This window comes from Papio anubis, chromosome 6, assembly GCF_008728515.1.
Source record: "Papio anubis isolate 15944 chromosome 6, Panubis1.0, whole genome shotgun sequence".
NCBI classification, from domain to species: Eukaryota; Metazoa; Chordata; class Mammalia; order Primates; family Cercopithecidae; genus Papio; species Papio anubis.
Window position 1 is genome coordinate 130,781,176 of NC_044981.1, and position 286,261 is coordinate 131,067,436.

Below are 286,261 nucleotides of genomic sequence, written 5' to 3' on the forward strand. Positions count from 1 at the left end.
ATTTAAGGTACTTAACAAACCTTTATCTCATTGATCACTTTAGAGACCAGCAATTGTGGCTGGGCTCAGCTGAGGAGTTCTGCTCAGAGCTAGACTCACTATGCATCTGCAATCAGCTTCTGGTGGTCAAGTGCTGGCTGGTCAAGTACTGCATGGTGGGAAGAGAAGTGACCACTCTTCTCCTCTACAGACACACACACACACGGTCCACATTCTAATTCCTGGAATCTGTGGATATACTACCTTACATGGCAAAGGGGAGTTAAAATTGCAGATGAGATTAAGGTTGCTAATCAGTTGATCTGAAAATAACATTACTCTGGATTATTTGGGTGGACTCAGTGCAATAACAAGCATCCTTAGAAGTGCCAGAGAGAGTCAGAAGACGACAGAGTGATATGATGTGAGAAAGACTCCACCTGTTTCTGCTGGCTTTGAAGAGAAAGGAAGGGATTATAAAATCAAGGAATGTGAGCAGCCCATAGAAGCTAGAAAAGGTTAAAAAATAAAAAAAGGATTCTCCCCTAGAACCTCCCTCTGAAAAAGAACACAACCCAGGTGATACATGATTTTAGCCCAGTGAGACTTGTGTTGGACTCCTGCCTTACAGAACTGTAAGATGATAAACTGTAAGATGATAAATTGGTGGTGATTTTAGTCACTAAATTTGTAGTAGTTTGTTGTAGCAGCCATAGAAAACTAACACTGATGATCTCATCTGGGACAGTTCATCTCTGCTCCACATGGTCTCTTAACTTCCAGGGCAGCAGGGCGCCTGTTCACATGAAAAGTGAGCAGGTTCCAAAAGAATGAGTAGACAGAATGGAAGATTTGTTATCTAAGTCCAAAACTGGTACACCATCATTTATGCTGTGTTCTATTGGCAGAAATTCACAAGGCCAATCGAGATTTAAGGAGAGGGGAAATAAATCCCACCCCTTACTGTAAAGGAACTACTAAGTAGCTCAAATAAAAGAGGGAAGGATTGAGTAGAGTTTTGCAAGCAATGTACCAGAAAGACTAAAACGTTCACATGCAGTTCACATCTCACTTTTATTAGTTTTTAGGAATTGGGTTTAAAATTTGAATAACAGGATTATCTTGAAGATAAGAACAGTATACTCTATACTTTGAAAACAATGTATCAGTTTTGAATTGCAGTAACCTTTCTTTAAAAGTTAAATTGTATTTTCTTTTTTCATTTAAATTTACACCATTCAGATTGTTTAGTTTATCTAGTCATCTAAAGCAGTGTTGTCCAATAGCAATAGAATGGGAGTCACATATGTAAAAATTCTGGTAGCCACATTTTAGGAAGTAAAAAGAAACATTATTCTACTCTGACTCCATGAGTTTATTTTTTTAGCTCCTGCATCTGAGTAAGAACATGCAATATTTGTCTTTCTGTGCCTGGCTTATTTCACTTAATGTCCTCCAGGTTCATCCATGTTTTTGCAAATGACAAGATTTCATTCTTTTTTATGGCTGAGTAATATTTCATTGTGTTTATGTACCACACATTTTCTTCATCCCTTCATTCATCAATAGACATTTAGGTTGATTCTGTATCTTGGCTATTGTGAATAGTGCTGCAATAAACATGGGAGTTCAGATATCTCTTTGATATACTAAGTTCCTTTCATTTGCATATATACCCAGCAATGAGATTGCTAGATCATATGGTAGTTCCATTTTTAGTATTTTGAGGAACCTCCATACTGTTTTCCATAGTGGCCAGTACTAATTTACACTCCTACCAACAGTATAGAAGCATTCTCATTTCTCAACATACTCACTGGCATCGGTTATTTTTTGACTTTTGGATAAAAGCTGTTTTCACTAGGGTGAGATGATATTTCACCGTGATTTTCATTTACATTTCCCTGATGATTAGTGTTGTTGAGCATTTTTTCATATGTCTCTTGGCCATTTGCATGTCTTCTTTTGAGAAGTATGTGTTTGGATCTTTTGCCTATTTTTTAATCAGATTATTTGGCTTTGCTATTGAGTTGCTTGAGTTCCTTGGGGTTGGTTAATGGCTCCAAAAACACAATTAGATAGAAGGAATAAGATCTAGTGTTCAGTGCACAATAAGGCAGCTATAGTTAAAAATAATTTGTTGTATATTTCAAAATAAATATAGGAGGAGTGGAATTTGAGTTTCCTAACACAAACAAAAGATATATATTTGAGGTGATAGATATCCCAATTATCCTGATTGGATCACTACACTTTATTTGCTTGTATCAAAATATCACATGTACTCTATTAACATGTACAACTATTATGTATCCGTGAAAATTTTTTAAAAATAAGAAGAAAGGAAAAATTTATTTTGAAAAAGTAAAAAGAAACAGGTGAAATCAATTTTAATAACATATTTTTATGTAACCCAAAATATCTAAATAAATATTATCATTTAACATGTAATCAGCATGAAAATATGATGAGATGTTTGACATTGTTTTTTCCATGTTCAGTCTTCAAAATCCAGTGTGCATTATATGCTTCTAGCACATCTCAACTTGCATCAGACTCATTTCAAGTGCTCAATAGTCCCATGTAGCTAGTGGCTAGACAGAGTGTAAAAGATTCAAGGAAAGCTGCAGGCAAAATTATAAGTTTGTCCTTAATGCTCTTCTCTCTTTTCTCGATTTAGACACCTTCCTGCTTCCCATTTCAGGCCCCCCAGTGTTTTGCTGTCCATACTCTGGTTCCAGGAAAGCAGAAGAGCTCATGGTGTGGAAGTGCATTCTGATTCAGACAGCCCTGGATGTGAAATCCAAAATACCATTTACTAGACTTTGTAACATAAAGTAATCTGAGCTTCAGATTGCTCATCAATACCTATCTCACTACTTATTACAGAGTTTTTTTAAAGTCCAAGTGCACTGATAGACAGAAAGGCATTTAGCACAGTGCTTGGCACAATAAAGGCACTGTAAAGAAGCTACTACTAGTTTTGCATTTTAAATCATGTCTGCCAGATGAAAACAATGCCCAGTATTAAAAATTGGATTGCTGGCCAGGCGCGGTGGCTCACGCCTATAATCCCAGCACTTTGGGAGGCTGAGGTGGGTGGATCACGAGGTCAGGAGATCGAGATCATCCTGGCTAACACGATGAAACCCTGTCTCTACTAAAAAAAAAAATACAAAAAGATTAGCCGGGCGTGGTGGCTGGCGCCTGTAGTCCCAGCTACTCGGGAGGCTGAGGCAGGAGAATGGCCTGAACCTGGGAGGCGGAGCTTGCAGTGAGCTGAGATCACACCACTGCACTCCAGGCTGGGTAATGGAGTGAGGCTCTGTCTCAAAACAAAACAAAACAAAACAACAACAACAAACTGGATTGCTTTTGGAGTTTCAGGAACCAGTCACAAGCTCTAGAGGGTATTCATTCGGGGGAGGAGAATGAATCAGGGATTTAAACAGATGATGAAGGAAAGGTGTGCTAGAGAGCAAGATTTCCTGTGAGATTCCTGACACTCCTCTATTCTTCTCTCCTGATAGTATAAAAGGAAAACTAAGAAATCGTATTTCGCTGGGCATGGTGGCTTGCGCCTGTAATCCCAGCAATTTGGGAGGTCAAAGCAGGCAGATTGCTTGAGTCCAGGAGTTTGAGACCAGCCTGGGCAACACGGCAAAACCCTGTTTCTACAAAAAATAAAGAAACTAATCAGGCATGATGGTGTTTGCTTGTGGTTCCACCTACTTGGCAGGCTGAGGTGGGAGAATCATCTGAACCTGGGAAAGTCGAGACTGCTGTGAGATGTGATCCTGCCACTGCACTCCAGCCTGCCGACAGAATAAGACACCCTGTCTCAAAAAAAAAAAAAAAAATCATTTTTCAAGACTTCATTCAAGATAAAATCATTTCCAGTTATTCTATTATGATAACATTTTAAAAATCAGAATATGAATATGGAGTAAACCATAAATTTGGTTTTCATTTTTCTTTCAAGCCAAGAAGCAACTGATTTTCCAAAACTGGACAAACTGTAATATGCTTAAATATGGAAATGAAAATTGGGACAAAGGACAAATTCATTGATGATTTACAGTTGTTTGGAGCCCTTACAGTTTTTCCCACAAGCTAGACAAATCTAAATACAGTTACATGATACCAGCATAGTTCATACTGTCTTAGTGAATCACTGCCCCTCCAAAATGAAGACAAATATACAATTATTAGCTTCCCAGAAACTTAACAAAATGTTGGCAAATTCAATGAAATATTCACTTTGTGAGTCAGTCAGGGTGTTCTCTGATATTTCCAAGGCGTACAGAAGCAGCAGCAAGCATATTGTCTTTGGCCTTCAGCCCATGTGACTGGGCACCATGCAGGTATCTGACAAATGAGAGAGGACACAGATGAGGAGTAGGCAAGATGTGTTCATGAGCTAACTGGGTGGTTGGTTGGGCACTGGAACACCCGTTAAGTCACCAGGTGTATTAGTCTCCTTAGGCTGCTATAAGAAAGTACCACAAACTTGGTGGCTTTAAAACAACAGGAATTTATTGTCTTACAGCTTTGGATGCTAGAAGGTACAAAACCAGGGTATCAGTTTAGGTATAGGCACCCTCTGAAACCTATAGGATAATCCTTCCTCACTTCTTCCTAGCTTCTGGTGGCTTGCGGCTGCATAACTCCAATCTCTGCCTTTGTCATCACACAACATTCTCCCTGTGTATATTTTCACACGGCCGTCTTCTTATAAGGACTCCAGTCATATTGAAATAGGAACCAATCCTACTCAAGTATGGCCTTTTCTAAACTACAGGCATACCTCAAGGATACTGAGGGTTTGATTCCAGACCACTACAATAAAGTGAATATTGCAATAAAACAAGTCACACAATTTTTGGGGTTTCCTGGTGCATATAAAAGTTATGTTTGCACTATGCTGCAGTCTATTAAGTATGCAATAGCACTATGTCTAAGAAAACCAATGTACATACTTTAATTTAAAAATACTTAATTGCTAAAAAGTGCTTATGATCATCTGAGACTTCAGCGAGTGGTCTTTTTGCTGGTAGAGGGTCTTGCCTCTGTGTTGATGGATGCTGACTGATTATGGCAGTGGTTGCTGAAGATTGGAGTGACTGTGGTAATTTCTCAAAATAAGACAGCAATGAAGTTTGCTTCATCAATAACCTGCACACTAAGTTTGTCACTGTTCATGAAAGACTTCTCCGCAGCATGGGATGCTGTTTGATAGCATTTAGCCACAGTAGAACTTTCAAAATTGGAGTCAGTCCTCTAAAACCCTACCACTGCTTTATCAACTAAGTTTATGTAATATTCTAAATCCCTTGTTGTCATTTCAACAATGTTCACACCATCTTTACTAGGAGTAAATTTCATCTCAAGAAACTACTTTCTTTGCTCATCCATAAGAAGCAACTCTTCATCCATTAAGGTTTTATCATGAGATTGCAGCAATTCAGTCACATTTTCAGGCTCCACTTCCAATTCCAGTTATTTTGCTATTTCCATTACATCTGCAGTTAGTTATTTCATCTACTGTAGTCTTTAATCTTTCAAAGTCATCTATGAGGGTTGGAACCAACTTCTTCCAAACTCCTGTTACTGTTGATATTTTGACCTTTTTTCATGAATCATGAATGTTCTAAATGGTGTCTAAAATGAATTCATTCCAGAGGTTTGCAATTTACTTTTTCCAGATCCATCAGAGGAATCACTATGGCAGCTATTGCCTTACAAAATGAAAATCTTAAATATTAAGACTCAAAAGTCAATATTACTCCTTGATCCATCAGCTGCAAAATGGACGTTGTTAGCAGGCATGAAAACAACATTAATCTAGTACATCTCCGTCAGAGCTCTTGGGTGATCATGTGCATTCTCAATAAGCAGTAATATTTTGAAAGAAATCTTTTTTTTCCTGGGCAGTAGTTAAAATATTCAGTAAACTATGTTGTGTGAACATTGCACTATGATCTAAGTTTTATCATTTCAAGTTATAGAACACAAGTAGAGTACACTTAGCATAATTCGTAAGGGCCCCGGGGTTTTCAGAATGGTAAATGAGTACTGGCTTCAACTTCAAGTCACCAGATTCATAATTCCCTAATGAGAGAGTCAGATTGCCCCTTGATGTTTTGAAGCCAGGTACTGACTTCTCTTCTCTAGCTATGAAAGTGCAAAATGGTATCTTCTTCCAATGGAAAGCTGTTTCCTTTACATTGAAAATCTGTTGTCTAGTGTAGCCACCTTCATCAATGATCTTAGCTAGATCTTCTGGATAACCTGCTGCAGCTTCTACATTAGCACTTGCTGCTGCACCTTGCACTTTTATGTTACAGAGACAGCTTCTTTCTTTAAATCTTATGAACCAACGTCTGCTAGTTTCCAAATTTTCTTCTGCAGCTTCTTCACCTTTCTCAGCCTTCACAGAATTGAAGAGAGTTAGGACCTTGCTCTGAATTAGGCTTTGGCTTAAAAGAAAGTTGTGGCTTGTTTGATCATCTATCCAGACCACTAAAACTTTCTCCATATCATCAATAAGGCTTTTTCACTGTCTTATCTTTCATGGGTTCACGGGAGTAGAACCTTCAATTTCCTTCAATAATTTTTCTTTTGCATTCACAACTTGGTTCACTGTTTGGCAGAAGAGGCCTAGCTCTTGGCATCTCTTGGTTTTGTACATGCCTTCCTCACCACTTAGCTTAATCATTTCTAGCTTTTGATTGAAAGTGACAGACACGAGACTCTTCCTTTCACTTGAACACTTAGAAGCCACTGTAGTATTATTAATTGGCCTAGTTTTGATATTGTTGTGTCTCAGGGAATCAGGAGGCCCAAGGAGAGGGAGAGAGATGGGGAGCTGGTCATTGGAGCAATCAGAATACACAAGATTTATTGATTAAGTTTGCCGTGTTATATGGGCACGGTTTGTGGCACTCCAAAATAATTACAGTGGTAACATCAAAGGTCACTGATGACAGATCACCATAACAAATATAATAACAATGAAAAAATTTTAAAATATTGCAAGAATTACCAAAATGTGACACAGAGATATGAAATGAGCAGATGTAGTTGGAAAAAAATGGTCGATATACTTGCTTTGTCGCAGGGTTGCCACAAACTTTCAATTTGTAAAAAATACCCTATCTGTGAAGTTCAATAAAGCACAGGTCAATAAAACAAAGTATGTCTGCAATTATATCTGCAATGTCCCTATCTCCAAATAAGGCCACACTTTGAAGTACTGGGGATTAGAACATATATGTGTGTGTGTGTGTGTATATATATATATATATATATATATATATATATATATATATGAGAGGGGACATGATCCCACCTACAGTCCCACAATCCCACTGGGATTTGAAAAAATGGTTGAGAGACAATATTGTATAGTGGTTAAAACATGGACTCTCGCATGCTTATCAGCTTGGATGAACACAGGTGAACGAAATACTGCCTAAAGCAGCAATGCTCAACAGGCTTTCTGCAATGATGACAATGTTTTATATCCATGATGCCTAAAACAGTAATCACTAGACATGTGGTAAACAAATATGTGGCTGAAGCACTAAAGAACTTTGTTTTAAACTTTATTTTGTCGAGGCGTGGTGCCTCATGCCTGTAATCCCAGCACTTTGGGAGGCCGAGGTGGGTGGATCACAAGGTCAGGAGATCAAGACCATCCCGGCCAACATGGTAAAATCCGTCTCTACTAAAAATACAAAAATTAGCTAGGTATGGTGGCACGTGCCTGTAATCCCAACTACTCGGGAGGCTGAGGCAGAAGAATCATTTGAACCTTGGAGGCAGAGGTTGCAGTGATCCAAGATTATGCCATTGCACTACAGCCTGGGTGACAGAGTGAGACTCCATCTCAAAAAACAAAAACAACAACAAAAAAGCCCCCCCACCAAAAAAAAAAAAAAAAAACCCATAGTCAGACGTGTCTCATGACTATACCATAATAAACAGTGAGGATCTGTGGTGTCTTTTGTTTGTTGATTCCTCTGCCCCTTTTCTCTTCACCTTCCTTTAAAGCCTCACCTTTCTCTGTGGCTCCCTCCAGACTCCACCCTGCCAGTGATGGTCACTATTCTCTATTTTTTTTACTAAGCATCACAGATAACCAACCTAATAAATGAATCTATTTCAAAGCATAATGATACTTAATGTACTACTAAATTTATAATTACTTGGAATTTAAACAAAATTTGACCTACTGCCAAAATAGTCTCAAGAAAATTTCATGCATGCAACTGAATATGGGGACAGTAAATTAACTTATTTTTGATGATCCAAAATAAGACCTTATTTTTATTTTATTTTATTTTATTTTATTTTTTTGAGACAGAGTCACTCTGTTGCCCAGGCTGGGGTGCAATTGCGCGATCTCAGTTCACTACAATCTCTGCCTCCTGGGTTCAAGCAATTCTCCTGCCTCAGCCTCCTGAGTAGCTGGGATTACATACATGTGTCACCACACCTAGCTAATTTTTGTATTTTTAGTAGAGACAAGGTTTCACCATGTTGGTCAGGCCATTCTAGAATTCCTGACCTCATGATCTGCCCGCCTCGGCCTCCCAAAGTGCTGGGATTGCAGATGGGAGCCACTGTGCCCAGCCCTTACATTTTTAAACATCCAGTATTTCCCTAAGGACAAGTCATTCCACATATTTAGTGAGGACACTGAAGTGCTGAAATGTGAAGAAAGAATGCAGCAACTGTAGCTTTGCTGAATTTGTTTATTAGCTCTAGTGGCCTTGTTGTGGATTCTGTAGGAGTTCTACATATAGGATCAAGTCATCTATGAACACAGGTAGTTTTACTTCTTCCTTTCCCGTTTGAATCCTTTCATTTCTTTTTCTCATCTGATTGCTCTGGCTAGAACTTCCAGAACTACACTGGATAGCAGAGATAACACTAGGGTCCTGTTCTGTTCCTGATTTTATGGGGAAAGTTTTAAGATTTTTGCTATTGAGTATGATATTAGCTGTGGGGTTTTAAAAAATAAATACCCTTTACCATGTTGAGGAAGTTCTTTTATATTCCTAGTTTTCTGAGAGTTTTTTTATTTTTATTTTTTTAAATAATAAAAGGGTGTTGCACTTTGACAATGTGAATTATTTCCAGGTCATTAACATTCTGCAAACAGCACCTAGCATTGAGCTTTGCGCAGTCAATAATTTAATAAGTGTTTGCTGAGTTAGACTGATTGAAAACAGCAAACACCAAAAACCTGGAATCACATGTTAAGAGACATTCTTTGAATAAATTATCTTTAGACATGTATTTGGAAAGGTTGGCTTTCTTTTCAATCCAACACAAGCCATAGAATTCCCATAAGAGTAAAAAAAAAAAGAGATGACCTCTTACACTAAAAATATTTTAAACTATGAGAATGGTTAACTCTAACACCTAGTACCGTTAGCAAATATAATTAAGAACACTCTGAATTTAAACAGGCCCAGTCATATGAGGGGAAGCCTATCTCAGGCCTTCTACAGAGAGGAGCATTTGCAGTCTCCGTAGACTATGCCAAATATAGAAGGTTCCTTGACAGTTTGATGTCAAATGTGAATATCTAAGGGTTTCCTCTAATTAGATCACGTGACGTATATTTTTAAAGTCTATCAACAGCCGAGTTGCATTTTGCAATGGGACTCCGTGGCTTCCACTAGAAGTCTATATTTTTCCTCCTGGGTGCATCTGTGGTCTCTCTTGCTAGGTATGATGGCCTCAGGTATGCTATTTTTCTTTCAGGCATCCTAACTGGACCTTGCTGATGAAAAAAAAAAAATTCACAGGGAACATGCAGTACAAAATAATATTTGTCACTGATGTGGTAGAAATAGAAAATTACACAAACAATTTGGGAATTATAGGTTCATCACCGCTGGGGTAAAAAGTTATAGACCATTTCTCACCCTCAATTATCCATTGGTTCCCTGTTGTGCCTAAGCCAAATACTTGGTTTCTTTGCATGCTTCTCTAACTTCTACTCGCCAAGATCTAACACTCAAGAAGGCCAGCCAGGAATGACACTGGCCAGGTTCTTGGTGAATACCTTTGAGGGCAATAATATATGTTTACATGTAACTCATAATTAATCACTAAACTTCCTTTTGGGAAAAAAAAAACAAAAAACATGTTTGGGGGTATATTTTACTGTCTGAGGGGCAAGAAATAATAGGATGGGAAGAGAGAAGCAGCAAAGTAAGGGGGGATGATTGAAAACATTTGACTTGGCTCAAAATAAAAGTACATATTTCACACATATTTTTAAACCAACCCCAAAAGACAGCCTGACTTCGAACATGCTGAACAGGAAGCCATTTACTGTTGGAATGCTTGCTGAGGCCATCCAAAACACACACGTTTTTAATACCTCTGGGCTATCTAAAAAGGGTTAGGGTGAAAATATTTAATTTATACGTGCAATCCAGCTTCCTGTTTTATTTTTTTCCTCCTTGCCAACTCTGTTTTTCAAACTTTGTGAAAAATGATAGGAAACCCATTTCATTTTTCTCCCCGCCCTTTATTGACCCAGCTGTAAAGCCTGCCTCAATTTATAGGTCAGACCTGGCTGGAAGACCAAAGAAAGAGAGAAAGGTAAAGGCGGATGTTAAACTCTTGTGGTTACTGTGGCTAAAAAGGAATCTGGGTGGGGGAAAGCTTGCCATGGTGTTGATATCAAGGGCAAGGGCTGTGGAAAAGGAGCTCGTCTTAGCTTTCAGAATGTGTGCATTTAGTAGTATGTGTTCAAAAAGGGTAAAAGGAAGGCTATAAAGAAGAGGGAGAAAAGAAACAATTTTCTGAGTATCAGATGAGTGACTGGAAACACCTGAATCCTATTCAATTTCAAAGTCTTGGTTATCAAAAGGAATTTTAAAATATTTGGGAGGAGAAAAAAGATTCAAATAATTAAGAATTATAATTCAAGCAAAAGATTTCCCAAAACTTCATTTAACTATATTGGAGTGCTTTACACTTGGTTTAACATTCAAAGTATGTTCTTTTAGAATAAAATGAATTCCAGATGCATGTACTTTACATAGAATACCTGTTACATAGTATACCCTTACTATTATATTTTGATTCCTTGAGAATGCTGAGTCAATGTTCAAAAAAACATTTGAAAGAAAATCTGAAACCAAATGGAAATCCAGCAAGTCTGAAGTTCAGATTTCAAAATTCTTGAACCCAGTCTAATATTCCCAGAAAGCTGACCACACTCTATGGAAATCCATCATAGGAAAGGTTTTCTAATTGAGCGGTTTCTTTCCAATACTTCAAGAGATGGGGGGAAACCTGTAAACACTTGAACTCAAGTAAGTATTTCCACATTGCCTCTTGATGCTGTGGGGTTTTTTTCTTTTTTAAAAAACTTTTTTACATTTAGGAGGCACGCATGCAGTTTTGTTACATAGATATATTGCATACTGGTGATGTCTGGGCTCCCAGTGTAGCTGTCACTGAATAGTGAACACTGTACCCAATAGATAATTTTTCAACCCTCATCCTGCTCCCACCTTCCCACCTTTTAGAGTCTCCAATGTCTATTATTCTACTGTATATGTCCATGTTTAGCTCCCACTTACAAGTGAGAATATGTGGTGTTTGAATTTCTGTTTCTGCATTATTTCACTTGGGATAAAGGCCTCCAGTTTCACCCATGTTACTGTGAAAGACTATTTCATTCTTTATTGTGGCTGAGTAGTATTCCATGGTGTGTGTGTGTGTGTGTATCACTTTTGCATATTCACATACACATATATGTATATATACACACACATATATACGTATATATAAAAATCACTTTTATATGTATACACACATATGTATATATGTGCATATATACACATATATGTATATATAAAAGTCACTTTTATATTGTCATGGAAATATTCAACTGTATAGTAACACAATACCTTATGTCTTTATTACAGCAGCTTTCAAGGCTTATAATCAATAAAAGTGATAGAATCAATTTGTACTTTTGAATTCGGAAAAAGGTCTGACTTTCTATTAGCCTACAAATACTGTATGGCCACAGATGCACACTGTAGTTGATGGCTGTGCAGTTCCACTTGAGACCACATTACTGATTCTTACCCTTGTAATATATTTTCACCATGGCTTCTTTTAAGGAAGGTGACACAAATGTAAATATAAATTTCTGATATATTTTCAAGGTAAACTAACATGGATTATCAGTCTTGCTGCACAGTCTCAGCTCTGTGCCAGCCATCTATTATAATAATAAGACTGCTGCTATGAAACACCCTGGAACAATTTTTACAATAAAGTTATATGTTTTGGAATTATGGCCCATTGCAGTATTGTATCCAATCACCTGTGAATTATGCCAGCCAGTGGTACGCTGCTAAACCAGGTCTCTGGGTGAGACTGATTGTAGTCTTTGCTGATTTCTACGGTATAAATGCTCCCATTATGGTCAATTTCAAGGTACCAATTTGATGATGCCACTGAACACAGGTACACACTGGACCTAGCACACCATTCAAACCAATCCATCCAAGACCCAACAGCATGTATCAGAAGGGGATACCCTCCCTTTCAGGTATACTCGCATTCTAGACAACTCATGTTCTTTCTAGGTCTGGTGATCGATTAGGGAGTTTGCTCAACCTTTCTTACCTGTTCTACTCCTATTTCTCCCACCCTGGATCTCCTCTGTCCTTGGCTCTGTCATCCAGTGATGCTCTGGTGGACCCCAGAGATGGGAGACTAGGGTCCTGCTTTCTTTCTTCACTTCCATTATACTCTTGCCCTCTGGTGTTAAAATCTAACTCAATTCCCCTTATTCTTAAACCACCTTCTCCAGTTAATGACTTGAACTGCAGTTGACTTAGGCTTTGGCTATTGCAAAAGGTCCCCAAACCCTTTCCCCTGCCATTCCCCTCAGACAAGCTTCTCCAAACCCAGAGATTGGTGCTTGCTTGTGTTAGACTGGCATTTTTGCTAAGCTTCCTGAATTTGGTTTTTTGTAGGTTTCAATCTCATAGTTGAGGCAGAAGGATCTACAGCTTGTCCTGTCTCCATTCCTTCCTTCTGCTAAGCCCAGTCCCTTCAGGCTCCCCTCTATTGCTCATGGCAGTGTAACCTTTTGGAAGCCAGTCCTGATCAGCACTGAGTAGGATTGATTTTTTTTTTCTGTGTAACGTATTCACTCCTGATATTTTCAAATATAAAGGTTACTTTAAGGTCAAGAAATTACTCAAACTCTTCCACATGTAACTATTATTTTAATATGATTTTTATTGTGTAACAAAAATTATCATGATTAGAAGAATTTTATAACTAATTTATATTTTTGGTTCATGACAGCCCCCTCGTACATTTGAAAAGTAGTCCATTTATGACTAAATTAAATAATGCATCTGTTGCCTAGCATGGTACCAGTGCGTAACAGTACAGAATATGTCAGTTCTTGTTATTATTGCTGATGTTGTTCTTACTCCAAACATAGGACCTCATATCCAGACCGCTAAATGATCATGTCTCCACTCTTGTCACTCCATAACCCGCACAGCAGCAGGAGTGATCACTCTAAAACCTGAATCAGATCAAATCATAAAACACAAGTTTATGCCTTTGTTTAAGCCGTCCAATGTTTTCCTTTAAATATGAATAAAATGCCAACACTTTGCCTAAGTTTACAAAGGCCTGCATAATCTGGCCCTTACCTTTCTAGCTTTCTTTCTGATCCTCACATCAAGCATCCAGCTTCCATAGGACCAATGCCCTTAGTCTCTTCCACTTGGCATCCTCTCCCCCCCAGATCTGCTCTTGGAAGTCTCCTCTTTAGTCATCAAATATCAGTTGAAATGACATCACTTCAGAGAGGCCTTTCCTGACCACACAATTTAAACAGCCATCCACTTGCTTTCTATTACTTTATTTTAATCCTCTGCACAGCAATTTTAACCTTATCTGCTATTTGCTTTGCTTATTTATTCATTTATTGTATACCTTCCCAACCAAAACATAAGCAGAGATCCTATCTTACTCACCACTGTATTCTTGTAGCACGGGATTTGTAAAACATCTACTTTATTCAGCCTATAAAAAATATAAATGATATGGATTTATTGTGGCAGATACTTTGCAATAAATTCTTGAACTGCATCATCTTTGACCCACTATATTAAATGACACATCTTCTGAAATCTAACAAATCACAGTCCTCACTCAACTATTTGAAACTGAAGGCAATGATATAGTATCTATGTTCCACACTTTGCCAGTTAGTTCCTATGGCAAGGCTGATGAATTGCTATTTCCCACAGTGAACAGCCATTTGATCTACCTTTACCTAGACCCCAATCTTGAAATAAGCAGGAATCACTGGATAAGTGCCTTGTTTTATAAATGAAAAGCTATATACTATTAAACCTTATTCTCTGAAACCTGGAATTTTAGCATTTTAAGTACTTGTATCACAGCAAATAGCTGGATTAATTTCCAGTTACTGCAGTAAAAGAAACAGGTTACAATGGAGACTGAAAGCTGCTTTATATAAACAAAGCCTTCTGAGTAGTGGTGGAGAGTCTTCTAGGGGACACTCAACCTAGTAGCATTGAGGCTGAAGTCATGGAAGTTCCTAGGCAGACCATATGAAAAGCCTAGTCGTTTTATACAAGTATTTTTGCTGAAACTACTTTCACAAAGGAAGCAAGTTCCTCTCCAGCATTATGTTCGTATACAGTTGACCCTTGAACAACACAGATTGGAACTGCATGGGCCCAATTATACATGGATTTTCTTCAATAAATACATTAGAAAAATTTTGGAAGATTTGTGGCAATTTGTGAAAGCTTGCAGATGTGGATGAACTACATAGCCTACAAATATCAGAAAAATTAAGAAAAACTTAAATATGCCATGAACGCATAAAAAATATGTAGCTACCGTTTTATCATTTGCTACCATAAAATACACAAAAATCTATTATAAAACGTTAAAGCTTATCAAAACGTATGCACAAAAACAGACCATATAAGGTGTCATTTGCAATTGAGGGAAATGTAAACAAATGCAATATTAAATCATTATTGCATAAAATTAACTGTGATCCATACTGTACTACTGTAATAATTTCATAGCCAGCTTCCATTGCTACTGCAATGAGCTCAAATGTCACATTATACTCTTAAAGCACCGTGTGACGTTAATCATCTCCGCACGAGCCATTTGTTTCTCTAGTAAATTGTGAATTGCGGTACAGGCAGATCGCTCACAGTTTTCGCCTATTTGTCATCATGCTTAGTTCAACACCATAAACCTTGACTAACGCCATGGGACCCACACGAAGAGATGCTGGAAGTGCTGCCCAGAAGCAGAGAAAAGTCATGACATCAAAAGAAAAGGTGAAATTGCTTGATATGAATTTAGATTGAGGTCTGCAGCTGCGGTTACTGCCATTTCAGACAGAGGATTCATCCTGTAAACAGATAGTGTAATCTCAAGGAATCAATAAATACGGTACAGTGCAATTATTGCACTGCTATAAAGAAACATCTAAGATTGTGTAATTTATAAAGAAAAGAGGTTTAATTGGCTCACAGTTCTGCAGGCTGTTCAGGAATCGTGGCATAGCATCTGCTCGGCTTCTTGGGAGAACTCAGGGAGTTTTTACTCATAGCGCAAGGCAAAGGGGGAGCAAACATCTCACATGGTGAGAACAGGAGTAAGAGAGAGCACAGGGGCTGCAGGGGAACATTTTCCAATGACCAGATTTCATGTGAACTCAGAGCAAGAGCTCTCTTATCACCAAGGGGATGGCCCAAGCCATTCAAGAGGGATCCGTTCCCTGATTTAAACACCTCCCACCAGGCCGCACCTCCAGCGTTGGGGATTACAATTCAACATGAGGTTTGGGCAGGGACAAATATCCAAACTATAGCAGCTGTATACGTATTTCCTCCTCATGATTTTCTTAATAACATTTTCTACTCTCTACCCTACTTTATTGTTAGGATACAGTATGAAATGCATATAATATACAAAACGTGCATTAATCAACTGTTTACCAATAAGACTTCTGGTCAACAGTAGGCTATTAGTACTTATGGTTTTGAGGCTCAAAAGTTATACGTGGATTTTTGACTGTGAGGGGGTGAATGCCCCTAACCCCCACATTTTTCAAGAGTCAACTGCCATTAGCAGAGACAATAATTTTTTTTTTGTTTTAAGATGGAGTCTCGTTCTGTCACCAGGCTGGATCACAGTGGTGTCATCTCCGCTCACTGCAACCTCTGACTCCCTGGTTCAAGCGATTCTCCTGCCTCAGCCTCCTGAGTAGCTGGGCTTACAGGCACATGCCACCATGCCCAGCTAATTTTTGTATTTTTAATAGAGACGGAGTTTCACCATGTTGTCCATGATGGTCTCAATCTCCTGACCTCAAGATCCGCCCGCTTCGGCCTCCCAAGGTGCTGGGATTACAGGCATGAGCCACCACACCCGGTCTGAGAAAGGAAATTTTAACAACTAATAGTATCAGTTCATAAATAAATACTAATTATTCAACTGAAGTTTGACTGTTGCAGACATACAGACCAAGAATTTAACCACAGTGACTGCCAAACAGTGACAATCATGACTGACACTTTGGCAATAATGACTAATCCAGTACGGACTGGCAAGGAGTAGAGAAACATGATGGAAGCCAGAGTGAAAGAGAGAAGAGGTCCAGACAAAATGAGAGTATAGATGCTTGAGCAGTGTCTGAGTAGTGTCACCAAAATGTGAAACCAACTGTAGCTTTATTCATATGTTTATAATTGCTATATATGTGAAATAACTAATATGGTGTGATAAATATTTATAGAACTCAATATAAGCCATTCCATACATGTGTTTGAATCTTAACTAGTTATTTCATTCTTAAAGGCTAATTATTGAGAGAATAAATTGTCAATTGGAAACATTCTACCTTTCTAGTCATTTATTCGGTGAGACAAAATAGTTTACAATCCTTACAGCAGACTTCCTTATAAGGTGTTCCTCAAATAAAGAAAAGGAAAGAGTGGTTTCATATGCTCATACGGGTTTTGGAAACACCATATGAAATAATGTTAACATGTTGGTAATAAGATGCTTCCATATCTAATGTGCAAACTGTACCTCCCAGGGTAATGGATGCCACTTCCAGATGGCCATGGACTCATTTCTTCACGAAATACCTAGTAACACCTGAGAAACATTATATGGGAAATATATGCCTAAAATGGTACCTAAAAGCCTCATACTTGTCCCTCCATTAAGAATAAAAGAATGACAATAAGATTCTTAGTCTTCCACCTATGGGAGACTACAATCCATGACAAAACAAGCTAGGATATAACAGAAAGCTTTTCCAGAAATTCCTCAGACTTCTTTCAACTATAACCTATTACCATGTTAAAAGAGCCAACTTGGCCTCTCAGCTTGTTCTATGGAATTCAGATTCAGCTTGGGCCTCTAAACCAATTGAAAATCTTGTTGTGTACAATTTGCTTTTCTTTGAGGTCTAAAACTGTTAGAGACAGACGAAATACACACACACACATATATATATATAAACCACCTCTTCCTATACAAAAATTGATCACACTTCTACATGTTATCTAACTTTATCTTCACAATAGCCCTTTGAGGTACTAAAGATGCAAATCCTTAGGCAATTGGGAGGCTTTCAAAATAAAGTTAAATTATGATTTATATATATATATGTATATGTATATATAAACCCCCAAAGTATTAAAGCTATTCACATACCACGGAGTTTCAGAGACTAAAAGCTGACCACGAGGAATAAAAAGCAATGCACAAGTAAATGAATGCAGGAATTATGGTCAAGGCAGATGGCTATTTGGGGTCTGGGCTAAAAGATCTGCAATAAAGCTTTGCTATTACGATCTTCTCATCCTACCGGGGGGTATCTTTTTATACATCCTGAATGCAAATTATTTATTTTTTCCAGAAGGTCTTTTTGTCCTTGTCCTTGTCAAACCCCACTTCACTTAAAAATTACCCTCCAGCCCCTGGATCACTGGACAAGAGTTTTTAAATCTGTCAACCATCTAATCACAGGAGTTGGTCTGTGGGGATCCAGACATGATGGTACCACCAAGGGAGGCTACAAGTGTCAATAACAAAGTTAGCCAGTGATGGCCTGCAGTCTGCCCAGAAGCAAAACAGAAATCACAGTGCTAATTTTAACTTCATCTGATTGGGAATACAGAAAGTGGCTTCAAGTTTCTCTCCTTCCCACCTGAAAAGAAAGAACTGGCTGGGCACATCAATGAGGAAGCAATGGCACGGGTAGATGATTCCGGTCTTACTGTACACTCAGATCTAATTCAGCCACTTTCTCCCCATAAATTTCAATGGTTTTTCTATTCCATGAGCAATAAAGTCCAACCCACCTGCTGTGTCCTGAAAGACCCTCCACAATTGCCTTTCACTTATTTCCAAATTGATCTCCCTACCCTAGGTGCACTCCCTCCACTTTTATTGGAAGAACATAATAACAGTAATTCTGAACATGAATTGAGCTCCTACTGTATGCTAGGCAGCGTACTAAATACTTAACATCTATTACCTCATCCGAATCTCACAACAATCCTGTATTGTTCCTCTTATTATCATTCTTATTACAAATAAAAAATACACAGAAGGAGAAAATTTTACATTTCTTCATCCTCCAGTCTACGAGAACTTTGGCTGTTTTGTGTTCTGTTTCATTTTAGATTACACTCATTGAATTGTTATTTTCTTCTTTTGCTTGTTGTTTGTAGTTGTTTTGGGCTATCATCACAACCTGTTTGGTATGATAGTTACTTGCTCAGTAGACCCTTGAGTGTAGAGAGGGGTATCTCTTAAACTGACATCGAGGCATCTTTGGGGTCCCTAAGTCTCTTTCAGGGGCGCTGTGAGGTCAAAACTATTTTCATAATTCCGCTAAGGGTTTATTTGCCTCTATGATGTGCAATACCACACAAAAACTTATTGCAGAAGCATATAGAATATTACCGTCTCTCAAACTAGGCATTAAAATATTTTCAGAATATAAAACTATCCCACTTTCTCACTTATTTTTTGGTTTTGGAAATATAGTTATTTTTATAAAAGGTTATATATTATATTTGCATTGTAATGAGTTTGTTTTTTTGTTTATTTATTTATTTATTTATTTTTTGAGATGGAGTTTCACTCTTGTTGCCTAGGCTGGAGTGCAGTGTCGCAATCTCAGCTCACCGCAACCTCCACCTCCTGGGTTCAAGCGATTCAACTTCCTCGGCCTTCCAAGTAGCGGGGATTACAGGCATGTGCCACCACGCCCAGCTAATTTTGTATTTTTAGTAGAGATGGAGTTTCTCCATGTTGGCCAGGCTGGTTTCGAACTCCCAACCTCAGGTGATCCACCCATTTCGGCATCCCAAAGTGTTGGGATTACAGGCCTGAGCCACCGTGCATGGCCGAGTTTATTCTTAAATTGATTAACATAAACATTAAAATTTTGTTCAGATTCAGTCTTTAATATGGTAAATGTAGATATGTATAACTCACATAAACGAAAGCTCACAGATCCCAAGTTTCACAAATATTTTCCTCCAAAATATCATTTTCATTGACAGTCACAGACTGTCTTTCCCTAAAGTAACCTAAAGGAGTATTTTTCACCCAAAGTTTTCAATAAGATGTATAGTGTATACAACTCTTCAACAAAGTGGCTCCCCCACACATCAACCTGCCATTGAAATAGGTGCTTCAGTAAAATTACAGATTAGTACACATCATGATCCTCCAATCAAAGGAATGTGTATGTTCTTGATTCTCCTATTAATACAGAAAACAGAACCATCATTATTCTTTTTGTGTCCCCATATGGTATTCAGTTCTGAACCTAATATGGTACTGAACCATATGGTACCTAGTTCTGAACTTAATAGGTGATGAATGAATGTTTATTAAAAGTGTTTTGTCTAAGAGGGCAAATTATCTTGAATTATTATAAACCATTTTTTAAATGTTTATTTTCTCATAAATAATTGACATGTTAATTACAAAATTTCCATTTCACATTATTCAAGTAGTTCTGCTATTTGTTACAGTTATCATATGAGTTTAACTCAATGCCATCTGATTTAAAATGTATTATAATTCAGACTTCATGATAATGGCCTAATGATCTTGTCACAAACAATAATAATATTTCAATATAACTACACAGTTATATAAACTATAGTTAAATAATAACTAAAAATTACTATAGAGATGTTATTATATTATGCCCTGCAATGTCCTTAAAAGGGCAAAATTATTGTTTTGAATTAGATGAGTAAAGACTAGGCAAGCTATACTTGAAAAGCAGTGGAGACAAAAATTCAAATGAAGATGTTTATCTGGGCCTTCTGAGTTGTCTAAATTGGTCTGGAAGGGTCCAAAAGTATTTTCTTCTGGGCTGGCCAGAATCCCCATGGGAGGAGCCCACTAATATGAGTTGGTGCTTCTCAGTCTGCCCCTAAACAGTGATGAAATGGAATTCTAGGAAGTAGGGATGGGAAATCCTAATAGTACAAGTGTACCGAACTTGACCCATTTCAAATGTGGCTATTTTCACCAGTAAACTTGAACATCTTCGCTTATTATCTAGAAACATCAAAAAATGTATTTTCCTACAGGAAATGTTGCATAAACCAATTAAAGGAGTACACTGAGGACTCGCAGCCAAACCAAGATCTTACCGAGCAACCCCATTTATTTGACTGCTGTTATTTACTATATGTCAAAAGGTGCGATTTTTATTTTTAAGAATCTAAATTTAGATGCAATTGCCTGGTTCTCCTTGTGATGTGAATTTGCCTTTGCAGCCTTTCCTCGGCTCATTTTCTCTCATTAATTCTACAGGCATATATTGGAAAACCAGCTGCATGCCAGGAATTATGGATTCAGAAGTGAACAGGACAGACAGGGTCCCTCACCTCCCAGAGTTTACATATTATAGGGGAGAGTCTGAGCCCACACAAATATACAAATTCAAACTGTAATAGGTGTCAGCAAAGAAAATATCAGCTGTTTTAGTAGAGTATAACAGACTTTAATTATAATGGAATAGAAATAATATGTGTATTAATATTAATCCACTACTGTTTTTATTCCATTAATCACTAGATAAATGTCACAAAATATACAGCATATATAACTTTAATACGTATACCACTATTAGATGTGGTCATCCATTTTCATGATCTGTCTTATAAAACTGCATACATACACACACACACACACACACACACACACATATATACATATATATAATTTCTTTTTTGTAGCAAGTATTTACATTACTGCATAAAGATATGGACATAATGTGTAGGTTTTGATGTTGGTGATGCTACGTTAATAATAATTATTATCAGTCTATCCTTCTCCCTCCTGCTTGACTTTTTACCTCAAGCACAGATTTCATTACGTTTCACTATTCAAAAAACTTGAGTCGTGAATTTTCTTTTTTTTTTTATTGTAATGAAGGAGAATAGTATGGCATCATTCCTGAAACATACTTTCAAACCATATCCATTATCAAATCAAATGTTCACCTATTCCACAGGACTTTTCTTAGTATTAAGACCCTTGACTTTCAGAGTTTAGAGAGCTTTATTATGGCCTTTCAATGCCAAAAAGTAAGGTTTTATGAAAACTGGTATTAATGATGATTCCACAATACTTAGAATAAAGCCCATGAATACATTGAACTTTTTTCAAATTAGATGCATGATTCACTTTCTGACCAAAAGGACTAGACTTGACACATTTGTTGTTACTCTGAAGTTGGCTTTGGGAAACAAGCCTTATTATTATATAAAAAATTAATTATCTATTTTGATAATTGACTCATGATCTCATATGAAAAAATGATAGCAGTCAACAACAAATGATACAACTCAAAAATGAGCAAAGGACTCAAATAGACATTTCTCTGAAGATACACATATAGCCATTAAGCATATGAAAGGATGCTTAACACCAAAAAATATTAGGAAAATGCAAATCAAAACCAGAATGAGATACCACTTTATTCCCATTAGGATAGCTATTATATAAAAGAAACAGAAAACAAGAGTTGGGGTGGATGTGGAGAAATTAAAGCCCGGGTACATTGCAGGTGGGAATGTAAAATGGTGCAGCCTCTGTGGAAAACAATATGGTGGGTCTGAAAAAAATCAACATAGAATTACCATTTGAGGTCAGACACAGTGGCTTGCACCTGTAATCCCAGCACTTTGGGAGACTGAGGCAGGTGGATCACGAGGTCAAGAGATTGAGACTATCCTGGCCAACATGGTGAAGCCCCGCCTCTACTAAAAATACAAAAAATTAGCTGGGTGTGGTGGCGTGCACCTGTAGTCCCAGCTACCCGGGAGGCTGAGGCAGGAGGACCGCTTGAACCCCAGAGGCGGAGGTTGAAGTGAGCTGAGATTTCGCCACTGAACTCCAGCCTGGCGATAGAGCAAGAAAGACTCCTTTTCAAAAAAAAAAAAGAATTACCATTTGATACAGCAATTCAATATCTGGGTATATATACAAAAGAACAGCAAGCAGGAACTCAAGCAGATATTTGTGCACCAATGTTCATAGCAGCATTATTCACAGTAGCTAAAAGGTGGAAACAACCCAAATGCCCATCAGTGGATAAGTGAATAAACAAAATGTGATCTATACATACAATGAAATACTATTCAGCCTTCGAGGAGAATGACATTCTAATACATGTTACAATATGAATGAACCTTAAAGACATGTGACCTGAAATATATGAAAGTGAAATGTTTTATATAATCCTACTTCACGTATGGGCTTCTGTAAAACTAGAGAGAGTATTCCTTTATGATGGTATTTTTTTTTATTATTTTTAAATGAGACTTGTGTCTTATTCAAATAAGTGAAATAAGCCAGGCACAAAAGGATAAATATTGTTATGCTTTCAGTTATTTGAGGTACCCAGAATAGTCAAATACACAGAGGCAGAAAGTAGAACAGTGGTTATTAGGAACAGAGGGGAGGGGGAATTGGGGAGTCATTGTTCAGTGGGTACCGAATTTCAGTTTGAGATGATGAAAAAGTTCTAGACATAGACAGTGGTGACGGTTACACATCAATGTGAATGTACCTAATGCTAATGAAATTTTGGAAATGCAAATCAAAACCACAATTAAATATGATTTTACATCCATTAGGATGGCTATTATCAAAAAAACAAAAACAGAAAACAAGTGTTAGTATGGATGTGGAGAGATTGGGGGCTTGTATGTCAATGTGAGTGTACTTAATGCCACTGAACTGTACACTTAGAATAGTTAAAATGGTAAATTCTAAGACATTATGTATATTTTGCTACAATTAAAAAATTTAAATGATAGCAAAATTGATGAAGAACAAGGGGATAAAAGCAAATATGTTAGCTATTTAGAAGCAACCTCTCTGTTTTCAATCCATTGTTCATCATCAGGCATTAGATACAGCCTCTCTGTATATGTTATTGATTAGCACAACAGACTCCCTAATAGGTTTTTGTAAGGGCTTTTCTATAATAAATTACTTTAATTGTCAAGAAATTGGAGAGTTTTTAAATGTTTAACCAAAGATTACATAGGTCCTTAGACATTAGAACCTACTTTACAGAACAGAAAAAGGACTTCAGAAATCTAGTTACTCAAATCTTTTTTGCATTTGGAAGTCTCACTCCTTTTGGACAGCCAGATTTTACTGTAGTCTTTTTCATAACTCATCTTGTGTGCAACAAACCATACCTGCTTATCTTAAGTTCTTCCTCCTGGGATGAAATACCAGCAAAACTGTAGACTTTTGAAATAGGCTCAACATTAAATACAATGTGGTTTTTTTCTACATGTTAAAGTTCTGGCTTCACAGTAGATATGACCTTACCGAGGAGAAAATATTTTCCATTTGGATAAGCTCTCAAATCGGATGAAAGGGAAATAGTTTGGGATTTCCCAAAAACTAAAGAAAGAGGTCAATTTCTTAAGGAATTTGCAAAACAATTTTGCTAATCAACACAAATTAACCTGTTTTTATTATGAAAGTGTCTACTTACATCTATTTAAAGTAATAATTCAAAATAACGGCAATAAATGCCACCTTAATACTAGTAATTGATTGTTATTAATAATACAGTGGGCATGAGTCTCATTTAAAAACCTAAAAAATAATAATAGAAAAGGAATACTGTCTCTACTTTTAGAGAAGACCATAAGAGGAATAGGACTATATAAAGCATTTCACTTTTTTTTTTTTTTTTTTGAGACAGTCTCACTCTGTCACCCAGGCTGGAGTGCAGTGTTGAGTTCTCAGCTCACTGCAACCTCCATCTCCCGAATTCAAGCGATTCTCTTGCCTCAGTCTCCTGGGTAGCTGGAATTACAAGCGTGAGCCCTACTAATTATCGTATTTTTAGTAGAGATGGGGTTTTCACTATGCTGGCCAGGCTGGTCTTCAACTCCTGACCTCAAGTGATCTGCTCACCCCAGCCTCCCAAAGTGCTGGGATTATAGGCCTGAGCCACCGCACCTGGCCGCATTTCACTTTTATATTTTTCAGGTCACACAGACCTCTCAAGGAGGTCTTAAACCTGTAGGAATAAATAATAAAGAACCTCTCGGTCAAAATTTGATAGTTCTTGCACCTTAATTTTAAGTGTAAGAGAAAAGCATTGAAGCCAAAAGCATTATACACCAACGCCTTCAGAATGAAAATGCAGAAAAAAAGGAATGTCTGACTATGTGAGTGTCAAAGTGGAGAGAGAAGTCCATAGAATTATTGTCAAGGGAAAATATACACATCTTCGTTTGGCAGTCCACACTGAGAATGGGACACCTGAGAATCCAATGGGAATATCTATTCTTTGCATGTGAAATCTCAAACACAATCCATTTCTTACAAATACCTATTGCTTAATGTCAGTGTACTTATTCTGGTGCCTGATCCTCAGTAATGCAGAGATCAAAGGAAAAATATTAAAATTTATTTTATCACATTCCACCCAATATGATATGACTTCATTAATGATAGCTTCTCTAAAGCCAAAGAAAAATTTTTTCTATATATAGAATGGGACCTAGGACTTCTTTTCCCAGATTTTTACATTCTTTTTTATTTGGGCCAATGAATATAATATAAACTAATTGAGCAAAATTACAGAAAGGTACTAGCAGTTTTTATTATCGATAGTATTGAAACAGGACTACATTGTTACTCTATACCCAGCTTACCAGCCATCTCATATTGGAAAGGACCCATTCTCAGTAATTAAGATAAAAATGAGTTTTGATTTCAAGCATTCCCCATGTGTTTATGCAGTCTTAGATTTTGATACAACTTTGGGGAAAAATCTATGAGATTTGTTCTAAATCAACTCACATTCAAAAGATAAGTTTTTTTTAAAGACTGTATTTTATCCTGATACTCATGATTAGCACATAGCACAGTTATAGACAGAAATGGGGAGGACATAGTTTGATTTTAATGCCTCATAACTATGTCCCTGTAGTCCCCTTTACCTTAAGCCTTAGTTGAAATTAATTTCTTTTTAAAAATAATTCCTACTTTTATTTTAGATTCATGGGTACATGTACAGGTTTGTTACATAGATGTATTGTATGAAGCTGAGGTGTGCAGTGCAAATGATTCCATCTTCTAGGTCGTGGGCATAATGCCCAACAACCCAATACTTAGCCAACCCTTGCCTCCCTCTTTCCCCCTGCTAGTAATCTCCAGTGTCTATTGTTGCCATCTTTATGTCCACGAGTGCCCAATGTTTAGCTCCCAGTTATAAGTGAGAACAGGTGGTATTTGGTCTTCTGTTCCTGCATTAATTCACTTAGGATAACAACCTCCAGCTGCATCCATGTTGCCGCAAAGGACAGGATTTCATCCTTTTTATGGATGCACAGTATTCCATGGTGTATATATCCCACATTTTCTTTATCCAGTCCACCATTGATGGGCACTTACATTGGTTCCCTGTCTTCGCTACTGCTGAAATGAAGATACAAGTGCATGTGTCTTTTTGGTAGAACTATTTATTTTCTTTTGGATATATACCCAGTAATGGGATTGCTAGGTTGACTGGTAGTTCTGTTATAAGTTCTTTAAGAAATCTCCAAACTGCTTTCCACAGTGACTGAACTAATTTACATTCTCATCAACAGTGTATCAGCGTTCCCTTTTCTCCACAGCCTCACCAGCATCGGTTGTTTTTTGACTTAGTCAAAATGAATTCTAAAACTGAACTTCCAGGCAATTATATTCTGAATGAAAGGGAATCTTCCAGTACCCTTCAGTCAACTAAGGAACATATTGCTATCTATTCAGATTTCTGGATTGCAGATATTAGGGATATTTTTCATGATATGTATTTGGACCAGAGAGAAAAATCAGAGATACTAATTTATTTATTTAGACCATAGAGCAACCCCTGTACAGACCTTCATTTTCCTCTTGAATGTATGAATCTTGACTTAAGTCCCAGTTCTAAACACAACACTAAAATAAAAGGGCTGCCTAAGTCCAATGACCTCTTAGCATCAACATATTAGAACTAACTAACTTGTTTTATCTGTTAAGTTTTTCACTACATGCATGAGGGTGGTTGAAGCAGAATTCACACTAATTGTCTCTGGAATCAATATAGCATGATCATTTGCATGTAGTCAATCAGAGCAAGATGTGAACCAAAAACCCCTAAGGGAAGCAATCGCAAAAAAGGGGTTTTCCTAGCAGGGATGTCCAAGGGAGAGAATGCGGTCATGGGTTCTTAGTTTCTGTCTCTGGTTGGGCCACTAAAGCCCCTTCCTCATCTCTCTTTTCCACTTATCACTAAAGACAGAAACTAAAATCCATGGCTTCGGGCTGCTAAAAGTCTAAAATAAAACAAAACAGAACAGCAACAACAACAAAATAAGGTGGTTTGGACAAGCTTGCTACAGGGCGTGAAAACTCTGAGCTTTCATGGTTACTGACTCTGCTACTCGCGCTACAGGGAACATAATGTGCAGCCATGCTCCCGCAGTTCGAAGATCAAGTTCCTGGCACGAGGTTCTGCATCTCACCTTGAAGGAAGCCTTTTTACAGGATTCAGCCCCCATGATGGCGTAGGCAGGAGAGAGATCAAGAGCATCCACATCTACACAGCAAGGCAACTAATGGACTCTTGCATGTTCTTATCTGCATTTCCTTGCCTTTAACCACTACCTAAACGGGAGCTTTTGTTCAGATAAAGTAAATAAGTTTATGTTGGATAATTCTTTTTATATTGAATAATCCCATAAAGACTATAAGTAATCTGAAAAGGCACTCTCTGTTCAGTTTTTACTTATTAAGTGAAAACCAGTGGAATAAATGTAGTATGGCTCATGATAAATTTTGAGGCTCCTGTAGCTTTGGAAATACCCAGGGCACTTCAATCTGACTTTCCTAATATCACAGGCATAGCAGAACACATGCTAAAATCCAGGCTGTTTACTTTCCAGCTCAGCTCTTTTTCTATTCCATAACATGCATCCCATAAAAATATTTCCTCATGACTAAACCAAATTACATAAATTACAAACTCATAATTTTTATTGGTATTCAGTGGGTGAAAATATTTCCTAGAAGACAAACATTGAGACTTTTCCATGATTCTTTTACATTGGCATCTTAATTTTATTTAAAATATCATGGGAGAAATATAAAAATTAAGTAATATTTTAAATTATTTTCTTGACAGATCCAACCAAAACTTCAGTGGTGACAAGTACTGAGCTGAAATGGTGAAGAGTATTACATGGGCTTTTACATAAAATCACACATCCTTAATACTAAGTTATATTTTAATGTCTTGAAATCAGAGTGTGTCTTAAAACCAATGTGTTTACTGTCACACACAAAAATATATTTAAATCAATGATAGATCTTACAACCAATGTAAATACAATAATCTGCTAAGCCATTAAATTTTGAACCTAACTATAAAATAAATGAAGCCTCATATCTGAGATCCTAGGAAAGTCTATGTAATCTAGATTCTTTTCTTATCCTACAATTGTTGGCAAAGTGTTTAAATCTCTCATTTTTCTTTTTATTAATCAATATTCTTTGACAATGTTCTTTCCAGTCATTGAAGGAAGCTGAGGTGGTCAGTGCAGAATATACGTCTCCCATGTTTTCCACCACAAGTTTCTTTTCTTTTTTCAGTCATAATTCTAAGGTTGATTTGCAGAGTTACAGAAAATGTCCCTCAGAGTCCCAGTGGAGACAGGCTACTGATTTCTCTCCTCAGCACACTCTGGCTTCATACCCTTTGGCGTTCAAAGCTAGCCTGGTCCCTAGACATACTCAGAAACTATGAAATACTAGGTTGGTGCAAAAGTAATTGTGATGTTTTATTCCTGGCGATGTTCCAGGTCGAAGCCAGGAAGGAATTCCACAAATTCCCCAAGGCTGAGAAAGGAGAAAACACTCATTTTCCTCAGGCAGAAGAGAATTCTCAAGCAATCACCATCACAGTTATGCAAAGTGTCTTTTCTCTGGAATAGAATGATGCCATAAGTCTTACCTGTTAAGGTAGTTCCCTGAATGTAAACAGGACTCTGAAGCCATCCAGCCATCTTTCTCTGGCTATACTTTCTTTAACCTTTCTACACAGGCCCCGTTGTCAAGCTGTTGTTAATAATATCCTGGATTAATCTTATGTTCTCTATCTCCTTGGTGGGGCACTCTATGTAAAATAGTATTTGTGAAACATTAAAGTCTGTGGGTTCTATCAAAGCTGTTTCTTGGTCAATGGGGTTTGGATTCTCATTTCCAAATGCCACCTCCCTGAAAGCTGAAGTAAAACCACCCATTCAGCCGGATACAGTCAGTTCCCTTCCCCCACTAAAACAGTCCTCAATGCTTTTCTCTGCATCCCAACCCCTTCCTTCCACACCTTCCACAATTCTCTCCAGGCCTACAAGGAGTGCCCTGCCGCTGTAGCTTCTGTCATACCCTCATCTCTCTCTCTCTCTGGGTGGAGTCCATGTGAAATGTCTAATGGCAGCATAAAATGAAGAAATGCAGAGAGGGAAGAAGTGTGAGCTCAATGAATTATTTCTCGACCCTTCCCTGCTCCCCATGCTGCCTCTTCTCCAGCGTTGCCCCTGGGCCTTCCCTGCTGTGCCCAGGCCAGTCTTTTCCTCCCTGCCTGCCCTGCTCCTGAAAAGGAATGCCTACACATCAGTCTACTTCTCCATCCCAATTCTGCATGCACCCACAACCTCAGCAAGATGCAACCCTGTCTCCCCTTCAGGACCTACATGACAAAAGCAAACACAACCAAAACAGAGATGAGGGGGACTAGCCAAGAAACTTTTTTATGTCTGTCTTGTCTCACACAGTTCTAAAGTGAAAACAAAGACAAAAACAAAATGAACAAAAAAACTCGGAATAAGACCAAGGAGATCTTATGAGAACATCTTCACACACACACAGATTGTCCTAAACATCATTATACGTTTTGTAATTCTATTAGCAGAATATTCCATTTCAGGAGAATGATATACTTGAGAGGCCCTTCTGCAGGAGATTGAGGAGCTTATTTTAAAACTTCATTTTTCACTTGGCGGAACACCTGGATACACTCTGAAGCCAGGTTCAGCTTAATTCTTGACTCTCCTATTTGCTATCAGTGTGACCTTGGAAAATTTATTTAATCTTCTTACGACTCAGTGTTAAATAATCTGAGAATGATGATACCTACCTAATATGGTTATTAAAGAGGAACAAGTAAATTAATACACTTTAAGCACTTAGAACAATACTTGGCACAGTAAGCATGCAGCAAATGTTATTACTATTATTCTTATATAACACATTCATTCCTATTTTTAATTTTAATGTTAATGTTAAATTCTGGGGCAGATGTGCAGGATGTGCAGGTTTATTACATTGGTAAACATGAGCCATGGTGGTTTGCTGTCCCTATCGACCCATCACCTGGGTATTAAGTCCAGCATGCATTAGCTATTTTTCCCAATGCTCTCCCTTCTTTCACCCGACTCCATGACAGGCCCCAGTGTGTGTTTTTACCCTCCCTGTATCCATATGCTCTTATTGTTCAGTTCCCACTTATAAGTGAGAACATGCGGTGTTTGGTTTTCTGTTCCTCTGTTAGTTTGCTAAGTAATGGCTTCCAGCTCCATCCATGTCCCTGCAAAGGACATGATCTCTTTCTTTTTTATGGCTGCATAGTATTCCATGGTGTATATGTACCTCATTTTCTTTATCCAGTCTATCATTGATGAGCATTTAGGTTGATTCTATGTCTTTGCTATTGTAAATAGTGCTGCAGTGAACATATGCTTGCATGTATCTTTGTAATAGAATGATTTATATTCCTTTGGTATATATCCAGTAAAAGGATTGCTGGGTCAAATGGTGTTTCTGGTTCTGGATCTTTGAGGAATCTCCACACTATCTTCCACAATCATTGAACTAATTTACATTCTCACCAACGGTACCATATTATTTCTAAGTAGGTTGCAAATTTCCAAACATCCTTATGAACTACAATCTGTATAGAAGTTAGGGACTCTTGTAAATTCCTTTGAGAGGAAATTTTAGGATGATGTTCAGATTTGTATTGAGTACTGTTCTCTTTATGCACAGCTAATAAACAGTTCAGTCTGATTGAAAAAGCAGAATGTAAATTTGACACAAGACATCTTTAGAGGCTGAAACACGGAATTGGCACGTGGGAGATTACATGTAGTATTTTCTTCTGGAAATATTAAGAAAGGAACAGCTAATTCTTTGTTCTGGGTGCCTTTAAATTCACCAGTTTAAAGGTAGACTACTAAGTGAATCTTATGAGGTTCCCTTGAGTCCTCTTACTCCATTTTGATACAGGTATTCGTGATCAGGCTCTCAGAAGCTATCTCTATGGCCCTTTTTGTTTGAGGCCTCATGAAGCTTCAATTCGGCTCACCCCTCCCTCTATCTAATATGAGTTTTCAGGGAATTAATCGCATTTCAAAACAAGAAATGACTGATAGTTTCCAGGGCCTCTTGTGGTTACTATAATGTCATTATAGTATGCCAGGCCTACTGCAGCTAGATGGCAGCAAGGAGACCACTGTAGTATGTTAATTGGGATACAGCAAATAATCCCTTACATAGCGTAGTTTCTGTGTGTGCTAAGGAGCCTTTGTCCCAGCCTGTTAGTTACAAATGGTAGGAGACTGCATTAACTCTATACAGTTTCATGGCCCTTGTGACTTAATAAGTTCCTGTGGTGGCCAGATTGACTACCCCCCACCGCTGGCCCTCTGCTGTGCCATATCAGGGAGCATCAAAGAGCCAGTCTGTTCACCTGTGTCCTTGTCTGTTAAATATACAATAAAGTGCTGAACTAAAGAGAATAAACTTGAACAAGGGGAAGTTCTTCTAACCCAAACTGACTCTTTGTTAGTCTACCCTACTTTGCTTACCATTTGGTGTTAAGAATGGGTTTCACATTATGCCAATCCAACCACATAGCTTCATGAAAGTCTATTTAGGTTTGGAAAATGACATGTATGCCAGGCCCCTTTCCATTTCAATAATACCCAAACAACATTAACATGATAAAAGCTAGCAAGAGCAAGCTATGATGCTTTCATCATCCAGAATCCTAGTGTGATGTGTAGAAACCCTTCTTTTTCTCCAATAATACCAAGATTAAGCAAATGCAAACTCAGTTATCAGAAACCATTCTCCTTTTCTAATTTGAGGACCTCTCTAATTTTTAAAGCTATTTTCTGCATCCACACAAAAAGCTTTCTCCCTACCCTTAAGGTACTGGGTATGAAGCAGTAACAATGTGCCAAATTCTATGAAAGACATAGTATCTTCCAGTATTGCTTACTGAGTTTATAATCTACACTACAGCTGGATGCTAGAAGCTGTCACCTGAGATTTTTCTGCATTTGGAGGTGGTCCAATGAGAAAATCCTTCCCATCAAGATTGTTAGGGTCAGCAATACCTCCTTAAGAACACTTGTTCAGGTGACATTTTACCATTCCAGCGATAGCGTTAAGGGGATATAATACAGAAAAAGCAATCTCAAGAATGCCACAGATTCCAAGAGAATCAGAGTACCTGCCTATTTACCACCTGACAATCACAGCCTGGGAGCCCACAGCCTGTCCCTTTGGTCATGCCTTGGACCTAATTTAATCTCCTATGTCCTTGAAATTAACCCATGAAAAGGGCATTATGCTTACAATACACGGAGCAGATCCGAATAAAATTTCTTTGAGACCTAAAGTGGAAAACTCGAACCCCTTCTCCTTTCCCCACTCCCACTCTTTCCCCTTTTTAAATTGCCAGAACAATGACAAAAACTGCTTTTCTCGGTATTATTTCATGTTGTCCCCCTGCCCTCCCCACATCCCCCCAATCTAAAATACTAGGTCTCTGGCCTCAAGGGTGCTAGTCACCTTAGAAACTGTTTCCTTATGAGGCCATGGAGTGGCAGAGGGCATGCCTTCGCTGCATACTTTGGCAACCATGAATTGCTGAGCGCTGCTCTCATGAATGGGAGTCTTTCACTGCCATCTGGACATGCCCACAGGTATAAACATTTTTTTTTTTCATGAAGAGGTCCAGGGAATACACATTGCATCAGTAAGCCTCCTGAATGACAAACAAAGCCATCTCATATGTTGGGACAGCTATAATCACATCAGAGTTGATATAACATAGGTGTGTCTCTAATGGCATTGCTTCCAGACAAGGCCAAACGAAATGTTCAGTTTAGACATTCTTCAGCTTTGTCAGGCAAGCAATGTGAATTAGAAAGAGGTATGGATAGGGAGGTAGAAAGAGGCTGTCACTGTGATATGGAAGACCACTGAGTTTTGCCCAAGTATAAATATACTACCTTAAAGAGTCAAGAAGAGACCGTTCATGCCTCACTAGCAATTCTCTAGGTGGAAAACCAAAAGAAGGGATTCTTTCCCTTGGCTTGGCAAAATAAGACTAAGACTTACTTCATTCAAAGGCATTTTTATGGTCTTCATAGACAAACATTACAGATGAAATTCTTAACATATTTATAAGAACATAGACTTTGGACTTGTTTGGGGATGGCAGAGGGGAGAATGTGACAAGGGCTCTATTATGTTTTCCTGTAAACAAAGTTGCCATGAACTTGGAATTCGATCATATCCAGCTTTAAACTTTATTCTTCAATGTGTCTACTGTTTTGCTTGGATGTTACTGCCCTTTGACATAAAACTTCTAAATAATTTACTAAAATTTTTTTAGTAGTTTTTCTACTCTTACAGATATAAGTAATTGACATCTCTATCATCCATTTTCTCAGGTATGAGGTCTTTTACATGTCTCTAGTTCATTCATACACACACAGGGACAGAAGCAATATATAGAATTCCTGCCATACTCAGCTTATATAACAAAAACAGAATTCTACCCATGAACGAAGACTTTTCATAGAAAGAGATGAAGGAGAGAAATCTTAGGGGGAAAAATAAAACAGATAATAAGCTAGGAATGGTGGCTCATGCCTGTAAATCCAGCACTTTGGAAGGCCAAGGCGGGCAGATCACAAGGTCAAGATATCAAGACCATGCTGGCCAACATGGTGAAACCCCATCTCTACTAAAAACACAAAAATTAACTGGGTGTGGTGGTGCACACCTGTAGTCCCAGCTACTTGGGAGGCTGAGGCAGGAGAATCACTTGAACCTGGGAGGCAGAGGTTGCAGTGAGTGCATCACTGCACTCTAGCCTGGCGACAAAGTGAGACTCCGTGTCAAAAACAACAACAACAAACAGATAATAATATTCCTAATTTGACAAAAAGGGCAACATGAAAGAGCCAAGAGCTGTGGGCAGGGAACAAGTAGGTGTCAGTTTTCAGAATTTTGCCACTTGTGAAAAAGACAAGTCTTCTAAAAATCTTTACGGACTGCTGAAAGGACCAGGGAGATGGCCAGGTAAATTTTTACAAAAATTATATCACACCTAATACTTCTGCCACAACCACTGATGAATCTGGTCTGGTCTCAAACATGACTTGGAATGGAACTGGGAAGTTTGTAACAATATACCCCCTTGTCATAACAAGAAGAGGTATTTTTTTCCTTGCTTGATGATAAAGCTTTCCAGTTCAGTAAAAATCTCTGTTGACCAGATATAAAAATGTTCCTTTCCAGCTGTTAAATTGACCCTGGGCTTTTTCCTCTCCCTCCCCCGCTCTGCCTTTTGCCTTTAAAAGTTCAGGATGTCTCAAACAGTAACTGTTACATTCTGTCTAGCAAGCCTGGATTGTGGACAGTGATCTAACCTCCTGGAAAAAACATGGAGTTCACCCAAAAACTGAGAGAGACATTTCTCGCCCCAGCCGCCAGCTCATAGGTTTCAAAGCTCTGGGACAGACCTCATGAACAGCTTGGGGCTATAACGTGTAAGCTGGCAGCGCCAACTCAAACACAGAAAGCACTTCAGCAGGTATAAACAGCAGCCACACACCAGGCCAGTCTCAGAGGAAGGCGGGTTGGGGGAACCAGTCAGTGGCCCTTGCCTGCATCACTCTCCCTCAGCCTTCTGTGTCTGGCGACACATGGAGAAAAATTGGACACACTCCCATTGGATGACTAATTAAGAGAATCAGAAGTCTCAGATTAAATGATTTAATGAATATAAAAATACCTTTCCTCTTGAAAAGCAAGAGATCTTGCTAGTGTGTATACATAGACACACACACACACACAGAATCATCTTTGCAGCGGTAAGTTATCTATAATCATTTTGAATTGCTTGAAAGCAGCCAAATTAGCCTTTGATAGGAAATATAGAAAATAAAGACACTTCTTTCTCCTTTGGGGACTTTGCTCCTTTTCTTGTCTTATTCTCAGTGTTTACCCTTTCCTCCGGGCCTACCACACTCTTTTAAGCATGCTTGGCTTTCCATATATTGATATGTGTTGCCGGCCTCAGCTTTCAATGCTGATGCAGACACCAAATCTCAGGGCTTCTAGATCAATGTGTCTCACTGTACATTTGGAGAACAAAAGAGAATGTCCCCACCCCTGAGGGAGCAGGCCATCAAGCTCATAGGACATAAATTGACTGGACTTACCTGGGAGCATTCCCTCTGCCCTCTGAGATTTTAAAACAAGGCAATTAACCATTACAGGTGCTATTCATTTTAATACAAACCATTTTCTAACAAGAAGGAAGTACATTCCCTTCCCCAAGACAGTTTGTTGACTAATACAGCTTCTTATGAAGAGAATACTTATGTTTAAGCTTATATTTCTTTATACTTTTACCCTATTTTGCATTTAGTTGAAGTTCACTTAATAAACCTTATATTAATAACTTCAAATTGTTTTTCATTCACTTACTCAACTAGCATTTATTGAGTGTCCACTAAATGTACAATGTTGTTCTTACAGATAGAAGTAATTTACATCCCTATCATCAATAAACATAGCCCCTAATTGGAAAAACAGTCTTTGGAATTATACATTATAAAGTTTGCCATACAAAACCCCTAAATCACTCGAATATTATATTCACTAATCACCACTAAAATATTTATGGAAGCACATACTGCATCCTGAACTCTTCCCTTAATTTTATGGAGGTACAAGTCACAGAAAGCATGCTCCCTGCTACAAAAGGACTCACAATCTACCTGATTAAAGCACATTTCACTTGTTTCATGCTTGATATGTTAAAACTAAGACATATATGAAATGAACATCTCTCTGAAAGCCACAGACTCAACAATATCATAGGCTGTTATACCTAATAATAATTGACAGGGTATGTATATAGATATTTGCCAGCCAAATTCTTAATGATAGAGTGAGATCTCTCCAAATTTGCAAAACTATGTAAGACAATTGAAAATAATTTTAGTCATAAGCTCTGACTGGAGTTAAGTAGAAGAAATGTGTCCAAGTGGTGGTGATTGACTTCTGCTTTTCTAAGTTATCAAAATCCAGAGACGTATAAAGCACTTCACAGTGGCTTCGTCTGTTTCCATTTTAATTCTTTTTATTAATTTAGTGGAAACTTGACTCTTACATCACTAAGAAGCCGTACTTCAAAATAAAGTGACCTTTATATTGGTTTTGAACACTTCTGAATAACTTCTCAAATCTAGATGAAGCTATTTGGCCCTTAAAATAAAAACACTTAGTGTAATGAGATTGTTTCCCTATCCATGGATATATGGAGCTAATTAACTTTATAAAACTATGGAAGAAAGATTTTTTTTTCTTTTTGATTTATCTGTAAGTTACGAAAATTCCAAGCTTAATGGAATCACTCATTTGCTGTATCATCGATTTAGTTATATTGTGGATACAGCTTTAAAAATTCCCTAAGTGTCATTTTAGTGAAATTAAATGCACCATATGAACTACATTTTGCTAACAGATCCTGTGCTCTCAACTAAGAACAAGAAGAGAGGAAGAGTACAACGGTTTCTTGCTGTTTCACATGACTTTCTGTTGCTCAAGTCCTCTGGGATCTCAGAGGGGAATCTAGATTTATTGAGTCTCTACTACAGCAGACATTTTAGAGTCTATGACACATATCATCTCTTGCATGTGTTATTATCTTCCTATTTCAGATGCAGAAAGAGATTCAAAGAGGTTATGTATCATTCTCAATGTCAAACTACTAGTTAGGTGATACAGGCAGGATTCCAACCTGGTTATTCCAAGATCTGATGTCTTTCCAATACGTTGTGTTCAGTTCTTTATTCCAGACTTTGATATATCTACATATCATGTTTGTACTAAAACATACATAATTTGTACCTCTGTGTAGTATAATACGAATTCTTAATCAGCCACCAACAGAAAAATGCCACATTAAAAATGAAATATTAAAGTCAATCTCATTAACAGGAAAAAGACAGGGACGTATATTATCAATACTGCTATTCAACAATACCACTGTATCAACTGCTATTCAGGAGATTGTGGATAACACAAAAAGTAATAAAAGAAGAACACATATACATACACACTGGAAAGAAAAGTTGTACATTCATATGTAGACATGATTATACATCAAGGAAATTCACAATAATCAAACAAAAAATGGATTTCAGAAGGTTATTAATGTTTAAAATAAATATGTGTAACTCTATCACCATTTTTATATCAACAATAATTGGTTATTTGAGCCACTATCTGGAAATTTTCCATTCACATCATTAAAAACAATTTAAATGGTCTAGAAATAAGTGTAGCATGAATGGGGTAAAACTAATATGAAAAAACAAGAACTATAAGACATTAACGACTTATACACAAACAGACATGAATAAATGGAGATATCATGTTCTCCATGTGTATATCATAGTAAAAGTCTTCACTATTATAATGATATAAATTGCCTCTAAATTAATGTATAAATTGAATGCATTCCCAACAAAATTATAGATGATACTTGACAGACTGATTCTCAACTTCATGTAAAAATGAAATATGTAAGAAAAGTAGAGATTAAAAAGTTTCTTTTTAATCCATGGTAATGAAAGCAGTATGATATTAACACAGAAGTAGTCAAATAGATTCAGAACAGGATATATACAAATATAGCCTGACTAAATGATAGTTGGATATATGATAAAGAGGATATTTTAGTTCGATAAGAAAGGGGATGGAAATAGCTATTCCAACAACATTTGGGAGAAAATATAGCCTTTATTTTCAAAAGGAAAAATGAGTGAAAAATAATTCATGCATGCTGTAAGACAAATGTTGAAAAATAAAGTCAAATAGTAGCCTTAACATGTGCACACAAAAAAATTTTAAATGTCAAAGAAATTTATGTAAAATTAAAGAATATAAAATTACTAAAAGAGAATGAAATAAATATATTTATAACTATAATGTAGGGAAAGCAATAAAAATAAGATAAATATTTAAAAAGAAAAGAGAGGTCAATTTGACTGTATCAACCCTAAAACTTCAAAATATATCCATACAAACAAGGGCACATACCAAGTTAAAAGCCAATTGACAGCATGCAGAAAAATATTTTAATTATATGTATTACAGATGAAATATTAATATTTAAACTGCATTGTGAACAGATCATCTGGATCAAATCAGTAAGAAAAAACTAAAACAATGACAAAAATAGAAAAATGAGTAAAGCTTATAAACTGGTTTTTCACAGACATGGAAATACAAATGGCCAAATGAATAAGTAAAGCTGTTCAACCATCCTGGAACTATTAAAATACAAATAAAACAATCAGGAGATTTTTTTTTTTTTTTTTTTGCTCCAAATGGGCATAAATTTTAATGATAAACTTTTTGAGTTTGTAGGGAGATAGGAAAAATGTCTGTGATTGCCTCTTAGGAATATAAATTGATACTGACTTACTGGAGGATAATTTGACAATAGCTTTAAATTTTAAATGTGTATATCTTTAAACCAAGCAATTTGCTTTTGGTAGGTTTCAGAGACATGTGAACCAAAACAAGTATATATCAAGAGTTTCATGACAATGTTGTAATGCTGAAATGTAGTAATTCTCTAAGGACCCATCAAAAGGGAAATCATTAGATAAATAAAATATATCTATGCAATGAAATCCCTTGTAACAAACAAAAAGAATGAAGAGGGTCTACTTCTATGAACATGGATAGATTCCAAAATAGGGACTTTAAAGGAAAATACATGTCATTCATCATTCAAGTTTTTACAAAAGGAAATTAAAAATAAGAATATATCAGATCAGTAGTAAAGTATAAAGAAAGATGTGTATGTATAAATATACACACATATACATAGATATATATAGATATATATCTATATATGTATTTATTTATACATATTTATACATATGTATATGTATACGTACAATCTTAGGTAGTCCAACATTTCTTAAGCAAGTCACAAAAGGTAATAATTACAAAGGAAAAGTTTGTAAAAAACAGATTTCTTTAACATTGAGAACTTGTTTATTGACAGACATGATTAAGAGAATAAATATTTCTAACTATAAATATGAGACATTACATATATCAAGGAACACATACCCAGAAAAAGAAAGAACACCTACAAATAAATAAGAAAAAGACAACCCAATTTTTAAATAGGCAAAAGACTTGAAAAGTGTTTCGCAAAAGACTTGAAAATTGTTTCACAAAAGAGAGCATCCAAATTATGGATAATCATACGAAAAGGTGCTAAACTTCCCTAATAATCAGGAAAATACATTGAAAACTATGATGATATACCTTTACAGAACCATCAGAATGACCAAATTTTTTAAAATAAATAATACAAAGAATTGGCAAGAATATACAACTGGTACTACCCCACATTGCTGACACAGTGATAAACTGGCACAGTTCCTTTGGAAAACTGGCAGTATCTTTTACAGTTGAATGGACACCTATTCTATGAACTAGCAGTTCTACTCTGAGTTACATGTCCAACAGAAATGTGTACATGTATATGCCGAAAGACATGTGGAAGAATCATAGTAGTGTTATTTGTAATAAACATATAAAACAAATATACAGAATGCTCGTTCACAATGGATAATTTACAATATATTCCTGCAGTAGAATACAGGAAGATGAATGAACTATTGATACCTGCAACAACAGGGATAGTTATAGTCATCCAATACATGCAAAATATTGAGTGAAAGAAGCCAGACTATAAATGAATACAAGACTAAACTATGGTGCCATAAGTAGGATAGCACTTAACTTTGGAATGAAAGAAGCAAATTAGGACAAGGTGGTAACCCAAGGGAGGCCCCCAGAGTGATGGATATGATACGTACTCTGCCTTGATCTGAGTGTTGGTTACACAACTGGTTTCACTTTGTTGAGCCAGTACCTATAATGTGCATGTGCTTTTCCATATGTCTGTGATGCTTCTATTGAAAAGTTTAATTTAAATGGTGTGAGAAAACAAGTATTCTTTATTCCTTGATGATGGGAGTATAACTTGAGAGGACCTCTTTGGAGGGCAATTTGATATTTAACAACTGAGTAATTTGATTTCTAGAAGTTTGTCATATGGACATATTCACTAGCAATGAAGAAAATAAAGAGAATAATGCATTTATAACATTTTGAAGCACTTGTCATACATTTTTTTCGATATTTTATATGTATTAGTGTATTTATTAATTCCAATAAACCTATGAGACAGGTGATGATGTGTTCAGAGATGTAAATAGCAGCATTACTTGCAATAATAAAAACTGGAAATCTTAATAATCCCCAATAATGAAATAAATTAATTATTATCTCATTTATATTGTAAAATGAATAAAGTAAACATATATTAAAATAGGTTGATAATTTATTAATAAAATTTAAAACACAGGGCTAAAATGATCATTTTAGAGCTCATTTTGTTTTATAAACTAAAGATGAACATCATACACACAGAAATAAACCTGCAAAGCTACAAACTAAACTGCTAAGTCTGGTTATCTCTGGGAGGTGGGATTGTGAGGAAGACATATTCTTTGCAGTTTATACATTTCTCTATTGATGGAATGTTTTACTGTAAGCAATGCATTATATTCATAATTAGGAATAAAAATGTAAAGCTATTTCCCATTTTATTAAAAAAGTAATGATAATAATGATATATCTTAATTTGTCCATTCTTCAGCTAAAACGCCAAACGATATGGAATAAATTCAAGAAACTAGCTTATTTTAAAATATATCCAGAAACATAGTTTTCATATTAAAATGAGATTAAACGGAATATATCTCAAAATGCCTGCATCTAAATCCCTTTGCATTTTTTTGGTCAACTCTTAAGAGTGATCTTTAAATCCATTTTATCTTAACACCAGCCAACATCAAAAAAAGGTATGGTAATGAGTACCTTTACCTTTATATTCTCTTTATAGAAAATTATGTCTATATTTCCTGCCTCTTTGTTTTGGTGATACTGATTGGAAACTTTAATTCACGAGATTTGAAAGTAAACTTTGTAAAATGACACAAGTGTAAAAACCATTAGTGGCAACAACATTTGCTAAATACTGACATCTGACTGTGTGATAGATCAAGTTTAGCTGCTTGGGCTATCTAATTAGAAAAATGAAGGTATATGGAAAAAAATAAAAAGTCATTGGCACCCAGGTCAATAGAATAACTTGTAATAGAACTGTTTTTCAGTCTTACCTAACTAAAAAAGAATGTTTTCAAGAGTTGGAGTTTAAAATATGTCAGCCAAATTGCAAGGCATAAACAGTGTATTTATATGCGCACTAGGAAAATTCATAGCCAGGAGAAATGCATGTTAAACCAAAGTGTTTAAAATCTCTTTTTCTCTTTCTCTTTCACTATGGACTTCTGATTAAACAATTCTTCAAGAAGATAAATTGCAAGCCTTCTAGTATTCATGCGTAAAAGTTCAGAAGACACTGGCAAGAAGGAGGAAAAGAAAGAAAGAAAGAAACAAAAATAAACAAGGGACCTGAAGGAACTGTGAGCATTCAAAGCTTGGCATTAGATTTGGCAACAGGTGAATTTTCTTTGGAGGGTATTAATTTTGTAAGTCAAAGCTATTAAAATCCAACTTCCCTTTCAGGTCTGGAAGGCATAATGCACAGGTCTCTTGCTCCAGCTCTCCCTAGGGATTGCATTTTATCCAACCAGTCCCACCCCCTTCACTGGCTCATATTTTAAGTACAAAGTCTGCTGGCCAAGACCATTCATTTAGTCTTGCCACATACTGTGAGGAAGTCTATGTCAATGTTAATCTGGCCTTCCCGGATAAGGATACATGCCCTTACCAAATGCACAAACCTACAGTTTCCAAAAATGTCTCATGATACTTTTAAATCTCGGGAAAAAGTAAAATCTTTAAAAAGGGTTTAATACCCTTTTTCTTCACAACTCTGTTGGAAACCGATTGTCATTCATTTATAAGTTATTCACTACCCTTTATTTTCAGCTTACTCTTTCAAGATGTCTGACACCAAGAATTCTTTGACCACGCCGGATTCAATCCATCACATTTCCTTCATATATAGATTCTCCTATTTTTTTCTCCTAAAGGATTGTTCCATACATTCTCCATTTTTCCTCTTAAACTTCTATTCATCCTATAATCTCTGCTGTCAGTCCCATTAAAATGGGTGACTCTATGAGCCTGACTGATGTCAGCTCTTTTACTTTTGCCCCAGCTTCCATCCTCTCTTACTCAAGTCTGTCTTCTCTCTCCTATATTGTCCATTTTTTTCCCATTCTACCTGCTGTTATTTAAAAGCAAACATCCCATTCTCTCCATCTCACTTCAAAGAGACTTCACCTCACCTCTCCACGGAAGCTGCTCTGGTTAAGAGCCCTAAGAACCTCCACATTGCCAAATCCAATGGTCATTCCTCAATCTTCATTTAGTTGGTCAGTTGTCAATGTTTGACACAATCCCTGCCTCCTCCTGGAAACATTTTTTCTCACTTTCAGTAGCCGTAAGACAGGGCTACTTTTCTGGTTTTCTTCCTACCTGATTTTCCGCTTCTCAGTGTCCTTTTCAGGTTCTATCACCTCTCCTAACTAGTAGTTCCCCACAACGCAGTCCTTGGTCTTCTTCTCTGAGTTTACTTACTCTCTGGTTAATCTCACCCAGACTCATGGCTTCAAATATCATGTATTTGCTGAGCTCTCCCAGATTTATATTTTCAACCTGACCTCTTCTTTGACCTCTGGACTTAAATATCCAGCCATGCATTCAATACCTCCAGTGGGATGTCTAATAGGCATCACAAATTTAACTGGTATAAACTAAGCTCCTTCTCGCCTTGCCAAGAACTGCTCTCCCCATCGTCTTTTTCACTATAATACATGACAACTCCATCTGTCCACTGGGTCAGGCCAATAAATCCCAGAGTCTCCCTTTGCTCCTCCTTCGATCACCTTCCCTCCACCCTACTTTGAATTCATCAGAAAGTCTTACTGACTGTAGTTTCAAAATGTATGCAGAATCTGACTAGTGTTTACCACCTCCACTGCTACTACCATGGTCCACACCACTATCACCGTCATTTGGATTGCAACAAACGCTTAACTGGTCTTCCTATTTCCACTCTTGTTTCCTCACTCGTTTTATTCTCAACACAGCTGACAGACTGATCCTTTGAAAACATATCATGTCATGTCACTCCTCTGCTCAAATTGGCTACTTGTGTCACTCAAAATGAATGACAAAGTCCTCACAATGATCTCAAGAGCTTCTTCTTTGTTCTGCCCCTTTCAACATGCAAGTTTCTTCTCTTACCTCCTCTTCTACTATTTCACCCTTCTCTGATTCTGCTCCAGTCACATTGGGCTACTTGCTGTTTCTGGAATAAGCCAGGCTTACTCCCACTTCAGGCTATTACCTCTGCCAGGAGTATTCTTTATCTAAGATAGAAACATGGCTCATGGCCGGGCACAGTGGCTCATGCCTGTAATCCCAGCACTTTGTGAGGCTGAGACAGGCAGATTGCCTGAGCTCAGGAGTTTGAGACCAGGCTGGCTAACATGGTGAAACCCTGTCTCTACTAAAAATACAAAACTTAGCTAGGCATGGTGACACATGCCTATAGTCCCAGCTACTCAGTCCCAGGAGGCTGAGGCAGGAGACTCGCTTGAACCTGGGAGATGGAGGTTGCAGTGAGTCAAGATTGCAGCTCTGCACTCCAGCCTGGGTGACAGAGCAAGACTCTGTCTCTACACACACACATACACACACACACACACACACACAAATCAAATCTTCACTCAGTGAGACCATCCTTACTGAAGTAACTACAGCCCTCCAAACTCTCCTACCTCCCTTTCTCAGCTTTTCTTTACAACAGTTATCATCACATATGTTTTACAGTTTATGTACAATGTTAAGTTCCATGAAGACAGGAATATTTGTTTATTTTGTTCACTGCTGCATTCCCAGCACTTGAAATAGTGCCTGGGACACAGTAAATGCAGTCAGCTTGCGGCCAGGAAATGTGCTAGTTGCTAGATACAGTACTGGTTTATTCCTGTAACCACATTGTCTTAGTCCTTTTTCTGCTGCTATAATAGAATACCACAGACTGGGAAATTTACAAAAAAAGAAGTTTATTTCTCACTGTTCTGGAGGCAGGAAAGTCCAGGAGCATCGCAGTAGCATCTGGCAAAGGTCATCCCATAGAGCACAGGTGAAAGGCAGGAGTACAGGAGAGAGAGGAAATGGGGCAGAACTTCACCCTTTTATCGGAAATCCACTGTTGTGATAACTAACTCTCTCCTGAGACAATGGCATTAATCCAACCATGAGGGCAGATCCTGCATGAGAATCGCCCCTTTTAAAGGCCCCACCACCCAGTACTGTTACATTGGCAATTCCATTTAAATATGACTTTTGGGCCGGGCGCGGTGGCTCAAGCCTGTAATCCCAGCATGGGGAGGCCTGTATTTAAGCATCACGAGGTCAGGAGATCGACCATCCTGGCTGTCACGGTGAAACCTCTGCCTCTACTAAAAATACAAAAAATCATTAGCCGGGCGCAGGTGGTGGGCGCCTGTAGTCCCAGCTACTTGGGAGGCTGGAGGCAGGAGAATGGCGCGGAACCCGGAGGCGGAGCTTGCAGTGAGTCAGATCAGCGCTACTGCACTCCAGCCTGGGCGACAGAGCTAGACCTGGGCTCAAAATAAATAAATAAATAAATAAATAAATAAATAAATAAATATGACTTTTGAAGAGGACATTCAAACCATCGCAAACATGATCATTTCTCTGAGGTCAAACATTCCCATTCAGATATCTCTGAAAAAAAATTTTATTTCAGAAAACATACCAAGTAAAATATTTATTATTACTGCACTTATGTCCCAGAAAAATGCCAGGTTAACTCCTTTTGCTGATATCCTCATAAATCTGCCTGACAGTATAAATCAGAGTATCTTTTCTTAAAAGTGTGTTTCCTAATAAAAGTCAATAGAAGAAAACAAGTTGTCTACCTACTTTAAAATTAAGTCAAAGAGGAACTCTATAAACAAACTCAATAATAATACCACTTTATTAATTTTTCACTGTGTATAACGTGGATTTTTTCTGATTTTTGGCACCAGGATTCCTGTATTCTGTGAAGTCCTTGGCAAAAATTACACGTCATGATTTTAGAGAGAATTCATTACATGCACTAGACTTGTTTGATTAACTTTTAAAATTTGAAGAAAATAATCATTTATAATGAAAGCAGAAGAAATTTAAGAGAACCAACAGCAAAGAATTATTTAATAAGCTACTTTTTATTTTTTCTCATTCTAGTCTCATCTCTTTGAATAAAGCACTGTTAAAGCTATCTGTTATTGAAACAACAGGATTCGGCTGGTGGCTTCCAGACCACCTTGTGACTGAAACAGCAATGTGTTAATCAGAGCTACTTTTCTTCTATTTCTTCTATGTCTATGTCAACAATAGATGACATTGGCATTCCCTTTGCACTTGGGTGTGGCCATATGACTGGATCATCATGTGTGATTTTGTCCTATGATTCAGGCTGAAGCATTAAGAAACCTCTTATGTGATTCTGTTCACTCATTTTTTAGCCGAATGTGAAGGAAGCTTGAGTCCTTGAAGGACCACAAGATAGACTGCCTACTGATCAGGAACATCTACTTTGGATCTGGTATATCAGCAATAAATATACTTTTATTGTGTTAAGCCATTAGGAGTTGGCAGTTTATTGTGGCAGACATTGTTACTTATTTTAAGTAAAATACTAGTAGAAATTGGGCCCCCAGAGGTAACTGGTTCATAGTCCTATCATAGGTATATTCTCCAGATGTCTGGCAGGAGCACTTGTAAAATAAACATACCACATAGCATCAAGAAAAGCTGCCTTTCATCTGTTTTATGCAATGACTACCACAGCATGGCAGAAGTAAATTAAGGCTTCCCAGAACCAAGAAATGTTCTTTTTTTTTTTTTTTTTTTTTTTGAGACGGAGTCTCGCTCTGTCGCTCAGCCTGGAGTGCAGTGGCCGGATCTCGGCTCACTGCAAGCTCCGCCTCCCGGGTTCCCGCCATTCTCCTGCCTCAGCCTCCCGAGTAGCTGGGACTACAGACGCTCGCCACCTCGCCCGGCTATTTTTTTGTATTTTTTTTACTAGAGACGGGGTTTCACCGGGTTAGCCAGGATGGTCTCGATCTCCTGACCTCGTGATCCGCCCGTCTCGGCCTCCCAAAGTGCTGGGATTACAGAAATGTTCTTAAATATAAGTTGAAATGATTTGGAATGCAGTTCTGTGAATAAGAGCCTTTCTTTACTTTTTAAATCAACGTTAAGCTTAATTTCTGCTCCCTGCCCTTTGTTCTCATTAGTAATGAATTTAATAAGAATTTTGGAACCTATTTTCCCCAGTCAGAAAAATCTTTCAAAGAGTTCTCTAAACATCCCTAATATACCATGACCTATTTCCCCTTAAAACTATAAAATAAATCTATTCATATATATTTTTTGAATGTCTACTAGACCCCAAGCACTGAGATAATCATGTGGAGAAAGAAAAGTACAATATATGGTGCCTACTCCTATTCCTAAGTTTAACTTTCCTAATTCAATCCCTCTATAATTCAAACAGTGCTTTATAAAATATGAACATATGTGTCTATGATGATCAAGAAAGATGAGTTGGGATTATACTTGGAAGTAGGAGACTATAGATGAGACAGAAATCAACAATGGAGAAGTGAGAACAGGAGTGGACTAATAAGGACAGGGAGGTAGGACCAGCTATTAACAAGATTTTGTTTTCTGGTTTTGAGGGGTAGAGGTTTTCCCACAATTATACAGGTGTTGCCTAGTGCCATGGCTCCTGAACACACCAGTGTTGCGCTTCAAGACAGATATTACCTATGTCTGTGATTGTTGAACTGTACTCCAACCTAGGCGCTTCTTAGACTAAGGCTGCGTTTACAAGGATGAGGATTCTAGGAACAGGTCTAAGGGACAAGAGCAGCCCTGAACCAGGGCCTGGAGGTGGCCTGGGTTAGAAAATTGCCTGTAAAGTAATTCAGGCCCAAGTGTTCTTAGAAGACAGACATGGAGCCCAGTTTCTGAATCTTTTGTGATTGCCAATGGCACTAAACAGATAGAGGTTTGCATTCTTGTTCTGCGGCTTGTGAGCTGGTGATGTTATCTGTATATCACTTTGCTTCTCTGAACCTCCAGTTTCCTCACCTGTAAGATGAGACTGCTCACAGGACATATTTCATAGTGTTATTATAGGAATTGAGATGACATATGTAAAGGACTCAGCACAGTGTTTAACACATAGTAACCACTCCACAAATGGTTATTATTTAAATGCCTCATATGCATAATATCCAAGGTTCTAACAAAAGATCTTTTAATTTCAGCCATCCTTTCAACCAACCAGAAAATTTTAAAAACCACCACCACCACAACAAAAACACTTGATTATCTGAATGACCTGATTATGGACACATATGAAGAATGCTCTGAAAAATATATATATGAATTTTTGAGACAGAGTGTCACTCTGTCGTCCAGGCTGGAGTGCAGTGGCACAGTCTTGGCTCACTGCAACCTCCGCTTCCTGGGTTCAAGTGATTCTCTCACTTTTGCCTCCTGAGTAGCTGGGACTACATGCGAGCACCACCACACCCAGCTAATTTTAGTATTTTTAGTAGTGACAGGGTTTCACCTTGTTGGCCAGTCTGGCCTTGAACTCCTAACCTCAAGTGATCCACCCGCCTCGGCCTCCCAAAGTGCTGGGATTATAGGCATGAGCCAAGCGTCCAGCCTGAAAATATTTTTGAATGCAATAATACAGGCTTTAAATATTTAACAAAAGATCTTCATGAAGATTTCCCCAAACTGTATGGCAGACTGAAGAAAATATTGTTTTCCTACTACTTTATGGTCATTACCAAATAACCTGACTGATACAGTTTGAACGTTTGTCCCTTCCAAATCTTATGTTGAAATACGATCCCCTGGGTTGGAGGTGAAGCCCAGTAAGAGATGCTGGATTACGGGGACGGATCCCTCATGAATGGCTTAGCGCCATCTTGGTGAAGAGTGAGTTCTTTGTCTGGTAATTCACATGAGAGCTGTTTGTTTGTTTGAGACGGAGTCTCGCTCTGCCGCCCAGGCTGGAGTGCAGTGGCGCGATCTCGGCTCACTGCAAGCTCCGCCTCCTGGGTTCACGCCGTTCTCCTGCCTCAGCCTCCCGAGTACCTGGGACCACAGGCCCCTGCTACAGCGCTCGGCTAATTTTTTGTATTTTTAGTAGAGACGGGGTTTCACTGTGTTGACCAGGATGGTCTCGATCACCTGACCTCATGATCCTCCTGCCTCGGCCTCCCAAAGTGTTGAGATTACAGGCGTGAGCCACCGCGCCGGCCGTTTGTTTGTTTTTAAGTGTGGCACCTCCCCCATCTCTTTCCTGCTCCTGTTCTCACCATGTGACATGCCTGCTCCTCCACCTTCTTGAAGCCCTGGCCAGAAGGAGATACCAGCACCACGCTTCCTCTACAGCCTGCAGAACCGTGAGCCAAAATAAATCACTTTTCTTTATAAATTATCCAGTCTCAGGTATTCCTTTATAGCAACGCAAAAACAAACTAACACACTGACACTGACTCTGAATATCAGCCCTGCTTATCTCGCCACACATCCAACAACGAATGGCTCATACCAAAAGGAAGTGAACTTAGAACTCTTAGTATTTACTTCTCATTTGCAACCCAATGCTGACCTTCCCTTTTGCTCTTACTAGAGAATACTTACATTATAAAGCCTATGAGGCACATTCTCATTGCTATAAATGTACATGACTTTAAAAAAAAAATAAATAAACAGAAGCTTAAAGTACAGTTAGCTCCCAATTATTCATGTACAAAATAGGGTCTTTGTGAGTTAAACACATCAGATTAGCCTGAAATAAAAAACTTTCTACATTCAGTAGGCACCCAGTTTTTCCTACACCACAAAGGCAGACTGAGATCACTCAAAATACAATTGCATTTTACTGGATTCTAAATAAAACCAAAAGGATAGTCTTCTGTCAAACAAATCCCCTAAAACACATTAGCTAGTTGACCTTGGATGAGATATTTGCATTCTCTGGTCTTATTTTCCTCCTCTGAACAGTAAGGGAGTGCGACTAAGCAGTTTCTGAAGTTCTTTCCAGATGCAATATTCTGACATTCTCTCTTGAAGCTGATATCCCCCATTAGCAGTGACTCATAGGGACTTCTAAGATAGTCTAGCCAAACCATATCCAATGCTGGAAGCCCCACTACAACATCTGATTGACCACCTCCATTGACAGGAACTTTACCACCTCCTAAGATAGTCCAATCAAACTTCCAGCAGCTATTTTCAATACTAGATTCTTCCTTAGACTAAGCAAAAATCTACCTGTATTAGACGGGGTTCTCCCGAGAAAGAAAATCAGCAACATATATACTATGAAAAACTAGCTCATGTGATTATGGAGGCTCAGAAATCTTAGTCTGCAGTCTGCAAACTGAAAACTCAGGAAAGCCAATGGTGTAACTCTAGTCTGAGAATTAGACAGGAAAGGGGTCCCCATCCAGACCTCAAGAGAGGGTTCTTGGATCTTGCACAAGAAAGAATTCAGTAAAGCAAGAGTAAAGTGAAAGCAAGTTTATTAGGAAAGTAAAGGGATAAAAGAATGGCTACTCCACAGACAGAGCAGCCCTGAGAGCTGCTGGTTGTCCATTTTTATGGTTATTTCTTGATGATATACTAAGCAAGGAATGGATTATTCATGCTTCCCCTTTTTAGACCAGATAAGGTAACTTCCTTTTGTTGTCATGGCATTTGTAAACTGTCATGGCACGGGTGGGAGTGTAGCAGTAAGGACAACCAGAGGTCACTCTCCTGGCCATCTTGGTTTTAGTGGGTTTTGGCTGGCTTCTTTACTGCAACCTGTTTTGTCAACAAGGTCTTTATGACCTGTATCTTGTGCCAGTGTTGGAAGTAAAAGCTTGGTGCCGCAAAGTGAAAATTAGCACTCAGGAAAAGTTTTTTCAGCAAGGCAATTTTCTTCTATAGAAGGGTATGGCTCACTGGTGGATCAATGGCAAGAGCACACTGAACAAGGGAAGGGAAGGGGTTTTATTCCTAATGCACTAGTCCCTACTGCTGTGTCTTTCCCCTATTGGCTAGGGCTGGACCACACTATCTAAACTGACCCGATTGGCTAATGTTTAAAATTGAACACAGCTAACTAGGCAGGAAGGGGAAGGTTATCTGTTATGGCACAAGGCATGTCTAGGCTTGTCAGGGAAAGTCAGGGTGCAGCAAGGGCGGGAAGGGTTGTTTACAGCACGGGTAACTATAGAAACTAGAGAAACAAAGAACCGGAAGACCAGGGAATTAAAATCTTTTGAAGAGGAATTTATCATCTCTATCACCAACCTCCTATCTCGTCCTGTGACTTAGAATGGCTTGTCTAGGAATGCAGTCCAGTAGGTCTCATTTTACCCAGACTCATTTTACCCAACTCCTGTTTAAGATGGAGTTGCTCTGGTTTACACGCCTCTGAGATGAGTCCAAAGAACTATAAAACCAGTGTAGCCAATGGTGTAAATTCCAGTCTGAGGGCAGGAAAATATAAGATACGATGTCCCAGCTGGAGCAAATGGGCAAGAAGAAAAAGAGACAAATTTCCCCCTCTTCTACCTTTTTATTCCTTTTTATTATACTCGGGCCTTCAACAAATTGCACAATCCCTTCCCCAAACTACTTCACTGAGTCTACCCATTCAGATGCTAATTTTACATAGAAACAGCATCATAGACACACCCAGAAACAATGTCTAATCTGGGCACCATGTGGCATAGTCAAGCTGATACCAAAAATTAACTATCTCTGAAATTTTTGCTTATAGATCATGAAAACTGAATATTCTATGTGTAAACCAAAAATAAAACTAAAAGCCCCTCAGCTATCTGAATGGACCCCTCCTCTCAGCAAGGACATTCTAAAGTTAACCTGAAAAAACTAGTTTAGGCCATGATGGAAAGAGAGAGCCAGACATGCCTCATTATACACTCTTCCCTTTTGGAATTACTGGTAAAACAGACTCTTTAAGTCTGATAAGAAGCATTTACAGTCTAGTCTTTCTGAAACCTGCTACCTGGAGGCCTCATCTGCATGATAAACTCTTTGTCTTTAAAACCCTATATTGTAACCCAGACATTCCTTGTTTTAGATAACTCTTTCAACCAATTGCCAATCAGCAAATCTTTAAATCACCTATGGCCTGGAAGCCCCTGCTTCAAGTTGCCCCACCTTTCTGGACTGAACCAATGTACCTCTTACATGCATTGATTGATGTCTCCCGTCTTCCTAAAATGCATAAAACCAAGCTGTGACCCGACCACCTTGGACACATGTGGTCAGGACCTCCTGAAGCTGTGTCAGAGGTGTGTCCTTAACCTTGATCGAATAAACGTTCTAAATTGATTGAGACCTGTCTCACATACTTTTGGTTTACAAATGTAATTATACCTCTCTACATTAGGACTACAATAATGAATATAACAATCTCCTTATGAAGGATTAAAATAAAGTGTATAATGTATTTAACTTTTGTATATTGGTATAGCTGAAGGGCAAGAACTTAATTTCTTGAAATGTTCCTGTCTGAACTACATCCGATACACATCTACATTCTACTTTCTACACTGAGCTTCATTCCAACAAGCATGAGAACAATTGTCCAGATGTTCTGAAACATACTTATGTTTATTACCTCCATGTAAATGTCTGCATTTTCATGTGGTTTGTGTAGATGTGCTTTAAGAATAATTAAATAAAAGTTATCTGATATATGCATGCACATATATATATATTTTTTTGGGGGGGGGTGGGTACTGAGTTTCGCTCTTGTTGCCCAGGCTGGAGTGCAATGGCACGATCTCGGCTCACAGCAACCTCCGCCTCCGGGGTTCAAGCCATTCTCCTGCGTCAGCCTCCGGAGTAGCTGGGATTACAGGCATGCGCCGCCACATCCAGCTAGTTTTGTGTTTTTAGTGGAGACGGGGTTTCTCCATGTTGGTCAGGCTGGTCTCGAACTCTGAACCTCAGGTGATCCGCCTGCCTCGGGCATATATTTATAAAGGGTGATATTCTAATTCTTAGATCATCAGATTGATTCAAACACAGCATTGTTAGCAGATGGGGGTCTCGATCCAGACCCCAAAAGAGGGTTATTGGATCTCGTGCAAGAAAAAATTCAGAGTGAGTCCACAGTGCAAAACAAAAGTAAGTTTATCAAGAAAATAAAGTGGTGAAAGAACAGCTACTCTATCAACAGAGTAGGGTGTTCCCAAAAGTAAGAGAAACGCTTCCACCCTAGGTACAATGCTCGTTTATTTATAAGATTAAAAAAAGATCATGGGGAGATGTGTTCTGCTACAACGGTTTGTGATAAAGGATTAATTTTCTTAATTGCTATATTTTGCAAGAATTGATATTATTATCTTTAAAGCAAAATTAGGAATGCTTCTGTTCTCAAGATATTGGGATATCAGGACACTCCTGAGTCTGGATCTGTTTAGTAAATGTTATCAATCTGTTCCCTTAATTGTAGGCATATAGAGACTAGGAATACCTAACTTTCTGGGAATGCAGCCCAGCATGTCCCAGTCTCAATTTTCCCTGCCCTCACTGAAGATGGAGTCGCTCTGGTTCAAACGCCTCTGACAGCATTACTAGTAGGGCTTAATAATATCTTTGAAGTTTTATCACATTAAAAATGTGTGGGAGAGCTCTCAAAGGTTTTAAGCTAACAAGTTAGATTTAGTTAAACTCTCTGAATAATAATATATTCATTTTTGTTTGCTTTTATTTACCATAGCTATAGGCATCCAAGATACTCTACAAATGTTGGAATCCAAATACTTTCTTCATTGTAATCATAAACTAATCACTTTTCTAAGCATGGAGATTTACCTGATTGCTTCTATACTTTCAAATCAACATTAACTCACAGTCTCTTATAAAATCTGAAACAGCAGAACAACTTATTGAATATCTTCGTTCTAGGAATGTGCACAGACTGAGCATAGCCATATGCAGAATTAAGCATCACATTTTTGTAGACTATTCATAAAGTGAGGAGTGTCATTTGTACTCATAAATGATACTGGAAATAGACCTTAACACTCCTGTGTTTTTAAATAAGCTTGATCTAAAAACCATATCAAGAAGTTTAGAAGTATGCAAGAGTGCCTGACAGGTAAAAGGTGCTGCCCTAGGCAAAGCGACAAAATAAACTTAGCTGTAAATATTGGGCTTCAGTTTTCTCATTTGCAAAATGGAAGTAACACCACCAAACTGTGTAGCCTCCAGAGAAGAAAAAGTGTGAAAGAATATTGAAAACCCTAGAGAGTACCACATAGGCATAAAGATGTTAGAATAGTTGCAATTACTGTTGCATTCCTATAAGTTTCCATTCTCATTTTAATATTAACCCAATTGTCTAAATCTCTTATTTAAAAGAAAAATCCAAGCTAGAGTTTTCTTCAGGACAAACTTTCTCAAGACATTTTAGAGTTTCCTGCTTATTTTACTGCTAGCCAAAAGTACTGCAAAAACACCCACTCTTGTAATTCCTTCACACCTCTGTTTCCAATCCTGGCCAGATCCTCAAACACACAAAAAAAGAGGTGTTAAGATAGTCAGGGGAAAAGTTCAGTGGATGCTACTGAACAACAAACTTTGGAACAAAAGTGATGGAAGTTATTTTTTGGTACTCAGCTTGCCGTTCTTCCATCAACAACTAATATGACAAACCTGCTCTAATTTCTAGAGTTTTGATGATTAAGTATTTCAATTGCTTATCATGTTTTCCATGTATCATATTTGTAATCCTAATGTCCAGAACTAAAATCCTTTATCTGCCTAAGGCAACAGAACATGTAGGAATATTCAAACCCTGTCACACTTGAAAACAAGTTCAAGGCTACATATATAATATTCAGTAACTTGATAATAACTTGTTTTATTCATATCCTTTAACACTTACTCGAGTAAGAATACTCAGGGAAGTGTGGAAAGAAAATAAAGGTCATCATGTTTTGATGGGATAATCTCAATGTCAAATGATTTCCCTCTAGTTTCCCTCAAGCTCTTGGGAGTGGTTACGGAGTTTAGGTCAGCTGTTTTCAACTAAAGAAAGATACAGAGCTTTATAAAATAAGACAAAGAGTAGAACAGGGAATAACACTAGGAAAAAATAATATTTTTATGGTGAAAAATTGCCACAAACAAAATGGAAACTAACAGGCATATTAATTTTAGGGTGTTTTGATGACGTCATTGTTTTAAAGGCCACTAGAAGTCAGTGAGTTATTTAAAGGATAAGGTTAGAAGGGCTTAGGGGAACTAAAACCCCACAATTTCCAGGAAATACAAAGCATGTGTCTACCCTAATATATCTTTAAGTGTATAATTAAAAGAAGAAAGCTTTAATGCTTTTCTAGTCATGGTAGACTCCTGTGCGTTTTTTTTTTAACCCAAAAGAAGAAAAACAACAACAGTGAAACTAAAACCACCAAGTTCAATTCCATGGGCCAAATCCTAAAAATAGGTCAGACTCAGCTTTCTTATGGAAAGAAACACAAAGTAAGAGAGAAAAAAACCCAGAAGATCTGAACTGTTTTTCAAAGTCGTCTGAATTTAATGCCAAGTCCACGTGGTGCCGTGGTTTTTAGGGGCCTCTCGTGAGCTGCGTTGGGCTCTGTACAGTCACCAGAGGTTAAGCACATGACATTGGGATGTGACAGAAGGAAAAGTTATTAAAAAGCATACATGCTTCATTCTTTATGCTATTGTTTAAACATACAATTTCAATTATTAGAGAAAAATGTCATAGCTGCATTTTAGAGTTTTCTATGTTAGTTCTCCATAAGTTCACACAGAAAATGGTGGAATAAAAATGTAACAGTTCATACTCTGCATTTTGAATACTGTTTTCAGTATGTTTTTCTTCATGTCTATAACGACCATGGTTTAAAAAAATTAAAAGTTTGTATTTGTGTACATCTGTGTCCACACAGAATGATAAAATAAAAAGCACTTCAAGATTGTAATTCAGGACATTTCCTCATGATCACTTCCTCTTTCATAAATACCCTCTTTAGTTTGGAACATACTCCAAGACAAGAGACTTACTTTGGAGTAGCTTTCCCAATGAATTACTTTAGTCACAATTTTCTTAAAGATGATACGTCTATCGAGATCAACAGATGGGAGTCAAATGCTTGTTCTACATGTGTTTACCTTCTAGATTCATCTTTAGCAATTAGATGATTAGGTGTAGATGCTTACTGAGTACATGGCACAGAGGTAGATGCTCATTCCGTCACTTCAGGTAGATCATCATAATCAGTAGATCAATAGATCATTGAGCTCAATAAGCATCTACGTCTGTGCCATGTGCCACGTTGGACACTAAGATAAATAAGAACCTCAGCATGTATTAGTGAAAAGAGCTTAAAATCGTTCACATGTCATGCTTGGCTCATTGCCTGACAAAGAATAAGCCCTGTTAGCAGCGGCAATGACGTCAATGCCAGTGAAGACGGCTCTAAATGCAAAGCATCCCCAAAATTCTGTGCTTTCTGTTTTCAAAAGCACATTGTGCTGTTAGTTCTGTTTTTAATAACAGGCTTTCTACCTACTGTTTATAGTGCAGGGCCAGGAAAAGAGGATTAGACAAATATACAAAAGCCTACAACACAATATGTAATGTGATTAGGGAGATATAAACAAAGTATTATGGGTTGCTCAAAATAGAGTGTTGAAATGAGGAAAGACTGTCTTTTTGGGAGTTGATACCAGAACTGGGATTTGAAAGATGGGAAACAGCTCAACAAAGAATTCAGCTATGTATTAACAGAATATATCAAGGGAGTTAGTTGTCAGGCCAGATAGTGGCCAGTTTTGAATGCTGAGCTAATAACTTATTTTAGATTTTATTCACCAAGGACTAAGGAACCACTAAACATATTTGAAGAAGGGAATAAAATATACATATACCTACATATTTCCAGGCATATATGAGTGTATGTATGTTGGTAGGTATGTATATATTTATGTATCTCAAAGTACAAGACTACTCCAAAATTCTGTTTTCCTAGGTGGTTAATAATTTACTCTTGACATTGGATATAAAAACTCAAGTCTTTCTGGTCATTAAGCAGTCATGGGAAGCATTCTGGGGAGATAATGGTCTGGCTGCAGAAGGCAAGCTAGAAAACCTAGGGGTGTACACGAGGCTCCACTGGTGTTGGGTGCTGCGTCCCAGTCTGTGGTAAGTGGGAGCACAGGCCTGCGGCAGGGCAACTGGACAATGACCTGGACCCTGAAGCACCTCAGGAAGACTCTGGCTCATGACAGCTGTTCATACCCTCCAGGCAGGTTGGAAGCTGCTTGCTTATGTCCCACAAGTGAGGACTAATTTATTCTCAAGTACTTGCATAGGAAGGCTGATACTACAAGACTGAAATGCTACCCATTCTAGAGGCTGGGAGACAGTTCCTGGTTAGACCTGGAGGTGGTGTGAGAGCAGAAAGGCATCTTGTCTGCACCTCAACAGTTGCATGCTTCCTTTTCTACTTGTTGGTTTATTAGCTCCCTAGGACTGCTGTAATAAACTGGGTGGGTTCAAACAACAGAAATTCATTCTCTCACAGTCCTAAAGGTCAGGGAATCAACATGCTGGTGGGGCCATGCTCTGTCTGAAGGCTCTAGCAGTAAGGATCCTTCCTGCCTCTTCCAGCTTCTGGTGATTGTTGACAATTCTTGGCATTCCTTGGCTGGTAGCTACACCACTCCAATCTCTGCCTCCCTCTTCACGTTGCTTTCTCCGCATGTGTGTCTGTGCCCACATTTCCCCCTCTTATGAAGGTATCCATCATTAGATTAATCCAGTATGACCTCATCTTAACTTAATTACATCTGCAAAGACCTTATTTGCAAGTAAGGTCACAGTCACAGGTTCTGGGGCTTAAAACTTTAACATATCTTTTTAGAGGACATAATTCCACCCTGATAATTGACTCGTTGATCACCAAAGACAAAATGCTGTGTCTCTCAGCATTCAAAGGCTGTCTCTGGTTCAGTATCTCTGGACCTGCTCCCTCGTGGCTCTGTGTATCCTTAGCTAATAGTGCCTGGGAGATACTAAGGATACACAGAGCCCCAAGAGAGCAGGATTCCAGGATATAGATGTACAAGGTTCCACATGTGCCAGAAAAAACGGACCTCCAGTCTCCCAATGGTCCTGAGTTTCCCCCACTACAAACTGTCCAAGAGTTCAGTTCTAAGAAGGAAGGAAGCCATAGTCAGAAGTAATGATCTATTTGAAATGGCGGGATCTTTAGGACAATTCCGTCCTGCTTTAAAGCTCTGTTTACCTCCGTCCCTCAGGAAGTTCTCTCCCAGGCATTTTTCCGACTCAGCTGAACAGTTCTCAGAAGCTTACGCAGGTGTGCATAGGTGAGGGCTCTGAGAACAGGAGGATGCTCTCCTGCAAGGGACGATGTGGTTATGTTATTTGTCTTGAGGCAGCCAAAAGAAATGCAGCAGAAAGGAGTGTTATAGGACCATTACTGACCTGTGCAGAAATAGAAATGCTGACAAATTTCTACTTTTTTCTTCTGTTTAACACAAAATCTATAGAGGAGCAAATGAAATTATAAAATTTTCTCTAAACTAAAGAGGAAAAATAAAGTCAGGTTTTCTAGAGTTTTTGAGTTGCCAGCTCAGAATCACTTAGAATCTCAACATGTTAGACCTGTAAGAGTATTACAGGTACCGAGTTTATTCTCAGGACATGTTTATGTTCGCATTGACCCAGGATAAGAAGTAGTGACAGCTGATGGAATTTGTCAAAATTGTGGTTTTTTTGTTTGTTTGTTTATTACCCTAGGTAAATAAATTATAATGAATTATTTCTTTCGTAACTTATAAATATTATTTACTTCAAGTCTGCTTATCTTACTAATTTCTAAACTCCAGGAAGATTGGGCCTCTATTTGATTTGCTTCTATGTCCCTAGAACAATGCCCATTATATAATAGAGGTTCAATAAATGTTTTGGAAATGATCATAGGCCAAAAACACCACAGAAGAAAAGCCTTACAAGGTTTAAGGACCACACTTACAGGGAAATGGAAAGAAAGATCCAGTAAGGCATTCCGCAGTCATGGATCATGTCATGAAATGAATATGAATCACAATCAGCCTCCAGGATTATTGAGCTGGGAAATTGTTAGCTTTGAAGCTTGGCAGGCATGGAGTTGACTTGATCCATACCCCACACAAAATTAAGTCCCCAAATCCAATGTCCGGCACTAATTTAGAACATAAGCCTCTAAAAAAATTGCTCATATCTTGAATTCAAATCCAAAGTTGTTTTTTTTAAAAAAAGTAGTAAAATCTGTACCCATATGGGCTTACAGAAAATCCTTGTTAAAAAAAACCTAATATATGAACAGACATTTCTCAAAAGAAGACATTCATACAGCCAACAGACATATGAAAAAATGCTCATCATCACTGGCCATCAGAGAAATGCAAATCAAAACCACAATGAGATACCATCTCACACCAGTTAGAATGGCAATCATTAAAAAGTCAGGAAACAACAGGTGCTGGAGAGGATGTGGAGAAATAGGAACACTTTTACACTGTTGGTGGGATTGTAAACTAGTTCAACCATTATGGAAAACAGTATGGCGATTCCTCAAGGATCTAGAACTGGATGTACCATATGACCCAGCCATCCCATTACTGGGTATATACCCAAAGGATTATAAATTATGCTGCTATAAAGACACATGCACACGTATGTTTATTGCGGCACTATTCACAATAGCAAAGACTTGGAATCAACCCAAATGTCCATCAGTGACAGACTGGATTAAGAAAATGTGGCACATATACACCATGGAATACTATGCAGCCATAAAAAAGGATGAGTTTGTGTCCTTTGTAGGGACATGGATGCAGCTGGAAACCATCATTCTTAGCAAACTATCACAAGAACAGAAAACCAAACACCGCATGTTCTCACTCATAGGTGGGAACTGAACAATGAGATCACTTGGACTCAGGAAGGGGAACATCACACACCGGGGCCTATCATGAGGAGGGGGGAGGGGGGAGGGATTGCATTGGGAGTTATACCTGATGTAAATGACGAGTTGATGGGTGCAGCACACCAACATGGCACAAGTATACATATGTAACAAACCTGCACGTTATGCACATGTACCCTACAACTTAAAGTATAATAATAATAAATAAATTTAAAAAGAAAAAAAAAAAAAACCTAATCAAACAAATTACAAATGAATTCACTGTACTACAGTCCAGCAGCATTTGTATACAGTTGCAAAGCATTTGTATGATTTCATTTTTCAGTTTTGTAGTTTTCCAGTACTCCCTGGGCCTCTCCTGGGAAAAGATTACTGCATCTTCTAATTCAGGGGTCTACGGAAAATATGGACATACTAATTTTTCTTAGTTTTATTCATTAAAATTAGTAGGTATGTGGGTGTTCACTGTACATTTTTTGTATATGTTTAAAAATTTTCATAATAACATTTTGAGAAAAACTATTTAAATTAGAAATTTAAAAACTATTTAAATTAGAAACAGTAGGACATGGGTTATTAATTACCATTATCTGAATAGATAGCAAGTACTTAACATGTTTGGACATTAATAAAATTACTATATTGAGATATACATATGTATGTACTTTTACAACTTTGCAACAAATAATTTCTCTGTAACAAAAGGATCTGTCATGCACCAGAAGGCACTGGGTGGAAACAGATGATTTCTCTATATCATTTCCTGTAGTACAAATAGACACATCTGGAGTACAAAACTCTAACTGCCTTAAATCACTCACCCATGTATACATATATGTGTGTGTACCTGTGTGTGTGTGTGCATGTTGAACCGTGGGAATTTGCTACTTTTGTAGGTCACAAACTATAGAAAATCAGCAGTTTCCTATGGTCCAACCTAATATGTACAGAGTCCCAATCTTCAAGGAGTTTAGAAATTAGTAAGGTAAACAGACTTGAAGTTAATAATTTTTACAACTTACTAAACAAAGAATTCGTTATAATTGATTTACCTAAGGTGATACACAAAAAACACATCACAATTTTGATAAATTCCATCAGCTGTCACTAGTTCTTATCCTGGGTCAATGTGAACATAAACCTGTCCTGAGAATAGAGTTCAGCTTGGTATCTGTAACACTCTCACTCGTACGTCTAACATGTTGAGATTCTGTAATACAACTCAGACTATCTTTATTTGACACTGACTTGGCATCCACTTTTTGCCAGGTACCATCTCCATTTTTAGAGATATAAAAAGGAACAGGCCCTGCACTAGACAGCATATAATGTAATCTCTCTCTCCAAGGTGTACAGTCTAACAGCAATGTTTATAATGTGCCAAGAAAACAGAGAAGATGGACCATTCATTCTGACTGAGTGACTCAGGAGAGCTTTACTGCAAATGTGATAGGAATCTACCAGGAGACAAAGGAAAGTCTACTGGGGCCCTAAGGCATCCCTGTGCATGGCATGGAGGTATGAAAGGACTCAGCCCCACACAGTGGCTCACGCCTGTAATCCTAGCACTTTGGAAGGTCGAGGTAGGCAGATCACTTGAGGTCAGGAATTCAAAACTACCCTGGCCAACATGGTGAAACCCCATCTCTACTAAAAATACAAAAAACATAGCCAGGCGTGGTGTTGCACACCTATAATCCCAGCTACTTGGGAGACTGAGGCAGGAGAATCTCTTAAACCCGGGAGGCAGAGGTTGCAGTAAGCTGAGAGTGTGCCACTGCACTTCAGCCTGGGAGTCAGAGTGAGGCTCTGGCTCAAAAAAAGAAAAGAAAGAAAGGACTCCTGTAGAGAACATGTTCTATTTCACTGAAGAATATTGATGTTTTGTTTGTTTGTTTTCGCACAAAGAAAACTTGGAAAATGCAAACTCCAAACTCTGTTTCTCTTTGATGGCCAGCAGCTGAAATCTCTGCTCAATTCCCTTAACCTTAGGTGGCTACTGCCTACCACACATGCATATTTCAGAGGTCAACCAGTTATCTGAACAGAGTTAACATGCAGAATTTTTGGCTCTTCCTCTGTGTTCTTCTCCTTTCTGAGATATTTGCCTTCATTATCCAGTCACTATGGTAGCCCTGAGTACAGTGCTGGCTGGATCCTGCCCTCAGGTAAGAAGCACTAAATAGATGAAACTCACCTAGTACTGTTTTCTTCTTCCAAATATCAATGCTTGTTCAGTTCTTGCTTGCTTTTGTTTTCCTTCAGTAGCTTCAGAGAGTTGTTTTACATACATATATAAAATTACATGCATACACTGAGATACATACACACCATGTGTATAACAATGTGTATATTGTTTGTGTGTGTGTGTGTAATTGTTATCACTGGGATGTTTGGGCTGATAGGGGTTATTCTTTTACTACTAGAGGGAGAACCCATATTGATTATATATACTTGCTGTTTAGAAAGTAATTAGAAAACAACCTATAAATAATAAGGTCCTGAAATGAAAACAAAATATATTAAGAAAACAAATCCAATAGAAAATTAAACAAAAGAATGAACTAGTATTTCATGGGGGGAAGAGAAATGGCCAATAAATATATAAAAAGATGATCAACTTGGCAATAGCCAAGTAACTTTAATTATTATAACAATAAGTCATACCCATTTTGACAAAATTAAGACAACTAACAAAATCAACATTTAAATCAATTGGAATTCTTATGCACTGCTTGTGGTAATATAAAACTGTACATAGAAAAATAACAATGTTATCTTATGAAATTGATCATCTGCATATGCTATGACCCAGCAATTATATCAGAAAATATATACAACCTAGAAAACCTCCTTATTTGTGCCTCAGGAGAAATGTCCTAGAATTTTCAGGGAAGCAGATTTTAAGATAACAAAAAACTTTGGAAAACAAAATATCCATTTAAAAGAATGGAAAAAAATTTGACATTTTCACAAAAGTTAATATTATACAGCAATGAAGATGAATGACTTACAACTACAGACATTAATATGTATTATCTCAAAAACAATATCAGGATGAAAAAACTAAATACTGTATTATTTACATTCATATGGCTACGTGAGAAAACTATTTTCTAAAGGTAATGATCAATGAAAATTCAGCATAGAGGTTACATCTAGAGGAAACAAGGGATAGGTAAGTAAGAATAAAAAGATATTAGTATTTTTCTAATTCTTTTTTTTTTTTTTTGAGATGGAATTTTGCTCTTGTCACCCAGGCTGGAGTGCAATGGTGCGATCTAGCTCACTGCAACCTCCACTCTTCGGGTTCAAGCTATTCTCCTGCCTCAGCCTCTCCCGAGTAGCTGGCATTACAGGCACCCACCACCACAACCAGCTAATTTTTGTATTTTTGGTAGAGACAGGGATTCACCATGTTGGCAAGGCTGGTCTCGAACTCCTGACCTCAGGTGATCTGCCCATCTCAGCCTCCCAAACTACTGGGATTACAGGCGTGAGCCACCATGCCAGGCCATATTTTTCTAATTCTTAAGGAGGCGATGGATTCGCAAATGCTCTGGAGTTTTGAGACCAGCCTCGTCAACATGGTGAAACCCTGTCTCTACTAAAAATACAAAAAATGAAAAAAAAATATTAGCCAGGCGTGGTTGTGGATGGACACCTGTAATCCCAGTTATTGGGGAAGTTGAGGCAGGAGAATCATTTGAACCTGGGAGGTGGAGGTTGCAGTGAGCCGAGATCGTGCTACTGCACTCTAGCCTGGGCAACAAGAGGGAAACTCCATCTCAAAAATATATATATATTTATTTATTTATGTCATAAATTATTAATGTTTACTTACGTCTTTTATATGTGTAAAATAATACATTAAAATGTAAAAGAGGCAGAAAATGTGGGGAGCTTAGAAAATGATAGATAATAGTCTAGTAGCAGAAATGATATCTTGCTGCCATGTTTTCTGTGGAAATTTAAGGCAGCTAAACTTATTTTTTGTAAATCCTAACTAGTATAACATTTAAGTAATTAAGCAATCAAATATCTTTTAGAATTAGTATATTTTGGAGCAATAAGGCATTCAAAAGTCATACTTGTGTTAAAAACGATGTTCTTAGTATTCATAAGCTAATAATTTGTATAAAACATATTTTTGATGAAATAATTCTGACCTCAATTTTATGTACAGATATCCTTGCACTCAAAACTTAGTTCTCCAGCTATTATTTAAATAGACCTTCCTTTTGCTTTACAAGCTAGTTTGATGGTACCATACACCAAGTAACTGTTGTCATTGAAACAAAATATTAAAATACTCTCACATAAGTTTTAAATCTCCTTCCCTAATATTTTGTCTAAACTGAAAAGTGCTTTTTCTTTTCAAAGTATGAGTTCTTTCAATATAAACAAATATTTCAGAAGGAAGTAATATATAGTTAATGCTAGATATAAAAGATATTCTAAAATTCTATGGACTTCTGAACATCAGATGTTGAACAAAAGCTATTTGGGATCATATTGTAGATTTCCCAAAAAAACCCACTGAGTCTTTTGCTAGTGATATTATAGAGTTCATCTTGAGAGCACCTGGGAATATTTAGGAAAATAGTCACAATTTGGAATGTAATTAAATTCTTAGTCATTAGGGTAAAGAACATATCAGAAAACAATGTGTCAGGCTTTCCTAGACCAAGGACAAAGAGTACATTGTAAATCCATAAAGATTTCCAGGGGACAAAAAAAATTCCTTATTTGTTTCTTCTACTTATCCAGTATATTTAAGTTCTAACAGGTCAGTTTCTCCAATCTGATGATACTGGAACATTAAAAAATAAAAGTATAAAGTGAGTAAGAGGCCGGGCGCGGTGGCTCACGCCTGTAATCCCACCACTTTGGGAGGCCGAGGTGGGTGGATCACGTGAGGTCAGGAGTTAGAGACCGGCTTGGCTAACATGGTGAAACCCCATCTCTACTAAAATACAAAAAAATTAGCTGGGCGTGGTGGCATGCACCTGTAATCCCAGCTACTCAGGAAGCTGAGGCAGGAGAACTGGCTTGAACCCAAGAGGTGGAGGTTGCAGTGAGCCAAGATCTCGCCATTGCACTCCAGCTTGGGCAACAAGAGTGAAATTCCATCTCAAAAAAAAAAAATAGTTAATTAAAAAAATAATAAAGTGATTAAGAGCCGGTACAATGCTTATGTGGAGTAGAGCTGAGATGCCTCCTATTTAAGTGTGGTCTACATATGAGCAGGCAGCTTGGTAAAAATGCCTGGGCCCACTCAGATTTGTGGAGCCAGAATCTTTGTTCCAAAAAACCCTCAGGTGACTCATGTGCACATTAAATTGAGGAATCAACGATATAGGTTAAATTTATTTCAAGTAAGTTTACATAAAAATCATTTGCTTTTCTTCAGGTCAGAAAATTCCACAGAAATTCACATGAATAATGAGGCAAGCCTAGACTAGAGAAGTGTTGCTATTTTCTTCAAATCTCTATTCTAATAACAACAAAAAATTCTATTATTATATCTCCTTTTCTGGATATTGTTTTTGTAAACTGGGAAAGCCAGAAAGGCAGGTGTTTCCCTTAGGTTGAAGGACATATACAAGATCTTCAAAGACAAATACCAAGCTGGAATTATTGTTCTGTAAAAATCCTTTCCTGTTTTTTTCTTTTAATAAAAAGAGAAAAAACAAAAAAAGTTATCCCAGTAGATATTAATCTTTTAATTTATGAAGGTTGACCTAAAAAGAACTGGAAACACGCAGTTGAGATGTTGCCATTAACAAAAGCCAAAACAGACAAATGGGATCTAATTAAACTAAAAAGCTTCTGCATGGCAAAAGAATACTATCAGAGTAAACAGGCAACCTACAGAGTGGGAGAAAAAATTTGCAATCTACCCATCTGAGAAAGGACTAATAACCAGAATTTACAAAGAACTTAAACAAATTTACAAGAAAAAAACAACCCCATCAAAAAGTGGGCAAAGGATATGAACAGACATTTCTCAAAAGAAGACATTTATGCAGCCAACAGACACATGAAAAAATGCTCATCATCACTGGCCATCAGAGAAATGCAAATCAAAACCACAATGAGATACCATCTCACACCAGTTAGAATGGTGATCATTAAAAAGTCAGGAAACTTGGCTCAAGCCTGTAATCCCAGCACTTTGGGAGGCCGAGACAGGCAGATCACGAGGTCAGGAGATCGAGACCATCCTGGCTAACACGGTGAAACCCCGTCTCTACTAAAAAATACAAGAAAAACAAAAAAACTCACCGGGCGAGGTGGCGGGCGCCTGTAGTCCCAGCTGCTCAGGAGGCTGAGGCAGGAGAATGGCATGAACCCGGGAGGCGGAGCTTGCAGTGAGCTGAGATCCGGCCACTGCACTCCAGCCTGGGTGACAGAGCGAGACTCCATCTCAAAAAAAAAAAAGTCAGGAAACAACAGATGCTGGAGAGGATGTGGAGAAACAGGAATGCTTTTACACTGTTGGTGGGAGTGTAAATTAGTTCAACCATTGTGGAAGACAGTGTGGCGATTCCTCAAGGATCTAGAACTAGAAATACCATTTGACCCAGCGATCCCATTACTGGATATATACCCAAAGGATTATGAATCATGCTACTATAAAGACACTTGCACATGTATGTTTATTGTGGCACTATTCACAATAGCAAAGACTTGGAACCAACCCAAATGTCCATCAATGATAGACTGGATTAGGAAAATGTGGCACATATACACTGTGGAATACTATGCAGCCATGAAAAAGGATGAGTTCATGTCCTTTGCAGGGACATGGATGAAGCTGGAAATCATCATTCTCAGCAAACTGTCGCAAGAACAGAAAAACAAACACCACATGTTCTCACTCATAGGTGGGAACTGAACAATGAGAACACTTAGACACAGGGTGGGGAACATCACACTGGGGCCTGTCGTGGGGTGGGGGACTGGGGGAGGAGCAGCATTAGGAGAAATACCTAATGTAGATGATGAGTTGATGGGTGCAGCAAACCAGCATGGCACATGTATACCTATGTAACCTGCACGTTGTTCACATATACCCTAGAACTTAAAGTATAAATTTTAAAAAAATGAAAATAAAAGTAAAAAGATGTTACCATTAAAGTTTACAAATAACACGAAATTAAAAGTTTTGAAAAATGCTTAGAAACTAGCTTTTTCCTTATTCTCCAGACGTAATCCATAAGCAAGCCTTGTCAGTTCTTTTAATACCTCCGTAGTATACTTCTAATTGATTTCCATTTCCCCTGAAATCCCTCTTGCCCAAATCAGCTTCATCTCTCTTCTGTACCACAGCTTCAGCCTTCTCACTAGTCTCCCTGCATTCCCTCATGGTGGAAAAATATTCAATCAGGAATACAAGGTAAATTCCTTAATCTGATAAAACATATTTTTTAAAAATATGCAGTGAGCTGAGTACAGTGGCTTGCACCTGTAATCCCAGCTACTTAGGAGGCTGAAGCATGAGAGTCGCTTGAGCCAAGGAGCTCAAGGTTGCCGTGAGCTATGTCCATGCCACTGCATTCCAGTTTGGGAGACAGAGCAAGACCATGTCTCTAAAAATAAACCAAAAGACAAAAAACAAACAAACCAAAAAAAAAAAAAAACCTACAGTAAACATCATAATTCATATTTGGTGAAATAGAAAGAATCCACTCTGCCTTGAATATAAAAGACACACACAAATATTTTTTGTTAAATTGACAAGCCAAATAAGTTGAGAAGTCACAACAGAGATGTTGTAACATAAATAGTTGATATATACAGGGTGATGACTAATTTAATAGGTGTTTCAAAAACGATTATTGCATTATTTCATCAAAAACACCCCAGAATTATAATCATTCTCCCTAAGAATCAGAATAGTTCAAATTTTGTTCATTTAAATTTTGCCAAGTAAATTTTGCAAAATTTAACGCAGGGCAATAATAACTATGGAGACTCGCAATTTGCATATTTGTATTCTTTTCCCCTGTCTCTTGAATTTCTACTCTTAGACACATCTTACTAAGAATTTAATTCTATACTCCTAGTTGTACTGTACCACCTTTTTTTTTTTTTTTTTTTGCCTGTTTCCTTTTAAATTACAAGTCGATAGTGGGATTAGCCTCTGAATAAATAAGTAAAATATCAAATAAAAAATAGGTAAGATAGGACCTAGCTAATAAGGTCATTCTTTTTAAAGCCTCAATTTGTCTTATTTTAAGAAAAAAATACCTAAATAATACCAAATCCTAAAAGACATTGTTCTTTGCCGTATAAAAATGTTATTTTCTTTTTGAGAAGAAAATAAAAACCTCTCTCAAAATGCAGATATTTAAATAACAGACAAAAATTCCTTTTAGGCTTTACTTTGGTAGACATAGTGGAAGGAGCAGAGATTATCTGTGAACAAAGGTTACTTCCTAAAGTAATGTAACAGTTGGTTATTCCTGTATTAAGGTCCTGGGTTATTTAAATCATAATGAACCTTTCTCTGCAACTTAAATTTTATAATCTACATGACAAGTAGAAATGATGGTATTTCACATCCTTAAATCATATTCTAAAATAGAGCAAAAATTTGTGCACATTCTGCTACCCTTTAAAATGACTTCTTTTTTTTTCTATCAGGATAATTCTCAAAGCACAAAAACAAGCAACTAAGCTATGAGCTTCTTGGGGAAAGAAGCTGTGTTAGTCAACTGGCACATAATAGTCACGTAATAGATTTGTCCAGTGAATAGATCAGCTGTAATTTTATTTTAAAATAGAAACACTAAAACATGATTGTTGCAAGATAAAATTATCTTAGATAATTGCTACTAGAATATATTTCCAAATTGCCTGATAAAAATAAATAAAACATCCAGGCTAAGGCAAGAGGATCCCTTAAACCCAGGAGTTCAAGTCCATCCTGGGGAACAGAGCTAGATACCCCCTATCTGTAAAATAATAAAAAATAAATAAATAAATAAATAAATAAATAAATAAAACAGATGGTGGCACTAATTGTTGAAATTTTACCCTGGTTTAGTACTCTACATTTGTTACTTTATTTACTCCTTACAAAAAGCCCACCAAGTCAGATACTCTTAGTACCCAAATGTTACAGTTGAGAGAGAATAGAGGCTGAGTTACATGACTTGCCTAAGTCACCCAGCTATTAAATGACAGAGTAAGAATTTGAACTCAATCTATCTTCAAGGTTTATTCTTTTTTTTTTCTTTTTGAGATGGAGTCTCGCTCTGTTGCCCAGGCTGGAGTACAGTGGCACACAATCTCCGCTCACTGCAAGCTCAGCCTCCCAGGTTCACACCATTCTCCTGCCTCAGCCTCCCGAGTAGCTGGGGCTACAGGTGCCCACCACCATGCCTGGCTAATTTTTGTATTTTTTTTTTTTAAGTAGAGACGGGGTTTCACCTTGTTAGCCATGATGGTCTCGATCTCCTGACCTCGTGATCTGCCCGACTCGGCCTCCCAAAGTGCTGGGATTACAGGTGTGAGCCACCACACCCCACCCAAAGTTTATTCTTTTAACCAATATGCTTTCCTGTCTTCAGTGTTTTATTTGTTTTGCTTTGTTTTGTTTTTGTTTTGTTTTGTTTTGTTTTGTTTTGTTTTGTTTTTGAGAGAGTATTGTTCTGTCGCCCAGCCTGGAGTGCAGTGGCATGAGCTCAGTTCACTGCAAGCTCGGTCTCCCAGATTCAAGCGATTCTCTTGCCTCAGCCTCCTGAGTAGCTAGGATTACAGGCACGCACCACTACATCTGACTAATTCTTGTGTTTTTAGTAGAGACAGGGTTTCACCATGTTGGTCAGGCTGGTCTCAAACTCCAGACCTTGTGATCTGCCCAACTCAGCCTCCCAAAGAGCTGGGATTACAGACGTGAGCCACCATGCCTGGCCCCTATCTTCAGTTTTTTAAAACTACTTTTCATTTACTGTGTGTAGTCTTTGAAAACCAGTAAGAGAAAAAAGGCAGTAGACAGACTCCTGCTTCCTAAAAGGAGATACTAGACATAATGAAAGTGCTTGTAATGGCACAGATTTGAAGCCAAGATGGTGGTTTTCAATAAAACTGAGAAAGGATGGATTGCTTTCCCACAGAAATTGTGGAAACATACATGCTATCCAACCTTAGAAATGTAAAATTGTTCATGTTTTTGATCTTAGGACCAAAGGAAAAACTACAAATTCCACTGTTTGGAACATTTAATGGAAGAGTTTTAAAGGAAATCATTATTATAATCGTGGTACCCACCAGCACTGTGAGAATCCAAGCTCTGTCAACATTTTCTTTATAAATTCACTGTTAGGACTTCCTAACTCATCAAGTATTATTCAGCTCGAGCTAAAAAATCTGAAATGTAAGATCTTAAATTGTGAGTGATATTATTCCAAGAATTAAGGAGGAAAATGGATATCATGTGATTCAGACACAATAGAAAAAATGTTTGGCTTGTGCAGCATTTTAACAGGTATTAGCTGTCTGTTACTTTGTTTTCCTTGCTTTAGAGAAAGTTTTTGGGGTGGGCGGGTTGACTTGGAATGGAAAGTTACACTGTCAACTAACTATAAGCAACATTTTAAAAGTTAACATGTTATATACAGTTTGATAAACTCTTAAAAAAGAAATCTAGATGTTGTCTTCACTTTCTGAGTCTGCACAAGGGCTTGGAATCTCATAAAGAGAGATTACTTTTAAGATTTCTGGCACTTTGCTTTTAGTCTAAACCATAAAAAACTGAAAGAACAGCCATTTCTAATCCTGCCCAGTACATTCCAGCTAAATGGAAGCAAGAAGACATGGAATAAAAAGAACTATTCAGTCATTTCAGAATTTCAACAAATATTGAGTTAAATATCTTTTCCAATAAGGGTTAAAGCTTAAAGGCTCTGATTCCTCTTAATATACTTCCTTTATCTCTATATTTTATGCTCCTTGATATTACTTTTTTTATCTTCCTTCTTTCAGATAACTTCCTTTAATACAAAAATCAAAGAGAAAAAATAAATGTAACAAGTCATAGCTTATGAAGGCAAGTAAACTCAATTTATTTAACAACTCTATCTGGAATTATAGTTATTTCACCACTTATCATGTTTGAAAACCATAAATGGTATGTAGGATCACATTAGATAGCTATCACAAGAGAATAAATGAAATAGTGTAACCCATTCAGTTCACTATGGCCAATCTATATCATCACAAAATACGGGAGAGAACAAAAAGATTAAGTTCCTCACTGATGTTGGAAAATAACACAACAAATAGTCCAAGGCTACTCTACTTGCCTGGAATACAGTTAATGTTACCTTATCTGGCTTCTCTGGCTAATGCAGTCAATTAGATTTTTACCTTGACGAATCTAAGAAATAAATATAGTCTACACGAAGTTCTAAGTTTAGATTCCCTCTGTCTCCCAGGATTACTAAAAGTCAGCTGAATAATTTTTAGGATGCAATGTAATTTAAATTTATTTTTTGGTAGGTCCTGATATTCCCTACCAAAAGAGTCATCAAGCTTTTTTACCTAACCCAGAATTTCTGCTTCTGGATTTATTTTAGACAGTAAATCTCTTCATCAAACGTTCATTTAATGAGTAAAGCCTTATGATAATAGACTTGCTATGGTTTGAATGTTTGTCCCTTCTGAAACTCATGTTGAAACCTAATTCCCAATGTGGTAGTATTAAAGGTGGGCCCTTTAATAAGAGATTGGCAGAGCTCTCATGAAGGGAGTCATAGACTAATGGGTTAATGGGTTAGTAGACTAATGAGTTACCATGGGAGTGGGACCGTGCCTTTATTAGAAGAAGAGATATCTGAGCTAGCACACTCAGGCCCTTTGCCATGGTGCCCTGCGCCATCTCAGGATTCTGCAGCAAAAAGAACCTAACCAGATGTAGTCCCTTGACCTTAGATTTCTTAGCCTTCACAACGGTAAGAAATAAATTCCTTTTCTTTTTAAATTACCCTGTTTCAGATACTCTGTAATAACCAACAGAAAATGGACTAAGACAAGACCCTTTTTAAATAAACTATGCAATAAATAAGTAAAGTCCTGAAACTATGAAAATCATGGCCCTTTCCACTATTAGGCATTCTTTCTTATGATGCACACAATTTCATGCATCTTTTTTTGGCTACAAGTTCATCCTAATATTAAGTAAAAATGGTTCAAAGGTAAACTGACTGATGTGTCAGCATAATCTAAATATGGCTGACATCGCCTTATAAGTAAGAATTGTGCTAAAATTCTGAAGTTAGAAGGTTTACTGTAAGTAAGAAGCCAAAAGTTCAGACATTCAACCAAAGTTGATCCAAACCTCTTGGGTTGGAAATATTACAAAATCGGGCTTTCCCACAAAATGCCCTGTATTTCCTGTTTTGGCTAAGCTGGAAATGCAACAGAAACAATACTTCTTATGGCATGTCATTGCTTCTACTTTTGGTCTGAAAACACCAAGCAGAGACTATGAGTGTGATGAATCAAAAGAATAAAAGTTGAGTGGAGAGATGTCCTGGGCTAAGAAAGAGAGTTAATGGGAATGAAATTTCCTAACTTGACCACCAGTTAACCATAGCTTGGACGCCCAGTGTGCTATGAGTCACTAGCAACTGGCTCCAAAATAACACAAGAGTATCTTAGGCTAGCTCATTACTGGAGTATATTGTTTAAAATATTTCCAGAAAAGAAATAAGCAGAAACAGTTATTTAATGGATAAAATTGTATTCATGTAAATTCCTTTTTACAGAATAATCTAGAAATTAGATGCACAAACAACTTGCTAGGGAGTCTGACAATGCTGTTCATCACTTTTATTTAGAGATTTTAGGCAAAAATCACAGCTACCATCAACAGGGTTGATAATAATAACGCTTCTTGGGAAGAGTGTGGAACTGTTAAAAACAAAACACACTGAATTCTCAAAAGTTAAGTCTCTAAAGTTTTATAGATTGTGAATATAGGGGTATATTTTGCATCTTCCAAAAGGCCACTTAATGCTTCCTCTAACTTAATTTCTTAGAGTCTTTAAACTTCTTACTTTATTAACTTAAACCACTAATGCACAACCATTAGGTTAATATATTCATAGGGGCCAGGCACGGTGGCTCACACCTGTAATCCCAGCACTTTGGGAGGCCAAGGCGGGTGGATCACAAGGTCAGGAGATCGAGACCACGGTGAAACCCCATCTCTACTAAAAATACAAAAAATTAGCCGGGCTCAGTGGCGGGCGCCTGTAGTCCTAGCTACTCAAGGAGGCTGAGGCAGGAGAATGGCATGAACCCGGGAAGCAGAGCATGCAGTGAGCCGAGATCGTGCCACTGCACTCCAGCCTGGGGGACAGAGCAAGATTCCGTCTCAAAATAAAATATATATATATATGTGTGTGTGTGTGTGTATATATATATATGTGTATATATATGTGTGTGTATATATATTCATAGGATCTGTACAAGATTGATTGTGCATACGCAAATAAGAAACCAAATTTGGGAGTTATTGTTCTTTTTTACTTGATTACTCCATAATAAATGAGGATGGACAAGTCCCTTAATGTTGCAATATGGAAATGCCCTCTTCTATAACCTGGAAATATTACTTGTCCCCTAATAAATAAGTCCCAAAGATAAAATACGCCTCCCAAAATAAATAAATAAACAAACAAACACATGAGAAAAAGAAAAAAGTGTTTAGGATTTGAGGCCAGGACAAGAGGCTTAACTGTATGATATATTGATACTAACCTATAAAGGAAATTTGCAAGTCCCTGCAAAGAAGAGTGAAAACTTAGAAAACAGTGAAATGAGACAGCAGGACAGAGACACAGATCTAGGTGTCACTGGCCTTCTCATCCACTCCTTCCTAGAGGTCTGTCCGTCCCAGCAAAAGGAGCAGGCCAAGCAGCCTGGTGATCAGAGCAGGGTCTTAGGGATCTGAGGCATGGTTGTGCGGAGGTCCAGACAAGGCAAAGCAGAGGAGTGGAGGATTTGTAGCTCAGAACTAGCCCAAGGCAAGTTCTCTACCAAGATCACAGCATGAAGCCAAGCAGACCAAATGTCAGTAAATTCTAGAATAAGCAAAGAATGCCAGAATCAGAAAGATAACGAAAGGGCCTAGACCAAAGGTGGGAGTAATAAGGACAGTTCTAGAATGTGCTTTAGGCGGGTGCAGAGAATGGAGAGCTGCCCTATGGGCTGGGGCAAAAATCTGGCTGTGGTGTGCATTGTTTGGTTTCTCTGTTTTTCTGTTGCTGTTTTGGCAATCTCCATTTTGCCATACTTCCTGCCTCCCCCTTGGTTTACACCCTTTATACTTCATCCGTGTGTTACTTAAGGATCCCCACGAGTTTGTATCCCAGGTCTATATAATACTTGACATGAAAAACAGATTAATCAAATGCACATACACTATGCTTATAATTTGTTTATATGGCTGGGTTAATAATTTAGTAATTTCAGCTAATGGTTCAGAAAAAAGATAAAGTCATAATGCATTTCTTGTTCGGCAGCAGTCAGGCTTCCTTCCTGGAGCCACACTGTTGGCAGACTGAAACAGGCTTGAGCTATGCTGTGGGGCCACATTCAGTTGATGGTAAAGCCTAGAATAGCGTTATTGGACTTTAATCTCACAAACGATGCGTGTTTGTGAAACTTCGACTCCATGACAAAGGCTGTATTTGATTTAGGACTTGCTTCAGTGAGGCAATCCTGAGAAAAGAAAACTCAAACTACACAGAAGCAAAATAAATACACAAAGAGTGGCTCTCTTAATTTATAAATTAAATGACAAGGAAACCTTTGTATAGTGAGCTATTTACTGGGGGCAAAGGCCATGTCTTATTCATATTTTATTTCCCAGCATCTAAGCATAGTGTCTGGCACATGGTAGGTGCTCTATAAATGTTCACTGAACTGAACAGAATTGCATTGCTTCATATCCCTACTGCTCGTCCCCTTTCATCAGGTTAACAGCTGCACTTAACCTTGGCTCAGTCTTCACTACTTCCGAAAGACGTTCCCTAACCTCCTGTATTTGATCAATTCCCACTAATATTCATAAATATAATATTATGCATTCTCCTTCAAAGCACCCATCACAGCTATCATTTTACACTTACAACCATGTGTCATATGAGTATGTTTTGATCAATGATAAAGCATATATGTGACAGTGATCTCATATTATAATGAAGATTTTGTACTGTATTTTTACTGTACTTTTTTTATATTTAGATACACAGATATTTATCATTGTGTTAAAATTGCCTGCAGTATTCAATACAGTAACATGCTGTACAGGTTTCAATATAGTAACATGCTGTACATGCTTGGAGCAAAAGGCTATACCATGTAGCTTAGGTGTGTAGTTGGCTATAGCATCTGGGTAAAAACATTATGATGTTCTCACAAAGACAAGATTGCCTAATGATTCATTTCTCGGAATGTATCTCCCTTGTTAAAGTGATGCATGGCAGTACTTACAAAGCTATTTGATATAAACAATACAAACCATAACAAATACATTCCAAGGAGGCAAGGACTGTGTCTTTTGGTTTTTGTTCATGAGGTAGATATTGTTTTTGTTGGCACTCAGTAAATTTTTGTTAAAGCAATGAAACAAGAACCCATGGTTTCCTCTCATTCTAATAATATTCACAAGGCCTCAAAGAATATGAGATAAATTATCCAGCACATATGCACATTATAGTTGGAGCTAGGAAAGCAAGGTTTCGTGACGCAGACCATCCAGATGGGAAGAAATTGATAAGGAAATGGAAAAACACAAATATCATTCATTATGGTCAGACATTATTCTCCATCCTGGAGTGTATCATGGAAATGTTTGTAGATAAATATTTATTCTGCTGGGCACAGTGGCCTGTGCTTGTAATCCCAGCACTTTGGGAGGCTGAGGTCGGAGTTTTGCTTGAGACCAGGAATATGAGACCAGCCTGGGCAACACAGCAAGACTCCATCTCTACAAAAAATAAAAATAAAAAATAGGCCAGGCATAGTGGTGCATGCCTGTAGTCCTAGCCACTCAAGAGGCTGAGGCAAGAGTATCACTGGTGCTCAGGAGGTCAAGGCTGCAGTGATCTATGATTGCACCACTGCACTCTAGCTGGGCAACAGAGCAAGACTCTGTCTCTAAAAAAGAGAGAAATGTGTGTTCTTTTGTAGACATTGTAGATGTTTTATTAAAACACACACACGGCCAGGTGTGGTGGTTCACACCTGTAATCCTAGCACTTTGGGAGGCCGAGACAGGTGGATCACAAGGTCAGGAGTTCAAGACCAGCCTGGCCAATATGGTGAAACCCCATCTCTACTAAAAATACAAAAATTAGCCGGGCATGGGAGTGGGCACCTGTAGTCCAAGCTACTCGGGAGGTTGAGGCAGGACAACCACTTGAACTGCGAGGCAGAGGTTGCAGTGAGCAGAGATCGTGCCACTGCACTACAGCCTGGACGACATAGCAAGACTCCATCTCAAAAAAAAAAGAAACCACACACACACACACACAACAATCCATTAAATTTAACCTAAAGAATGTTTTGACTAAAGGTTAAAAACTTTCAAATATCAATTTCATATGGCTCAACGTGATATTTACTCACATGTAAGTAGTCTGTCTATCGCATTGCTCTCTGTACCTTGGGAGTGTAATAGAGAAATACAGTTCTGAGTCCAAAACACAATACTAAAAATGATGAGATCTGGGGAATAATGAGGTTATTTTTGGTTAAAGAAAAATAAAGAGCAGAAACTGAAACTTAATCATGTTTAATCTAATATAGGAAACTTTATAATAAGCCAATATATCCAATTATTCCAGTCAATAGCTTAATAAGTAAAATTCCAGAATGGTTAAGGAAAAACAAGAACATCCAAGAGAGCTGTTGCTTTCATTTTATTTGACCCTTTTTATGAAGCAACCACCGTGTGTCAGGTAGCATACTGAGCACAAAGGCAGCAGCAGAGAAAGGTACAGACACAGACGTAACTTACATCAGTGAAAGGCTCCTCAGCCTGTACCTTGCATCCTTCCTGGCTCTTCTGTCTTTTCCCAATCCCTGGGGTAAACATCTGGCCTCAGGCAGGGCCATGAGGAATGCTCTCCTTCCCCTAAAAGGAAGGAATTTTTAGAGACAGTCCTATTCACTATCAGGTTTTGATAAATATTTGTAGAATAAATGAAAGAATTAATTCATTAATCATGCAATTGCTCTGAGATGGAGATTTGTGAATGAGGAGTTGAACCAAAATATCGATGGCTTGCTTTCAACAAAAGTTAGGTTTGTCCAGGTGAGCTCTGATTCTAAGCTTTCAAGTGTATTATTGATGACCCATCTGTAATCTGAAATAAAGAAGACATTTTTATGGTTGCTTTAATTCAAATTTACCCAAAATAAAAACTTCCCTGTTCTTTCTTAATCATCTAATATGTTCAGCAGATTCCCCTGGCTCTTAGAAGGTGGTGGGAACTCAGTTCTGTCACTGAGTGACTTTGAGAAAATTACATAACTTCTCTGTGTCCCTTTATTTATCCAATAATGTTGATAATCACACAGTAATTTTGCAAGAATTATATGAGGCAGTACATTCAAAGCACTTGGCACAGTACCTGGTATACAGTAGGCACCCAGCCAATGCTGGTATTATGATTAATATCATCATATTACTTGCAGCACTATTATTCCTGTTCCCATGGATTTTTATTGGACATTCAAGATTCTAGTTAGATTGAAGAGCTCTGGTGAAAGGCCCCCCGAAATACCTGATACCTTCGTACAATCTTTCTAAGAATACTTTTTGAGCTTCTGCAAGGTATCAAGGTTGACCAGCTCCCCAATTCAAATGGGCGACTTACTGGGAGCTCAGAAAGAAGAAAGCAGAAGAATAAGTGAAGTACATATGTATAGAACAAAACTAAACTACAAAACTTGAGAAGAGTAAACCTAAATAAAAAGTCTGATGGGGTCAGGTACAGAAATAACATCAGAATCACTGGGCTATGTAAAGTCTTAGAAAATCACCTTAACCTTTAACAAGAAGACAGCCTAAGCTTGGAGAACTTTCTCACCCATAATTAGGCCTTAGTTAATCTACAATGCAAAAGAAAAATTCCCACTCTTCAATGAGCATAAATCTCATCAGAGATGATTTGTTGTGCTACTGGTTCATTATAATAAAAAATTAAGAGACAACATGGTTACATTGACAAGAATCATCATCCAAACATGACTGGAAGTCTATGCAGCAATGGAAGTTTAGCACTGGGTTAGGAATAAAAATTCAGCCTAAGGAGGAACAGTGAGAATAATTTCCAAATGTGCTGAGTAACAAAATGGAAAAGTAAAAGCAGCTCCTCATACTAAACACTTATATCCCAGGTTGCTCATGGCTGATCTTAAAGGAACTGAAGTCAGCAGTGGAGGATCCGTAATGAATTATCTGAAGGCTCCCAAATTGTCTGCAGTATCATTACTTGCAGACTGTTTTTCACCAACTACCTATCTAGTTTCCAGAGACAAGGGCTCATTGTAAAATGTCAGAATTATCCTGCTAGAAATGCAAAAGACTCAGAACTAACTTCATATGCATGGACTCTAAATGTTTTATGGGTTTTATTTTTGTTTTTGTTTACATTAAACTACACATAGGGTGGAGAGATGCCCTGTGATCTGTCAGGAACTGCCTGCAAAAACTACTTGCCAGCTAATAATTAGCATGCTTTCTTGGGTGCTGGAAAAAGAAGTGACATCCCTGGGAGAAAGACCATTGACTTTATTACTCTTAGCAACAGCAGTAGCTAGCATTTTCAGCAGTTTCTTGCACCAGTTTGACTATCTGCACAGATAGTAAGCATTATAGGAGAGAGACTCCAAGCTTACAGAACCTGAATCTTTTATGGTGAACAGCAAGCATGCCTGCCCTTTGCTCTGAAAGGGGCAGTATCTCCATCTTCCAAGGCTGTTCACTGTACAAACATTTTTGAAATAATAGAATGAAATAACGTCAGTTAGTTCCTCTGCTCATAAGACATGTAGAAATGTGAGAAGCCCGTGGAGAATTGTCTACCAGCATGACCTTGATACTGAGCACTCAGAGCAAACATGCTTCGATTGTGCTTGGCATCATGCTGCTAGATGGTTTAAATGACTCTGGATCTCCAAGGTCCTTTTCTGGACAAACCACTATTGCACGGTCCAGAAATATTTTTCTGAATTTCTCAAGCCATCTATAGGTATTCATTTCCTCTTTTCTAAGGTCAGCACAAATTTCTGAAACTCTTGTCTTTTACCATTTTCCAGAATAATTTGGGGATTCCCATTATAAAATACTTCTGCGATGTAGAACATCTCTATTTCACTAGCATTAAAATAGTATTCCAAAATACAGTCCATAACTATTATGGGTTTGAGGTAGACATAGGCTTAGTGTAGACTATGAACATATTTCAATAATGATGCTTCCTGCATCTCCCTACCAGGTCACCCAAGTAAACATGTTAACACCCACATGTTACCATGGTATGAATCCTAGCTTTAATGCTTACTAGTTGTTACTTGGATGATTAACTTCTTCCTCTACCTTAGTCTCCTCATTGTGAAATGGGGATAATAATAGTCACTCTTCCTATCTCACACAATTTTTGAGAAAGTCAAATGACATAACATTTATGAAAGCATTTTATAATCAAGAAAAGATCTTTAAGGTGCTTTAATGCTCTAATAAGTATCTCCTGCAGCTTGCTTGTGCCTCAGGGATGCCAAACCTAATCTTTTCATGCCCTCAGAAACTGGGTTATTATAGTGTATCAGGCAAAGTTGTAGAGTAATCAGTTATTTGCAATTAGATTCATGTGTTATTGATGTCCAGGGGATATATCTTTACTATTAAGGATTTAGGGGGAAGTTATAAGGTAAAAAGAGTAGAGGGACAGAGGGAATATAATGTTATTTCTAGGTCAGAAGCCATTTCTGGATATGTAAAACAGCCAGTGTTTTATGATACCAAACATTGGCTTTTGGTTAAGTTTTAGTTGAAATTCAGTGAATAGGAAAGAGATAAAACATCCTTTTGTTACAGTCATCATAAATATGCATTATGCCATATTTTCATTGATTTCCTAAGGAACTAATAAGGCTACTATCAGAATATATTATTTTTCACCAGCAGTGTCAAGATGGGTCTACAACACACAAAAGTCTCAAGAGAAATAGTTTAAGGCCTATAAAAGATGCACTGAGGCTGGTGAAACGGTTCTCATGCTGCAAATTACAAAGACTGGGATCAAAAATTCTCATTTCTGCCTAACTTTCCATCAATGGAAAACCCTACAGACTTTTAATATAGTAAAATGGCAAGAAGCACAAACATCAACAGATGGAAAGCAAAAAAGACAGGAGAAGGGGAAGGGGGCCGGGATCTGTCACTGCTCCAAATAGTTTTAAAATGAAAATGAAAACCAGATTAAGAATTTAAAAAGAACTAAAACATGAGAATATTAATATATTATTTTGACACTGTACTGTTTCCTTTAGGAAGAAAGTTTGATCCAGATTATGTCTACTCCTCAGAATCTTGTACTCAATTCTCTTTTTAGAAGTTGTCCAATTTTGGCAAAGATAGTATTTAGAGGAAACATATTTTTCCATTAAAATTAAGTTTAAAAACAATATCTCTCAATTCTTTATGTTCCCTTGAAAACTTAAAGGCTTTGAATCAGCACAGGAATTAGATTTATCTAAGTATGTTTCTAATAGCACCAAATGGTCTAGAAAGACAGTGATTCTTAGAGCTAAATATGAAGTCTGTTTCCAAAGAAGAGTGAGTCCAAAAGTCAGTTTGTATACCACATGTCTTTTATGCTCTATTCCGTTTTTACATCCAACATTCTTAACATGGAATAATATATATTTCTTTTCTTTTTTCTTTTTTTTTTTTTTTTTGAGATGGAGTCTCACTCTGTTGCCCAGGCTGCAGTGCAATGGCACAATCTTGGCTCACTGCAACCTCTGCCTCCCGGGTTCAAGTGATTCTCCTGCCTCAACCTCCCTAGTAGCTGGGATTACAGGTGTGTGTCACCAAGCCCGGCTAATTTTTGTATTATTAGTAGAGATGGGGTTTCACCATGTTGGCCAGGCTGGTCTCAGGTGATTCACCTGCCTTGGCCTCCCAAAGTGCCAGTATTATAAGCATGAGGCACTGCGCCTGGTCTAAATAATGTATTTTTCAATTCTAGAGTATTCATTTGATTATTTTATATAGATTCCAATTCTGTGTAGAAGTTCTCCATCTTTTCATCCATTTTGTCTATCATTTTCTCTATTTTCTTGATTATGTTAATCATAGTTTTGTGTTTTTTTATCATAGTTATTTTTAAATCCCTATTTAATAATTGCAATAGCTAAATCTTCTGTGGGTTTAGTGTCTTTTTTTCTCTTGGGTTTCAGTCATTTCTTCCTGTTTTATAGCATGCCTTGCAATTTTTTATCGAATAATGAATATTATGGATGGAAAAATTGAGGCTCTGAATATCTTCCTTCAAAGAGGATTAAATTTTCTTCTGGAAGTCAGAAAACAATTACTGGTGGATCACCTTGATCCTGTCTAAGCCTGATTTAAAGCTCTGTTAGGGCTTGTCTATTTCAGTTTTCCTACTAGAGTATGGTTCCTACTCCTAGGGCTTGGCAGACAGGGTCTCCACAGAAAGCCTGAGGTTGTTTACCAATGCCCCCACTACCTTGGAAGCACTTGAATTTCTATGTCTCCCCCAGCACCATGAGGCTGCAAAATATCTCAGATAAGCTATTTGGCTGTCCAAATGTTCTTTTATTCTGGGTTTTTGGGGATCTTGCTCATTTATATGCAGATATTTGGGCTACTTTTCTGTGGTTTCCACATCTCTAGAATTTTGCTCTTCTAGTCCTAGCCACATTTGTTGTCCAAAATTCTGACTTCTTCCTCCTTAGTCCATTGTAACTTAAAGGGAAACTTTCACAATGTCTGGAGCCCTTGATATCCTGCAAATGAAGGAGGAGGATGTCCTCAAGTTTCTTGCAGCAGGGACCCAATTAGGTGGCACCAACCTTGACTTCCAATAACAGAATACCATCTTTTTCCTACACTTCATTCACCTGTGCTGTGATTTAGAAAATGCCCTCACAGAAACAGCCAGAGAAAACACAGACTCAGCTTTTGTGCTTCTCTTCTCTCAAAGATCATAATTATGCCCTAATTACGTTGGTTGTTCTCCAGTGCCTTCAATTTATTGTCGTACATGTTCTACACTGCTTTTATAATTGTTTGCTGCAGAGGAGTTTGTCCAAGTGACCCCATCGTGGAAACTGAAGTCTTCGATATAAACTTCATTACATAGAATGCTTAGAGACTGAGTTGAGCTTTCATGTAGAAGCAAGCATAAATATATGTATCATGATACAGGTATCAAAAGAGAATCAGGTACCCTTGATACAAATTATCAAGTGAAATACCTCTTCCTAGTAGAAATGGGGAAGAGCAAAAAAAAATCTGGATTGTTAAGGGCTCTATATGATAGATTCTTTACTAGGAAGGGTATAGGATGCAATCAGTAGGGCAGATGTAGCACAGTATATTTATTCAATAACTTGCCCTTCCGCTGTCTGTCTGTGGGTCTTTGAGAAAGGTACCATTGCCTATGGAGTCAGCTTCCTCACCTGTACAAGGAAAGATGTGTTCCTTTCAGTCTGTAGAGACTTGAGTCCTGCAGAAGTGGTGAGCCCAGCTCTAGTCCCCTCCCTTGCAACAACTAGAGCTCATGTGGGTTTCTGTACAGGATTGTATCTGTGCAACAGGTCATGTGTAGAAACTTGGAAAGCATAATACTACATGATCCCAAAGATTTTTTTCCAACTCTACAAGTCTCTACTTCTATGTATGTGTTTAATTAGATAAGAAAAAAAGAAACTGTCAACTTTGATAACCAGAACCAAAAATGAACCATTTTAATGGTGCTTAGCTTTTGCAGATTTCCTACACAAATTCCCAAGACCCTCATAACTTCTAACTCATATACTTGGTGAATATTTAATCCATGGTTTAAATTCATTTACCGAGAATTTATCCCAATAATTATTTTCTAAGAACTAATGCCACATTTTAAAAGACTTCTTAGTCTATTTAATAAATAAGTTTTAACATAAAGCCTATGTTTCAAAGCAAGGTCATTTAACTTAGTAACTAAGCTGCTAACGAACCTGGCTTATGAGGTTTCTACTAAGTGAAAACATTATTCTTCTGTTTCTCATTAAATGGCCCTTACCATGAGCTAATAACATTTACAAGATAGATCATTAGAGCACTGAGATGTTCTTCTCCATTGATTCCCAAATTTTTTAGTATTTTAATTTGGTATAGGAAACATCAAATCTCCCTTGATAATATTAACTATTAAAAATAATAATATCTAACATCTGGTGGGCACTTCTATACTCATCAACAATATTTTAACACTTAAAACTATACTTCACTGAATTCTCAAGACAACCCCCAAAAGTAGGTTCTCCTACATTCCCCATATTCCAGAGACACAAGTGAGACACAAGCTGTCACTATGGTGAGGGGCAGAACCACCCTTACCAGGAGCGCTGACTCCAGAGCCCAGACTTGGAACTGCTGTGCTCAGAGTTACACATCTACAACTACTATAGGCAAAAACCACAGCTGTAAGTTGGAATTCAATTTATTCTTTTCCATTTATTTTTATGGTATTCAGAGAATATTTCTCCACTATAAAAAAAGACAGGATGATGTAATGAGAAAAGAAAAGAAAAAGAAATGCAACAGAGACAGAGCTGAAGTCAAGGGTCATGGTACTTAGCACTAGTTCTGCCACTAACTAGCTATGGGGCTTTGGACAAGTCTTTACATATATATTCCAAGCCTTAAAGAGGGGGAAAAAAAACCCTCTCTACTTTTATCATATAAAATTCCCAAGGGTTTTAGGGAATTATGTCAATTGTATTATTAATCATCAAATACTGTTGTGATGTATTATCACTGGAGAAATAACTGTAAATAACACTTATGCTTTAATTTCTATTATACTGTCCTAAACTGAGCTTTTTAAAAAAGAAAGAAAAAACTCTTCTAAGACAGTTTAGAAATGTTTTCCGTTGTTTCAAGGGACTTTTCCCATAGAGAAGAGTAAAATTGTGGTTCCCATATAATCATTCTTCTTTGTTACACTGCAGCTTCCTAAAGATGAACCACACCAAATAAACTCTAGAGACCATATTTAGAAGATAGGGTAATTAGCAAACACCATTTTAAGTTTGTTCATCTTATAGGACAGCATATGCCTTATTTCTTGTTCTCAGAAAAAAGGAAACTGACATTAAAAGTACTTGTTTTTGCTATATTTATGTCCAATAAAAATCTAGTTCACAAGGGAAATACTAAAATGGTCAGACTTGGTTAGCATGTGATCATATGTTTGAATTTCCACAAGTATTGTTTATGTCTTTCACACCTTACTTTTTTCAGATCAGGAAGACAGTTTCTGTCTATCACTTCTTTATCCTATTACCTGAAACCAAAGTACATGGTGTTACTTTCACAAGCTACAAAGAAAACTCTTACTACTAAATTGGTTAGTTTTAGGTTCAAAGTGGAAATGATCTTAATTGTTTATTCAGGACTTGCCCAAATAACATTATCCACTGACATCTATAAATGAAGAAATTTTATAATCATTTAGGTCCACTTCGTTTTAATAAGTCATCCCAATAAAAAAAATGTGTGTTAAATACTTCAAACTTCCTTCATTTTGGGTTGGGGAAAAAACAGACATTTGACCTTATTTTTCATTTCTTCAGTTTTTGATAAAGTATAAGCATTAAGAATTAGTCCATAAGTCAAATAAGTATAAAATTAAAAGAAAAAGAGCCACTAATTTTAGTGAATTTTCACTTTGGTTTACTTTCAGTTTAATGTCCTAGTTTTTTTTTTTTTAAATACACTCACAAGACATTGACTCTATATTTCGTTTTCCCCACTTATCTTCCAATTCAGTTGTTAGTTCTGCTGCTTATCTGATATAGTAACCCTTCACCTTCATAACATTTGGAGAGTTGCAGTATTCTCTACTTTGTAATGCTCTCAATGAAAGTGGTTCCACCACCTCTTTCCATATGTAAACACACCACATAAAAGTCATTTATCTAAATGATTCTGCAGAATTTAAGAGCAGTGAAGCTCAAAGTTTACATTTATGCATAATTTCCAATATTCTAATTAGGAATAAAGGGAAGATAAATCTGAAAAGGATGCCTTATTGAGTCTGCAAAGTCCTGCTTTAATACCCCGTCATTTGCCACCCTTTGTGACCGAATTTCCAAGAGTTACATGGAGTAGGACATAATTCTACAGTTAGATAAAAGAGTGCTGTATCTCCATGCTTTTGAGGTACCAGTTGACTCAAGAGCAGCCTGATCCAACCAAGTTAAATTCAAGTCAGCTCATAGTTGTAAATATGCAAAACACTCTACTAGGCATACGGAGAAAATAAAGACAAGCACAAGCTGGGCCTGAGGAGTTTCTAGGGAAAATAATGCACTTTGTAAAATCTTCTTGTGACACATAAGTCCATTTGTGCTAAAAGTAATTAGTCTCCCCTCTCATTTTGTATTTGATAACTTCTCTTCCAAATAGGATTCTGAGAATGGAATGATATTATTGCTATTAATCAATCCAAGACAAATGAATTATCCCTAGCCTCCAACTGTATAAAGGATTTGTCCCACAGTAACTACTTTTGCCTTATATGTAAATTCTACATATTAGTAAAACATTCTGGTGGGAATTGAAAACTCAAAATCAAATAAATAAGGATATGATAATAGGTCTCGTTGTATTTGTTACAAACAACATTGGTAAGTTTTTGAAAAATACTTCAAAACTAATCAGTCTCTATTTCTAACCTCAAGATCACAATCATCGATTATTTAGTTCTAGGAGTGCTAAAAAGAAGTTTTTTGAGTGTTAAGATAGGCATTTAAATGGACAGTTATTAACTTAAACTTTGAATGAACATCATGCCTTCATTAACATAATTTTTAAATTCTACTTTAAGTTCTGGGATACATGTGCAGAACGTGCAGGTTTGTTACATAGGTATACAGGTGCCATGGAACATAATTATTTTTAATTTGGCTTTTTAAATTTAGAACCAAGGGTGTAATATGAAAGTAATGAGACAGTAAGCCTTTATGCTGGTTTAAAGGAAAGTGTCATGTACATTTCGCAACTTTCATAATTCCTTCCAAGTAGGCAAGAAAAAATTGTAAGTCTTATTATGCAACCAAACAAAAAAAAAAGTATACTGTATTGATACAATGCTTACTAAAAAAATTAACCAAAAAATCCTGAATTTAGCCTTTCCACTTCATATTTTCATGAAATTCTAACTTATTGTAATGATCTTAAATCTATGTTGTAATGAAGTATTTTTTTTTTTCTTTTTAAGAATCACATACTCATTCACGAATTCATTTATCTAACGATAGGTAGGTCTTTAAGCACTTTAGAAAGCATGGTGCTTTGTTCCTTTTGATATATCGTATTACCTGACAAATATGGATAGGTCACCATATCCTCTTCGCTTTACAAAAGGCTGTGCGGTATCTGGAAAACCTATGGAATTTGGGGAGTTAGAGCTACCTGGCTTCACCACATTGGCTCTGTGATATGGATGTGATACCTAAATAATCTTTGCAACCCTCATCCCCATCTATAAAAAGGAAGTGACCCTAAAAGGTTGTGGGAAGATGTGACTTAACCTACATAATAAGTCCAGCATAGGTCATCAATCAATGGTGCCACTATTGTTATTATTCACATATGTGAGGCCTGCTCCTGTAAATTGAAGGAATGGGGTGGACCTGTATTGTAGCAACTTCGTTCTTCCTCCAGAGCACATGGACGGCCAAAGGGAAACAGTGTGTATAAAAACAGAAGCCATCCACCAACCCCCAACAGCTGCTTCCTAGACTGTACATGAGGGGTCGCTGGGAAAGTAGCATGGTATGGTGGAAAGTCTGCAGTCAGTGGGGCTCCTTCTGCCCACTATGGCACACACAAGACTGTGTCACTGAAATCTGCCTCCCTTTGTGAACTCCAACAATGAGTGGTTGTATTTCTTCAATTGACCAGTATTTGGACGGAACGATCTCTAGAGTCCCTGCTGCCCTGCTGCTCTCACAGTCAGTGCAAACCAAAAAGGCTACCTATAAAGTTTCATCGAAAATATGAGACACACAGTAAAAGTCTGCCACAATAAAAAAAATACCTACACAATAGGAATAGTTCATTAATGATAATGTACATGCTATCTTATATTTTACATTGCATTTTTCTGACTTTCAGTTTTTATTTCTTTTTAACTCATCTTTTGTCTCTAAACTGACATAATTCCAGTGTTTATTTTTTCAGTTCATTTTCTGACCACAGTACTTAAAAGCCAAATTGCCAGTTTAAAGCCAGATATCTGACAACACCATCATAAAGATTATAATTGTTCTACAAACACTCAACAAATTCTCAAGGGATGAGGCATTAAGGTTGGCACTAAAGACATAGAGATGAATGATTCAATTCTACTCTTGTGAAGTTCCCATCTGGTAAGGTATACAGACAAATCCCCACACAGTCAGAGAAAAGCTGCGGAAGGATAAGCAGCTAGCTGAGTCTGGAGAGCCACAAAAACAAAGTGGCATGGACTCTGAGAGTTGACGAATGGGTAAAAGTTGGCCAGACTCTACAAACATATAAAGACATGAAACTCTTGCTAAAAATCACCATTAGTGGGTGGCTGTTGGTAGATAAAGACGTTGGTTAATGAGGGCAAACATACAGTTACGTAGAAGAAATACATTCTAGTGTATGAGAGCAGAGCAGAGTGACTATAGTTAACAACAATGTAGTATGCATTTCAAAATAGCTACAAGAGAAGACTTGAAATGTTTCCAACATATAAAATGATAAATACTCGAGATGACAGACACCCCAAGTGTTGGACATCACCTCGAGTATTGATCATTTTACATGTTAAATATTTTGTTAAATATATGTCATCTTTTGTTACATGCATAGACTGTGTAATGATCAAGTCAGGATCATTACACAGTCTAGGCATGTAACAAAATATCACATGTACACCATAAATATTTGTATCAATTAAAAATCACCACTATTAGTCTTCACATTAGCACAGTGTCCAGTGAATGCACCCATTACTAAGTGAATGAATTAATGAATGAACAAATGAATAAATTTGTGAGATAGCCTCTCAAGTAACAACTTTAGCTGTGTTTTTTTCTCGTCAATATAAATATTTCCACTACTTCATAGTGATTGGATGTCCACTGTGTACAAAACATCATTGTAGAAATTATGGAGAATCATAAAAGAGGGTCCCTGAATTCAATACATATTTATTGTGCTTTGTATTTTTTCCATATGTCTAGCATTTTGCAGGTTGTGGAAAGAAAAAAATATATACATACTGTTTATTAAAGCAAGAGGACAAACAGAAGCATAACAAAAATTAAAGCATTACTAATTCTTAGTTTTGAGGCTCTCTTCATTTTACCTTGTAAATCAGTAAATGTCTTCTTAACATTCTCCAATTCCTGAATTAGTATAAGAGCAATACAGCAATATATATATTAGAGAGGTGTGTGTGTGTATATATGTGTGTGTGTGTGTATGTATATACGTGTGTGTGTGTGTGTGTATATATATTTCAAAAAAACTAAGGGGACTGGAAATGAAAGCAATGTATTCAACATTAGAATAAAAGAAAGAAGAAAAAATTAGGATTCTGGCTCTTACAACATAGTCCCTTCCTTAATCTTTCAATCCCCATGTTGACCCAGGTCAAAACGGTCCACCTACTCTCTTCCATGTGCCACAGCATCCCTAAAGTCAGGACTGTTGTCCCTACTACTAATGTCTGAAATGCCCATGCTGCTCCTCTCTTCTTTATCCTTTGGCCCAGCTGTATTCATAAAAAACTTCAGGCTGGTCTTTTTCAGGTTGGTCATTTCTTCCTTTGCGGAACATTTAGTGCTAAATCCTTCTATTTCCACTTAATGACCTCCACTGACTCACTGACACTTGAGCAAGAACTCTCAAGCCTCATGGCGTGTGACTCTATCATCATCCGTGCCTCAGAAATTCTAATTTCAGGGTCATGACATATTGCACTGCACCAATTCTTCAGAGTTTTCTGTGTGTCCTGTGGTTCTCAAGTCACACAATTGCAAGGACCACTGGTTGAACTTTTAGTCCACATATGTCTTGCTTCTGCAAATAAATCATAACCTCCTTGTAAGCAAGAACCAGGTATTTTTTTACATCTCGCTGTGTTTAACACAATGTTAGAAATATACCAAATGCTCAAAATATTTGTGAATTATTTATTTCATTGAGAGGTAAACAACAATAAATGACTTACTGACTTTTAATTTGGTACAGTGGAACACATTTATTGGTCTGGAAGCATTTCACACTAAGATCTTCTTATGCCTAAGGTTAGGCAACTTTGACAGCATTGACTTTTAAAATTCTATCAGCCAGTCAATCAGCAACTTTTCCTAAACACTTACTGGTGCTACTAGCCAATTTTCTAGAGAATTATTTACTTTAGTAAATTATGGTTTGAATAAAATAAACATGGTATTTCCTGGTATTCTGAAGAACATAAACTATCCTGTCGAACTTTCTGCAAAGATAGAAAGGTTCTCCATGCCATCCAAACAGTAAGCATTAGCTGTACATGGCTACTGAGTACTTGAAATGCAACTAGTACAACTGAAAAACTGAATTTTAATATTGATTAATTTAAATGTAAATAGCCCTACGTGGCTAGTGGCTGCTGTAGAATTGAACACTGCAGCTCAAACTAAAGAAGCAAATAGGAAACTATAAAAATATTTACCTATGAATTGATATAAATATGCTATTTTATGAATTATCATAGTTCCTAAGACCTTAGCAATTATGCAATTTTAGCCAAATTTTGTAATATTTTAAAGTTCAAGCTAGTCCCCAAATTTTACATAAAAAATTCATTCAATGGCAGATCTGTCTGTACTAGATGCTATGTAAGAGTTATTCACAAATACTCAGAAGTCAACTTCCAAGAAAAACGCTGAATTACCTAAAAACTTAAGAAAAAAAAAATGGTAGCAATTTGCCAGTAAGCTCTCCTGTGATCTTTGATATCTTTAAATCAAAAGAGTTTCTATATCCCTTCCTTTTCAGAATTTTAGAGGTTTTAGAAAGTCTTTGCCCCAAAATGTCATAAAAATGTTATCATTTTCTAAGTATTCCATTATGTTAAAAAAAAAAGGTTGAAAAGCATTGTTCTACCCTAAAACTATAATAGAATTAGAAAATGATATAAATAGTTACATCAGAAAATATCAATATGAAAATAAAATTATGTCTGTCCCACACTGGTGAAGTCTGTATCAGCTAGGACATTTTATGGTACAATATTGAGAACTTTTTAAAATAGGGGTAGGGGAATATATTGGCTCATGAAATTGATAAATTGAGAGATGGAACTAACTTTAGGCAAGGCTTGATTCATACCAAAAATAAGGTTTTCTTCTGTGCCTGTGCTCTATATTTCACTGCAGTACTTTAATTCTTAAATTCCACACATTCGTCTCCCAGCAGCTACAGGTGTTCCCAGAACGTCCAGAGCATTCCCAGACCTCACATCCTCACACTAACTCCCTCAACTGCTTATTCAGACAGTTTATGCTGATTGTTCGGTGTTCCAAGGATACACACACACACACACACACGCACATGTATATAAAATAAATATATATAAATTTACATATATAATTTATATATATAAAGATATATATCTCTTATTTCCAAATGTCAATCAGACAGTAGAATAAACTTGGAGATGAAAACTAGAATTTTCTTTAAAATGGAATGGAACAGATTTTAAAATACCAAGGGCATCACAACCAGTAACAATAAAATTACAAAATTTTTGTTTCCCTGTGCATGTGTATGGGTGAGTATGTATTTACTGGACCAAATAGAAATAAAGCTTCCTGCTAAAGTCAAAAGTTAATTAGGGTTGGGCATGATGGCTCACGCCTGTAATCCCAACTCTTTGTGAGTCTGAGGCAGGAGGATCACTTGAGGCCAGGAATTTGAGACTAGCCTGGGCAACATAGTGAGACACCGTCTCTACAAAAAGAAATTAAAAATTTGCCAAGTGTGATGGTGCATGCCTGTAGTCCTAGCTACTTGGGAGGCTGAGATGGAAGAATTACTTGAGCCTAGGAGGTCGAGGCTGGATGAGTCATAACCACTGTACTCCAGCCTAGGTGACAGAGTGAGACCCTGTTTCCAAAAAAAAAAAAAAAAAATAGTTTATCTGATATGAGCATACTTAGCCACTGCTCCAAGTGCTGGAGAGCAATCGTGAGCAACTTATAAAACCATGAAACAGCATGATAAAATTTGTAAGTTATTCAAATGCACTGGTAAAACCAAAGAATAGGACAGGAGTGGTGGATACTACTAGATAAGAATGGAGAAGATAGAAGCCAGACAAAGGCTCTTATCTTAGAGGTAATGGGAGCCACATACAGGTTTGGTTTTAGGCAGGTGAATAAGCACTGTAGATTGATATATTTCTCAGGCAGTGGAGAGAATGAATTGGAGGGCAATAATGTGAGTCAAAAGGCCAGTTAATAGCAAAAGGACTAATGCAGTGGTCCAAGCAAAAGATGTCCAGGGCATGATGTGTTAGGAAGTTATCATGAGAGGTAGAGTCCACACAGCTTTATGAATCATCAAATATAGGGACTGAAAGAAAAAAAAGAATACAAGACAACATACAAGCCTCAGTATGGAGCGACTGGGAAGACAGTGTTCCAATCACTAAGATGGGAACACATCTAAAGGCAAAAGATTTTGAAGTAGAGATGAGTAACACATTTAGTTTTTACTATGCTTACTTTAACATCTGAATAGGACATTCAGATTAATGTGTTTTTAACAGCACAAATGAACTCAGAACCGAGTTTCTGGTTGGGATCCAGACAGCAGGAAACCATCAACAATGTGGCAGGAGAAGAACATGTAAGAAGAGGACCAGGGACAAAAGACTACAGGTCACTCACATCATAGGGGTAGGCAGAGGGAAATGAGTCTGCAAAGAAGAGCAAAGGAAATGGTCAAAGAGATGGAGAGAACAGGATTCAACTAAATACCTACAGAGAGATTGAATTGTATGAGAGCTGAAAAGAATCCACTGGATTTGGCAACAAAGAGGTTATTTGGTGATAATTTGCAGTGCCATGGTCAGGAGCTTTATTACAATCAGTTGAATGGTAACATGAAGGTGTGTATTTGGAGACAATAAATACAGGGGATTTGTGTGTCACTATGTGAGTATGTATGTGTTTTAGGAGCTTCAGTGTGAAAAAAAAAGCAGTGAAAAAGGGGTGTTAAGACAATGGGAGGGTTGTTTTATTTCATTTGTTTTGGGGTTTTTCTTTTTTATATGAGAGAAATGTAGCCATGTTTATAGGTTGGGAAGAAGCAGCTGCTAGAGAAAAACAAATTGAAAGACAAGAGAAAATGAAAAGAGAGCACATGGTTCCATAGGTGACTTGGTCCCACAGGTTCCAAGGAGCACATGGTTCCATAGATGACTTGGTTCCATAGGTTCCAAAAAGCACATGGTTCCATAGGTGACATGGTTCCACAGGTTCCAAGTAGCACATGGTTCCATAGGAGACATGGTTCCACAGGTTCCAAGTAGCACATGGTTCCATAGGTGACATGATCTCACAGGTTCCAAAGAGCACATGGTTCCATAGGTGACAGGATCCCACAGGTTCCAAAGAGCACATGGTTCCATAGCAGACTTGTGCTTTTGGACCTAAAGCCCAAGTGGAGGTCTGTCTGAACCAGCACTATCCTGTCAAACTTTCTGCAAAGACAGAAAGGTTCTCCATGCCATCCAAACAATAACCATTAGCTGTACATGGCTACTGAGTACTTGAAATGCAACTGGTACAACTGAAAAACTGAATTTTAATATTGATTAAATGTAAATAGCCCTATGTGGCCAGTGGCTGTAGAACGGAACACTGCAGCCCAAACTAAAGAAGCAAACAGGAAGCTGAGAGCCCATCAATCCTGGGGACAAAGGCTGGAGTTTTTCATGCCTGGTAGTCTCACGTAGAAAGGAAGGCTGATCAGCAGGGAGGCAGAGGAGGGGTGACAGGGTAGGACCCTCGAGGGAAGCAGTTAGGCTTGGAAGGGACACAAAGGAAAGGATGGCAAAGAACTGACCAGGGCAACTAAAAGCACAACATAGTAGAACTGAGGACACATCTGAGACTAGAGACCACAAATGTATGGCAGACACTATAGGAACAACTAAGGCAGGCACTGGCTTGAAGAAAGGTCATGAGGCCAAAGGCCAGAAGTGTAACAAGTGTAACAAGAGGCTGTTGACATAAAACAGTATGCCACGGAGAAAGAGGAAGCAAAACCGTGTGTCCAGGAGAAAAGGAAGGGGCAAAAGACCAAAGTCACAATCAGGTCAAAACATTGATGTAAAGAATAAATGAGCAAGAGAGGCATGGCACGGTGGCTCACGCCTGTAATCCCAGCACTTTGGGAGGCCGGGGCGGGCAGATCATGAGGTCAGGAGATGGAGACTGTTCTGGCTAACACGGTGAAACCCACCGCCCCCGGTCTCTAGTAAAAATACAAAAAGATTAGCCGGGCGTGGTAGCGGGCGCCTGTAGTCCCAGCTACCCCGGAGGCTGAGGCAGGAGAATGGCGTGAACCGGGGAGGCGGAGCTTGCAGTGAGCCAGCGCCACTGCACTCCAGCCTGGGTGACAGAGCCAGACTCCGTCTCAAAAAAAAAGAATAAATGAACAAGAGACAGCAGGAGAGGACAGAAATATAGGACTGTATTAGTCTGTACTCACACTGCTATAAAGAACTATGTGAGACCGAGTAATCTATAAAGAAGAGAGGTTTAATTGGCTCATGGTTCTGCAGGCTGTACAGGAAGCATGACTGGGGAGCCCTCGGGAAACTTAAAATCACAGCGGAAGGCGAAGAGGAAAGAGGGACGTCCTACATGACTGCAGCAGGAGGAAAAGAATAAAGGGGGACACTTTTAAACAACCAGATTTCATGAGAACTCTGTCACTAGACAGCACCAGGGGATGGTGCCAAACCATCAGAAACCACCCCTATGATCCAATCACCTCCCACCAGGCCAACCTCCAACATTGGGGATTACAGTCTTACATGAGATTTGGTGGGGACATAGAGCCAAACCTTATCAAGGACCGAAGGGGATTGCAGAAGTTCTATGAAATGGCAGGGTATATGGCAAATCCTGACTAGCTTAGAAGAGACAGGCAAGAGGAACTTAGAAGTGAGTTTGGATAGTGGTTTTGACAGATATTGGGGTAACTTATGATGGTGGCAGGACTTTGAGTGTGAAAACCCGAAAAAAACAATATATATATGATACTATACACACACATATACACACACACACATATATATACAGTATATATTATAGGAAAACTGACCAATTGTCCACAAAAATGATCCACTCCCAAAGGGAAGGGTCAGGTTGGTACCATAATCAAATTCCCCAGCTTTTAAGAGCGTCCATTTGGTTTCTCTAGGAACTTTTGTTGTATTTCTTTTTTTTCAAAGAGGCAGAGAAAATCACCATGTTTTCGACTGTCAGTGTTAAAAAATTAGGTTGCAGCTTTTGTAGCTATTAAATGCAATTGTATTATTCAAAGGGACATTTCATTTTCCACTTACACAGTTCTCTCTATTTTGGAATTGTCTCCTCTAGTTACTGAACTTAATAAGCTTAAATGCCCCCATATGTACAAAAAGGGTTCAGTATTATCCATATTGTGAGGCTGTATGACATCATTGTATCCAAGCCCTTTCATGCTCATTTTACACAGACTAGCACTTTCTCACTTTCTTTCTCTCTCTCCTTCTCTCTTTCACTTCATGACGTTAATGGCAAAAACTAGAAACTTACATTTTCTCCCTTCTCCTACAGCATCAATATTGCCCACATGCATGTGCACGCCCACACATTCACCCATAGGGATGTTTTCCAGATACAGCTTTTGCAACTATCACAAAGTTAATAAATCCAATATTAAACAGTGCCTAATTTTTTTACTATAAATATTTCTACTTTCACACAGGTATTAATCTAATCTGTTTAGGTGCTTTAGACATGGACATTTTTAATAATAATGGTAACTGGTACCAAATTACTTAAACTGTATTTTTTGCTGCTTTCAGGAACTTATACTCCCCCCTGTGGCAATTTGATGACAAAAACAAAAACAAATAAAACAGAAAAAAACAGGATCCTGAAGACAGAATCATAGATCATAAATCATTCACAAGTTCAAAATAATAGTATGTTTCTTGCTAGAAAAAGGCTGTCAATACAAACTGTCATGATATTCTTTTTTTATTTTAAATGTAATCTGCATAGTACATGACCATGAAAACTACTGAGCTAAGTGCTAATACACAGCAAATGTGCTAAGGTAGAAATTTAGTATATAAAAATATTTAGAGATGAACTAAAAGGACAGTTTTATTTTACTTTAATGAACATTTATTGAGTGCTTAGTCTCTGACAAGCATTGTTCTAGATGCTTTAGGATTTCTTGTTATTTAATCCTTGCAAATTGTCCCAACAATTCTATGAAATCTTATGAAGTGTGTGCCACTATTATCTCCAGGTTAACAGAAGCAGAGGCTTAGAGACATTAAGTAGTTTGCTTAATGTCATGCATTAAGCCATATTAACATTTAATCGTATTATTAAATAGAGAAATAGAGAAAAAATATCTCCTGAAATGGTGAAAAAGAGAAATACAAAGTACAACAAATTCTATATTCAGATCAATTTTATGATATATCTATTTCTAAAACATTCTGAATCAAGATAAAAATTAGGCCTCACTCAATCCAAAATGGCTAATTTTATGAAATGCTTTAAATTATAAAATTAGCTTATTTTAAGTGACAAAATTTCACACTAGAATGTCAAGTTACAATTGTTAAAAATCTTGTTTAATCAATTAAATATGAGCCAAGTTTATGTGGGCAGGTTTTATTCTTAAGATCTTGAAAACGGCCGAGCGCGGTGGCTCACGCCTGTAATCCCAGCACTTTCGGAGGCCGAGGCGGGCGGATCACGAGGTCAGGAGATCGAGATCATCCCGGCTGACACGGTGAAACCCCGTCTCTACTAAAAATACAAAAAATTAGCCGGGCGTGGTGGTGCATGCCTGTAGTCCCTCGGAGGCTGAGGCAGGAGAATGGCGTGAACCCGGGAGGCGGAGCTTGCAGTGAGCCGAGATCACGCTACTGCACTCCAGCCTGGGCGACAGAGCAAGACTCCGTCTCAAAAAAAAAAAAAAAAAAAAAAAAAACTTGAAAACAAAGTATAAACTCCAGTTTTTTTGTTTGTTTTTGTTTTCAATGATGTACTAGCATCTTCCCCACCTCACTGCACCTTTGCTTTTCTAGACCCAGCTTGGTGGAATATTCGGCTGCCAGAAACAGTACAACAGGAGTATTTCCCTGCCACCAGCAATGCCAGGAAAAATAAGGAAGCCCAAGCAAAATGACCCCCTGCAACACTTCACTAAAGGATGCCAGGCGATGTAGTTATGACATAAATACATTTGGTGAGTTGCTTCTGCCTTGTGGTCTCCTGCCCTCAGATGCAGAGTGTGAGAATTCCCCTCCTCCTTGGCGCTTACAGTAGACAAAATGGCTTCCAGATGGTGGTTTCTGCTCAACATAAGGTCATTTTCCCTTCTTGAAAGTTGAATAGGATGCATGAGAAAGACAGGAGTTTGGACTTCTTGAGTTCACTTTAGATGAAGGCCAGACTTCAGCGTGTAAAATGAGAACACATGAGAGAAAAGTAGTCCCACCACACTGTGGGTGCCCCCTCTGGGGGCTGCTTCAGAAGCTGACCAGGAAAAACCAGCTTGACCCATGAGGGATAGTCCTGCCTCAAAAGCAATCAAAGCCCATGAGGGCTAGGATACATTTGACGGTGGCAGTGCTCAGCCCTACTGCAAAGCGACATTGGTTCAAAGTCCATCTGAAGCTGGACTGGAAGTTTGCTTGCTTACCTTCTGAGCTGAAAGCAAATAGTTGGAGCCTCACGAATCAGTCAAATATGGAAACAGCAGGGAAAACCACAATTAAGAAGAACCAACATAGAGACATTAGAAGTGATAAAAATGCCACAAAAGATTCAGTTGGACAAAATAAGTTTTTATCATCTGTATGTGACAAATAGCTTAACAGTGATGTTATTTCCAGACATTAGCAAGTCAATGGTTATATGAAATGTAATCCTGTAGCTGTTAACTTTCACACACATGTGCAGGTCAATAAGAAAATTCTCTCATTATAACCCCACCATTCCTAGACAACCTTCAATCTCTCTGCCATGTGTAGTTATGACAAATCGCATTCCATTAACAACATGAAACTAGTTATGATTCCAATCAAATCCTTCCATGGCCAAAGGAGAGAGGGAGAAAGCTGTAACCCTGAAACGCAAAGCATATCCAGTTTGAGAAAAGTGCATTTTCAGTGAAGGCAGGTTCATAAAATAAATATCAGTAACATGGCAGGACATGTTTATTAGGGGAAACTCGTGAAAAACCTATGTTGATAGTAGACATTGCTTCAGGGCTGATGGTTTGTCCCAGACTCTGTCATGATATTTATTCCCACGGGTAACTTATCAGTGAATGATGCAATTATTCAAGAAGCCCTTCATGATGTCTGTGGTTGGTCCCAGAATCAGCCTAAACAAGACTGCACAGCGTTAGACTGAACACTTTCAGTGTGGGCTGAGGCTGACATCAGAGCAGAGCACACCCTGATATGAAGCCTCCCAAAGCATACCCATCATCTTACTCATTTTTTCTTTTTTTAGCTGCATCAGTTAGTGAGTGGATAAGAACATATCTTTCTACATAGCAAAGTCACAAAAATCTTAATTGTTTAAAAAAAAAAAAAAGAGCAAATCTAAGCCCAAGTTTCTCTACTAATACAGATCAGTAAGCATTCTCTTTCTACTTCATGTTTATCTCAGACCACAGCACAATACAATACTGCCAGTTAGCCCACAGGCATTTTATATGTCTTCTAGGGTGTGTTCTGTAAGAGTTTAAGATCTGAGATAACTATCTTAAGGACACACAGTGTTCAGAGATCACTGTATATAGAATGTAAAGAAAAGAAGCTGTGAAGTTTGGAAGAAAAGGCAAGGGGTGTTCTCTTCAGAAGAACTGAAATCAAATTCACTTGTCCCTTCTCCACCTCTAACCAGGCTTGTGTATGTTAGCATTACTGGATCTCAATTTCCTCACTTGCAATATGGGTAGAATAATACCTAATGGGATTGTTATGATAATGAAATAAGATGGTATCCGTGAAAGGGCTTTGTAAATTAAAAATTTCTACATAAACAAAAAAGAATGCAGTCAGAATTTTGAGTACCTATTTTAGGCACCCAGATAGAGCTTATAAGAAGCATTCCTGCTAAATTGATCAGATAAAAGTGCCATTGTGCATTCTAATGTCAAATTAAACAATGCATTAGTTGACTTTTACTTCAAATCTGATGATGTCAGGATTTTAAATAGAATGTGGTTTTTCTTCATATGTGGTGAAAGTTGACTTAGAAGATAAGATACCTTCCCAAAAAGCCTTATCCAGGTGCTCAGATTTTAATATATGATTCCCATAGGCATGGTTATTTAAAGATTTACACACAGGAAAATGTTTAGAAACTCTTTGGATGATTTGAACAACTTGGTTTTTAGCATTCTAGACCATACTGGCTACCAAGTTTGCTTTTAATTTGAAAACTTACTTGTCATCATCATGGCAACACAGTTCACATTACAAAATGAAATGAAAGAAAACTGTCAACCCAAATATATGTAAAGAGTTAAAGTCTATAGCATCACATAAAGTAAAATACCACCTTGGTTTCCAAGAAATACAAATCCAAAGAAAACATGACAGATACAGGCAATCATAATTTTTAGTTGTTTCTTTATTATTTGCATACCATATTCTTATTAGTGATAAGTTACACATTTTTCACTGAAGAAAGGAAGACTATTGGGAACTCCCTAACTCTCCCCACCCTCCAAAAATAAATGAAATCTATGAACATATAATGGAGACAAAAGGAATAGATGCTATCAGGTGACAAAAATAAGCTGAGCACAGAATTTTATTGTAGGTAACCTGAAAACTATGATTAAAATGCATGCCCACATTACCATCGAAATGACAATATAAGGGATATAAGAAGCATAAGACAAATTTAAAAGTTTCATTTGTGGCCCGGCTGGGGGGCTCATGCCTGTAATCCCAGCACTTTGGGAGGCTGAGATGGGCTGATCTCTTGAGCTCAGGAATTCGAGACCAGCCTAGGCAACATGGCAGAAACCCATTCTCCACAAAAAAAATTTTTTTTTAATCAGCTGGACATGGTGGTGTACACCTGTAGTCCCAGCTATCCCAGCTACTCAGGAGGCTGAGGTGGGAAGATCACTTGAGCCCAGGAGGCAGCGGTTGCAATGAGCCAAGTTCATGGCACAGTACTCCACCCTGGGAGACAGAGCCAGACCCTATTTCAAAAAACAAAAAAGGAAAAAAAGGTTTTTATTTGTTAAATGTCTCTATCAATCCTGAACATCTAATCTAAAAAAATAAATAAGAGGTAGGATTTGATTTTCTCTGAGCTCTCACCTAGCTTTCACACTTTACAACACATGCAGAGTTGGACACTGTTATAAAATCAAACTGTGATGGGCTTTTACAGTCAATCTGAGTTGGGCTTAGTTTTAAGAGCAAGGAAGAGCCATTGAAGAATGGAAGAGAAGGGCAATTTTAAAACTCTAATACATTTATGAAAGTGCTTTCATAAATATTGTCTCCTTGAGCTATACATTAACTGTGAACATGTGGGAAATTTCAGGCTGAGAAACAGTGGGTGTCTTCCCTGAGGTCACTGGCAAGCAAATGGCAGGTATGGAGCTCACACCTTCACCTCCTAGCCAGTCCTGTAGGCTCTACCTAATAGTATTCCAGGGAGTTTGATTGTAAGAAGGGACTTCAGGCCTCTTGGCCAGAGGTGGGAGCACATTTCCAAGGATGAATGATGGGGCCTGGTTTAATCTGCACTCCTTTCCCACCCTACAGCAGAATCCCTAGGAATACATTCATGTATATTTCACACTCGTCCTTTCAAAATATTTATCCTTTCACTTACTTCTATTATTTGGGATAAGATAGCTAGTCCCAGTTCTCTCTTCCTCCTAAACCTATTGATTGGGTGTCCCCAAATCACACATCTTAAGGAATGCTTATTTCCTCTGTTTTTCCTTCCCACTCACTTAAATATCACCTTAAGTATCACCAAGGGGATGCTTCACATTCAGCCCTGATGAAGCAAGGGGCTGTAAGTACTCCTGGTTGCTAAACCGTGATGAATTTGAGATTCCTACCCAGGCTCATTCCAACCTAGCGGCATCCTCATCCTCTGTCACTATCTTAGATGAACAAAAGCTGACTAGAGGCAATGCAGGATTCTAAGTAAACTATTTTTTTTAAGAGTCTAATTAACAAAATAAGTGAAACAAACAGTAAGTTGAAGGGATATCATCTTAAAAAAACAAAACTTCTTTTCCTTTCTCACCCCTCTGGCCTCCAACTCCATGCACAAGCGAGGAACAGGCAAACATAAAACACAAACCACATGCAACGGCCTTGATAGCCTTCTGACAAATACCTTTGTGTTAGAAAATGTCCTAAGAAAGTCAGAGAACTAATTATAAGGAGGAAAAGGCATGAAGGTAATGAATGTAATTTAGATAGTAAACATCCGCATTTGTCTTCCCCCCCATGAACTCCCAGCGAGTACGCCCTCTCCTTAACCCTCATCTTAAGCAAACAGGAGGTCATGTAAGCCAAACCAGGGTCCCTGAAGATTTCAGAATAATATTTATTACTATTTTACAAAAAGCTTCTGGGATACCATTTTTTTTTTTTTTTTTTGGTAGGATTAATTTACATTATTGAATTCGAGGCATGCTAGAAACATCGGAAACCTCTCCCGACCCACCATAAGGACAAATTGCTCACTGTCCAGATGCCCATATACGGCCAGACTTCCTATAAGTCTGACAGCTCCGTGTATGCATTGCGTATGGGTCTTGGCTCTGAGTCACATTCCTCCGGTATGTTTCCCTGGGAGCTTTGATTTCCGCTTTGAGGGCTGGCACTAACTCCTACTTGCTCTTATAAGAAAATGTCTACAACTAAAAGTTGAAAATGTGCAAGATTCCTTCTTTAAGTACACAAACACTCCAACCCTGGCCACTTTTCTGTAGTCCTGCCAGGTTTTCTCTGTGACTGATACCTGATCAAGAAACTTTTTTTTTTTAGGGAGGAAAAAACAACAAAAAACATAAGGGAAGGAATGTAGTACATCCACAGCTGAACATCTTACAAGACTTAACCAAACGACCGGTACAAATGATGCCCTAGCAGACACATACACATACCTTATATAGCTTGGTAAACAGGACTCAGTGGCCAGCTTAGTTAATTCCTCATTTTACCACGAGGAAAAAATGCTCTCTAAAAAGCATTTGCTAGATAAATACTTGCTTACAAGTCAAAATTAGTGCATCTTAACCATTTTGCACACAAATTCAAAGACCTTTTTCTCCCAACTCTGACCTGCTGTCAATCAAAAGGACTGAGGTAAGTCAAAGTTGGACGAAGTTATAAGAAGCCACTATTTCCCACTTTACCGCCCAGGCACACGCAAACATTTGCTGAGTCATTTATAATAGTGCAAGAATTCAGACCCCATGGCATGAATTAAGGATGGAGTGTCAGCCTTTCCCTTTGAGTTTCCTGGCATTTGATGGTCCATATCACAATAAAAATATACTTCTGAGTCTGTGAATGTCTTGGGTGTCTTCTCACATTCTCTCTCTCTCTGGGTGTGTGTGCCTGTGTGTGTCTGTCTGTCTCTGTGTCACTTTCTTAATAATAATCTTTTATTTTAACTCCTTCAAAAAGAGATTTGATCATAAAGCCTCAACCTAACCTGATAATGCACAGAACCTTTTTCTATCCCGAGATTTCATAAGTTCTATATATTTCAATATGCTTATTTTCTCTTAAGCAACATTAAAATCATCTATTTGGAACTGACTATAGATTTTTTTGAGACTTCGAAGGACTATGAGAATTTTATAGTAAAACCAAATTCTTTCTCTTGACATTTTTAACAACAGAGCAGAATGGTAATATACTTACTATACACAGACAATGAAAAAAAATCAAGAAAGACAAAACAATAAAGCACCAATTCCCTGAGAATTTTCATCTACTCAGCTCTCACTGAACTCTATTAAATTAAAAAAATTATGATTACCTCCATTTTTTAAATGGAAATGGAAATATGGCTCCTATGTGTGACTTCCCTGAGATCTGTGAAAGGCAGTTCCAAGAATACAGCCTAGGTCATCCAACTATAACCCAGTACAACAATTTATCCCCTCCATGAATGAGTCTTCCTGCTACATAAGTGAAGATGTTGGTGGTAGCTTTCAGACTTTCCTGAGGATTCAGAAATTCCCCAACCCTTCTCCCATCTACCTCATTCTGCAAGTTAGGCAAGCTCACCACCAAGCCCACATCCCACCTTAGGTGAGACTTGTACTGCACATCCCTACCCTTCCCCAGCCACCACACCTTTCCAACCATTAGTGGTAGATGTAATTGGGGATTTAGGTCTTGAAAGGTTTCACTGTGGCTTCCCACATATTTTGGACTTTTAAAATCATCCACAAGGGAAGAAAAAGTTGAGGGCCAAGTTGCCTTTAATACACATGTGGCTATTAAGTTAACTTGGAATGTTCCTTCTTTAAATAGGAACTCTTAGGTCTCTTCTTTTTGAGGAATGCTTGGAAAGGACATTAAATAACAATGATGAAAATTCTTCCTGAGCTTCAGAGGGCACCCCCGCCCCTTTGCTAGCCATTCACACTACTGACATGCAACTACACTGTACAACATGTGGCTGGCTTAATGAGGTAACTGTGCACAGACGATATGCTCTGTGCTGAAGTTGGAGTGGTTATATTTCTTCTTGGCTATTTTTCAACAGAATGTACTAAAACTTTAAAAATTTGATCAGCTTAAACAGGCTGTTTTCAAATGATAAATCTATAATACATTGTTTCTAAAGCTGATCTTTGCACCAGAAACAGATATGCTTATCTTGAACCCATGCTCTGAAGCATCAACAACTTAAAGGAATCTACTTATTGGTAACACCAATGTCAAATGATGCGGTATTACAGAATACGAAAATGGTATGGCCCTAGAATCACTCTCTTTATATAAAATGGGAACTGGAGTTATTAATAAAAAGCCACTAAACAACATAGATTCCAAATGAAAGCACAGTGAACTAATTGGGTCCTTAGTGAAGCTAAGTAGCACTATATTAAGAAATGGAGATATGCTTAGGTTTATTGGCCATATTCGACATCTGCACGCACCAAGGGAGAATAAAACCTATTCTTTCCTTGTCCTGACTTCACTCCCTCAGGCTGCACGCTCCTTGGGTAATGAGAAGTCAAGTAATGAGAAGTCATAATCACTATTCATAGATGTGTGGGGAGTCACTAAAAATATATTATTCACTGTCAGTCTTAGTTTATATCCACATACAACGGGGTGCACTGCTCTTGTTATGGAATGAGGCTCTTATTTTAACAAGACAAACCAAATCCAATCCACATTTGAAGATTATAGGTTTTAATATAAGAAAATGCACTCATTTCTCAAAGACCCTAGTGAAGCTGTGTTTAAATGCCCCTAGGTGAACCCCCTTTGAATCCCAGTGTTCCCACCCTGACACCCAGAGCCCCTACCTACCCAACAAAGAATCATTTGCTCTGGTAGAACAATGGATCCATTTTTCTGGAAACATTCATGGCCACTCGTCCCTTGTCCTTCCCTATATAAAACTCCTACATATAGTAAGAGAAAACTAAGCAAGAGTTCTGGAAATCTGCTCCAGGAGACTGCATCCTGAGTCAGACCCCCGGCTTTGTTCTCTTTTTTGTCCCAAACTCGTTACCTCAAGTGACAAAGGATCAAATCTCAAATATAGAATTCAGGGTTTTACAGGTAGGCATCTTGAGGATTTCAAATGGTCAAAAGCAACTCACTCCTTTTCTGCTCTTTGGAGAGTTTCAAGAGCCTATAGCGTCTAAAACGGAATCATTGCTAAGGAGGGGGGAGAAATCTTTTCGAATTTTTTAGGAATTCCTGCTGTTTGCCTCTTCAGCTACCTACTTCCTAAAAAGGATGTATGTCAGTGAATAGAATAGGGCACATTTATTCGAAAAAGAAATGATATAAGAAATAATTGCCAGTGTGTTTTTAAATGATATGAATCAAGAGTGGTGCGAAGAGGATAGGGTAAAAAAATCTATTTGGTGCTGGAAATACTGCGCTTTTTTTTTTCTTTCTTTCTTTCTTTTTTTTTTTTTTTTTTGTGAGTTGGAGTGTGCCAGCTTTTTCAGACGGAGGAATGCTGAGTGTCAAGGGGTCAGGATCAATCCGGTGTGAGTTGATGAGGCAGGAAGGTGGGGAGGAATGCGAGGAATGTCCCTGTTTGTGTAGGACTCCATTCAGCTCATTGGCGAGCCGCGGCCGCCCGGAGCGTATAAAAGCCTCGGGCCGCCCGCCCCAGTCTCACACAACAACTCTTCCCTGCTGAGAGGAGGCAGCCAGTGCGACTCCACCCTCCAGCTCGACGGCAGCCGCCCCGGCCGACAGCCCCGAGAGGACAGCCCGGCGCGTCCCGGTCCCCACCTCCGACCACCGCCAGCGCTCCCGGCCTCGCCACTACCCGTTCGCCGCCACCGCGCCCTCAGTTCCGCCCGCAGCGCCAACCATGACCGCCGCCGGCGTGGGCCCCGTCCGCGTCGCCTTCGTGCTCTTCCTCGCCTTCTGCAGCCGGGTAAGCGCCGGGAGCTCCTGCTGCGGCCGGCGGCTGCCAGGGAGGGACTCGGGGCCGGCCGGGGAGGGCGTGCGAGCCGACCGAGCGCCGCTGACCGCCTGGTCCTCCCCACAGCCGGCCGTCGGCCAGAACTGCAGCGGGCAGTGCCGATGCCCGGCCGAGCAGGCGCCGCGCTGCCCGGCGGGCGTGAGCCTCGTGCTGGACGGTTGCGGCTGCTGCCGCGTCTGCGCCAAGCAGCTGGGCGAGCTGTGCACCGAGCGCGACCCCTGCGACCCGCACAAGGGCCTCTTCTGCGACTTCGGCTCCCCGGCCAACCGCAAGATCGGCGTGTGCACCGGTAAGACACGCAGCCCCCGCCGCTAGGTGTCCGGCCGCCTCCTCCCTCACGCCTACCCGCCCGCTGGAAAAAGAAACTGCTCGTACTGAGTTTCTTTCACCAGCTGCTGCCAGCCCGCCCCCTGCAGCCCAGATCCCAACTCGCATCTCTGACACTCTGGATGTGAGCGCCCCAATGCCTGACCTCTGCATCCCCCACCCCTCTTCCCTTCCTCTTCTCCAGCCAAAGATGGTGCTCCCTGCATCTTCGGTGGCACGGTGTACCGCAGCGGAGAGTCCTTCCAGAGCAGCTGCAAGTACCAGTGCACGTGCCTGGACGGGGCGGTGGGCTGCATGCCCCTGTGCAGCATGGACGTTCGCCTGCCCAGCCCTGACTGCCCCTTCCCGAGGAGGGTCAAGCTGCCCGGGAAATGCTGTGAGGAGTGGGTGTGTGACGAGCCCAAGGACCAAACCGTGGTTGGGCCTGCCCTCGCGGGTGAGTCGAGTCTTCCTCTAAGTCAGGGTCGTGATTCTCTCCCAGGGAGGGAGTCCTAATTGTGCCAAGTGAAGGGGGTAAATATCTTATCCAGGCGTTTCACATGGTGTTTTTGTGCTCTGCTCTCGCAGCTTACCGACTGGAAGACACGTTTGGCCCAGACCCAACTATGATTAGAGCCAACTGCCTGGTCCAGACCACAGAGTGGAGCGCCTGTTCCAAGACCTGTGGGATGGGCATCTCCACCCGGGTTACCAATGACAACGCCTCTTGCAGGCTAGAGAAGCAGAGCCGCCTGTGCATGGTCAGGCCTTGCGAAGCTGACCTGGAAGAGAACATTAAGGTACATGTTCTGCTCCTATTAACTATTTTTCACAGGAAAAACAGTGGATAGGACCCAACTTAGGGCTCTTGCCACCCTTGTTAGTATAACTCCGTTATCTCCAAAACTATCTAGCCATTGAGCTGTTTTGCTGGAATGAGAGCTTGTGTAATAGCAACCACGAGTTTTCCACTACGAAATCTTCCGCAGGGTTAGTTAATTCAAGACATTCCAAGAGAGGCCCTGGCTATTTTTGGACATAGCAAATGAGACTCAAACTTCCTCCCCTCAAAATATAAACAGAAGTCAGACAACAGAAGACTAAAACACAGAGGGTTGAAGAAAGCCACTCCCCTTGTAGAGTTGTTGATTTTTTTTTCCTCTTTCTTTTCCCTTGTCTATCTTAGAAGGGCAAAAAGTGCATCCGTACCCCCAAAATCTCCAAGCCTATCAAGTTTGAGCTTTCTGGCTGCACCAGCGTGAAGACATACCGAGCTAAATTCTGCGGAGTATGTACCGACGGCCGATGCTGCACCCCCCACAGAACCACCACCCTGCCAGTGGAGTTCAAGTGCCCTGACGGCGAGGTCATGAAGAAGAACATGATGTTCATCAAGACCTGTGCCTGCCATTACAACTGTCCCGGAGACAATGACATCTTTGAGTCGCTGTACTACAGGAAGATGTACGGAGACATGGCGTGAAGCCAGAGAGTGAGACATTAACTCATTAGACTGGAACTTGAAATGATTCACATCTCATTTTTATGTAAAAATGATTTCAGTAGCACAAGTTATTTAAATCTGTTTTTCTAACTGGGGGAAAAGATTCCGACCCAATTCAAAACATTGTGCCATGTCAAACAAATAGTCTATCAACCCCAGACACTGGTTTGAAGAATGTTAAGACTTGACAGTGGAACTGCATTAGTACACAGCACCAGAATGTATATTAAGGTGTGACTTTAGGAGCAGTGGGAGGGTACCAACAGAAAGGTTGGTATCATCAGATAGCGTCTTATACGAGTAATGTGCCTGCTATTTGAAGTGTAATTGAGAAGGAAAATTTTAGCGTGCTCACTGACATGCCTGTAGCCCCAGTGACAGCGAGGATGTGCATTCTCTAGCCATCAAGAGACTGAGTCTAGTTGTTCCTTAAGTCAGAACAGCAGATTCAGCTCTGACATTCTGATTCGAATGACACTGTTCAGGAATCGGAATCCTGTCGATTAGACTGGACAGCTTGTGGCAAGTGAATTTGCCTGTAACAAGCCACATTTTTAAAAATTTATATTGTAAATATTGTGTGCGTGTGTGTGTGTGTATATATATATATATGTACAGTTATCTAAGTTAATTTAAAGTTGTTTGTGCCTTTTTATTTTTGTTTTTAATGCTTTGATATTTCAATGTTAGCCTCAATTTCTGAACACCATAGGTAGAATGTAAAGCTTGTCTGATCATTCAAAGCGTGAAATGGATACTTATATGGAAATTCTGCTCAGATAGAATGACAGTCCGTCAAAACAGATTGTTTGCAAAGGCGAGGCATTAGTGACCTTGGAAGGCTGATTTCTAGGTAGGAAATGTGGTAGCCTCACTTTTAATGAACAAATGGCCTTTATTAAAAACCGAGCAGCTCTATATAGCTGATCAGTTTTCTCACCTGGAAGCATTTGTTTCTACTTTGATATGACTGTTTTCCGGACAGTTTATTTGTTGAGAGTGTGACCAAAAGTTACATGTTTGCACCTTTCTAGTTGAAAATAAAGTATATATTTTTTCTATAAATGGCTTGATTATTCAATTATCCTTCTAAACATTTCTGAATTTTCTTGAGCATAAATAGGAAACTCTTGTTAATCATAAGGTAATTCACCAATAGTTTTCTAAATATTTTTTATTGTTCTATATATTAATAAATTGATTATTCCATAGAATTTTTATGTAAACATACTTCACACTGAATCAAGTATCACAGACTTGCAGGTACAAACACCACATTGACTACACAGTCATTTTTTTAACAAAAAAATGTGTTATCTTCACAGAACTTTATAGACATTTTAAATTCAGTTCTATCTAGATTACTTCAGTCTCCATTAACCCTGCTGAATTATACTTGGTCCTTTTGGCATTTAGTATCTCTCTGGCCATTATAGGTTAATTTCCAACCCTTCACATCACAAACTAGTCTATGTGCCTTGTATGTGGAAAATGTTTCAATTTAAAAAAAAATTTATGCTCTAGGTCTATTTCTGAACCTCATTACCTGGCTGTTAAATCTGAAAATTATGAAATGAAGTCCTCATTTAAATGGAGCTATGTCATAAGTCTTGTTTTGTATAATTCTGTTTTCAGTTGCCATGATAACCAATGACAAATAGATGGCATAAATAGAAAAGGGAGGATGAGCAAATCTGCCATTCATTAACATTAATAGAAATTTGTTTTGAAAGTAATTCCTCCATTTGCCCAAGTCTTTGACTTTATCAGACCTCCAGATTAATGGATCCTAACTTACCAAGTGGTTTATACATGAGAAAATGGAATTGTTCAAGAACACTGGTATGGAAACAATATTGTACCAGGTAGGTTTTCACTAAAGAGTGAACCAAAGTGAATGGTAAACAAAAGAAACACACCAAAGGCAACTAGACTCTTCTCCACACGAGGGTAGCTGGGGATTCTAGGGGAAAAAAAGATTGCAGACAGACTAACCTTTCCCAAGGTAATTAGCAATGTTGTAGTGCCAGTGTCATTTGGACAGACAAAAATACACCTGAAAATAAAGACTAGCTCTACAAACAGATGTCCACACCACAAACCAAAGGGGAAACTTCCCGTGTTCAGAATGTGAAGAGAATTTATGGTCAAAGCACGGGGCTTTAAGGATACACCCACATCTGTATACAGCAGTGCTGCCAGGAGCAGCACCCCACCTCCCCAAATAAATGCACATGTACACATACACCTAGGCATGCACACAGAGTACACTGTTAGTTCACACTTCCTCTCTGTCAATTCCTAACTGCAAAGATGAAGGGCCATGCATGATGAACGAGCCTGACTGTGCTGAATGAGAGCATTCTGGAAATGTAGAAGTAGCAGGAAAAGCATAGATTTCACAGTTTCCAAATACCCACATTAAAAAAAAAAAGAGTCACTAGATTGCAAAACAAAAGTCCCACAGGCAATATTTGTAAGAAAATTAGATGGTAATGCACACTTTCACCCCCCAAATATCAGAGGTAGGGAGTGCCAAATCATCAACCACCATAAGATCTGCACTGTGTCAGCACGTGTGTGAGAAAAGCAGAGAAACAAGAAGGTATCTGATGCTTCTGAGAACCCGAGAGCTCTCAAACAGCCAGCAGGTAGTCACTAGATATATAGAAGGCCAGGCTGAGAGCAGCTGTTGAACCTAGTAGGGGTTTGGCCTAGCACTTCAACAAAACTTACAAGCCAGGGCTCCCTCCCAGGAGAAGACCCCCACACTCTTGGAAGTGGAATCTAAATTGAGCAGGTCACCAGACAGATATTTCTCAAAAGAAGACACACAAATGGCCAACAAGTATATGAAAAGATGTTCAACATTACTAACCATCAGGGAAATGCAAATCAAAACCACAATGAGCTATTACTTCGCACTTGTTAAAATGACTACTATCAAAAAAAACAAAAGATAACAAAATTGTCAGCAAGGATGTGGAGGAAAAAAAACTCTTGTGCATTGTTGGCAAGAATGCAAATTAGTACAGCCATTATGAAAAACAGAAAGAAAGTTCCATAAAAAATTAAGAATACAATTACTACATGATCTAGTAATCCCACTACTGGGTATATACGCAATGAAAAAGAAGTCAGTATGTTGAAAAGATATCTGCACCTCCATGTTCACTGCAGCGCTATCCACAATAGCTAAGTTATGGAATCAACCTAAGTGTCCATCAACAGATGGATGAATAAAGAAGATGAGGTATATATACACAATGCAGTGCTATTCATTAAAAAAGAAGAGAACCCTGTCATTTGTGACAACATGGAGGAGCCTAGAGTACATTGTGTTAAGTGAAATAAGCCAGGTTACAGAAAGAGAAATATAGCACTATCTCACTTACATGTGGAATCTAAAAGGTTGACCTCATAGAAGTAGAGAGCAGAATGATGGTTACGAGGGGATTGGGGTTGGGGAGGAAAATTGGGAGATGTTGGTCAGAAAACATAAAATTTCACTTAAGCAATAAGAATAAGTTCAAGAGATCTATTTTACAATGTGATGACTCTAGTTACTAATACATTTTATTCTTTAAAAATGCTAAGAGAATGGTTGTAAAGTGTTCTTAGCACAAAACTCTATGAGGTAATGCATATGTTAATTAACTAGATTTAGTGATGCCACAATGTATATATACTTCAAAACATCATGTTTTATATGGTAAATTACGACTTTATCTGTCAATATAAAATAAAATAAAAATTGAGTGGGTCAGTCAGGGACAACAGAGACATTAAAGGATTTGGATTAAAATGAGGACGGAAACAGAGGTTCAAAATCTCAGAAAGTAAACTGCAATATTTTTAATGCTGCATGAAAACAATAAAAGAGGGAGGTCTGTGAATTTAGAAAATTAAACCAAACCTCCTTCCTGAGCCAATTTTAGTAAAACTAATTTTATATAAATTAGGAAAACAAAATTACTGAAGCCAAATCCCTACAAAGTCACTATATTTAAAAAAAGAAAATAAAGAATAGAATAACTTCTCTGCAGATAATAAAAAATGTGAGAAATACATACCTATAAAACATAGCAAAATTATAAACTGCTATTTCAAAAGAACATTAAGAAAATGATGTTGGACATAAATGATATTAATAGTAAGGAAATGACTAATGACATAAAATAGCAACATAAATCAGAATTACCGTAACTTAAAAATATAGTGTCAGAAATCAATAGAGATTTAGAAATAAAGGAACTATATCAAACTAGAAGGAACATAAGAGTGAATAAACTCTAACAGATAAGAAGAAAAAATGTTTATATATAAAAGAAGAAATGAAAATGTTTAATAAAAAGCAATAAATATTGTGGATAGGCAAAGAAAATCCAGTATGTGGAGGGTAGAAATTCTTAAAGAAGGAAAAAAAAAATCCTAAAAGCTATAAGTAAAAAAAAACTTTACTAGAATAAAAAAAATTTGAAAGCACGTGTTGAAAGGGCGTGCCATATGCCTAAACAAATCAACCAACACCAAAACACATTCTAGTAAAACTGCTGGAGTTTAAAGAAAAGGGAAACGCTATTTGAACATGAAGACAAAAAGAACATGAGCCTTATAAATAAAAAAAAAATTAGCTCATCGTTAGATTTTTTTAATAGCAATACTTTATGCCAGAAAAAAAAAAATGGAATAACTTATTTAAGATACTTAAGGAAAGAAAATGAGAGTCAAGAAACTTTTATCCTCTAAAACTGACTTTCAAGAATCAAGGATACAGACAAACTGCATGTGAAGGACACATACAAAATCTTGTATGTTAAAAACATACAAGAATTCAGGGCATATTGTTCCTGTGAGCCCTTCCTGAGGAACCTACTAGCAAACAAGCTCAAACAACACAAATGTCTGAGAGATATTAACCTAAGGACTGTAGTGAGAATTGAATATAGCTTAAACCCGGGAGATGGAGGTTGCAGTGAGCCAAGATCACGCCACTGCACTCCAGCCTGGGTGACAGAGCAAGACTCCGTCTCAGAAATAATAATAACAATAAATTAAAAATAAAAAGTAAAAAAAAGAAGAACTAATTGCTCACCTTCTGGGAGTGATAAGGAACTGATTCAGTATACACAAAATATAATTTTTTCTGATGACTTCAGTATCATTGTGTGTGTGTGTGTGTGTATTACACATCTCTCAGTGCCTCAGAAAAGACAGGCTGAATCTTTGCCAACCCCCAACATCACCTAAAGATGGCTTTTTTAAAAAAATAAATAATCTTTTAGTCAATAGTGCTCATCTCATGATGGTTAGTTTAAAGTAATTTTCTATTTCTTTTAATAATTTTTAAACTTTTTCAAATTTTCTGAAATGAATACACATTATAAGAGAGAGATTTTTTAAAAAACAAATATTCCATCTCAAAAAATCAGCAAGGAAAAGTGTTCAAGTATTTTATGATTTTCATTTAGATGAAACAATCCACAATACATAAATAAGTAAATAACTTAGCTATTCAAACCACTACATCTTAATTAGCCACGTGCCTAAGAGTACATGCAACACACATAGAATCGCTAGGGAATGCACATATTCATTGTATATTCAGTGTTTTCTTTAACTCCATTTCTCTATGCCATAAATAAAATGGTGAACGATTTTCCTCTGTATAGCTATCCCTTACCTCATGAATCATACTAATTATATATAGACTGTTCCTAAGACTAAGAATAAAATAAACAAAATAAGATATATTCTTAAAATACTGTCAGATTCTAAACCTAAATATAGGATTCAAAGCAATAGATATGTAGACCCATCTTCTATATTAGATGTTTAAAAGATAGTCAAAGAAGAGTTAGTAAGAAATGAGGAGCATCATTGATTAATTCGAATTTCTATCTCAATAATATAAAACATTTATATTAGGTCAACAAATTCTAACACAATTTTTGTCAGCACAGTTAACATGTATAATTTAGATAACTACAATAACTTTTAGTCTTTGTTATATATTCAAGAGAAATGAGCAAAAGACATACAAAATTCTCAAAGCAGTTTCGTCCATTCAAAAACTGAAAGTAAAAATCTGAATTCTGTAAACAGAAAAATTGATAGAGTGTAGAATATTTATATAATGGAACAATATACATCAATTAAAAAGTGCATTTCCCCAAAACATGTTTCTTTGCCATATTTTGAAATGGCCCTGCAAAGTTGTTCTTTATGGGGGAAAATTTGCACCTCTAAAGAATCTCTATTAATATAGCTAGATCTTTTTCTTCCAGACTCTCCCAATCCTAAAGAGATGAACTATGATTTGAATAGGAAACACTTGTCACTTCTTGTCTCTAAGGGCAGCCACTGTAAGACTTCAAAAGAACTTGGGTTTCCACAATGTTTATCTTAACCTGAACATTCCCTTATTCCCTACCTATCCCAGGTTTTTGTTTTTTGGTTTTTTTTTTGATACAAAGTCTCTCTCTGTCGCCCAGGATGGAGTGCAGCGGAACGATCTCAACTCACTGCAACCTCCGCCTCGCGGGCTCAAGCGATTCTCCTGCCTCAGCCTTCCGAGTAGCTGGGATTACAGGCATGCACTACCACATGTATTTTTAATAAAGACGGGGGTTCACCGTGTTGCCCAGACTGGTCTTGAACTTCTGAGCTCAGGTGATCCGCCCGCCTCGGCCCCCCAAATTGCTGGGATTATAGGCATGAGCCACCGCACCCGGCCTCTATCCCAAGTCTTTAGACAAACTCAACCAATTGTCAATCAGAAAATGTTTAAATTCACCTCCAACCTGGAAGCCTCCCCTTCCCCCTACTACCCGCCCCACATCTGGACCAAACTAATGTATTTCTTAAAATGAATTTGATTGATGTCTCATGCTTCTCTAAAATGTATAAAACCAAGCTGTGCCCGGACCACCTTGGCCACATGTTCTCAGGACCTCCTGAGGGCTGTGTCGTGGGCCATGGTCACTCATATTTGGCTCAGAATAAATCTCTTACAAAAAAACAAAAAGAAAAAAAGCACTATTATGGTGAATGAAAGAAGTCAGGCACAAAAGCATACACACTGCATAATGTCATCTGTATGAGATTGAAGAGGAAGCAAAACTAAGTAGTGATAAAGTCAGGGTAGTGGTTACTTTGGAGGTGGGGGCATGAGAGAACTTGGCTCACATTATTAAATCTATATTATATTTCAATTAAAAAGTTTAAAAATTAAATAAATATATTCAATAACTTTTTCGTTTTTTTACTTTAAGTTCTGGGATACATGTGCAGAACGTGCAGGTTTGTTACTTATGTATACATTATGCAGTGTGTATGCTATTGTGCCTGACTTCTTTCATTCACCATAATAGTGCTTTTTTTCTTTTGTTACTTATGTATACATGTGCCACGGTGGTTTGCTGCACCTATGGAGCCATCATCTAGATTTGAAGCCCTGCATACATGAGGTATTTGTCCTAATGTTTTCCCTTCCTTCGCTCCCACCCCCTAACAGGCTCTTGTGTGTGATGTTCCCCTCCCTGTGTCCATGTGTTCTCATTGTTCAACTCCCACTTATGAGTGCGAACATACACTGTTTGGTTTTCTGTTCCTGGGTTAATTTGCTGAGAATGATGGCTTCTAGCTTCATTCATGTCCCTCCAAAGGACATGAACTCATTCTTTTTTTACGGCTGCATAGTGTTCCCATGATGTATATGTGCCACATTTTCTTTAGCACTTTTTAAGAAGAATTTTGCCAAAATATTAAAAGTGATTATTTAGGGGTTACTTTTTTCATCTATATTATATTCCACACTTTCCAAATCATTTACAAAGAGTAGTTATTCCTTGTAATTAGAAAAAAAAAAGTCTTATTTTTAAATATTTAAGCTGAATTCCTGAAAAATAATGCTCGTAACAAGTTTCACTGCATAATTAAATTTCTACAGCACCATATAAATGCGAGATTGGAAGGACTATTTAATGAGGATAGAAACTCAAAGATAGAAGTACCTATAAGAAGAAATTCCCTCAAAAGGTATAAATGTCTTAGGGAGTCACTGAATTTCCCTTTTAACATCCCATGTGTAGGCATATCAATTTTTATTTAAGTCTGAGAGGATGGGTTGCTCTCTTTCAACATTCATATTTTTATTAACTTATCAGTAGGCTTATTGATTGAGTCATAATTCCAAAATAAAACTAATGAATAGAAACTGCTGAAACTATATGTTTATGTATATATAATGGGATGGAATCAACATCATTTAAGTATAGAGCATGACAAGATTTTAAGGTTTCTGGAGTCCCATGAGGAAAATAACATCTCACTATGTGTGTTCCACTTCAGCAATAAGGGTTATCAACACATTACATCACGTGTGTGTGCACTACAGTAGGATACTGACAGGCAAATAAATAGAAAATACCACTTTTATGAAAAACAAAAATTGCTCTTATTTACTCTGCCTTTATCTATTTTTTAAAAAATACAAAAACTAACAAAACCAAAAATTAGAGACACTAGTTCATGAAATATCTTGGAACTGGCAGGAGAAGCCAAAAGAAGGGAAGAGATAACACTGTCAGTCATTTTTACTCACATGTGAATAAATATTTTAAAGCAAATTCAGCTTTTGTTTTTAAGTTACTCTACATAGACTCACTTTCATACAAGAAACCAGGTTTGATGAAGGGCATCTAGGTCCCTTCCCTGCAAAAGCTGGGCTATAAATAAATACTGTAGTAATTACATTTTTAGTCCAAAATACAATAAAGACAAAGAGAATGATAATAAGGCCATGAATCTAATTGACTGAAGACCATTTTGTATTCATTATCTTGTATTTTCAAATAACCTTCAGTCTACCATCATCTTTATAAAAACAATGCACAAAAACACGTAAAGTGTTCCAGTTTAACTGCTCCTGTGCTCCACGAAAAAGTTGGAGTTTAGAAAATACAGACATGTAACACAAACCATATGTAATCCAAGAGTCAAAAAAGCAATTTGAATTGGGAAATTTTGATCAACATTTTGAACTTAAAAATCTTCATTCACCGACAATGTTGACTGTTCTCCATTTTTCAATCCCATATATGTACTTGGGATTGAAGTCCTTTAAAATGGAAACACTTAGCATTAAAAAGGAAAAGATAAACTTCCATTCTTTCAGTCTTTTTAAAAATGTTCTTTTATGTCATTCCAGAGGGATTTATTTTTAAATGAGAATAGGCCCAACTCCTTATTTTTCTCCCCAATCTGAATTCCTCCCCAGCTAAATTCTTTCTGATCTGTGTCATCCTTGTTCAGTATTTGTTATACCCTCTCTAGGGAGGTATGATCAAACTCTAAAAATGACATTAAATCCAAGAGCTTAGGAAATATTTTCTACAACGTAAGACTGGTTTGTGTGTGGGTTTTCTTGCATTTTATTTATTTGTTTGTTTTTAACCTTTAACCGTAATTTGAACTGATGACTCCCAGTGTGAAGATTATTTTATGTCATTCATAATTTTAAACTCAGGGTTATTAGGCAAGCTTGCATATTTATGTTAAGGAGCCCTGGGAGGTCTGGGCTATTTTCCAGGACTCTGTTTACATAGATGCCTCAATATCATATCCGGATGTGGTTAGAGAAAGGAGGCATGTAGAGCATCAGCCAATGCCATGCTTCTCTTGCTTTTGCTATTTGGGGGAAGAAGTTATATGCTTTCTAGTGTGAACTTTAGGAGACAATTTCTAGGGAGGACAGGAGCTCTGCCTGAGCACTGGGAATGTATGTTCCTGTGTTTGGCCTCGGTGAACAGCAAAAGAAAGTGGGAAAGGCAACTAGGAATGGGACCCTGGATTGTATGAAACACACTTGTAGTTCACTCATAACATTTCTTGTTGGCATTCATCCTTTTTAATTTGAGTCTGTCAATTTTCTGTCTGTGGTTTTAGTCTTTCCCTAACATGGCAGTTTAGTGACCACGCATATGCAGAAGATGCTCAGCTAACCGGAGTACATAGAGGATCCGTTTGATGAGAAAACATTCACCAATATTTCAAGCCTGAAGCCCAGAATGTCTGTCTATGGGACTCTTCTATCAGAGGTATGTATAGTAGCCAATGGAGATAATAAAGGACTTTGAAAAAACAGTGTGGCATTCTAACTGCCCCCTAGGGCTTCGTAAGGAGCCTATTGAGACCTGGCTTGGGGGTGCTGCTAGAAATCAAATGCTCCCTCTAGCTATTGAAGAAATCCGACGTTTTGTAGAGATGTTTGGGATTGAGGTCCTTTAAAATTGAACATTTTAGGATTCACTGAATGAGATTCTAGGGGAATGGAAGTCATTAATCACTTGGAGCAGCATTCACCAGCAGGAAGATCTGCAGGGAGGTGCTGCTGGTGGTAAGGACCCAGGCCAAAAGGAGTGGCTGCTAGAAGCTGCTGCTATGGAAACCCATGCTAATTACTGTTGAAAGGAGCAACCAATGGAAGCTGCCATGGCCAGGAGCAACAGCCAAGAGGCTCTACTGGGAGATGTTTGAGAGCACCATTGGGTGTATCTAAAAGAGCTCAGTCAGGGGATCATCTGCTTGAAGAATCTTTAGGGTGGAGGGTGTTGTTTTGGTTCTGTTGAAACATGCTTAGGTGAATCATCTTTGATTTTGGAGAAAAAGAAAAAGACTATTGGTCTTATTACCCTCCACACTAAGACAGCATCATAATTTCCCTCAAAACCAGCTTTTCTGTGTGATTCTGTATTTCTATTACCAGAAGTACGAATCTACTTGTTAGAAATCAAATGCAATTACCCGGACAGAAACACCCCATTGTCAATGAATCCTCCATTTCCCCCTTTTCAGTTTTAATAATGGTTAGATTTTATTTCATTACACATCTATCTTGAGGAAAATATAAATTATAAAAGATCAGAGACATTCTTTCAATAAAAGCAATTAACTGATTAATTCAAACACCTGCGGTATTGGGTTGCCATTAGTAGTACCAGTGGTCAAATTTTTTAAAAGCCAGATTAAAACAGAAATTGTATTCAAAAAGGCTACAGTTGGCCCTTGAAGAACATGGGTTTGAACTGCACAAATCCACTTATACATGAATTTTTTTCAATAATAGCTATGCCGAGGGACAGCAAAACCAACTCGTACTCTTTTCCCTTCTCCTCAGCCTGCGCGTCATGAAGACAGTGAGGATGAAGACCTCTATGATGATCTACTCCCATTTAATAAGTATTAAATATATTTTATCTTCCATATAATTTTCGTAATAGTATTTTTTTCGTTTTATTTTCTCTTACTTTATTATAAGAATTCAGTGTCAAATATATACAACACACAAAATATGTGTTAATCTATTGTTTGTGTTACTGGTAAAGCTTCCAGTCAACAGTCGGCCAGTAGTAGTTAAGTTTACGGTGAGTCAAAAATTTTATGTGAATTTTTAACTGCGCAAGGGGTCAGCACCCCTAACCACTGTGTTTTTCAAGGATCAACTGCACTGCAATATGGGGAAGGGGACTTTGCAATAGGGAGAACACTCTAATTGCAGGAGTGGCAAAGTCTAAAGTTTGAACAGAAAAAGGCCTTTCTTTTATAAGGAGAAGTAAATAGGGCTAGCAGGAAGTTTGTGGTTTGTGACAGAGTGGGGCAAGCGAATGGGGGTAGACAGATGGCATGAGAGTGGCATTTGACAGTAAATTTTTATTCTCTTTGGTCACCGGATACTTGGAGCGAGCCACTGAGAAGATATTCTGTATCTTAGCATTTGCTTAAAAGCTTGGGTATAAGATAAAGTTCTGGGGCCTGTAGGGAGAAGCCTGACTAACATTTGGTCAAGCCAAGTCAATGGGTAAGTAATGAACAATTGTGAGGCTTGGGCATAGCACAACTCACAGTTTCAACGTATGTATATGTATACACAGACATAAATATAGAATGGGTTTATATATGCACATAGGTGTATGTGTATTTTCTGTCAACTGAACTGTGATCAATCCTAAGAGCTGTGACACCTCAGAACAATTAACATATGTAGAATCCAAATTTTAATAATGTCCAATAAAAGGAACTAGGGTTTTTTGGAAAAATGGCTGATTTCATGGCTCAGGCAGAGAAAATACAAGATAAACCTGCAAAAATTTGTGGCACCAGCAAGTAAGAAATTGCTGAAAAAATGTTAGTTTTATACTGAAAAGACACCTTGAAGGAGCTCCCAATAATTAAACCTGAGGCAATTTAAGCAAAAAAAAAAAAAAAAAAAAAAAAGTAATGAGTCACAAGTACCAGAATAACTCCATTTCTTTTTCACCAACACTCAAATATTTGAACTTCAATTTAGAGATTCATTTATATAAAAAGTGGTTCCAGATACAGTCATGGGCTCCCTGTCCCTCCACCCACACATGTTTTGGGGAGTTTTATCTCCCAAAATATTGGAGAAAAATTTCCTTGCACTTCCAGCAGTGGGAGGAGGAAAGTAACCATTTTGAAGTACATCAGAGTACCCTTCTGAGCAGGGACTACCTTCGGGAGAAAGTATTTTACTAGAATTTAACCTGTGGGTGTTTTGTCAGAGTCTAACCAATTTAACACGAGTTTCTTACAGACAATAATTAGTTGGGTCTTGATTTTTTGTTTGTTTGTTTTTCTTTGAGACGAGGTCTCCGTATGTTGCACAGGCTGGTCGTGAACTCCTACGCTCAATATCCTCCGTGCAAAGTCTCCCAGGTAGCTGGGGTTACACAAGTGCACCACCATGGCTGGTGTGTTTTTAATCTACTCTAACAAGCTCTGTCTTTTAATTGGCATATTTAGACCACTGACCTCTAAAGTGATTATTGATATAGTTGGCTTAATATCTACCATATTTGTTACTGTTTTCTATGTGTTCCTTGTTCTTTGTTTCTTCTTGTGTTCCACAGGGCTTTTGTCTTTTGTGGCATTAACTGAGCGTTTTACATGATTCCATTTTCTCTCCTTTCTTAGCAAATCAATTCTACTTTTTTAAAAAGTTTTTTTTTTAACGGTTGCCCTAGAATTTGCAATACACATTTACAACGAACCCAGGTTCACTTTCTTTTTTTGTTTTTTTTGTTTGTTTGTTTGTTTTGAGATGGAATCTCACTCTGTCACCTAGGCTGGAGTGCAGTGGTGCAATGTCAGCTCACTGCAACCTCTGCCTCCAGAGTTCAAGCAATTCTCCTGCCTCAGACTCCTGAGTAGCAGGGACTACAGGCACCTGCCACCAAGCCCTGCTAATTTTTGTATTTTTAGTAGAGATGGGGTTTCACCATATTGGCCAGGCTGGTCTCGAACTCCTGACCTTGTGATCCACCCACCTCAGCCTCCCAAAGTGCTGGGATTACAGGCTTGAGCCACTGCTCCCGGCCCAGCCAGGTTCACTTTCATATAACACTATACAGCTTCATGGATAATACAAGTACTTTACAATAACAAGTAACCCGAATTCCTCCCTCCTGTCCCTTGTATCACTGTTGTCATTCATTTCACTTATACATAAACATGCATATATATACATGTATACACACAGAGATATACATAATGTACATAACTTCTCTAAAATATACAGTTTGTTAATTAAAAAGTAGTCTCAGGCTGTAGTACTAGCAAGGCAACTGGTGGAAGGAAATGCAAAAAAATGCAAACAGTCTCTGGAGGAACACACCCTCATCTCACATCCCACCTCATTCCTCTTGTACATCTAGTTCCTAAGGGTTGAAGGGAGCTCCTGGAGGGATACAGAAGCAGGTTTCTCTTACATATCCGGTCACATGTAACTGGGAAGGAAGGCATCCCTGGTTTCACTTGGGATGATGCAGCTGCTGCTAACAGCTCCTACAGATGAGACTGTGAAAATGTTGGGCCTGTTTTCCTTGGGTTGGTGATCAGCTTTCTTCCTGCCTCTTCAGTCATTGGGAAACCATTCCCAGAGAGACAATCACGCCTCTCTTTAGCCCCACAATCTATCCAGACTGCCAAGCCTAAGTGCGGCTTCCTAAGGGGGCTGATCACTGGTTAGTCCTATCACTCCTGCACTTCTTCTAACCCCTCATATGCTTCAGTGATCGGTGGATACCAAAGTCTTCTTTCCTTTTTTTCTCAGAAAGCTTCCTAAAAGTGAGGCTGAGTTGGGCTTTCCCCATCTTATTCCCAGGCACGAAGTCCCTTCTTGCCCTGATGATGGAAGTCAACACTGCAGGCCATCCTATCTTCAGAAATTTCTAGACAAGAAGCAATTGCCAATCTCTATTCACATATTCACATAACTCCAAACTCAGAAAATCTCTTCTAAATAATCTCCAACTTTCCATTCCCATAGTTCTCATTACAGGCCTCACTATTTTTGATGGCAATGTGTGTATGAGTCGGCTAATTAGTTTTGCTGTTCCACCCTCATTCTCCTTCTTAATTACTGATGCCAGGTTAATATCTCTGATCACATAAGTTTGTTGCTCAAAAAAAAAAAAGAAAAAAAATTAAGTAGCTTCTTAACTATTATCAAGATAAATACTAACTTTTCTGTATGGTATCAAAGATTTTCTGCAAAATAGCCTCGAAGGAACGACAAGAATCTCAAATTACTCTTGGACATACCTTTTATGCAAAAACCAAACTGGACTTACTCGTATTTCCTAAATAGTTTCCACATGTAACTTCACTTAATCTAGTGTCTCTGCCTGAAAAATTCTCTCCTTGATCTTTTCATGATGTATGTGTGTGTATGTATATATAAGCACATATACATCTATATTTAAGTCAACTTCACTCATCATTTAAAGCCCTTCCCAGAAGTCACTTCCATGATCTTTGAATACTACCCTGAATCCCATAACCTCCTGGCAGTTCTCTTTCCTTTAAGATGCCCTAACAAATACTGTTCATAACTTTATCATTTATATCAGTTTTACCCATATTCTAGTTTTTTTCTGTCCATAGTAGCCAATAGACAAATGTGGCTATTACATTTAAATGAATTAAAATTAAATACAGTGTAAAAGTCAGCCTCTGTGTCACAGTAGCAATATTTCAAACACTCAGTAGTGATATGTGGCTAATGGCTTCCACACTAGACAGCACAGATATAGAACATTTCCATCATCACCAAAAGCGACATTGGAAAGCACTGTTCTGGTTGTTTATTGAAGTTACTTTATTCCTCCTCCTTTCAGCTCCAATTAAAAAGGAGAGAGTGTTCGGAGATGAGGCTGGGAGGGTTGAGGAAGTCTAGGTCATAGAGACCTTGTAAACTATGCTGAGGTTTAGTTTTAAACACAAGGAGGCTGTGCATGGTGGCTCACCACCTGTAATCTTTGCACTTTGGGAGGCCGAGGAGGGCAGATCACCTGAGGTCAGGAGTTCGAGACCAGCCTGGCTGACATGGTAAAACCCCCTCTCTATTAAAAATAAAAAAATTAGCCAGGTGTGGTGATGCATACCTGTAGTCCCAGCTACTTGGGAGGGTGAGGCAGGAGAACTGCTTGAACCTGGGAGGCAGAGGTTGCAATGAGCCGAAATCATGCCACTGTACTCCAGTCTGGGTGAAAGAGGGAGACTCCATCTCAATAAATAAATGAATAACATAACATATAACATAACATAACATAACATAATTAGAGGTCATGGGAGGATTTAGATGTTAGAAAGATCATTCTGGCTGCTGAATTGAGAAAGGACAGGAGCAAGAGGTAGGAGGGAGAGTGGGGAGGCTACTGGAGAAGTCCAGGAGAGGCATGTAGTGACACGGGTGGGAGCTGTGTTGGTGGAGGTAAACGCGGTGGTCAGATTTAGTGCATATTCTGCACTTGGGACTTGCTGATAGGTTGGGTGGGGGATATTAACAGGAAAAAAATATATCACCCCAGCCTTTTGCCTAAATGAATGGAAAAACTGTGGTGCTATTACCTGGCATTGGAAAGACTAGGGAAGAAGTAGATTAATTTTCCTGAGGAGAGAGGTTTTATATTTTAGCATGTGAAAGTGTTATATCTAGAAGCAAATCATTTGATTCTGGAGCTGCTACTGTCCATAGGCTTGCTACCATGAAGGCTGCTACCTTTCTGCCTGGATCCCAAGCATTTGCAAAAGCCACCACCTGGACACTCAGTAGATCATTTTAATTTGAGGTCAGGTGAACTTCGGAAGAAAAAGAGCTTCCTAAAGTCATCTGTTAGGGCTCTTATTACAAAGAGAGAGAAAAGCTAAAGACCCAGAGAAGCAGGATATCTATATTATTCTATGCATGTGGTGGACATTTGTTGCTTGCTTTTATAGCCTGACTTCCAGGCTGATAAGTAGTGTACTTAATCTCTCTCTAGTGCAGGAGTTTGCAAACTATGGCCTGTCATCTGAATCTGACCTGCTCTCTGATTTTGTAAATAAAGTTTTATTGGTACACAGTCATGCCCTTTAAAAAAAAAAAAATGTAGTATCCATGGCTGCTTTTGAGCTACAGTGGCAGAATTGAGTGACAGATTGTACGGCCCACAAAGGCTAAAAATATTTACTGTGAGGCCCTTTTCAGAAAACAAAAATTGCTGATCTTTGCTCTGGTGGAACCATTATTACCGAAGTTTCAGCCCATGTGCTTTGGGTAAAGCTGACCCCACTCATGGTCTCTAAGGCTTGCCTGGGCTAAATCAGCCTGCACATTCACTGCCACTGTCATGACTGATGGCTTCAGAGGTAAGTGTTAGCCTCTGCCTGCCTAAACCATGAAAGCTCAAGAATTTTGTTGGGACTTCTGTGACAAAGATTGTAGCTTTTTGTGCTGGTTCTGAGCCCAGAAAAATCTAGCTCTGGAAGTGCCAATAGCCACCTTGGAACAGCTTATCTGAGGCTGAAGGTACTGTAAAGGAGAAAGAAGAGTTAATGCAGAGATATAGAAAGTACTAAATCCTGGTGATATGTTTTCAGCTTCTTTATCCCTCTCTGTCACAGTAGCAATATTTCAAGCACTCAGTAGTGACATGTGGCTAGTGGCTTCCATTCTAGACAGCACAAATATAGAACATTTCCATCACCAAAAGTGAGATTTGAAAGCACTGTTCTGGTTGTTTATTTTATTATTACTTTTTTTTTTTTTTTTTTTTTTTGAGAGACAAGAGTCTAGCCCTGTTGCCCAGGCTGGAGTACAGTGGCATGATCTCGGCTCACTGCAACTTCTGCCTCCCAGGTTCAAGCGATTCTCCTGCCTCAGCCTCCCCAGTAGCTGGGATTACAGGCGCCCACCACCATGCCCAACTAACTTTTGTATTTTTAGTAGAGACGGAATTTCACCATGTTGGCCAGACTGATCTCGAGCTCCTGACGTTAAATGATCAGCTCACCTTGGCCTCCCAAAGTGCTGGGATCACAGGCGTGAGCACTGCGCCTGGCCTATTCTGGTTGTTTATTGAAATTACTTTATGCCTCCTCCACATGGGATAATACGGAAATGTTCAGAATAGTGCAATAATCCCAAGCTTCCAAAGAAAGACAATCTCTCTGTTTAAAGTTTCATTGCCTGGTCAGATGGTTGCACAAGAACACTTAAAAGTAGCATTCAATCAGTCAATCAATCAATCAATCAAAATAAACCAGAAACAACAACAGCAACACCAAAATCTTAGCAGTTTCTACTTTTCTATAATTAATAAAAGGTTATGTTCTTCTGAGTCAAGGTACCTCATTTAAGCTCAGAGAAGAAAGAACAGATTCACACCATATGGAAATAAGCAGTGTGTTAAATGAAGCCGTTGGGAGCTGAATTGATTTATTTAATGTTGATTTTCCATGAAGTGCAGAAACTACCTTGCAAAGAATTCTTAACACTAGCAAAATTGGCAACAAGAATATTTCACACTTGTAGTTGAAAAAAGCAAATTGCCTACTTCAGTAAATCCTAGGAGGTGTCATTAGAGACAAATAAGTAACGTTATTGGACGCTCAAATACGTCTATGACTTCACTCCCAGCATCCTGACGTGGAACCTAGTGACACCATGACAAGGATTCACTTCATGTTAACTCTCTAATTCTGTTAAAGTGCTAGTTACTGTAAGGTATGTACAACACTATTCTAGGAGAGTGGAACATACTGTTCTGTTGTTGTTGTTGTTGTTGTTGTTTTACCGATTAATACAAAAAGCCCCATTTTTCAAATTGAATCATAGAAGAACTACTAGGGAGCTTTCCTCCTGAACAACTCTGTCAGCGTTCCTGTAGAAACAAACGGCCCCCAAATCACAGTGACTTGTAACAACAAATGTTTATTCTTTTGCACAATTACATTTTGGCAGCTGTACCTCTGTTGCTGTGGCTTTGCTCTTTGCACCTTCTCATTCCAGGAACCAAGCTAAAAGAGTAGCCCCTACTGGGGACATACCATCTTTCCTGAGGCAGAGGGAAGAAAGTAAGAGGCAGAGCCAAATCACACAATTCCCCCTTCAAGCTGCTGCTTGGCTGTAGCATTGTACACTTCCAATGGCTGAAGCAAGTTACACGGCGAACCTGACCTGGTGCAGGAAGCGTATGCTGCCAAAGAGGGGCTCTGCAAGGAACATGGTAAGAGGTGAAAATGCATAATTATCTCACAGGGCCGAGAATGAATCCTTGGAACAGCAATGCAAGCTACCACAAGACCAAATGTGTACAACCACCTTAACTGTATCCTTCCTGCAATAGACAATACCAAATTTCATCTTTTTAAAGTTTAAATTCACACAGGGTTTTGCTGTATTGCTCAGGCTGCTCTCAAGCTCCTGGGCTCAAGTCATCTTCCTGCCTTGGCCTCCCAGATTGCTGGATTACAAAGGTGAGCCACCGCTCCTGGACACACCAAATTTTATAAGGATAAGTATTTGATCCTATGTTCAGTTCTACTCTTACGGAGAATTGAACAGCCTATTCTTCACTGTGTACAAAGACTTAACCCCTGTCCTCTTTTTCCCAGACTATACAACCAACCCACTGGGTAGCATCATCTGTAATCCTCCCAGAAATAAGAAATATCTGCATATTCAAATAAACGAAAGAACAGAAAGGCTAATGAAGCTGCCAAAATTCTTCTTTTTTTTTTTTTTTAATGGAATTTTGCTCTTGTCCCCAGGCTGGAGTGCAGTGGCACCATCTCGGCTCAGTGCAACCTCTGCCCCTTGGGCTCAAGCGATTCTCCTGCCTCAGCATACCGAGTAGCTGGGATTACAGGCATGCACCACGCCCAGCTAGTTTTTGTATTTTTAGTAGAAACAGGGTTTCACCATGTTGGCCAGGCTGGTCTTGAACTCCAGACCTCAAGTAATTTGTCTGCCTCAGCCTCCCAAAGTGCTAGGATTACAGGACTGAGCCACCGCATCCAGCCACTGCCAAAATTCTTACTGCTAGAAATTTATATGTTCCACTGACTCTTTTTGACACACCACGCTACCTACTATGTGCAATTGTCCTGTCAGGGAAATGGAAAGGCCAGGTATGGTCTGGGTGGAAAGGGGTTTTCAGTGTCATTTTAAGGCCTTAATAAACTCTGAGAATTCTTACTGTGGAGGTTCCTCTCTATAGCATATTAAAAAATCAAAAGAAACCCTCATCCCACATTAAATATAATTCAGGACTGTACATTTTTGAAGGGATGTTTATAATTTTGCTTTTGAAATCATTTGCCTCCAAGTGGCATTTGATTTATGATTGGCTATGATTTGTTGACTATCATCACCCTGTATACTTAGGAATTCTTTCAAAGTAAGAAATCCCAACTTCCAAAATTATTTTTGAATGTAATGAAATTCGTATGCATCCTAAATTTTACAATTAATACAGTTGACATAGTGTTATAGTCATAAGACTTTAACATTTGTTACTTTCAATTTTCCCATTTCTAATATTATTTTGAGCCTATGCATATTTTTTCAGGACTCAGTCATTTCATGACCCTCTGAAAAGTCTCTGTGCCTATGCTGCCCAAGGAATAAAATAGCTCCAAAGATGTATTATCCCGAGACTATTCTGGATGAGAAAAAATGCATCCCAAAAGTGGATCTCAGAAATAGAACCTTAAGAAGAAACTAAACTAAAAAGTCATTTTGCAAAGGTCAAAGAATAGGAGCTATGTGTGAGACAGCAGCACAAAAGCTAGAAACTTGAAATTAAAACTGAGGAACGGGAGTGAAGGGGAGGAAGTGGAAGGAAGGATGCTTAAGTAGTAAGCTGTAGACATTGCACCCCAGTGGCCTCATGGAAGTGGGGCCTGTTGAAGAGCTTGCTTTTAAGTATATTACATTTTTATGATGATCTGGAGCCAAAAATATGCCTTCATTTTCTCGCTCCAAATAACTACTCCCCCTGACTCCAGAACTCCTGCCCTGACACCATTCTTTCTCTAGTTTTCTGAGAGGCCTCTTAGCTCCCATTCCAGGCTCCTTGCATGATGCCTTCCCTCAGTGGGCCCTAGAGGTTCCTCCTTAGACACTGGGCTATCCTGAACTGATCTTTCAATTAAGAGTCTCTGACTCTTATCCCAGAAAAGCCTATATTTTTTTGGATGTTTTTCTCCTCTTGATTTGATTTGTCTAAAGCAAATTGTCACCCCAGTTGTTAAGGCAGATTCCTTCCTTAAGGCAAGTGGCACTTCTGTTCCCAAGATTCAAAAGGAAGTCTTGCTATCACTCTTTTATACTTATACTTCTAACCCCATTACTCTTAGAGTCAGGTGATCTCAGTGATTAGAGGATTTCTCTGACTGTGATGGAGCATCTCAGTCCTCTAACTTCCCATTTCCCACTGAATTCATGTTTCCAGTCTGAAGACCACTAAGTTTCAGGTTTTGAAGCAGAGACAATTGTTATACCATAAGTAAAATTATTTCCATAGATTCTAATGATAAAATCAGATGTCTCTTCACTCAATCTCAGAAAGAGAACTTCTGGAATCTAATTACTACCTTTTTTTTTCAGTTTCATTGTTGCTCTTGTTGTTGTTTTACTTTTAGTAATAATGCCCTGATTGATGGGAAGCAAAAGTGTAAGTCTGACCCTCAAGCCTAACCTCATCCCATCTTCTTCATGGAATGAGCAAGCAAGACATAAGCAGTCTCTGATCATGGAGCCATTGAGAAGTTGCTCGTTCATGGTAAAGAATTCTTGGGGAAGGATGTATCACCAGTGGAGCTGTGGCTGCCCGCCTCAATCTTGGGTGGGTTAGGAGAGAAGTTGAGGTGATTGAACAGAGCACATCACGAAGGAAGCTGATGGAGAAAGAGGCCTGGAGTTGAGTGTGCTGGATGCCCCGGACACCCACCCACATTTGACCTGATGGTATCAGCTGGAGGCCACTAGCAGTGCACGACAGTGTGAGTGCCATCCCTAGAATTATAGCATGTGCCATATGTGTCATTGCCCACAAGGGGCCTGACACAGGGAGCTGAGCCTGGTAACAGAAATGATGTTGAAAGCAGGACAAGCTGGCAGGAACCGGAAAAGCCATCCTCTAGGTCTATATGTGAAAATGCAGGTGAGATGCTATGGAAATCCTTTACCACTGCACTGTCCAGAGCTGTCGCCACTAGCCACACATTGTTACTGAGCATTTGAAATGTGTCTAGTGCAACTAAGGAACTAATTTTTAAACTTTATTTAATTTGAACGTATTTAACTTTAAAAAGCAATACTCTGTTCAGTTATTGAAAAAGTTTAATATATGACTAGAATAATTTAAGTATATGACTCTATGTTTCAGTCATTAATTTTATAAAATCTGTACACAAATCAGATATTTTCAATGGAAATTTAGTGTCTGAGTTGAGATGTGCTTTCAAAGACTAAGTATTAAAAAGTGTAAAATATATCAATTTTATAATGAATATGCATTGAAATAACAACATTGTGTTGGGCTTAAATAAAATATATCACTTTTACTATGTGGCATTAACATAATATTAATAGACTAATTTAATATATATTTAAATATAAATATACTAAACATTTGTATATTTTATGTAAAATATATAACTATATAAATGTATAAAGTAATATATTTAAGAATATATTAATGTATCATTGAAACTAATTTTACCTGTTTCTTTTTATTTTTTAATGGGACTCCTGAAAATTTTTCAATTACATATATGACTCATGTATTTCTTCTTCTTTTTTTTTTTTTTTTGAGACAGAGTTTTGCTCTTGTTGCCCAGGCTGGAGTACAATGGCATGATCTCGGCTCACCACAACCTCTGCCTCCTGGGTTCAAACAATTCTCCTGCCTCAGCCTCCTGAGTAGCTGGGATTACAGGCATCCGCCATCACATCCAGCTAATTTATTTTGAGTTTTTAGTAGAGACGGGGTTTCACCATGTTGGCCAGGCTGGTCTTGAACTCTTGACCTCAGGTGATCTGCCCGCCTCAGCCTCCCAAAGTGCTGGGATTACAGGCGTGAGCCACAATACGGCCTGACTCATGTATTTCTATTGAACAGCACTATTCTATTACATGTTGGTGTGTATATCCATCTAAATTGTTCAATAAATATAATTTTAATGGTTAAATACTGTACAAACTATTTGATAACCATTTTTTCCACTTCTCAATATGTCAAGAACATGTTGCCATAGCAATATTCATCTACAACCTTGCAAAGACTAAAATGAATGAGATATCCTTATCTGCCGGCATGAACTTACTGCTAAGCAAATTATTTGTATTGGACCTCCATTCCTCAATTAGACCTCCTCCTAAAACACTGAGGGCAGAGCAGAGAGGTAGCAGGTAGGGGAGCCCTGGACCATGCAATAAGATGTATTTCCAAGAATCTAAGTAGGGACTTGGATGAAAGGAATATTTATTAGCTAAACTTTTCATAATACATCTGCCCTTGTTGTAGTAACAATAACAGACAATCATCTGTCAATAGTTTCTATGGGCTATTCTCTCATTCAGGATTATGATCAAGCAATAAATACCATTTTTAGGAGGTGACTGTATACTTGACAAACCATACAGTACTCACAGACTGCCTCTAAGCAACCAATACAAAACAGATTGATGAGACTTGCTATACTTAAAGTCTTGTAAGAGAACAGGGAGTAATAAAGTCTCAAAATAGATTCTCTAATAAGAAAAATTTTCCTTAAATGTCAGCTTTTGAATTTCAGCTCAACGATAGCAAATCTGGACTTCTCATACTTCAAGAATAATTATTCTTAGATGGAAATATACTGTATTTTATATATTGAATATACTGGCACAAAAAGACTAAATTATTTCACAAATTTTCAGATCCCAAAGGAATTGTTAATGGCACCAATACTCCTGGCACAGTAAAAATTGTCTAGAGACAATAATCATCATCAATGCTACTTCTCAGAGATGCAGCATGGTATTGGGAAAAAATTACGGGTTTCTAGTGTTTCAACAACCTGCATTTAAATCCTGGATCCCCATTTACCAGTTGTGTGGCCTTAGAATGTAATTTAATCTTCCTAAACCTTTCTCCATCTTAAAAGGAAGCAGTAATAAATGCCCTGTATGTCAATGTAAATACCAAAATTTAGTATTTCATTCAATGGATCATTTGAAGCATTTATTTTGTGCTAGGTACATAGTAGCTCATATATAAGTGCTAAGTAAACATTCTTTCCCCCTCCCCCCCTTTATGTTACTTAACCATCTAACCCAGCTACTGGAGAACACACAGGTAAAAGAGCAGAGATAGGAAGAAAATAAAAATAAAACATGACACCCTGCCATAAAAGACTAATAGGATTATATACAGTTTGGGTTTTTTTCTCCCTCATTTCACTTGCGTCTGATGATTTTGTTTCAAAAGACGTTGCAATGGAAGTCCACTGCAATAGAGTCATTTGCTCTTTCTTTTGTATTACACTGACATCGTGTGGCCATCTGAAGACATCTCTAGAAATTGACAACTGTCATTCCCAGTTTTTAACCTTCAGCTGCAGAGATGCCTCATGAGTAGTTGAATCTCTACATTTAAGAACCAAATGACAAAACAAGTCCCTTTTGGTGGCTTTAAACATACTATATACATAGATAATTCTAAGAATTCAGATTAGTTGAATAATTTGACATATTATTCTTTCGTGCTTTAGATAGTTAATAAAATATTTATAGTTTGTTTGTAAGTTTTAGGGAGACAAGATTTCACTCTGCCACCCAGACTGGAGTGCAATAGCAGGATCATAGGTTACCACAACCCCAAATTCCTGGGCTTAAGTTATCCTCCTGCCTTAGTCTCTGAACTAGCTAGGACTACAGGCACATACCATCGTGCCTGGCTATTTTTTTTTTTTTTTTTGGTTGAGACAGGGTCTTGCTATGTTGCCCCGGACTGGTCTCCAACTCCTGGCCTCAAGCAATCCTCGAGCCTCAGCCTCCCAAAGCACTGGGATTATAGATGTGAGCCACTGCTGTCGCCCCATTAGTCCTGATTTACACTTTAGTATTTTTCTTTTGTGATTTGGAGACAAAACTTTACAAACATTTTTGTAGGCCTTTAAAACTTTATGTCCATAAGCACTCCGTCTGGAGTTCCTAATAGATGAAATATTGTTTTATGACAAGGCTTCCCAAACTTTAATCCAAACATCAAAATCCTTGGCATAGGATTTGTTAAAACAAAGATTGGTGGTCTCCATCCCCAGAGTTTTTGACTCTGTAGGTCTGAGGTGGGATCTGAAAATTTGCATTTCTAACAAATTTCCTGGTGATGCTGATACTCCTGGTCCCAGCACTACATTTGAGAAAACCACTGGTGTTGTGTTTGCAACTGCTAGAATTCAGAGCAGACCATGAGTGAGGCGAATTCCACTTAGAGGAGCAAGGGTATGTGCAGCTGTATAGGAGATATTTGGTTTTTACCTCAAACTGCTTACCATGCAGCAAGAGATACTGTCCAAAAGACTTGGTGGTGGTGCAGTGGGCAGTGAATTTCCAGCTCTTCTATTAATTTGTAGATTCCCCTGGGAAGGTCATTGCCCCTCTTTGGGGTTCAGTACTGCCTGCATAGAGTGAGTTTTGAGGATCAAAAAATTATGAGATAGCAGGGCACTGTATCCATGAGAGTTATTACTTTATCTGTATTAAGTGAGAAGTGAAAAGAATGTGGAAGCATAATATTCTTGAAATAAATATATGCAGTCTAAACACTAACACAATGCAAGAGAACAGGAAAACCTAAGTGAGAACTGGTTTGGCACAGCATTAGCTAAGGCTAAAAGACCCTCAGGACCAACTACTCTGCCATAGCATCAGAATACAATTGCTAAAAATCTGGAGTGAACTAAAGACTGTAACCTTATGGTACAAATGAGAGTACCAGCACAGATGAAATTGCAGTGGCAGACAAGTGGCCTCTGAACCCAGCAAGACCCATGTCCAACAGCGACACCTTGTGGCAATGCCTGAGATAGCTGCACTGAGGGACAACAGACTCCATTGCTCTCTGTCTGGGACTTGGAAGAGGACCAACTGCCTTGTATTGAATAATCCTTAGGAGTTCTTCAATAATCTAGGGGAGACAGTAAGACCTCAAAAGAGAGACACTGGATTATTGCACAAAGAATAAAATCCAGGCATCTGGATTTTTTTTAATTACACAGAAAAATTGTGACCACATTTGTGTATTAAAAATCAGTAATATGGGTCATGCCTGTAATATATTTGTTTCTGCCATGGGAGAGTGAAGAAGAGCTCAGTCTTCTATATCTAGATCTGCAAAGGACTCAGATAATCAGAGAAGGAGCAGTTGTCACTGGTCCTACTTTGTTGCTAAATGTATCTATGGATGCTGAGGACTGCTTGAATGAATGACCTCAGGTGTTCAGAATTCGCTGGATGGATTTATGTTTCTGAGCTGTAGATAAACTGAACATTCTCCCACTACTAACCTAGAAATGCTGGGTAAAATATAGTCAACATTATTTTAAATGCATTGTTGAGCTCACAAGGAAAAAGAGGAATTCTACAGGGTCTTCAAATAATAATAAACTTAAAACTATGGCTATGAGTGCCAAATAACACGGAGGCCACCCTGGGAGGGAGGAAGGTTTCCAGTCCCAGTCACCAAAAGTCTGCAGTCTTAGCATCCACATGAGCACAGAATGTAAACTCTGAACCCAGCAGATGAAGCTGAAACTACAGTCACCTCCCCGTGACCATCCCCCCATAAAGCCAGAACACTTATTGAACCAAAACCTTATTGAAGGGGTGGCTTAGAAAAAATCCACCCACTAGCATAAGGAGAAACGGTTCGATCTGTCTGGATAGGAAAACAATTTTCCCCACCATTTATATCTGTGAGTCTTCCCATAAAACTGCTTGAGGTTTGAAGTAGCACTACCTATGTAGTCTGAGAACCCCCAAGACAGGAGATTAATATAAAGTTAGTCCCAAGATACTAATATCTCCAGGGTGTCTGACTAAAGCACACTGGAAACCTCTTCAGAGGGGGATATTTCCAAGTCACGTTGTAGAGGATTTCCACAGATGAAGCCTAAGATGAGTTCTCTATTCAAAATTACAAAACATAATTTAACGTAGTCATTTGTAAGAGAAGGTTGGGATACAAAAGCAGGAATGATAGACCAAACGCCACGAGTTAACAGAAAGGAGGAGCAGAACATCAGTTACGGATGGGGACGGGATAAAGAACAGGCCTCCACTCCATGCAGGTGGAAAATGGCTGCCAGTGGCTCTCGCGAGCTCTGTGTTGAGAATATTCTGAGGCCATGTCTGGGCTCCATGGGAAAGCTTCATTGCCATATTTAGTGTTCTCTTCCTATTGGAAAAGTGTGTTTATTTTCTCTCTTTCTTTATTTGTCAATCTTCTCAGACAAATGAAAACAATTCACTTTACCCAAAGCACTAAAAAAAAAATAGACACATATATTTATCTATGTCTTCCCTCCCTGCCCTCACCAGAACCTGTGACTGTCTTAACACATAGAAGGCACTCACCTGATTTTTATTTTTAATTTTTGTGGGCACATAGTAGGTGTACATACTGATGAGGTACATGAGCTGTTTTGATACAGGCATTCAATGGTAACTAAACACATAATGGAGAATGGGTTATCCATCCCCTCAAGCATTTATCTGTTGAGTAACAAATCATCCAGTTACACTCTTTAAGCTATTTTTAAATGCACAATTAAGTTATTATTGACTATAGTCACCCTATTATGCTATCATATAGTAGGTCTTATTCATTTTCTTTCTTTCTATTTTTGTTGTACTCATTAACTATCCCCACCTCCCTGACAGCCCCCTACTACCGTTCCCAGCCTCCGGTAACCATTCTTCTACTCTCTATGTTCATGAGTTCAATTGTTTTGATTTTTAGATCCCACAAATGAATAAGAACATGTGATGTTTATCTTTCTGTGCCTGACTTATTTCACATAATATAATGATCTCCAGTTTCATTCATGTTGTTTCAAACAACTGGATCTCATTCTTTTTTTTTATGGCTAAATAGTATTCCCTTGTGTATCTGTACCACATTTTCTTTATCCATTCATCTGTTGATGGACACTTAGGTTGCTCTCAAATCTTAGCTATTGTAAACAGTGCTAAACAAACATAGAAGTGCAAATATCTCTTCAGCATACTGATTTCCTTTCTTTTGCATGTATATCCAGCAAAAGTGGGATTGCTGTATCATATGGTAACTCAATTTCTAGTTTTTTTGTGGAAACTGTAAACTGTTCTCCATACTGTATGCACTAATTTACATTCCCATCAACAGTACACAAGGGTTCCCTTTTCTCTACGTCCTCACCAGCATTTTGTATTGCCTGTCTTTTAGATATCAGCCATTTTAACTGGGGTGAGATGATACCTGATTGTAGTTTTGACTTGTATTTATCTGATGATCAATGTTGAGCACCTTTTCATATGCCTGTTTGCCATTTATGTGTCTTTTTATAACTTTTATTTTAAGTCCAGGAGTATATGTGTAGGTTTGTTACACAGGTAAACTTGTGTCATGGGGATTTATTGTACAGATCGTTTAGTCACTCAAGTATTGAACGTAGTACTCATTAGCTATTATTCCTGATTCTCTCCCTCCTCCCACCCCCTTCCCTTTGACAGGCCCCAATAAATATTGTTCCTTCACATGTGTCCATGTGTTCTCATCACTTATAAGTAAGAACATGCAGTATTTGGTTTTCTGTTCCTGCCTTTGTTTGCTAAGGGTAATGGCCTCCAGCTCCATCCACGTTCCTGAAAAGGACATGATCTCATTCTTTTTTATGGCTGTGGAATACCATGTATTCTATGGTGTATATGCACCACATTTTCTTTATCCAGTCTATCATTGATGGGTATTTAAATTGATTTTATGTCTTTGTTATTGTAAATAGTGCTGCAATGAACATGCAAGTGCAGGTGTCTTTATAATAGAATGATTTATATATATCTGGTATATACCCAGTAATGGCATTGCTGGGTAGAATTATATTTCTGTTTTCAGGTCTTTGAGGAATCACCACACTGTTAACCACAACGATTGAACTAATTTACACTCCCACCAACAGTGTATAAGCATTCTCTTTTCTCCACAACCTTGCCAGCATGTTATTTTTTGACTTTTTAATAACAGCCATCAGCTGTTCTGACTAGTTTGAGATGGTATTTCATTGTGGTTTTGATTTGCATTTCTCTAATGATTTGTGGTGTTGAACCTTTTTCATGTTTGTTGACTGCATGTATGTCTTCTTTTGAAAAGTGTCTGTTCATACTCTTTGCCCACTTTTTAATGGGGTTGTTTTTGGAAATTTGTTTACGTTTCTTAGAGATGCTGAATATTAGACCTTTGTTGGATGTATAGTTTGCAAATACTGTCATTCTGTAGGTTGCCTGTTCACTCTGTTGATATTTTCTTTGCTGGGCAGAAGCTCCTTAGTTTTATTTAGATCCTATTTGTCAATTTTTGCTTTTGTTTCAATTGCTTTTGGTGTCTTTGTCACGAAATTTTTGCCTGTTCCTATATCCAAGATGGTATTGCCTAGGTTGTCTTCTATTGTTCTTATAGTTTGGGGTTTTACATTTAAGTCTTTAATCCATCTTGAGTTGATTTTTGTGTATGGTATGAGGAAGGGGTCCAGTTTTAATCTTCTGCATATGGCTAGCCAGTTATTCCAGCACCATTTAGTGAATACAGAATCATTTCCCCATTGTTTATTTTTGTCAGGTTTATCGAAGATCAGATAGTTGTAGGTGTATGTCATCATTTCTGGGTTCTCTATTCTGTTCCATTGGTCTATGTGTCTGTTTTTGTACCAATACCATGCTGTTTTGGTTACTGTACTCCTGTAGTATAATTGGAAGTTGGATAGCATGATGCTTCCAGCTTTGTTCTTTTTGCTTAGAATTTCCTTGGCTATTCAGGCTCTTTTTTTGGTTCCATATGCACTTTAAAATAATTTTCTCTAGTTTGGTGAAGAATATAAATGGTAGTTTAATAGGAATAGCATTGAATCTATAAATTGCTTTTTATGATATTGATTTTTATATTGATTCTCCCTATCCATGAGCATTGCATGTTTTTCCATTTGTTTGTGTCATCTTTGATTGTTTTGAGCAGTGTTTCGTAGTTCTCCTCGTAGAGCTCTTTCACTTCTATGCTGAAGACTGGGTGCAGGGTACTGCCAGATGTGGTGTTGGCTTGGGGGCAGGGCACTGGTGTGAGCAGGTCTGGACACCTTCTCTGTGCCCCGCAAGCAGGAGTGATCACTCAGGGTGGGAGGAGGATCCACAGTTCTCTGCACAGTGTTAGCACAAGGGCCAGGTGCTGGGGCGGGGGTTGGGGGGAGTTGGTGGCTCTGTGCCCACCAAGGCTCTGTCTTCAATGGTGGCCAGAAGGGGCAGGGGGCAGACTACACTCCCATGCACTGGCAGGGCAAGGAAGGCAAAACCTACCTGTGCAGACTTGTGCCAGCAAAGAGATATGAGGAGTTTCCTGGGCCTAGGGAAGCTGCAGTATGGGGAAGGGGTGGATGGGCTGGCGTGTTGCCTAGGGGCAGCCTTGCTGGAGTCTCCACCAGTCGGATACCGTCTGCCAGCACAGAAGCTACATTGTGGCCTCCAGGGCACCCAAGACTGCCCTGCAAGCAGGTCTGGCCAGGCTGGGACCCCAGAAAGGCCAGCAGACCAAGGGGTGCTCAGGTCGAATAAGCCCTGTCTGATGGACAAGACCACCCTGCAGAGTTCAGGAGGGACAGTTCCCCTAGGGCTAAAGTCTCCTATGGGAGCAAGTCAGGCCTGGGGAGATGGCCGTCCCTGGCTGTGCTCCACTTCAGGCGCTCCCACATCAAACCCTCCTGGCTGACAGCTTGCTTGCCCTCCCACGACTTCTCTAAGGAGCATTTCCTGCCAACTTGAGTGTCCACAGTGATCAAGGGATCTTCTCCTACCGGGGTTCCAGAGGCCTGTGGAGAGATAAGGTTGCTCCTTGCCAGTTCAATTCACCCATTCTCCTGGAGCTGCTGTGGTCCAAAAATCAGTACCAGTGAGCAGTATCCCCAGGCAGTGTTCCCGGGTCTCTTCCCCTCCAACCCAGCTTCTGTGTCTTCCCTCCATCCACTCTCAGTGCCTTCCCTCTGAGGATCTGTTATAAGCATGCCAGTCATCTGGGTCCCTTTGTGGGAGATGTTCCACCTGGCTGTGTCTATCTGGCTATGTCTAGCCAGCTATTTTGCATTCCCCCCATTGCCCCCATATCTGTATGTCTTCTTTTAAGAAATGTCTATTTAGATCTTTTGCCCTTTATTTTAATCATATTATTATATATTTTTTTCCTATAGAGTCGTTTGAGCTCCTTATGTATTCTGGTTATTAATCTCTTGCCAGATGGTGCTTGGTAGATCAGCTTTCATGAAACAAACCTTCTCTTCCTCTTTGCTAAGTTACCTGTCTTCCTGAAATTCTTGGCCTGAGTAGTGACACCAGCTGGTTAGAGGCATCAAAGGCAGCAATCAGCCCTCAGAGGACAGTCCCAGTGGGGCACAGGAAGTCAGCTAATGAAAGGGCTGGCCACTGAACCTCCTCATATGCCACTTAAAAGCCACTATTTTTACTCTTTGCAAGATATTTTCCACTTCAAAGCTGCTGCCTTTCCCCCCTTGATATAGCCCTTACTTCCCAATTAAACTTCAGGCATGCTTTCTTCCAGTTTCAAGCCAAAATTCCCTCTGAAAAGCTCTCTCTCCAAACATGGTTTTATGAAGAAAGCTAACAGACCTGAACTGTGGGGTGTTGAGGGCACCTTTGATATGGCCCAGAGCACAGACAGCCCAGTCTCCTCCAGGGAGCACTGCCAAACAGACAGCTACTTTAAATAGACAGAACTCCACCTCTGCCAGCCTTGCTCTCCTCCCCTTCACAACCCACATCCGAAATCTCTATCATCCACACTCCTCTGTTTGGTCTGGACAAGGGAGTGACTTTGACAAGGCTCTCAGAATATTCTTCATGAACGCCAGCATTCCTCTTTGTGGTCTGGTTAACCACAGTGGATGAGTTTAGTTTCCCCTTTTCATGGAATTTTAGAAGTTAGTGGACAGATGCAACACTGTAGAGATCTGATTACTGAGAGTGGCAGAATCAAAAAGAAAAGGAGAAAATAGCTTCACAGAGAAAACGGCATTTGAGCAAGACCCTAAAGGAAACATGAAAGGCTACCCATGAGGAGGGAAGAGCACACACAAAGATGGAGAGAGAAGATATGAGGTGGATATGGGGCAGACCAAGGGCCACGGCTTAAGAAAAATCTAGCAAATATCATGAAGATGAATAATAAAAAAATAATGTTAATAGGTTGGTTGGGGTCAGATCATGGAACAAAAAAGAATTGAAAAGTTATTCTGTGGTAAAAACAAAAACCACAACCATTTAATGAGCATCTATCTACCATGTGCCAAGATCTACCATAGCCACCGAGGTTACCATGAAGTCACACGGACCTCAAAGTCCCCTCTAGGAACACAGAGGCTAATGTCTAGCCACTAAGTTGTTGAGAAACACATGTTATGAAATAAGAGTATTTTACCCTGTGACATAAGCAAAGAGCTTTAGGAAACCAGAGGCAAGGGAAGAAGAGGTGATGGTGGGAGAGTGGCCAAGTTCAGTGTCACTGCAGGGGAAGAATTTGGACAGAGCTTTGCAGAGTGAGATAATGAGAGGTTTGGGGATTGATGGTGTATTAGTCTGTTTTCACATTGCTATAAATAACTACCTGAGACTGGGTAATTTATGAAGAAAAGAGGTTTAATTGACTCACAGTTCTGCAGGCTTAACAGGAAACATGGCTGGGAGGCCTCAGGAAACTTACTTTATTAGTCTGTTTTCACACTGCTGATAAAGACATACCCAAGATTGGGTAATTTATAAAGAAAAGAGTTTTAATTGGCTTACAGTTCCACGTGGCTGGGGAGGCCTCACAATCATAGCAGGAGGCAAAAAACACATCTTACATGGTGGTAGACAAGAGAGAATGAGAGCCAGTCAAAAGGGGAAACCTCTTACAAAATCATCAGATCTCATGAGGCTGATTCACTACCTCAAGCACAGTATGGAGGAAACCGCCCCATGATTCAGTTGTCTCCCACCAGGTCCTTCCCACAACAAGTGGGAATTATGGGAGCTACAATTCAAGATGAGATTTGGGCGGGGACACCACCAAACCTAATCACTTACAGTCATGGCGGAAGGTGAAGGGGAAGCAAGCACCTCTTCACATGATGGCATAAGAGAGACAGAGCTAAGGGGGAAGTGCCACACACTTTTAAACCATCATATCTCATGAGAACTCACTCAGTATGATAAGAACAGCCCGGGGGAAATCCGCCCCATGCTCCAGTCACCCCCCACCAGGCCCCTCCTCCAAGTCGACATGAGATTTGGGCAGGGACACAAATTCAAACCGTATCAGATGGGATATGTCAGCAGGAAAAGGGATGTTGTTCAAGGAGAAAGCAAGTGTGCTTAGATCAGTGTAACATTACTAAATATTGAATAAACAGCTAGAGGCGAGGGGGAGATCTTTGTTGGTAGAATTACAAGACTTCTATTGTAAATGCTTCCACTGTGGATAATTTCAAACTACCAGTGTGAAGTCAACCAGCTTGCAAAACCTCTGACAATTCATCAGTGGACTCTTCTAAGTAGGTGGAGGCTGGTCCCTGCACACCACTGCTTGGTTTGAATATACTGAATTCGGGTGACTTTGTAAGAATTACAAATTACTTTGTAAGAAACAGACTTGTAAGAATTCCATGTCTGTTGTTCCACAGAGAAGTTGAGCCAAAGCAGGGTCTTCAAAGACTCAATGGTCTGTTGTATTTGGGGAAGATGGCACTGAGTAGGTAGCCTCCAGCTCTCATGCCCCTATTCAACTGAAGCAGCTCTACTGTAAAATCTACGCTCAAACAGTATGCACCACTTCACCAGCTTAGAGGCACCCAATAAAACAGTATTACAGTGGATATCTAAATTAAAAGCTAACTTCAGATTCTCAGAATGTTGAAAAGTTAATCCTTCCAAGTAGCCCTGAGTATACTCTAAAGTCTCTTACGCTGATGGTTGTTACCATATTTCTTGTAATCGCTTACTGCCACCTGCTGGGCAAAGAGATGTAGCCCTTAAGGACAAATTGTATCACAAGAACAAATTTAACCCTAAGCAGCTGTAACATCCAGTTCTTGGTCCTGCAGTGTCACTACAGTTGTTAAGACAGAAGCCGTTGAAAAATGACAGTCTAGACAGTTCAGAGAAACGTTCCCAGTGGCAGTTGCAGCCATTGCCATTCATTCTGAGAGCTTCCATGTGACTGGTGAAGGTCCCACTGATTGGCCCAGACTGCAGTGAGCCATGAGGTACAAGGGAAGGCATTTCTCCCCATATGATGTTCCTCTCCGTGTTCAAAGATCCCAGTGGATACTCCTTGATTCCCCCAAAATTCCCATGGCATCTGTGTATCTAGTTCATGAGCACTCTTACATCAAATACCCCTAACATTTCCTAAACTAAAAATATCCAAGGATGATACTTCACCGAGATCTAATATTTAAAAGACTTTGCATTGTCTATTACACAAAAACATAATTACAAGAGCTAAATATAGTTGCTGACTTACTTTTCTTACTTCACAAAGAAGAGGGCTTCATTATGAGAAGAAAGAAAAAACACTCAAAAGAAGACACAAAAGATATTTTAAAGTTATTGATGGACTAATTATTAATGTGATCACCACTTTTCATATGATTACCACAAGGTGAAATTTACAATTATTTATAAATATCCTAATATGGGTATTAAAAATTTTTGCCAGGAGTGCAAGTTTTTCTTTGCATTATTTATTATTTTTCTAGGGGTGTGTGTGTGTTTTAATAACTACTATTTAGTGTGACTCTTTTGTGAGTCACCTGCTCAACATCACATGTGCTATGGTTTAAATGTGTCTCCCAAAAGGCATGTGGTGGAAACTTAATCCCTAATGCAACAGTGTTAAGAGGTGAGACCATTAAGGAGGTAGGTAGGCAACGAGGGCTCCACCTTCACGAGTGGATCAAGGCCATTATCTAGGGAGTTGGTTTGTTACAAAAGGACAATGTTAGTTCATTCCTCTCTCACTTGCCCTTCACCTTCCTCTATGGGATGACATAGCACAAAAGCCCTCAGCACTGGCACCGTGATATTGGACTTTTCAGCCTCCAGAAATGTAAGCCAATAAAAATTTCTGGTTTTGATTAAAAAAAATAAAATAACTACTATTTAATACAAAAGTGGAAACTTCATAAACATAACAACTAACATTCTGATTTAACTTGATTGAGAAAAATTAAATAAAGTTTCTTGCACCTTAGAGTGGTGGACAAATTCAGATGTTATATTTGTTTCTAAAAACAGAGAATACTAATATCAACACCTCCAAAAATATCCCTACAGCTAACATCATTCTTCAGGATGAAAGACAATACGTTCTTGCTAGAATCAGGAACAAGGCAAAAATGTCCACTTACCACCGCTTTTCAGCATGGTACTAGCAGTGCTAGTCAGTGCAATAAAGCAAGGAAAGGAAATAAAAGGTATGCATATTGGAAAGAGAGAAATAAAGCTGTCCCTTTTTGTAGAGAGCATGATTGTCTATCTACAAAAGTCCCAAGGAATCCACCAAAACACCCTCCCAGAACAAAAATTAATTGTATTTCTATATACTAGCAATGGAAATGTGGAAGCTAAAATTTTAGATACAGTAGCATTTACAATTGCTAAAAATATTATTGGGTGTGAATCTAATAAAAGCATGCTGAAAACTATAAAACTGCAATGAAAGAAATAAAAAATCTAAATGAATGGAGAGACATACTGTGGTCATGGATCAGACAACTCAACACAGTAAGATGTCACTTCTCCCCAAATTGATATATAGGTTTATTGCAATTCCCATGACAATCCCAGCAAGAAATTTTGTTGATAAGGACAAAGACAAGATTATTCTAAAATTTATATGGTGCTGGGCACAGTGGCTCTTGCCTGTAATCCCAACACTTTGGGAGGCCAACCTGGGAGGGTGCTTGAGCCCGGGAGTTCAAGACCAGCCTTGGCAATGTAGGAAGACCTTGTTTATTTATTTATTTAGAGATGGAGTCTCGCTGTCTCCCAGGCTGGTGTGCAAGTGGCGCCTCCTCGGCTCGCTGAAGCCTCCCACCTCCCGGGTTCAAGCAATTCTCCTGCCTCAGCCTCCCGAGTAGCTGGGACTACAGGCGCACGCCGCATGCCCGACTGATTCTTTGTATTTTAGTAGAGACAGGGTTTCACCATGTTGTCCTGGCTGGTCATGAACTCCTGAGTTCAGAAAATTCGCCCACCTTGACCTCCTAAAGTCCTAGGATTACAGGGGACCGCGCCCAGCACAAGACCCCGTTTCTAAAAATTAAAAAAAAGAAAAAAAGAAAAAAAAATTAGCCAGGTGTGGTGGTCCACACCTGTGGTCCTAGTCACTCAGGAGACTGAGGCAGGAGAATCTCCGGATCCTGGGAGGTTGAGGCTGCAGTGAACAGTGATCATGCCACCGCAGTCCAGCCTGGGTGATAGAGTGAGAACTTGTTTCAAAAATAAAATAAGATAAAATGTATATGGAAAGGCAAAGGAATTAGAATAGCTAAAAACAATTTTGAAAAAGATGAATCAAGTGGAAAGACTCACTGTACCCAATTTCAAGACTTACTTTGCTGACACAGTAAACAGGTTACATGGTATTGACGGAGGGACAGTGACATAAATCAATGGAACAGGATAAAAAACCCAGAAGTACACCCAGGAAAATACACTGAACTTAGTCTTAACAAAAGTCAAAAAGCATTGTAATGGAGGAAAGATAGCCTTTTCGATATATGATCCTGCAGCTATTGTATATTCATAGGTAAAAATGTGAACCTTGACCTAAATCTCACACATTATTTAAAAATTAACTCAGATTTTTGAATCATAGATTTAAAAATAAAATATAAACTATAAAACTTTAGAAGAAATCATAGGCAAACATTTTCAGGACCTGGAGTATGATGAAGAGTTCTTAGACCTGACACTAAAAACTGCTTCATAAAAGAAAAAAAAAATGATAAATTAAACTTCATCCAAATTAAAAGTGTTTGTCTTGCAGAAGACTCAGTAAAGATGTGAAAATACAAGCTGAAGACTAAGAGAAAATATTTGCAAAACACATATCTGATAAAGGGGTCCCGTGTAGAATTTATAAGAACTCTTAAACTGCAACAGTAAAAAGTTAACCTATTCACTTAGAAAATAGGCAAAAGACATGATGAGGTATTTCACCAGAAAGCATATATAAATGTCAAATAAGCACATGAAGACATATGCAACATCATAATCCAATTGTGAAATGCAAATTAGGATCACTATGAGCTATCACGGCATGCCTATCAAATCAAATCAATGAAAAATAATGACAATAATGAAAAATAATGCCAGTAAGAATATGGAAATACTAGATGTTTCACACATCACAGGTGGTGATGTTAAGTGTTATGGTCACTCTGAAAAATAGTTTGCAGATTCTCAAAAAGAACTAAACATTCACTTACTAATCAACCTAGCAATCATCCTCCTGGACATTTAACTCAGAGAAATGCAACTTTATGTCCACAAAGGAACCTGCATACAGTTGCTCATAGCGGTGTTATATGTAACCGATAAGAACTGGAAATAACTGAAAATGTCCTACAATAGGTGAGTGATTCAACAAACTGTGTACCTCCAAACTAGAAACATAACTCGGCAGTAAAAAAGCAACAAACTATTGATACACACAGCAACTTGGCTTGATTACAGGAAAGTGCATTGATTAGGGGGAATAGAGTCAATCTCAAAGAGTCACATACTGCATGATTTCATTTATATAACATTGAAGTTACAAGCTATTACAGGTTACAAGCTTAGTTTATTCTCTGCATTAGATTTGCATGATTTACTTGTCTGTGTCTCTGTTCGATGTCATCTCCAGTGCCAATGTCATCCTTTAATAAATGAACAGTTGCCTGGGTTTAACGATGCTAGAGGGAGGAGGTTAGTAGTATTGTAAAGGGGTAGCCCTGGGAGATCCCTGTGGTAATGAAATAGTTCTATATGTTGATTGAAGTGGTGCTTATCAAATCTAAACATATGGTAAAAGGACATAGAATTATGCACACATTTTTTATCGTTGTCAATCAACTCCTTGGTTTTGATGATGTAATTGCTGGGGAAACCAGGTAAAGGATACACAGAACCTCTGTACTATCCACCTCTGCACTATCCACCTCTGCACTATCCACCTCTGCGATTTCCTGTGAATTTGTAATTATTTCAAAATGAAAGTCTTAAAAAAAAAATCCAGCTAACAAAGACAGAGAGAGAATGTGGTGTGTGCCTGTAATCCAGCTACTCAGGAGACTGAGGCAGGAGAATGGCTTGAACCCAGGAGGGGGAGGTTTGCAGTGACCCGACATGCCCCTGCACTCCAGCCTGGGCAACAGAGCGAGATTCAGTCTCAAAAAATAATAATAATTTTAAAAAGAGCAGGAATCCGATATATTAATTATACTCCTGCTGGATCCGTTTACTGCTTCCTTTATGCCCCAATTCTTATACTCTAGCACATAGATGGTTTCTATTACACTTACAACTCCATCAGATATCAAACCTGGGTCCGCACCAATGTCATCTGTGAAATCCCAGTGTTTAGCACAACAGTGCATATTAAGAGTTCAATACAGGTCGGTGAATGGATGAGCTATAGTCCAATAAGTTGTACATTCATTTTAAGAAGTGGAAGAATTGGATTTAATCATTCCGCAATGTATACACATATCAAAAGTTTACATTGTACACCGTAAATATACATAATCTGTCATTTGTCAATTAAAATATTTAAAAGAAATAAGTGGAAGAATGTATTAGTGAATAACTTCATATAATAGCTATGGGAGTTTGGTATCTTTCTAGGAAATATTTTGATGAATGAAAGCACGTACGTTTTAATGACGAGAGTATTTTACTGAGAACGTTCTCAGGCTAGCTGTCCCGGTTCCTTCCCCAAACTGAACAATTCCAAGACTTGCCAGCAGGGGGAGAGCAACTCTTTAGAATTGGCCTCTAACTACATACTACTCTGCATATATATAAAATTGAAATTCCTATGTTCAATTTTATCTGATGTATAGAGTTAACAATGTTTCTGAAGTGACAATTGTATTTATTGCTGTTGTTTTTAGTATTGCTATGAAACATAGTCATAATAAACTTGCAAATTCTCCATCTCCAATCAGGATTTACCATTTATGCTGTGAACACGTCCTCCTCTTCCTCCTCGTTAAAAAAAAATTGTGGTTAACCACAATTTTTAAAAAACCAACATTAAAAAAATTTGCCATCTTAAACACTTGTAATGATGTGGTTTAGAAGTGTTAAAATTGTTGTGCAACAGATCTGTAGAACTCTTTCATCTTGTAAAAGTGAAACTCTACACCCATTAGCTCCCCATTCCCCCAGTTCCTCGTAAGCACTATTCTACTTTCCATTTCTAGAAATTTGACTTCTTTGGGTGCCTTATGTAAGTGGAATCACACTTTGTCTTTTTGTGAATGGCTTATTTTACTTAGCATAATGTCCTTAAGGTTCATCCATGTTGTAGCATGTGTGAGAACTTCCTTCTTTTTTAAGGCTGAATAATATTCCATAAATATCCCACATTTTATTTCTTCATTTATCTGTTAATGGCCACTTGGGTTGTCTCCATCCCCTGGCTACTGTGAACAATGCTGTGAACATGGGTGCATGGGTGTGCATCTACTACGTCCTTTGAAGTATGGAAGCAATATGCTCACTCAAATGACTTCTGCCCCAGTTCTTTTTTTTTTTTTTTTTTTTTTTTTTTTTTTTTTTTTTTTCTGAGACAGAGTTTCACTCTTTTCGCCCAGGCTGGAGTGCAGTGGTGCGATCTTGTCTCACCACAACCTCTGCCTCCCGGGTTCAAGCAATTCTCCTGCCTCAGCCTCCCAAGTAGCTGGGATTACAGGCATGCGCCACCACGCCCAGCTAATTTTGTATTTTTAGTACAGACGGGGTTTCTCCATGTTGGTTAGGCTGGTCTTGAACTGCCAACCTCAGATGATCCACCCACCTCAGCCTCTCAAAGTGCTGGGATTACAGGCGAGAGCCACCGCGCCCTGCCTCAATTCTTTATTTTATTTTTTTGAGACAGGGTCTTACTCTGTTTCCAAACTGGTGTGCAGTGGTATGATCATGGCTCACTACAGCCTCAAACTCCTGGGCTCAAGGGATCCTCCCACCTCAGCCTCCTAAGTAGCTGGGACTATAGGTGCACACTACTCTATGTATGGCTAATTTGTTTTTGTATCTTTTGAGGACATGGAATCTTGCTTTGACACTTAGGCTGTGTCTCAATTATTAAACTTCACAAACAACTGATGGAAAGAAGTAAAACTGGACCTATTATTCTCTGAAATGTTAGATTTATGTCAATCGTATTTCTCAAAGTATAGATCACTAGCCTCAGAATTACCTAGGGTGTATTTACAAGGAAGAGCTACAGACTGTTGTGAGAGTGATGGGCAGGATTCTATCCATCAGTAGGGTTTACTGAGTTTTATAGACAGTAATGGTAGAGAACCACAGCCTCAAGCCAAGTTTCCCCAAGCAGACCATAATTAGGTTCACCCAATCCAAGGGAGAGAGGCCAAAGTGGCTTTAAAATGACACATTGTATTATAAGAATGAGCATAGCAGAAGAGTGGCTTATACTCCCTCTTAATTGGAGAAACGGCTAAACCTGAAATAAACAGGAGATTCTGAATGTGAGAAGTAGAGCCAGAATTGGCTCCGAATTCTGCCCCAGCCTTTCAGAATCCTGATTTTTCTCACTAATTCCCTCAAATATGAAGAAAAGCAAATTGACTATATAGGTTTACCTATTCCTTTTCCTGAATACTTTGGGATGGAAATCAGTTGTCTTATTTAGCTAATGCTGCATAACAAATCATATGTCTATTTATTAGCTTTGCACAAGTTCCTATTTTTCACGATTCTGTGGCTTATCTGGGCTCATATAGGTTGTTCTTCTTGTGGGCTTTTCTGGGGTCACTTGTGCCGCAGCAGTCATCTGGCAGCTCTATTGGGACCAGAGGGCATAAAATGGCCTTACTCTCTCATGTGGGGCCTTGGTGCTGGCTGTGAGCCTGGGCCTCTCTACTGGGTGGTCTCTCATCATTCAAGTAGTTTAACCTGAGCTTTCTTTCATAGTGGTAGGAGTTCCATTTTTGGAACCTAAAGCAGAAGCTGCAAAACCTCCTAAGGATGCCTTATAAAATGCAAAATGTCACTTCTGCCATATTCTATTGGCCAAAGCAAGTCCCAAGGCTAGCCTACATTCAGAGGATGTGGAAACAGGCTCTGCCTATTGACGGGGGAGCAGCAAAGTCACTGCAAAGGAGCATGCAGGATGGAAAGATAAAACAAGCACTACGGAAAATGGTAACATGATGGGAAAACTGGTGAAAAAAGGAAAGGGAAAACATAGGCCAGGGACAGCGGCATGCACCTGTAGTCCCAGCTACTTGGGAGGCTGAGGCAGGAGGATTACTTGAGCACAGGGAAAAAGTAATAGAAAACAGAGTTGACAGAGATGTGATATCTCCTGGGTAGGCGATAAATAAATGGGCCAAAGTACAAGAGCACTCAACACAGGAATTATTTATACCTCAAATGAAGAGAAACTTCATATGAGACACAATTTCAGAAGAGTAAAACAGCCCAGATATCATGGAAAGTCTGAGGACAACCTCAAGCCATCCTTTCTTCTACCCCAACCTTCCTTTGGGCTTCAGAAAAGTTGATAAGTTACAGAATGTTCCTCCCTGACACTGTAGTTTAAAAGAAGAAACAAACAACTTGGACACAATTTGGAAGATGGCCACCTATCCGTCTCAGAGTAAAATAGGATGTCGATCATGAATGGCATAAAAAGAAATGGCATTAAACTCAGTAAATATACTATAGGGTTAAAACAAGGAAACAAAGAAAGGAAGAGAGGGAACAAGGAAGGATGGAATAAAAGAAGGAAGAAGGGAAGAAAGAAATGGAGGGAGAGAGGAAGGGAGAAAGGAAAGGCTCATTCCACCTGCTCCACTTACAAGAAAATATAGGGGATAAAAAATAAGAATAAACACTGAAAAAACTGCTTCATGTTATATAACAGGTTGATAGGAAGGAACACAAATCCAATAAATAAAAATAAGCTCAAAGAAGAAATGATAAAACAACAGAAGGAGATTTTAAAACAGGGAATAGCAGGTCCCAAAAAATAAAAATATAGAAATAATAAACTACAAATAGCAGGTAAGACAATAAGTGTTGATAAAAAATGAAAGCAATGGGATATATAGGAATGTTTGAGATAATCACAGTGATGAAAAATATTTTTAAAAGAGATTAATGCAATAATCAAGAAGCTAACAAAAAAGAACGTTAACTGTCGTGGGTTGCATGGATGCTTGTTATTTTCTTCCTTATACTTTACAGTATTATTTTTTAATTTTCAAAATAAAAATAAAATCTGTCCATTGGAAAATCACTATTATTTTTTAAAGGGAGGTTATGGGAGGTGGGGAGGTGCTGGGAGGGGGTCAGAAACAGACATATAAAAAAGGGAGAGCTTAGTAAGGAAATAAGCACAGAAAATATAAACCAAGCACTTATTAGTCCTGTCCCACAGTAAGAAGAGAAGCCTGAGAGAGCCAGAGGGAACAAAAGGAATGAGGTAAAGACAATAGAAAAATGGAAGGAAAAGAGCATATTCAAGAAGAGAGATGGAAGCAGTGCAGAGGTGGGAATTACAGGGCTGTGTGTGTGTGTGTTGTATGAGAAACAAAGCCTTGTAGGAAGTGAGGTGTCAGGTGTGAAAGAAAAAGAGTCACACTTCCTCTATGAAGGGCTAGAAAGAAGGTCAGCAGGTGTGAACTCAGAAATGCTTGAAAGTGGAAAAGATGATAAAATACAAATGTCTTGTGCAGTGCAGCAGAATTCAAGCCAGAGCGAGTCTTTTGGAAATCTGTTAACATCGCTGTCGCAAACAGCAATACAATGAGGGAATATCATGTATTCACCATGAAACTGCACCTAATCAATATCATTAGGTACTGGATACTTTCTGCTGTTTGTACACTTACTATCGTATATATAGAGATGGGTAAAGATACTTCAAGAACTTTAGGACATTTAAAAATATCTGTTGCCTAAATGAATTTTACTGATCACTTTTTCCAGGTGATAAAAGTAGTTCATTATAGAGGAATAAGAATGTGAGAATCATCCTAAATCCCACCACTCAGATGTAGTAACTGTGAGCATTTTAGTGCATTAAGTTCCAGAGAGAAGAATAAGAGGGAAGAAACTGAAGACGAGAGATAAGGAAGCAGAGAAAGAGGAGTGGAAGGAAGAAAGGAAGAAAAAGAGATTCCATTTGTTCACTCACCAAAATGGATATATTATCATAAATAAGAGCTGTCATTTTCAATTAAGATATTGTGAAGTTTTCTACTTTACAAAATTAAATAAACGTCAAATTTTTTATCGTTAGTAAATTAAACATCAAATTGTTTTAATGTATTGTCACATAAATATACTGTATTGTTACCATTTCACCAATAAAAATAAACCATTTTGATTAAACTTCACTTTGCATTTTTGTAAAAATATACAATAGTTTCTTCTGAATAAATTTGAAGAACTGAAATATGAGTCATAGTTGAACAAGCATTAGAGTTTTGGAACACAATTATCAAATCGCCCTCAGATATGTCACAGCACCTTATGACACAAGATGTCCCCAAAGTATGACTGTCTATAATTACACCTTCACGACACTGGAGATCTGCATCTTTTAAATCTTTTCCCATGTAGTAAGCACAAAAATATGTCACTTGTTTATCTTTGATTCAATTAATAAACTAAAACATTTTTATGTATCTGTTAGCTCTTTGCGTTTGTTTCCTATGAACATCTTAATTTCATCTTGTGCCCATTTTTCATTTAGTTAAAAGTTAAAAGAGAGTTAACTTTTATTGATTTTGTTTTTAAGTGTTCTTTTTTACTGATAATATTTCATGTTGTTAGCACACTATTAATAAATTTATTTCAATAACTGGTTTAGAATGCAACTACTGATGGTATAGAACTTAACGAAAGAACAGCAGCATTTTCAATGTGCTTTCAAAGGAGACAATATAATGTATTATTTAAATATATAAGCTTTGCCAAGTCCTGGGTTCAAATTCTCTCTTGGATAATGTAAATCATTTAGCACAATGTCTGGAACCAGACAGGCACCCAGTAAATGATAGCTATGATTATTTTCATGTTTGTATTTGATCTATTTCAGAGATATCTTGGTTATCACAATATTACTGATTCATTGGGTCTATGAAAATTTATGTTCCATATTTCAGTTTCACTGTCAACTTTCCATCAGACACCTGATGGATGGGATGATTTGTTTACCTCTAATTCACTTCACTACTGTCTTAGCCAATGCTAAACTCCATTGCCCTGAATTTCAAAGAGAGGAGGGAGGGTGAAAAAATGTCTCTCCTCTTTGGTAAAGTGTGTGAAAATTGCCCAACATCGATTTGTTCCAGATGCCCCGGTGTGTTTGCTACGGGGGTAGTAACACCAGTAACACCGACGTGCTTTTCCTCACAGCAGAAGGTGTTACCTGGAGTTGAGGGATGTGAGAACCAAGAGGCACTCCCCTGCATCTCCACCTTTTCCGGTGAATGTTTGTGATAGCTGGTCGCTGGAGAAACACCATGTGCTTTGTAGAGAGGTTTTCATTTGAGATGTCAAAACTGAAAAGCTCGTGCTTTCCCTTCCGCTCACCAGGCAGCAGACTTTCCACAGGACAGATTAACTGAAACAATTGTGAATGGCTCTTGAAAAGTATTCTTATTCTTTTATTATTATTTTTAAAAATTCTGCTTTGTGCACTGGGATGATATCTATAAAGGAACTCTTTCAAAAAATATCCCATTGAAAGTGTCATCTAGCACTTAACAGCTAGGGAGGCAAGGAATAATGACTGTGAAATTGTCCTCTGGCTGTATTTCTGTAATCTGTTATTCCTTAGCTATCTTTTTTTTTTTTTTTTTTAATGAGATGGAGTCTCGCTCTGTCGCCCAGGCTGGAGTTCCTTAGCTATCTCAAGTGGATGTTTTCTATGATTGTACCTTTGGTTTTCATTCATCTGGACATTTTTTACTGAGCAACTCCTATGTGCCAGACATTATGCTAGAAATAACAGATGGTTTTGGAGACATGACTGATAAGGTTTGGATGTTTTCCCCCCTCCAGATCTCATGTTGAAATATGACATTCGATGCCAGAGATGGGCCTGGTGGGAGGTGTTTTGGTCATGGAGGTGGATCCCTCATGAATGGCTCTGTCCTTGCGATAATGAATTCTCACCTTATGAGCTCACACAAGACCTACTGTTTAAAAGAGCTTGACACCTCCCTGTCTCTCTTACTCCCTCTCTTGCCACGTGACATGCTGGCTCACCCTTTGCCTTCTGCTATGATTGGAAGCTCTCCGGGCCTCACAAGAAGCCAAGCAGATGCTGGCGCCATGCTTACATAGCCTGCAGAGCTGTGAAGCAAATAAACCTCTTTTCTTTTTAAATTACCCAGTTGTGGGTATTCCTGTATAGCAATGCAAATAGACCAACACAGTGACGATAAACACATGAAAAGGAATCTATCTCTGAAGAAACATATGCCAACATGGTTTGGGTCTGTGTCCCCACCCAACTCTCATGTCAAATTGTAATTCTCACTGTTAGAGGAAGGCCCTGGGAGGAGGTGACTGGATCATGGGGGCAGACTTCCATTTCTTGTTCTCATGATAATGAGTGAGTTCTTATGACATCTGGTTTTAAAGTATGTAGCCCATCCCCTTATGCTCTTGCTCTCTCCTGCTGGCCATGTGAATATGTGCTTCCTTCCCCTTCACCTTCTGCCATGATTGTTAGTTTCCTGAGGCCTTTCGAGAAGCAGAAGCCTGTGCAGCCTGCAGAACTGTGAGCCAATTAAACAACCTCTTTTCTTTATAAATTGCCCAGTCTCAGGTATATCTTTATAGCAGTGTGAGAATGGACTAATACAGATTCTAAAATGCTAAATGAGAGTTACAGTCACTGAAAAAAAAAAAAAATCCCACAGTATTGAGCTATCGCCCTGTGAAACTGCCTTTGCAAAGATTATGACAGTGAGAGAAATCTAATGTGGCTGACTCTATCTTGTTTCTAGCCTCACAGGCTGGCTGTCTTCACTCAATTCAGTGAAGCAAATTTGTGACTTCCTCAATTGTCCCTATAGATAACGTCACTATTGTAGAACCTAAGATTGATCTTTTGATAAATTTTTCTGATTTTTGTGTTCTGGCAACTGACTGACTTCACCTGGACCCATGACTCATAACTTAACCAGTCCTGTGGTCTCCCACTCAGAGGTGGACTCAGTGCATGAGGACTGTTTTCACACCCCTATGATTGCCTCCCCAACCAATCAGCAGTATCCATTCCCCAGTCCCATGCCTACTAAGCTGTCCTTGAAAAACCCTAATTTCTGAGCCACGTGGCTAGCCTAATATTAATTAAATGCTTTCTTTACTGCAATGTCACAATCTCAGTGAACTGGTTTTGTCTAGTCACTGGGCAGGAAGAACCCATCTGGTGATTACACTTGTGAAACAGCACTCTTGGGACACATAAATCTCATCAGGGTTACAGTTTTCAGGAATATGCTCACAGTATGCAGTCTAAGAAAATGTAACTGATATTGACCTAAAAGAAGAAACTGAACCAAACTTAATACAAGCAGAGTTTATTTGGGCCAGTTTTGAGAGTTGTAATCCAGGAACATGGATTCAAGTTTGCCCTGAATATGTGCTCCAATTAGCAGCAGTTACAAGTGGGTTTTTGAAGGACAAAAGAGACTGTTCCTAAATTGTTTACCAATTAGTTACATCAAAATAACATAAGCTATTGACTTGCTGTACATTGTTCTTTGCATCACAAACTCCAGGTACGTGAGGATAATGAGTGAGGCAACTAATGAGTAATGAAATGACTTTAAACAACTGCCCCCAGGCATGGGGGGAGGTGGGTGGTAAGAATAAAGTCTCGCACTCACATCTTTCTAGGCCTAATAAATTCTACATGCCTCACACAGCTCAGGCTGCCCTGAGCTATTTTTCTTTTCTCACAGGATCACAGGCTGGGAAATGTTTAGGTGGCGCAGTTTCTCTGGGCTTTCCAATTTCCTTAAGAGGTTGGTGTTCTCTGTAGGATAAGATCTTGCCAGGTCCCTGGAAGCCCCAAGTGGAAGCTAACAATCCTCTTATACCTATAACCACACCACCTTGAAATTATTTTATTTCATGTTAAGCTTGCAAAGATTGCTTTTAGCAAGTTGTGTATTTGGATTTGGAGTCTGCGTTCTGGGTAAAATTTCTTAATAGGCCACAGTGCCATCTAACAACATAGTGTGTGGGTTATGGAATAATCAACTGCATTACACATCTGTAGTTGTATTGCAACCATAATACATAACAAGAACTAGACTGAGTGCATGTACTGTCTGTTACCTCCAATGTTGGGAAAGTCTGACCACATGACCAATGGATCCTAAGGATATGGCTTTGGGCTGGACCTTGAAATAGAGGTAACACATTGATGAGAGCACCAAGGGGGTAGGCATCCCATCTGCCCTGTTCTCCAACTTAACCCAATGCCTGACACAGAGTAAGCACAGCTTTGTAATCTACTGTCAACCCTGAGCTGGGAAAATCTATTCCAGTGCCAGTGTCTTCAAGTGTGCTATTGAGTAAAACTGCAGAGACAGCTTATGAACAAGTACACAGACAAAAGACCCACAGATTTACTATCTTGTTTCTGCTTGGACCTTAATACAAGTAGTTAACTCTCCAGACAGTGACACTGTGTCAAGATATAGAATATAACAGAGAATCCAAAATTGTAGGTATCATCAGATTTTTTTTTTTTTTTGAGATGGAGTCTCGCTCTGTCACCCAGGCTGCAGTGCAGTGGCGTGATCTCAACTCACTGCAAGCTCCGCCTCCCAGGTGCAAGCCATTCTCCTGCCTCAGCCTCCCCAGTAGCTGGGACTACAGGCGCCTGCCACCACACCCGGCTAGTTTTGTTTGTTTGTTTGTTTGTTTGTATTTTTAGTAGAGATGGGGTTTCACTGTGTTAGCCAGGATGGTCTCGATCTCCTGACCTTGTGATCTGCCCACCTTGGCCTCCCAAAGTGCTGGGATTACAGATTGAGCCACCGCGCCTGGCCAGTGATATTTACCACAAAAATTTGAACAAGATCCATTCATTGGACTGAGAAAATTTCAGTCTCATTTAAAATCCTTTAGAATTTTTAGTAAGTTATAAACTTTCAGTTCGGAGATCCCTGTTTTATTTCCTTTATGTCACAGCCAGTACAATGCCATCTAAGTAAATGCATACATTTTTTGACAGTGAAAAATATCTAAACACTATGGGGCAAAACTATGAGACACTATATGAGACGCTGTAAAAAATTGATTTCCTATATATTTCTTCAATTGTTTTTTATCTCTACTATGTGAAAGCCAAAGTATATTCCATTCTGAGTTCTGAATTTCTGATATATCACTTAAAATATGTCATTTTAATTAAAATCCTAAAACTATCCCTTGAATCGAGAATTTACAGGCAAGTAAAAAGTCAAATTTAAAACAATAGCATTGGGTAGGATGAAAGAGACTTCTTTTATGTTCCTTCCTTTTGACATCCCATGAGCATAATGCCTCTTCCAGGGATTCTTCCATTTCTAGTAGACTAAAATGTATTTCACGTATCTATGGGTTCTGGTATGAATATGATTTCTAGTAAACATTTTTTTGTTCAGTCACTATAATGGAGAGAATAAATACAAAAATTTCACATTAAAAGAATCTACAGAAGTGCCAAGTTTGGTTCCAGACCATTCTAAATACTAAAGAATATATATGCCTGTCATTTGTTTTTGCTTGGAAGTATGATTAAATATAATTAAAATACCAAGAACAAGGATATAGGTCACAGATCAGGAATGTTTACTCTATGAACCTGAAATGAACTCGCCTTTTAACATTACAGCTGTGGTTAACTGTCAACAACCCTTGGACTCAGTTTCACGCCTGCAGAGAAGCACCCTCGGCCGTGACCCTACCCATCCTCCACACACACACAGCCACAAAGGAAAGCACCCAGGGTTCTGTATATATGTTTTATTTGAACATCCACATTTCTTAGCTTAGAGACAATTATATTCCGTACACTTTTCTTCTCTCTCTCTTACAATATTTAGACTGGCCAAAAACCAGGGAAAATGTCCTTGGCTTCAGTCATTATGAAATTTTACTTAATGCTTATGAAAGCACTCCTGTGATAAGCTTCAGCATGAAGTGTAATCACCACATTCAGTTTCAAAGTTCAAAGGCCCATTCCTATGATGGGTAAACACCTACCACAGTACAAAGAAGGAAAGTGACTGTGGGTAATGACAGAGGAAAAGTGAAGGGGGTAACAACTTCTCCTAGAGGAGGGGATGGTCCCTGTTCCATGCCCATCTTGTCTCCTTAAATAGGAACGGCCAACAGGCCTAACAGTCCCTGAACTCTACACAGCTACTTCCCTTGCTGGAACATGAGCATTTGCCTTCTTCTCTCTAAGGTTTGTCCTCTTTTCTCTGATTCTTGGAAACATTTTTAAGTTCTGCCAGGTTCTCTGTTCTTTCATGAATAAACTGATGGAAATTTTCCATGGAAGTTACTTATCTCACTTAAGAAGTACACAGTGGCTCACGCCTGTAATCCTAGCACTTTGGGAGGCCAAGGTGGGGGGATTGTCTGAGCTCAGGAGTTCGAGACTAGCCTGGGCAACACGGTGAAACCCCGTCTCTACTAAAATACAAAAACTTGGCCGGGCGTGGCGGTGTGCGCCTGTAATCCCAGCTACTCAGGAGGCTGAGGCAGGAGAATTGCTAGAACCTGGGAGGTGGAGGTTGCGGTGAGTCAAGATTGTGCCACTGCACTCCAGCCTGGGCTACAGAGTGAGACTCCATTTCTTAAAAAAAAAAAAAAAAAAAAGAAGTACTGACTTGAGGCATGGCAGTAGAAATCAGGATAAGGTTTCACTTTGCATTTGAAAAGCTAAGAACAGCCTTTATTGGAGAAAGTAGGATAAAGACATTTCCATATATGTTCACGGGAATTTACCATTTAAATTTACCATTCAAATTGGAATTTACCATTCAAACTAGGGAGTAGAGATCAGTCACTTTTGCCATTTTATCAGTTTAAAACTCTTTCAAGAAAAGAAAAGAAAGGAGGAGTCTCTTCCAAGAAAACAAAAGAAAAAAGTAATACTGTGTAAGAACCACAGAAGAAAAGCTAAGTAGGAGCAGATGTGGGTGCTCTTTCCTTAAGAGTCAGCATAGAATGTAGAGAGTGACATTTTCTTTAAGAGCAGATTATTATAACAAAGCAAGAAAAAGTATATTTGTACTTAAGTTGGTCACAGTGACACTTGTAGAAAATATAAGTAGCTGTAAATGGGAAAATGTCAAAAACGTTCCATCCAAGGAATGTTAGAAGGTCCCTTCTTTGCCTTGCTCATCTGAAAAGTTCCAATTCACCCTACAAGCCTTAGCCCCAAGGCTGGGAAGCCACTGCCTCTGCTACCAAGAAGCATCCAGAGTCTCTTTTGTGCTGCGTGGCACCCGTCCTGTGGCTTCATGATAACATCTATCACTCTTTAGGGATCATTTACACTTCTGCTGCCTCTTCTCCCTAAGACAGAGAAAATTGTCACTAGTTCTTTTTTGTATTCTTGGTGTCCAGCAAAGGGAACAGGCATCTATCTATCCATTTAATTAAGCTCTGCTAAGATGCTTTGAGTTAAATTGTGTATGTTTGTGTGCTGGAAGAATATATAAAAATCAGTGAGACACTTCTACAAAGACAGAGTAGATATCCTTCTGCTAAATGCATATAAAAATCCTGGATATTATATTAAAACACAGCAAGACTCTGAACAGTACAGAGAAAACAGACAGGCTGGGAACATTGGGGCCCAAGGAACAACACTGTGATGAGTTCCTTGCGTTTTCTTTTCAGCTCATATATTTCCAACTTGGAGCTGAAAAAGTCAGCAACCTGGAAATGTCAACAAATGCAGGGGGAAAAAACCCTAAAAGAGTCCTGCTCTCTCTCCTGCCAAAGGACCAGAAAAGGGTAGCCAAGCAAGGGTAAAAATGGTTCTACTCCAACCAAACACCATGGAAAAAACCATAGCCCCACCCACACCAGCAAATGCTGAGTGGGGAGTCTAGACTTACACTCTCACCAAGCTGTAAAGAGGTATCCTAGCTCCCCTATTTTTGTATTCTTAGTGTCCAGCAAAAGGGAACAGGCATCTATCCATTTAATTAAGCTCTGCTAAGATGCTTTGAGTTAAATTGTGTATGTTTGTGTGCTGGAAGAATACAACACCAGAATGGTGTTGGAGAAGGCTGTGTAGGCCACTGGGAATTTCATTCTCACCTGGTGTAATGAAGGCCTTCCTGGTCACTCCTGTCCCATAGCATTAGTGGAGATTCCCAGCGTGCAGCACAAGGTGCCCTGCACATCCCAGCCAGGGAGGAATCAATAGAGGCCTAATGGGAAACTGAATTCTCACCTTGCTCAGTAGTAACAAGCGGACCCTGTCACTCAGTGTCAAGGGAGGCTGACTGGGGAACCTGGACTCCCAGCCACACCTGGTAATAATGAAGCAGTACTCCCAATTCCCCTGCTGTGGTGGTATCAGAGACAGTTGCCTAAAGCAGAAGGTTTAAATAAGACCCATAGTTTCATAACATAATACCTAAAAATATCCAGGTTTCAATAAAAAATCATTTCACACACCGAGAAACAGGAAAATGCTTCTGAATGGAAAAAAGACCATCAGTAGATGCAAACAATGAGGTGACAGATGTTGGAATTATCTGATAAGGATTTTACAGCAGCCATTATAAAAATGCTTCAACGAGCAAGTATAAATGCACTTGAAACAAATGAAAATGTAGAAAGTCTCAGCAGAGACAGAAATTCTCAGCAAATAGAAGATATAAAGAAAAACCAAATAGACATTTTAGAAATAAAACACACAATAACTAAAATATAAAAATCAGGAATAAATGGGCTCAACAGCAGAACAGATTAGACAGAAGAAAGAATCACTGAACTTCGAGACAGAAGAATAGAAATTACCTAATCTGAACAAGAGAGAAGCAGGCTGAAAAAAAATATCATATACAGAGCCTCAGGAAACTGCAGGACTTAAAAACAAAAACAAAAACAACTTCCTAAATTATTAAATAATTTTCAGTTGCAAATTGGATTTTCCAAAGGTCTTTGCAGCTGGCCCTTAGGCTGTTAAAGAACGATCATACGAAGGACATGTAAAAATCTTTGGTGTATGTACTGATATTATACCTAAATTGGACCTAGGTAGCCTAAAAGTTAATGCAGTCTTTGAAGATTCAGATAGGCACAAAAAAGTACAGTCAAGGTAGTAAAAAATCAAGATCACTGTGTCATTTATCATGTTCACCAAGAAGATGTGAGGTGACATGTTCTCTTCAATCTATGGAACTTCAAAATGCACTGCTTAACAGAGAACAGCTCTGCAGCTGGTAGGGTAAGTCTTGTGCACAGAGAGAAACATTCCTACCATCTCAGTAAAAAATGGTACCTTGCATGTACTGACTGGTGCGCTGAAGTTTCGCCAAAGATAAGATACAATTTTAACAGTCAAAGGGCCACATTTAAAGCCATTGTAAACCTATGTTAATTACCAGTGAGCAGGATGGGAATATTTCTCTTTTTTTTATACAAATACAAAGTAAGATTTTGTAATAGGTAAGTATGTTCAAAGATCATCCCTCAAAGTTGAACTTGTTTGAACCATTAAATCTAAAGAAATCCAATCAAAAAATTTAAAAAAAACACACACAAGATTAACAATTTGGCTTTTGAGGGGATATACACCAAAGACTGAAACAAGATCTCAGAAGTATTTTGGCTTCTGTTAATTTTTTTTTTGATTAAAATGAAAAGAAATGAAACTCCAAATTAAAAGAAATCCAGAACTGCTTTAAAATTCTCGTAAAGATAGTCACATAACATGGGCTACCCCAATCCTACTAAGTCTGCTGTTTGCTCAATGCCATCAAGGTTTATATAGTAAGATTCAAATATCTGGTATCCAGACAATGTTCACAGCTACTTCTCCCTTAAGAGAAGCAGAAAGGCAGTTTTAGGTGTGGTCTGTCTTTATCCCCCAAACTTGATCAATGTATACGATGCTTACACATCCAAATACGTGCAAGATTCAACAGGAACACCCTCCCACTGCTGTGCTGAGTACGCAAGTTTCCCTGAGATGTCCGCATCACCAAGGGCTCCATTCTAACTCTGGTCGTCAGTTTCTGAACAATGCGATAGTGTAGATAGAGGACTATATAAAATATAAGGTTCTCTCAAAAAGATTTATGGTGTTTGGGGATAAAAAAATATATCAGTCTTCTTGGCTAAAGGTTGGCAAATGTGTTTTCAACTTTAAAATGTCTGAAACTGGCTCCTTTCTTTGTTGATAGAAGCTGAGTCCAGTGATGTGCTCAACATCTGTGATCCGTGCTCTGTGTAACATTAACAATTCTTCAACCCATGAGGATTCATGCTTCCCATGCTAGCAGAATAAGAAATATAAAAGAAAAGTTACCAAGAGAACACTCAGTTCACTTCTATACGCGCTCCATCTTCCCAGTTTAATCATTTATGAGACTTCAGCTCTAAAGTAGAACATGCCATATGATTTGTTAGGCATCATCTCTCCTCTCGAGTAGCTTTCCTTCTAATACATACCATGTATATTTGTTTAATTAGATGCATCAAGTTTGGGAAAAGAAAGTATACATGGAAAAGATGGTCCTGCATTAAATAGGTTTAAGAAACTTCAATGGTGTGAAGTTAAAAAAAGTCGGAAAACAGAAATTACATGGCATGGTAGAAAGAATATGGGAATTAATATAAAGAATCTGTTCTCAGTCAGAATGACTATTATTAAAAAGTCAAAAAATAACAGATGCTGGCAAGGTTGTGGAGAAAAAGGAATGCTTTTACACTGCTGGTGGGGAGTGTAAATTAGTTCAACCACTGTGGAAGACAGTGTGGCAATTCCTCAAAGACCTAGAGGCAGAAATACCATTTGATCCAGCAATCCCATTACTCAGTATATAAGCACAGGAATATAAATCATTCTATTATACAGATACATGCACACATATGTTCAGTGCAGCACTAGTCACAATAGGAAAGACAAGGAATCAACTTAAATGCCCATCAGTGATAGACTGGATCAAGAAAATGTGGTTCATATACACCATGGAACACTATGCTGTATGTGGTCAATGATAGACTAAATAAAGAAAATGTGGTACATGTATACCATGGAATACTATGCAGCCATAAAAGATCATGTCCTTTGCAGGGACGTGGATGGAGCTGGAGGCCATTATCCTTAGCAAACTAATGTGAGAACAGAAAACCAAACACTGCATATTCTCAATTATAAGAGTGTGCTGAAGGATGAGAACACATAGACACGTGTTGGGGAACAACATACACTGGGGCCTGTTGGAGGGCAGGGGTGGGAGGAGGGAGAGCATCAGAAAGAACCGCTAATGGATGCTGGGCTTAATACCTAGGTGATGGGATGATCTGTGTAGCAAACCACCATGGCACACATTTACCTATGCAACAAACCTGCACATCCTGCACACATACCCCTGAACTTAAAATAAAAGTTGGAAATTTTTTAAAAAGAGACTGGTTCTGTGACTATCTTATCGGGTAAACTAAGGAAAGTTATTTAACATATAAATCTTGCTTCCTTTATCTGTATCCTCCTCATTGGGTTATTTTGACAATCAAATATAATGATGTGTGCAAACATACTACAAAAATACTAGTTTTTATGAGAATGTGTTATCTACAAAGATGCATGAAGATGCCCACATGGGCCAAAGCCACATGCTAAGAACGGTGGAGCAGAAAGAGGGAAAAGTTCTGGGTCCCCAGTGGTGCAGTTTACCCAGAGCGCCATCCCAGGACTGTGTACAGCTGGACTTCCTGTTCTATGAGGAATCCCTGACTTGCTTAAGCCACTGCAAAGGGGTTTCTGTTATTTGCTGCAGAAGCCTACTCTAATTGATACATTCAATGACAATATAATCTCTCAAAATAAAGAAAGTAATGAAGCAGGCAATAGCTGCATGTATCTAAGAATGCTCACAAAACTGACAACTTTCAGCAGAGTCAGATCAGGCAACCAACTAGTTAAAGTCTTGCTATTCTGTATTTAATTCTGAAGAATAAGGGGAAAAATAACTCAATGAGAAATGTGTTCTATAGGAACAAGTAATTCTGAAAGTTTATCATAGAAACAAGGAGAGACATATCTTCATGAATTTTAACGATATATAGAAAGACTACTACCATCAAGGATGGCAAATGGACCACTGTATTCTACTCCTGGGCCCAGAGAAGAGCTCACTATTTTGTTTACTTCTGTGTCCTCAGTACCTAGAGCACCTGATTATAAATATCAAAGGAATGAATGGCTGAATCAAAGTAGTAGTGAATGAATGAATGAGTGAATGCAGCACTCTTCCCTGATGAGCTCATACTGGATCTCAAGATCCTAACTCCAGGTATACCTACCACCCATTCACTGGGACTGGTATGAAAGTTACATCTTTTTGCAGATTCAGGTCAAGACTTACTTGGTGTCACTTCAAGGGAAAAAAAAACAAAAACAAACAAAAAAAAAACACACAGGAAATATGGGAAGTACTCTGAAAGAAAAATGTTTTGGCTCACCATAAGGGAAAACTTAAAAATTGCTAAAATGGGCCGGGCGCAGTGGCTCACGACTATAACCCCTGCACTTTGGGAGGCCGAGGCCGGCAGATCACCTGAAGTCAGAAGGTCGAGAACAGCCTGGCCAACACGGCGAAACTCCATCGCCATTAAAAATACAAAAATCAGCCAGGCATGGTGGCAGGCGCCTGTAATCCAAGCTACTCGGGAGGCTGAGCCAGGAGAATCGCTTGAGCATGGGAAGCGAAGGTTGCAGTGAGCGGAGATCACGCCACTGCCCTCCAGCCCAGGCGACAGAGTGAGACTCCATCTCAAAAAAAAAAAAGGCCGGTGCAGTGGCTCATGACTGTAATCCCAGCACTTTGGGAGGCCGAGGTGGGCGGATCACGAGGTCAGGAGATCCGAGACCATCCTGGCTGACACGGTGAAATCCCGTCTCTACTAAAAAAAAAATACAAAAACAATTAGCCGGGCGCGGAGGTGGGTGCCTGTAGTCCCAGCTACTTGGGAGGCTGAGTCAGGAGAATGGCGTGAACCCGGGAGGCGGAGCTTGCAGTGAGCCGAGATCACGCCACTGCACTCCAGCCTGGGTGCCAAAGCGAGACTCTGCCTCAAAAAAAAAAAAAAAAAAAAGCTAAAATGTTATGCAGTCATGATGTCCCAATCTACAATGTAGATTTTTAAAATTCTGAGCAAATAAGATAACATAAAACAATTATTCCCAAATACACTGGTATGACAATAGGATAAGAAAGGAAAATATTTTTTATAATTAAGTGATACATAGAAAATTTGAAATGTTGTCTAACAACTTTAAGACTAATTTGTAACAGTGCTGACACTTTGAAATTATAAATCCAGTTTTGAAATAAGAGAAAATCCATACTTCAGATAAACCCAGACTTTAGTGGTTAAGCCATACAAAGTTTGATTCTGATCTGATTTTTAGTATCTTTACCAGACAAAGGGGCCAGGCAGGGTGGCTCATGCCTGCAATCTCAGCACTTTGGGAGGCCAAGGCAGGAGGATTATTTGAGGCCAGGAGTTCAAGACCTGCTTGGGCAACATAGCAAGACCCTCTCTCTAAAAAAAAAGAAAATGAAAAATAAAAGCAGACAAGGGTAGTCTTCCCCAAAGATATGTCATCTTAAAAGATCAAATTTAAAAGCATCCTGTAATTTCAAAGTCCATGTATACTCAAGAGCTGTGCTTTCTCTCACTGTAATGTCAGATGTATGACACAAACAAATATGCGTATGTCTAGATTTTCAACACGCAAAGTAAATATACAAAAGCTACTTACAAGACAGCTCTCACTGTTATCAGTCCTGTGAGGCAAAATGAAAGCTAAGGTGTCTAAGTTTTCACAGTGCAAAGGAGTCTGAGATGCATCTTTACAGCTTGTTAGCACAATAAAGAAGTGAGTTGGAATCAAAATTTCTTGATTACGGATGACTCTTCTTTTTCTGTAAAATATGCCAATATTCATTTTAAGAAAGAAATAACTATCTTCCTTTTGATGACTATTTCAGTAGAGCATGCTTTTAATACATATAAAAATCAAATTCAAACAAATAATTAAATATAAGAAGCTAGTAATCACAATGCCTCAACATATTCTGCCAGATTCAGAGTAATAATTAGAAGACAGGCAGATAAACACAGTCCAAATAATTTTTGTTTTCTGTAGAAATTTATTGACTTTTGGAATTCTTTTAGTTCTACTTAAAGACACTGAAATTGAAACACTAAAGAAAAGAAAATATCATTTTTAAACACCTACGACCAAGAGTATAAACCATTATCAATAGTCTTAACTTCTAGGCCATTATAGACAAATAGTGGGCAGAGAAAGAACTGGTTAGGAATTTTTTATTTCAGCCCCTTCAGAGAGGACATGTTGTCATGAATTGTTTGTTCTAACTGGATTTTCTTCCTTATCTTAGTAAGTTAATCTTTTAAACTGCAGTATATTATCAAAGATGTCCCAAATATCTTTACCTCATAGTCATTCTTAAGGCTGTTTTTTTAACATCTTCCAAAACTTAAGGTAGTGGAATCATTGTTTTCAAATATGACCTTATGTAGAATCATAATCTATAAAACTATTTAAACAGAGGGCTCTGGGTGAAGCCGTGGGTAGGAAGCATATGCAGTTCTCTTCTTTATCCTCTCTAGTGCTACAGTTTCTAAGGCAGCTTTATGCCTCAAGGGAAAGTAAAAAACTGTAACTTTACAAATTGATGTGCTCTCCGGTGTATTTGTAAGTCACATACATCTAAGTCAGCCTGGGAGAGTAGGAAAGTTCTCAGAGGGGATGAATCTCAGTGGAATCTGTCTTTTTCCTACGGACTTAACAGTGAAATTGCTTCCCAAACTACTGTAATTATTGTTTTAATAAAGATCAACCAGTTTCCAAAATGTTCTCTCCCTCTCTTTTTTTAAAAAAGCGCCACCAATGGTTTCCTTCAGACAGTTGCTTTTTATCATGCCCTTCCAGCCAGAGTTGGGTAAAAGCTGTAACATTCACCCAAGGCCACCAGACTCCCAAGCACTACAGCTTTATAACCCTATTCATTCCTAGACTCAGGATATCTGTAGCCACACCATAGAGTTCTTCATCTTCTGAATGACAATATATTAAGATCATACCTTAACAATTAGCCACACAGAGATCTTAAATGAGTTCAACATTTAAACTGAGCTCAAAAATTACTCAACTGAACTAAATGGGTGAGAAACACTACTTCTTTTACCTAAAAAATATTTTACTGAATGTTGAGCAAAACGCCAAAATTGATCAGATATTTCAAAAGGATTCCTGTGTAGTCAGAAATGTCATACACAAACATATGACACTGGGTAAAAAGGGTTCTGTTGACTCAACTGGATGGTAATCCCATTTGGTTCCTATTTTTAAGAGTAATGAAATATGTTCTTACTGCCTCAGAATCTCTAAGGAATCATAACGTCCATCATAATCAAAGTCAAACACAGGACCACTGACGACATTGACACCATTTCTTTCTTCAGCATACTTTCGCAGTAGGGTGTCATGAAAGTAGCGCCATATAACTGAAACGAGATAGAAGACAGTGTAGTTTCAAAAGAACAAGGTACCATGTTGTCATGTGAAATAAACTAACACCATGATTCAAAATTAGCATTTATAGTAAATAAAGATAAAGTCAAGTTTGGCTTCAGTCTTTGTTTTGTTTTTTGTTTAGAGACAGGGTCTTGCTATATCACCCAGGCTGGAATGCAGTGGCACAATCATAGCTCACTGCAGCCTCAAACTCTTGGGGTCAAGAGATGCTGCTGCCTCAGTCTCTAGAATAGCTAGGACTACAGGTGCACATCACCATGCCCAGTTAATTAAAATTTTTTGTAGAGACTAGAGACCGGGTCTCACTGTTTTCCAGGCTGATCTTGAACTCCTGGCCTCAAGCAGTCCTTCTGAGTTGGCCTCCCCAAAGTGCTGGGACTGCAAGCATGAGTCACCACACCCAGCCTTGGCTCCAATCTTAGTGTGAGGCCAAAACTTCATTGTTCAGCCTTGGCCTTTGAAAGGACTCACAGACAAACGTTGAACCCAACTCTATTTGAGGCATCACTGAACAAGTACATCATGTTCAAATTGTGATCATATGTCATCATTAAGCATAGCAACATTGCAAACACAAATGAGGCATATTATTCAGATTTCCTATTAATATCTGATATTAACTTTGAAATATTCACAAGTATTCTAGATATAGAGTAAAAACTCCTTTTATGCTTATATTTTGATATTCTATACATCAATATAAGTAACTATATTTTTATTCCTGTAAAAATCAAATGCTGCAAGTTAATGATGGTGTAAAATCTATTCATTTGAAAGCACAGACAAGTATCAAGAACTTCCAAAAAGTTAAATAAGGAAGCCGAATGAAAGTTAATATAAGCGATAGCAGACTGTATTAGCTGAATAACTTTAGGAAGCGCATCATATACTTTCTCACCAAAAATGTTTGCAAACAATTAAATACAAAGCAGAATGGATACTGGAATATACGATAATTCTAATATTTGTAGAATTTTTGTGTACTAGTATGCTCATAGTTAAACCTTTAAGAATGTATTTAGTATTAATTCATTTAATCTAGACCATAAGTCCTATTACATATGAATTATGCCTATATGTGCAGAAATTAATTAAAATTATCAAATATAGAGTTAACATTTTTTTACCTTGAAAACTCTGGTACATTGGCACTATATTTGTAGTAAGCAAAGCTTCAGAATATATTCCACGTGAATTTTTATTTAGTTCTACAAAGAGAAAAGAGGACAAGTTTTTCATTCTTCACAAATGACATAAGAAATTATAGTTTCTCATGGCAGAGGCGAGCATTTTTAAAAACTAGCTGAGTACCATCTTAAACCTGAAAAACTTTTCCAAGTACTGGGTCAAGGGAATATGTAATATGTTTGGTCAAGTCCTTTACAAAAATAAGATATTTAAGTCTTTTCAAGATGAGCATGTCAAAGAAACATAAACTTTAATAACAAGAGCCCCAAATTAAACATATTCAAACTTTATTGACCTTATTTCAACTAAAAGGAACTGTGTTGACAATCTTCTTTCCTTACACTTTTTCACAGTGAAAAGAAAAAAGAGAACATCTGGCTCCAGAGCAACACCTGCTACCCAGAAAAAACATCACAGGATGTCTGTCTCGAAACGCCATACAAGGCTTCTCTGTATGAATCTGAGGCTTGGACCTAGTCTATTTTTATAATGCAATAGCCAAGTTCTGACTTCAGACACACACTCTGGGAACTGAACTGGATGCTGATGGTAGTTGAGTACCTGCAGCTTTCAATTTTTGCCTTTTAAGGCTGGCCGCAAAATGGCTTCTCATCAACATACAAATTTGCCATTTCAAAAAATAGTATACTTAGCTTCAAAAAAGCCATTCCCTAGAGGTTCTGGATCAGTGAAAAAGCAAGACTATTTAAGCCTCTACCTTTACCTACTTCTCTGACAATCTCATTTTCTTTTTAAACAACAAAGTTAGATCTCCTTCCTAAGAACCTTGATATATTCTTCCAACTTGATATATATATATATATTCCAACTTCACAGTATTCTCAAATTCTGTTATAAGGAACCATGAAGTATACTGCTCACCACATCTGCACTAAATCAACTACACCCCCAACAAAAAGAAAATTTTATAAAATTCAAGTTTTAGATGATTAAAATTTTTCTCTTGGTAGTTATAGACCAAATCCACAATTTTTCACCAATAAATAATGTATGGTAGGATTTATAAACAAGAAAGAAAACAAAAAGGAGGAGAAGAGGATAAGAAAAGGGAAGGTCAGGAGAGGAAGAAACTTACGTGGTGGGGAGAGGAACCCGTAACTCACTTTGGTGTTATTTTTATAAAATGAACATTTATGCACAGGACTAAGAGAAATTCTAAAGTCCTGGTACAGACAGTTGGAAAAGTCTTCCGTAGAGAAACTGTCCTGAAGAACGAAATGAAAAGAACTCTCAGGTATCAGGTACAGAGAAGAAAATTGCTTTATTAATATTTAAAGGTGAACTACATCATAAAATTATGACGCTCTAGCTGTCAGCTCATGTCCTTGACTATTTTCCCATTTTCCTACTAGTATAGTCATCTTTTTTTCTAACTAAAGTGTAAAAATGCTTTAAAATATTAAAGATACTAATTGTCATATTTGTGCAAATATTTTCAGATTCTGCTATGCTAATATGAAATAATGTTTAGAATGTCTTTATCTACAATTTTAAATTTGTATTTATTTATTTATTTTTTAAGACGGAGTCTCTCTCTGTCAGCCAGGCTAGAATGCCGTGGCGCAATCTCGGCTCACTGCAACTCTGCTCTCGAGGTGCAAGCGATTCTCCTGCCTCAGCCTCCCGAGTACCTGAGACTATAGGCATCTGCCACCACACCCAGCTAATTTGTGTGTTTTTAGTAGAGATGGGGTTTCACCATGTTGGCAAGGCTGGTCTTGAGCTCCTGACCTCAGGTGATCCACACGCCGCAGCCCCCACAAAGTGCTGGGATTACAGGTGTGACCCACCACGCCTGGCTAATTTTTTGTATTTTTAGTAGAGACGGGGTTTCACCGTGTTAGCCAGGATGGTCTCGATCTCCTGACCTCGTGACTCGCCCTCCTCGGCCTCCTAAAGTGTCGGGATTACAGGTGTGAGCCACCACGCCTGGCCAATTTTAAGCCTTTATATAGTAAAATGCTGATTTTTAGAGATCTGAGTCTATCTTCCATAGCCAACTACACTGCCAAAAGTCGCTGGAGCAAGGGAGAAGAGTCACTGAACAGCAACGCAAAAACCTCAAGCATCGCAATGACTGTAAAATCATGCATTTTAATTATATAAGAAAACTGAAAATGAAATCAAGGAATACCATAATTAAGGTATAAATATTAATAGGATGGGGTGCCTATAAAAAGTAGTGTAGACTGATGAATCAGAAAGTCAAAAAATTTTTTAAGTGTTTGGTGTTTGAAGACAGTCTTGAAAAATTTTAAAAATCAACGTTCAAGAAACTTTATATAAACATATGTGTGTATTATATATTTGGAACATAGAAATTATACATAAACAGACATTTCCCTATCTTTTTATTTGGCCATCTCACTGATTAGTAAAAATAATTTTATTTTTTAAATCAAATTGCTGCCCTCCACTATGCTCTCTCAAATCTCTTTGTTGTTCCCTTAGGGCATCCTGTACCTTGCCAGTCACTTTCAGTTTCATCCCAGTTTAAAATTTCAATTCCACGTAAGACCAAAATCTCATCTTCCCCCTTCTCTCCTTCCAGCACCATCTCCTTCACCATTCCTTCTTCTACCAGAGCACCCAGGCAGCCATGAGTGAGGGGGAAGGCCGCTTTTATTCTGGGATATTTGCCCTCACTCTTTTCAAGGCCTAATTCCTCTGGTGTTGGTGGTGGGCAGGATTCTGGCCTCTCCCTGGTTTGGGCTCGTGTCTTCCTATAGATGGTACATGCAATGATGTTACTGAGCTTTAATGGCTTTGCCAAACAGTGAGGGCTCCCTTCGATTTGAACAGCTGAGGGAAATACTTGTCCTCACACAGCCATGTATTTAGAAATGGGTAACTGTGACTGATCCTAAGGCTGATTTCATGCAATTATAAATTGGAATCATAAAATATTAAAATTGGGGTCAGGGAGGCAAAAGAGAATTCTTTTCTTTTTTCTTTTTCTTTTTTTGTTTTTTTTGAGACGGAGTCTCACTCTATAGTCCAGGCTGGAGTCTCCTGCCTCAGCCTCCCGAGTAGCTGGGACTACAGGCGCCTGCCACCACGCCTGGCTAATTTTTCTGTATTTTCAGTAGAGACAGGGTTTCACCGTGTTAGCCAGGATGGTCTCGATCTCCTGACCTTGTGATCCACCTGCCTCGGCCTCCCAAATTGCTGGGATTACAAGTGTGAGCCACTGTGCCCGGCCCAAAAGAGAATTCTTTACTGCACAACCCTCATTTCACAGAAGAAATTTGGTCTGAGTTCTCAAAGTCATGCAGTAGCTCAGTGGCAGAGCTTGAACTGGAACTGAATTTTTCTGACTCCCTGTTCAGTGTTCCTCTAATGCAGGAACTGAGTATAAAGCCAAGGTGAACAGTGAGAAACTATGCATTCAACGTTCTGCTTAATCATTAATTTGAAATAGCCACACATGAAGAGGTGACAAATACTTGCATTTCTGTCCACGGTATAGGATGTCCAAAGCGGCATTAAGATGTCTTGGCTGTAACCACTCATAAACTGGTGCTGGGAGAGAAGACAGATGGTGTTTTTCTTCTGGAGAACTCTGGGTCTTCCATAGGGTAAAGTTTCATGCTTAATATTCTTCTCTTGGGTCACAGGATGAAAATAAATAAATTTAGTTAGTGTGCATTATACGATAATATATAGTGTGATACCCTCATCTAATCCTTTCTTCTACTTAACCATATTGAAGATTTACTTTTAACTATTAAAAAAACTGATTACAAAGGGTAGAAGCATAAACACTTAAGAAGACACGTGAGATTCACTGTAATTTTTGCCTATAAAGATTCTGAAATCAATGTAATATCAAGATACCATGAGGACACTACATGAAATTGCTAAATATTCCAGTTAATTCAAAGTTATATTATCAAAAATTCTTAAGCATTATTTTAATTACTTATTCTTTAGGACACACTCCAGAAAGTAAATTTTTTTAATGATATGTGTACTTGGAAAGCAAAAGTTCAGATGAAACTATGAGATTAAACTAAATAAAACAATAACAATATAGATATTATTTATTGCCCTTTTCCCAAATGTCAAGTGCTTGCTACACATCATATAACTAATTTTTACATTTCCATATGAATTAAGGTTATATGCCCATTTTACAGATGCGGAAACAGCAGCTGACAGGGAATACTCCTTCCATGAACATATAGTACCTAAGCTCATATTCAAACTTGGATCTACTCAATTCTGAAAGTGCCACCATTCACTACAATACTTTGCCACCTTGAAGATATCCTAGGGATTTTACAGAGACAAGCTCATATCAGAATTAACACAGAATTTACCTCTTTATTCTAGTAGAAAGAAAAAAAATGTGTGCCAGGTAACATAAGGGTGAGAGAGTGTATTATAGTGACTCCAAACATTCAAGTCATAATTGAAAAATTTCATCAGTTGTCTGTATATCCTTGATTTTTGGTCAAAAGTGATGAAGAAATAGCTTTAGATCAATAAATCAATATATAACCTTGTATGATTAACTAAGAACCACGTGAGATAGAAACTTAGATATTTCAAATGGGAATCTGAGTCTCTACTATCAACCTATAGAAATCGTCAAAAATTTCAGAACACCTCCATTATGCTCATAAAGTGTGACTCAGCTTCCACTAAATACGTTACATACAATATCCACTGCAAAATATCTCTTCTTTCCTTATGTCTAACAGTCTAAACTGTCAAGCAAAGAAACCTCTATGTTTCATCAGGTGGTCCTCCAGAACTCCCTTTATTTTATTGGTTATTCTCAAATAATGTCTCCAAACCAGTTCTCTGCATTTCACACTGATGAGAAAACTGTTTCACATTCCAAGCTTGAGGGTAGCATGCCTTACCTTCTGCCACGGTCAGATTAAACTGTGTCTGAAAATCCTCAATTGGCAAAATCTAAAAAAGGTTATAAAACTATTTTTAAGGACTGAGAGACATGTTTTAATTTTTGTAACACAGAACTGCTATAGATTGATTATCCCAACATAGAACAAAGATCATTTACAATAGTCTTGTATGAGTGGATTTTTTTTTTTTTCTCTTTAAAGGCAAGAGTCTTGCTCTTTCACCCAGGCTGGCGTACAGTGGTGCAATCATGACTCGCTGCAGCCTCGGTCTACTGGGCTCAAGCAATCCTCCCACCTAGGTTCCCAAGTAAATGGGACTCCAGGCATATGTCACCATGCCCAGCTAATTTTTTTAGCTTTTTGTACAGATGGGGTCTCCCTATGTTGCCCAGTCTGGTCTTGAACTCCTGGTCTCAAGCAATCCTCTCACCTCAGCCTCCCAAAGTACTGGGATTACAGGTGTGGTACACCATGCCTGGACAGAAGTTACTTTTTTGATGAACAGGACAGAGGAGAGGAATGACAGTTGCAAAAGACAAAATTGTTAGTATACTAACATTATTGTTAGTATACCAGCATTACGCCAGTAATTAAAAAATAAGAATATGATTGCTGCTTTGTAATTCTTATCTCGGTACCCCAAGTCTTTCTTCTAGTCTAACTCAAGTCTAAAACAAAATGTAAAGCATAAAATAAACTACTCTCCAAATTGCTATATATACACATATATAGTGTATATACACACACATATAGTGTATATATATGTATATTTTTGATATATATCAAAATATATTTATATATATTTATATTTATATATTATATTTTTAATATATTTTATAGATATATATTTATATGTTTTTGTATATATGTGTGCACGTGTGTGTGTGTGTATATATATATATATTTTTTGAGACGGAGTCTCACCCTGTTGCCCAGTCTGCAATGCAGTGGTGCGATGTTGGCTTACTGCCACCTCTGCCTCCCAGGTTCAAACGATTCTCCTGCCTCAGCCTCCTAAGTAGCTGGGATTACAGGTGCCCGCTTATGGATGTTATCAATTTTGTTCAGAACTTGTCTAGCATTTTTATCTTTTTATAATAATGATATATTAACATGGAAGTAAAAAAGGACAGTGTAATATATTCATTTCATACCAAGAAATCTTTTTTCCTCCCTACACTTAAACAACCTGAATTGTATTTTTAAAAAGGTACATTGTGATTGGTTTCCTATGTGCTCATGACCTCACTGCTAGAGTAACAGTACAGATTCCCTAACACAGGAGGCTCAAGAACTGAACTAGACTTCTTCACATCTGCACCCAAGTCAAGTCACAGCTCCAAGGAATTAAAAATAAGAGCATAAAATGCAAAAACTAGAAAGAGAAAAGAAATATTACAAAAGATCTGCATGTGCCCCCTAGGATTAAAATATATGTTTACCTACCCCCACTCCTAAATTCTAATTTGATTATTAAGTATTTCTACAGCACATGCTGTGCAGAGGGTGCTATCAAACCATACATACTGGACCAAACTTCCTGACAATACTTACCGAAGGGTTACATGAGCAGCCAAGGTTATCTCTGGGGTTTCTTGTGAAGGGGCACTGTATCAGGGGGTGCACCTCTTTGGGATGCTTTGGTGTGTAAACGGGATTCTTTAGAAGGTGGTTAAGACTTCCATGAGTTCCGTTATTAGGAGCCGGTGTTAAATTCAGTAAATCTGCATCATTTCAAGAATGGTAGAGTTACTTACATGTTTCAAATCAAACAAATAGTAGACTTGTGCCATGATCTTTACTTTTTTAAAACCAAATACATGAGTCCTTTACTCTTTAACTAAAAGTATAAAACTCTCTTGAGTTTTAGAGTATTTAAGACTAGCTTCTTTTTAATAGAAGTACTGATATGTATATGCTGTATTTCAGTACAAAATTTCTGATTTTTAAAGTGTACAATAACTAGTCACCACCTGTTGAATGCATATTTTCTGCCAATCATGGTGCTAACATATCTTCTTATTTATTCCCCAAAACAATTTTATAAGTTATCATCAATATTTGGTAGATGAGTAATCAAAGTGTTTTGCCCAAGTCTCAAAGTTACTAACTGAATGATCTAGAATTCAAAACCATCTTTGTCTGAGTCTAAGACTCATGCTCTTAAATGTGATAACAGCAAATACTTATGTAGTAAGCACTTACTATATGCCAGGTGCTGTTTTAAGTATTTTATTAACTCATTTAAACTATATAGACTCCCACCAAAAGAATTATAGTTAAGACATATTTAAGGTTTTGTAAATGCCTAGGACCATTATGAGAATAAGAAATTAATATTTAAAACACAATGCTTCACCATAAAAGGACTACTTCAGAAGGTACAAAGTAAACCAAGAATATCCCTAATGCGTCCTCCGTCATTTCTACGACCTTGACATTGACTTACATTCAACCATTATGGCTACCAGAAGTTCCACAAGTTTTGTCCACCTTTCACTGCCCTCAATGTCTTTTCTCTGGCTTCTATCACTGCTCTGAGTCAAGAATCAAATAATTAAGCCAAGGGTCTAGGAAAGTGCTGGGCACTGGGGGTGTGCAGACCACCCTGCTGTGAGTGATGTACTTTAACCAGCAAGCAGCCTAGTGGAACAAACAGATAAGTAATAAGATGACATGTTCCCCATATTTCTTCAGTGAGTCCGAGTCAGGAAGAAGGTAAAAATCTGTCTTGCCTCACCGTCCTCTCCACAAAGGTGCCTACAATGTGACCTGCTTTTGACAATCTTATTTCAGGTCTGTTTTCAGAAGGGAAAAAAGCCACCTGTTCACACTTACCACACATTAAGTTATAGACTTCAATGTTTTCAAAGGTGTCAACCTCAATGCCATGCTTGAATCCAGGTCCATAGCCAACAAAGAGGGCCTAGATGGCCAAAAAAGGAAGTTTATCAGTGCATTTCAGCTGTCTGCAGGTTAGTCCAAAAAATTCTGTTATCCAAATTGTACACATACAAACTGGTTATGATAAGATAAGAGGAAAACTGCCATGCTCAGTGGACTTTGTGGGAAATATAGTTTTAACTCTATCACACATATAATCTAAGAACATCTAGGATACGTCTCTTAGTTTTACTACAATTCTTGACTTGACAATCAGAACAGAATGAATGATAATTTTTTTTTTTCATCTATGACATTGAATATAAACTTCACCCTGCCCACCTTACACAGTGCTGCAGGGATCAAATTAGAAAATTACTATAAGTTTATTTTGAAAACATTAAAGTGCTGGGTAAATGTAAGATACTATCTCTTCTAAGAATGTAAATATGATACTTTCTTATCTATCACTAGCTTTCTTAACTGTAAAGCAATATTCTTAACAGAGCACAAAAAACATGAAAAATAATTATTAGAAATATAATAGGAGATATGTCATATGCTTATGAAACATGAATATAAAATTTTATTAATTTTTTAATTTTTATGGATTTAGGGGTATGTGTACAGTTATCTTTCATGGATATATTGCACAGTGGTGAAGTCTGAGCTTTTAGTGTTACCCATCACCAGAACAGTGTACATTGAACCCAATAAGTGGTATTTCATACCTCACACTCCTCCCATCTTCCCACCTTTGGGGAGTCTCCAATATCTATTATTCCACTCTGTACATCCGTGTGTGCCTACTGTTTAGCTACCACTTACAAGTGAGAACATGTGGTTTTTAGTTTTTTGTTTGAGTTATTTCACTAAGGATAATGGCCTCCAATTCCATCCATGTTGCTTCAAAGAACATGATTTCATTCCTTTTTATGGCTGAGCAGTATTCCACGAGATATATATATATATATATATATACACACCACACACACACACACACACACACACACACCCGTTTTGATCGCCTCCATTGATAAATGTTTAGGTTGAGTTCGCGGCTTTACTTCTGTGAACATGGTGCTGCGATAAACTATCGTTGGGGTGTCTGTTTGATCACGATGGACACTATTTTCAGCTGGGAGAAACCCAGTAGTGGGATTGCTGGATTAGGGGTAGTTTCATTATTATTTCTTTGAGAAATCTCTATACAGTGATCCACAGAGTTGTCTCTTACACTCCTGCTTAGGCTAGTATGGTATTCACTGCCATTCTTACCACATCTGTTGTTTTTTGACTTTTCAGTAATAGCCAATGAATATAAAATTTTAACAAAATTCTTTAATGTTCAAAGAAAAATAGCTTTATGAAAGTATGTTTCATTAATTCTCATTCAAGACATAATCACAGTCTGTTTTCAAATGTAAAACTTTGTATATCATTTTTTCTTTAGATTCAATTCAATTAAGTATAATAGGTTTACTCACTTGCATATTTGAAAATATATTGTCAGAGCCATGAAATCCACTTCCACAATATTTCCGTTCTGAGGGATTCCTATTGTCGACATATATGAATTAAAAATGTAAAGTCCTTTCATAAAACATAACATTATTTTCATTAATAAAAAGTATGTAACTATTTTGTTAAAGCAACATAACGGGTAAATAAAACCACCTGGCTTTGAAAAGCATTAAGAAGTCACTTCTATCTTTTATTTCATGGACAAACAAAATACAAGCAATATAGTAGACAGAAGAAAAACCACTAGCATCAGGACAGAAGTGGTTCTGAACATTGGCTGTGTGATTAACTACCCGTGAATTTAGATAGATTTAACTATCATCTTTGATTTCAATTTCTCATGTTGGTTATTTGTAAAAATTCAATGATGTAGTCTAAAGAAATGCTTGCAACATGGTGTTTAGATATTTACTAAATATTAGTTCTCTCATGAAGATAGGACCATTTCTCCTTTCATATTCTTTTTTTCTTTTTGAAAATGAAAAGCCCAGCTCTCCAGTAAGAGTGGAGACAGTATAATTCTGTTTACTGAATTTTGGTTCACTGCTTAGGTTTTGCTTGACAGGGTTATGTATCATGACTGGCTTCTTGGCAACCACCAAAACAGTTAATGAACAAATTGTGAGATATTAACACTATTAACCATCCAAATAATTTGCCAAACACACCAATAAACTAAAGTTTATTGATGGATTAGTATGAGAAGAATGAAAAAACAACTGTGTATAATGAAGATAGTTACTGATTATTATAAAGTAAAGTGCTTTTACCAACTGTTGGCTGAGCTTTGGCGGCACAATTAGACATACTGTAATGTGTAGAAGACATGCAATGGCAAGTGGTAACAAATGTAGATTGTAAGAAGTAATCAATATAGATATGAAAAGCCAGACCACTGATTCTTAGCCAAGGATGGTCTGGGTGATCCCTCCTTCCCAGGGGACTTTTGGCAATGCTGAGGGACATTTTTGGTTGTCACATTAGAGAAGAAGTGCTACTTTCATCCAGTGGGGAGAAGTAAAGGATCCTTGTCAAATATCCCACAATGTGCAGGACAGCTCTCCACAACGAAGACTTATCTAACTCGAACATCCATAGGCCGACATTAGAAATCCTGAGTTAGAGTGAAGAGAATCATACTTCTACAGTTTTCACATAACAATATTGTTAGAAAGGGCCCAGTGGTTACCCTGAATCACTAACCGATCAGGTTAAGTTTACCTGGGACACTGTCAGAACTTACAATGCAAGTTGCCACTGAGGGTCCAAATAGAATGTCAAGGGCTCAATTCTATCACTCTTAGCAAAGTGCAAACGCTTAGGTAAGAAATGTTTCAGGTAAGGTTTGAAGTGTTGGTTTGGTTCCCGGCACTGAAATTGCAAACAGCAAAGAAAAAGTATTATTTCCCTGTTATCTAAAGTGTTAACTTTTCTTGAAATTGCTTTCTAACTTCACATGAAATTTTTTTTCACAAACATTTCATCAGCCGGCCCAATAAGTCAGATGAAAAAACAGCTAAAAGTTCTTACTATTTGTATAATGTAAAAGGTAAATCTTCCAAACTACTTGAAACATTTAGAGGAAATCATAATTATTACTACATAAAAGCCCCAGAACTCAGACAGTGTCACTAGATTATATTAAGTTACCACTGATGGTTCTATTTTCAAACATCCTTATAACTGCAATTTAAGAGTTTTCTTGCAGATTTAAAATGTGTGAGTATAAAATGTAGTATAGATAACTCAGCACTAGTATAAAAACTTATTTTTTAAGGCATAAAAAAAGACTGGAAGGAAATATATCATAATGCTAATGGTGTTTATGGTGGTACAGCCATACGGTTTTTCCTTCTACTTTAAAAATTATTTCTTGTAAATAGTTTTAAAATTATTTCTTCTTCTCATATACATTTCATAATGCCAATAGATAAATTCTTTAAAAATTTTCAAATCTACATTATTGGGACACAACCTTAAAGATCTTTAAACTACACAGCATTTCCATGTTGGCCCAGGTTACTAAAATATTCTTTTTTTTGTTTTGTTTTGTTTTGTTTTTTTGAGACGGAGTCTCGCTCTGTCGCCCAGGCTGGAGTGCAGTGGCACAATCTCGGCTCACTGCAAGCTCCGCCTCCCGGGTTCACGCCATTCTCCTGCCTCAGCCTCCCGAGTAGCTGGGACTACAGGCGCCCGCCCCTGCGCCCGGCTAATTTTTTCTATTTTTAGTAGAGACGGGGTTTCACCATGGTCTCGATCTCCTGACCTTGTGATCCGCCTGCCTCGGCCTCCCAAAGTGCTGGGATTACAGGCGTGAGCCACCGCGCCCGGCCTAAAATATTCTAATCCTTCAATCCCAATAATAGATGCTGAAACTTTTCTCTGTATATATTATACAAAACTAAAAATAACTAGATAGTGGAAAATAAAGATACTCACAGAAAGATTTCGGGCAATGCCTTCATAGTTAACTGGAGGGGAACAAACATAAGAATTAATAGTTGATTGTATGCTATAACTAAAACATAATACAAAAATGTAGAATGTCAGATCCAAACTCTATATTTAAACACCAAGGCAGGTTTTAAAGAGTTCATTTAAGTCATTACATTGTAGCCACTGAAAGGAATTAGACAGACCTTTAGGTATCACCCTGTAATGACACCCATGATATAGTGTCATATTGTTAAATGGAAAGACAAGTTACAGAACATCTACGTATCCATCCATCTGATAACCCACATGTCCATTCATCCATCTAACTATCCATCCACCTGTCCAACCATCTTTCCATCCGGTTAGTAACCAATATCCATCCATCCCTCAAAGTATCTATCCATCTAGATCTGGTATGGTTTCACTGGGTAAAAATAAAAACTGTATGTGTTTTGTAAAGCTGATTTGTACCTCTAGTTCCCTAGGAAATACTCAACAACAAAAATAATTATTCGAATACCACAATTATCCGGGAAAACATAATCCAAGCTTAACAACGGTTGTTTCTAAACAGGGGAAATGAATTGTCAAGTAGGAGGACTTCAGGTGGGAAGCTGTTACTTTTTACTTTGTATACTTCAATATTCAATGACAGTTCTAGAATTTTCAAATAAGAGGGGTATGAGGAAACTTCAAAGAGAAGGCAAGTAGACTAATTTAAAAACTGAATTTGCATAGCAAGGCCATGGATTTACTTAGGGTACTTTCTACGACAAATCAATAACTGTCTAGCTTCCCAGATTTTATTTTAGCCAAACATTACACAAATTGGAGAAAATTATCCAGATAAGAGTATACATTTTATATACATATATTTTATATATTTATGTAAAGTGATATACATATATAGTTTTTGCTTTAATTTGGGAAACTTGAGGGCCTGAGATAAGGGTATGGCACAACTTAGCTATCCCATCCCAAACATCTCTGGAGACTGCTATTGCCCTAGAGTTTTTTTTTTTTTTTTTTTTTAGATAGAGTCTCTCTCTGTCACCAGGCTGGAGTGCAGTAGCGCAATCTCAGCTCACTACAACCTCTGCCTCCCAAGTTCAAGCGATTCTCCTGCCTCAGCCTCCCCAGTAGCTGGGACTACAGGCACGTGCCATCATGCCTGGCTAATTTTTATATTTTTAGTAGAGACTGGGTTTCACCATGTTGGCCAGGATGGTCTCGATCTCTTAACCTTGTGATCCGCCTGCCTTGGCCTCCCAAAGTGCTGGAATTACAGGTGTGAGCCACCATCATGCCTAGCGTATCTGTATAATTTTTAGAACAGGTTTTATAACAGTCATGTACTACTTTTCTAAATTAAAAAAATACTAATTAAAACTTGGTATTAGGCATACACAGCCTGTGCTTTGTAACACTGTATAAATATATCTGCATAACCATTTTCCTGCAGTGAAATATATTTTCCTCATTAATAGTCAATAGTATCTATCTATTGAAATGTATCTTACCAAATAGCCCAACCTAACCCAATTCTGATAATTGTCAGAAAAGCGTATTCTATTTCTGTTTCAAAGTTAACTATATCAAAAAGACAAACAAAATTTGCTCTACACATCTGAAAGTTATCACGGATGGTAATCAAAATGAGAGGGAGGTAACAGAGGTGGAAACAGTTATGAAATACACTTGACTGGCAAAAGAATAAATATTTTAAAACATCTTTTGGCAGTTTATGTTCCATATGTGGTCAAGAGAGAATGTGAAATTCATTCTTCCCTATTTAAAAGATACATTCTTTATTGTTTCTGAAATGGTTTAAGGGAGGACAGGAATCAATTGCCTATAGAATTAATCATTTCTGCCAGCATTCTTCCTCACAATACAATATTATTCCCATACTAAGTAATTTTAATGGAGTGTCATTAATTAATTAAACTTGAATAAATGTAGTTGGATTTTTCTCTTAACCTTTTTTCTAGTATAATCTTCACTCTGATACACAAGTAAAACACATACTTCAACATAAAATTGCACTAAGCTCATCAAATACTATGCTTAGTCCATGAATAACCAATAGGTAAGTTGTGTTCTCACATCCAGTCCCATAAAATCCATTTGTGTACAAAAGATCTGCATTGGAGATTTAATCATGAAAAAAATTAACTCTGATTCCCTTTAGTTTAGAGATATAATGATTTAAAGGAAGGTATTCTTTTTTTTTTTTTTTTTTTTTTTTTTTTGAGACCAAGTCTCACTCTGTTGCCCAGGCTGGAGTACAGTGGTATGACCTTAGATCACTGCAACCTCCACCTCCTGGGTTCAGGCGATTCTTGTGCCTCCGCCCCCCGAGTAGTTGGGATTACAGGCATCCACCACCAAGCGAGGCTAATTTTTATATTTTTAGTATAGATATAGTATAGTATCATATATGTATTTTCAGAGTTTCACTACGTTGGCTAGGCTGGTCTCGAACTCCTGACTTCAGGTGATCCGCCCACTTCGGCTTCCCGAAGTGCTGTGATTACAGCGTGAGCCACCATGCCTGGCCTAGAGGAAGGTATTCTTAATATGACCATATTCAAAATTATCACAGAGATATACTTACATGAATAGTACTTATCTGGGACATCAGAGGGTCTCAGTCGAGCTGCAGGTCCATAGATAACTTTAATATTTTTAACATCCCCCAAATATTTATTCAGATATATGTATTTCTTACAACTGCCTTGTTCCATGCCTAGGAGAAAAAAAAAATCCCAAAACATGCTGTAACTTGAATAAAAAATTTAATATGCAGAGCAGAACTTCCTTCACTTCCAGAGTTAAATTCGTTAAACAAGGGTGTGTAGCACTCATATTAGTTGAACATCTGATAGGTAAGACAGAATTTCAGTTGTACCTATCGCTTCACTTTTTTCAAAATCTTTTCCATCACTCAAATTTAGTTTAATGTTTCTTTTTATTTATATATTACAATATCATCATGAGAGTAAAGAAGAATGTCTTATCACAGTTTTAGACTGAATGTGAAAGCCCAGTTATTTGCCCCAAACCACCTGGGAGTGGATGTGTATGAGTCACTCTCATTCCAAGACTGGAGCTTCTTTAGTATGTAACTTCTTAGGACTGCTTCTAAACACAGATTTCTATAATTATTTCTGAAGCAAACAACAAGAACAATAACAAAAAGAACCTATCTTCTACTTTCTATAGGCACACTGCTCCTATAGTCCCCAAACTGTACACAAGTGTGTTACAAAGATCACAGTAAGTACAAGTGAAATTAAAATACTATCGAAATTAATATATAATGCTTCTAAAGTCAAATTTATCATGCTAAAGAAAATTGAAGGCTGGGCACGATGGCTAATCCCTGTAATCCCACCACTTTGAGAGGCAGCGGTGGGAGCTTGAGACCACGAGTTCGAGACTAGCCTGGTCAACATAGCAAGATCCCATCTCTACCAAAAAAAATTCTCTTTATTAGTCAAGGCACATGCCTGTAGTTCCACTACTCAGGAGGCTGAGGCAGGAGAGTCACTTGAGCCCAGGAAGCTGAGGCTGCAGTGAGCTGTGATCATGCTACTGCACTCCAGCCTGGGTAACAGTGTGAGACTGTCTCAAAAACAAAAAAAGACAATTGAAGACATAATAATCAGTTCCAATTAAATCTAAAATTGTAGAGTTATAAAAATTTAATGTTGAAAATGTATATTTTTTAACTATTCAAATTCTTGGTGTATTCCTTTTTCTCAAATCAGAAGATTGGTACATTGTGCTTGACAAGCACTTAGGTTTCTGTGAATTCTGTGTTTCACTTATATTTTGTATTTAATGTATTTTTTTCCTAAAGACTTTCCACAAGAAACTACATTTTTTCAAAAGAATTCACTATAACATTCAGAAGAAATTAGGAAACAATCAAGTAAACTTTGTTCAGCCCTTTATCCTGAAGAGCAAATAATGCAAATTCAGATTACCATGATCCGAAACAAGGATGAGGTTCAGGCATCTGTGCAAGTTCAGCTCTTTCAGACCATCCATCAGCATACCAACCATATTGTCAACCCTCTGCAAGGCTTTGATGACCTAAGAATGGGAAGCAACAACCTCATGCGATGCATTCCACACTAATGGCTATTTATACATAAAGCTATCTCTGTTAAAAATAAAAATAAAAAAAAAAAAAAAGAAGAAGAAGAAAAAGAAAGAGAGAAAGATAGATAAGGGCCAGTGGATGCAACTAGGATGAGCTGATTCACATTAGACTAAGACAGGTCAGGGTCAGAGATACAAAGAACAGTAAATAACAGCAGATCATTAACAATGCAAGAGTCCTAATTCTATACATGTTCAATTTTAAGTTTTGTGAATGAGATTAGCTGATCTACTAGTTCTCCCTTCCTGAGGTCAGAATGCTACTACTTAAATTAGACCCAACTTAAGCCAAAATAATAATAGCTCAAATCTACAGTGTTTGGCCAGAAACCAACATGTTCTTAATTACCACTTCATTTTCCTCAATTAATTTCTTCTTATACTTTCTGATCATTCAAATGGTCATTGTATAAATACGTTTCCTAATTTTCAAAAATGTTCAAATTATTCATGAAATGCTTCTTATAATTCAATGTATTTAATTTTCTAAATTAGAACTCATAGGACTACAACTCATTATTTCCTTACAAACTGCATGTATTTTATGTATGAATATTACAGGAACACAGAATGACAAATGATATTGGCAAATTGCTTTCTGGTACTCATTTTACCCTCTCTCCTTGCAAAACCATTTGAGAAAAATTCTTGTGCAGTTTTGTATGTTTTCTGTAATGTGTGGAATCAGTTTAATCTTCATTCATTGTCAGTATATTTCACTGTAATATGAGATAAGCTTTTTCACTGTAATATGAAACAAGACAAGGTCTTTCATTCAAAGATATCCAAGCAACATGAATTGGAATTTTTAAGCATTAAAATAAAGTGGGTTTTGTTGTGCCAGTAATGCTGGAGTTTACAGAGTTTGCAAATTGATGGATATGATTTGAAAAGTAATGGGCTCAACCTTAAATGAAGAAAAGCAGATGCTTTGGCACATTGTTAGTGAATCAGAAAAGGTAGCAATGATTTTAAACTGTATGTAACCTTATAAACAAGTATAAAACGATCCTTGGATTTTTCTGTAGCCAAATTGACCCAGACACAAGTCTTGGGTATCAGTGACTTTAGTGAAAGAGCAAAAATCAAACTACCATGTAGCCAATTGTTCAAATCAAGACAACAGCTACAAGAAACTTTTCCCTTTGACCAATTATGACAGGTCCAAGTTGTTGGCATGCATCTTCCTTATCCTCCCTCTAAGCCAGGAGTATTTCTGCTAAGTTGAAGGACAGAATTGAAAGGAAGGCACAATGGAGTTACTAACTACAGTGGAGCTGCTGGAGATGGATTTTGATGGAAAGAATACAAAGGGTAAAAAGGGACCTAGGTGAGGGTCAACTTCCTTCTCTCTTCACTCTGTTTTATCCAAGGTGATAGTGATCCAGGCAGTACCTACTTTTTAAGAGGGGCAAATCTAGGGCAGAATCAGGGAAAGGGAAATGAAGGGAAGATGGTTTAGGCAGCTGTTGTAAATTCAAGTGAAAAAAATAAGGATGCTTTTTTTTCCTCCCTCTGCTGTTGCTGAATTAGGCAAGCAGCACCCTCAAAAACAGGGATCATGACAGACATGTCAGGCTAGGCTTTAGTCTCGACTCTGTGCTGAAGAGTCCTTAAAGCTCACCAACTATCCAACCTGGGCTACCTGGGCAGGAGAACTGATAGGAATTTGAGAGTGAAGCCCTAGAAATTAAGAAAGAGTGTTTTTTTTTTTTAAATAGTCTATGACCTCCTTGGAATCACAGGCGGCACAAGATAACTACACAAGGATTCAGACAGGAGGGATCCTGGCAATACCTCTTTCCACTTTCATCATGACCCAAAATAGTCAAGATCCTTACTTTTTACTTCCTTTCATATCTTAGGTCACAGACAAAATATATATCAGAAGGAAAGTTAACTTAGAGGTACAAGGAAATGTGCTCAAATCATTTTCTTTTTCTTTCTCTCTTTTTTTTTTTTTTTTTGAGACAGAGTCCCGCTCTGTCGCCCAGGCTAGAGTATAGTGGTGCAACCTCGGCTCACTGCAACCTCCCACTCCTGGGTTCAAGCGATTCTCTTGCCTCAGCCTCCTGAGTAGCTGGGATTATGGACACACACCACAAGGCCTGGCTAATTTTTTTGTATTTTTAGTAAAGATAGGGTTTTGCCATGTTGGCCAGGCTGGCGTCAAACTCCTGACCTCAGGTGATCCACCCATCTCGGCCTCCCAAAGTGCTGGGATTACAGGTGTTAGCCACCGTGCCCAGCCTTCAAATCATTTTCTGTTCTAATGCTTCCCGTGTTCCAAAATACTAGGTTGGCCGGGCACGGTGGCTCACGCCTGTAATCCCAGCACTCTGGGAGGCCGAGACGGGTGGATCACGAGGTCAGGAGATCGAGACCATCCTGGCTAACACGGTGAAACCCCGTCTCTACTAAAAATACAAAAAAATTAGCCGGGCGCAGTGGCGGGCGCCTGTAGTCCCAGCTACTCAGGAGGCTGAGGCAGGAGAATGGCGTGAACCCGGGAGGCAGAGCTTGCAGTGAGCTGAGATCCGGCCACTGCACTCCAGCCTGGGCGACAGAGCGAGACTTCGTCTCAAAAAAAAAAAAAAAAATACTAGGTTGGTGCAAAAGTAATTGTGGTTTTTTGCCATTAAAATGGTAACAAAAATGATATGGCCACGTGAAAACTGAAAGCAGTGTTTGCTGTTTTAAAGTGCTATACAGATTAAAAACATAGCTAGGAGCTGGCTAAGTTCCTGAAAGGGTGTCAGATCAAACGAGATGTTACATTGAAAGTGTTAGTCCATGAGCTGTTTCATACCTCTAGTTTCCTAGGAAATACTCAACAAAAATAATTATTCAGATATCGCTATAATTTTGATAAAATCTCCCATCCTTCTATGGGACCTCTGTTGTAAGCATGGTCTCAGGTGGCCAAAGCATATCTCCTAAGCAAGAGAGTTCAGAGGAGGCTTCCTCTACTATTTGACTTATTACCCTGTATTTTCTACTGGAGGTTTAGCTGTTTACAACGTTCTCAAAAAGCACTTAGTATTTAGGCCAAGGTAGGGGGCGATGGAGTGGATAAAGGCTTTCACATTGAAAATATAGAAGCTAATTCATCATCAGTTCAATTTAGCACTGTGGAAAACACAGGCTAAACAATTCTCCCAACTCTTATTGTGTTTAAAGTACATCCTTTTATTTAGTAATATTGTGTATAATACTTGCTTTTTCCAGAAACCACAGAATCCTACAGAACGGTCCAGCAGCCTCCTTCAAAGCAAGGTTCAGTTTGATGACTGGGTTTAATGAAATAATTACTGATAAAAATGTACTTACTTCACTGCTGACGGGTCCATATGAATGACCTGAAGAATCTGGTTCTTCTAAATACAGAGTGTAAAAGTGTGGTCTAAATCAAACAGTATCAAAATGTAATATTTTACGAACACATTGAAAAACAGAATGGAAAAAATAATTCATCAATTGATAGGGATTAAATTTTATAACACTGGGGTAACAGTTCTACTGGGAAACAATTTACAACTTTGAAATTCTTCAAAATGTGGTATGATCATTAAAGAATTTATTTCGATATAAAACAGCACAGCAAATAGCAAAGTTTTGTTGTAGTCTATTTTTAAAATAATATATCATTTCTACAAAATGAAGTATTTACAATAGAAATTAATTGCCTACAGACCTTTCATCTTTAGGAAGCTGTAGCCACTGAAGAACAGCCAAAATCCTTTCTTCAAATGGTACTGAACTAAAATTAAGAACAAACAAAAATAAAAGATGTCTGACAATTGTTTGGTTTAAAATACAGTTTTTTTTTTTTCATTGAAAATGTCATTAAGAACTACTAAAAGCTATTTCACATCTATTGTGTTGGAAATCAAGTAGGAGTTTTATTTGAAAAATTTATTTTCCCAGTGAAGGAATGAAAGTTAGGTTTTACACAGATAAAAGTTGCAACTGGATTTAAAACTTTGCTTGCTATCTTCTACTTGAGGATAATATTCATGGGCCTGAAAACAGTCACTGCATACCACATGAATAACTCATGTGTTAATATACTTTGCAAAGCCTCCAGCAGGAAGCACTCACTCACTGATGAGTCAGCACAGCTGTGAAGCAGGCACCTGAGAAGCAGATAGTAGTTCTCTAGGCAGTATTTCCTGAGCAGCATTGACTATGCCTTATGCCTTTCTCTGGACACAGGCTTTGTTTACACACTTCTAATCAGAGTTCTTGCCACACCCAAGTACAATTAGTTGTGTACTGTTAAAAAGCCAACAGACCATATACTATTAATCTTTGAATCCCCCATTCTTAGTACATAAACTCTTTTTTTTTCTTTTCTTTTTTGAGATGGAATCTCACTGTGTTGCCAGGTTGGAGTGCAGTAGCGCGATCTCGGTTCACTGCGATCTCCGCCTCCCAGGTTCAAGCAATTCCCCTGCCTCAGTCTCCTGAGCAGCTGGGACTACAGGTGTGCACCACTACACCTGGCTATTTTTTTCTTTTTTTTTTTTTTTTATTTTAGTAATGACGGGGTTTCACCGTGTTAGCCAGGTAATCTCCTGACCTTGTGCTCCGCCCGCCTAGGCCTCCCAAAGTGCTGAGATTACATGTGTGAGCCACCATGCCCAGCCCATAAACTCTTAATTACTGTCCATGGAATAAAAACAGTGGCAAATAAGAAGGTGAAGAAGAGGCATTGCACTGTGCTCACGGAAGCCATAAAGAACACAAACTAGCATAAGATCACAAGGAAAACTGCTATGCATTTCGTGTCTGGGATTTAAGATATTTTCTGTTCATCCTTCTAAATGCATTGTATTGATATTGTGACAGAAATTTTATAATTTAAAAATAAATAAAATTATTTCAGTAATCTTGCTCAAATGGGCCAAAGAGTTTCTCCTATTAAAAAGTTTTTGTTTTTTTCTCAATGCATCATGGATCTCAAATATCACACAGAGGTTAATTCTAATCCATTTCTTACACTAGAAAGCATATTTACTACTTTAGAAATGGAAATTTTTGTATTTTTAGTAGAGACAGGGTTTTACCACGTTGGCCAGGCTGGTCTCGAACTCCTGACCTCAGGTGACCCACTCGCCTCAGTCTCCCAAAGTGCTGGGATTACAGGTGTGAGCCACCGAGGCCGGCCCACTTCTCTAGTTTTACTGTCCATTTGCCATCTATCTAAACTCTTTGAGAAAGAGTTCTTCAGTTCTCATTTTTCAGTCAACATATTACTCAAATGCTAAAGCTTAGGATTTGATAAAAAGGAGATTACATAAGAATAAGCTGTTCTATGTTACAGATCCTAGAAAAAGTTCATTTCACATACCCATTATACATTTTATAGATGTCTGGGAAAATTCCATTAATTTCCACATCTGATCCTGGCCAGAAAAACGTGCCAGACTTGAGGCCTTGATACTTAGCTGTGACCCAAATCTGGAGCAGATAATGAAGGAAAATTAAGAAATCATGCAAACATTCATCTCTCATGAAAGTATGTGTTCATGCAACACCAATGAATTCCTCTCTAGTGCTAGAATGTTTTTAAGGTCAACAAGCTTCAGCACTTAGATCACAATAATCATGTAATATGATCCTTAAGCAGCAACAAGATATTAAATAGTCAGAGATTAACTCCTGCAGCTTTTGGAGCTATTCCCCTAATTGACTTTTTTCTCTAAAAAGAAAAAAAAATCACAAATATACATGTCTTTAACTTGTTGAGATATTTGTGTATGTAACTAACATTTATTAAGCACTTATTATGGCCAATCATGGTTCTAAATAGTATTCCTACAAGCATCCTACATTATTAATTCATATAATCCCACAATAATCCTACGAAGTAGTAAACAATATTATCTACAGTATAGATACGATAAAACGGAGGCAGAAACAGAATGATTTGTCCAAAGTCACACAGCTTTAAATGTCAGAGCTAAAATTTGAATTCATAACCTGCAAACTCTTATGCTCTCTGTCCTTCTAAGAGGAATATCGTGATTATTTAAATAGACCGTATATAATTATTGTGGCAATTTAAAATATTGTGGCAACTTTTTAAAAATTTTTTTTTAATTGTGGCAATTTTTAAAAGTAAATTGGAGAATTGGAGAATTTTAAAAAGTAAAAAGGAGAATACAGTTAAATCACAATTGGAAAGAACCTCCTAAATTAGCACACGTAAATCGAACCAAGACTTTCAAAAGCAACAGAGTTTTGTGTAGATCAAAGTTATTACCCCCACACTACTGCTTTATGCTACTGGTAGAAGAAGAATTGATCAGAAAAGAAAAATGGCCCAGCACAACCCAAATCCACCTCTGAAATAAACTACTCTCCTTTTACGCAATTATACAAATTATGTTTAGGATTATCAGTATTCATCTCCATTTACAAAAGAACGGCCACAGACACACTAAATGAAATCGGTTATTAAAAGCTCCAGAGAACTGGTTATTTTACTCTAATTGAAATAGATGAGAATAATAAACTATTTCAGTAGAAAAACAAAGAACTCACTGGTTCTCCTTTGTACCACTCAGGATTAAATTTCTCTTTACTTTTAAGTGAAAACGAAGCATTCATTTTGGGATCATACATTTTATTGTCAATTATGCCATGAGATTCTGGATACAACCCCTAAAAAAGATAAAACAGATTATATGCAAGTTGTGTTTACTTAATGTTAAATAAATTCACAGAAAAAAAATCATCAAAAAGAAACCGATAACTGAAGCCACATGGAATTATAATAAGTTTAAGGAAAGAAAAACAAAAAAATCAGGTAACGGCAAAACACAACCACTTAGGATTTTATGTAGTATTTGTGATTTAAATTATGTAATAGGAGAAAATAAGTCAGTAATACTAAGGATAAAGATCTATATAAAAAAGGCAGCCTTGGCCGGGCCCAGTGGCTCACACTTGCAATCTCAGTACTTTGGGAGGGTGAGGCAGGCGGATCACGAGGTCAAGAGATGGAGACCATTCTGGCCAACATGGTGAAACCCTGCAGGGAGCCGAAGGCCTGGGGAACATGACCAAATCAGCATTCCACTGGAGGCTATATGATCAAACAGCAAACTGTTTATCATGAATGCAGGATGTGGGCAAACTCACACTGCCCTGCCACCAAAAGGTTTGCTGAGGGCCTCACTCCCTGGCGCCAGGATCCTTGAAGTTATCTACTGAAAAATCTAGCCTATTGTTCAAAGAATGCAGTCTCACAAGCCTGCTGTGAACCAAAAGGCCAACTGACAATTAGCCCCCACTGGCTATCTCTTTTGCCTGATAAATATGGAGGGCTGTGTAAAGCTCAGGGTCCTTGTCCACTAGAGGCAAGGTACCCCCTGACCCCTTCTTCCAGATACACTCTTTTGACTTTGTCTTTTATTCCCACATGCCCTGCCTCTGCCACTTTGTTCAGTCCCCCTAGGCCCATGCAGGCTACAAAACCCCGACTCTACTAAAAATACAAAAATTAGCTGGGTGTGGTGGTGTGCACCTGTAGTCCCAGCTACTTGGGAGGCTGAGGCAGGGGAAGTATTTGAACTCGGGCAGTGGAGGTTGCAGTGAGCCGAGACTGCACCACTGCACTCCAGCCTGGTGACAGTGAGAGAGCCCATCTCAAAAAAAAAAAGAAAAAAAAAAAAAAGTAGCCTCTCAAATTTTGAAAACAATGCTGTTATCTTTTTAAATTGCTGAGTAAAGCATTTCTGCAGAACAAATTCCTTTTTTGGTGAGGTCCCAGAGTAGCTTGAATCAATATAAGCTAACATACTAATTTTCTGGCTTCAATTCTAAAGTTTAATGAGTTCTACTGTTTTATTTGACTCAAAGTAAATCTGGAAACGTTGAAACAAAAACAGGATTGTAATCCTATTCGGAGTCAGGCTAAGTGGCTTGCTTCAATTCATCATCAAGATGATTGGAAAGACAAGTTGTGAACACAGGAGTTTGGGACAGTTTTTTGGCTCAAATAAAGTAAGCCTCAAAACTAGGATACAAGAATCACAGAATATTAACACTGAAAGGAAACCAGGAAATCGTTTCTTGAGGTCTTGAGTCATCTCTTTTCACAGATGAGAAAATGGAGACGCAGCCAGTAAAGTGACCTTTCCAAAGCCACAGCTAGTTCGTGGCACAGCAAAGATCAGAACCTGGGTTTCCTTGCTTAACTACATACTGGAAAATAAGTTGTTTTTCTTTTATCTTAAATCTAGTCTCTCAAAAACTGCTACAATCCCATCTCACTTCTGCAAACAGATAGAAGTTGAAATGCAGAGCTTACGGTGACAATGCTGTAGTGATTGGGGAAAGTTTTTGTTGGATATACCGGTCTCATGTTTTTAGTATACGTTCCACATTTTTCTAGAAGGGAAAAAAATAAACATCGTTATTAAACACATCTGACAATTGGCCTACCTCTTTTAGTGGTGGTACCACAGCAGTCTAAATCACGTAAAAAAAAAAAAAAAATTAGCCCAGGAGGGATTTTACTCAGATAGAAATTCAGGATGAATTATAAAGCAACACTGTGGATACAAATCCTGTGTTAAAGATGACTTCATTTTTCTCTTAGTCAGAAAAACATTAAAATAAGTAAGCCAATTATCCATAACATTACTTCATTCAAGATGAACAGGTTATAATAAAATGACGCTTGTAAGTTCTTTGATACTACTTAGTGGTCAAATACCTAAATCATAAGAGGTAGAAAAAGAAAACCCTGAACTAAGTCTAAAAATTAAAACAAGGGTGAAGGAGTAGCTGGGAAGACAGTGTCCCAGGCCATAGATCTAGAACCAGCTAACCTTGGACAAACTCAGCCGCTTTAAAGACAAAAGGCATCTTGTGGCTTCAAGTCCAAGAAAGCGCCGAAGTCCGACTATTCCTGTTGGCCTGCTGATCTAGTTCTGGTGCCTCGTTCTTTTTCTCCTGCCTCTACTATTGAGGAGGGAACACATAACTAATGATTCCAGCGTTCAATACTCCATTCGCCCAAAAATGTCCCTCAAATTGGCATGTGTCTATATTATCTCACTGCCTTCTCTCAGTTCAGAATTACAGGCTACATTCCCTAATTATTCAAAGCTAGGGCTTGGGCTCATTGTTTAATGATTTATTGTAAACTTCATATACAGGTACCTCCACCTCTCAACTCTAAACTCACAATGCCGCATTTGGCACCATAGAGACAAGCTCTCCTGACAATGGTAACAAAGGGCTGTATTTAACCTTCAAAGGCCATGGGCCTGCTGGGAAGAACACAGCTTTGTCCATGCAAAGCTAAAGACTTTTTATGCAAAATATTAAAACAAAATAAAACCATCTTCTTCTATGTAGAAATTAAAAACTAAACATTTTTAAAACTCTCCCAAAATTATTTTGGCACTTCATAAGACAAGCATAATGACATACATATGAATTTACAGAGAGTGATGTTAATGTTTAAAGCACCTCACATACTCTAATCTGGTAAAAAAAAAAACTTAGAATTCCAGAAAAAAGCTAAAGTAATTGTATTTACTTACTTCTGTTTTGGTCCAGTATTACACTGTAGCTGCTTAAAGGTTGTTAACGTGATTTAAAACTTTAGCATCAATATTAAGAAAACACCATTCTACGATTTTATGGGGAATTTATAGAAAAACCACTTAATTAAGGCCTGATTGAGATTTAAAAAAAAAAAAAAATTGGAAGAATCCAATTCAATCCAAAGAAGAATACAGAATAACTGACAAATAGTCTGTCTGTACTTGTAATATCTCAGAAATACCTTTAGTTTTTGAAATTCTATTTCTGAAATAAAATATCTGCAAAATAAGGCTGGGCGTGGTGGCTCATGCCTATAATCCCAGCACTTTGGGAGGCCAAGGTGGGTGGATTGCTTGAGCCCAGGAGTTCGAGACCAGCCTGGGAAACATGGCAAAACCCTGTCTCTACTAAAAATACAAAAATTAGCCAGGCGTGGTGTCATGCGCTTGTAATCCCAGCTACTTGGGAGGCTGTGGCATGAGAATTGCTTGAACCTGAGAGGCAGAGGTTGCAGTGAGCCAAGATCACGCCACTGCACTCCGGCCTGGGTGACAGAGTGAGACTCAGTCTCAAAAATAATAATATTTGTAAAATAAATAAACAAGGGACTTTTTCACAAGGAATTCAAAATTCTGAGAAAGAATAAATACATATAAAAATGGCCAAAGGTTAAAATTCTAAGATAACCATATTAACTTATTTTTTTTGAAGGACAGCTTCAGAGTAATCACACTATTAAAGGTAAGTTCGTTATCACCAGGTTCAACTACTTTGCCATAGAAAAGTTTAGTGAAACAATTAGGTTCTGCCAGTACTTTTCCAAGAAAGACTGCCTGCCTAGTCGATCGCACTGAAATCGTGATATTCCAGCAGTAAACTCCGAAGTTACTCACTTAGTTTGCTAATAACAGGAAGAAGTCCACCCCAAGTGTGTAAATATTCTGCCCTGAATCCATCCAAAGAAAATAATAGGGTAGGAGGCGTTTCAAACCTGGGTAATGAAAAAGAAAAAAAATGTTTAAAGAAGCAAAGACAAGACATATCCAATGAAGATGTGCTACCTTCTAGGCACAGGTCCAGTGAAGATTTTCCACTAAGGTCTGTGTGATCTTAAGAAAACTAACAAAGTCGGCAAGCATACTGATAAAGTATATTTTACATGCATTTATATCTATATACATGCTCTATCATTTCATAATACGTATATCATCAAATAGTATATATTAAGCATTCATATCATTTTGAGCCACCATACAGAAACATCATTCACGGTTCCTGCTGTTCGAAAAGCTAAACCAATTGCTACTGAAATATAATATTGTTTTCCCAATTTGCAGGAAAATAAACAATAAAAAAAAACAGCATATAATATTTCCGTAAATATTTTTCCTGAACCACCACTTTCTGATATGGACACTAATATAGTAAATAGTACTTCATATAGTATATACACTACACACTATTTTATTATTTTATTTTTATTTTATTTTTGAGACAGGGTCTCACTCTGTTGCTCAGGCTGCAGTGCAGTGGCGCTATCACAGCTCACTGCAGCCTTAACCTCCTGGGCTCAAGTGATCCTCCTGCCTCACCCTCCTGAGTAGCTGGGACTACAAACACATACCACCACACCTGGTTAATATTTTTATTTTTATTTTTTGTAGAGATGAGGTCTCACTATGTTGCCCAGCCTGGTCTCAAATTCCTAGGCTCAAGCAATCTTCCCTCCTCGGCCTCCCAAAGTGTTAGGATTACAGGTATGAGCCACCCACCAAGCCTATGTATACTGTATTTAGTTTTTAGGCTTATTAAATTTAAAAGATATAAATACTTAATACAAAATTTGAAAGATACTATATTTAAATATATAAACAACAAAGAAATGATTCCAAAGCTGGGAATGATCAATGAGGTTTCAACGACACATACATACATATACAAAGAGTTAACATGTAGTGTGGAAATTCCAAAGAAGAGGCCAAAAACCACAGAGGATGCTAATATACTTGACAAATGAGAATAGCTATGGACGGTGGCTATGCGGCTACCCCCAAACAGCCATGGCTCAGACATTTTGTAACATCTAGTGATACATGGTAGGTGGTAGGGAACTTGTATAATGTTGGGAACAGGTCCCCCAAAATCTGGCCATAAACTGGTCCCAAAACTGGCCATAAACAAAATCTCTGCAGCACTGTGACATGTTCATGATGGCCATAACACTCACGCTGGAAGGTTGTGGGTTTACCGGAATGAAGGCAAGGAACACCTGGCCCACCCAGGGCAGAAAACCCGCTTAAAGGCGTTCTTAAGCCACAAACAATAGCATGAGCGATCTGTGCCTTAAGGACATGCTCCTGCTGCAGTTAACTAGCCCAACCTATTCCTTTAATTCGGCCCATCCCTTCCTTCGTTTCCTATAAGGGATACTTTTAGTTAATTTAATATCTATAGAAGCAATGCTAATGACTGGCTTGCTATTAATAAATATGTGGGTAAATCTCTGTTCGGGGCTCTCAGCTCTGAATGCTGTGAGACCCCTGATTTCCCACTTCACACCTCAGTATTTCTGTGTGTGTGTCTTTAATTCCTCTAGCGCCGCTGGGTTAGGGTCTCCCCAGCCGAGCTGCTCTTGGCAGTTTAACACTGGATAACTATGAGAAGACTTCCCACTGAAAGTTTACTCAGTAAATTTAAATTTGACAGCAAATATCTTACCTTGCCTTTTCAACTCTGCCTCCTCCCATCTTACCCTCATACACAAACACAAAAGCAACCCGACAAGGAGAAAATTTTTATACAATTTTCACTAGCTACTATCTGTAACATAGCTCCACTGAGAGACTCTACAGAACCAGTGTATATAGTCTTAATGGTCCAAATAAAACTATATAAAACTAGTTTTATTCAATCAACAGAAATCATAAAAGCAGGTTAGTGGGCCATCAGGTAAACACACTGGTAAATTATCCAGTGTAATAATAAGTGGCCTAAGTTACGATCTTCTTGTAAAGAAAGGGTTATGTTTTCCACTAAAAGATTCAATATTACAATTGAAAAATTATAAGCAATATTTAGAAGAAAAAGAAAGATTCGAAATTCACTAAGTCTAACATTCCTAGTATTCCTTGGATTTAAAAGACAGTTTAGGGTACATGAAAAGTTTTCCTTAAAAAAAGCCTCTTCTGTTGAAATCATTTGGTTGAGGTTTAGTTTTGGCTGCTGTTGCTCCTGCTTATTTAAATCAAAAGTACTCTTCCTTCCAAAAGAAAAAAAGAAGACATATAACAAAAATTATATACATGAACAAAATGAACTAAAATACAGCTTAAAAATTTTAATAGTCTGAGAAAACTATCATTTTAAAGAGGTAAAAATACATTTCTGAAGATGAATAATTCAAATGGATGAGATGGTAGACCTCAAATGGAACAAAGATAAATACACCTAACACCTTTATAAAATCTTCACCCTTTAAATTCCACACACACTCTTTTCGACGGTGTCATATATGGAAGACCCTGTACAAAATATTTGAAGGACAAAAAAATATATATGAATTATTTTAAAAAAATGTATCATCTCTCACAAACAGGTTGTTTACCCCAAAAATGTATAAATGGACCAAAATACAAAAAAAAAAAAGAACTTAAATTTTCTACAAGTTTAGCAGCTCTCAAAACTCCAAATGAAAGTAAAGATCCTTCCTTCCTGAAAAGGAAAATGCAAATATTTCTATCTAGCATTCTTCAATACTAAAGACTAAATATTCATGACCTCTCTTTTTTCTATAAACTTCCAGAATAGGGATAACTCCATAATAATCTCTGTTCCACCATTGCCAAACACAAGATCTGGCTAAAAAAACAAGTTGGACATCCCAAATCTGAAAATCTGACATCTCAAATGCTTCAAAATCCATAACTTTTGAGCACTGATATGATGCTCAAAGGAAATGCTCACTGGAGCATTTGGAATTTTCAGATTTGAGATGCTCAAACTGGTAAAACGCAAATATTCCAAAATCCAAAAAAATCCAAAATCCAAAACAGTTCTCATACCAAACATTTTGGATAAAGGATACACAACCTGTAATGTTTAATAAATCAGTGATTTTCTTATTTTTATCATCTTAATTTGGAAAGGAAAAAAATGATGCTGTACTTCTAAAAAAGAAAAAATGAATACCTCAGAATATAATCTTACCCTGCTGGGCACTGTGGCTCATTAATGCTCTCACATGGTTCTTCTACCCAACTTTTCTCACCTAAAATATTTTCAAGAAAATAAAATGAATTCAACACACTTAACAGTAATAATAATTGTGATGCTTGTGAGACACATTAGGACAGACTCTAAAAACAAAGTATGCAAACAGATTGATAGATAACACAGGACATGATTCTGGAGGTGTATAATCAATAAAGATAATTATTCTGTTTCAAAATAAGAGTTAGTTGATATCAGAAATTAAAAATGGATGCATAATTGTAAGACTAAAACATACTACTGTATTTGTGAGAACTTGAAGGTATCTTTTCCATTTTCAAATTCTTAATATTTTCAGTCAAAATTTACAACCCTCTCCTTCTATCCACTCATCAAAATCCTTGGTATTTTGGTGTCTTAGTTCTCTCTCATATAGAGTCAAGTTCTGTTAAGAAATTTGAAAAAATAATAATACCTGGACAAGACATCATAATAGTATCACCTTACAAAATGCCCTCGAATCTTTCTAAACAATTTCACATCGACTCTCTCAATGCACAGCAGACAGTGTCCCCATCTACTAGGAGGGAAGCCGGGACATAAAAGCCAGCCAGGACTGTAAGAAGGATCTTTCCACAAATACAGCATTAAGTATGCTGCTATTATCAAAATAACATGAGAGGGTGGTGGCAGGAGAATGCATGGTTATAGATAAAATATGATTCGCCATGTGTACATAATAATAATCATTAAGCTGGGTGATGGGTACAATGTTCATTACATACTTTTTCTCCTCATGCGTATGTTTAAAAGTTTCTTTAATAAAAAGTTTTAAAATTATTTTTTTCAGCTAATACAGTTGGCCAATAGCCATGACTCCTAGTATAAAAGATAACACCTATGTAAAGCCCAGCTAAGACGCTGGAAGATGCCAAGCTGCTGCAGAGCCCAACGAGCACCTGACCTTGACACACAGAACTGTAGTTGATGCAGCAGTCGCCCTGGTCCTTGCAGTCATCTGAACAGGCACAGAGGCTTCTGGTCAACCTTTTCTCACCACACCTGAATTTGTTGCAAGTCCATATATGTTCTAGAAACAAACATCAGCAAAATGTGTTTTATGTCTCAAATTCAACATGTGCAAAGTGAACACAGAATTGCTGTCTTCCTGAGTGTGATCCATGAGCAACAATGAACAATTTCACAGCTCTTAGTCACTCACAGAATCTGCCGCTACCATGGCCACTCCAAACTAAGGGGGGTAAAATATGTAGGAACCAATTATTATTATTTCACTAAAACTCCAGAATTTTGTCATTTTCAAATTTAGATGTGCCTTACCACTATGCAATTCATATGCAGACTTGGCTTCTTCTACCTCCTAAAACTTAATCTAAGTCTGACTTTCAGGCCAAGGTGAGAGGATTGCTTGAGGCCAGGAGTTTGAGATCAACCTGGGCAATGTAGTGAGACCTCATCTCTACAAAAATTTTAAAAATCAGTTGGGCACAATGGTGTAAGCCTGTAGCTCCAGCTACTTGGGAGGCTGAGGCAGGAGGATCTCTTGAGCTCAGGAGTTCAAGGTTGCAATGAGCCATGATTGAGCAACTGCTCTCCAGCCTGGGTGACAGAACAAGTCCCTGTCTTTAAAAAATAAAAACTAATGAAAAATAGATAAATCTCTCTCATTTAAATATTATTCCATGTCATATGCAGAGAAGTCCAAATCTAACTGAGAAAATTTTCATATTCTGATAGTTTTATTTTTAAAAATATAGGTGGACATATAAGACCTCTTGCTGTCAGAGAACCATAATGAAAATATTCCTATATTTCAAGCAGGCTTTTAGAATTTGAATGCAAATTAGATTACAAAGGTTTTCAGCATACATTAAAAATAGGCAAAGTTCTGCTATCCATAAAATGTTTAACAAAGAATTCCATAAATTTGTTTCTCTTAAGGAACTGTTGAAAGAAAATATAAAAGCTAATGTCAAAATGTATATGTATGCTAAATAAAAAAAAATTCAAATGAATTAGGTAAATCACATACCTGAAAGACACAGAACTTTCCTTGATCTTTTCCTAACGACCATAACTCCATTTTTTCCCTGCACATCCTTACCTGGTTCTATACATGTCTCCTGGTAATCTAAACAGCAGTTTCCCAGCTCAACACAGGCAGCATCACAGCGACAGTTCCCAAACGTTCTCTCAAAACAGCGACCTTTGCAACTTTTAACTGAAAATATTGAACAATAAGTCAGATGTTTCTAATCATTATATAATTCAAAGAAAACATCAACTAATACAACTAAGTCAGGTGTATACTAGGTTCAAATACCACTTTAGAAGATGCAGATGGAGTAATAAAGTGACCCAAAAGTCTTTTCACAAATACACACAAAAAGTGACACAAACAGAAAGTAACCTTAAGTACCTGGTTTGTGATTTTTATATCCTGATGTGGGAAAGGGAACTTTATTATTATCATTATTACAAACCTTACTGGGTCTGATAAGACTTAAATACCTATGGTATGATAAAATAAAAGTCAGAATAAAGGCTTGTTCTGAATATTTCATGCTATGAAAAAGTTGGATTAAGCAGGCATGAGGTTCCCTAAAATTTCAAAATGTGGGGAAAAAAATTTTTTTAGAAGTGATTACGAATATTTTAGAAAGGAAAAGATTACCTAGCCTGCCTCACTCTCAATCCTGGTGTAAAGAAGTAGTGGGTTTGTTCAGAACATGCTCCCTGGCATAGCTTTTCCCTCCCTGACCTGAAACACCCATTTCACCTTTAGATCCAGCCTGGCTCCCTCCAAAACGCTTTCCTAACTCCCCAGCTAGGCCTGATTTCCACTTTTTTAAGCTCATATAAAACCTGTCCTTCCCCTCAATTACTTAATTCTGCTTGTAACTAGGTTATTTGGTTAATATCCCAGTTAGACGGCAAATCAAGACCACATCTGGCTTTTGCCCAGCATACTGTATCTCTAAAACCCAGCCAGGTGCATGCCATGTAGTTAAGATTAGCACGTTTTTGCTAAATGAATAAATGGTAGACATGGGAGGAAAGTACTTTTCATGACAAACAACAATTAAACTGTTGAAGTTCATTACTAGATACCTTGAATAAGCCAGGTTTCAGTGGAGAACGAGAAAATTAGGACAATGAGAAAAAGAAGAAAAAAAGGAACACATGGAAAATAATGGACATCCAATAACAATAAAAAAGAAATAATCTTAGTTCTTGACTTTAATGGTGTTCTGACCCAAAAAGACACTGCCATGGAATTTAACTCTCATTTGATACTGGGAAATCAGTCAATTTTAAGATGAAGTAACAATAATAATTTCTAGTGTCAGAAATACAAACTTTCCTAACCTGGAGTGGGGGTCAGGGAAGTCTGTTAGAATAATGGCTATTACTTGGAGGTCATTAATATGTACCTAATAATTTTTTAAAATACGATGCATACTATGTCGGGCTTGGATTAAAATTGCTATTTTTCCATTTGTATGTGTCAACTCAAGAGTGAATCACTTCCTGCTAAAAGATGACATAGGTAAACAATAAAGTCTGTAACTGTTTACTTCAGTTAAACTTAGATACATGTGTTCTGAATAGTTTACTGAATACATAAAATGACTACCTTTCAACAGTGCATGATAGCTTACTAATCACTGAAAATTTTTTAAATAATTAATACTACAATCACAGAATAGCCATACAGAAGAACCTGTTCAATTTTCAAAGCTGAATTCTCTAGGATGACCATCAGTGATTTTATTGCGAGGGGATGGGGGGGAACTACCTCAAAGACAAAATAATAACCGCTACGATTTACTGTGATCCAGTTTAATTATTCATTGTAATCTCATCAACGCTGGATAGATTTCTGCAATTGATGGAAAGAAAAAAATCTAGAAGTTCAAAAAATATCACTATGGCTTTGAAACAACCAATGTCTGTAATTTTGGAACCTTAAGAGCACGTACTGATAAGTTTCTGGTTGCCCAGGGATAGTAACCGTCACCTAGTAGCCTACAGGGTTGCTTCAGCAACTAACTCCTTAGGGGACAAGAGCAGTAAAGAATGCCCTCCGAGTCCATGGAGGAAGTCAAGGAGCGTGAGCTCCAGGACAACTGCATCAGAACCCCCGGCCGTGTCTGCTTATTCATTCTTAATTTTTTATTATTTGAAGATGTTTGTTTGTTTATTGGTCATAGCCCTTCCTCTCTGTTTGGGGATAAAGTTTTGTAAGTTTTGTTAGTAGAATTTTACATGGCTAATATAATACAAGAGTTTCAAGAAGGAGGCTCAAACCAGTGTTGACTTGACAATATCTATGGAGTACTCATAGAAACAGGAGATAATGTTTACCTCAATCACATTCTCAATAAGGCTGTGTACACACATACACACACACACACATGACTAATTACCTTCTTTGGCACAGCTTGGTTTCAACCCAAATATACAACCAAGTATTGTTGTTAACACACATACTGACAATACCTGTAGGGAGAAAAGATAAAATTATATGGTTTCTTTTTTAAAAAATATTTTATTATTTTATATTTTTAGAGATAGTGTCTTACTCTGTTACCCAGGCTAGGGTACAGTGGCATGATCATAGTTCACTATAACCTCGAAATCCTGGCATCAAGGGATCCTCCTGCCTCAGACTCCCAAAGTGCTGGGATTATAGGCAAGAGCCACTATGCCTGGCCTTATACAGTTTCAAAATCCTTTTATTTCTCCTTTTATTGCTTTAAATGTTTCTAAATTTGCTGGTGCTGTTCTTTTTTCCAACCTGGGGCTAGTCACATAGATGTGTTCACTTTTTGAAAATTCCAGCTATACACATGTGATTCGTATACATTTCTGTAAGTATTTGTACTTCAATAAGAGGTTTACTCAAATGTCAACCAAACATTCTATACCATCCTATGTTAATGTAATTAGAAACTCTTCCAGTTAGTATAAATGAATTAGTCATAAAAATTATAATTATTAAGGGAAAGAGAGAGAAAACTCTATTTAGAGTCTGGATTACCCATGTATTAATCCATTAAAGGCAATATATAGAATATTATATGCCTCCTTTAACAGTTCTACACAAACCCAAACCTAACATCCTCACATGTACTGTGGCACCTTGTGGGAACAAGCCCTGAAGAGGGTCAACTGACAATCTCCTGGACCAAGTGTTACCACAAACTAGTTGTGTGATTTCAGGCAGGTTACTGAAGCTTTCTAGATACCAGTTTATTCATCTATACAATTTAAGGGTTGGACTACGTGATCTCTAAACATCTTTCCAGTGCTAACACTTTGCCACTTTCCCATTCTCCACTCTTCTGGTCTTTGACATTTTAAAGTAAGTGGACACACCCTACAACCCCTAAGAATCATGACGGAACTTCTACGAGTTAGAAGACAAAGGAGCGGAATAACCCACAAAACAATCCTCAAATTTTTCTTAGTGGGACAAAGTTTCCTTGAAAGCTCCCTGGAATGTCAGATTATAGGGCACCTCAATAAAATATTAATTGAGTACTAATGATGTGCAAAGACTGTTATACACAGAAGGAAAAAATAAGAGATAGCTCAAGGAGTTTCTATTTGGGTAGGAGAAGTTAAAAACAGCACATCAATGGCCCATATTTGGTAGGCCCTACAAACCTCCTGCAAAGTTCTACAGTTGTTTAAAGAAGGAGATATGTTGGGGTGGTTGGGGAGAGGGATATCAGAAAGAGTTTCCTAGAGCAAGCTTTTGGCATGGCTCTGAATGGGGGGAAATGATGGCATGATGTTGCCACGCAGAACTGGAGGAAGGGAAGAGAGGACAGAACACAGCAAACTTCTAGGAGAAAGGGCAGCATAAAGAAGGGTTCCAGGAAGGCAGGCATATGGAAGGTGGCAGATGAATAATGAGCAGCCTATCTTAGCTGGAACCAAGAAAATGCAAAGGGGAATGGACAAGGGGTGGAGGTATGGAAAGATGGTGTAGTATTTCCGGAAAGCTAAGGTGAAGAGACAGGAGGAATGGGTGAATAGGACCAAGTGGATGGTGGGTGGAGGCTTTTATGAATTCATTCCTTCAGATGAAGAATATCGAGTACCGACTATGTACTGGACATTCAGTAATAAAACAGACATGACCTCTGCTCTCAACGTGTCTACTGTCAAGTGACCACAAAGACTTAAGAGGAAGTGAATGGTAAGGAAAGTGAGGCCGCAGGTCTAACTTACTTCAAAATAAAATGGATAAAAGAGAGGAAGAGTTTTTGCAAAGAGAGCAAAAGGTTAGCCTTCTTTAAGGACACAAAAACGTATGTTTGTGTGTGTGTGTGTGTGTGTGTGTGTGTGTGTATTCATTAAAATAAGGAGGTATCAGAGGAAGAGCTTGAACAAATAAGTTAACAAGGGCAAATAAGCAGAACAAGGTATCAGAAGACAGTAGTAATGGATTCTCCTAAACCTCTGATGGTGGTGTAAACTGACACAACTGTATGGAAAGATAATCTCTAAAAATATCTATCAAAAACATCAAAAACGGCCAGGCGTGGTGGCTCACGCCTATAATCCCAGCACTTTGAGAGGCTGAGGTGGGTGGATCACTTGAGGCCAGGAGTTCAAGACCTGCCTGGTCAACACAGTGAAATCCCATCTCTACTAAAAATACAAAAAAATTAGCCCAGTATGGTGGTGCACGCCTATAATCCCCGCTGCTTGGCGGTGCTGAGGAAGGAGAATCACTTGAACCCGGGAGGCGGAGGTTGCAGTGAGCACAGATCATGCCACTGCACTCCAGCCTGGGCGACAGAGCAAGATGCTCAAAAATAACACCAACAACAACAAAAAGAAAAACCTAAAACAAACCAACAACAAAAAATACTGTTTTACTGTCAATTATAAATGAATAAGAAAATAAAACATAGTAAAACATCTATATTTAGTGTATTATAATTTAAAACATTTAAAACATGAAGAATCGGCCAGGCGCAGTGACTCATGCTTGTAATTCCAGCACTCTGGGAGGCCAAGGCAGGTGGATCACGAAGTCAGGAGTTAAAGACCAGCCTGGCCAAGATGGTGAAACCCCGTCTCTACTAAAAGTACAAAAATTTGTCAGTCGCAGTGGTAGGCTCCTGTAATCCCAGCTACTTGGGAGGCTGAGGCAGGAGAATCATTTGAACTCGCAGAGGCAGAGGTTGCAGTGAGCCATGATCCAGCCTGGGCAACAGAGTGAGACTCTGTCTTTAAAAAAAAAAAAAAAAAATGAAGAATTGAAACTGAATTTATCTGTAAACTTATCTAGAATAGTCTAAACAGTACTTACCTTGTCTCATCTATCACATAACTCACAATACAGAGTGAGAATATTTTCTATGTCTTGGAGAATTATCATATTCCATATTCCTTTCTAAGTTTAGATCAGTTTCCAATGTTTTCACATAACCCTTGCACCTTCAACACTATGAAATGTCTCCAAGAGGAAGTTTTGTACCAGTGTCACTTCCTCTGGGATATCTTCATTCCTTTTCTCACAACCACTCCCGTCATTCATTTCAAAAAATTCAGTTTCACTAGACTCCTCTGGCTTCATATCTGGAGTCTATCACACCTGGCAGTGTTACCATTCCCATGGTTAGCTGTTTCTTCCATAACTCCATTTACTTTGGCTTCAGTTTCACTTCCAGTATTATTACCTCTTTTCTTTTCTTTACTTTACTTTCATTCTTTATCAGTCCATTCACTTTTTCAATTATCTACTTTTTGAAAATATCATATAGGTTTACATAACTCTGAGAGGCAAAGCAACAACGCAACTACATGCTTTGCTGTCTGTGCATGAACTGACTAAAAGATGCCTAAGGGCTAATCACTGACAGACTTTGAAAGAAATGATGCAATTGGTCACTGACCATAATTTGCACTTGCTATTTGCACAGCGATTTGTGGATTGATGAGCTAGCAGCAAAGTCTGTACTTTAAATTACTCACAGTTACTATATCTTGGTAAATGAAATTTGAACTACATTGCTGGGAGCTGGTTTTATTTAATTAAACTATAGTAACTGAAATTGTGCATGCAGAGAATCATGCAAAGCTAGTGCTAACTGTACTCTCACAAATGGCCAAAATAGTTGTCCAAGGGTGTTTATTTCAAAACTGTATTCATAAAACAAACAAAAAAATTAGGAACAGTCTAAGCTCATTTTAAGGAAGATATCTTTAAAAAGATAAACATTTTAAGTTTAAGAAACACATGCAAGAAAAAACCCACCACATACACACAAAAAACAAACTGAGGTATAGCAATAGGAGCTAGAAACAGCTGATGATGAACCTCTTCAATCTTCTTGGTCAAGTAAGAAGCATCTGGGTGGGAGTGTGGAAGGAATAGAGAGGGCTTAGGGCATCCCATGTGAAAGATGGCAATAAACCAGTGGGGACAATGAAGACTAAGTCAACGAGGAAAGAGTAAAAAGACCCTCAAGCTCTGGGAGCCCAGCTTAATCTGAAATCATGGAATATAACAAACTTGAATGGCTTGAAATTCTAGGAGTAGAAGTGGGAAAATTGGGGGGTGGGGGGGAAGATGATATGCCCTGGGAGAGGGAAAGGTGGCGAAAACAGAATACAAAAGGGGATAAGAGAATTAAGGCATGGGTGGAATGGCTGAAAGGGGCAGGACCAATTGGATATGGGTATTTGAGTAGGAGAACGAGATGGACAGGAAAACTACTGTGGAAAGACTAGGTGGTAAGCAAGCATTTCAATGGTAATCATTGGTTTAAAATACACATGGTTTATACACAGCCCTTTATCCTTTTGTTAAGTAGCTGAAGACACATGCTGACTTTTAAAAATCCCCTCTTCATTGTTAAAAAGAAGTTCTTGATTTATCTTTTATAATATGAGGCATAGCATAGAACTGAAACAAAAGTATGATGATAGAAATGATCATTTCTCATTTACAGTCATATCCATAAAAGAGGAAATTCAGAATATCTACTACTCTGTTGCAAAACACCTAATCAGAATGATTTTTAGTAGGAAATTCCCCTTCAACAGTTTTCAGAGCTGTGAAATCTAATTTAGTTTGAATTTTCTTGTCAAAGTAGTTGAATTCATCAATGTCATAATCTACCATCCATTTTAATCTCCATAACAATTTAGGTATTTTTCAAATTTTAGAAAAGAAGAAACTGGGAGACAGAAAGTAAAAGCAAAGTTTTTGGAATATTTGGAGTTTCCTGCTTCTTTAGTTAACTAAATCACTAGTTCTTAGACATTTAGTGAGTCAAAAGAAATACTCAAAAAAAAATTTTTTTTCCTCACCGATTCCCTCAAATACAATGGCATTAATATCATGTGTATTATTCTTTCTGTATCGGGCATTCATTGAAATATGAGTGTCTACAGTGTGCAGTCCCTGTACTAAAGACCAGAGATACAAAGAAAACAACTCCTACCCTTACAGAGAAACAAAGAAGTTGGGTGCGGGGAGCATTAAAATTAATGATTGCAATGGACTTTGGTAGAAACATGTAAAAAATGCTACCACACTAACAACACAGTGGAGAACAGAAAAGAAGAAAAGAGTTTCAAAAGGCTTTACAGAAAGAGATTTGGAGAAAAAGGGACCTTTCCCTCTATCAGTAAACAAAGGTTTGAGTATCTGCAAGATGCAATGTATTTAGATTCTGTGGGGAAATACCAAAAAAAAAAAAAAATTAATTTGTGGTAAAGTCCTAATGTCAGAGTTTATAAATCTAATAAAGGCAACAACAACTTTGGAATGATGCTATAGGCTGATGACTATGACATAGTTAGAAACAACCTAAGAAATGACATAGTGGTGACCATATACGCCTGGTGCTTCGTGCAAAGCCACAGAGGTAGGGAAGACAACACCAGCCTGGGAAGGAGAAAATAGCAATAACAATCATGGCTGCCACTTCTCTAGTAATTCCTACGTGCCGGGCACTTTTCTAAGAGTTTTATATTAAATCATTTAATCCCCACTATAACATCACAAGATAGATTATGATTAACACAGTTTAAAGAAGGTGAGCTACGGAGGTTAGTAACTTGCCAAGGACCGGGGGTTAATAAGCATCCATGGCAAGATTTGAACACAGGCAGGCAGAGTGTAAAGGAGGCAGGTAGGAGTGGGAAGGGAAGTCGCTGGAAGGAAAAGGGAGGGAACAAAAGGGTCCTGAGGCAGCCTGGGGATGATCAGTGGAGTGTGTTCAGGCACTGAAATATGAAAGTGACAGGACTGGATTTACAAATCCCAGAACAATCCCTTTGGATCATTGTGGAAGGCTATGTTATGAGTCCAGTGGGAAATAAGGCCTTGGACTTGCCGACCCCTCTTCACCCAGAAGATGCTAGCACTGTGTTTCTCTAGGTCTTTCCTCACCCCTAGTTACTGCAGCTCTTACCATGCTCCATAAGATTTGCCTGTCTCTGACTAGACTGTGAGTTCCCGAGAGGCATGGATTTATTTACTCAGTCCTGTGTTTTCCATGTCTAGCACGGTGCCTTGCACAAAGTAAACATTCAACAAATAATCGTTAAGCTGAACATCAGCAAGCTGTGATTTAATTAAACATAATTGGGGAGAAACCTTAAATCCCCTAATTTTCCTCATCTAAGCTGACAAAGTCAGTTTGTTAAGTGACATTGTGTCTGCTTTACATAAAGGATACCTACAACAAATATACAAACAAAATTTTTTTTTGGGAAATGGTAGATTGCTGGACGTGGTATTCCAATGTGACGGATGGTATGAAAATGCCATTTGAAATGAATTAGCTGACTACATTGCCTATCAGTCCTCTGACCTTTGACCAAAGTTGTGTGCTTTCTGAAAAAGAACTATGAGGATTCGGACCAGCATGGTGCTGGGAGTCTTCCAGGGATTTCGTTTGCTGGAGGATGGGGATTCGATCCTATTGAGTAAATCCAGTACCAAGAAACTTCTACTAGAGATTCAAAGGGAGACTCAAAGACAATACATTCCTGAAGAACTTTTGAGCATTACAAAAGCTCAAAGCAGAAGTTAGAATCTTCTAAAAAAGTTCCTAAGTCCACTCAAGCAGTTGTTCATGCAAGCTTGGTCTCTTATGCACTCAGTATCATTTTAGTTACACTAGACTTATCTGAAGAAGATCCTCTCAAACTGCAGTGAAACTTGATGTGAAGCCACTTACAACGTAACTAGTCACATGAAAATCAGGAAAAGAGACATCCAGCACTGAACAAGCACATCACATAGGGACAAATCTCACAATCTCTCAGTGAAACACTAAAACTAAAGAAATTGACATCTGTCTGGCAGAAAGAACTTCAAATTCAAAATGACTTTGGTTCAAATCCCACCTTTCGATTCATGTATTCAGCATTGAATATTTGTAGGTCTCAAATATTTCTTGAGGCCTACTATATCTCAAGCACTGACCTAATGCGAGAGGTACACCTGTGCACAAAAGAACTGCAGAGGTCTCAGGCGGCTTGCATTCTTCTGACTTCTAGACAACCAGCAGCTGTGAAAGTAGGGAATGTTTCAAATCCTCACTAAGCCTCATTTTTAAATCTATGAAGCGGTGATAATACCCACCTCACAAAGCTGGCAGGAGCCTTCGGCGGAATGTACCAAACATGCCTAGATTGGTGATGGGGGCACAAGGTTACTGAATAAATGGTGGTCCCCACTAGAAATATCCAATCGCTGAAAGGACTGGGCCCACTACAGGTTCTTCCAAAGGGATAGTACAACTTTACCAATGTTTGTCAACTGTAGGACAACCTAGTTCCTATTTTCTTAAATGCCATAAACCAGTGCATTAACATTTTTCCTCTTTTTGTTTTAGTTCTACAGTAATCTGTTTTCAACAGCAGCTGAAGACCATGCAGGAGAAAGGAATCTGAGAAGAAACACAACATATTATTTTGCAGGAAATGATGATACTAGACATTTTAGTTATAGGTATACAGTGGCCAAGCAGCCCATGCTACTGAAAAGGGAATCCATAAAAACACCAATTTGTATTAATATATTAGAGATTTCTACAGATTCATATCTATCTGCACTTTTAATATATTGCAGCCTTAGACTGATCCAAGCATTTTGGGTACAAGTAGCTGTGAAAAATCCTAAAACAAATGCCATAAAACATATTATTTACACTTCTGGGAGTTTATACTAAGGTTCAGAAAGCATGTACAAATATTTAGAAACAAATACAAACATCTAACTGTACATTATAGTACTATGTATAAGAAAAAATAGACATACACATAATGTCCAAGAGTAGGAAAATAGCTAAAGAAAATGTAGACCATTTATATAACTGGCTGTTATACAGCCGTTAACAGTGATGATTTAGAAGAATATTTAATTGACATGGATAAATGACACATTATTGGGTACAAAGAACAGATTGTAAAACAGAATGGGTAATATGGTCCCAATTTTTGGTTATATATAAATCTACAGTTGATGGATGGGCTTACAAGTTATTTTGTCATCTTCTTAGTGTTTATATTTATTTTCCAAAGTTTCTCCAATAAACCCATGTACTTTTGGAATCAGTACACAGGACAACCACAGGGCTAGTATGGGTATTAGTGACGCAGAGTAAACTCTTCCTCATTCTGGCATTTCAGGGGTTCTCAGCATAACAGTAAGCTCCTTCTCTGCCTATTTACCTTAAGCAAACTCCAATAAACAAATTCTGCCTGAATACTCAAAGCTCTATGAAATCTACCTAATCTCTCATTCTTAAATATAAATGAACCACCATGATTCACCAGTCATTTGAGGTAAGCCTACAACAAAAGTCTAAGATCAACACAGAAGGGTAAAGGGGAGAGGGGAAGAGAAAAAAATTAGAAATAAAAAGACATCTTACTAAGTATATTTAATGGGATTCAAAAAGACATATACAAAACTTCACATCAAAGAGTCCTAATATCCAAAATAATATCCAAAATCATAGAAGAAAGCTCATACCAATTCACATCATTGCAAAATTCCAGGACAACAACAGTAAAAAGATCTTCAGGTGAAAGGCCACGCTAACTTCATAAACTAGGCTGTAAGGATGGTAAGATTAGAGTTCGCTTCTCCTTAGAGGTTTAGAAGAACTCAGTGGTAAAGGTATCTGGGCCTAGAAAAATCTGTGTAAGAAGTTTATTCATTTGTGGTTCAATCTCTTCATGGGTTACAGAATTACTTAGATTTTCTAATTGTTCTTGAGTCATTTTGATGAGTTGTATTTTTTCTTGTAATTTTTTCATTTCACCTACATTTTCAAACATATTGTTATAAAGTTGTTTATAATAACCCTTTGTTATACTTTCAATGTCTGGAGCACCACTATTCATGTTCTTTTTCATTCCTGATATTATTTGTACTACCGCCCTATTTTTGTCTGTTTTTTGCTTAATCAGGCTAACCAGGAGTAATCTTATCTTCTCTTTTGTATGCTTATTGTTATTTGATTAATTTCTGGTCTTACTCTTATTTTTCTTTCTTTCCATATCTAGGCTTAATGTTCTGGGTTTGGTTTTTTTTTTTTTCTTACTGTTAATATGGATGCTTAGATTATTGCTTTTCAGACTTTTCTTTTAATATTACTATTATTCTAACTTGTAAACCCCTTAAGACATCATTGTTTTACAAGTTCATTTAAACTTACCAAATATTTACCATTTTCTTTATGCATTTTTTTCTTCTCAGCTTTCATCTGTAATCATCAGCCTAAAGTACATCTTTTAGATTTTTCCTGATGGCAGACTCTCTCAGTATTCGTTAGTCTGTACATGTCTTTGGTTTGTTCTTGTTTTTGAAAGATATTTCTCCTGGATATACAAATTCCAGTTTGGCAATTATTTTCTTTTGGCACATTGATGATATCATGACACTACCTTATGCTTTAATCATCACCACTGAGAATCCAGTTATCAGAATATCATACATTTGAAATGAATCTGTCTTATTTTCTCCAATACCTTTAAACTTTTTTATTTTCAACTTTGTGTTCTACAATGTTATTCTGTTGTCAACATATATTTATTTTATCTATTCTGCTTAAGATTCAATAAGCTACCTGAATCTAAAGATTGGTGTCATTCACGAGTTCCTGAATTGTCTGTCATCTCTTCAAATAGTGTTCAAAATAAGAAATAAGGCAAGATAGAAAATAGTAACAAAACAGTATGAATAAAATTAACTCAATGTTTTAAGAGCAAAAGAGACATGGTAGAAGACACTAAAGATTAAATATTAATGCCTGACTATGTGATGCCTGGGAACATCTAATATGATAATTGCCTTAGAGCAGAATGCCCTATATCCTCATAATCACGTCAGCCTTGGCAATTATGAGAATAGTAATATTTACTATCTCATTAACAGGTCTCAAGTTTCACAGAAATCATTATAGGAATATCTATCAACTTACAGCCAGCATAGGTTGAAAATGACAATGATAGAAGGAAGGGGAAGTAGTAAAGAAGTAATGGAAGAGTTATTTTATAAACTTTTGTTTGTTTTTTTGTTTCTTTGGTTTTTTTTTTTTTTTTTTTTGAGACGGAGTCTCACCCTGTCATCCAGGCTGGAATACAGTGGCAAGAGCTCACTGCAACCTCCGCCTCCCAGGTTCAAATGATTCTCCTGCCTCAGCCTCCCGAGTGGCTGGGACTACAGGCATGCGCCACCATGCCCGGCTAATTTTTGTATTTTTAGTAGAGACGGGGTTTCACCACGTTGGCCAGTCTGGCTTCAAACTCCTGACCCCAGGCAATCCGCCCACCTCAGCCTCCCAAAGTGCTGGGATTACAGGCATGAGCCACCGTGTCTGGTCTTTATAAACTTTTAAGCAATTTATTAAATTACACACACACACAATGACAACAGGAACCCCAAATAAGCTAGAAAACTCACTCTGGTTCTTGGTGGACAAGGCCATTTATTACCAAACCACTGCTTGTAAAGATTGACAAGGAGCAATCAGTAGGCTAATGGCAATGTAACAGAGGGGAACCCTACTGGTTTCCTTTGGCTCTGCACAGATCCACACATAAGGTAGTACTTGCCACTACCTGCTCAAGTCCAGCTGCTAAAGCACATCTAGGACCTCCCCGTGTGAGTTCTAAGCAAGCTAAGATCACAAGCACTTTCCCTAAAAAGGGATTCCTGCCTCTATGGATAAAAAGAATCTCTGCCCTATGGATGCCAGTACTGCACTTTCCACAAACATAAAAGGAAGAATATCGGCTTAAAAATGAGTAATGTTAAGACAGGAGTCCACAAAAACATGCTTCAAAGACATATCACAGCAATTTTGTTTGACTTTCCAAGAATCCACCATCAACCCATTTTTTTACAATAATGATTAATGAAATTGCTGGACGCATGCCATCATGTCAAACAGTACTTGCTTCTAATTTGTGTCAGTGTCATGAATCTCGTGCATTTAAAAAAACGCCAAGTTCTTTTATTATTTGGTAAGTGGGGAAAATCCGGTAGCAGGCTGAGTTTAATAGATTTTATCTAAGTGGATTCTAATTGTGAATAAAGAGAACAATAAGATTTTATCTAAGTGGATTCTTATTGTGAATAAAGAGAACAGTATTCATATAAAAAAAATAAAAATAAAAAAACACACTCGGCTGGGCATGGTGTCTCACTCCTGTAATCCCAGCACTCTGGGAGGCTGAGGCGGGCAGATCACCTGAGGTCAGGAGTTCAAGACCAGCCTGACCAACATAGTGAAACCTTGTCTCTACTAAAAATACAAAAAATTAACCAGGCATGGTGGCGTGTGCCTGTGATCCCAGCTACTAGGGAGGCTGAGGCAGGAGAATCACTTGAGCCCAGGAGGCAGAGGTTGCAGTAAGCTGAGATCATGCCATTGCACTCCAGCCTGGGCAGCAAGAACAAAACTCCGTCTCAAAAAAAAAAAAGAAAAAAAGAAAACCACACAATCTTTTTGGGGATCTTTTGTGCTTTTTGTCACATCTTTGTTTTAAAAGAACAGAAGACAAGAGAAATAAAGTCAGAGAAGTTTGAGAAGTTTTACGATTATGACACGAAATAGAAATCCTTAAGTGGTCCCCATATGTCACTTAGGGGCTCTGGGCCTTTAACCTTTCTTTAAATGAAAAATTAAGATAAGAACACAATCCCCGGTTGGGCGCGGTGGCTCAAGCCTGTAATCCCAGCACTTTGGGAGGCCGAGGCGGGCGGATCACAAGGTCAGGAGTTCGAGACCAGCCTGGCCAATATGGTGAAACCCCATCTCTACTAAAAATACAAAAATTAGCCGGGAGTGGTGGCGGACGCCTGTAGTCCCAGCTACTCGGGAGGCTGAGGCAGGAGAATCACTTGAACCAGGGAGGCAGAGGTTATAGTGAGCCAAGATTGGGCCACTGTACTCCAGCCTGGGAGACAGAGCGAGACTCCGTCTCAAAAAAAAAAAAAAAAAAAAAAAAAAAAAAAAAAAAAAAAAACACACAATACCCTAAATCTAATATAATGTTAGGAGTCACTGGTAATAGAAAATGCAGCTCAAAACAATTATTTAAATTATGAGAACACATGGATACATGGGGGAACAACACACACTGGGCCTGTCAGGGGTGTGGGGAGGGAGAGCATCAGGAAGAATAGCTAATGGATGCTGGGCTTAATATCTGGGTGATGGGATGATCTGTGCAGCAAACCACCATGGCACATGTTCACCTATGAAACAAACCTGCACATTCTGCCATGAACCCCTGAATTTAAAATAGAAGTTGAAGAAAAAAATAATAAAAATAACAATAAACAATTATTTTAGATAAACACAGTATAGATTTGGTTGGACTAGTATCTTGGGCAAATAAAACTATCAGATTCTTCTCTAAACTAAAATTAGTAATCCAGGAAAGGTATTTTAGTACCTCTGATATTTAAGCAAAGAATCATTACATCATTTCTCTTTTTAATTAATTATCCTGATAAATAAGTATTTGAAGAACAGACTCAAAGAAAACTCCTACCAGTAACTCATGGAAGCTGGTAATGACAATTGACAAAATAATTTTTATTAGAAGGAAAAGTTAAAATGAAATACCAAATTAAAAGAATGGCTTAAGAAAGCAGGAATGACTCATATTTTACCAGTTAAACTGTAAGTAAATTATACATTAAAATTCCAGCCATATTCAATTAAAAATACTAAGTTTGGTGAAATTGTGACCATAATCACAAGGGACCAGTAACTCTCAATGGCTTCATATCTGAATTAAGACATGTATTACTTTTGGAGCTTTGTGATCTTGAGAAAGTTACATTATTTATGTCCCTTTACCAATAAAAATAAAGAGTTGGACTAAATATTTTCTGTGGTTTCTAATAAATGTAAAATGTCTACAAATTTACTTCTCTCTGGAAACTAATTATACCTTTATTTGGATAAACCCTGACCCTACATCCTGTACTCTCTTCTCTTAAAGACTATTACCTCTGCTGGGCGCGATGACTCATGCCTGTAATTCCAGCTCTTTGGAAGGCCAAGGAGGGTAGATCATGAGGTCAGGAGTTCAAGAACAGCCTGGCCAACATGGTGAAACCCCGCCTCTACTAAAAAAAAAATTAGCCAGACGTGGTGGCACACACCTGTAATCCTAGCTACTCGGGAGGCTGAGGCAGGAGAACTGCTTGAACCCAGGAGGCAGAGGTTGCAGTGGGCTTAGATCATGCCACTGCACTCCAGCGTTGGTGACAGAGTGAGACTCTGTCTCAGGGAAAAAAAAAAAAAAAGACTATTACCTCAAATATGTACATGCATAAAATTCTTGGTTGAACACAGGCTATTAGAAGGAGAAGCTTGTCTTGAGAAGCTTCTGAAACACCAGCCCAGGAGCCTCACTTCCCCAGTTAAAGCAGAAAAGTGGTCAGAAACTCACCTGCAGCAGGCCCTTTATATTTGAAATATTTCCTGGGTTTCTGCAAGCCCTTTAGACAGCTGATATTTCTAGGGCAATTATTCTCCTCTCCTACCATGCTCATTCATTTTTGTTTCAGTAAGTACCAAACATTTTCAAAGAAAATATAACCAGCACCTATAACTTCTGCCTCAGTGGGCAAATCACTTCTTTACTAATATCTCACCAAGTGCTTTCACAGGTCATTTCTCTCCGAAGTTAAAGGTCAAAGAATAAAACATCCATCTCACAGTATAAAGTAATGGTTTCATTGAGCTTTGATGTTCACCTTCACTCCATGACTTGTAGACCGACATTGAATCTTAAGACACAAGCATCTCATCAATAAGGAGAATGACAGAAAACACTTCAACTGCACAGCAGAATCACTCTTCAAAAGGCTAATGGGTCCCTCCTCGGATACACCTCCAGCCACTGGAACTTCTATTTAGATTCACAAATAGTTAACCCCCAGAAGTAATCACAGAATTATCAAATATCCATTCTTCTGTTCTTGGTCCGATGGTTTAACTGTCTCCTGTCTTCAGTAGGACTGTCACTGTAGCAAAATGCTGGTTTTGTGGCTTTTCTTTATCTATAGTACTGATTTACTTCAGCATCTTAAGAAAAGCAATCTATTGAGAAAAAACATCTTGAGGAAAGTGCTTAGTAAACAAAATTTCTATCTCTTGCCTGATAACAAAATTAAATGGCAAATAGAGCAAGCGTTTAAACGTATAAAATAAAATCACCAGAAGAAAAGATGAGCAAATATTTTTACAATTTTGCTTTACATGTATGACACAAAATCCAAAAATTATAATGGAAAAGTTGATACATTTGAGTTCATAAAAATTGAAAATTCCTGTAAAGCCAAAAAAAAAAAAAATCCACCACATTGGTATGGGGGAACTAGGATAAGATATTTTTGGTATATGACAATAGATAATAGGGTATAAAAATCAAGTAGAAAAACAAACCCAATTTTTAAAAATACCAAAAGTAATAAACCAACTATTTAAAGAAAATAGCTAATAAAAATATAAAACATTCACTTTCATTTAAAAAATCAAAGAACTAAAAATCAATCAGTCCGTTTTCTACCCAACAAAATGAACAAACATTAAAAAGACTGATGATCACCAGTGCTGACAAGCACATGAGGAGAAACAGACCCTTTCACACTGTCTTCACAGAAGTGTAAGTTCCTTTCTAAAAGGTCATTTCAATGAACCTATCTAAATTCAAAGTGTGCACATTTACCACTCTTGCAATTCCATGTCTACTATCTGCTAGAAATATTCACATAAGCACACAAAGATATGCACACAGAGATATTTATTGTAGCAGTGTTTGGAACTGCAAAAACTTGCAAATAACCTACATTTCTGTTTATAAATAATGGAGCAAATACAATACAATGTGGTAAATTCAAACAACACAAAATACTATCCAATTCCTTTAAAGTTATGTAGATCCATCACTGGAATACTTGCTGTTAAAGCCTTCAGCCTCCACATAAGCAGTTACCCTTACACAGAGGCCACCATGCTATGAGGAATCCCAACCATTCCATGCATAGAGACCACATGAGGAGGCCCTAAGACTGCATGAAGAGAGAGAAAGATGTCTGGCCAGCTCCTAAATGCCCAGCCCTTGCTGTTCCAACTCTAAGTCACCATCTAATTGCAGCTGCATGAGAGACCCTGATTCACACAGGTTCAATCAAGCCTTTTGTGGACTCCTGACACACCAAAAACTATGAGAGATTTTTGAGTCTACAGAGCTGATGACCAGGTGCTGAACAGAGATTAATATATCACGTTGTTCACACAAATCAAGATGGCTCCCTGCCCACATGAGGAAGCATGCTTGCCTTTCTCCTTCTCCCACATTTTATGCCTAAATCATTCCCAAGGTAAAGTGCACATCTGGCCAGCTTCATTCTGAGGTAATAACCTGGTTGTTCATCACTTCATTGGAGAAAGGGAGATGTCTGAAAACTAATCCACACATATGGTGCAATGGAGGCATGGGTGGTGTGATGTCGCCTTTGGAAAATGCACAGAGTTCAGGCACAATGGTTTATATAAGTCTACTCCTAATTTTCAGGGTGGAGAAATTGACTTTTGATTATACACACCAGTTTTATGTAAGAAAAAAAAAAAAAGTCAAGAGAACCTAAAAGCCTGGAACATCCTGTAGGGGCAGAAAGTAAGGAAGTATCAAACACATACAAACACACACACGTCCAAGGGTCACAGAAATTAACTGCCAATTGGCCATGGCTGGAACAAGTTGAGCAAAAACATGGAAAACAGAGTACCAGGTTATAATTCAAAGTATAAAATAGACATTAATGACTCCATACTGAAAAAGACTGAATAAATAAATATAAGGGGGAGAACAAATTTCTAATTCAGAACAATTCCAAATAATGTATGCAGATACTCCACCATCAAGGAGGTGGAATGTAACTCTCTACCCTTTAAGGTGACTTCCTTCCAAAGGTACAGTATGGAAAGGGACAAAAAAGAGTATATTTACAGCAAAGAAACCTGAAAAAGACTACCTCAGCTGGGTAGTCAAGGTTAACATCATCAATGACAAGATGTATTAATAGCAGATACTCTCGACATGATGTGTTAAGAATGGCATTTTACCATCTGTCATGTGCTTCCCAAAAATACATCAATCAAGTATAATCATGAGAAAAACATCAGACAAGTCCCAGTTGAAGGACATTCCACAAAATACATGACTCATACTCTTTAAAACTGTCAAGATCATCAAAAACAAGGAAAGTCTGAGGCGCTTCACCAAGAAAAGCCTAAGTAAACCTGACAACTCAATGTAATGTGGTATTCCTGGATGGGGTACTGGAACAAAAAAACAAAAAAAGACATTAGGGAAAAAATAAGTAATTCTGAATAAAGTATGGACTTTAGTTAATAATCATGTATCACTGTTGATTCATGAGCTGTAACAAATGTACCTTACTAATGTAAGATGTTAATGACAGAGGAATTGGGTATGGAGTATATGGAACTCTGCACAAGCTTCACAGCTTTTCTGTAACTCTAAAACTAGTTTCAAACAATATGTTTATTGAAAGGAAAAAGAGAAAAGAGAAAAGAGAGACAGGCATGAATCCATATTATTCTACCAAAAAATTTCTATTTCATTTTTTTAAATTTTTGATCTATTTTTCTTTTTTTTTTTTTTTTTTTTTTGAGAGATGGGCTGTCACTCTGTCACCCAGACTGGAGTGCAGTGGCGTGATCTTGGCTCACTGCAACCTCCACCTCCCAGGCGCAGGTGATCCTCCCACCTCAGCCTCTCAGGTAGCTGGGACTACAGGCACATGCCACCATGCCCAGCCAATTTTCTGTATTTTTGGTAGAGACGGTGGTTTCATCATGTTGCCAAGGCTGGTCTTGAACTCCTGAGCTCAAGCAATCCACCCACCTCAGTTTTCCAGAATTCTGGGATTACAGGCGTGAGCCACCCAGCCTGGCCTTATTTTTTTTTATTATTGTTTTAAATGCATTTACACACTCAAACCCATATATGTATATAACTGAGAAATGATTCTATATGCAATTTTTGTTTCATCTTTTTGCATGTAATGCTATTTTTTAAATATTTTCTTATCAATACATCCTCTAAAATATACATATTTTAATTTAGGTAGATCTACAGGCTGGGACATGGAAATATGTAAATCATAAACAGAATTAAGTTTAAAAGGCAAACTGAACTTTCACTTTATACATTTCATCAATGTATGATTCTTTTAAATCAATAATGTGCAGACAGTGCTTTCACATCCTTTCCCTGCCTGTGATGGACACTGTGGTCAGGTGCCTCGACTCCCCTTCAGAGATAAAGGCACCACTGCTCCTCTGGCTGCTGGGAGTGGTCCCCTATAGGGAGTGTCTCAGCTAAACACAGCTACTTTGCCCAAAGTCTCTCCTCCTTCCTGGGGCATCTTGCTCCCTCCTGGACCACTCTAGAGGGTCTCAGACTAGTTTAAGAAGATCCGTAGAGTGGACATAGCCTCCAATAAGCATCACATCCACTGAGCACTGCAGCTCACCTTCACCCTCTGCACAGCCCTACTTTCCTGCCTTGCCTTCCACAGGTGCAGAACCTCCAATGAGCATCACACCCAATGAGCACTGCAGCTCACATTCATCCTCTGTACAACCCTAATTCCTCGTCTTGCCTTTCACAGGTGCTGATCTCAAGAACATATTCCAGTGAAATCCCAGGCATGCTCATTTCCATCTAATAGTCTGTTTCCCAAAAAACCCAAGTCGTGTTACTGCCTTTCTTTTGATCTGCCAACTCAGAGAAATAAGTTTGACTACCACATTTCCCAGGCTCCCAGACTGCAAGCATCAGGCCAGGGTAAGTCAACAGGAAAGAGAACATTGGAGGGTGGGAGGAAGGGAGCAATCAGAATGTATCTACCTTGTCCTCCCTGCTCCAGGTGGGACCCCTGCAGTGGCTGCAGCTCCCCAGGGTCCCAGCTGCTACAGCAAAGTCCTAGCTCCCAAGCTCTGGTTTCATCACCTTTTTCTGTTGCCCTTCCTGCTCTCCAGGTGGTAGTGGCTTCCTTCTGTTACTCTTCTCAGGGTTGCCTAAGGGCCCCACCATTCCCTGTTTGACCATTAGCTCTTCTAACACTTTTGGCATTTGTTTCCTATATTAAATTCTTTTGACTAAGCTACTGAGTATGAGCTTTGTTTTTCTAATTGGACTCTGACTAACAGTAAATAATCAGAGCAAGACTGATAAATACATGGATGGACGGATAGACAGACAGACAGACAGACACACATCCCAAGGCACAATCCAAACTAAATTTAACATAGGCAAAGAACGCTCCATTTTGAGGGTTATCTTGGTTTCTAATTCTCAAATCTCTTTGATGCAAAAACATATTTTAATTAGATCTTTCTTCAGTTGGTTTTAAAAAAAAAAGAAAAATTGTCCCCCAATCGTTGGTCTATTTTGCAGCAACTATCAAGAAAGGTATATCGTTAAGTAAAAGTAGTATTAAATTAGTTTAGAAAAGAATTATAAAGTTTAGTTCAGCTCATAAGATAGGAAAGGGAGGAAAGCAGTTTTATTAATGGTGCAGAACAGCTCTTTCTGCTTTCAGGCAGAGGACCCAACAGACGGACCGAAAGGAGAAGCCTCATGAATCTTATCCAAAAAACATAGTTTTTCCTGCCTAGGCAAGTATCTTGCCTACGCAGATAGTAGGTCAGAGACGAAAAACAAAGTGTGGAAAGAACATAATGTGCAGTTAAGTTTCTGTAATTTATTTGCTGTTTTTATCTGAAATAATTTTTGGAACATAGTCATTTGGGCACCTTGTGTTTAACCTTGAAAGATGGGCTCAGTAGAAACAAACAAAAAGACAACTAAACAAAGGATTTCTAGTAATTCTTCCTGCGGACAGGAAATGGGAGATACAAACCACCACTTAATTTTTGTAAAGGCCTAGTATTTACTCAATCACAATTACAGTGACAACTTAAAGACAGAATTTTAAAATTGGTAATGGAAGGGAATGTGCAGGCCCGGGGCCGGGGCTGGAGTCACACAAAGGCTCCGGCTTATTTTCCAGCTGCCTACTGGACCTCACTACCTGGATGGCCCACAGGTACTGAAAACTCCACGTTTTCAATACCACACTCATTAGCCTCGTCCACCATTGACCCTGTGGCTAAAAACAGGAAATTTTTCAATTTGAGACTGACTGCAGGGTTTCAGTTGGCCAGCATTCATAGGAATGAAGACAAACACAGAGATGGTATGTCTAAGAAACTTCAAAAGGTGTAGACCACCTGATTGAAGCATTTCTGATTTATTTTATATTTTTTCATTATATTTCTGTCCTCCTACAAGGGAAAGTCATGATTATACTAACTGAGCTAAAATGTTTATTAGCAGATGCCCAGTCATCTTCTCACATCTTAAAATCATAGTAGGATGTCTTCTGGTATTACATCATGTTGATCACGTGGACACGCTGGCTGGAGCTCTCCAGCTGACACAGAGCAGGGTTCTGTGCTGTCTTCACACAAAGTGGAATTTGACCATCACTGCGCCATGCCTTGGGACATCCTGAAAGCCAGCATGAACACATCCTCTAATCCTGGGACACTACTTTCCGCTCCCACTGGGAATCCAGAATGACCTCCACTGACAGCAGCACTCCTACATCAATGCTGTCTGTTACGAGACACAGCTCCATTGGTTTGCAAAGTTCTTCCCCTTCCTGGTGCTCTTGCACACACTCTTTTTTGCAGCCTGCAGCAACTTTTGGCTTCACTACCCCAGTACCAGATCCAGGCTTGAGCATTTTGTGGCCATCTTTACAAGTGCTTTGATTCTCCATGGACCACCCGCGTCCTGTCAGAAACAGTGGCCGAGCAGTCAGTGACGCCTCTGAAACTCTCCCAGTTCGATTTTGCTTTTGTCCTCAGGGTGTTTAACTGACATAGATTCCAGCAAGCAGTCATTGTCCTACCCGCAGCCGGGTTTGGAGTCAGCTGGTATAGAAAGCCCAACTTCCAGTCGCCTGGACAAGAAGGAGGGGCAACAGGCCACAGTCATCTTTGAAAAAGTGAGAAGATTCCGCATGCGCGTGGAACACGACATCATTTATAGCGTGTATCTGAAGCAGATAACAGTCAAAGTCATTTTATTCGTGCTCATCATAACTTATGTTCCGTATTTTTTAACCTATGTCACTCTTTAAATTGACTGTTCAGTTGACATGCAGGCTTTTACAGAATATAAGCCTACCATGTGTCTATTCCTTCACAGAAATCTTGAAGCTTCTGGCTTAATTTTATGCCATTTTGGATATACTCTACAGTCTGACCTCCTCCTACAGGCTGCGGTGGATGCTGAGGAGTTCCCTGAAGCAATATTCCTTTGAGGTGTTAAGAGACAAAAGCAACTATAGTGACATCCCTGATGTCAAGACTGACTTTGCCTTCATCCTTCATCTGGCTAATCAGTATGATCCTTTTTATTCCAGACGCTTCTCCATATTCCTATCAGAGGTCAGTGAGAACAAACTGAAACAGATCAAGCTCAATACCGAATGGTCAGTTGAGAAACTGAAACATTAGCTTGTGGAAAATGCCCAAGACAAGATAGAACTGCATCTTTTTATGCTTAACGGTCTTCCAGACAAATGGAGGTGCTAAGCCTGGAGCAGATCCCGGAGGTGCAGCTGCCCTCTACCGTCTCACAGCTGATCAACCTCAAGGAGCTTCATGTGGACCATTCATCTTTGGTAGTAGACCATCCTGCACTGGCTTTTTGGAGCAGAATTTTAAAATCCTCTGCCTGAAGCATCCTGAAATGGGAAAAATCCTATGCTGGGTATTTCACCTGAAGAATCTGAGGGAACCTTTTCTCTCCCACATAGGGAGGCTGTGTTCTCCCTGAACAGTTGAGTACTATGCAGTTAGAGGGCTTTCAGGACTGAAAAAAATCCAAGGACCCTCTACTTGAAGGGCAGCCTCTCCCGGATCCCACAAGTCATTGCAGACCTCCTGCCTTCACTGCAGAAATTGTCCCTTGATAATGATGGATGCAAACTGGCTGTGCTGAACAACTTCAAAACCATGGTCAATAAGAAAAGTCCAGAACTGATCAGCTGTGACCTGGAACGCATTCCATACTCCATTTTCAGCCTGAATAATTTGCATGAGTTAGACCTAAAGGAAAATAACCTTAGCACTGTGGAAGAGATCATTAGCTGTCAGCATCTTCAGAATCTTTCCTGCTTAAAGTTACGGCACAATAACATTACTTATATTCCTGGATGAATTGGGGCATTATCTAACCCAGAGCAGCTCTTTTGGGGTCTTATAATATTGAGAATCTGCCCTTGCAGATTTTCCTATGAAGCAAACTACATTATTTGATTCTAAGCTATAACCACTTGACCTTCATTCCAGAAGAAATCCAGTATCTGAGTAATTTGCAGTACTGTGCTGTGACCAGCAATAGTGAGATGCTACCAGATGGGCTGTTTCAGTGCAAAAAGCTGCAATGTTTACCTCTGGGGAAAAATAGCTTGATGAATTTGTCCCCTCATGTGGGTAAGCTGTCAAACCTTACTCATCTGGAGCTCACTGGAAATTACCTGGAAACACTTCCTCCTGAACTAGAAGGATATCAGTTCCTAAAACAGAGCGGTCTGATTGTTGAAGAAAATTTGCTCAATACTCTTCCTCTTCCTGTAACAGAATATTTATAGATGTACTTAGACAAATGTTGACCTAATGAAGAGACCCATGTTTCAAAATCATTTTTAAAAGTATGCTCCAGGGCTTTAAACAAGAAGTAAAATTTTCTAAGTTAATAAAGATGAAAAATGGGTGACTATTATGAAAAAAATTAGTAATTGATACATGAGTTTATACTTAGAAAGGGAACACAATTTTAGAAATGTGTCACCTCTTCATGTATATATTTAGGCTTAAATCAACTTAATCATATTCAATAATCATTTGGATAAGGAATCTTATAATATTTATAAGAACATTGATATGTTAACCCTTTTAATTTGTCTTCTGGTAAATGTTTCTTGAACAAGTACTATGTACATTTTCATCAGTGTTAATTGGAGAACTATCAAGGTATTTTTTAAAAACTATAATATCACAATTTTTACATGCTATCCAAGATAAGATTTTAAGATGCTAAAAATGTCCCACACATCTATATCGTCAATATGAAAGTGACTAGCCATGTGCCATTGCACAGCAGTACGGATGTGGCAAATGTGACTGAGGAACTAAACTTTTTACTTCATTAAACTTTAATTAAATAAAATTTTAATTTAAATAGCCACATGTAGCTAGTGGTTATCATCTTGGAGTGAACACATCTATGAACTCAAAATCTGGCAGGAAAAAAAAAGTTACAAAGTGGTCAATTAACAACAACAACAAAAAAGACAATATGTTCTTTTTTTTTCAGGCTCCCTTTGATTTGCTAGTGCCACTAAAGCTATTACAGTTTTCAGGCTCCTGTTGATTTGTTTGTGCCACTAAAGCTATTATAAAATAACTTTTCCAAAAGTAAATCAGACGTTGTCTTGTCACTAAGAACAAAAGTAAAAAGAAACCAAACAGAAAAATATTTCAGTGATTTTCAATGGCTTTCAATTGCTTTTTTTTTTTTTTTTGAGACATAGTCTCGCTCTGTCACCCAGGCTGGAGCGTAGTGGCACCATCTTGGCTCACTGCAACCTCCACCTCCCGGGTTTAAGCAATTCTGGTGCCTCAGTCTCCCGAGTAGCTGGGATTATAGGTGTGTGCCACCATGATGGGCTAATTCTTGTATTTTTGGTAGACATGGGGTTTCACCATGTTGCCCAGGCTGGTCTTGAACTCTTGGCTCAAGTGATTCGCCTGCCTCGGCCTCCCAAAATGTTGGGATTACAGGTGTGAGTCACTGTGCCTGGCCTCCAATTGCTCTTAAAACAAAAATCGGCTGGGTGCAGTGGCTCACACTTGTAATCCCAGCACTTTGGGAGGCCAAGGAGGGTGGATCACGAGGTCAGGAGTTCAAGACCAGCCTAGCCAACACAGTGAAACCCCATCTCTACTAAAAATACAAAAATTCACTGGGCGTGGTGGTGGGCGCCTGTAATCCCAGCTACTCGGGAGGCTGAGGCAGGAGAATTGTTTGAACCTGGGAGGCAGAGGTGGCAGTGAGCCAAGATGGCACCATTGCACTACAGCCTGGGTGACAGAGCGAGAATCCGTCTCAAAAAACAACAACAACAACAACAACAACAAAAATCCTGCCTGGAGATGGCTCTGGCAACATTTCCCACCTCACCCCCATTACACTCCACTCAGCGCTGCACACCAGCCATCCTGGCCTCCTCCAAGCTCTGGGATGGGCCATGTCGTCTCCTCTCCCAGGGCCTTTTCCCTGCTGCTGCCTTATCTCATAATCCTCTTCTGCTTGCCTGTCACTTCCTAAGAAATGCCTTCTCAGACCTCCCGGACAAGGCTAATTCCCCCTCACTATTCCCTCTCTAACCCGTACACAGCTTCTGGGCTGCAATTATTTCAGCTGCAACTTGAGATATTCTTGTGTAATTCTTTGATAAGTATCTGGTCCCCTCGGATAAAACCCAAAAAACAGACGTAAGTAAACTTTCCCTTTGACCATTTAGCCCCCAGCCTCTTGCACCAGACTGCCTACACAGTAGAAACTCTACATATTTGTTAAATAAGTTACAAGCCACAGCAATAACAATATTGAACCCTGATCTAGCATCTACTATCAGGCATTCTTCTCATTAGTTTATAAATACGAATCCATCTAACCCTCAAAACAAACCTATGAGGTACCTACTATTATTATCTCCATTTAATAGGCAAGGAAGCTACAACACAGAGAAGTTAAGGGACCTGCCCAAAGACCCAAAGCAATTATTGGCAGAGATGTGATTTACACTCCAGTAATCTGGCTCCAGGGTCTGGCCCCTACTCACTAAGCTCTATGGCCTCAACAGGATTCAGTAGCAATTGAGTGGTTCTGGGACAGGAAGATGGGGCCAAAGAACATCTAAGGAATGTTTCTTTTGAGAGGACACATTGAGTTGGGTCTTGGTGGGTGCCTGATGTTGGGTGAGAAAAGGAGAGGTTAAACAAATCACTCTGGGGTAGAAAACAGATATAATCTGTACAAAGTGTATTTGGAGAACTGTACAAGGCTGAGCTGAATGTCATGGAAGGCATGCTTCAGAGGTGTGGAATGCTGAACAGAGATATGCATCTTCAGTCCTTTTTTGACTCTCTAAACTGGCAAAGTACCATCAGAGCAGCAGTTGACTGAAACATATCTGAGTCCTACAAACTCCTAAATACAAAGTATGCACAAAATATATGCATATACTATACAACATACAGGATACTGAGTCCCACTGAGGTATGGCAGCTAGGCCAGACAGACAATCCCAAGCCAACAGGTTTGCTCCCTCCTACCTCACAGAACTGTACCCATTAAAGGAGATAAGTGCTTAGCATAGGGCCGGACAAATAGTAAACACAAATAGGTATGTATGTATTTAATGAACACACATAGCACTTACTACCAGCAAGGTCTACTCTAAGAGGTTGACAAATATTAACTCATAAATGACTGAACACATATGTCACAGACTTTCAGCACTGCTACGAATGGATGCAACTATTCATGGTGAGCCCCACAAGAGTAGTGATTAACGTCTACTCTTACCCCGAGTATGGGAAATAAAAACTAGTCTCAGCTTAGGAGTATATATTTTCTCATTGTGTGCTGTGGCAGTCCCAGAAAAATTCTGAGCGGAAACATAATGCAGAGAAGTTATTATTTTAGAAAACCTAATACTCTCACCATGAGAAAGAGACATGAGCAACAGAGGTGGAGCTGAGGAATGAATAAAACAGAAAATAAACACATACCAAAAAGCTGAAAATTCTTGGGGACTGAGAATGTCTAAAGTATGCATAGAAATAGTTTCAAAGATTACCTATTGAATTGAGGATACTAAAATAAAAATCTCAAAATCCTACTTATGAAAAGTACATTAGAAAGCTGTCTATCAATAGTAAACTTTCATAGTGGATTATAAATGAAAAAAGGCAACAGAATAATATGCACAAAGTTATCTCATCTTTGTTTTTTAAAAAAAAAAAAAAAAAGTGATACGTACACACAGAAAAGTCCTAGAGGGGAAAAAATCCAAAAGCAATTTTCATTTTCTTCTTTATACTTTTTTATATTTTCTGAATTTTTTGCAATAGATAGTATTTTTATAACAAGTGGGAAAATATTATAAGTTCTCAAAACAAATATTTTAGAACTAGAAGGAACCCATCTAATCCAACCTCTCATATTACAGTTAAGGAAACTGAAAGTCAAAGAAAGAAAGTAATTGTTCAAAGGTCACGTAGCAAATGATTCTTGTGATTCAAGTTTAGACCCTTTACATGATTGATCCCTGTCTCTGAAGACCTTTGCTTGAATCATTCCATAATAGTCAATATTCTTTTTCTTTGAAAGTTTCTAAGAGATAACAAATGTATAAATACTTATATATGTCAATATTCTTCACATTTACCTCCTTTATGCTGATTAGTAAGGTATTCAAATAAATCGTGTCCAAGTAGAGTTGTCTCCTGCTTATTTCCCTGACTAATCCAAAAGTAGATAAGACCAACAGAGTCTATCCATAATGCTCCTAAACCACATGTTCCCACATGAATATTTCATTCACCCATTTCCTAGGACCCCAGAGATTCTAATCAAAATGGTGCTGGGTGGCAGTTTATAGGAAGCTAGTGTGTTTGGATGATAAAGTATTATGGAATAAACTCTGGGTCAAGGACATTTAACCTCATTTTACATCACCTGAAAAAGCATTCGTATAAGATTCCTTTGTTTTGGTTTTGTGTCAAGTATACTGTCGATTGTTGAGAGGGGACTGCAGTGGAAACTTGGAATTGGAAAGTTCCATTGATGGTGCAATGAAAAGCACCATCTACATGATATTTTAATAGATGGATGGCTGAATTGGAAAAACATCTGAATGTTATCAGGTAACAGCAAAGATAGAAGACTGGCAAAGCTAAGGGCAATAAAGAGCAATTAAAGGACAAGCCAGTGCAGAGTAAAAGAAGGTAATTAAATTATAAGCAACAAACGAGAGCACAGGCAGGTTCCTGAAAGACGCAGACTGCATATACAGAGGGAGGAGACTATGCCGTGTTCTATATGTGCAAAAGCAATCAGGCTACTTGTATCCATGTACCACTGAGGTTCTCAGAAGGGGCCAAATGCAAACCACGGTAGCACCGATTCAACCTAATGCAATTACAGTTGAGGTCATGGAGGCCCACCGAGTTTTTTCATTTTGTTTTAGGTTTCTAATCACAACATCACGTATGAAGTCAGTGGCACAGCGAGGGTTAATTAGAATTCCCAGCTACGGAAATTCCAGATGTGGTGCCTTCTGTGCTGTCTCATAGCCTTATGGAGTGTTGATAGCCAAACTTAATTGTGCAGACAAACCTCTGAGGATCTATGAAAATGCAGATCTTGGTTTGGTGGGTCTGGGGTGGGGCCCGAGATTCTGCATTTCTTACAAATTCTAAGAGGATAATGCTGATATGTCAGTCTGCAGACCACACTTTGGGTAGTAAGGATATAAAGTGCCTTCTGAGTAAGGAAAAATAAAAATTCTCAGTCACACTGAAGCTTATCAATAACAACAACAATTAAAAAAAAAAAAACACTTATTCAGGGTACATTATGTACCATTTTGTACACATTATAATTTACTTATCCTAACACACTCTAATATGATTTTGTCTCTATGGTACAGTTGTGGTACTATTTGGGAAACTTTTTGGTCTATATTCAAACAGCTAGTAACAGTACCAGGATTTAAGTCTGACTTTGTCTGACTCCAAAACTATTCACCAGTAAACTACAGAGATGAGATTAACAGAATTATTAATTTTGTGATCTTGGAAAGTCTCCAGACTTTCTCTGAGCCATGATTTTTTCATCTCTAACACGGGGATGGATAACAGCAGGGCTGTGGTTTGGACTAATGAGGTAGGAGGTGCAGAAGTATTTTGAAATCTATAAAAGAATGTAAAGATACAATCATTGTAACTAGGTTAATTTTCACTCTCCTCTCCCCAGTTCTTGAGAGTTTGTTTGGAGGTCCTAGCAGGGGAGTGCAGCTACTCATATACCCTTGACCAAAGACTGGTCCTCGTCTATGGAAGATGGTCGTCTTCTTCAACCGAGTGCACATCTTCGGGAGGGACACATGTGGAGTAGTGAGGGAGGAAGGAGACACCCGCCTAGCCAGCCACATCAGCCAAATCAGCCCTGGCGATCAATGAGGTGATAGATGTCGCAGCCAGATCGCCCTCACATCCCCTAGTTTTTAAAAATATTACTGAAAATATTACTGAATATACACCTATTTCCTAAATATTTGTAAATATATTCACAAAATTTTTCTTATCAGGATCCCATTATACTTCTAAAAGTTACTAACAACCCTGAGATGCCTTTTCAGATGATTATGGACATTCTTCCTTAAAACCACACCAAAATTCTAAAAGTAGTAATTTCTTAAACTGTGGCTAGTTGCTCCGAAGCAGGGAAGGGGGGTAAGATGGTTTACATCTCGAACTGACAAGTGTTGGACAGCTGGAGTCAGTCTCCATGGAGATTATCTTTGATAACAGATTTCTTCTGGGGAATAGCAGAGTTTGTGGTCTTGCTTTTCAAAACTCTGCTTCAGCAAGATGTGAAAAAAAAAAAAAAAAAAAAAAAGAAGCTATGGAAACTCATCTGATTCCAGATATGATGATGGAAGAGGGCCACAGGGAAATCCTCCCCAAAGAGTGGGTCGAATCAATCATTTGCGTGGCCCTAGTCCTCCTCCAATGGCTGGTGGATGAGGAAGGCAAATGTCTGCTCTGTGAAGAAGACAACTGGACATGCACATTCACAGCAGAAAAAAACCATCAAGAAGTGGGGGGCTGGCCATGCTGGAGCAGTAGACAAATGTGTGTATCTAAACAGGGACTGCTCTGTGTCCTCACAGATGAATGAGGTAACGCTGAGAAATCCCTCTGAAGGGAACTGGCTGACTGACATGCAGTTCCACAAATGCACGTTTGTCTCATTATCTTTTTCATATAGTTTATTAAAGTATTAATACAGTTTCAATAAGTAAATATTTTTAGGTTGCAAAATAAACTCCTCATCTTTATATTAAATGCACCAAAAAAAACTGAATCTGAAGAATATAAATAAAAGGCTGTGTATTTAACACTGTTAGTGTCACCTTTTCAACTTCTGAAATACTGTGCATTGGTAATTTGTTCTCATTTATAAACCACATTGTATTTATTTTGATAGTATGCATATATCTGTGCTCTTGAATTAATTTTTATCTTATATTTGTCTTATTAAAAAAGTAAATTATGGCATAAAAATGGAAAAGGTATTACTGAACTTTTCATACTGTTACATTAAAATCCATTAGTCTATCTTGCACTTTGAATGGAAATTATACCAATGCATAATTTTGTAACATCATCCACTCGTCCTTTGGAAAATATTGGTTCACTAAGTTTTATCATTCTTCCAAATGTTAACACATGTCATTAAACAATATGAAAAAAAACACACATTCCTCACTATCTTCATCAATTTTGTATAAGGATCAGTAAGCTGTGATACTCAAATGGCAAATACAAGTTTTTCAAAATTCAATTTTTGCTTGGAAGCTCAGATTTTATCATAGACAACTGATAGTTTCATAGGTTTTCCTTGAAGGGACAAACTAACATCACTCATTTTTGAGAAAATATGTCAAATAATTAAGTCTAAATAAAAAGCTTGTCAGTTCTTTCAAATAAAAATGGTGTTCTTTGAAAAAAAAATTAGTTCAGCTTGCAACTTAAACAACTGCACAGCTGCTTTTCCTCTAGAAAACAGTACTTCAGTATGCAGCAGATATGCTACATGCATACTTCCAATTGTGTCACATAGAATATCAAAAAGACAGGCAATCTAGGTTTGAGATTATTAAATCTGCTTCATCAAGGACATTTATTTTTTTGAGATGCAGTCTTGCTCTGTCGCCCAGGCTGGAGTGCAGTGGCGCAATCCCAGCTCACTGCAATCTCCGCCTCCCGGGTTCATGCCATTCTCCTGCCTCAGCCTCCCAAGTAGGTGGAACTACAGGTGCCCACCACCATGCCCGGCTAATTTTTTTTGTATTTTTAGTAGAGACGGGGTTTCACCATGTTAGCCAGGATGGTCTCCATCTCCCAACCTCGTGGTCCGCCCGTCTCAGCCTCCCAAATTGCAGGGATTACAGGCATAAATCTCTGTGCCCGTCCTCATCAAGGACATTTTTATTGCTTCATCTAAGGTGTTCTTTTTAGTGAAATGGCCTTTTTTTTTTATTGCAAGGGCATGACTACTTGTACACCTGGTGCCACTGCAATGATTTCTGCTAAGGTGCCATCACTCCTTTAATACCACAGTGTAAAGGTCAACATAGTGAAAGGGCAAATAATGTCTTAATCTACTGAGTTTCTTTTCAGTTCTCTCTCTCTAGCCATAAAAAATCATCAAGACCCTCAGATGCTTGCTAATGTCAAAAAAACCTTTCTAAGCAGGAGGGGGGGTCGGGAAATACACTGTTAGGAACAAGCTACTTTCTCAAAAATATTCACCTGAAAACCAAGATAGAGTGATTTTTTTTCAAGACTCTCAAATCACAACTGTGATAGGATGTTTGCCAGCTAAGTCTGTGCAAAGTCCTGAAATACAGTGAGAAAATGGTCAATCCATAAATGAGAAACACTTGTGACAATTCGCTGTGACAATTTACTTCCTCCAAAATGACTTTCTTATACATATTATATATATATAATATGGAGATATGTACATACACACTGTGTGTGTGTGTGTGTGTGTGTGTATATATATATATATATCTACATCTACACACACACACACACACACACGGAGAGAGAGAAAGAGAGACAGAGAGAGATTGAGAGAGAGAGAGTGAGACATGGGGTTTCATTATATTGCCCAGGCTGATCTTAAATTATGGCCTCAACTGATCATCCTGCCTTGGCCTCCCCTTTAGAGGCATGAGCCACCTCACACAGCCCAAAATCACTTTCTATCAGAGCTCTCTATTTTTCTATTCTACTACACTTAAAAATAAGCCAAGAAGGAAACTCTAAGAAGAAAAGCATAATTTCCCAAAAGTATACCTACTTTGGAAGCTCACAGAAACAGCTGATTGTTGACTTCACACTAATAAAGTGCACTAATTTTGGCTTCCACCCAGGAAAATTTAGTCACTGAACTACCAAAGACACATATATATCTCAATATAGAGGCAATCTTTAGCATCACCACACCAGAAATTTCTTAGGTTCTAATTACATATTGTTATACTGAAGCAGGCAAAGGAGAGTTGGAAACCCAACAGCAGGCCCAAGCTTGATGAATAGAATATAACATTTAGCTATTAGTCCATGATAAAAATCTGTAGATAAAAGTCCTTCCAGTTACCATCATAGTCTATTACTTACTGATGGTGTGGCTTTTGCCTATAAATTTAGCCCATTGTTGCTAGAAGTAGAGTAATTGAGTCACCTACATCTGAATAACTTGAGGTGCTTGTTAAAAAGTAAGGATTCTTTGGGTCCATTCCAAATCTAATAAATCATAATCGCTGAGGTTGGAGCCTAGGAATCTCTGTCTTTAACACTTCTCAGGTGGTTTTTATGCACAATACTGTTTGCATGGAAACCTGACTGACTCCCTGACTTAGTCTCAGCTTCCTTATCTGTAAAGCAGAATTGACTGTCATCATACTTTCCTACTTCACAGTTGTTGAGTATTGAGGATCAATCAAAAATATATGGGAAATGCTTTTTAAAACTGCCAAGTGCTACAAAAATGATTATAACCATCTAAACTTCTACCACCTACATTTCTACCAACGCTTCTAAAAACTAAAAGTAAAAAAAGGTAAAAATAATTTTTCAAAGACACTACAGATATTATCTTAATTGTTATAACTAAATCTCAGATAACTAGAATACTCAGAAAATAGTCTTCTCATTAATATTTAACTAAACATTCTGGTCACTCTTTCGAAAAACTTTAAATGTGTTACTACACTGTCTTTCCTTGGTAAATGCATAACTTAGTTTTTATCTAATGACAAGGGATTTTCGAGTTGGGTCAGAATTCTGAGTATCAGGTTTTGTTGCACAAGATTTATGCTTAGAAGAGTAATCTATGTTCGGCCCTGAGCTCATTTGCTAAACGTTTCTTGTTTATTTTTTCTTGTTTGGGGGATATTTTATGGTTGATAGAGGCATGCTTATTTTAACCAAAAGCAGATCTCTAATTACAAGTTGTATTCCAAACGCTTATTTGTTCCTAAGTTGTCTGGAACTTAAAATGCCTCTCCCCATAGCAAGAAAAAAAAAGAAGTTATAAATCATGATAAAGTTCTCTGGCTTGTACAAAAAGGCGACAATATAGATGAAATACATTTGCTGTATCTTAACTATCACACAAATATTTTACAGTGGTATTCATCAAGCTTGAGAGCAAAACTGAGTATGAAACTATTTTCATTTACCTTTAATATTGCTACTTAAGATATAAGAGTCAGCTGGATGAAGATGAAAAGCTGATAGAGCCGGTGCAGTGGCTCACACCTATAATCCCAGCACTTTGGGAGGCCGGGGCAGGCAGATCACTTGAGGTCAGGAGTTCGAGACCAGCCTGGCCAACATGGTGAAACACTGTCTCTACTAAAAATACAAAAAAAAAAAAATTAGCCAAGTGTGGTGGTTCGCGACTGTAATCCCAGCTACTCAGGAGGCTGAGGCAGGAGAATCACTTGAACCCGGGAGCCGGACAGAGGTTGCAGTGAGCCAAGTTCACACCACTGCACTTCAGCCTGCACAACAGAGTGAGACTCCGTCTCAAAAAAAAAAAAAAAAAAAAAAAAAGCTTATAGATAAAAGTTTCTGTAAATGTTCTAGAAAGGTTAATGGCCCCCAGTTCTTTATTATACATAACACATACGGTCTGTCAATGTGACCACCAGGGATTTTCTTCAGAGTCATGATTAGGATATGATGGGGGCAGGACATGACAAAACTGAGTGTCCAAAGTTAACTCAACAAGTGAAACACAAGAGAAATTAGCAAAGTGTTTTTAAAACAGTAGCTGCCTATCCCTGAGAAAGACACAACATGAAGTGGAAACAGCTGAGCTATAAATGGTGAGAAAGAAATACCAGAACAAGATTCAAGGCAGAAGAAAAGAAGGGACAGAAAGCAATGCTGAAGAAGATCGCGCAGTCTACAAGAATCACAAAGACCGAATTCAGGATGTGGCAACAAAGTTACCAAAACCAAAGAGGCCTTGGTGTAAGTGAAGGAGGCTCTCCTTCATACATGCCGACTGCCACACTTGGACTGTTTGTACCTGAGAGAAGGTTCACTGACTAGATTTCTGATTCTGAATCCAAGTTATCAGAGGCCCTGTCTGCCTTCTTCTTAGGCACCCTCACCTTAGTTGGGTACTTCTGTTCCTTCACTACCTCCTCCATCTCCCTATACCCAAATAAAATTATATCCCAGTTTTAATCTTACCCCGGAATTTATATCCAAGTGTCATCTCTATTTGGATTCCTGACCATCACAGACCCTATGGGTCCCTGCTTGTGTATTCAGTCTTCCCACCTTCCTCGTTTCCAAGTCAAAGTGGGGCTCAGTCTAACTAAAAATGCAGTACATTCATTCAAGCAATTAAAAGCTGACACTGAGTGTCAGGTACTATCTTCTGCCTAATAGTAAACACAACAGTCTTGGGTTCCTAGGAATCCTTTATGTATTTTATTAGAACATGTGAAACAAATACCATAAAGGACACTGTGGACACTTCTCTAGCCTCTTAAGATGCTCTGGTAATTTTGAAATAAAATGTTCAACTATGGCTGGACAAACAAATTTTATAAACCAAAGGAACAATGTCAACTCCAAGTCTGATTAAGAGCAGAGACTTAGCTTGAACATTCTTCCTTCTGTATTCTAGAGTTCAGATAATAGATTATAAGGGAAGGAAAAGGAAGCTAACTGAATTTTAATTTTTACACCCAAATCTCAAATAATGCCAGCTTCTGCCTCTTAGAAAGAACTCTTTCACAGCACACACTCAGGGCAGCTTGAATCTATGCTCCTGGGTTGCATTCTTCAAACTTGGCCCAAATAAAACTCTTTAATTATATTACTTTAGCCCTGGTTTTTTTTTTTTCTTTAGGTCAGCAGGATTCACAGTGACTTCCCACCACCCCCTGGTGTTTTTCTCTAAAATCAGTGCTTGGTACCAGCATGAACTCACTGCATTCTCCATTCTTGGAAGTCCTACCACATGTTGTGGAGATAAGGTCTCACTACGTTGCTCAGGTTGGTTGTGAACTCTTGAGCTCAAGCAATCCTCCCACACCAGCCTCCCAAAGTTCTGGGATTTCAGGCATTAGCCACTATGCTCCGCCAGAAATCTTATCTTGTGGCCCAGCGCGGTGGCTCAAGCCTGTAATCCCAGCACTTTGGGAGGCCGAGACAGGCGGATCACGAGGTCAGGAGATCCAGACCATCCTGGCTAACACGGTGAAACCCCGTCTTTACTAAAAAATACAAAAAACTAGCCGGGCGAGGTGACGGGCGCCTGTAGTCCCAGCTACTCGGGAGGCTGAGGCAGGAGAATGGCGTAAACCCGGGAGGCGGAGCTTGCAGTGAGCTGAGATCCAGCCACTGCACTCCAGCCTGGGCCACAGAGCGAGACTCTGTCTCAAAAAAAAAAAAAAAAAAAGAAATCTTATCTTGTGTGGTTGAAGCTGATTGAGATTGGATGGATCGGCATTTCCATTGTGCAAACCACACTCAGTCTTCCAGAGTGGAAGAATAAATAAACGGAATAATGAAAAGTTAATTGGCAAAGCTTACAGAAAGCTTTAACCTTCCCTGGCCTAAGGCTCTTCCATTTGCTTAACTTACATTCTACCCTGCTTGGAAAACATCAGCTTTCTCCTTTTGAAATAAGAATGGAAAGATCCAAGCACCTGGATGAAGGAGCCTATGAACCAGCTCTCCTGAAAAGTTGTAAACTAAAAATAAAATCCAAAGCCCTCGACCAACTGAGTGGACCCACTCTTGGCCAAGGAGACCCCAGAGAAACCTCAAAAACTGAGTTCTCAGACAAAACAGGTAAAGAGGTCAAACACAGCTCATTATACTCCCTCCCTTTTGGAGATTAGATGCAACAACTGACCAGCATTAATGTTACAATAGAAATAAGAGTGCAAAAACAGTTCTCTGTGGCAATAAGACATCAAGTTATAAAAAAGACCTTAAGGCTATGCCAGGAGAGGGTTAAGTCATGTCTGCAAATGATCAATCTTGCTACATAGCATGCTTAACTGACATCACTTTTTTTTTTTTTTTTTTTTTTTTTTTTTTGAGACACAGTCTTGCTCTCTGTCACCTGGGCTGGAGTGCAATGGTGCAATCTCTGCTCACTGCAACCTCAGCCTCCCGGGCTCAAGCGATTCTCCTGCCTCAGCCTCCCAAGTGGTTGGGACTACAGGCACGTAATACGATGCCCTGCTAGTTTTTTGTATTTTTAGTAGAGATGGGGTTTCACCATGTTGGTCATTCTGGTCTTGAACACCTGACCTCAAATGATCCCGCCCGCCTCAGCCTCCCAAAGTGCTGGGATTACAGGCTTGAGCCATCACACATGGCCATAACATCCCTTTCTGTTGATACCAAGTTTCAGACAGAGTCTTACTCCTTGAATCAACTGAAAATTAAAGAATCTCTGAATTACCAGGCACAGTGGCTCACACCTATAATAACAGCACTTTGGGAGGCTAACAGGGGTGGATTGCCTGAGCTCAGGAGTTCAAGACCAGCCTAGGCAACACAGTGAAACCCTGTCTCTACTAAAATACAAAAAATTAGCCAGGAATGGCAGTGTGTGCATGTAATCCCAGCTACTTGGGAGGCTGAGACAGGAGAATCACTTGAACCCAGGAGGGGGAGGTTGCAGTGGGCTGAGATCGTGCTATTGCACTCCAGCGTGGGCAACAGAGCACGACTCTGTCTCAAAAAAAAAAAAAAAAAGTATCTCTGAACACGCTGAATAAATAACCTGTAAGCCCTTGCTCTAAGACATCCCACCTTTTCATATGGAATCAATGTATACCTTTCATGTACTGATTTATGTCTCTGCCAGTAACTCCTGCCTCCCCAAAATATATAAAAACAAACAGTAATCCAATTGCCTCTGGTGCACGTTCTCAGGACTCCTCGAGAAAGTGTTTCCCTGAGCCACAGTCACTCATCTTGGCTCAGGATAAACCTCTTTAAAATATTTTACAGAGTTTAGTTTTTCCATTAACAAGGTGATAACTCTTCATTATTGCCAAGGCCTTATAAGTTTCTCACTGAAAATTCTAAATTAATTAAGGATTCTTTTAACAGCAAGCTCTCAGGAGAGAAAAACATCAAAGATCATGGTCTCCAACCTGGAGATTTTGTTTAATGGAAAATGCCATCAAATAAAGGACTCCCTCCAGCCATGTGAGAAGGGCCAATATCAGGCTGCCCTTCCTAAGTGGACATCTTTCTCAGTGGAGATCTTCAACACTTTGTTCTTTAGACCCCGACAAGAAGTGGATTAAAATATTCATTTGGTTACCTTCGGGAATAGAAACACTTTTCATATTTGTACTTCAAGTTGTTTTGTTGATAATTGTCCTTATTTGTGTCATCTTTTTGATTCTTAAATTGATTACGCTTTGTATTTCAAGATGTCTAAAGTCTACCACAAAATTCTATAACAAAAAACTTATCACAATAGCTAGATGCTTAGAAATGACCCAACACGCCTCAACTCCAGTGTAAGTGAATGGCCTGAGACCCCACTGCTCTGTCCCCTTATTGTTTAATCCAATCCCTGAATTGTTGCCAACCGATTTAGCCTTGGAGCCTCACTAAGTTCTTAAGTTATATACTTCTGCCCATCCCATTCCCTCTGACATGGGACAAGATTATCCAGAAATGAGCCTTCCCGGCCATGTGGGACAAACTTACATCCAAAATGCTGATCAGTATTTTCAGAAGAGAAAGATTTTTATTAAAAGGAGGAAATGAGAAAGAAAAATTGCTCAGAGCCATCTGAGATATGTGAACTATGCAAAATGTATCAGGCCCAGACGGACACAAGCATGGGACTTCTGTCACATCTCACTGCAGCCATTCCCAGGGGCAATTATTTAAAAGCATTTTATTCCTGACAGCTGCTTCACCCACTGTCTAGTGTTCCTGGAATCTGTGATACAAAGAACAATGTATAGCCAACCAATAGCTTATTATTGTAACATAAATGCTTGATAAACAACTTAGGAACTGCCTCTTCTCTTTTCCTTTAAAAAACCATCTGTAACTGCTGCTAATAGGAGCATATACTCAGGGCAACTTGAATCTACGCTCCTGGGTTGCAGTCCTCAAACTTGGGCCAGACTCTCTACTTTTATTTTAAAAAAAAAGAAGAAGAGGAAGAACTCTTTTACTGAAACATGAAAGTAGTTTTCAGTGACCACCACCCACACACAAGCCCTTTACACATACACAGATACAGAGATATATGTATTCATGAGCATAGCAGAAGGTCACAAACACACAAAAAAATGTTTTGAGGAGCTAACTGGAGAAACGTATTGCAATGTAGTTGAGAATTACATGACCCTGTAAAACCACGCCAAGAAACAAAAGGGATATTTAAATACATCTCCAAGTCAATACATCTCGGTTCAAATACACTTCAGTTCAAAACTTCATTTACAAGCAAGGAAAGGCATCTAATATTTAACATACCTACTGACGCATGTAGAGAATAATACTTGTTTTTCCCTCTTGCTGTTTTCCTCAGTTTGGCTCAGTACCTAGGCATAAGCATTCCAGGGCCCAGGGCCAAAAGCCTCTAAAGCAGAGCTTGGTGGCCCTCTCCTAAGATCAAACACCACACTGGGGAGAAGCCAGGGAAGGACAGCATCCTCACTTCTTCATCCACTCTCACACATCTACATCATTTTAGTTTATCTGAGAAAACTGCAGAATAATGTAAAAATTACATTGCCACTGCAACATAGTTGCCTCTGCAAGGCAAGGCAATTTTTCTATTTATCCTTCTAAATTAAAACAGTGTAGCTGAGGGTCACAGTAGTGGGCCTCTCCCAATCCCAACCCCAGGGTGCAATTAGTTCAGTCCATTTCTGCAGCTTTATGAAAAGTGTGCTGAGGTTTAGTCTGAAAAAAAGGAATTCTGTAATTGCAGCTCCTCTCTAGAAGACATGTCCCAGAGCTCTTTGACAATTGTCAGGTTGTTTTTGGGGCCTTTTCCCTTCAGAAGCCCATTGTTTGGGGAAGTTCTGGGGAGAGAGGGGGTTGGGGAAAAAAGGTATTGAAGTACGGAAGGGAAAGAAGAATACGAGTTTGCACTTTATGTTCAGTCGCTAAATAGCAATTTCAACAATAAAGGGTCTCATCGTGTCACCCAAGCTGGAGTGCAGTGGCACAATCACGGCTCACTGAAGCCTTAACTTTCCCTGGTTCAGCTGAATCTCCCACGTCAGCCTCCCAAGTAGCTGGGACTATAGACGCATGCTACCATACCCAGCTAATTTTTGTATCTTTTGTAGAGACGGGGTTTCATCATGTTGCCCAGGCTGGTCTCAAACTCCTGGGCTCAAGCAATGGAACCGCCTCAGCCTCCCAAAGTGCCAAGATAACAGGTATGAATCACAAACCAGGTCTGTTTGGTAACATTCGCATGTTAATGTCTCACAGTGTTCCATCAAAAGATACGAAGTAAGAATTCTTTCCAATTCAATAGATGCAAAAGACCCCAATTAATGCGATAAAAAAAAAAAAGGTCCATAATAGTCCTACTTGTGGAAGTAAGTCCTAGGACACTTCCATGTCAAATGCTGAGAGTAGCATCATCACACAGAATGCTGTTTGACCAGCTGACTGCAGGTCTCAAAGACTGGACAGCTTGCTCCAAAAGTAGACCTTTGCTGATATCTGTTGTGGATGGATAAGTAAATGAGCAAGAAAAATTTAAAAACTGAATTTTGCAATTGGAAAACCTGTAAAGATTGGTAGGCATGTAGAAATGGTTTTACACTAGAGTTACACACAGATTCCATATACGATTACTGACTATCTCGTCGTGTGTGAAACACCCTAAGATATTGATACTAAACAATTTAAGTGATCAGGTTGTAAAAGCTAAGGTCTTCCATTAACAAAATTTTAAAAAGGTGACTCAAGAGACTAAGTTATCATCAATATAGTGTTATTATAGACTCAAACAGTGTTACAAGATGCAAAATTTTATCTTCAGATGCAAACATCATGTGGCTTGGGATACTTATTCTTTGAACCTTAGGCTTCTTTTTAAGTACTAAGTATATGACACCATCTCTTAAGTCTAGGAAGATTGATTGATTCCTCAAAGTATTATAGCATCTCCATGATATCCCAAATACGGTGAAAATGGAAATGCATACAAAATGAAAGGAGACTTCAAAAATTAGAAATTTTTCTACAAAGCATTGTTCAATCATATGTAAAGGGATATATTTTAGGGTGCAGTATACATAGAAATCTGTGATTTCCATATAATACAATAAAAATGATTCTGTTTCCTTGTGGTTTTCAATTTACTTCCCTACATACTTCAGCTTGATTTTCACAATTTACTTCCCTACATACTTCAGCTTGATTTTCACAATAATCCCATGCAATGCACAAGGCAGCTGATGTTGTCCCATTTTCACACAGAAGAAACTGAGGTTTGGGGACAGTTACGCAAGGCCTCAGCAATTAATAACAGCCAGGAATCCAGGCCTTCTCTCAATCAGCACTTCCCACCATGAATTCAGAATAAAAACCAACCCCCACATTTCATAAAGTTGACTGTGGGTCCTGCAACTGTCATAGCAAAATAGCAGAGGAGTAATAGGTAGCTTTTGTTAGCAACACAAACCGTGTAGCCTATGGTTAGAAGAGTGGGCAAAGAATCATAAAGGTTTCTTCACAGTCATATAAATGTGAATATCCATGGAATTTCTGAGCAGCTGCAAGGAAATTCCAAAACGGAGCCAAAGGGAAAAAGTGTTCCCTAAAGTTCCTAATAAAACTTAAAGAGCTCTGCTAACTCTTCAGCTGGAATCAGTTAACCCAAGTGAAGTCATGTATACTGCACCCAGAGCCCCCCAAAAGAAGCAACACATTGATGCACCTTCTAAAGACCAACAACGTTCGCGTTTGTCATTTTTTCCTCTAAAAACTCGTACTCTCCTGGGACAGGAGGTCGAGTATTTCTACGGATGACGATTTTGAACAGTCTGCTTTCACAGGCATCCGTAATTCAAGTGAGAGTGAACCATCCTGCCCTGCCAGGGTACCGGGCAGAGGCGGCGGTGTAGGGCACTTGTAAAGGCTGCGGAGGAGAGCGCGCGGGCGAAGAAGCACTCCCGGGTCACGCCTCTCTCCGGGGCCCGGTGCTGACTGCACTGCGAGTGCAGGAGCTGGGCGCCGCCCTCCCCGTCCTCCCAGCCCTCCCGGGCGCCGGGGCCTGGCCGCGGACCTACCAGCGAGAGTACTTTATAGGTGTTGGGGTCCTTGGCAGTGCGGGCGCGCGCCGCCTTCTCCAGCGGCTCCTCCCCCACGTCCATGGGGGCCAGCAAGGACGCGGCCGCCTGCGGGTTCCCGGGCGCCTCGGCGGCGTGGCTGCGGCCCGGATCGCGGCTGTTCCCCGCCGGGCCCTCCCGGGGAGCGCGCCCGCCCTCGCCGCCGCGGCTCCCGCCCCCCGCGCAGCCGTCGCGCTCCATCGTGGCCCCGGGCGCTCCGGCCCCGCCGCCCGGCCGCGCCTTTAATAGGCCCCGCGCCGCCCCGCCCCGCCGCGCCCGCCCCTCGCGGTCAGATCCTTGGCTACCCGCCCTGCACCAGGTTCTCGCAGTCAGGGTAAAGCGACTCAACGCCCCGGATTATTTGGCTTCCTGTCTGATTTCGGGCACTCTGCGTGTCGGTTATTTTGGGTCCCTTACGTGGGCGTGTCTTGAACTTTCCCCCAAGCCGTCCCCTCCCCGCGCCCCGGCCACCCTCCCGACACTTGCAGGAATCACCCTGCGTGGCCTCACGGCGCGGGCTGGACTGGAATTGCAGCGTGTGGTCTGCAGAGGGCATGAGATCATGGGGCCCCAAAATAGAGCGGGGAGGAGGAGAAGGATGCAGCCGCCGATACCGGTCCCGCTTCTCAAAGGCGGGAGAGAGTGGAGTCTTGGGGTCGACATGTGAGTTTCTGGCTGGAAATGCAAATGCACCATGGAGGAAGGCGACCTTCTGTTTCTCCCCCTCTGAGTCCTGTCCCCCACTACCTACGGTACTATGAGAGAGAAATCGTCCACTTAAAATACTTGGGTTTAATATATACTGTACACACGTGTAAGGGATATTTCGTTTTCCACGGTTGTATGTGGTTTCTGGAGTTTTCTCGCTATTGTTTTTATGTATATTTGCTTATTTTTCTACACTTTCTTCATTGAAGGTTTCAGGAGTTGGTGTTGCCCTCTCCTGAGGTTGACTCTGATACCTAGCAATATCAAAAGTGTTAATGCAATCTGAAATACTTTGATAAGCCTTATTTTTCAACTAGGACGCTAACAGTAAGCTGATTCTTGGTGGGTTTTGTTTTACCTTTGATTCTGGAACTTGTACATTTTCTGGCTCGTTGGTGAGCAAAATCACCAGTGTTTTGTGAAGTGAGACAGAGGGAAACCAGTGACTTCGAACTACTTTGCAATACCCGGGACTGACTTCAGGGACCAAGGAACAATTAATTTTCAATACATTTTGAATACATGAATACATACAAATGTTTACACATGAGAATGAATGTGTAACAAATATAAAATGCATGTTATTCCCTTTAAAATAGTCGACTTGGGATGCTCTTCATTTATACTGACTCATCCATCCACCCATCCATTCATTCGTCAAGTAATGAATACTTCAACTCAATCTTTCGGCCTCTAACTATGCATACCATATAAAAAAATAAATTAAAATGTATCTTTCCTCAAGTGTCGTTGGAAGCGGGGGCGGGGGGGGATGGGACCAACTTGTGAACAAAAAAATTAAAACCTAAGTCATATATGCACAATAGAGTCACACATACGATATTGATACAGGAGCGAGAAAGAAATTATTTAGGCATATAGTGTGAGCAAAAGAGCCCTCGGCACAGCTTACCTTCTAACAAAAAGCAGCCCAAGAAATCACTTCCTTTCTAACAAAGAGCAACTTGGAAGATTGAGCTGCAAACATAGGTAAGTAAACTGGAAGCTTGCACGGGAGACGCCGGCAGCGGCACAGACAGAAGGGGCTACTGGGGGCCAGGCATGTCCACCATGGGGGTTCCACCTCCCCTCTTTTTTAGCACATGCACAGTAGGAAGGAAATAAGCAACATGGAGTAGCTACCTGCCTATATAGTAGAAGATTGGGACCAGGGCTGCCAGAGATTTGAGCCCTATGCAGGTGGCACACCTGGTCCTAACCGGTTTTTCACTCTTTATGTAGATCAGACACCACCTCCCCACTAGCTCACGTATAAAAACCCCTGCATTTCACCAGGTACCGGCAACCCATTTTTCCGGGACCCCTCTGTAGCAGAGAGCTATTCTCTTTCTTTTGCCCGTTAAAAATTCTGCTCTAAACGTCACCCTTTGTGTGTGTCCATGTATTTGATCTCTGTGGCCGTGAGACCAAGAACCTCGGGTGTCACCCCAGACAACAAAGCTGCTTCAATATTACCAGAGCTTAGTAGAAAGGGCAGTTGACATCTGGAAGAAGTAAAAGCCTTCCCTCAAAGCATTATTGAACTTTTAAAAAAAAGTTACCTTTGAGTCAGCTCACAAACCACCCAAGAGAAACAGGTTTTCACTGTTTCATAGTCACACATATTTTTCTGCCCCAAACTTGGCTCCAAATTTTCCTTTGACTCTTTCCAAAAATCAGATTCAAGGACACAGATTTGCTCCACTGAGACTGGTCAAATGAGTGTCAAAACTTCTACAAGCAACTCAACAGAGACGCTATCCAAAGTGGTTTTGAACCTGACAAAACAAGTGGAAGAAGTGTATTGTCTGCATCTCAAGGCAACGAACCACTTTAAAGACTTAACATTTGGAAAATACAGTGTGCAGTCTGCAGAGTCACAAACATCTTAGGGCCTGGGGAAAACATTTTTCTGCGGCATTAGTTTACTTTTAAGATTTTTTTAATGACATCCTGGTTTTTCTTTCTTTTTTTTTTTTTGGAAAGCATAATATGCCAGGAGCCATATTGACTGAGGTAGCACTATACACACTGCGAAAGGCGAACCATGTGTCGTGTTAAAGGTTGCAGCATCTGTTCCACAGGATTGTGTGCCCAGTGTGGACAGATGGTCAGATTTTTCAAGAGAAGCAGGAAATTTAAATGTTTGTGTGAATACTCCAGGTTACAAAATGTTGTCTACAAAATTCAGAGTAACAGTTTCTTCAAACAAACAAAATGTAGCACATTTAAAAGCCAAACAAAATGTAGCACATCTGCAGAATAGACCTGGCACACACACCACCAGGATGTGGCCTCTACCTAATGCTCATGCCTCATCTGTGCCAGTTGGGACTTATATGGGTAATTATAAAAACCCAATTGGAAGTCTAAAATCAGAGGAAGAAAAATGAGCCAAGGCCGGGCGCGGTGGCTCACGCCTGTAATCCCAACATTTTGGGAGGCTGACGCGGGTGGGTCCCTTGAGGTCAGGTGTCTGAGACCAGCCTGGCCAACATGATGAAACCCCGTCTCCACTAAAAATACAATAATTAGCAGGGCATGGTGGTACATGCCTGTAGCCCCAGAGACTCTGGAGACTGAGGCAGGAGAATTGCTTGAACCTGGGAGGCGGAGGTTCCAGTGAGCCAAGATCATGCCACTGCACTCCAGCCTGGGCAACAGAGCAGGAATCTGTCTCAAAAAAAAAAATGAGTCAGGTATGCCATTTTCAGGTTTAGCTATAGACATTGCAATGCCTATAGTGAAATATTGCCTCAGTCTTCTTTATTCTAAATGGTCTGAGGGACAGCTTCACCATCACATTCCAAAGTACAGTAAGGTCATGAGACATAAAGCCACAACACAACTTTTTGGGTTAATGCAAAGGTGAACAATGAATGTTTCCTCCTTAATCCTAAATCGCTCTGTTTTAGTGACTGCATACTCTAATCTGGTATAGCAGTAAAGATGATCATTTAAGATTTTATGTAAGTTTTCTATTAAGTTTTATTGTAACACATAAATATTTAAACATTTCTGTCTTGGTTCCTGAAGCTTTGGTTGTAGATAAGGCCAAAATACCAAACAAAAGCAATTTATCAATGTTTAATTATTACTTTGAGGTTGGGAAACAACTTTTCTTAGTTATTAAACAATGAAATATGCTGTAGGGTAATTATTTTAGCAGCTGTTCCAGAGCTTTTCCAGCTTTCTTCTAATTCGCCAGTAAAACAAGAAAGACATCTAGCCAAATCTAAACAGAAAAAAAACCTTACAAGCCTCTTTAATCTTTGTGAGGCCTAGGGAAAACATTTTTCTGTGCCATGAATTTATTTTTAAGAATATGTATGACATCCTGATTTTTCTTTCTTTTTTTGAAAGCACAAAAATATGTCCTCTGGAGCAAGAAGCTTGGATAACCATGTGACCTTGAACAGATTACCAGAAGCCTCTGAGCCTTAGTTTCCTTATTTGTAAAATGCTCTTTCAGATAATATCTCTAAATGCCAACAAAATGTTTGACATTTCAACTTTACATAAACGTTTAAATCTATCCTTTCCATTTGTAAATCAATCACTCACTACCCCTAAGGGAGAGAATAAAAAGATTTAATGTTCTCCTATATTATGCATGATTTATATATAATCTCTGGGAAGGTTTGAGACCTGTTATTAGGCCTGCGTCTACAAAGAGGGTAAGGAAGGGATATTTGCTGCTCTGGGATGAAGGAGAGATGCCTATAGGGATCAGTTAGGTAACAAAATGAATAGAGAGAATTCAGAAGTGTAAGATCCAAAGGAGAGTAATAGAAACTGGGAAATGGAGAATGCATATACCATCCAAAGGGAGTGTGGGGTTCTAATTAGGGAAAAGGAGTCAGGATGGCGGGACAGAGGGAAAGCAAAAAGATAAAGCAGATAAGCTATAAGTCTGCCTTTCTTTGTGGTCCAGAACATTAACCTTCTTGCACAAATAACTCACAATCTTCCTGCACCCAGCTATCATCAGACCCTCGAGTGATTAAAAAAAAAAAAAGCAAGCTAATTCACTGCAACCTCGGTGTTATCAGTACTGCACAAAGCCCTCTTCAGCACACAGCACAAGCACCATTCTATAACATCCCCAGAAGCCTTCGTCTCCTTGCAGTCAGCTCCTCTCTTGCTGGCCTGCCCATTTTTCCCTTGCAACACATTTTCATAGTGCTCTAATAAATATGACTTTCTTTACCTCCAATTATCTTCATAAATTCTTCTTACCCCCACACCACTGGCCCCAGTTCGTCACTGATTACCTACTACAGGAAGTTGCTGTCCAGTCCTTGCATGTTTTGGTTGACCACAGTATCTGCCACTCCATTATCTCTTACACCTCTATTTCAAACAAAATGTAGGGTTGCCAGGTAACCTGAATTTTAAGTTTTATTAAAGTACAATTTACCTATTATAATATCTATCCATTATATGCATACAGTTCAGTATTTTTAGTAATTTATACAGTTGTGCAACTAATAATACAATCCAGTTTTGGAACAATTTCATCACTTCAAAAAGTTTGTTTCTGCACATGTGTAATCAAAAACTGCTCCCACTCCAGTCCCAACCACAGACTTCTCTGTTTTCTGTGTGTAGCTTTGCCTTTTCTAGAAAATTCATTTAAATGGTATTCTACTAAGTTGTCTTTTGTGTCCGTCTTCTTTCACTTAGCATAATATTTTGAAGTTCATCCATGCTGATGCAAGTATCAGTAGTCCCTTTTTATACATAGTAGTAATTTATTGTATGGATATTTCATATTTTATCTTTTCACCAGTTGCTGGACATTCATACTATTTCCAGCTTGAGCTATTATAAATAATGCTGCTATGAACATTCATGTGCATGTCTCTGTGTGAATCTGCATTTTCATTTTCCTTGGGTAGATAATTGGAAGTATAATTGTTAAGTCATATGCAAAGCGTCTATTTAAGTTTTTGAGAAACAGGGAAACTGTTTCCCAATGTGGCTGTACCATTGTACATTCCTGCCAGTAACTTGTAAGGAGCCCATATACTACCTTCCAACACTTACTATTCTCAGTATATCAGTGTGTAAAGAGTCCACATACTTTGCCATACTTCCTATTCTCAGTCTTTTGTAATAGCCATTTGAATAGGTGTTTGGTGGTACCTCAAAGTAGCTTTTATTTGCATTTCCCTAATGACTAATTATGTTGAACACGTTTTCATGTGCTTATCTGCCATCTATATGTCTTCTCTGATGAAATGCCTACTCAAATCTCTTGCCCATTTTTATCAGATTTGCTTCTCATCTGATTATTAAGTTATAAAGTTCTTTATATATTCTGGACACAAGTCTTTTATCATATTTATGATTTGCAAATATTTTATCCAATTTCTTTTTCTTAATGTTGTCTTTTAAATAACAAGTCTTTTAAAATTATTTTTATAAAAATCCAATTTATCAATATTTTCTCTTATGGAACCTGATTTTGGTGTCATATACAGGAAATCTCTGACTCACCCAAAGCCACAAAAATTTCTCCTATGTTTTCTTCTAAAGTGTTGTAATGTTAGCCCTTATATTTGGGTCTAGGACCATTCTGAGTTAATTTTTGCATAATGTGTGAGATAAGGGTCTAAATTCATTGTTGTACACATGGATACCCAATGGTTCCAGCACCAATTTTTGAAGACTGTCATTTCTCCATTGAATTACCTTGGCAGCTATGTCAAAATTTAATTTACCATAAATGTTGAAGTTTATTCCTGTTGTGATTGGCCCTATGATGAGGATCTCCCCAATCACACCACATCCCACATGAGCTCCTGGTTACCACCATTCTACTTTCTACATCTGTAAGTTCAAATCTGTCCACATTTAAGTAAAATCATACGGTATTCGTCTTTAGGTACCTGTCTTATTTCACTTAACATTATCTCTGAACTCTGTTGTGTTTCACTAATTTATGTGTATATGCTTATGCAAATACCACATTTTTTATTGCTGTGGCTTTATAGTGATTTTTGAAATAAGTTAGCATACCTCCAACTTTGTTTCTTTTCAAAATTATTTTAACTATTATAGGCCCTTGTATTTCCATATAATGTTAGAATTGCATTGTCAATTTCTATTTTTAAAAAGTCATAGGATTATGTTTAACCTATAAATCAAATTGAGAAGAATTGCTATCTTAATATTTAGTCTTATAATCTATGAATATGGGATATCACTTTATTTATTTAGATTGACTTTAATTTTTTCAGCAGTGTGTATTCTTACTATACAGGTCTTGGTTTCTTTTGTCATATTTACTCCTAAGTATGTTTTTGATGATATTAGGAATGGAATAATTTTCTTAACTTCATATTGTTTGTTCATTATCAATATACTGTAATACGATTAATTTTTTATATGTTTATCTTGTATCCTGTGACTTTGCTCAACTTGCTTATTAGTTCTAATAGTTTGGTTTGATTTGGTTTGGTAGATTCCTTAGAATTTTCCAAATGCAAGATCATGTCATCTGCAAATCATGACAGGTTTACTTTTTTCCTTCCAATCTGTATTTCCTTGGTCTTTAATTTCCTTTTATTATGATGTTTATTTGCCTTTTATGTCAGCTACAATGCTGACCATATAAAATTAGCTCAGAAAGTGTTTCTTTTCCCTTCTCTACTTTCCAAAAGAGTTTGCGTAGGACGGGCATTCAGTCTTCCTTAAGTGTTTGTTAGAGTTATTGAGATGAAGCCATTCAGACCCAGGCTTTCCTTGTGGAAAGATTTTGATTATAAAGCCAATTGTAGTAAGGCATGGTGGCTCATGCCTGTAATCCCAGCAATTTGGGAGGCCAAGGCCAGTGAATTGCTTGAGCCTCAGAGTTCAAGACTAGCCTGGGCAACATGATGAAACCCTATCTCTACAGTAAATAAAAATAATTAGCTGGGTGTGTCAGTACCCGCCTGTAGTCCCAGCTATTCGGGAGGCTGAGGTGGGAAAAATTGCCTGAGCCCAGGTGGTCAAGGCTACAGTGAGCTGAAATGACACTACTGTACTCCAGCCTGGGTGACAGAGTGATATCCTATATCAAAAAAAAAAAAAAAAAAGTTAATTGCTTTACTTGATATAGTATTTTTTTTCCCCCAGGTCAGTTTTTTTGTAATTTCTAGGAATTTTTCCATTCCATCCTTTTGTCCATAAAGTTGTTCATAATATTCTCTTATGATATTTTTAACTTCTATGATGTATACACTTACGCCCCTTCCATTGTTTCTGGTTTTGATGGAGATTTTCGTCTTCTCTCTTTTCATATTGGCAAGCCCAACTAAAAGTTTGTCAGTTTTGTTAACCTTTTCAAACAACCAACTTTTAGTTTAATGGATTTTCTATTATTTTTTATTTTTCATTTCACTGGTTTCTATTCTTTTTTCTCTCTCTTCTACTTACTTTGTTTGCTATGCTAATAATTTTCTAGCTTCTTAAAGTGAGAATTTATATGACTGGTTTCAGATCTTCATTCTTTTGTAATGTAAGCATTTAAAGCTATACATTTCCTTCTAATATGTAACATCATATATTAATAGATATGTTAGATAGATATTATATATAATAGATCTGAAATCAATATTATACATATAGTATTAGACAGATATTTATAGCTAGCATATTCTATTCCCAAATAATGTTCTAGGTACTCCGGGAAGGAATGTGCATTCTGCTGTTGTCGAGTAGAATGTCCTGTGTATGCTAATTAGGTCATTGTGTAGGTCTACACCCTTAGCAATTTTCTCTTTAGTTTTTTAAAAAGTAATTGCTGAGAGAGCAGTCTTGGAATCTCTAACTATAATTGTTGAGGTGTCTGTCTATTTGTCCTTTCAATTAGGTTTATTTTGCTGTTTACTGTTGGGTGGGTATATATTTATAATTGTTATATCTTCCTGATGTATCATCCATTTAATCATTATGAAATGCCATCCGTCATCTCTGTGCTGATAATTTTTTAACCCTAAATTTTCTAGTGTTCTATTTCTTGTCTTAAAACTGATTTTTTCTCATCTTAATTTAGCTTATCCAGCTCTCTTATGGTTACCATTTACATAATATATCTTTTCTTATTCTTTTACTTTAAATATAAAATCTTGCTTTTGGTTAGTCTGACAATCTCTTCCTTTTAAATTGAGTATTTAATCATTCATATTTAATGTAATGATTGATGTTCCAATTTATGCCTGCCAGTTTTCTATTTGTTGTATCTAATTTTTTGTCTCTCTCTTCCTCCTTTACTTCTTTGAATATATTAAAAATGCTTTTTTTATACCATATTCATTTCTCTGTTGAATTGTAGCTTTTTTAAAAGTTATTTTCTTAGTCATTGTTCTAGGAGTTACAATATGTATTTTCAACTTACCACCTACTTCAGATTGAAACTGACTTAATTCTGGTAAAATATAGCAAATTTCATGTAATACATATCCATTTATTCATCCCTCTTTTCTGTTTTTACTGTCATATATTAATCTATATGTCTTGTAAAGTCAGTGTTGCAGTGGTACAATCATAGCTTTAAATAATCTTACGCTTTTTAAAGAAATTGAGTGTAGGTATGTATATGTATGTGTATGTACATATACACACTCACACATATATACACACATGTATATATAGATCTGCATACACACACTAATTTTTTCCCTGGGTATGAGTCACAATATCTTCTTTGTATGAATTGTAGTTTTAGTTGAAAACTTGACTTTTAAATATATGTTATAACAACTCTGAATTCTGATTATTTTTCTGTTTCTTTTTACCGGTGTTGTCACTTTTACAAAGCAGTGTTTTCACACTGCACCATGATTCTATCAAATTAGTCTATCCCTACAGTGGCTAAAAGCTGCAAACTCCCACTGTTGTTATCTAAAGCTTTAGCAGTTTTTCAGGAGTAAAAAAGGCCAACTTGACTGCCTATGATCAGTTTACAAAACCCTGAAATGGGTGTTGTTGAGAGTATTGTTCATTTTAATACTTGCATTTTGTGAAATGAATTTACCACTCTTTTCACTTTCATATCTGAAACTCTATCCCAGATTTTCAAATAAGTACCGGAAATTAGATTTTTTTCAATTTTTAAATATTGGCAAATGAGTCAATATTTTTTAAAACACCATGAAAGCCAAAAAAAAAAAAAAAAAAAAAAAGGCACCAGTGAAACTGACTTATCCTTAGGCTTCTAATTTGCAAACTCTGTCCTAAGGGTGTAGCAGTTATGTCTGCAAAGGATTAAAATTTTTCCTCAGCTGTCATTTGAACTGTAGGCTAGGAATTCCCTATCTATGCCAATGTCTACTCTATAAATACTAAATCACATTATCTCAATCCCTTTCTATCCTTTAGGATAACTCAGTGATTAGTGTAGTATAGAAAGAGCCAAAACATGTGTTGAACTGAGTTAAGGTTTAAGGTGGTTAAGAAGGGGTTGGATCCTCAATGTATAACTGATATATTGTTCCAGAAGAAAGGAAGTTTCATGCTGGATAGCAAAGATAACAAATGTTCACCAGAATTTCACTGGTTCCTATTTATTGTTGACATTTTCTAAACATTATGAAGTCTCCATGGGCAGTTTCTTCTGAGACAAATTGCTCTAAAGGACCACTCCTTCTGCTTTATTGTGGGCATCATGTCTGTTTTTCAGATATTACTCGGAATTTTAGGAAAGTATGGAAAAGACAAAAATCTACACATTTCTAGTCAGATGTGTATATACAATGGTCCAGTGTCTTTATAAGCCTTCATCCCACTGGGTAAGAAGGGATTGAGATGGTAGGGGTAGGGGAGGGGAAATGAGATCATATAATCTCAATACTTTTCAGTATCTTTGTGGTAACTCAGTGCTTGGAGATAGATGTGTTCATTATTCCTGTTTTCTCTCCTGCCTTTAATCTTTCCCAGGATTGTGTCTAGATGTTTATTGGCAGGAGTTGGACAGGGTTGTTGTGGCAGTGTGAGATGGGCCTTGCATTGGCTTGCTTCTCTTTGAGTTCTTCATTATGTCCTTGCTGATCTATGTACTCAGTGTCTGGTCCGATATGGTCCCTGGGAACTTTCCACTTGTATCTTCTGAGATGCTGCTGGCAAATTTCTGACTTGTTTTCTTAACTTCATCAAGGCTCAGAGATCTTTCATAGCTAAACTCTACCTCAGTTCATGGTACAGCAGCAGACACCTCTGAATGCAGCCACATTCTCCATAAAGCCATGGTCTAAGCTCTTTAATTTTGGCTCTCTGGTTTAGGATAACTTCATCTTTAACTGTGAGGTCCACAGTATTACTCCAGTGGCTCTCAACTCAGGTACTCACCATAGACCCAAATGTCATGGGGCAGCTTCTGGATTGCTCTCTTCCTACAGGAGAGTCAATGAAGCTTCAAAGTGCTACCTTGGATGCTGCTTAGACACACTGGAAGTAGCACCTGCATATTGATGAGGGAAACACGCATCCAACAGTCTCCTCCATAAGTAAAGGCATCATAAAGGCAGCTTACTATAAAGTAAAGGCATCATAAAGGTGTGTGATTGGGAGCTCCCCTTAACTCTTTTCACTCTTTTCCATACTCCACAGAGTCAAAAGAGTCACCTTTCTCTCATTCCAGGGTAGCAGAGACTTCCTGTACATCATCTCCTGACTTGTTTCTAACCATGGTTTACAGTAAACTGAATATTCAAGTCTTTCAGACCGTACTCTTACTAATGCTTGTGGGAGTTTAAGAAGTTTAGAAATCATTTTCTCTCTTAACAGCACCTTGCTTTGCTGGGTAATAAAAGTTATATTTTTGCAGCAGAAAGCTAACAATAATCATTTCTTTTTCTTTGTATATTTGGCATAATGAGGCCCAGCCTCCCTATCTTATCTCCCTCCCCATGCTCTGAGACAAATGGATAATTCTGGTTGATTAGGGATCAAATCACCCACACAGGAAAACAAAACAAAAGAAACCGTCATCATTCTTGTCAAAAATTATTACTCACTTATGCCCCTGCTAGTATATGACCTTATATAACATGTATATATAAAAAATCTTAACAATTTTTTAAAATTCACCAATATAGGATGTCAATTTTTTTCCTACTGATGTAATCATCAAAGCTGGTTATGTATGATCATGGGAAGCAGAGAACCAAGCCAGAGGCAAGAACATGGCCTTCCTTTTCATCTACCTAGGAGAATATTTGCTACAAAGAAACTATGCAAAATAAGCACACAGAGAAAAATAAGACCAAAAAGATTTTAGCAAAGCATTAGGTATCTAAGGGACATATAATTAGCATATGTGTATTAGGGTTCTACAAAAATGATGGATAGAAATAATATCTGAAAGAATAATGGAATAACACTTTTCTATTTTGAAGAAAACTATGAACCGACAGATTCCAGAATTTTAACAAATACCAAGCAGAATAGACACCAAAAAACCACACCAAGGCATCTCATAGTCAAATTGCTGAAAAAGAGTATTTTTTAAATCTTTAAAGCAGCGAAACAAAAAGATACATTGTATACAAAGGGTAAAAAGATAAGAATTATTGAAGACTTCTTGGCCGAATGTGTTTGAGCCAGAAGAAAATGGAGTGATATCTTTAAAGTACAGACAGACAGAAAACATTTATGAAACTTTAATTCTTTACCCAGTGATGTAGTTTGGCTCTGTGTCTCCACCCATATCTCCTGGTTAATTGTAATTTCTAGTGTTGGGGAAGGGACCTGGTGGGAGGTGACTGAATCATGGGGGCGAATTTTCCCCCTTGCTGGTCTCATGATAGTGAGTGAGTTCTCATGAGAACTGATGGCTTAAAAGTGTATGGCCGCTCCCCCTTCACTCTCTCTCCTGTCACCATGTGAAGAAGGTGCTTGCTTCCCCTTTGCCCTTCAGCAATGATTGTAAGTTTCCTGAGGTCTTCCTGCTATGCTTCCTGTACAGCCTGTGGAGCTGAGAGTTAATTAAACCTCTTTTCTTCATAAATTACCTAGTTTCAGGTAGCTCTTTATAGCAGTGTGAGAATGGACTTACACACCCAGTTAAAATGTCTTTAAAAAACAAAGATACAATAAAGACATACTCAGACCAACAAAACTGAGAGAATATATCCCTGGAATTGCACTACGAAAAATATTAAAGGAGATTCTTCAGGCAGAAGGAAAACGATACCAGGCTGAAATTTAGATCTATAAAAAAGAATAAACAGTAAAGAAATTACAAATGTTTGGATAAATATAATTTTTCTCATTTTTATCTCTTTAAAGTATAATTCAATTGAGCCAAATTAATGTCGATTTATCATGGGATTTGTAATATACACAGAAGTAAGACACACAGCATGAGAGGGTGAAATGGAATTAGAACTACTCCAGTTAAGCCAGGTGTGGTGACTCATGCTTGTAATCCCAACACTTTGGGAGGCTGAGGAAGATGGATGGCTTAAGCTCAGGAGTTGAAGACCAGCCTGGGCAACATGGTGAGACCCCATTTCTACTAAAAATACAAAAAAATTAGCCAGGCATGGTGGCACGTGCCTGTAGTCCCAGCTACTTGGGAGGCTGAGGTACAAGAATCACTTGGGCCCGGGAGGCGGAGGTTGCAGTGAGCAGAGATCGTGCCACTGCACTCAAGCCTAGGCAACAGAGCAAGACTCTGTCTCAAATAAAAAAAAAAAGAGAGAGAGAGAAAGAGATGAACACATTAAATTCAGATAAGCAAAGGGAAGAAAATAATAATAAAAAAAGAGATGAACAAATTAAATTCAGATAAACAAAAGGAAGAAAATAATACCAGAGAAGAGCAGAAATTAATGAAATTGAAAGCAAAAAAAAGAGTAGAGAAATCAATATCAAAAGATTCGTGTTTGTTTGAGATAGGATCTTATTCTGTCACCCAGGCTGAAGCGCAGTGGACAGATCGTGGCTTCAGCCTTGATCTCCTGGGCTCAAACAATTCTCTCACTTCAGCCTCCCAAGTAACTGGGACCAAAGGCACTCACCACCATGCCCTGCTAATTTTTAAAAAAAATTTGTAGAGGTGGGGTCCCACTATATTGCCCAGGCTGATTACAAACTCCTGAGCTCAAGTCATTCACCCACCTTGGCCTCCAAAAGTGCTGGGATTACAGGCCTGAGCCCCTATGCCCAGCAAAAGATGTTTCTTTGAAAAGCTTAATAAAATTGATAAACTTCTAATCACTCCTATCAAAAAAGAAGTCACAAATTCCCAACTTCGTGAATGAAACAGGTGACACAAACACTACAGATCCTACAGATTTGGGAATTCAACATCACTTTTTGGGGAACACAATTCAACCACAACTACTAAATGAAGTTAAGACATGATGGATGTGATAAACTCGGAGAAAAGGTCATGATAACGTCAAAGAACAAGAGTAGTAGAAAGGAGGGAGGTTGAAGGAATAAGTGGCTTTAGTGAGAAACTGGAACATTGAATGCCTATGTATAGGTCAAAACCTATTGAATAGTACACCTAAAATCAAAACATTTGGTGTATATAAAATATACCTCACTAATGCAAAATTTTTAAATAAAAAATGAATTAATGCAAACGGACTTCTGGGAAAAGAGGATGGATCTACCATACACATTTATATTCACTTTCTTGATTTTTTTTTTTTTTTTTTTTAAGAAACAGTATCTTTCTCTTGTCACCCAGACTCTTGAGTGCAGTGGTTACAATCATATCCTCACTACAGCCTTCAAATCCTGGGCTCAAACAATCCTCCCACCCCAGCCTCCCAAGTAGTTGGAACTGCAGGTGGAAGCCAATGTACCTATCTAGTTTTTAAATTTTTGGTACAGACAAGGTTTTGCTTTGTTACCCTAGCTTCAAGCAGTCCTCCTGTGTTGGCTTCCCAATGTGCTGGGATAACAGGTATGAGCCACCATGCCAGATCTGTTTATTTTTTTAAAGACATAAATCCATAAAGACAAAGAGGGTGATTAATAGAATATTAGATGGGCAAACAAATGGACACTTGGTAATTGCTTTAGTAGACCCAAGAAAGTTTAACCCTAAAACAGATGTGGAGACAGTCAAGATGCAACCAGCGGCCAGGCCCGGTGGCTCACACCTGTAATCCTAGCACTTTGGGAAGCCGAGGTGGGCAAATCATGAGGTCAGGAGTTTGAGGCCAACCTGGCCAACATGGTGAAACCCTGTCTCTACTAAAAACACAAAAATTGTATGGGTGTAGTGGCAGGTGTCTGTAATCCCATCTACTCAGGAGGCTGAGGCCGGGGAATTGCTTGAACCTGTGAGGTGGAGGTTGCAGTGAGCTGAGATCATGCCACTGCTCTCCTTCCTGGGCGACAGAGTGAGACTCCATCTAAAAAAAAAGATGAAACCAGGTTGGGCTGCACCAGGTAGTTCCATTAGAGGATGAAGGTAGGACTAGAAAACAGGACAGTTGGTTGAAAATCTGTTTAAGAAGCCGTTAGAAGGCCAGATTATTTTTCTGCCTCCTTGCAACTGGTGACTGTCTCTTCCCTTTTATCAAGAGAAAACTGGAGGTGAGGTCTAGTCTATGAAGAAAATAAAACCAGAGCCCTTGGACTCTAGGATTCCAGAAGAGAGAAGCAAAATATTACCTTATTAATATATTTAATTGATTAACATATCATTACAATAATATGGAAGATCAATTGCAAATGTTTATACTGAATAATAACATATCTGCCCTTTGAACACATTGTATACCAAGGACTGTATTAGAAACAATAGGGACAAAGAAAAGAAAAAAAGAATGGCCCACTTTTTTTTTTTTTTTTTTTTTTTGAGACGGAGTCTTGCTCTGTGCCCCAGGCTGGAGTGCAGTGGCGCGATCTCGGCTCACTGCAAGCTCCGCCCCCCCGGGTTCACGCCATTCTCCTGCCTCAGCCTCCCGAGTAGCTGGGACTACAGGCGCCCGCCACCTCGCCTGGCTAATTTTCTTGTATTTTTAGTAGAGACGGGGTTTCACCGTGTTAGCCAGGATGGTCTTGATCTTCTGACCTCATGATCCGCCCGTCTCGGCCTCCCAAAGTGCTGGGATTACAGGCTTGAGCCACCGCGCCCGGCCAAATGGCCCATTCTTACAAGAAACTTCTAGCCCAGTGGGGAAGACAGAGAAATATATTAACAGTTAATTGCAATTCAGTGTGTTAACAGCTGTGAAAGAAAAGTACAATGTATTGGAGCCCATAGGAAAGGCACCAATTCCAAATTGAGGGCGATAGTCCTTTTGACCATGATTGTTTACACCTATCCTGTAGTCACTTTGGAAAACCTATTCTCCTGACAGCCAGTAGAAGGGGCAGCCCCACAGATCCTGGGACATGGCACTGCCCCATGACTAATTTGAACAGAGAGGGAGGCCTCACAGAAATCCAGCAACTCGTTGACTCAGCTGGGACTGAGGTTTCCTTGGCTTGGTTTGAGGTTTTCTGTTGCTTGAGAATTTTGCAGCAGACATAGCTAGAAGATCATGACGTATTAGGCTGGTGCAAAAGTAATCATGGTTTTTACAATTAATGGTTTTTACAATTTTACAAGTAATGACAAAAACCACGATTACTTTTGCGCCAACCTAATAGCAAAAGGGGCTGAGGGAGACCATACAGTGCTGTGTACAAAGTGAGTCAGCAGAGGAATCTGGTATACACAGAAAGGCAAGCACAGAGCAAGCTCTTGGAAAGAAACAGAGACAGGAGGGACTATGAAGTGACCTGATTGTTGGGCCCCGGTCCTGACCTGCGTGACTCTACTCTCCCTCACTTGCTGTCTTTGGGTTTTAAATATTTCTTTATTCTTAAAACAATGTCCCTCCTTTTTGCCATGATCTAATTTTAGTTGGTTTCTTTTATTACATACAAAAAGACTTCCTAAAGAAAGTGGTGCCTGAGCAAATCTTGAAGGACCAGCAAGATTTAGGCAAAGAATGAGAAAGAAGATAATATTTCAGGATGAAGAAGCCACGTACACAGATTCATAGGCATGACAGTGTTGCTTCCTCCAAGACCTGCAATGCAAGCACTCGAATGCCGTGAAGCTCATCACAGCTGGACAGAGAGAGGCCAGAAATGTGCAGCCGACATCTAGGCACTGAATGAATGAGGTGATTAAGTGAACTCTTCACCCACCCATACCTTGGAAAATTCTTTTCTACAACTCAGAAAAAAATAAATAAGATTACTGGAAAGTTTGGCAAGCCAATTAAAGACAGGATGAGTTGTGATACTTGGTTTGAAGAGAAAGAAATACAGGAATAATACTATAAGTAAATATTTTATTTACAAAATTATTCCAATGGGAGAAAACAGCTTCCAAAAATATCTTCCTTGTCAATGAGCTATAAGTAAAATCATTTTAAGAAATTAATGTAAGATGAATGGAATGGTAATTATGCACAAGTTGCAAATTTTCCATGTAGACATAAAATCAAGTAATTCTGAGATCTTGCTATCAACAAACTGAGGATCAAAAATTACAATTGACTTTATTATAGCATAAAAACATTAAATATCCAGAAATCTCCCATTTTATTTGGATGATTGTACTTTTTCTTTAGAAAGTGTTAAAACTGCAATAATTTTATTAAAATATTCAAATTAAAATGAAATTTGAAGATTGAAAAATGTTTCAATAACTTTGTTGACTATTGGTAATATATTTCCTGACTAGGGAAAAAGTGAACATTAAAAATTAACTATTTTAGTAAAATGATTTAGAAAATCAAGGCAAAAAATATACATATACATATATACATATACATACATATATACATATACGTATACATATACATATACACACATATATATATGGAGTCTCTCTCCCAAGCTGGAGGGCAGTGGCATGATCTCCACTCATTGCAACCTCCATCTCCTGGGTTCAAGTAATTCTCCTGCCTCAGCTTCCTGAGTAGCTGGGATTACAGGCATGCGCCACCATGCTCAGCTAATTTTTGTATTTTTAGTAGAGACAGTGTTTCACCAGGTTGGCCAGGCTGGTCTCAAACTCCTGACTTCAGATGATCTACCCGCCTCAGCCTCCCAAAATGCTGGGATTACAGGCATGAGCCACTGCGCCTGGCCGACTTCCAGTTTCTGAAAGCATAATCACATCTTCCACAAACTGAAACACTTAGCAAATTGATCTGATCAGGAATGGGAACTAAGAATAAAGATAGCTATCATTTTATTAAGTACCACCATGTGTTAATCATGGTGCTGGGAAATTTAGCCATTCATTTGTCACCTCGTCATTCACTGACTTTTAAAAAAATTCATTTATTCACCAAATACTTATGGAGTTCCTACTATGAGGCAAGAATTATTCTAGGCACAGTACCTAAGAGTAAGAGAACATCAGGTTCCTCAAATTTAGTCTATTGAAGAGACATAGATGTGAATCAAATGAAGTGCAGAGAATTATAATTGTAAAAATTGTAATACATACTCCGGTGAGAAAGGACCAGGGGCAAGGAGAGCATATAACTGGAGTAGCTGAACCAATCTGTGGCAGGAGTAGGATGTGGTCAAAGAAAGTTTCCCTGAGGAAGTGATGCTTGAACCAAGATTTGAGTGATAAGTAGGGCTTAGAACTAAAGGAAGTGGAAATAAGACCACAGACCTAGATGATTTTGAAACATGATTTTTGTTGGTTGTGTAAAATGTGTATATAGGAAGAAATGAGACAGATTGGCCATGAGTCACCAGCTGGAGACTATTCATACATCAGTTCTTAAGCCACCAATTTTATGGGCTCCCTTTTATAGATGGGAACAATTCAATGTCCCCCAACATTGCCAGATATAGTTTTATAAATCAGAGAGGAGGAAGGCATTTGAACTCACAAGTAAACCAACTTCAATGAAAATATACACTTGAAAAATGATTTGGGTATTTGCATTTGAAAATTAGGGAAAGAAGCAGTAAATTAAGTCATATACATCTGAAAATAGATTCAAATGTATATTTTGAAAATGATGGAAGTTGCAGTAAATTTTAAAAGTTATACCTTTTAAAGGAGATTGGAAAAGAAAGCAAGACACAATGATTTAGAGGAAGGAAATCAGTAAAGATATTTTTTGTTTTGATTTAACTTAAGTTCTGAGATACTGTAAGTAGCAAGTATTCTACTGAGGACTGTAATAGGGAAATGAATGTCTTGTTTTTTCTCCTCAAACATAAAAAGTTGAACTTGTGTAGACATTTCATAGGAATAAGTTCTGTGCAAACAGAAAATGTGAAATATAAAGATGCATTTTGGTTATTTTTCCACTTTCTTCAGAATAGAGACATTTGAACTTTGTGAATCACAAATTGTGAAATGCAACAAGTTTTTATTTCAGTAAATTATTATGTATCTTTGAAAATGGGGATGGGGACTCTGTAGGTCACAATGTGAGGCCGTTATCAGTCTGTCCACAAGGAAGCAGTAGGCTCCCCAGCTCCGAGTTAAGGCTACAACAAGAGATGAATGGGCAGCTCAGCTCTCCAGCAGTTGTTATATTATAAACACAGTGAAATAATCACAGAGACAAGAGGACTTTAAGGATTCACTCAAGTATGCTCTTTGGCAGTAAACCATGACTAGGGCCGGCTGGGACACAGCTGCTGATGACAGTCCAGTCTGGCAGCCACTGCGAGAGGTGGAGTCGCTTTTGTGGAGGAAATTTGGGCTTCAAGCTAACGATGATTCCAGTGGGCGTTGAAACAAACAATCATTTTATATTTATAAGGTGCCTCATAGAGCGCCTTGTTGCCATGCGACTCTATTATGTCAAGAAAATAAATAATGATAAATAATAAGATCATACCAGCTCCCACTTATTGGGCATTTAAAATATCCTAGGCACTGAGCTGTGTGATTGCAGATTGTCTTCACTTGGGAATACTTCACTTGCGTTTGCAAAACAGAACCATCTGGAGAGCTGTGCCTCTATCAGACCTCTGCCTGAGGCAGGGATCACCATCTCTTTTCATTAGAAGCCTAAAAGGTTTCCAGTCCTTTCGTTACAGTCCATTTTACCAATGAACTACATTTTAAACCAATTCCCTTTGTATAGAGTTGGATATGAGGTTGTTTCCAATCTTGTAACTTCCAAGAATGTTACAAAGGATACCTTTGAACATACTGTATCTCCCAGTGTGACTACATCTGTAGGATTCACACTTACAAGTGAAAATGCTGGGTCACTTTTTTAAGTCTCTAAAGATCCTTGCAAATAGTCCTCTATGTAGAGTGAATGGACTTACTCTCCGACAAGCAATGCATGACAGATCCTGTCCCACCCCGCCTCAACTTCTCAATATAGAGTGATAACAATAATGACAGCCGCATGTTGGTATCTACTACATTCTAGACACTCTTCTAAATGGTTTATATACATTAAGTCACTTAATGCTCACAAAACTCTAAGAGATAAGTACTATTATTTCATTACCACTTATAGATGACGAAACTGAGGCAAATAGAGATGAACACATTTGCCCGAGGTGATACAACTAGTCAGACAGGCAGGCTTTTGATTTAGGGTTCATGCTCTTAAATCCATGGTTATACTGCTCAAGTTTTATTTTTTCAATCCGATGGATGAAAAGAGGGTACTTCATTGAAGGGTTTATTTATTTCTCAGATAATAAGATTGACATTCTTTACGTAGTAATTTGCTTTGCCCCCTCCTGGGAATTGGCCATTCCTTTTGGTTTGTTCATTTTTCTACCAGGCTGCTGGGCTTTGACTTACTGAGTCATCATACAGTCAAGACCTTTTGACTTTACTTATGACTTTTGCTCCTAAGTGTTTTTTTTTTTCCTATGCAATATTTTGTTTTTATGTAGTCACATTTATTGATCTTCTATGGTTTCAGGTTTTTGTGTCATACCTGAAATTCTTTCTTCTAAGTTGTTTGTCCTTTTTAATTCTAGATATGGGTTTTATTTTACAAACAGCCACCTATTTTTTCTAAAACCATCTATTGAATATCTTTTTCCTACCTGTTCCAGTCACCAGAGCTGCATAACAAACCACCCCAAAATTAGTGGCATAACTGAAAAACCATTAGATAGTCGCTTATGCCACATAGCGGTGTTTTGGTGGATGATGGACCGCATATCCGACACTTGTCCTAGACGATTATAATGCCCTGTTTTTACTGTACATTTTCTAAGTTTAGATACTCAAATACTTGCCATTATGTTACAATTGCCTACAGTATTCTGTACACTAACATGCTATATGGGTTTGTAGCCTATGTGTGTAGTAGGTTGTACCGTCTAGATTTGTGTAAGTACACTCTATGATGTTTGCACAACAATGAAATCACCTAATGACCCATTTCTCTGAATATCCCCATCGTTAAGCAGCAGGTGATTGTATTATGCTCACAAGTTCTGTGGGTCAGGAATTTAGAAATATCACAGCAGGTAAGGCCATCTCTACTCCACGATATTTGCGTCCTCAGCTGGGAATACTTGAGAGCTGGGGTGACAGGGAATGGAATTATCTGAAGACTGTCTCACCCATTAGTTGATACAGGCTATTTTCTCAGACCTGAGCTGGGCAATCAGCCGCAATGCTTATTTGTGGTCTCTCTAATGTGTCTGCTTGGGCTTCCTCAAAACATGGTGGCTGGGTTCACTTCCCACAAGAGTCAAGTGATAGGTACCACATTTAGACTTAGCCTCTAAAGTCACATAATGTCACCTCCACATTGGCCACAAAGCCCATGCAAAGTCAAGAAAAGGAAACAAAAGGTTAACTCATAGGAGTGAGAAGTGTCAAAATCACATCATAAGAAGAAAATTGCAAGCATCTTTGGAAAATATTATGTATTTCTTTTATCATATACTGAATTGTATTCGTACTGAAGACTATTTTGAGGTTCTCTACTGATATATTTACATAACTGAACCACATTGTTTAATTATTACAGTTTTGTAATATATTTAACATATGCTATATCTAGTCTTCCTTCATTATAATTCTCTTCCAGAAGTTTTTCTAACTAGTTTTACCTTTTCTTTTTTCCATACAAACTTAGAATAAGCTGATGCAATTAAAATATCATGTTAGTATTTTGACTTGGATCACCTTAAATCCATAAATTAACAAAAATAATTTTTATCTCTTTGATCTATCACCTTTGTAATATGGTAAGAAACAAATGCATTATTCTGAGAATTGATACATAAATGGAATAAATCAAGCATTTGTCTTATTCTTCCTATTTGACTAGTACCTCAGAACAACCAAATAATTGATGAGAGACTATTATTCTTTGTATCAAAATTTCAGCTAATAAATAACAAAAGAGTGATAGAATTGGAATACCATCTGTTTACAACCCCTAATGCAATAACAGATCTGGACAATGATCATCTGTGACTGTTAAAACCGTTAGGTGAAAACTTGATATGTGACATTAAAATGGATGTGGATCAAGCTGTTAAGAGCTTTGTGGACTATTCCTTTTTCATACTCCTGAAATCCTTAGGTTATATCATCCTTTCCTTCTTTCCTGATTATTCTCTTGTGTTCTTCTGATCACTGCTGATTATTCACAGATATCACTTATATCTTGCCCAGGGAATTTCTTCATACTCTAACTCCTACCATGATCATGAGCAATGCCAATGTTCATGGGCATGATGTTCCTTTACCTGCTAAATCTGATGATCTTTCTGTTTACCCTTCTCAGCAGGTCATGGCTCCACTCTGAATCTAATATCCACCTGGAACTGCCTATCCTCTGAAAATATAAACTTCAATACTCTAGTTTCTGACCAGAGCCACTTATTCTTTCAGCCAACCCTCATTTCCACTACTCCTGTTCTTTAACATGATCCTGAACTCTTTTCTTTTATCCAAGTCTATCACATCCAACATCCATTGTGGCTTTTTTTTTTTAAGAGACAGGGATCTCCCTATGTTGCCCAGGCTGGCCTCAAACTCCTGGCTCAACTGATCCTCCTGCCTCAGCCTCCCATGTAGCTGGGGCAGGCATTCACTGCCATGCCCGGCTCCATCATGTCTTAACCTCATGACCTATGCAGTAGTTATGGTTTAAATTGTGTTCCCCAAAAAGATATGTTGAAACCCTAACCCTAAGTACATTTGAATAGGACCTTATTTGGAAATTGAATCTTTACAGACAGGATCAGTTAAGTTAATGAAGTCATGTTGTATTAGGGTGGGCTCTAATCCAGTGACTGCTGTGCTTATGAAAGAAGGGAAATCTGGACACAGACACAAGTCGGACATGCACAGAGGGAAAATCATATGAAGACATAGAGGAAGAACTCCAAGTGCAGATGGTGGTTGGGGCTATGCAGCTGCAAGCCAAGCAACATGAAGGATTGCTGGGAGCCACCAGAAACTAGGACCTAGTAGGGAACAAATCTCCCCTGGAGCCTCCAGAGAGAGCATGGCCCTTCTGACAGCTCCATTTTGAACTTCTAGCACCCAAAACAGTGAGAGAATAAACATCTGTCACTTTAAGATACCCAGTTTTGGGTGATTTTCTATCACAGCCCTAGAAAACTAATATAGCAGCCCAATCTCTCTATCTAGGCTTCTGAGCATGAAAACTCACGTACTCCGAGAATGGATGTCATCAGAATCCCATGGCCTTCAACTTAGCTGGATCTTTAATACCATTCAACTGTATTTGAAGATATTTCTATTTTCTTCCATTTCTCTTTTTTGACTATAGCCGTGCTGATCTTTCTCAACTCCCTTCAAGGCACAGTGATATGGTTTGGTTGTGTCCCCACCCAAATCTCATCTTGAATTATAGTTCACATAACCCCCATGTGTTGTGGGAGGGACCCAGCGGGAGGTAATTGAATCATGGGGGCAGTTACCCCCATACTGCTGCTTTCATGATAGTGAGTTCTCACAAGATCTGATGGTTTTATAAGGGGCTTTCCCCCTTTTGCTCAGCACTTCTCCTTCCTGCTGCCATGTGAAGAAGGACATGTTTGCTTCCCCTTCCACCATGATTTTAAGTTTCCTGAGGCCTCCCCAACCATGCTGAACTGTGAGTCAATTAAACCTCTTTCCTGTATAAATTATCCCAGCCTCAAGTATGTCTTTATTGGCAGTGCAAGAATGGACTAATACACACATGAAGCTACTACTGCCTACTCCCACATAAAAATTCCTGCTGCAACTGGGGCTACTATCTGCCAAGATCTGTCCAGTGTATGTAGGGGCCATGTATTTCATTTGCCAGTAAATTAAAGAACATAAAAGGCACCACCACCTAGGCATCCTTTGGATCTTTAAGGATGACACTAACTTCCACAATTCCCTTGGTGTGTGGAATTGTTTTATGTGTGCTATATTGCTGGTGGAGGCAGTTTCAGAGACTTCCACTTGGCCTTCCCACTGTATGATAGCTTTTACTTCACAGTTCAAAAACTCCCAACGAGTATTCTGATAACTACCAAGTATGTCCACTCCAATCATGCATTCAGGGACTGGAGAACTGAACACTTTGTCAATCCATGGGCTCCAGGTAAGCTGGACATGAGTCAGCATTCCACTATTGCTTGGCCTCCCATATACCCCTACTCTGCTAGAGTGGCCATGGTGGGACTTCAGGTCTCTGGCTGTCAATATCAAGGTAGACCTTAGGTTAAACAGTTCTCAAAACGTCTAGGTATATGTATTTCTTCAGAATATAGTTGCCTGTGTAAATGGCTATAGATCCCTTCGAGAAGGAATGAGGAAGAATCATTAATGTATCCCCTTGCTGTGGTGTTATGGTGATCCATCCTTATGGGGACCAAGCCACTCCATGAGTCAATGAATTCTGGGTCTGAAAATTGGCTTAGGTCTGGAATCTAAACTGGGGACTCTGACATTTTAATTTCTGTGCTGACTCTCCTGATTATCCATTCTTGATTTCTTTTATAGTTTAGATAGAATGACGCCCTTATTATCTGCCCACTTATCTTGCCCTGGGAATACCATGCACTGTTAAGCATGTTCATAGCTCTTGGTGGCTCAGGCTCTTATGATTGCCACTTCTACAGTGCGGTTCATTATCATAATTGCACCCACCCGGCTCCTGAAGCTTCAACGCCACCACCTGGCTTCCATTATTACCATGGCTTTCTGGGAGCCCAGTTCTGTAAAGCTTCTGCTATCCTCAGCCCTGAACTCCACAGAAGAACATCACTGAACTCCACAACAACTCTGGCTGGCATTCTCTCACTAGTACATTCCTTACAGGTCTGGCAAACTGCTTCCTTGGCTTTCCCACAGAATATAGCCAGTTGGTGAACTTTTTGGCCTTACATAGTATATCTTGCCACTGCAGCCTACCTGCTGCTATGAGCCTCTTTATCTCCCTCACTCAACTTTGTACCATGGAGTTGTGGAATTTCAAATAAAGTGAGTGTGAGCCATCATTTTCCCAAAGTTTTCAAAGCCAGCCTAGCAATGCATTAGTATCATCTTCAGTGGATCCTACCAGTGTTAAATCCTGTGTTAAAGAAGAGGGCTGCCATATTGATAAACTCTTTATTGTATTGAATATTGTCTATGATATTCAATTCCCTTTCATTCAGCACATTCAGAATCCAGTTCCTTAATTTCTCCCCAGAGACTCTGGTATATATGAGCTGTATCCTGTGTCTCATTTGGTCTAAGTCCTTTTTCTCCCCTCACAGGTCCGATGCTCACGCAACTCAACTGTGTTGTTACTTGACCCTACTTATTGGTCTGGCTGACAGGGGACAGGGGAGCTACATCCAGAGTGGGCATGTGTTTTTTTTTGTAAAATCTCAGCTCATCTTCAAGGTGGCGGGTACTAGTCTTGAAAAAAGAAGAGTGGGCCCAATTCTGCAGGTTTGGAGTCCTGTTTTCTAGCAGAGAATAGGTAGCTTTTGAAGAGTATTCAAAAGCTGAGATATCTTTGTCTGAGATACGGGGCCTGGACCCAAGGCAGAACAAGACATTGTGTGACACTTCATATGATAAGTCGTTCCTTAATTCTTTGGTCATCTCTGGGAAGAGCATGAAGCTATATTTTTGACCTTTTGAAGCAGCAGCAGGGAAAGTTGTTGCTTGTATTACCTTTCGCTTTCTGTGTTTCGCATCCCTTTTCATTGTTCTCGTGATATCATTTCCCATCACATGACAAAAATATCCTAAGTACTTCTGTGTCCATCTGTTTCTGTGGAACCCCAGAGCAGTCATAAAACATATTTTAAAATAGTTGTTTCTTAGGCTCCAGCATGTTTGGAAATCTGCTTCCTAAATATATTTACTCACAAAAGTTCCTCCTTTGGTTACAGATATTTTATTAGATTTGTGTTCGAGGAGTGGGTGAAAAGAAGGGGAGTGGTGGCAGGAAAGAAGGAAAGAGTATGGTTAGGTTGTGCCCAGGATCCATGAATCCTAAATGGACTGCATCCAAAATGAATTACTTCAGGGGCTTCTGTAGCTGCTTGTAAATACAGGTAGTTAAAGAAGTAGCATGATATGGCAAAAAAAAGGATTTGGAATCAGAATGCCTTTATTGAAGTCCTAGCTTCTCTATGGAAAGTGGGATGACTGTAGTCAAGTCATTTGACTTCTTTCTGCTGTGGTTTCCACATTTGAAACAATGAGAATAATAATACTACCTGCCCTGCCAATTTCAAAAAGAGCTGTTTGAAATCTTAATTAAGATTCTGGACATGCCTTTCCATCTGGTGGCAACCATCAGGTAAGCCAAGATGGATGCATACAAGTACATCCAGGAGCTATGGAGAAAGAAGCAGTCTGATGTCATGCACTTTCTTCTGAGGGTCCGCTGCTGGTAGTACCACCAGCTCTCTGCTTTCCACAGGGCTCCCTGCCCCACCTGGCCTGATAAAGCATGCGGACTGGGCTACAAGGCCAAGCAAGATTAAGTTATATATAGGATTCGTGTTCACCGTGGTGGCTGAAAACGTCCAGTTCCTCAGAGTGTAACTTAAGGTAAGCCTGTCCATCATGATGTTAACAAGCTAAAGTTTGCTCGAAGCCTTCAGTCCTTTGTAGAGGAGCAAGCTGGACACCACTTTGGGGCTCTAAGAATTCTCAATTCTTACTGAGCTGGTGAAGATTCCACAGATTTTTTGAGGTTATCCTCATCCATCCATTCCATAAAGCTATCAGAAGAAATCCTGACACCCAATGGATCAAACCAGTCCACAAGCACAGGGAGATGCGTGGGCTGACATCTGCAGGCTGAAAGAGCCGGGGCCTTGAAAAGGGCCGTAAGCTCCACCACACTATTGGTGGTTCTCGCCGGGCAGCTTGGAGAAGGTCCAATACTCTCTAGCTCCGCCGTTTCCACTAATACAAGTAAAGTTTGTACAATTCATACCTAATAAACAATTTCGAACAGTAAAAAAAAAAAAAAAAAAAGAAAAGATTCTGGACATGAAACACTTTGTAAATCTTAAGGGACCATTTAGGTTGGTGATGATCCCCTTCCTGTTGTAATTAGCATTGAATAGTTATAAACTAAAGGCAAACTATTCCTAAAGGGTGAATTTGCCACTTGAGGTGATGATTTCTTTCCTGTAAAATTTCTTGCATTTTATTTTTTAATGTTTCAAACTAAATTAATAGTGTGAAATGAAACCTGGAAATATTTTATATTTTAAATTAATAATCATTTCTAGTTTCATACCATGAATATTGAAAAACAGTGTTTATATCCTCAGAAAAAAAAAAAATCTACAGATTATAACCACAGAGAAGGCAAACTGGTTTTTCCCATGCTCCTCAGCGCATGCTACCCAGAGGCATAGCTGTAAAAATTTGTAGATATATCTGAGGATCCAAAGTAAACTTCTAAATATACAGAACTCCATGCAAGAAAATGATCCTTTATTTTAAAGTAAAATTTGAGTTTAAAAATAGAAGTGTTTTTAAATAAGTTCTGTGCTGAGATAAACAGGTCTGCCCTCTCTCCACCTCTCCCCACTATAATTATATTTGTTCCCCCCAAAATCACATGAGATTTCTTTCTTGCTTAACATTACTTCCTTCTGCCTCATCCTGGCTTATTCTCACTTCCTCTGGGTCTGTTGCTCCCAGGTGACACGTAGAGCTTTCAGGTAATAAGCAATATTTAACTATCCTGTCTTAAGGAAGATTCTGGATATTCCTTGATTCCCTTTCCTCACTTTCAATATCTCCTGTATCTCCTGTTTCTTTCTTTCCAAAAATGTATTATTATTATGTAATATACATAATGTAATGAGACCCAATAATACAAAGAGTTATTAGGATTAACTAAATATTTTGCCGGTTTAGAATTACTCTTTAACTAATAGTAGAAAGAAATCCTTGAAAGATATTATCCTACTAAGGAAACAGCACGTTGAAATGATTCTCTTGGATATATAACAAGCTTGCAATGCAAAAACAATTAAGCTCATAAAAATATAATCCCTTGGCTTGCCCAGCATCTTACCTGTCCTGCCAAAGAAAAGAAAATGTGCTTCTCAAATCAAAGTATTCCAGTTGGTTGTTCTTCTTAATCAAATCACTGGCATAACTGCCAAATCCATTCCCTTGGGTGGCATGCCACACACTCCTAATAGAACCAAAACACTAGGCATGTTAACAAAGGTGAAACCAAGACAGAGCAGGGAACTGGACAAGTCCAGTGTTCCCCTAAGCCCAGGGGAAACAGCCCCTCCTGAATCGCCCACATTTCAGCCCTATGATCCTCTGTGGGGGATGTTAGACTTTCAGAGAGGCATGTATTTTCTTTTTGTTTGTTTGCTTCCTTTTTTGAGACAGAGTTTCGCTCTTATCACCCAGGCTGGAGTGCAATGGCTCAATCCCGGCTTACTGTAACCTCCACCTCCCAGGTTCAAACGATTCTCTCACCTCAGTCTCCCAAGTAGCTGGGATTACAGGCGCCTGCCACCATGCCTGACTATGTTTTGTATTTTTAACAGAGACAAGGTTTCACCATATTGACCAGGCTGGTCCTGAACTCCCGACCTCAGACGATCTGCCCACCTCAGCCTCCCGAACTGCTGGGATTACAGGTATGAGCCACCGCGTCTGGCCACGTGTGTGTTTTGGAAACAAAACATATTCAATATGATAAAAGTGTATATAGTTGGAAAGCCAAATAAAAGTGCCTATATTGAAATTCCAAATCATTTATTTTCATTTTTTTTTCCGAAGGAGGGCATGGATTTTGAAACATTGAGAAATGCTATCCAGATTTTTTTTTTCCTTTCTGCCTCTTACGAGAACTTGCCTGATATTCCTGGCAGAGCTAAGGTCTGTATTGATGGTGTCAAAACCCATCAGAAAGTTAAAATCACATATGCTACCAGCTTCACAGTGTGCAAGGGAGAGAAACCCAGACTCCATAGGATCCATGACCCAAGGTACAGAAGCTCATGGCATTTGCCTCCACCCTTTTCATCCTCAGTCTGCCTGTTTATGGAAACCGTAACCTCAATGCCCATGGTGGCACATGAAGCTCAAGTCATGTGCCTAGAGAGGGAGCAGAGGGAGCTCTGGATAAGTCTGGATACAAAGAGAGTTGCCATCCCAGGACAGAGTGATTTTCCACACCAATTTCCTGAGAAAGAAGAAGGAAAGAGAGGGATGAAGGGGAGGGGAAACTTGGCCACATGTATCATTGTGGGCTTATTTAAGCCTTTTGCTAAGTAAACATAGAAAAATACAGTGAAACCAGACTTCATTACTATATCCAGAAAGTATTTTACATGATTAACTGCTTTTTAGTCTCCAAATCCTGGAAGGCAGCTCTGCAGAATGCACTAATAGTTCTCAGAAAACCCATAAGAAAGTTAAAAGTACATAGTTAGTGGTGTCAGGAAATATTAATGCATACGTGTTGTAATGGTTTTTACTGTTTTTTAAAAATTATTTATTTATTTATTTACTTCTTTATTTATTTGAGACAGAGTCTTGCCCTGTTGCCCAGGCTGGAAGGCAGTGGCACAATCTTGGCTCACCACAACCTCCACCTCCTGGGTTCAAGCGATTATCCTGCTTCAGCTTCCCTAGTAGCTGGGACTACAGGCACGCACCACCACACCTGGCTAATTTTATTTTTAGTAGAGACGGGGCTTTGCCATGTTGGCCAGGCTGGTCTGGAACTCCTGACCTCAGGTGTTCCACCAGCCTTGGCCTTTCAAAGTGCTGGGATTACAGGTGTGAGCCACTGCACCTGGCCAAATAGTCTTTATTTTAAATATTTGTGGGTACATCATGTTGTAATGTTGGTCATTCCATACAGAGGAATAAAGATGGAAGTCTCTACCATCTTTATCAGAGTGATCACTTGGTAATTGACAAAAAGGATAAAGAATTGGCCAGTTTCTATACCTGAGATTTACTGAGTATTTGAAGTTATTATTGGAATCAGTGGTGATTTCAGAGAAGTGAAGGCTAAAGATTTTGTGGTCTCTGCATTCTCTACTCAAAAACAGACAGAGCACTTGCTTTATGTAGACTTGCCTTTCAAAGACCCCGAGGATTCCCCAGCTTGAGAAAGTACAGATTTGAGGGCGGAAGTCTCCCTAGTTGAGGCCGCATTCATCTCATCTATGCACATACTAGCCTAGACTCTGATTTCAGAAACAAAGTTTCTAGGTTCCACAATCCCACCATTAACCAGCAGATGCTGAAATTACACAATTACTGTATTAGGAATGCCTTTGCTCGGCTTAACATTTTACTATAAAATGCATATATACTTAAGAGGGATAATAGAATATATTTCATCCAGTGTTTGTATTTTCATGGAAAGAAGTTTATGGCAACTCAGGAGCCAGTTCTGATAAGCGCAAGGAGAGAGGATGAGGGCACCGAGCATCTGAAATGACTGTGACAAAAGAGGGCACACACAGAGGGCCCTGTGGACTATGGAATCATTTCGCTCATTTATTCCCTAGCCTTACTTTATTGCACTTTAGCTCTGGCATACTTTAAAGAGAATACTTTACTAAAAAAAGAATACTTTAGCCCAAAAGTATTCTCCTTTTGGGATAGCATAAGTTTATCTGGATAAAAGAAAGAGGTAGAAACTTGTAAAACAAAACAAAACAAAAGGTAAACCAAGACTCCCCATGTGATGAGGCAAGTGGAACCAGCTGGAACATCCCTTGGCCAATAGAGGATAAAGAAAATCCACAATAGGAAGGGCGTGGTGGCTGACGCCTGTAATCTCAACACACTGGGAGGCCAAGACGGGAGGATCACTTGAGGCCAGGAATTCCAGTCATTTCAGATGCTCAGTGCCCTCATCCTCTCTCCTTGAGCTTATCAGAACTAGTTCCTGACTTGTCATAGACTTCTGTCCATTAAAATACAAATACTGGATGAAACATATTCTATTATCCCTCTTAAGATTATTTACATTTTATAGTAAAGGTTAAGCCAAGCAAAGGCATTCCTATATAGTAATTATGTAATTATGTAAAACATGGTGAGACTTCATCTCTATTTCTAAAAAGATAGAGAGGAATAGAAAACCAAATACCGCATGTTCTCACTTATAAGTGGGAGCTAAATGCTGAGAACACATGGACACATAGAGGAGAACAACAAACATGGGGACCTTTCAGAGGGTGGAGGGTGGGAGGAGGGAGAGACGAAGGACAAATAACTAATGGGTTCTAGAATTCATACCTGGGTGATGAAATAATCCGTACACCAAACCCCCATGACACAGTTTACCTATGTAACAAACTCGCACTTGTACCCCTGAACTTAAAATGAAAGTTAAAAGAAACAAAAAAATTAAATTAAAAAATAGAGAGAAGGGGACCGAGGAGAAAACCTACAGTAAGTGGCTAGGCACCCCTGGAGAAAGGTGATACAGAGAGCACCTAAGAACGCACACAACCTTTGTATGAAATGATGTTACCTATTTCCAAGGTATTCAGGTAGCCCTGGTTTCTGCCACGTCCCAGTATTCTCTCTGCCCCTTCCCTCCTAATCCTGTCTTGTCCACACCCTTCCACCACACAGTGTACTCTGCCCCAGTGACCCTTGAGTTCCTGGGCCATCCTCCTGGGGCATTGCTTTCAGAAAACTGTGCTCTTATTTAGTATCAGCAAGGGGGTTACCCAGAAGACCTAACCAGGACTAACAGGTCAGAAATAGGCTGAATCTCACCAGGCCCTTCAAATTCTTGTGGTTCTTCAATCTTCCCACCCCATGTCTACCACCACCATCAAGGCTCCTATGCCCATTTCTTATACGTGTCTGTTCATGACTCAGACAGACAGAAATTGGGAGCCTACTACACGGCCAGCCCTGGGAATGCAGGCGGGACCAAAAAAGACACAAACCCTTGTCTTTCTGGCATTACAGTTTAGTGGGGAATAAAAACAGTAAGTAAGATAAATAAAACGTAGTAAGCAGTAAGCTGTATGGAGAAACAGGGAGGGGTAGAAGATATGTTAGGGGGAGGTGATTGCAAGTTTTAATCACGATAGTTAGGAGAAGTCTCACAGAGAAGGTGACATTCCAGTAAAGACCTGAAGGAGGTGAGGAAGGATATCTGGGGGAGAGCGTTACAGGAAAAGGGACCAGCAAGTGCACAGCTGAGGCCAGAACCTGCCTGGCCTGTCTGAAAAATGCCCAGAAGGCATATATTGTTGGAGCACAGTTAGTGGGGAGGGGATGAGAGCAGATGAGGTGGAAGAGGTAAAGCAGCTAGGCCAAGGAGGCCATTGTGAGTGAGGTGGGCGACAATTCTCACCATCTTCTCCCTACTATTGCAAAACCCACAGGTGCTGAAACACCACCGCAGGATGCTCCTCTGGGGAGCCGGGAGGACCGTATACCCTTGCCTCCAGAAAGCAGTCAAAGGATTCACTACAGGCACCTAGATGTTCTACCCTGTTTGGAGCCTCTGTCAGTTTCAGGCACGATCCTTATATGTTTCTTGATCCCCTAAATGGCAGTTACATGATAGGTTTGTGTCAGGAATTGGGTTTGCTCTCAGCTGCCACAGAGATATACGTTTGTGGGATTTTGTTTGCTCTTGACTTTTCAGCCAATTAATTCAAGAGCAGAGGAATTATATGGAAAAAATTTACAATGAGAGATAAAGGCACTTTTGGCCAGGCACGGTGACTCACACCTGTAATCCCAGCATTTTGGGAGGCCAAGGCGGGTGGATCACTTGAGGTCAGGAGTTCAAGACCAGCCTGGCCAACATGGTGAAATCCCGTCTGTGTGAAATATACAAAAATTAGCCAGGCATGATGGTGCGTGCCTGTAATCCCAGCTACTCGGGAGGCTGAGGCAGGATAATCGCTTGAACCCGGGAGGCAGAGGTTGCAGTGAGCCGAGATTGTGCCACTGCACTCCAACCTCGGTGACAGAGTGAGACTCTGTCTCAAAAAAAAAAAAAAAAAAAAAGAGAGAGAGAGATAGATAGGCATTTTTGCCTATCAGAGATATACCACTAAGAATATCAAGATAAGATAATGACCTGTGGAAGAGGAGGTTATGAATTTACAAATTCAAAGGGAATACAATTCACCTGCATCTGTCACAGGGCATCCCTGGTGACTAGATCAGCTGTATTTGTCCCCATACTGAAAAAATGTGTGCCTCTCGATGCAATAGTTATACTTAGATAGTTAAGACTTGCTACCTTTCAAACTATTTTTATCTATTTTGTACTTCATAGTATCCAAATGTCATTATACTACTTTAATGAAGAGAAGATTTTTAACAATAGGTAAAAATCACACAGATTGAATTCAAGAGCAGAAAACATTCAGCAGAAACTGAAAATCAATGATTCTAACCCCCTCTACCCTTTTCATACAACGTCATTTTCATAATGACAATGAATTTCATATGTCATTTTCATAATGACAATGAATTTCATACAATTTCTCTGTATTAAAAGCTACTACTTAGAAAACTTATTCTGTGCTGGATACTGTCGTAGGCATGTATTAACTCTTTACATGTATTAACCCATTACAAAATTTCTAAAATACTCTACTTTTACACCATTTTATAGATTAAAAAAAAATTGATGCTTAAAATGTTTAAGAAATTTGCCCAGGGCTCCCAAGCACTGCCCAGTGTTGCTGTGTGCAGCTGCCAAAGGCACATGCTCTCACCTACTTTGCAGAGGGAGGCATGGAAAATACCACCAAAATATACTCAAATCTTAAGAAGCAATGAGCAGATGGATATCATTAGATCTGCCTGTCCTTTTTATTCTGGCTTATTCCCTGATGGATTTCTCTGATGGATGAGGGATGTGCTCTCTTTAGAGAGCCAGATGTAGGTTAGTCAAGCTGTAGGGAATCTTGGCTTGTTCACGTTTTCCAGGCCTGTCCATTGACCTGACAATCTTGTAAAAATAGATACAGACACATGATTTCACTTTTTCCATATCTGAGTCCAGTTTCAACCAAGGAGTTCAAATTTTTGTGCTTAGGAGAACATTATACAAATAAGCCAAATGAACGGTGATATTCCCAGCTTGCACTGTTGGTCCTACTCAAATTTATGCAGCACTGCTCCTCTGAGATTTTGTTTTCTCTCCCTTATCTCAGAATGAGATATACAGAACAATCTCCATAGTAATGAAGTAAGTAGAATATACACTGAGGGTCTTGGTCACTTCTTTCCTCAACCATAGCAGAGAGAACAGAAATGACCCCAGGGCTCCAGAAAAGCTCCCCACTGGGGACACCAATCAGTCCAAAGGCACATTGTTTACTTTCCTTGTGTTCTGGTCACTGAGGAGTATGAGAAACCAGCTTTGCAAAATTGTGACTGAGACAGTGAAAGAGATCTAACCTAACTGACTCCCTCTTGGTTGTAGCCTTTCAGCTGTCTTTGTTCCTTCCTCGGCATAGGCTGAGCTAACTTTGGGAGGAAATTAGTTTATAGTTTAAAACTAAGACAATAACAGCCCTTTCTCAAAACAAACTTCCTTCTTGCCTGGGGACTAGACTGCCTTTGTAGGACAGTCTACAAGATTAGGAAATTATGGTTTAGGAGTCATGCAACTGGAGCCCCCAATTTTGAACCTCCCTAAACTCCTCCTAAAATCAGTGCTTGAGATGTTTTGCAGCCCCTGCACTTGGTGGATCAGCTGGCACCACCAGGTTGATAGACTTGCTCATCTGATCTTATGGCACCAACCCAAGAACTGACTTAGGCCAAGAGGACAGCTTCATCTTTCCATGATTTCATCTGCTACCTAACCGATCAGCACTCCTGGCTCACCAGCTTCCCCCAACCCACTATCTTGTCCTTGACAACTCTGATCCCCGAATGCTTGAGGTTGACTTGAGTAATAATGAAACTCCAGTCTCCCACAGAGCCAGCTCCGTGTGAATTACTCTTTCTCTTGCAATTCCCCTGTCTTGATAAATTGGCTCTGTCTAGGCAGCAAGCAAGGTGAACCCACTGGGCAGTTATACACACACAGGTGCCAAGTATCTCAAAATCCAAACTCCCTATGGTTTTGGTCACAAGATCCTTCACCTACTTTCCCCCCACCATTTCCATGCACTCTTGTTTCATTGCTGTCTACTTAAACCCATGGCATTTACAAAAAAGTGGCTCTCTCTTTACAAGTGTGTGGCATTCAAGAAAAGTTCTCTATTACTTGTTTGTGATTTTTATAAATCAAATAAATGTTTTTCCATTGGTGTACATTGCTATTCCAGAAATGCCTGCCATGTGAAGGGGACAATTTATACATTTGTATAAGTAGATATTTGTAATATACATTTATTATCTTTACAAGATATATTAAAAGTCAATGCTTCAATATTTTTGAAACCTCATATTTATGAAGAATATAATTTCTGACAAAATCATTTTCTAATACTGAATTCAAGTTAGTGAAAACCTGTAGTGAAACAATGTGGTGATGAAATTTGAAGACCTCAAAAAACATTTTTTTAATTTCTAAATATTTTCAGAGCAGCATTCCTGTTATAATAAAGCATTCATTTTTAAAACAAATATCTATTCATTTAACAAATATTTATTGAGTGGTTGGTATGTGGCTTGGGCACCTACTGCCTGCCAGGCAGGATGCTAGGTGATAGAAGTACAACGACAAAATGAGCAACAACAAAGGCAACCTCTGCCTTCAAGGAGTTTAGAGTCTAATGAATGCTGTCATGTGGTAGATCAGAATCAAATAACCACACTGACAAGTACAATTATAAGCTAATAAAGATTACGAAAAATGTCCAGTGCTCACCAATAATTCAAACCATTTAAATGTAAATAATTTGCATCAATAAACTATACTAGGATGCATATAAATTGATGGTAAGTGTCCAACTGGTTATTCAACAATTCCATTTAGATATCTAATCAGTATCCAAATTTCAGTCAGTATGTCCAGCCAAGCTCCTTTTCTCCTATCCTTTTTATTTTTATTTTTATTTTTATTTTTTAGAGACAAAGTCTCACTCTGTCACCCAGGCTGGAGTGTAGTGGTATGATCATAGCTCACTGCAGCCTCACTCCTGGGCTCAAGGAATCCTCCCCCCTCAGCCTCCTGAGTATCTGGGACTATAGGCCCAAGTCCCAGCTACTCAGCCAAACTAATTTTGTGCTTTTTGTAGAGATGGGGTCTTTCTATGTTGCCCAGGCTGATCTCAAACTCCTGGGCTCAAGGAATCCTCCCTCCTCGGCCTCCCAAAGTGTTAGGACTACAGGTGCAAGCCACCACACCCGGCCTTGTCTTGTCCTTTTCTGTTTTAGTTGTCAATTTTATCCTTTCGGTTGGTTAGGATAAATTTCAGCATCATCTTCACTTCTCCTTCTCCTTCAATCCTTATATCCAACCCTTCAGCAAATCTGTGGCTCTCTTTTCAAAATACATACAGAATCTGACCACCTCTCACTCCAACTACTGAGGTCTGGATTGTCAGAACATTAAATGGTATTACGTCTTGCCTGGATTTTTGCAATAACCTCCTAAATGGCTTGCTTTCTTTTACATTTTCCCTCTTAACAGTCTATTCTCAATGTAGCTGATGCAGTGAGCCTGCTAAAAGCTGTCAGAGTGTGTCACTCCTCTGTTCAAGATGTTCCCACCTTCTTCCCTTCTGCCTCCCATTAAATTCAGAGTACAGTGGCCTGCGTGTCCCAAACAAGGCCTTATTTACATTCTGACTTTACCTCCTGCTCCTCTGTCTCTCACTCCCTCTACACTACCATTCTGGCCCCCTTGCTGGTCCTGGGACTTGCCAAGTACATTCCTGCTTCACAGCCTTTCCTCCCGCTGTTCTGCTTGCCTGGAAGAGCCAGAGACATGCTTGGCTCACTCCCTCCTCTCCTAAATGACCCCTTTTCAATGATGTTCGCCCTACATTTAGTAGGATGACCTCTTTCCACCCTCACTGCTCGGCTTCCTGATTCCTCTTAATTTGCTCTCCTTTTCCTTTTTCCCCTGGCACATGGCACCTGTTATCATGTATGTAATTTTATATAAAATTATATTGTTTCCTTATCTCTCTCTCCCACTAGAATCTAAGCTTCATAAGGGTGGGAAACTTTGTCTTCATTCACCGATGTATCCTAGGCACTTAGAACAGTTCTCAGCATATACCCTGTGCTCAAGAAATATTTTTGAAATAGATAAATGAAAGCTGGCAGGCAGGGTAGTGGAGTGGAGGAGTGCAGGCTTTGAGTAGGCAAACCTGAGTTCAAGTGCTTGCTTGGTACCCTTGAGTTGGGTGAGCTTAAGTGAGTTACTACATAATCTGAAGCCTCAGTTTCCCCAATGTAAAAATGTGAACAGTAGTGTCGTGAGAATTACACGTGAAGCACCTGGTGTGGCACAGGCTCTACAGGTGTAGTTATTATCTGTATCACAATATTTTATGTGAAATAGTTTTAAAAATGCTACATTTTTCAAACAACATTATATAAATCAGAAACATAGTTTTAATAGTTAAAAATTATTGCTCACTTTGCCACCCCAGGTACTACTCAAAATGTTAAAGATCATTCAAAGAAGCGGTTCTTCTGGATTCTTCTGTAGGAACTTCAGCAGTTCAGTTACTTACTAGAATAGAAAGCACCCACAGTTGAAACACACAATTCTCTAATAGCAGGGGCTCTTACATCATGAACACCTAAAGACAACAAAATGGTCTCATTAATAGTAGTCAAAATTAGAATAAGAAAGGCCCATTTCTTGGGGCAAATAGTATAATATTGGCAGATGACAGAGTGAAAACAGCAAAACATTCCATTTTGCTTTTCAGTTTTCTTTCAAGAAGAATGGACTTTAGCTGAAGAGTGGCAGAACAAACATCAGTGAGAGGATACAGAAGCGTTTGATGTTTGAGATTGTGGAGAGAAAGGGATGCTTCTCTAAACCACATGACTCCTACAAATTAAAGTGGTGGATACCCAGGGAAACTTCTCTTGCATCTCGAAGTCACCTCTAATTGCTTTTGAGAAGTGGCTCACGCCTGTAATCCCAGTAATTTGGGAGGCAGAGGTGGGCGGATCACTTGTAGCCAGGAGTTCAAGACCAGCCTGGACAACATGGTGAAACCCCCATATCTACTAAAAATACAAAAATTAGCCGGGCATGGTGGTGTGCGCCTATAAACCCAGCTACTCAGGAGGCTGAAACATGAGAATTGCTTGAACCCGGGAGGCAGAGTTGCAGTGAGCCGAGATCGCGCCACTGTACTCTAGCCTGGGCGACAGAGCAAGACCTTGTCTCAAAACAAAAAAGGAAGTGAATTGAGATATATTTGCTGAGAGGCAGATGATAGTGAGGTGGCTGTCATTAAGAGTTTCTAAAATAAATTGCACATGCTATAGGTTGGCTTTAAAACTGTTTAAACCACTCAGAGGGAGTAACAGGAACCCATGTAATTCATGAAGTCCAAATTTATTCATTCATCAAAAATCACTTACTGACTGACTACCATGTACCCAGCATTTAGTGGATGCCTCTTGCATGAAAACAAAAAACTTCCACCCTCATGAAAAATAACTGTATCCATTTTGGTAGCCAATAAATAAAGGCAATGCCATAGCCAGAGTACAGTCGTATCTCAGATAGCATTTGACAAAGGCTTTTGAAAGACACTGATAAAGTGGGTGACTTCACAACTGACTGAATGGCAGGTCCCTGACCAATGCATGGCAACACTTGTAGGAGACACTTCTGGCTTATATGGAGATCAGTAGTACAAAGAGTGAGCCAAGGAGGCAACTTTGGTTTGATATTGTATCAGTCCATCCTCTCACATCTATAAAGAAATACCTGAGATTGGGTAATTGATCAAGAAAAGAGGTTTAATTGGCTCATGGTTCTGCAGGCTGTAGAGAAAGCATGATGCTGGCATCTGTTTGGTTTCTGGGGAGGCCTCCAGAAAATTACAATCATGGCAGAGGGCAAAGACGGGAGCAGGCACTTCACATGGCCGGAGCAGGAAGAAGACAGAGAGAGGGGAGAGTTGCTACACAGTTTTTTGTTTTTTGGTTTTTTTAATTGCTGCTGTTGTTATTTTTGTTTTGAGATGGAGTTTCGCTCTTGTAGCCCAGGCTGGAGTGCAATGGCACGATCTCAGCTCACTGCAACCTCCGCCTCCTGTGTTCAAGCAATTCTCTCGCCTCAGCCTCCTGAGTAGCTGGGATTACAGGCATGCGCCACCGCGCCTGGCTAATTTTGTATTTTTAGTTGAGACAGGTTTTCTCCATGTTGGTCATGCTGGTCTCGAATTCCTGACCTCAGGTGATCCGCTCGCCTCTGCCTTGCAAAGTGCTGGGATTACAGGCATGAGCCACCACGCCCAACGATGATACACAGTTTTAAACAAAATGTGATAAGCGATAAGTGAGTTATCTCGTGATAACTCACTCATTCACTATCAAGAGAACAGCACCAGGAGGATGGTGCTAAACCATTCAGGAAGGACCACCCCCATGATCCAATCACCCTCAACAGGCCCCACCTCCAACACTGGGGATTACAATGCCACAGGAAATTTGGGTGGGGACACAGATCCAAGACATACCAGTTAGGTAAGAGAAGTCCTATTCAGAGAGGATATAGAAGCCATTCCATTCGGTGAAGGTCTCCTCAACTGGAGTATTGAATGCAGTTCCTAGAACCACAATTGAGATGAAAAGGAGTATAGTTAAGTTGAAGACAATGACAAAGATGCTGGGATGGGGTACAGAGACTGTCCTGGGAAGAGCAACTGAAAAGAAAACCCCAGGTGCTTACCCTGAGAGAAAAGATTTGGGGAGTACGTAATGGCTGCCTCGGTCTTAGAAATGGTGCTGTGGGGTGGAGTGGAATGGAAGGAAGTGGCTAGATATTTATTGAACATCTCTGAGTCAGGAACTCCTTGAGTATATTAATCCTCATATTTAATTTTATCCTCATATTTAGCTTTTGTTTGTTTGTTTTGTTTTTTTGAGATGGGGTTTCACTCTTTTGCCCAGGCTGGAGTGCAGTGGTACGATCTCCACTCACTGCAACCTCTGCCTCCTGGGTTGAAGCAGTTCTCCTGCCTCAGCCTCCTGAGTAGCTGGGACTACAGGCGTGCACCACCACGCCCAGCTGATTTTTGTATTTTTAGTAGAGACAGGGTTTTGTCATGTTGGCCAGGCTGGTCTTGAACTTCTGACCTCAGGTGATCCACCCGTCTCAGCCTCCCAAAGTGCTGGGATTACAGGCGTGAGCCACCACGTCCGGCCATATTTAGCTTTTAAATGCATGGTCTCTGATGCACACAAACACAAAACATCTCTCCCCAAAGCATGCCAGAAATACTGGCTCTGAATTATACTTTTGTATGAATTAATTCTTCGTGTTTGTAGAAGTTCTGAGCAGTTAAGGTCAGTCATGATTCAGAAGAGAAAAAACAAATAAGTACTCTATTCTTAAGAGCAAAAGTTTAACTAAGAGGCAGAGGTAGAGAGAAACCGCTCCCTGACATCACAGAGGACTTCGTCATCTGAAAGGGCACATAGGGCGCAGCCTAAAATGTCACTCATAGCTACCTAATCTCATCTAAAAGTACACTAATCACATAGTACAAGTCTGTGCAAAGGACGTAGGAGCTGATTTCATAAATGGGACCTTAGGACTTTAAAATGTCTGGTTCATTTTGGAAATGAGAAAAATTGGTATGTCTATGTGGGAAAGTCAGCTCAATTGCTCCAGTTCAGTAAACATTTCTGAATCGGGCTTCTATTCCTTTAAACGCCATGCTTACCTACAAATTAGTTTTGGTTTATACAGGCCCTCCTTAACAGCAATGTTCATGAAGAAAGGAATCCTTTCAGAGAGACCTCAGAAAATATATAAAAAGGTTCTTTGAAAGCTATCACATTTTGAAACTGACTTTTAATGAGTTGCTGCCAGCTGCAGTCAGCAGTTTAAGTAGATTCGATGACTTTTCTTTAATTTTAGTATTTAATAGTTCACTTTTTCTAATTATTCTTAAATAAATATTCCGAGCTTTCTGGTATTCTCTTTACAAGGAAGCTGCCAGCATAAGAGGCAGAATTCTTTTTGCCTGGTAGCTTTTTAAGCAGATTCTGCACATCTGAAGTTTTATGACTAAAGAGAGCCATAGATAAAAATGTAAGAAAACAGACCAAGAAAAAAGATGTCAAAAACATCACTTTATTAAACAGCTATTTTAAATATCATGTTTTGATTCCTTGAGGGTGAATATAGTGATAAATAATAGATAAAGAGTAAAAACAAACAAAAAATACCATGACAGAATAGAAAGGCACTGTGTTTTACTGAAAAAGTCACTGTCCAGATTACCCTGCTTTGGAGGCGGCTGGAAATGCAGAATCACATTCCCAAAGCGACGGATTCCAGTCATGGATGATCCAACTGGTCCTTCCTCCAGCTCTCAAACTGGAGTCAGGTCAGTCCTTAACTTCCTCAAGCCTGCTCTTCGCTAATGCTGCCTTTTATTAAATATTTATTATATGCCAGGCCTGGGTAAGCACTTTAAGTTCAAGATTGGACTTAATCCTCACCGTAGTCTCGTGAAGTGGGTATTATTTTTATTCCCATTTTACAAAGGCAAAGACTGAGGCTTAGAAATTCGGCCTAAGCCTGGTAAGTGGTGACTCAGTCCCAGAGCCCTAGTTCTTCACTGTTACATCAAAATGTTTCTCTTCGCCAACGTCCTTCCACTGAGGCCAGGGCCACCGATGCCTGAACTCAGTTAGTGATATTTTAACGAAAAGGAAAATGCCAGATAGGAAATGAATCGGTGGGCTCTACAATGTCTGGCCACTAAACCAGAGGAAACCCCTGCCAGGGGTAATAGTAAGTCACAGGTGTAAGATCAGGTCTTCCAGCTCATTCCCCAACAGCCAGGGCCGCAGGTTCAGCCTGGAAGAAGAGCTTCAGGCTGGACGAGGAAGCGTTGAGAGAGAGGAATCTTGTAGTTTTCTGTTATTTCCATTTGTAATTTTTGGATTTCTGGACTTTGAAAATCTGCCAGAAAATCCTGAGAACAGGCTTAGGAGCCCCTTTGGCAGCACCCCTAGGAGTTGTTAGCCAAAAGCTCCAAACTGCTATCCTGATCACTGAGACTTGTCTGTTGGGAGTAGCTCAAAGATATTCTTTCAGCCAAGATAATTAGTTTAGCAAAAGAGAGCCATTGTGGTTTAGAGAGCTCACCATTGATTACTAGGTCACGATAAGGGTTGTTCTCTCCTTTTCTCCCTCATGAGACCTTAGATAGTAGCGTACTTTCGACCTTGTGCAATAGATATCCTCTTTTCCATTGAGGATAATGTGGGCAGGAAGGGGAGGGAGGCAGGAAGAAGTAAATACCCATTGTACCACTTTTCAGCACTCGAGTTTACACCATCAGCCTGCACACAAGCCACAGGCATTTGCCCTTCTGTACAGTCAGCAGGAAAGCGTGACGTTCTTAAGGCAAGCTGTGGCCCTCTTGGAACGCAGAGACACTTTTTTGTCCAAATAATTTGATGACAAAAACTAGCCAAACCGATGAAGTTCCTTTTTAAGTATTTTCCTCCTTTCTTACCCTTAGGTATTCCATTCATAGTCATTGCTAGGAAATTTAGAAAATACAGGTAAGCAAAAAGAACACAGGTAAATTTAAACCACTCAAAATACCAAAATGAAGTCATTATCGTTAATAATTTTGTACAGATTCTTCCAAACTTATTCCATTCAAATATAAACAAACAAAAGTTACCTCTTTTTTAAAAAATAAAATTGAATCAAATTCTACCTATGGCTTTGTGACTTGCTTTTTACTTAACAACATATCAAAAACAATTTTTCATATAAAAATAGAAATTTCTCTTATTTTACTGCCCTATCAATTGCAAAACATGGTGCCCTCATGTATTAATCAGCCCACTATGTCCAACATTTAGATCATTCCTCACTTTTCACTATTACTTTAAGCAACATCACAACAAGTATCATTCACGCGTTTTTGAGCATTTGTCAATTATTACTTAAAGATAAATTGCCAAAGCTCAAGCCAGCTGGTTACTAAGGCTTTGAAACACTGCCCTGGTGAAAGATGGTATTCAGTAACAGTTTCACCAGTGATGTCGAAAGCACCACAAAGCCCTTCTAGAGGAGCAGAGCGAACCAATGAGCCCAAAAATAATCCCAGGACAAGGAAGAGGCAGTTTCACTGCTTCTCTAGGAGATCCCCGCACTGGGACTTTTACAATTCATGGATGATGATGCAAACAATTGTTACTCTGTTGCCCCCACCACAAACTTATAAAATGAGACAGTAACAGAGGGATTATTATCCCTGAAGACTGGAGTCCAGGGGTTTTCTGAGAACTCGTTGCTAGTACTAAGGAAGCAGCGTAAAAGCCAGCCTTGGGTATAAAAGCTTATCTACAGTTGTTGGTAAAAGCTGATGCTTCAGAGATGCAGAATTTATTAATCTAACACTCAAATTGCTCTTATGTGCAAGCCACTCTCCTAAGTATTTTATAAATTTTGGATTATTTAATTCTCATAACAACGCTATAATAAAGCGGATATCATTTTTAACCTCATCTTCACAAGAAGAGGTTAAGTTACTTGTTAGAGTTAGCTCTAGAGTCCATGTGTCTAACCACAAAGCAGCATTGCCCATCAGAGGATGTCCCTAATCCAACTAAGAGCATCCTCAACTACCCCTACATACATGGGGTAATAAATATTCAGCTTTCCAACCAAGCAGGAAGCACCACTGACTGGTATTGCCATAGTAAACACGATGAAAACCAAACTTTCCACACAAGAAGTCAGTTAATACCTAAAATACCTGGAATAAGTTTAGATAATACATTCCCTATACCTGGTTTAGCTCTAGTTTCATTTGCCACTTATTAATTTTAACGATTTATTTTCCTGGGAAGATCCAATTTTTTTCTCAATAAATCATAATTAGAGTATTTAAGATCTTAAACTTTTCAAAGCCCTTGACATCTCATTTATTCCCCTGAACAACCAATTTGGAAGGTACTGAGGCTTAGAAAGGCTGGGTGACTTGTTTGTGGTCACTTGGTTAGATAAATAACAGAGGCCAGATGTGAACATATGTCTTCTAACTGCTACTTTCCACTCCATCATAATCCACTTATCTCTGTAAGTTTGCAACAGGCATTGAAACCAAGCAGAATGTGAGAGAGCGTGCTGATATGTCAAAAAATATAGGTATGTAGGTAGACACACTACACACGCACACACACTCACACACTCACACCATAATGTTGCATGTATTTGGAATTCAACTGTCTGGTAAGCTCACCTTCCAGAATTCAAGACCAACTGATCTTTTTTTTCTCACTTCATTAATATCCTAAACATTTGTAGTATTTTTACCACAACTCATTTTTTACGTGATTGTCTCCCTCTCTGAGACTGTAAGCTCCCCCAAGGGGTACACCAAGACCTCATTGAGCCATGTCTGGTTCAATGTCTGGTATGTAGAAAGGATTCAGTAAATATTCATTGATTGAGTAAATAATGGGATGAATGAATACTTGCATCTAAGAAGGCAGCATAAAATGATTTGATACAACCAGTGTTCACAGCATGAAGCTCATAGGAGCTCCCTGTAGATTTGTTCTTAAACTCTACAACCACAAGTCTATTTATAGTTGGTTTTTATGGTACTAAGTAACTTGTTAGATGATTTCCAAATCAACCCGTGTTGATTTACTAGGGTTATTATAACAAAATATCACAGACTAAGTGGCTTAAAAAATAGAATTTTCTTTTCTCACAGTTCTGGAGGCTAGAAGTCCAAAATCAAGGTGTAGCAGGGCTGGTTTCTTCAGGAAGGAGCTGTCCCAGGCCTATCTCTTGGGTTGTAGATGACTATCTTCTCCCCGAGTCTGCAGGTCATCTTCCCTCTGTAATTGTGTCTGAATTCTCCCTTTTTATAAGGACACCAGTCATATAGGATTAGGGCTTATCCTAATGACCTCCTGTTAACTTAATTACCTCTGTAAAGACCCTACCTTCAAATACAGTCACATTCTGGGTATTGTGGTTAGGACTTCAAAATATGAATTTTGGGTGGAACGCAAGTCAGCCCATAACACCATCTCTGTAATGCAGGTGAGAAAAGTGACAAGCGGGGCTGGTATAGGCAGTCACACAACAGCAGAGAGAGAAGTGACATCCAACAACCCAGAACTAGAGGAGAGAACGGGGTGGGGTGTGGGTGACAGCGAGAACGCAATAAAGACCAATAACAAAATATTTTTTAAAATAAAGACCAGGCCAGCCGGGCGCGGTGGCTCAAGCCTGTAATCCCAGCACTTTGGGAGGCCGAGACGGGCGGATCACGAGGTCAGGAGATCGAGACCATCCTGGCTGACACGGTGAAACCCCGTCTCTACTAAAAAAATACAAAAAACTAGCCGGGCGAGGTGGCGGGCGCCTGTAGTCCCAGCTACTCGGGAGGCTGAGGCAGGAGAATGGCGGGAACCCGGGAGGCGGAGCATGCAGTGAGCTGAGATCCGGCCACTGCACTCCAGCCTGGGCGACAGAGCGAGACTCCGTCTCAAAAAAAATAATAAAAAATAAAAAAAATAAAATAAAAATAAAGACCAGGCCAGGCGCAGTGGCTCACGCTTGTAATCCCAGCACTTTGGGAGGCCGAGGCGGGTGGATCAATTGAGGCCAGGAGTTCAAGACCAGCCTGGCCAATGTGGTGAAGCCCCATTTCTACTAAAAATA

The 286,261-nt window shown here is 38.6% G+C and overlaps 3 protein-coding genes and 3 pseudogenes across 5 annotated transcripts in view; 4 read left to right on the forward strand and 2 right to left on the reverse strand.

The window, feature by feature from the left end:
* Positions 1-104,127: 104,127 nt before the first annotated feature.
* CCN2 (cellular communication network factor 2) lies at positions 104,128-107,385 on the forward strand. Of its 2 annotated transcripts, NM_001168934.1 has the most exon segments (5): positions 104,397-104,462; positions 104,577-104,799; positions 105,022-105,273; positions 105,405-105,616; positions 106,003-106,299. In NM_001168934.1, coding segments are annotated over 5 exon segments (1,050 nt in total).
* A 17,187-nt stretch (positions 107,386-124,572) lies between these two features.
* On the reverse strand, positions 124,573-240,511 carry ENPP1 (ectonucleotide pyrophosphatase/phosphodiesterase 1). Of its 2 annotated transcripts, none has more exons than XM_017957412.3 (25): positions 240,258-240,511; positions 200,356-200,428; positions 198,030-198,146; positions 196,869-196,994; positions 195,902-195,962; positions 192,589-192,686; positions 190,449-190,528; positions 188,678-188,797; positions 187,482-187,591; positions 185,823-185,888; positions 185,459-185,531; positions 181,951-182,059; positions 180,576-180,707; positions 177,962-177,993; positions 176,766-176,893; positions 175,486-175,555; positions 173,954-174,041; positions 172,670-172,839; positions 171,113-171,164; positions 169,692-169,846; positions 167,317-167,446; positions 166,160-166,240; positions 164,869-165,001; positions 163,230-163,392; positions 124,573-124,878 (listed from the first exon to the last, which is right to left on the reverse strand). In XM_017957412.3, exons 1-25 carry the CDS (start codon positions 240,495-240,497, stop codon positions 124,759-124,761), a joined length of 2,727 nt encoding a protein of 908 aa, XP_017812901.2. In that variant the 5' UTR covers positions 240,498-240,511; the 3' UTR covers positions 124,573-124,758.
* LOC103884034 lies at positions 219,804-222,224 on the forward strand (annotated as a pseudogene).
* LOC108585594 lies at positions 228,144-228,456 on the forward strand (annotated as a pseudogene).
* Positions 240,512-266,733: 26,222 nt separating the features above from the next.
* LOC116275425 lies at positions 266,734-267,504 on the forward strand (annotated as a pseudogene).
* Positions 267,505-279,791: 12,287 nt separating this feature from the next.
* Positions 279,792-286,261, reverse strand: part of ENPP3 (ectonucleotide pyrophosphatase/phosphodiesterase 3) — a 118,275-nt gene continuing 111,805 nt past the window's right edge. Inside the window, exon 27 of the transcript XR_002521773.2 lies at positions 279,792-280,151. The gene's annotated coding sequence lies outside the window, so the exon portion shown is untranslated. The remainder of the gene's footprint in view (positions 280,152-286,261) is intronic.

What these genes read in the sequence shown, in the direction of transcription:
- ENPP1 (XM_017957412.3), bottom strand. Translation starts at nt 240,497, where the DNA reads ATGGAGCGCGACGGCTGCGCGGGGGGCGGGAGCCGCGGCGGCGAGGGC. An exon ending in GGAGACATGTATAGAACCAG is followed by an intron (nt 196,995 to 198,029) that starts GTAAGGATGTGC and finishes GTTTGTTTCTAG; the next exon opens with AACATATATGGACTTGCAAC. An exon ending in TCCTTAGAGATTCTGAGGCA is followed by an intron (nt 163,393 to 164,868) that starts GTAAGAACATAT and finishes CATATTTTACAG; the next exon opens with AAAAAGAAGAGTCATCCGTA.
- CCN2 (XM_031666839.1), top strand. Translation starts at nt 104,397, where the DNA reads ATGACCGCCGCCGGCGTGGGCCCCGTCCGCGTCGCCTTCGTGCTCTTC. An exon ending in CAAGATCGGCGTGTGCACCG is followed by an intron (nt 104,800 to 105,021) that starts GTAAGACACGCA and finishes CCTCTTCTCCAG; the next exon opens with CCAAAGATGGTGCTCCCTGC. An exon ending in ACCTGGAAGAGAACATTAAG is followed by an intron (nt 105,617 to 106,002) that starts GTACATGTTCTG and finishes TGTCTATCTTAG; the next exon opens with AAGGGCAAAAAGTGCATCCG.